Source organism: Antennarius striatus, chromosome 17 (assembly GCF_040054535.1).
Source record: "Antennarius striatus isolate MH-2024 chromosome 17, ASM4005453v1, whole genome shotgun sequence".
NCBI classification, from domain to species: Eukaryota; Metazoa; Chordata; class Actinopteri; order Lophiiformes; family Antennariidae; genus Antennarius; species Antennarius striatus.
This window is the reverse complement of record NC_090792.1, coordinates 13,319,202-13,607,559: the sequence shown is the minus strand read 5'-3', so window position 1 is coordinate 13,607,559 and position 288,358 is coordinate 13,319,202. Positions and strand designations below refer to the sequence as shown.

The following is a 288,358-nucleotide window of genomic DNA, read 5'->3' as shown; positions in this document are numbered from 1 at the left end:
CATTTATCGCTTGTACGGTACTGTTATGATTTGTAGTCTCCTTGTATAAACGTATAATATAAAGGAGATAAACATTAAACATAAATTAACTTTGAACCCTAAAGCTAATCAGTGCTGGACTGATTCTGAAGTACAGTATATAAGAAGGATCAATAACAAGAGTTAATGTGCTGCAGGGTTTTTAATTCCAAAGAAACCAACACATCCCTGTGACTAACCACAGAAAACAATGACACACAAGCAGCATATCTCTGTTCAATCCTGAGTCATAAACTGAATATGTTTGTATGTTGTGAGCAATTACTCATGACAAAACTGTTTCTGATGGAATTATCACACCTATAAATAGTTTGTCAAGTAGAAAATGCACTCATATTTCTTGGGCAGTCAGTGTTCATGAAACATCGATGAATTTGGGGCAAATCTTTCTTTAAATATCAGGTCAAATTTTGAGAGAATTCCCAAGAGAGCAGCATGACCATTGGACTTGAAAAAAGAGGATTAGGTCTGTTGGTGTGAACAGGGAGAACAAGATCCTTATCCACTTTTGTCCTGTGATCTTAGCGGTGTGTGGGATCATAAAGTTTATTTACATATATGGGTTATTTTTCTCGAAATAGGTGAGTTACTAATTGCACTAGCAGGAACACAGCATAAAGCTTTATGCCCATATTAAACAACAACAACAACAATAATAATAATAATAATAATAATAATAATAATAATAATAACAGTAATGTAGTAGTAGTGATGATGATGATGATAATAATAATAATAATAATAACAACAATTAGTTCATTTTGGAGTGTTGTTAAAAAGTAGTTAACGTTACGTTACTTTTAATGGTTGCCATTTATGATATACTGTATATTTACACATATACACATACGCGCGCACGAACATTATTATTATTATTATTATTATTATTATTATTATTGCTGTATTGACTCCCATCACATAGTACAGGTGTTGTGTCCACGCCTCACCTCCACACACTGCGCCGTCTCTGTTGCGCGCATGACGTCATAACGCACGAAGACGTGGAAATTTTTGAGTCATAACACATTGCTGCACCTTCGACACGCGCACGTACACTTCATTCCTCCAGGTGTTTGTGTGTGTGTGTGTGTGTGTGTGGGGGGGGGGGGGGTGGAGGAGGGAGGGGTCTCACTCCTGTTGCGCAGTACCGACACAGGGGGGGCTCTAACCTACCTGTGTGACTCTTACCTGTACCTGTGGGTAGGACCGCCACTCGTCATCGTCCGACTCCAAATCAGGATCAACTTTTCCTGCTTCCTGCAGTCCTGAGAGGTAGAAATCGGCCAGGACGGCTGGGAGCTGAAGGAGCGACTGCACCAGGACTCCGAGCATGGAGCCGATCACGTCGTGGAGCGAGGAGCGAGTCAGCCAGTGGCTCCAAGGTGAGCAACATATTGCACTTGTCCTCTTACGCCTTTGATCGCCTCTCAGGTACTTTGGCTCGGACGGGAGAGTCAAAAATAGAGTCGCCGCACAAATCCGCTTGGAAGTGAAAGGTGGAGGTGGAATGAGGAAGTGGCCTGCGCGCAGGGAGAAACTACAACCTACTTGTTGTGATCAGAATATGTCGCGTTGTGTGGACTGATTTACTTATATCTCCTCTGGCTCAGAGTCACACACCCCACGGAGAGTTCACTGCCCACTGTCGCGCACGGTGCATGGATTTATGCGCTCATGTGCTGTTTTACATGGAACATATCACGGCCTGTCGGCCACGAGTGGGCAGCCGATGCTGGACTTAAGTAGGGTTTTAGGTAGATCTGGTCCTCAGGGAGCCTATTTCCGTTCTATTGGCCCCCATAAGGTACTCTAATTTTACATTTAAGAGGGAATAATTTGCTCCTAATCTGTACTATTTCCAACCGCTTCTTAATCTATATTAAATCAGAGTTAAAGGTCAGTATTTGTGATTTATTAAACAATGTAAATAAATTATTCACTTTTTATCCTATGTAATAAAACATTTAGGACAGTGAACTGAGGTAGTTTGTGCTTTTATTTTTAAGTGCTTTTAATTACTAAGTATTATTTTTATATGATATATGTATTTATATGTATAGTATTTACTGTGCATTTTGCAAGTGACTTATTATAGTCAATCTATTCAATCGATTGTCACTAATTGATTGTATCGCTAATGATGTCACTGTAATTTACTCAGATCTGCCTCCTCTTAAGTTAAGTAACACCCAAATCGGTCACCCAAGAAGTCTGTTTCTAGCATTTAAAAGTCACCTGTTAATCTTTTGGTAGTTCATGAAAAATATGATCTCCATTTAGGCCATCTCAGATTAACTTTTTTAAAATCTTGTTGCTATTCACAGAGACATAAAATTAAATTTTACACTGTGGTGCAGTGTTATGAGTTATCCTAGGCTGGGAATTTTTATTTTCATTGGCGTATTATTTTCTATGATAGTGTAATGTTTCGTCAAAAGAGATCATCTGCAGTCATACCCAGGTTATACTCCTCCTGAATCTGCCTCTACATGACTCGACGTCTATGTTGGATTCCCATTCATACTAGAATATTGCATATGAATAAATCAGCATATATGTGCTTTTGTGTCTTGCTTCCAGGTCTGGATGCCCCCCTGCACCAGTACCCGGTCTCTGATTGGCGTCTATCAGGTCTGGATCTGCTCCAGTTGACCTCTCATGACCTGGAAAAGTTGGGCGTATATAAGATTGGGCACCAGGAGCTCATACTGGAGGCTGTGGAGAAGCTCTGCTCTCTGGTGAGGGCGAACGCAGAATCGTGTTTGTGTACAGTGTGTATCCATAGCAGTGTATCCAAGGGGCTGCATGCTGTGTGTGTGTGTGTGTTCTCTGGATATTTGCTGAGCAGTCATCCTCCTATCTTGCTGTGATGTTGTATATGTTCTGATATTTGAAGACAGTAATGTATTTATTCCACCACTGTGCGTTGATGGTGCCTGATCTTAATGCAAAGTAATGTCACTTTGGATGAATCCAGAATCCTCAGCTGCCTCTTATTGTTTCAAATCTGACGTACACTCAGGACCTTCATCTACAAGTGACCAGTTTGATCATAGCTGCACGTTCACATCCACTTTTAAAATGGAACATGTCGCAGTAACAACAAAGCAGCTTAGAAAAACTAAAATATTTATCTTATTTTTTCTGGCAAACATCACTATTTATGCTTAAACTGTTAAAAAAAAAAGCAGTTTTATCACAAGAGCATTTGCTTAACGCTCAACATGCAAATTTTGTTGTTGGCTAAAATCACACTTGCTTTCTTGTTATACAGTCTCCCCTTTGCAGGATTCATTTTCTTTCCTGTCCTATTTTAGAAGGAGTTTGAGAACACTTACATAGTGAATGTGTGTGTGTGTGTGTGTGTGTGTGTGTGTGTGTGTGTGTGTGTGTGTGTGTGTGTGTGTGTGTGTGTGTGTGTGTGTGTGTGTGTGTGTGTGTGTGTGTGTTTTCTACCTTGACTGCATACTCTGTGTTGGTGGACTTGTGGATGCATCATTTACAGACGGAGAACGAGCCCACTTACGAGCCCACGAGAACACTTACATAGCGAATGTGTGTATGTGTGTGTGTGCGTGTGCATGTGTGTGTGTGTGTCTTTGTGTGTTTCATCACAAGGGCTAATAAAGTGGGACAGTAACAGTGAGGGTTTCAGCTCTTGGGGTCTAAAGGTCAGGCTGGTTGAACTGCTTGTTGTTTACTCGATCTGAGTGGAAAAATTGTTGAGGGTTTCACCCAAAGTCTGTGTAAATGAGCATTAGAAAAGAAAAATATACTTTATCAACAGATAAAGTATATTTTGAATGTGAGTAGATTTTGCAGGCCTATAGACACTAGTGTGTCTGTTGCTACTGTCTCTGTTTTGATGCTCCGTGAAGCGCTAACACTGAGCTTATTCATGATGAAACAACCATCAGACACTCACATGGAACAGACCAAACACATTCTAGTATATGCTGCTGACACAATTAAAAACTCAAGCATTGGTAAGATTATGAAATGTTCATGGCTACTTGTCTACAAAGAAAGATTCTGGCTGGTTGATGTTCATAACAAAGCCAGCCAAAACCAAATCCCTCGACCATCAATTCAAGCTCCTTCTTCGCTGGTGGTTGAGTTTCGTCTCTACTGGACAGGAAACTGTATTGACAAGCAAAAGATAGATGATGTCTCACTCTGTGAGGATTGTTTTTTTGTCCTGTGCTGCTGTTTGATGTGAGAGTCATCTCTGATATTCAGTCAATGATAAAACCTCCTCTCTCTATTGTAATAAAAATGGAGCCTCTAGTATGATCATAAAGTTGAATCAACACCTCTCGAAAGCAGTTCCAATAAATTGTGAACATTATAATGCTCATGTAGGGAGGATTAATTGCATGACTGTTCTGTGAGATTGTGTTTTCATTTTGGCTAAGTGGCCCTGATGCCTGATGGTACATTGGAGGAAAAGCAGGGAATATATAAAGCTGCATCGCTGTGATCTTTCAAACAGTTGTCTATTGAATGTATCAGTGAATCACATCCTTTAACAACGAGAGTAATAATGACGTGATAATAATATGATTTAACAGGTTCTATGAAATGCCTACAGTACTCTTTAAAGCATAGAAACAGGAAGATTGAGTCTTCCACTGGTGAATGGACTCATTACTACAGACTTTGGTTTCTATTTGGGGGTTTGTTTGTTTGTTTTTTTGGAGACTTTAGGCACTACAGGTATCTCAGCATCCTGGGAGTGTATTGTTTTGGTGGGGTGATTGTGCACAATGTATTTTTAATGGCTTAATGCAGAAGAAGGATTTCAAATTCTATTCTGGTTTTTAAAGACAGCAAATGCAGAAAAGCTATTAATGGATATACATTATCTGCAGCATTTTGGTTCAGACAAAGAGCCTTTAGAGACTTATTGGGACAGCTGTATTGCAGGAAATAGCAACAAAGCAATCAGTAAATAATGAATACAATAAAATCAATGACTCTGTCTGCATTTGAGTGATTTTACGTCAGAGACTCAATTGAAGCCCCAAACAATGAATTTAGATTAGTCTGGCTTAAGTATTGGAAAGTGATGTCATTCAGGTTTTTATGTTATTAAGAGATGTCTGAAGTCTGTTTAGATTAATCTGGCTTCATTGTGTCATGTGCATGACATTAGAAATCTATGGAATGTTTCCTAGTAATATAACTGGTAGTCAGACAGCCTGTTAATAAGGACTGATTGATGATATGGGGTAGAATAGACTTAACTCAGGGTGAAACAGCTTTAAGCTGAGGTGGGGTCACGAAGACTGTTTATTGGTTTAGATGAAAAACTAAAGGAAGGTGGCTGCAGAAAGTCCAGGTAAATAAATATGTAACTGGGTCTTATAGTTGTATTAAGTTTTGTGTGTTTTGTCTCTAATAAGTAGGATTTTATCACCAGATAATCAATGCATTACTGCTGATCAGCATAGGAATACTAGAGCTAGGGCTTTCTCTCAGCTTTAGCACTGCTGAAAAGAAACCTGAGTTGTTCCTGTTGTCCTCCCTTCATCCTCAGTAACAGGCTGCTCTGACATCGCAGAGAGCCACCCTGTGTATTTTAGGATTCCCTTGTCAGGCGAAATAAAACTCTTCCAGTTTAGTTCGATGTCATTTTCATTCGTATTTTGTTTTAATTTTTGCATTATTTGGTTTAGTTTGTGAGTTTGAAAATTATAAATTCAAATGTTTTTGAATAATTAACAAGAATTTTGAGGTAAGATTGTTAAATGTTCAATTTCAATGCCATGTGTGAGAACAATGTTGAGGGGTTGATTAAAACAGAGTTTATGGTCAGGCTTAAACCAATAAAACCTACTAATGAGGAAGTGTCAAGATCATTGTATTCTACATGAATACAATGGTATTTATGTAGAATGAATTCCATTGTATTGGTATGGTATTACCTACATCAGTGACTTTATCTGTTGGAGGCACAAAACAGAAAACAAAAATGCGATTGGCTGTAAAAAAAAAAAATTATGTTGGGAATGACAGACTGTGAGCAAAGTTTTGTAATGAATTACAGTTGAGAACATATTTGAAGACTGATTAATAATCTGGGGTTGAAAATGACTGTAACTCCACCTCCCTGGCTGGAATGTGAGGATTATTTTGACGGGGTGACATATTCTTCATGTCACCGTTATGTTTCATTAAGGCAGATCTTGTGTGGCGGTGTTAATGTTCAGTCTCCTTGCATTGTGGGTAGATAACTGTCTAATATAGGTACACAGAGGCTTGTTTTTAGTTTACTAATAAATTTGATCTGATGTTTAGGTTTGAGACCTGGATGTTATCCAAAGTGGGGTGAATGCCATTTGTCCTAATCAGCCCAGGCTTTCTCCAGAATTTTTACAAAGACATTGTTTGCTGGACATGCATTTGAGAGGGAGTTGTTGAGTAATAAACATGTGGTCAGGATGTGAACAACAGAGAATTACAAGGAATCAGATCAGTGATGTGATGATCACAGTATTTTAAGCACAAGGCTTCTACTTTTAATGAAGAGCTGAATAGGTATAGGTAGACAGAGGGGTTTTGAATTGACTGTGACAGAATATGCGGCATGTGACCGGTGTATGTTGGCGTGTGTTTTCTCTCCAGACATATGGTATCGGCGGTGAGAACCTGCGCTGCCTGACGGAGAAGATGCGTGCCATCTCTCACACGCTTCAGATGGGCATCCAGGGCCGCTGGCGCCTCAACAGCTATGACGGACGCACCACCACCAAGATGCCCGCTGGCGTTCTACAGGTTGTGGTGGAACTCATCACTTCTGCCAAAGGACTCTTCTCTTTGCTCAACAGGTTAGTAAAGAAGGGCCCATCTAACCCTTAGACATTAAAAGCTGCCAATTGTTCTCCAATTTATATTATTTTTTTAATCATTGATTGTATTTGCTCTTTAAATGTTCTTCCTTATTACTAAAACTGACACCTGTTGAATTTCTCAGATCCCTAATTTGTCTTTCCTGCTTTTAGTAACACTGTGAAATCACTCAATACACTAAATTGCAGTAAGTCTCTCCCTTTTGTGTCCAAACATATTAATATATAATCAATATAATCCTTGTCTTTCCAGATATCAGTTTTTTAGTGGCAACACTACAAGCAAAAATATATTCATCTGCTGCAAAGAATTGGGAGACATTGTCCACAAGGTTGGTTTCATGAAACTTGTGACTAACAATAATAAAAATAACTCACATAGTTCAACTGTTTCTCATGTAAACTGGTGTTTTCATGCAAACTGAAAGAATAGTTCAATTAATTTACGCTCCACCTTCATTAAAACATGAGGTGTTTTATCTAAGGAGGAACCACATTTCTAGAAGAGGAACTACATCCTCTGGTGTCGTTGCTTCTGTTCTTTTCCAGCTGAAACCCTAAAATGGGAAAAACAAGCGCACACCCATACACCCTGCTCCTCAGCTTAGCTGGGCTAGCGTATTCTTTATCTTTGCATTCCTGGCATACTTGGAGGCGGCTCTTCCTTGAAGACGCATTCGCTGAGAGAATCACCTGATAAGACAACTGGATTTTCTTTGTTTAGTCCTGTATTAGTGTGAAAATGTGTGAAAGAAATGGGACAATAAGGACAATTGGTAACTGGATAAATGTAATTGTAGCTGAAAAATGTGCACAGGTAGTATGAGAGACAGGCCTGGATATGTTGTAATGTCTGCCTTGGGGAGGATGGGAGGGAGGGAGGAAGGAGGGAAGCAAAGGAGAAGGCTGAGAAAGAAGGTGGAGACTAAGAGGAAGGGATTGCGGCTCAACTGTTGAATGACTTTTTGATTCCTGGCAGAGTGCAGGTCGCTCTGGGAACGGCAAGGACCAACAGACCGAAACTACCGAATCGGATGCTGCAGTGACTTATGAGATAAAAGCCTGAACCAAGTGGCGTGGAAAGATAGGGAAAACTAAGATAGACAGTGGGAGACAGAGAATTAGAGAGAGTTAAGTCAGAGGTAGAAAGTGGTTGAAAGAGGATGCTTGGTATTCAGTGGAGTTTATAAATAGTCCCCTGTAGTCTTCTCTGGACGCCTGCCCAGCACGACAGGTACAGCTCTCACCTCTTTACTCGGATAAATCTCCACAAAGTGATTTACTGGCTTTATACGTTCCTTGACAGCTCATATGCACCACTGGATTTATTCTTTATTTCTTGGTTATACCTTATAAGATTTTATTTTATTTGATGTTAAAGATCTTCCAAACGTCATTCAAGACCCATGGGGAAAAGTGGTAGAACAGGTCTACTGGGTGGTAAAGTGACAAATGAGAATTGTGCGTTGGTGTGTAGTAACAGTAATATTACTCTTGTGGGCCAGAGACGAAGGAAGGCAGTGAGGATTTCAGAGTTTTCAGGCTTGTTGGTTCTGAGGGAGGTGAATCACACTGCGACCTGTTAACTCAGACGTGTGGCACCGGGTGAGGGATTAACAATTTATAAAAATTAAAAAAAACTTTGCTGCTTTTGTCGTTGGTCCCTCTCAGAGGATGATCATGGATTGGTCATGTCTGTCTATTGTTCGCTCAGTTCCTGTTTTTGAACTTGTATTTGTGCACGCAGGTGTTGTAAAGGTATGACTTACTGTCAATAATGAAGTAGCATCACAGGGACAACAGTTTGAATTACTTCATAGCGTTAGGAGTGGTTGGGCTTTGCTCAGCATCTGTTTTGACTGGTTCTGGTCAGTTATTAATTAAGAAAACCTTTACATGTGCTCTAAAAGGTCAGTTTTGGACAGCTGAGAGGCCGTTCATCCGTTTGTGGCAGGAGAAAATGAGAAATGCACACGTGGTTGAAGGCCTCATCTGTCAGTTCAACTGTCATCACAGCATTATAAGTCTGGAGGCGGGGGCTTTCTAGGAAAACACATTTACACCCACTTGTAGGATGTACTGTAAAATGTAATCACGTCACACACACTCGTCCTCAGCAGTGTAGCGCCCACACACACAGACACAGTCATTATCACGGCATCTTTAGATTTGCCTCTGGCTAACAGATACTTGGATCATGCGTGACCCCTGTCACGGCTGTCAAGACAACGTGGCCTCATGTCCTTATCAATGGAAGATACATCAAACCCTTCACACGACAGAAGGCGCTGTTGTTTTTTGGAAGCTCTTTTAGCGTCTGGGTGCTGCTCCACGCACCCTGAGGGTAATCAAGGTCAGTAGTCAGCTGGTGTTGTCAGGACCCGATGCCGGAGTTGTCAAGTCTGTTTTGCTCAGTGTGCTTTGAGCCAACTGAGCAAGATAGAGAGACAAGGAAGAAAAAAGCTCCAACTGTGAATTTGGATGCTATTAAGGTATGTTAGTTCATATTGAGTCTAGACACGTAAGGCCTATGTATTTAAATATTTTTTGATCTTAAGAAAATGTGATATTTTGAACCACGAATAAGTAAAGCTTACCTCCAACCAGTTCAGGTATTTAACATTTGAAGTTCAAAATATTAATATATGATGGGGTTTTTTGTTGGTAGAAAAATATACTTACGGAGAAGGACATATTCAAAACTGTGAAATACTTGTTAAAGAAGCATTGATCAACGTCTCCCTGCTATCACAGGATTTAATTTTACCTTGGGCTGCAGGAAATGAGGTTTTATATTGTAATGCAGAATGGAAATATGACTTTGGGAGAAGTGGTACAGTTTAAAGCAAGGCCTTTAATATGGATAGAAAGCAGGAGTGTGTTATCACAGTGGTGTCTTCCAGTCTTTTTATAGTGGGTCTGAGACACGGTGTCAAATAGATAGTATCTACAGCTGTAGTCCAAGTATGAAGAGAGAGACTTCTAATCAGTAAGTGCCCACACACACCTTTGTTTCTGCTCGTCTGCATTTTTAAAAGAACGTCAAAGCGTCAAAATAGCTTGTTTCTGTGTCCCAGACCACTAGTTAGAGGACAGATTTTAGGCACAGAGTGACGCTGTAAAGACAGTTCACCACCTGATCGAGCCAAGTTAGAACAACACAAGACCTTTCTTCTGATCCAGTGAAGGGGGTGCAGGTTCATTTACTGTACTTTGCGGGAAGAGGGAAGAGTATTCTGAAGGAGTTTTGTCCTTTTTTGTCAACATTTCTATAAAGAGAACCTAAACCTTAGCACATTCAGTATGGTATTGTCTACTATTTATTGATGGACTGCAGTACAGTTGTGGCTAATATGTAACTGCTATCGCTACAAATTGTGGAGTTAAAGGTCAACCTTGAATGCCAGTCTGTGATTTTTAAGCTGTTGTCTGGCACAGAACAGGTCAGTAGGTTCTATATAAAGAAATTATAATTCTTCTGTAAGAATCAATCCACCCCTGAAATGCAAGAAAATGCTGTTTTCTATCACCTTGGGCTGCTTTAGTCGTCGAACAACTGAAACGATTCATCTCTACAGCCGCTGACACTCTGTAAATCCTGTGTTCTTCAGTTGTGCTGGAGGCTGTTGGGGACGCTTGACTTTTGTTAAATAATCCCTTCAATTCAGAGAGTGTTTAGGTTTACATGCACTTGTGGTTGCGTATGACAAACTCAACAGTGTCTTTGTGCATCAAACTTGCCCTTAGTGAGGAAACAGTGGTGAGCCTTTTGGTTTCAGGTCTGCAGTCCTGGTTTCCCATGGCACCTAAATGATGGCACATATGTTCGTTTTTAGTGCACAAGTGGACCTGTTTCCCTCCAACATGTAAATGTCATGCTTCCTATTCGGGCAGGGTTAAAAAAAAAAAAGTACAGTATGAGGAGTTTTGCCTGTTATGTGGATGCCTTCAGTGACACTGTGTCGATAACGTGAATTAGAGACTCCACATGTTGCTGTGTTTTTTTATTTACTTCTGCCAGTAGTAAAGATCACCTTTGGATCTGCCATTCAGAGCTACTACTATTAACAGTTAAATGTGTTGTAAATAACAAATACATCCCACAAGATAGATTTTAATAACTAAAACCAAGTCATCCTTAGTTCAATCAATACTTAAATTAAAGGCCTCAGCTTGATTATTCATGCCAATTAGGAGTGAATTTGCATGAATAACTTTGGGAATGAATATCCAAAGTCCACTGGCGTCGCGCTCGGAGCGTCCCTTGCCTCTCGCCCATGTTAGTTGGGACAGTCTCCAGCAACCCCCGTGACCCACAAAAACGGGAGAAGCAGTCAGGAAGATGAATGAATGAGTCGAAATGAATAATTTAGCATAAAAAAAGCTGAATTAAGCACAACATTGACTGTAACATATCAGCAATTAGCTGTTGAGTTAATTGTGAATCAGCAAAGTTGTTGCCGTTGTGGCTGTGAACTTGTTGTTTTCTCTCATTTTCTGCAAATAATCCTAAATCTATTTACAGCCTAATTTACACACATCTGTTTACACTGCTAATATTTTGACGGTGCAATAACAATCCATCAGATGAAGGTCGCAGCCTCAGCCGCGGTTGTATTTTTAGCGAGTTGCTTGTTGAAATTCTGGTTAAGTGTTTTGATGGTAGAGTGACTGCCTGTAGTCATTTAATTTTCTACATGACATTGAAAAATATTGAAAAAAAATTAAATAAATAAACAGAAATAACGATTTATGAATTTGAATTTTGGAATTTCAGAGTACTTTAATGAATGCTCTGTAACAGATAAAGAGTCTTGCGTTCTCAGCTAACGAACTTAGCATTAGACATTCTTATAGCGTATAGCTGTGGCAATTCTCTGCTTGAGTAGGGATCAAGATAAAGATCTGAATATCTTTAGGTATTTACACCCAACCTTTAGGAGTTTGTTGTGTAAATCGATCTATCATAGGTTCTCTGTCTATCCAGCATATAGGCTTACATTCCCCAGAGGGAAACAGCAGCAAATCAGCAGATGAGCTGAACTGACCCGAACCTCTCTCAGTCATACCCCTCCCAAAGTCCCACAGCCTTTAATTAGCACAGAAATCCAATCGTGTTCACTGTTGATCCTCTCTTACATTTCACAGGGATTAATTTCCCTCTGCAGTTCCTTCTCTTTCCACCAGCACTCTTTTGCAACTTAACTTAGGAAGCAAAGGCATGTAACATAGATTCTATTCAGTGATGCAGTGACGTTTTGTCTTCCAACGTATTTCATCACAGTCAGCATCAGTGCCTGTAAGGTCAACTCCTTTATCCCAGCCAGAGATAAAAGAGTTTAGTTCCAACCAACTGATTTTAGACTGTGACTGTGACGTCGGCTACTGATTCTTTGTATCTGTGTGCATGTTCATATAAAGTGTCCACACGTGTGCTTGTGGAGAATTAACTCTTGGGGTAAAAAGAAATTAAACACGACTATGATTCTGTCACATTCCTGTTATTTATTTATTTATTTATTTGTTTGTTTGTTTATTTATTTATTCACCACAGCTATGGTAAGAAATACCATCAAAGTGTCTCACTCTACCAGTTTGCCTTTCACTTCCCCACTCGTACTGAGTAGAGGAAATGGAACATGAGATTTGAGTCAGTTTGTCCCACGGCCACAAATCCGTATTAAACTCGCTGCTGTTTCCTTATCATGTTGCTCTGCTTTGTTTTGATGTACCTAATGCGTCTTCACTCATTTAACAGGATATCACCGTCTATGAGAAGGAGAAGGATATCATATCTGTGGTGAGTGCGCCAAATATTGATGTTCTTGCCTACTTTATTTTGGTATAGGTAGGTATGTTTTTGTACGTAGGATTTTAAGGAATCTGTATCGGCAGAGGTGGAGCATAACACTCATGTTTGTGCTTTTCAGGAGTGTGTAATAACCTGGAGCTAAGAATCTCTTGTGCTTTCAGTCATTCTAATGAGCAAGGCTCATTTAGTAGCTCAGAACAGACAAACCAGACATGTTTTTAGAGGAAGAGGCAACCTCACCCCCAGATCCCAGTGAATCAGACACACTTGACCTTTAAGGATTGTATGAGACACATATAATTGCCAGTGCTTTGTCTCATCCTCTAGTGTCGTCAGTTGGTGGCCGTGTGTGATGACATCCTGAACTCCAGCTCTGAGGTGCTTCTCACCAACACCGCTCAGCTGGAGAGTGTCGACCTGGTGCCCGTGTCGCCTGGTGATCAGCTGGTAAAGCCTCCCAACCTTTCATGCCTGTGCCGTCAGTCATTAAAAATACTTTACAGCCATTATGATATTGTTATAACGTGTGAATAATAACTTTCTGACAAATAAATTATATTCAGTCATTCGTTCAGTATTTTCTCCCCGTGATGAGTAAAATTCCAGTGAACGTTTCCAAACTGCATCCTAAATGCTGAAGATATATGACAAATCCAGTCATAATCACAACCCATAAGAATTCCTTTAGCTCTGTTTATTAATTTTGGAAGAATAGCATTTGTTCATTTCTTTACGTGTGCAACATCTCCCTTCCTCCCATAAAAAAAATTAAATTACAACTATTCCAACCAACAGCTTTAACGAAATTCTATCATAGATACAAGCAAAAAATATCGAGTCAAATCATGCAGTTGGGAGCAACTTCATTAAAAAATTAATTAATTAAAAAAAGAATCAACAAATGTTTCTTATTGATAAAATCCTTTTAAAAGTGCCTCAAACAGTTCTCTCTCTCTGCATGAATTTGACATAATTTGTTTCCACACATTTCTTCTTTCCTCTCAGTGAAGGTTCCTCCTGTACCCTGTATTTTTTTATTCTCTGTTAGATCTTCTTTCTCATCTCGTTGTTCATTGCATATAATTTTCTGTTCCTACCTCCTCCTAAGGCCTCAGCCTTTATTCGGGATGTGGAGCTAGGGTTTTTTTTTTGCTTATTACATATCATTTTGTGTCCTTACAACTAAATAGCTGTGAATTTTTTTTGTTTGATACCAATTTGCTTCCTCTTTTCCTTTCGGTACAAGTAGTTCATGTTGGATAATAGCTGCATTTTACAGTCTCCCTCTATTGGCCTTTTTACGCATCTCCAATGTGTTAAAGCAAACATGCTCCACTTCATCACCTCTGAGACAAATAAAGTGTTCATTTGTTTGCATGGCTGCATCTGTATCTTGCCAGGTGCAGGTGTGAAAAATCTTTCGTGAAATCTTTGCAATATTTTCACACTGGGGGACGATAATTTGTACAGATGTGCTGAACAGCTAAGAACAAAATCAGGGGTTGACTGGACCATCGTCACCTTAGATGAGGTCAGATTTCAAAAGGAAAATAATGGGAATTAAATAAATATATAAGGAAAAGGAAGGGACTGTAGGTATGTTTTTAAGTAGCATACGTATGTATAAAATAATAAAATATATGTAAAACATTACATTGTTCATGTCATTAAATTCTAAACGTGAAAGCTACGTTTTATTCCTGAATTTTTCTCAAATTTAGATTCATTCTAGCCACAGAGTAGAAATACAAAATATTACATTATCACTGTGGAAACACCTTTCTTTATCTCTCCAATGCACATTTGATAAATACAAGACACCATTGGTTTGAACATGTGAACAAGTTTAATTGTCATTTATGTATAAAAATGTATCTAATTAACCATCAGGATAAGCTTTAATGAAAGTTTATGAACGCTAAATTGAATTAAATTTCAATATTAATTTTTCTAGCCATGTAATATCTATTTAATATGATTAAAAATAATCTATCAAGGCTGTCTGGAAGGTAATTCCAGACTGAACCATCCATTGGGGTTTGCTGCAGCCACCACAGGCATCCACATATCTTTGGTGGCTGCAAGAGGACACAGCTATGAGTCCATGATTAGGAATCTTTTCGACATTGCAGGTTCAAATATGTTTAACATCCATCTGTTTGTCACTGTCTTAGGGGATTGAGGTGACGTCCACCGGCTCCAGTACCCACTATGTGACCGGAACAGCTGCTGAGGTCAGACGCTCTCATTTATTCTCCTGCTGTCCAGCCACACAGAGATAGCTGTGGCTGACGTCTTAGTGCTCTTAGCCAGTTCTCTGAGGAGCGCATGACTTAAACATTTACACATCTTGAACTCCAGGCCAAAAGTTAGACTTCAATTATAGCTTGCTTTTTTTTTTTTTTTTTGCAAAAGCCCCCTGAGAGGACATCCTAAAAATCCTTACGGTGTTTCATTTCTTCAACCAGTCATGTCTTGTTACTGTTTATTCATCTCCTCTCAGATTTAGGGCTGCCAAATACATATTTCACATGTTCCTTCTGGGTGTTTCCTGGAGAAGGAACCCGGAGCGTGTGTTTAGTTGTGAGGAGCAAAAAAGAAAAAAGAATTACCAGTTTTTCATTTTTCATAAACTCTCGTCTGTGTTGGCAACAAAAATAATTTATTTGTTGTGTGAATGGGCACACTGGGATGTCTTTCTCTGCCGTGAATCGAGCTCTCCACAGTCTAAGTATGAAATTTTAATTTGGATTAATTTTTTATGGAGTTATGAACTGAAGAGGGAAACTTTGGTGTGAAATTTTATTTTTAGATGCCAGCTTTCTTTTCTTCACTAGTTTGAAATCGAAAACAAAGTGAGTCCTTGTACAAATACTTTGCACTAATAAATATCTATTTCAGACTACAAATATGCAAACTGTTCATAAAAAGGAAGTCCCAAACACATCATGACTTCTTTTACAGTTATAACCAACAAAGAACTTTCCATTTTACTCCTAGTAATGCTAGGGTTTATAGTAGTAGGCAACTGTTTTTCTCTTTTTATAAGCATATAAACTAAAAAGCATAAACTGGTTTAATTTGATATCTTCATAGGAGATAATTATAGAAGTGCTGGGAAATGTAGTTCAGAGTGTTTTATTAGATTCAAAATAGTGAATGTGCTTGTATGTTGATATTAACTATAGTTTAATTGATTTTACTTCTCCCCTCAAATAATGTCAACCCATGGAAAGACATTATCTTCTGAGAATAAGCAGAATAATGAGTAAACTCAGGAGTGATGGAGGCGTCTTTGTGTGAGGACGGCTTCTCAAAGGTGTGTGAGGGCAGTTCTCCAAGGGAAAGGGAAATTGCAGATGTTGTTTTTTCATGAACAACAAAGCACTGTACCCTCCACTCCTCTGCTGCTGCAGTTACATCACTATGTCTGACTGCTAACAGGAGACGTGTGAAAACACCTGTATAATTAAGAAACCAACCTGTGTGCTAGTAGTGTAATGTGTCCATAATTGAGGACAATCAGCTCTGTGTTCACTCAAATCGGCTTGCACAAATAAGGCAACTGCCAGGCACCCAAGCCAATCATTTTCTGTAATTTTCAGCGTTATAACTGTATTCATCATTTTCCTACACACCTCAGTAAGTATTGTGGGATATTTAAGCAGCAAAGCTCAAAGCTGATGCATGTATGTCTGTGAGAGTCGAGATGTCTGACCTTTTGAATGCATCAGAGAGCAGAACATTAACCAGACCAGACAGTAGAGTGCATACCTCCATCAAGATCCATCACTCCCCTTTAATTCAATTTAGCCTTATCTGAGTTCTGAGTCACAGTCCTGCAGCCATGATGTACGAGGATACTACCAGTGCTGTGAACCACATCTAAATTTGGTAACACACTGGGAAACTTTTTTTTTTTTTAATTGAAGGCAATCAACATTAAAGCATGTCATCATGTTATGGTTTTAATTTGCAGCAATCCTCACAATCTCATGCACAACTGTTTACAAGTTGTATTGTGATTGGTATCACAGCTGCAAAGGTAACTAGATTGCTGTCAGTTGTCTATTCTCCTCCTCAGAGTATCGGCCACCAGCAACCCAGAACAAAAGCCTACAATTACGTGAAATCAGACAGGAACATTGCTAGTTTCACTAGAACAAAGACTAGTCCCTTATATGTGGATCAGGAATGGTATTAATTAATAAATGTTAGAATGACTCTGGGTTTTTTTATTTATTAGACTTGTCTGTTCTTTTCTAGCCATCGCCTGATGTCTTTGTGAAGATCTTGGCTGGCGATGAAGTGATTCAAGTCAACGACCAGATTGTGGTGGGTTTCACTACATGCAGTCTGTACGTGTTGTGTGTTCCACTCTCTCATTTCACTGCATGCATGCAGTGAGATGGCCTCCTGCACAATTATTTGCTGTTTGATGACACGATCTTCGTCATTTTTTTTTTCACATCAGGTGGGTTGGAGCAGAGCAAACCTCATAAAGAAGCTGCGGGAGAATCCCAGAAGTGTGACCCTGGTCCTGAAAAAGATTCCTGGGTCACTGGGACAAAAACATCCAGTCAAGCTCTCACCTGCAAAGGTCAGGGATAATTTAAGCTTATCTCCACTCAAGGGAATGGCAACTACAATATTCATGTTTACTTGATTGGGCAGCACTTTGTTAGCACTGTCACGTCACAGTGAGGTTCTGGGTTCACATCCAGACCTGACCAGTCTCTCCAGGTGCTCCAGCTTCCTCGAACAAACCAAAAACATATAATGTTTATGACAAGCAGTCTAACATGATTGGATTTCTGCTGAATCTTTTTCAGAAAGAGGAAGAAGAGGAGAGAGAAGAGAGGTCAGAGGAGGAGGAAGAAGAAAAAGAAGAAGAGGAGAATCCCAGGCACTCCATATTTGAAAGAGTAGCAGCCTCTGTCAGATCACTGTCTTTTAGGTGAGAGCATAAATTAGAGACGTAATAGTCATGGTGTTGTACATCATTATAAACAAGATTGAATTTTATTATATTATTTGATTTCGGTTCTAATTTCTCAAATTTGATTGCCAGTGGGAGCAATGTGTGCCATTTTTTGTATTTATAAGCCACTCATCTGTATGTGGCAGTAATGTTGCAAGACTTAAAAAAAAACAAAAAACACCTTGAAGCGAACATGACTGAAACTAATAAGGTTTCATATTTAAAACATTTTAATTGTGGAAATGTCAAACAAATCATACAAAGCCATTGGGCAAGAAAGCACAGAACTTTTAATTTTGAAGTCCGTTTTAGCCAATACGAAAAAAAACCTGTGGGAACATGAAATGGTGTTTGTTTAAAAGTAAAATAATTCTTAAAAGGGGGTAGACATAAGTGCGGTTTGCTCAACAACTGAGGATTTTCTCAAGTGAATCAAACCTCCCCAAAAAATCCTTTTGACCTTTCTGATCTGCTGCTAGTTTAGGGATGAAATCACATTGTAAATGTTATAAATTCCACTATGTACAACCACAACCTGCAGTTGACTGGAAATGAGAGAATATGAAAGGATGAGGTGGAAGATGAATAGATAAGGGAGTTTTAGAGAGATAAGGAAAAACACAGACAAGGGGGGATATGAAAAAAATGGGAGACAGGAGGATGGAATGAAGGAGTGATGCAAACAGAGAGCTGACGCCGAGCAGACAGACTCACACAATGGAGGGAGTAGACAATGTGAGGTCCATTAAGTATGCAAATAGTACTGTCACATCCCGATATGCTACAACCCCAGTCTAAGAAAAAAAACACAACCAATACAAAGTTTATAGTATTAAAATGTTGAGTCATATTTCACCTCTTTAAAAGACAGCACAGGTTGTTCCGTCTCTCTTCAGAGCAGCATGACTTTTATTTACACCTGAAAGCGCCATCAGTGAGTCGACTGATTGATGTTGGCATCAGCGCGTTTGTGTTTTCTACTCCAGGAGAGCCATTCACGGACCAGAGATAAATCAGCAACCTGCGGGACAAGAGGAGTCGGAGCTGGCCTCTGACAAAGAGCTGGAGGAAAGTCCAATTGTAATTTCAGACCAAAGCCAGCAGGGGGAGCTCTCACGACTGTCAGTGTCAGGTAAAGAAACACAAAGTGGTCTTTGTGCCTTTGGTGAGATGTCTTCTCTTCTCAGGAGTCATCAGTGCTGTGTGCTGGAATTGTAATTTTAGCCTGTTGATTCAGTTCTTAAGGCAGGACTTTGAAACAGAAACATTTGGATGCTGACAGGTGGTTTTTAACTGGTAGAAATGGTAGTTATAACTTCGTCTCTCTCCACTGTTTGTTTCTGACATTTTTGTGTTTCTCAGCAGAGTTTGAGAGTTTCGATACTTCAAGGCTATCCCCAAGATTGCAAAAAGACCGGTCCCCATCACCCAGGAGTCCCTCCCCCTTGATATTTGGGTCATTCAGAAGTCCTTCGCCGGTGGGATTCAACCAGGATACAGCTAGCATAAGCTCCTGCCCTGAAATGGTGGGACACGCAATGAGAAAGAAAGGTTTAAGTCAGAATCAAACCGTGATTTGATCACCCTATTTGCTTCTCTTTTTAGGGGAGTAAAGACAGAGAGAAGAATTCTACAAAAGGTAAAACCTTCACTGTAAAACAAAGGGAAACTAAGCACTATGGTAAGAGTACAAATGAAAATTGGCTTCACGCTCTTCCTCTTCATGCCCTTTTGGTCTTGTAGGAATGTCGACGGCTATGAGCCGCCGCCGCGTGTCCTGCCGTGAGCTGAGTCAACCCGACTGTGATGGCTGGCTGTGGAAGAAGAGGAAGGAGAGCAGCGTCTTCCTCACCCAGAAGTGGCAGCGCTTCTGGTTTGTCCTCAAGGGGCCTTCGCTTTATTGGTACTCCAGTCAACAGGTGGGGGTAAAGAGATGGAAACACGAACGAATTTACTCATTTTTTCCCAACTACAAGTCAGATTGTTTGGTATATGTGGTTTTTCTGCAGGATGAGAAGGCAGAGGGTTTCGTCAATATATCCAGCTACAACATAGAGAGCGCTGGAGAGCACAAGAGGAAACAGTAAGGATTATTTTCCTGATTGTATCAACAGACAGAAAGTTAATTTAAAAAAAGTTAATGATAAAGGAGTGGTTGTTACATATAAATTCAAGCAATGTATCATCTGCCAAAAAAATATGTGCACATGATGTTTTAATGTTTTTCATTTTTAAATGTCATCAGTGGTTTCATATAGCCAGTGGTCTAAGTGGTTTTTGCTTTTCTCTTTTTTTTCTGTCTCCCTACAAGTGTGTTTAAAATGTGCCACCAGAAATTTCAGAACTTCTTCTTTGCTGTTGAAAATGTCAGTGATATGAGCAAGTAAGTTGTTTCTGGAGACTTGTTCAGCCTTGTTATTTGCTGTTATTCTGTTATTCTTATTTTTGAAGAACCCAAAGAGATGAGCTAAGGCAGTTAAAAGATGCCTGCCTTACATTTGATACACAGCTGATCAGTTTTAGTTTCCTTGCATTAGCTGAAAAAAATGGTCTTCTCTCTTTCATTTTATGCAAACATTAAAATGATAGTGGTGCTTGTACAGGTGTTGGTCTGCACTGCCCCCTATACTCCACTTTTACCATTACTAGAATCCTGTTTTTTTCCTGTTTACCATAACAATGATAGCAATAAACCTCCAATCCTATGTATTACTTAAAAGTAAAGTCCGATAGCATCACCTTTAACTTATACTGCCTTCTCTGCAGGTGGATTAACTGTCTCATCACAGCCATACAGAAGCACAAGAAGCCAAATGGACCAGACTGTGAAGAAGGTGGGACAAAAAAAAAAATCTTCTCCTTCATCAAAAATATCCATTAATATCTGTACTTTTACTTCATTTGTGATTTCAAACAATAAAAGTGACTTAAATACACAAGACAAATGTCATTGTTCATTAAGGAAATAACCAATGTCCTCTCTGGATCCTGTTCAGGGTGTTCAATAATGTTTGCAATTTCTTGGTTTTGATCATTTTATAGGTCAAATTAATTATTCATGGATAATAAAGCATAATTTACGGTTGCTACGGTAACCTGCAGTTCCTCCTGAGCTTTTTAGTGCATCCCTGCCATGTTGTTACGGATGGTCAGAGGAGCTGAGTGTGTGCTACGTTTCTACCCGCACATCAAATGCTTGTGGTGATCTTTCATTTAACTCTTCAATGCTTATTGGTCAACAGAGTGCGTCAGTGAGACTGAATCAGAAAGTGAGAGATCACCTTCACCACGCAGAAGACACAAGGTCAGCACACACACACACACACACACACACACCATTCGGAGAACCATTCTGATTTGTCGGTGTCATCTTGTGTCTCAGAGAGTCCAGTCCAACACTCTGCCTCGCTCCAAGGTGAAGGTGAAAAAGGCGCAATCAACAAATTCCTCACCAGGGGGCAGCAAAGTAGCAGGTATGACTTTCTTGTTTTCTTCTGAGCTTCTGCATTTTGGCAAAAAAAAATCTGACCTCTTATGATGAACCGACCTGTTACGTTCTCCACTTCACCCATTGAATCCACAGATGGATAGCTAAACGATTTTCCCTACTCCATCTCTTTCACGTTTGTCCCTCCATTTTTATTTGCTTCTCCTTTCTCTCCCCACCTGCGTCTTTGTCCCCATTGGAAAGGAGGGCCAGTGGATGAAATGGGCATGATGTTGAACAACATAAAGGAGGGAGGGGTGTCTCTGATTGGTCATGATCAGCCTTTTACGCACGACCACTTCAGGAAGTCGTTCATTAAACGCTGCAAGAACCCGATCATCAATGAGAAGGTGCACACCCTCCGTGCCCTACAGAGCACACTGAAGGTGAGCAGATGGGGCATCCTGGACGTGAATCAGGGTCAGACAGAAATCAGGACCTCATACTGACACGTCAACCACACACTCTCTGTTGAAATTACTAACAGATAAATACAATGAATGTAGCTTTGACCAGGTGGAGCTCACTCTTGCAGCCACAGCCACAACCAAAAGTCTCTATGTCCTTGGCTTTAATTGTATTTAATTGATGTCATGTATTTAGATTTAGAATAGTAATGTAATAATAATGTAATGCTCACCTTTTTTCGATGACATCCCATTGTTATATCTTTTTAATTGAATGTAGGAAATGAGAATTGACTTATCAGGTAGTCAGAATCTAACAGTTCAATATCTGATTATATTTACATGGTGACTGAAAGTCTTTTCTTTTTTTTAATCTCAAGGCTAAAGAGGCGGAGCTGATGCAGATCAATAAGATCTTGGAGGACTCTGACCTGACAGCTTTAAAGTTTCGTCAGTGGAGGGAGCAAAACGAGGAACTGATTCAAGACATTGACAGAATGACCGCCGTCAAGGCTTCCAAAGGAGCCGATGACACGGCAGTGCCGGACACTCCGACTGAGGAGATTGCCTTGGTCTCACCGTCAAGCGAGACAGAGGGCGCGTACAGGTTGAGCCTCAGCGACGGAGAGGAGTTAGTGGACGCAGAACCTTCGGATGTTCATGTGGAGATCCCGCAGGTTACCACCAGTGGGGAAGGCAGTCCTGTGTTTGAGTTCTCTCTCGGATCACTGCAGGAATCAATAAACAGAGAGCTGAACGAAACGACAGGAGGCAAAGAAGCCTCTGACTACTTCTACATCTGAGACTAAACCACTGCAGCATTATCGAAAGACACCAAACAGTGTCCATCAGGCACATTTCCTTGTGTCCTCCGCTGACATTCGCCACCAAGGATTAGTTTAAATTGCCTTCAAATCAGCACTTTAATCATATGTCAGTGAAATGGGCTTGATTTGCAAATTTCGGCTTATAATAAGTTTAAGTTTACAAGACAGAAAAACAGAATTTGCCAAGTGACAATCTGAGTTCAGTGTGTATTTAAGAGGACTGATCAATGTAATATAACTGATGTGGCTTGTAATATGATGTGTAAATACAATGTCACCATGCTACTGTTTGTACTGTGTTTGTTTATTGAAATTACCTTAATAAAGGTATGCATTGGAAATATTTTGCACATAATGTGTTTCAGTAACACTGATTTATTTTTTTTAAATTTTACTTTTGTGTGGAGAATGCTTGCTTCAGTTTTAGTTCAGTGTTCCTTGTCACCCATGAATCTGTGCCCCATGAATGCAGTAAGACAAGGAAGAACCGAAATATTTGCCCTTTCTTCCACTGTGATATTCATCGTTTTAAAACGGGAGCATGTTTGCTCTGAAGTTTCCTTTGTGGTTTCGAGGATGATGTCACGGTGGCTAAATGGGATGACTGACAAATCTTGATAAAGCCAATATTTTGTCCACCCTTTGTATTTTTGTGGTTATTATGCACACATTATATGTATGTGTAAATAATTTAGTATTCCTTCATTTATCTTTTTGGTATTTTGCGCTTAAATGTCAGCGTGTTAGTCTTCTTCCTTCATGCTGTGTGTGTGAACCCACTTAGTATACGTTTGTATACCAGCATAATTTCAACAGAAATGTTTTTCCCTTCAAAAAAAAATAGGTCAAGAGCGAGTCACTGCTAAAATGAATAACGATTTACAATATAGAGTTTGCCAGTTTTATTATACAGTGTTACACCACAAAGGAAATATTAGTGCAAATGGAGGCACACGCACACACACAAGGAAAATATGCTGAAAACATTTGGGATGGCACTTAATGGGTTGTTTTTTTAATTTTTTTTTATTTTTCGGGTTCAGTGGTTCTATCCTACAAAACGTCGACCACGGAAGGCCAGAAAGGTCAATATACAATTATTTTCAATCACCAGCAGTTAACATCAGTTTTGACTAAAGTGGTCGACGGTGGTAGCAGGCAAGACCGTCGTTGTCTTGAAGAAGAAAGATGGTAGAAAAGTCCAGAGAATAAATTGAACCGGAGATGAACCTGGGGTTATTTTTTACAGTTGACACGTTCACTCAGTTGTATATAAAATAAAAGACCATTTCTCTAGAATATTCCATTCAATACAAGCACATAAATCAAAGAATAGTCCTAACCACGACGTCTATAGGGGTAATTAAATCATTGACACAACGATATTCAGAATAATTTTATTTTAAATTTTTACTTATTTCTGTCATCTTTTCCAGTTACAAATTAAATTTCCCTGGCCTCCTCTCACTAAATTGGTGTCTTGTGGATCGCATAAATAGTATAAATAGCTTTTATTTTATTTTTTGGAGAGCTTCTTCACACCCCTGCTCACTAATTTTCAGATGAAGATGCTTTCCTCTGTTGCCATCCCCGTGAGTGCGTTGCTATAAGTTAACACTAAACAAATCATTTACAAAGAACAAGCAACAACAATGTTTTACACCCTCTTCCTTTAAAACTTTTCTCTGACCTGTTTGTTATCAAGTCAGAAATATCATTAACTTTTCTCTTTTTATTGTTTTGACTCAAACACAGAAATGTGGAATGCTTTGATACAAAAAAAGAGAGCCTCGTGTTTATTAATTTACCATAACTAACCACCTACAGGTAACATAAGACTAGAAAGTACAGCTGAAATACAAATTTTCCAGGGCTAATCTATAACGGTGTCCAAAACAAGCTTGACTGTTTTAATTTCAAACCTAACATTATCCAAGCCACTGTCAGTCCTCCCTTATAATTTATCGCAAATGCTTTGTATTTCATAGTTACATTCAGACACAAGAATGTTTCTTGGCAACGACACAAATGAAATGCTACAACGTGAACGGCGGCACAAAGAGATATGAGTCATGTTTCACTACATTTTGCAATTAAAGGCAGCAGGAACTCCGGCTCTTTTCAACTACAATATTCAAAATGAATCTCTGACAATGTTTGGACCATCTGACCCGTCGCTTTGTGTTGTACATCACTGAATAAATTCAGTTACATCCATCATGTCGACTCCTGACCACATCAATCAATGTCTTGCTCATGCTTGTGTGTGCCCGGAATCATTTGATCACTTGCCAGACTTATTGTCAGATTTGTTCCATCTTCCTGTGTGCCTTTCAGGCATTTGGGCTCACATTCTAACAGCTGACTTCATACATATCCACGTCTGCCTTGTGGGTGATCTCTTGACATGAGCGACAGGCGGGTACGTCTGGACAGGAAGGACAGGTTGGGCATCTGGGGCTTTTGAAGCTGAACAGCAGAGCACTTCCTCCCAGCACCTGTAAGCAGGAACCCAGCCATCCGAAGTAAAGTGACCCAGCAGGCTGCAGGCTCAGATGGGGGAATCTGGGGTTGTTGATCCCATGACTTGGGTCTACTATCCCTAATCTTTCAAGGTTGTGGGTGTACACCCCAAGGGCAGTCAGGCTCAGCACCCCAGAAATCACCACCAGGGCTCCACCTGTTGCTGCTACACCTCTCAGAGGTATATCTGTCCAACAGCGGACCCCGATGCATGCCAGGACAATGCCGGTACCACACAGGAAGAGTGAGGTCAGGACCAAACCTTGCGCCAGGCGAAGCCTGGGATCCCTCTGGTATGGACCCGCTACAGGCCAGCACTGCTTCAGCTCCGAGTGCTCCACCTGCAGGCAACTCTCCCAAAGCCCATCAGATCTCAGCAGAAGCAGCGACTCCGCTGACTTGGACCTGGATCCCATCCCTTGACCTTTCAGTCCCGCCCGTAGAATTGACCCCGGCCCCACCATGCCCAGACGTGCCCGTCCCTCTCTCCATTGAGGGGTGATGGCGGCAGTGAAAACCAGAACCAACCCCAAAGGGGCAAAGACGATCCCCATCACCATGGAGGCTGGAGTGTGCATCGTGAGTGGTTTTCACAACTCTCAGGACATGTACAAAGAAAACATTCCAGGTACACAATAACCTCAATGAGATTATTTTCAAAAGATGGATGGCTGTGGCTGCAGCTGCCTCTCCTCCAGACGTGGATGTTAGTCGTTATTATCATATGCTGGTGTCATGGGACCCCTCAGCGCAGTGCAGATCTATTCTGGAAGGATTAGAAGACACAGTTCTGATGATGGCATTAAAATCTCAAATAAATTTCAGTAATGTTTCCCAGACTTCACAAATAGATATAGGTTAACACAATGAACAGCTTGACATAAGTTCAACCCCTTTCGAAATACTATCGACATACGTTTATTACCTCCTGGAAACACTCCTGTCTTTTGGCTGCAGATTCATCATCCTGAATGTCTGCAGGATTCGATCACGGAGCAGAGCTTTCTTCTTGTCGGGTTGAAGTGATTGAGAGAGAGATAAAGGTAACAGAGATGCGAACGGAAGCGTCGGAGGAGAGCTCTAGGAGCAGAAGGAGGTTAGAAAAGGAGGTTTGGCATCACTGCTTCAGCACCGGGTAGGAAAACATTGAGCGGTCGATGTCTGTCTCTGTTGCTAGGATACAATAACTTGCCAGTCTCAATGAGACTGTGTGTGTGTGTGTGTGTTGTATTTATTATAAAATCTGGTTGGACTCTACAGCAGAAGCTGATATTCTCAGAACAGCATATGTGAGCTGAGCCTTGCAAGCGTTCTTGTGTTGCTTTGACAGCTGTTTTCTCAAAGCCTGAAGATTGATGGCCAGCTGTGACCTTGGAGGAATTCAGTCAGGTTAGGAATTATGCGATCATGCAAAGAGCTTCCAGGAGTATTTCAGCCTGAAGCAGAAAAGAAAGAATGCCCTCTGGGATGAAGACAAGACAATGTGTGTGAATCATACAGAGACGCACAGTGATGGTAACATGATGTTTTTCTTGTCATGTGGGAATGTGGGAAAGTGCTCCTGCATTCTCAGCTATGTATACTGGTGTTACAGAGTTTAAAGTCACACGCTGTTCAGAATGAAGTCATATTTAACTCTATGCTACTCCTACAAAACAGAAAACTCATTGTACTTATAAAATATGAGACTAACACAAGTATCAGTTTCTTTTTACACTTAATTTTGTAGCCACAAACTGTAGTATTTCTTATATACCATTAATTAAATACTGTACTTATCTGTGACTAAATTAATACACAAATGAATGAATGAATGCTTTATTTCGAACATGTGCAAAATAACAACAATAATCAAGACAACAACAACAATAATAATAATACACCAAACATGTCCGACAAGGAGTAGGAGGAAGCATAAGAAGGAGTAGGATGAAGCATAAGTGTAAAAGTAAGCATATATGTAAAAGTGTTATTAGTAAGAGTAGGGCAACAGACAGTAGTAGGACTTTCTGCTTCCTACTTAGAAAAATATGGGTAGTGAAGTCATTACTTGTAGCAACATTACTAACATTTATAGTGTTACTTGTCATCGACATAATCATAGTAGTCGTCATAATGATTATTATAATTATAATACATGGATCCAACAGTCCATTTTCATTACATTAAATCCTAATCCAAATTTCAATAAGACATCTATGCCATTAAAATGTCAGCCCTCAGGACTCTAGAACAACAAATAAAATTTAAAAAATCCACCCATTTATTGACTCCACAATTAGGAAAGTCACTTCATTATTCTGAACTCTCTGTGAGGTGTGGTCAGTGCTAAGAATATTCCAATGATCATCGTCAGACCAATCTGGGTCCTCAACAATGGTTGATGGGGGTGTCAAGGAGGGTCAATGGGGGTCGTTGAAATGCAAGTTTCATCGAGTCCTCAGAAGAAGCCAAAAACTTCTTAAAAAACTCCCCAAAAGATCTACTCAGTAGATCGACTCGTGTGATGTGTCTCATGCGAATGATCGACATTAGAATATGAGGGCTTGGTGAAACTCGCATTTGAATGACCCTGTTCACACTCCTTGGGAATCCAAATGACCCCCGTTGACCCTTTCATTTCCACCAACCATCGTTGAGGAGCCAGACGCGTCTTGACGATGACCATTGGAATACGCATAGTTCTGACCACACCTCCAGTCAAGTGGATTGATTTAAACAACGTAGGATGACCTGGATGAATGAGAACCTATACAGACCAATTGGAAAATGGAACCACAATTAGATGCTTCCATTTCCCACATTTCCGATACAAAGCTTTCCTGAGCGAGCCCTGAATGAACTGGAGGCAATGGAGACGAAAATAAATAATACCATAGACTTTTAAAACAAAAAAAAAGACACATCTTATCTCCCGTTGTACAAATATAGACCCATTGTTCAACAAAAGTGAAAAGAACACACATTATTATTTTGTCCTATGTTACAAGGAAGTTGATTTTACCCATACGCCCTACTGTCTCATCCCTTCATTGGGATCCACTCCAAAAATGGGATGGTTTCCTCCTTCCGACACACCCAACCCTTCCAGCAAGTTTAATTAAAATCTGTGAAGTGAATTTTTGTGTCGTCTGGTAACCGACAAACCAACACCCGAAAAAACGTTACCTCCTTGGCAATAGTAATAATAAGAACAAAAAAGAAGAGTATAAAAGCTGTGAAACATAACAGATATAGAACACGTCACAGTGCAGAGTTTAATTAACCACAGTCTGCTCATTTAAGCAAACTCATCACACAATGACGAGGGCGACACAGAATGAGCTGCATTTGTGATGTACGATGATTGAAAATGTTTGGGGTTTTTAAATTCATTTATTTCAGGCAAGGCAAGGAAAAAACAAAAAAACAAACAAACCAAAAAAACAACAAACAAAATAATTAAATAAGCAAATAAATAAGCAAAGACCATAACTCAACAATGCAATTCTGCCTGAAAGGGGGTGGGAAGTAATCCCACCATCCCAGAGTTATACTGTTAATTTGGCTTTTTTGTTTTTGTTTTGATGCACTATGGCAAAATGATCAGATTTATATTTATAAGTTTGACCTAATTAAGAAATTGCAGCTTCAGTAATGTTTATCCAGAAATGAACAAACCACATTTAGGAGGGAGATGGAGACAAAATTTACAGTGCCATCATGTACCACACTAGATTATGAGCATAAAGTTATAATAGAATATAATTTTTTTTCACTAGTAGTCATATATGGATATGTGTTTCTCCACGGGTGTCATGTGTTCCAGATATAAAATTCTCCTGTGATGATAAACCATATGATCACATATCCCCTTCTGTTCGCTGTTTGTTTTCATAACGCCATCACGACAGGAAAAAGAAACTCCTCTGTATTCAAACTGTTACTAAATAAAATACTGAATACATTATTCAATACAGCTACAGACCTACGCATGAGACGATGCAGAAGGAGAAACGCCTTAAAACATCTTCATCCCTGATGTTACTGATATCCCAAAACACGCGCAGAAACCTGATGACCATTCACAGACATAGGCGCACACACACGCACACACACACACACACACACACACACACACACACGCACGCACACACACACGCTTACCATTCACTGCAGATCGCCCTGAATAGCGACTTGTTTCTCTCTCTGGCAGCAGATGGTGCAACCACCTCTTCATTATTCCTGTTAGAGCTCATCCTGCTACTCATCCATCGTTGATTTAGTGTGTCCGCCCCCCTCCCTCATTACCCCCCCATCCTTCCACCTGTCTGTTTGTCCTTCTATTCTCCTACCTCTCTTTGACTCGTTGAAGGATGTCCTGAAGGATGTCTGCGTTACGCGGCAGAGAGAGTGCCGGCTTTCCGCGTCAGTGTCACCAAATAGGGGAACGCGTTTCCGTGCGCGCCGACACGTCTGTGCTGCCTGTTGTGGAGCCGCTAAGAGCAAAGCATGGTTTTGTTTGTTGTTGATCCTACCATTGAAATATTATCTATAACCTGTAGATACAAAAGCAGATAGTCAGTCTCTCTCACGCAGGGGTTTTTGTCTGATCAGTTCGAGTAGGCAGATTGTCTCCTAACCTTGTTTGACACACGCACGCACGCACGCACACACACACACACACACACACACACACACAAACACACACACACCTTTATCTCGTTTGACCCACGGGTAACTTATCTTGGAAGGAAGTGGCTATTAGAAATAACAGGATATAAATACAAGAAAACCCATAATTCTTTTTTTTTTTAATTTTCTTACAAAAGATATGCAAAGAGAATTGCCATGGTATTATTTATGAAATATTACAGGGTTAAATGTCTGTTTTGAAATGATACCAAACATAAGGGAAGAAAATCCAACACAAATACAATGGAAGACCTCTGAAAGGTGTTTGGGGTATTTGTAGGGGGAGGGAGGGTCCAAAAAAATTCTGTGGTTACAACATACAGTCAGGAAATGCCAATACTAACTCTAGAGTGGTTTTATGGATGGAAATGTCTGACTTGTTATGAATTGAACCCAATATTGAGCCACTTTGGTCATGAAACTGACAGGAACCTACTGGATGACACTGACGGTAGTGAAAAACAACATTGATAGGTTGTGGAGGAGCGAACACACCTTTAGGTCTTGCAGAAGAAATGATGAATACATTGAAAGCAGCAAGAATAGCAACCTCTGAACATAAACTGTGCATAGCTCCGTTAAAAAAATTGAAATACACAGCAGTTTGTGGATAGTGGGTCACAACATGCACAAGGTCAGTTCATAAAACACTGTCATATTAATTTCTATTTACATTATATACAGCTTATTCATTGTAATTGCTCTTACATTATAATATTAAATTCAAATAACAAAACCTTAATAAAAGGGGCAAATGGTATTTACAAAATAAAAAACAAAACAAAAAACATTGACTTTTTCAAAATAGGTTGGAAAAGCTGAAGAAGTTTCTTCAATCCAGTTCTCTCATTGAGTCCGGTAATCCAGTTTATATTGCAGGTGATGGGACAGTGCTTTATGACAAGGCTATTTGTCCTGTCTTTCTATAGAGCAGGTGACTGATTGGATGTTGGGTCTCATACTTCAATGAGGGTGAGCTGGAACTGGCCGGCGATGACCTCTGTCATCTCAATGAGGAAGGCCGACTGGTTGGTGTAGTGTTCGATGATGTTATTGTCCATGTTGACGAGAATCCTGAAGAAAATATATCAAAATGTGATTGTTATGATTAATCTCAATGGAACAGATATTCTATAAGCAACAGACTGTAAAATTCCGGGATTAACAAAAAATCCCTGAAATTGTCATTTGATTGACAGATGCTTTGCTCAAGAATAACATGGCGGTGTATCTCCTAAATCAGTCGGTGAGGTAAATCAGGTCACTGTCCTCCTCCCCAGCTCTAACACCGACTCTAAAGTCTTTAAGGTTTTAATGACTGAACTAACCGCTGTGCTCATGCTTTCTGCCTGCAGGGACAAAGTTGATTTAAGACGAGCTAAGAAAGAGGGAGGGAAATGTGAGGAGAATGTAACCCAACCTGTTAGTCTAGCTGCTCCCCTGAATGATGGCTGCCAGCAAGCAGCAGGAAAACTACCTGAAGGTGTTTCAGTCCCCATTAGAAGCCTTTTTTTTTACATATGCCCCCTGATCTCGTGCTAAAAACATAGTTAATGCCATTTTTTTAATTATTGAAGGTTCTGCTAATTTTGTGTTTTTTATTGTTCAGCACCACATTTTGATGAAATTACAAGCAGTAATCAAATTCAAAACAGGAGAAGAGGAGCTCTGATACGACTAGTGCTGAACCAATGAAAATGTGACATGTGGTTAGAAAGAAAACATCCTGAGATCCTGAACTGGATAACTCAGAGTGAGTCAGGTTTGCACGTTGTCACAGCAAATCTATTTTTCCATTGCTGAAAAAAGTCCCTGATGTGCTGATGTGATGAGGTTATGAAAACATAAATACAGCAAAAGAATGGGCGGTGACACATCTTTGGGACTTTTGAAATCTTTTCATCCTCCCTTGCCTGTCTTGGATGAGCTGCAATTAACACATTCCAGCAAGCCAAGCCAACTAACCTACCTACCCAGTCTGTCAACATGAGTTCGCTTGGAGGAGGAGGAGATTTTATAATCACAAACTAAGACCTTAATGTTTGTACATCTGAGTCAAATCAACACACTTGATTCAACTGTTGTTTTAGGTCAACCATATAATAGGACTGCATTACTCACCCTCTTTTGCATTTTTTGTAGATTTTCCCAATGGTGTCTTTTTGCATACCATACTTTTCTGAAACCTATGAGCGAAAAGGAATATCAGTTAAGCTGAGGATTTCAAGCTGAAAGAAAGGTGATATACTCGAGAGATGACATATTGTAATGTCAGTTCTACGTGAGCATCAATGCGTGAGTGTATGTTTGTCAGAACAAGAGAAGATGAGATTGCAGCTCAGGAATCAGGACATGGATGTGTTACTTACTGCTTCCCGTAGGCCTGACAGCGTTGGCGTGCTGAGCATGAGAGCATCAAACACCTCCTCGGGGCCCGTCCTCAGGTAAAGCAGAACTATGGGATGGCAAAAGGGGAACGGTTACATAAAAAATAAATATTCATTGGCTTTTTTTTCCCACTTCCTGATTCTTGCGATTTGATCTACCTTTTTGGGGGTCTTCTCTGCGACTTTGCTTGTTGGCTGGAGAGCAGTTCGGTTCTCTGTCTTGATACAATCTCTTTAAAGAACCCCTAATAAAACCAGACCAGACATGCACTTTAGACTAAAACAGTCCGTCTGTGTTTATTCAGCAGTAACTAGTTGTGATGACTGTAAATGTTGTTTGTTAATTGCTGTCCTTACCTGTCACTGTCGTCCATGGGAGGGGCCTAGGGAGAAAAGGAGATATCTGATTAGACGTTGCTCCACTGATAAAACCATTGCTTAATGTCCCCCTTCCCACCATTGTCCGTGTGCAAAACCCTAAAAAAGGATGTTATCATTACTGAAACTGAATTTCCCATGACCTCCAAAGGAACCACATAAGCTGATAGAGACACACAGATAGGACCGTTCTCTTTATCACACTGAGCTATCAGTGTTTTCTGCAACAGCCACACAACAGCTAGCTGTTGCGTTGCTATGTCAGTAAATCATGTTTTCCAGTCTTCAGTTTTTCCTCGCTGTAAATTGGGTAACTACAATCTCACACACATCCCTCTGGATTCCAGAATGTGGGAAAAGGTGGCCTGCCTGAACGGCACTCACCTCACTCACCTCACTGTTTTTACAAATGTGTGTGAGAGCAAACGAGAAGGTGAGGGTGGTGCGCACTGTACTTCAAATGCCTGTATGCTGTTGCATCATATTTGTGCGCTGTTGCACGAGCCCCCCGTAGCTTGATCTCAGTGTCAGCAGCTGTAGCAGCTTGTAAATGTGCCCAGTTTCGACTCCAATTAGCTCATCGAATCTTTCACCTCAACTCTGATGGCTAGGTATCCTCCCCTTCCCAGCCCACTTTTCCCACAGTATTTTTTCCCTGACTCTCATGCCTTCGGGGATACAGGGGGTCAGGCTCGGAGAGAGGAGTTTACAGAACAAGCTCCAAATGACAGGTCACCTACCATGCGCTGTAAACTGGAGAGATGTGTTTCTGGGATAAAGAGAACTGGCAAGGAAACATGATCATCCAGGGTTTGGAAGAAGGTACATTCACTGCCCATGGAGCTGCTGACTACAGATTTGTTAGCTGGAAATAAAAATAAAGAAGATCTGCAATGTTATGATATGCTCTATGTTACATGATGGAGGATTAATACAACTGTAGGAACACTCACTGTTAGCATCATTCTTTATCCTCCTTTTGGTTCTCTTCCTTTCTTCATCACGCATCTTTCTCTCGGCACCCTGAAAACACACACAGTCGCATGGTTACAATAGTGTGACTAGTGTGTATGTGTGTGTGTGTGTGTGTGTGTGTGTGTGTGTGTGTGTGTGTGTGTGTGTGTGTGTGTGTGCCAGCGATATGAAGGAATGAAATGACACAAATGACATACCTTATCACAGAAAATCTTGACTTGGCATGCAGCTCTGTGTATGAGCTGGTTGGTTCCTGAGCTGAAGTCATACGTGTCGACTTGTATGTTTAGAGGAAGGCCTTTCACTCCCTTCTGAGAGGAGAAGTCTGTGCTCAGGGAGTTAATGCCAATGTACACCTGTAAAAATAGAAGGGCCATCCTGTTTTTATACAGATATGGTAAAGATATGTTTTTGCAGCAAAACCTGAATTTATATAAATATAGATTTTTCGCTTTGTGTTAGTTTTCCTTGAATTTTTAATCTTTTATTAGGCTGTAATCTCCTATCTTTTTTTTTTTTCTTCCTTTTTTTCGCCTCTGCACCTGCAGCAGGTTTGGCGGCTCCACCTTGGTGCCTTTGGGCCACAGAACAGCTTGAATAAGCCATCACTGGTCTCTCCAGATATGGTGACAGAGCCTCAGGTATAAAAACACATTTCTGGGATTCCTCCTTTCCCTCCTCAGCCACTCCTCTGTCTGCCTCCCTTCTCTGCATTTCCTATCTTTTCTTTGAAGTTGTTACCTGTTCTATCCCTTCCCTCTTCAGAAAACTTGTCTTAAGGAGCTCTATTATCCATCATGTCCTCTTATTAATGAGTGTTTTTACCTTGGCTTCTTCCTTGGGGTTCCAGACGAAGGAGAGAGCATTGAAGGCCACCTCCTCTATGTTGCTAATGCCGCTGAAAACTTCTTTGTAGTCCGCTATAAAAGTAAAATACTTCAATCGTTATTGCATGAAGTACATTTAACGTATTAAAATATAAATATTTTGCATCCTTGCTTTGACAGGAAATTCAAATGTGTTTCAATGTGTGAAGAACGTACCAATGTCAATAACCCTTTGCTTTGCAGTTGGCTGGCGTGCATGCCAGTGATTCCAAAAGCGGAGCTGCATCTCTGGGCTCTTGTCATTCTCAAACACAGCCATCACCACCGTCTGATGGAGAAAGAAGCATGCCAGAAAGGCAGAATTAAGTTTGCTTGTCAGGGTCAATGTAATTCTTTCACTTGCCTCAATTTCCAAGAACTCTGGTTTCAATGCCATCACTTATCATTCATCACTCTAAATCCTTCTTTTCTCCTCACACTGTCATCAGTTATTGTAATGAGCGGGTGTGTGTTTGCATATATTCTTATCCTCTGATTTTCTTGACAAAGAGAAAAGTTGTCACATGTATTGCCACACTACCATCTTCCCTTCCTGCTTCACTAAACTTTTTCTTCACTCTGCATTAGTTTGATCAGATATATTGATCTGAGTGGAATCTTGCTGGTACTCTGACCTCATTACACAGCTTTAGGAAGGAATTATAAGGGAAGGACAGTGTAGCGTTAATGTTAGCAGACCAGTTTGAATGGTGTTAGTGAGGAGTTAGAGTCTTTTCTTAGCTGGCTTCAAGGGAGGGACAGATATTTGGGAAGGGTTGGCTTGGTGGCATGAAAAGAATTTATGTGTTCATGAGCCTGAGAAAAAATATTAAGGAGAGCTCTTTTCGCAATCATCAAGCAGAAAACAACACAAGAATGCTAAATTTAAAAAAACACTTTGCTTTTCAGGGCAGTGTCTACTATGACTCACCTTGACTTTGGTGGAATTGAGGCAGGCGCTGCTGTCAACTCCATGGAGTGTGATCGGGTAGAACTGGCCCTTGTTCAAGTAGACCATGGGCAGCTCATTGGACTTGTAAGGAGAAGCTAGGGGAGCTCCCAGGGAAAACTGAAAATCACTCCTGAACTTCTCCGGAGGAGAGTCAGAGTAGCCAGAGTAGACCGGGCTGGACTGGTCCTCGGGGAAAGGATCGGTGTAAGGAAGAGCCTGGATTGCACAAAAACACACAAGGGCTTTTATAAGTAAAGGAAGGGTCATGGAGAGAATAATATAAATAAAATAAGTAGTACATGAAGCAGCTTTCAAATGTTAACATCAAACATACCTCAGTGTTGGGGTCAGGGAAAGCACCGGATTCTGGCCACTTCTGTAGCAGCGAGTCAAAGATGCTATTGAGCTCCTGCTTGTCATAGGTTTCTGCTACGACACTGGTCAGGGTGGCGTAGGTGTCTGAGGTGGTAGCAACAGAGCTGGGCAGCGAGTTGTGCTTGGATCCCAGAACCTCTTGGTGATGGTTTAAGTGAACACTCTCAGGGAGTGAAACAAAGTCATTGGTGTTTGGAGTCCTGGTGGGGTGGTGGAAAAAAAGGAAAATAGGAAGGAAAGGGAAACCTGATTAATTACAAGAAGGCTACGTATGTGAGGTCATCATGACTTAGTGATGTGTCAGCCATGTACAAAGAGATGAAGGAAACAAATTACCATAAAGTGAATAACTGTAGTGTGTCGTTACAGAAGGCTGCAGTCACTAAAGTAGCCCTTCTTTACTCTCAGTACACACCGCTACTGCAAAATACTCAGGACATGGTTTGAGCCTGGGTGGGTACTATTTGTCTCTTAATCCATCTTTTTTCCCTGTGTTTGAGTTTCTCCATTACAATGTTTGAGGGGACAACACTGTGCCCCAACAATGGCCAATTCTCATCCACCTAGCAAGGAGTAGGAAAGGTGATCACCGGGAAGACAGAGGAAGGAATAACAAGAGTTTACCTGTTGGGAAACTCTTCAAGCAACTCAAAGATGATGATTGAGAGAGGATTGAAGGACTGAAGAGTAGACAATAATCCCACTGACTGTGTTTGATTTGAGGATTATCCACTCACCTGTTTCTGACCTCCTAAAGCCCTGTTGTTTGCTTTCTGTATCAACACTTTCTAATTCATTTTATTCATCATCAGCCATAGGTGGAATTGAAATATAGTATTTGTAAACTGTGCAACCTATGCTGAACATTACTGTTCATTTAAAAAGGATAATGCTGAACTGAGATTTGACTTGTCGTTTTTATAAAATAAATGTTTGACGAACATTTGGATTGTGTTTCTTACCTCTCTGTTTTGCAGATGCTGGCACCACGGTTGCAAGAAGCAATCTTCTGGTCTTTCTGGTTCAGGAAAAAAAAAATTGTCAGTATGAAAATTAAAATTAAAGTGGGGACTTCATTGCTCCACATTGCTGCAAATCTTACCTTTTCTACTTTGCACTGCTCATAAAGCATGGTTAACGCTGCAAGGTCATCTCCTGGGTGGAGTCTAGGTTTGGAATGGTTCTGTTCGGTGACAGGGCTCTCCAGGTAGGACCAGGAATCCATGATGTGGTTAGTGAAACGACTGTAGTTGAAGTTCTCACTCTGAAAGACCAGTCCCAGGGTCCTAGAGAGAGGAAGAAGGAGTTGAGAATGCTTGTCTCAATTTTCAAATAAAAAAAATAATAAAAGTATGCACAGAATTAAAGATCACACTGTGGAATTACTGCTCTATATGGGAAATAAATGTATTCAGGTGTATAAATGCGTTGCTGACAGACTGAGAGCATATTAAACGGCAGTAAGTAAGCCTCAGGTAGACACTGCGCATACTTGCCTCCAAGCATGGATGGTTTCGATTGCAAAACCACAGAGCTGACTAATTTCTCTCTGAAGCAGCGGTGTCAAAAATATGCACAAGCCAGAGGCCACCCACAAACATCACAGCCACTTATACCCCCAATACACACACACACACACACACACACACACACACACACACACACACACACACACACACACACACACACACACACACACACACACGCACACACACAGATTTGCACAGATCCCAAAATTAAGCTTACTAAACAAATACAAAAACCCAATACTGACTTGTAAAAAACGAAACCAAGCTCTCAGGATTTTGAGGACTGAATTTGTTTGGGGAAACTTACAGCGACAGTAGATAGTAAATATTCTGCTTATCAGTATAAGCCCCCTTTTGAAGTTTGTCTGAAGAAGCTAATGAACAAATAGCCGCAGTTTACCCTCAATAAACAGCTAATTAAAAGTGCTGACAGGAAGGGAAACAACACACATGGTCACAACCGCACCTGAAAGGAAGCTTGCGGTGAAATTCAAAGAATTCTCACAGAGCTTTAAGACAGCAAACCTAAAACTAGATGCAAGATGTATGAGTCTGGAAAGTGTAATATTTTAATATTTGTTCAACACAACCTCAATATTTTGGCTATAAATAATAAAAAAAACAGTTGACTAAAATGTAAATGATAACAGCGGAATACACCTGCTGTGTCATACACCTGTCTCTGCCTTCCGCAAGCAACAGCCTCAACAAACACTAAGTCAGCGCTTCATCTATCAGAGGTTCTCCAATTCCCCCTAAAACCAGCCCAGTACAGATGTTTTTGCACAGACAGACAGAGGGTACTCATGTCTAGGGTTTCACCATTATGTAATTCAATGCATCACATGCTGTCATTACCCTCCAACTACATCCAAACACCTCCAGAGGAGATTCTTATTTCCCGGTCTTCTTTTGTGCTTAGTGGCCCCTAGGTTAGTGACAACACAAGTCGAAACAGACGACCACAACAGACCTAAGAGTGTGTTTATGTGTTAAAACCATCCATATCAGTTTCTCCGTCATGACACCCCTTTCTTATGACTGGGATGTTTCACATGGGGGTCTCATTGCAAATGGGAGGAAGGGGCGTTTTTGTCCCCCACACTGAAATCCAACATGACTTTTTGTGTGTTACATATAAGCTAAACAGAAATACTTTAAGCTAACAACAATACTTAAGAATTCTAACTGTAACATTTATTTGTGACAATATCATCCTTGAAAACTTACTCAGTCTCTTTTGTCATGTCTTCACTCCAAGTCGATCGGAATAGGGTCCTTTGATTTATGCCTCTTCCGTTTGTGTGCTCTGCTGTGTGTCAATGAGTCAGTCTACCAGAGGAGAGCAGTCTCACACACACACACACACACACACACATACACACATGCACACACAAGTGAATCAGGTGTTGTGATTCCCTCTGAAGGAGGCCCAGATTTATTTCATGCCAGAAAAAAAATCCTTCCCTCCTCTGATTGGCTGAAGACTTAGACAGGTGTCTGATAGGACAGGTGTAGGATCGTTAACTCTTTGCAAGCTGGAAAGAAACTGATTTGCATCTATATCAGTCTGTATCCAGAGGATTTTACAAAACAATTGGAGGCAGAAGTGGTTTGAATCTTATTGTTGTCTGGCTAAAGAGTGAGAATGGTGATCCCTCAGGTGTGAATTATATGATAATAGCTTTAATGTGTTCACAGTTCTTCAGTATCAATTGCACTCTTATGCTTTTTTTTGGTGTTAAATGCAGGTTTCGGTTTCTTTATTTCTGTGGATTGTAGATGCAGACATAGATTTTGGTGTTGTGGCCAAAATGACGCCAAGATAAAGGCTAAAGGAAAACTTAATTTTTTTTTCCAAAGATTTTATAGAAATAAAATTATGCAGACGGTAGCTTTACTTTAAAAGTACTTAAAATCATCAAGTTAGGCAAAAATGCAGAAATATAATTATGCTGTCTAATTTTAATGTAATAAAAAATAAATTAGAAGAAGAAAACAACAAAAATATTAAAAGTAAATAGATAAATAAATTACAATGTGGTATTTGAGATACAATTAGCTGAACCATAATTGAAATTATTACATCATTGATATATTACACTGGATTACAGGAACAACAACAGCAACACATATATTGGGTCTGCAGATGACTTTATTCCATTTTGATATATAATAAAACATATAAAACGATTATGCAAGATTCTGAGCTACAAAAAACCCCCAGTAACAAAAGATGTTGAACCAATGTGTTAGATTCACTAATAATAGCACTTATACAGTATTTAGTTTTAGATGTAAAACCCCCATTGCTGACACAACTTTCTAAGTTCTAGGTTTTGTTAGACACAGTGTGTACTAAGCAAATTAAATAATAGTAAAATATGTGTATACCTTTCCATGGTAAACCAAATTATTTGTACAGTATGTATACTGGTTAATACATTGCCTTGGAATTTTAACTGTATATTTTGTGTTTACACATCAGAGTGGAATTCAACTCCTTGCACAAATTTCAGTAGTCTAAATATCCTGGAAGCACTTATAGTAACTACGTATGTATACATACGTAGCATTAAAATGCATTACGCATACATAAACCCCTACAAACTTGCTTTATTACACGTAGGTCGTAAGTTTGCTACATGTGCTACAAAGAACCCAAAAGCACCTGAAACAAACTAAACAAGTAACCTTGAAAAGTGTTAATGTCAGAAAGATATCATCTTCCACCTATACACTAATGCTCATTTAGACACCCACACACAATAATATGCAAGGGTATAATTGTGCACTCGTGCGTGTGTGTGTGTGTGTGTGTGTGTGTGTGTGTGTGTGTGTGTGTGTGTGTGTGTGTGTGTGTGAGACGGCACCTCTTCAGGCTGAGACCTGAGGGAATCTGGCGTGATTACACACGAGGGTGCGTGCTGTACAGCTTGCCCACACAGTCACACACACCCTTGGAAGAAAGACAGACACACACAAATGTCCCAGAGCATTTTGGCATCAAGTCAGGAGAAAGATAAAGAAAGAGGAAGGAGTTTTCTGTGCACGGCCAGCCTTCAGCATTAGCATACCTGCGTCCTGTGTCATCCTTAAATTGTGGTTGAGTTAAATTTGACTGATTATATATAAATACTTGACCAAACATATTTATGAGACAAGTATAAACGTTAAAAACAAGAGTTTGTCAAAAGTTAGAAAAGAAGTGAAGAGAGATGGATGAATGCGAATCACTCCATAAATCAATCAGCAAACATCTTCATGCACACTTAAGATACTGGAGACCGATGGTCCACCTAAGAAACATTTTACTCTTTTTGTATTTAATTAAGTGTACTATTAAATGTACATTTATGTGAACAGCAAATCTCGTCTAAGTTGGAGAAAAATCATTAATGGAATCATTAATCTGATATATCATTATTTTATATTATAGTTACACATGAACACAAACTCCTCATACTGCATCTGAAGGTAACATTGATTTGTCAAAGAGAAAAGGGATGAATACAGAATTTTTCAGGTTTCAATTCAAGGAAGTATGCCTCCTGGTATTTCATTAAGAGGTAAATTCAAATATAATATGTTTAACAGTATGCATGGTAAATTGCTGTCCAGTAAAATCTGCATTTGCATGATTGAAAATGTCAGCCAGGTTAAGCCTCCCTGAATGGCTGAGCCTAGAACGCTCCTTTTAAATGGTCTTTTAAGATAGAAGCAACAGCAGCAGGCAGATAAATAGTATATAACAAGTAATTACATTTAGCATTAACATTTCAGTGCAAGCTTTTTTCCCCCAGGAAGTTCAGAACTTGTACAAAGTAAGTTGTAGAACACAAGGCCATAACTACAATAAATAACATATAGTGACTCCTAAAATAAGATTAGGTTTAGTTTCACATACTTCCAGATATTCACCATTATTACTACAGGAACATGGGAAAGGTGAGCCCACACCTGGAGAAGTAAAGAGTGTCTTGTCTGCAGACTTTGCTTATTTGCATTTTTACAATTACACGGGAGATAGTCTGCATTTACACAGTCTTTATGTTAATGTAGTGGTAGTATTAGGATACTTCTCTGATTAAAAGTCTTTTCTTTGTCGGTCTTTGTTGTGTAAACGTGTCACTGATTGCCCTGTGGTGACATCTGACAGGGCGTGAGCAAGTGGGAGGCGGAAGATGGATGGATGTCACAAGATGTTCAAACGACCGTCATTAATGCCTTGAAACTCACCAAGGGGGGAATGAAACCAAGACCTAAGTGTTTTGCTGCTGTAGTGTGTGTGTTTTTGTGTGTGTGTGTGTGTGTGTGTGTGTGTGTGTTTGTGTGCGTGCGCATGTGTGTGCGTGTGCGTGTGCGTGAACCTGCAGTCATGCACGCCTGCTAAATAGATATCAGCTCCCATTCTACGCACGACTGCTGCTGAGAGGGGGCTCTGTCATCACCTTTCTCCTCCCACTCTCTTGTCTTTGGTCTGCACCTCACTGGGCCTTCTTCCTGTTTTCCCTTTTAGATCGAGAACTGAACCTCATCCGCTTTTACTTCTTAATTAATTTTTAATAGGATTTAAATCTTTAAAATGAACAAATGCAGTGAATATACCGTGTGAGGGGAAGAACTTTTGTGAAAACAGGAGGCATTACTTTAGTTCTGCGGCTGATCATTCTCATTAACGCCCAAAGAGTGCACATATCTCTCAATCTCTTTCTCATTCTATATCTCTCCATCTATTCTAACGCTTGGTTTGTCATGGGGGAATGTGTGCTAAGGATTGACGAAGATACGTATTTGGAGCCTGGGGCATGTCTCTCTCTACCAGCAAGTGGTGCACCTGTTACCATAAAGCCAGGTTACGTAAGACTTCAAATCTTTGCTTTTTCACTGCACTTCTTTCAAAAATGATTCATTTTACTTTACTTATTGCATTCATTCATTCATTCATTCATTCATTCATTCATTTTCTCAACTGGCTACATCCACGTGCGCAGGTCGTGGGGAACTGGAGCCTATCCCAGCTTGTCTTAGGGTGTGAGGCAGGGAAACTCCGCACGCAACAACAGTGCACAGCAGAGCTACATACAGACACACAACCACGCACACACACACTCACTCCTATGGTCAATTTGGGACCGGCCAATTAACCTGAAGCACATGTTTTTGGAGGTGGGAAGAAGCCGGAGTACCCTGAGAGAACCCATGCCGACACGGGGAGAAAATGCAGACTCTACACAGAGCAGGACTGGAACCTGGAACCACCTTACTGTTCGGCGACAGCGCTACCCACTGCGCCACCGTGCCTCCCTCCTTTATTTACTTATTTTACTTTATTTTGTTGTGAAATAGAATTTGGTAGAATGAAATGAAATGCATGGCTTTAGTTTAAATCTCCCCGCACAACAGTTTGCTCATATTCCACAAACAAACATTGAGTTGTGTTTAATCTTTGACACAAAGTAATTTGCATATTAAATGATGACCCTCTAAAAATGATGTAATATGTATACACTAGTATGTTTAGTTTGTAAAGTCTCATTTTCTCTTTTAAGCAAAAGATCCTCATGGAAAAAACTTCTTAAAAGTGTGATGGACTTCATTTGAGATGCTGAAATCAACGCAGTAGATTAAGACACTGTGCAGCTACTTCAGAATAATGTGTGTTTGCAGGATTTCCTGACCTCTGCCAGGTGTTTTGACCTCCTCGTAGGTGAATGGTGACACCTCTATTGCAGAATCCTGTTGTCACTTTGTTTGGCCTGGACTAGAAGAGGCTCCAAAAGTCTGGATAGTCTCTTCGCCCCCCACCCCCCCACCTCCTCAGCCCCGCCAGGCTGCAGCAGCCACTCCCAGAAACTCCACATTGCCTCGAGTGAAGGATGAGGGCTGTGGGGTGGAGAAGGGAGGGAGGAGAAGGGGGGTGGGGGTGGCGCAGGGGTGTAAAGACGTAAGAAAGGTCGAGGGTTGAGGATATATCAGAGAGAATGTGAAAAGGTGGCATTTTGGTGTAAACCTTGACAAGAATATGAAAGAAGTGAAAAGGGCAAGATGTCAGGGAGGGACAGCAAAAGTTCAGAGCAATGCTCTGCAATTTTAACACTGACCGAATAAGAATATTTTCATACTGGTTGTTGGAGGTTTGGGCACCTCGCACCTGGGCCAAAAAGAGGCTGCCGTGAGGGACTTCTGTAACTCAAAATGAATGCATATCTCTGAAAAATGCTTATAGGGAAGCAAGTCGAAAAAGTAGCGAGGGGAATTTTGCAGATTAAATAAGTAAGGAGTGCAGTTCCTGTGATGTTATCACATGAGCACAGCATAATAGGATAAAAATACGTATATGCCTTGTGTGATTTAAAATGTTGAAGGAAATGCAATTACTCTGTCTTACAAACAAGGAACCAGGTAATGTTAGTTAGCTTATTAGTTAGTCATGCATTTACCTTTTAATGGATGACTTTGCATGAACAGCGTGTGTGTATAAGCATATTTTCACTTCTAAAAATGAAAGCCATCCATCCGTCCAGTATCTGCAACTGCTTATCCTGAGCAGGGGTGTGGTTTGGTTGTGCAGGGGAGGATGTTTGAGTCTTTATCGTAGGGTTGTTGAGCAATCGTTTACACTCACATTCACACCTATGGACATTTGAAAGTCACCCATTTCAGTACTTTGCATGTTTTTGTATTGAAAAGATTAGTTCTCACCCTTGCAGACATTTGCAGTAAAGACAGGAAAGTTCTCAGGTGGACTTTGGATCAGGACCTTCTCACTGTGAATGCCCCCAACGTTATCATGCTTCCTAAAGTTAACCAAAACTTAATTTGCATACCTTAAACTATACAGAGGTCAGTGAGCACAATCCTCTCTCCAGTCAGCTAACTGCTGGCCACTAGAATGGAAAAATAAGAACCAAGATCTTCCCTTTTATTCAGACCCACTCAGAAGTTTTGGCATAATGCTGCTAAAAGTCATACAAACAATACCAACAAAAATGTTGCCTCTAGGTGGTAGTTACTTCAGCTTCAGATGTGCAAAATGCGTTGTCAGTTCGCATGACTTTTTCAGAAAAAAATTTCCTTTGAAAAAACTTATGGGAACTTTCCACCTGTAAAAATGATGATGACTGAGCTTTTGATCATGTAGCTGAAACATTTCTGCGATGTCAAACATTTCAGAGGAAGGACAAAGGACACTGGAAAAAGAGACATCAGAGAGACTAGAACAGAAGCTTGACGATTAACTTTCACTCACTGTCTGTCACTTTGTTCACATTTCTATTTGAGGTTTAACACTTAGGTCCATTCCAGAGAAGGACCGCTGGTTGAAAATAATGTTTGACTAGAGTATTTTTTCATTGGATTCACATCAATACAAGAGAAAAGTGTAACTATGATAACAACATCAGTGGAATGACAGATGAATGCTGTTAGTGCACACAGACAAACATGAACAGAAAGGCATTCCTACAATTAGGCACACATAGAAATTTTGTCTCTATTACATGGGTAAAAATGGGTACGAGTCACAGACGTGTGATCTTATTTGGCTCACAAGACCTATCAGCCACAGAGGAATTAAGGAAAGCAGTCAGAGATAGAACGAGCATCTAAACATAAATCATGTCTATCTCTGGTAGCATAAAAAAAAAAATTATAATGAAATATTTCATGTCATATCTGGAATTATGAAAGCTGTGTTTTCATATTTTGAAGATGGCACTGGGAAAATGCAAGATCAAAATTATTATAGTTTGCTGCAAAAAAGAAAGAAAGAAAAGAAAACAACATCTAACAAATACAACAGAACAAAGCCCTGTAAGATTTGGATGTGATGAAGTGAAACTGAATACTTACAGTATGTTAGTATATTAGGCCAGGCGGCGGTCAGACTCACCGCATACCCCACAGTCTCTTTAATAAATTTAAGCCACTGATTGCGGCCGCACTCAAACGGAAAGCCGGTATTAGGTGCGTCACCATATCAGGTTTCTCTCTGGACCCCCTCAGGCTAGAAGTACAGAGGTACAATTTTACAGTTAGCTTCCTGGAGGACATTGTTGTCTGCAGCAGCTAACAACCACAGAGAAATGTGCTTGATTGCTTTGTGACCTGGGTCGGGGAACATTCTCAGAATTCTGTGTGGGTGACATTTCCAAGCATAAGTTTAAGTGACACTTGCCTAAAGATAAATGAGAAACTTGATTACTTTCATTTGTGAGTGTTAAATGTGAAGCAAATTTCTGCTACCAGTTAGCATAGCTTAGTCCAAAGAAAAGCAGAAACAAGGGAACACTACTCGGCACTTATTTCCTTTGGAAGCAAAATCTGCTCACCAGCATCTGCGATGATTCTAATCATGTACTCTTTTTTTTAAAATCATGAAATGTGAAGCAAGTCACTATGACCCAACAAAAAATAAGCAGACACACTATCCACAATTTTTATTATTTTTTTATATTTACTATTATTCTTTTTTGCTAAAAAAAAATAATCAGATTTTAGACCTAGATTTAGAGTAAATACTGGTTCTTGGTGTTTGTGGAATGAGCCAGGATAGCTGTTTTCATAGTTTCTTTATCCAGCTTTTCTTGCCGGGGTCCACACACAACAAAATATACCAAACGAAAAAAGCAGCGGATACAAAAGGTTAAAACCAAAGCATTAAATTGCATAAGAGAGAGACATCAAAATAAAACATCAGAGCTTGTCTTGCGTCAGACTTTATGCTGAAAACAACTTCATATTTATTCTCAAAGTCTTAGTTCTCTCCTGTATCTATGTGAGGATTTCAACTATGACGATGCTTAAATAGTAGTAGATGTGGAATGGACCACTCCTAAAGTCTGTTTTTGTGCTATAGGAATAAAGCAAGTTTCTACAAAACAACAGGTCTACTCGAGCCTATCCCAAGTGACTATGGGCGAGTGGTGAGGTACACTCCGGACGTGTCACCAGTGCATCGCAGACCCACACAAAAGACAAACAACCACCCACAAACACAGTCACAGTTATCAATTCACTTAAATTGCATATTTTTTTTGCGGTGGGAGGAAGGTTCCCACACAGAAAGGATTCTGACATGGAACTTTCTTGATGTGATGCAAGAAGGTTCCATGTCTGAAAAAAAAAATAAAAAAATCAAACATCACCTCATGAATAATTTCAATGCAAAAAGAATATCTGCCGGGTGAGGTGACTTTGCCTACTTAGCCTCAAGCCTTCAAAGTCTTGAAGAAAAGAGGCCTCTGAAACTTTTCCTGCAGGCAGTAATGCTACACCCAGGTAGTGTGATTCACATCAGATACAGAACGGCTCATATTCACTACAGGGAGAAACAATGCAAAAATCTACAACTTCAACAAAAGACAAAATGTTTGTCAGTGAATCATTTATGTGTATGAGTTAAACCTGATTCCCTGTGCATGTGTGTGTGTGCATGCGTTCGTGCGTGCGTGCGTGCGTGTGTGTGTGTGTGTGTGTGACTATCCACTGCTCAGAAACGTGGATGTTCACTTACAGGTGCAACTGAAGCAGAAACAGAGGAGCATGAGGGCCGCAGTGAGAAAACGGCTCTGGGAAACAACACCCAATCAGGCACGAGTGCAGGTTTGACCAATTACTCTGAAATGAAGCAGGAAACGCTTCTCCACACATCTTTTCCTTCATGATAAACATCTCTCCTGTTCCTCAACCCTCCCATCACCCCTTTCCTCTCCTCCTCTTTATTTTCATCATCCTCTTGTCATTCCTCTCCGTCCCTCTTTTTCTATGGATGAGTGGTGATATTCCCGTGGGATAGTGGAGGAGGAGACCTTTCCAGGGTTTGTTGCTTCATCTACATAAATAAAGTAGGGAACATGTTCAGACCACCTCACCTTGGAGTCAGAAATGAAACCCTCAGACAGAAACTGTTTTTTTTGCAGTTGTCCACACATTCCATCTGTTTTTTATTATGTTGTTTTACACCTGTTCATTGCCCTTCTTCTGGGATCGTTTGTTTCTGTCATGCTGCACCATTTTTCATCATGTCAATTATTGCAATCTGATAATTATGTACCGAATTATTTTAATGACTTGCCTGTGCTGCTTTCTGTCCTTGGGCTATGTGTTAAAGTAATTAAACCTAACTAAATGGGTGTGAACATCACTCTTCTGTCCGTTTTTTTTAATCATTTTCCCATTTTCTTTGTCTGTCTTGCTCAACATCTATATGCATTTGTGAAAAGAGGATAACAAATCTCTTTTAAAATCTAACATGCAGAGGACAACTGTTGATACTGACTTTCACTGAATGAACACTTGGCTGACGGAAGGAAGAAAAAACTTTCCATGTCACCTGCGATTCTTCCCCATAATCTATTCCTCTCCCTCCCTTTTCCTTTTTTTTGTCTCGCACCCAGTTTCAGTCTACATGTCTGGGCTCGTTGGAGATTTAGAGGAACCATGCACACCTTTCTCTTCAATGTTCTAGAACAGTCCAGCCTGCCATGCTCAAAGGCCACGGTGAGGTGTAATAAGTAAGACTGACATATTGGTGCACTATGCCTCTGAGTCACTGAACCTGTTGCTTTAGAATAAACCAATCAACTTTACACTGTTATGACCAGCTTTATTTTATCTCCTTCCATCACAGCAATGTCCTTAATCAGAGGTTAACATTTGATGAGTAAGAAAGATTTTTGCTACACATTTAAGACTAATTTTATTTACATATATATATATATATATATACACAGTGTATATACAGTGTATATACAGTGTGTGTGTGTGTGTGTATATATATATATATATATATATAAAAATTACTATATATATATAAATTACTATATATATATAAATATAAATGTCCCTCTCACCCTTGTGGGGTGGTATCTGTGTGTCATCCTAAAGCTCGGGTCCACTACCAGAGGCCTGGGAGTCTGAGGGTTCTGCGCAGTATCTTAGCTGTTCCTTGGACTGCGCTCTTCTGGACTGAGGCTTCAGATGTTGTTCCAGGAATCTGCTGGAGCCACTCTTCCAATTTGGGAGTCACTGCCCCAAGTGCTCCTACTACCACGGGGACCACATTAACCTTGACCTTCCACATCTGTTCCAGCTGTTCTTTCAACCCTTGGTACTTCTCAATCTTTTCGTGTTCATTCTTCCTGATGTTGGCATCAGCTGGAATCGCCACATCTATCACCACTGCTCTCTTCTGCTCTTTGTCCATCACCACAATGTCCGGTTTGTTAGCCAGTAGCTGTTTGTCGGTCTGGAAGCTGAAGTCCCACAGGATCTTAGCCTTGTGATTCTCAACCACCTTCGGTGGTATGTCCCATTGGGATTTGGGTACTTCTAGTCCATACTGGGTACAGATGTTCCTGTACACTATCACAGCTACTTGGTTGTGCCTTTCCATGTATGCTGAGCTGGAAAGCATCTTACACCCTGCTACCACATGCTGGACTGACTCTGGGGCATCTTTATATAGCCTGCACCTTGGGTCAGATCTACTGTGATAGATATTGGCCTCTATTGCCCTTGTACTTAGGGCCTGTTCTTGTGCTGCCATGATCAGTGCCTCTGTGCTGTCTGTCAGTCCAGCTTTATTCAGCCATTGGTAGGTCTTCTTGATATCAGCCACTTCCTCTATCTGACGGTGGTACATGCTGTGTAGGGGCTTGTGTCCTCCTCCTCTTCCTCCTCAGGTTTCTGCTGTCTAAGGCATTCACTGAGCAGTTCATCTGTTGGGGCCATCTTCCTGATGTACTCTTGGATTTTTGATGGCTCATCCATATATATATATATATATATATATATATATATATATATATATATATATATATATATATATATATATATATATATATATATATATATATATATATACAGTATATACTCACACACACAGAACCTTAACTGACATCTCTGCAGCCAATAAAAATTAAAGGGGGGAGGAAAGTTTATATAATGAAAGTTTATATTACCTTTTCTATTGCTGTCAGATTTTTTCAACAGTAAAACAACAGATTTGACAGTTTTTACTTCTATCCATGAAGTTAACCGGTGCTGTACTGTCCAGCAGGGATTTATTTCTTTTTTTTAACTATCTTGATAGAATTAAACTAGAAACACATATGAATTGTAAACCAAGTATGAGGATGCTGCTTCACCCTTAAACTCTTTGACATCTTATTATTGAGCTAGATCAAAGTTCCAGTAATTCAGTCTCAGGTCAGTAGAAATGATCTAGTGACATTTGATCTGCTAGACTGATGATGAATTAACAATAATTTGCTCAAAATTAAGTCCAGTTATTAATGCGAATAATCATAGTTATGGATGAGGTGAAGACAAAAAGTGAAGTAATAATACTGAGTAATTTGCAGTATATGATAATCTCAACATTAAAGTGTCTTGATTTCACCCTTTGAAGCAATATTTTTATATAAAATTGCCAGAAAAGCAACATTTTTTTGAATAAAGTATATCTAGTTTGGGAACCAAAATGAAAATTTGGGCTGACAGAATATTTATTTTAGGTTTAGGAAGGATTGGAACTTTATTTATACAACAACACTGATTCTTTTATGTCCTCACGGATGTACTTATTTGACTTATCCACAAGACATAAATGGGAACATTATGTGCAAAGATAAATGGATCCAATTAAAAGCTTAGATGTTTAATAGACTTAGAGAGTCCTGTGTGCCAGACATGCACCTGCTATTGTCTGACTTCGTCTCTCCTGAAAGAGAATTCACCTGTCAGCGAGGAAAGAGGAGGAAGGGAGACGCAGCCGTGCCTTCAAGACAAATGTGGCTTGTCACCCATTTTAAAGAAAATGCAAATCAAAGCAGAAGTGTGAATGGAAGACTGGAAAAGATGTGAAGGGGTGGGGGGAGGGGAGGGAGTTGTCGTCTCCTGCAACAAGTTTAACCTGAATCCAAAGCTAACAAGATGCAGTGATTGCAGGGTGCTGAAAATATGTAGGGACTACCAAAGACAACAGAGGAAAAAAAAAAGAAAATTAAACATTGGCCTTTGTGCACTGCTTTCCTGTCTTTCCTCAGGTTTCAGTCAGAAGAAAGACAAACACACATAGACAGACAGTTTTTCAGGCCTGGAAGGACATTTGTGCAGGATGGTTTGTGTCTCAGGTCGCACTGCAAAGTCAGGACACACAGAGGTTGCATCTGTAACCTCAATAACCACACACAACCACACACACCCATGCACACCCATGCACACAAAGTAAAATAAAATAACACACCTTGCATGTCCTCACCCCAAGGTAGTTGAAATACCATTTATTACCCACAATGCACCTTTGGAGCATTCTGGCAGGATAGGTACTGTTAATTAATATTAGACCGTGTTTGGATTTTTAGAATGGTTGCATTAACTCACACACCGGAGTTTAATGGTGTGTCTTTATTACGACTTATATAATGAGGCTAAAAAACATGCCTGAAAAAGAAGTAAATAAAAATGATACATGGACATGTGCGCACACACACATGCACACACACGCACAGTAATTCACTGTGACACTGAGATGTGTAACTTATACAGTCAGGGTCAATAGTTGAGACAGTCTTATCTTTCTTCTCTTAACTGTGGGAGAAACAAGGGGAATAAAAAATTGCTACAACCCACGAGAAGGGCTGAATGCTGGTTCTCACAACATCTAACCCTTTCATGTCACTTCGCGAAAGTTTGGTATCCAGAGGTTGAACATCAGGTGTCATGAAGACATCATTCTCAGTGCAAGACAAAGAGTTTAGGGTAAATGTCAGGTAAAACCTCAAACGTGGTTTGTCAGTGCAGCATAATGGATTATGACACTAGCATGAGGCTGTCATGACATTGTTGAAAGTTATGCAGTAGCAACAATGAGTCATAAATAAGTTGTAGTTCTTTAGTTGTCATGAATACGTAAATTAGTGAAATATTTTTATGTAACTTGATGTGGTGTTTGTCTACTTTTATGTTCAAATCACAAATTAGTCTTAGAAGGGGGGTTGCAGGCTGATGTAGAGATATTAAATCATACAATAGTATACTTATAAATAAAAAGTGACACTGCAAAGAAAATGGTTTGGTAACATATTGGAAAACAACCTCAAGGAACTTCTGTGTATCGCCAAAACTGGAAATAGATTATAGATTACTTTAAATAATTTATTTCCTTTTTGAATTATCTGTTACAAATAAATATTTTTATACTTAGTATATTTTACAGAGTTATATATGTATCCAAACTACTCATAAATTTTGTACTGGATGACATCCCTCCAACTTAATCTGTTCGTGGAATTGAGGTCAAAACGCCATTAAGAGTATTAAAACCCTCACACCTTTGTTTGTGAATAAGACGTCCATAATTACAGAGATTATCATGGCGTAATTCTCCTCTCACATGTAATAAGTAGGTATGGTGCACACAACAACAAAGGTATGGGCATATACAGGGCCCTTAGGAAGCAAGACAGATGCAGTTTTGTTGTTTTGAATATTTTCTCCATATTTGGATGTTTTAATTCATGCTAAAAGTTGGTGTGGATAGAATCTCTGAATTTTAACAAAAATGGACACTGACACACCTCATGTCATTAGATTATTATGATCTTGCAAATATCTTGAATAAATTAAAATCTACTTTGTTTCTAAATTTCACATTAAAAAAAAAACATTTCACCAACACCAACAATTTAATTTCGAATTATTTGAGGTGATTTTAAAATGATTCACTTCCTTTTTTTCCTCACCGAGGAGACTCTAGATATCAGCGACAGCATAAAGGAGTAAGAAGGAATAAAAATGAATGAATGACATCTGTGTTTATGTAATGACTAAAAACAGATTCTGAGTATGTCTTTTGTCTCATTTCAGCACATTGCGTCATCGAAACCAGCGTTCTGGAGAGATGCCCAGCAATTACAATAGAAAGTTGATTGGTCAATATAAGATGCATTACACCCACAACCACAACCTGTTCCCAATTGTACTCATAATTCAACCTAGTATTTATGTCTAATGTTGTCATTGTCACTGTTAACTTATGGTTGAAAGGTTCCTAACAAGTCTGGACGTGCAGAAGATTTAGGAAAAGCCTGCTTTTCCACCACCACTTCATAACGAGTTAACATTCCTTCAGAAGAAGGAGTATCACCTCACGGCAGTACGGACTTCCGGTTCCGTGGTGTCTTCTAGTAAAGAACACATCCCCTTCATTCCCTGTTCCTATCTAACGTACATGCATTCTTCAGCTATTACAAATGGATGCTGGTTTGTTTGGTTTTTAAAACAGGCCAGGCAGTTATTAAATGCTTGTTCCTAACGTTCGTACATTCCTCGTGACACAGTGCATGGCGCCCACGCATCCCAAGTAACAGGTGGAAGGGAAAGAAAATGAAGATAGCAAAGAGAATATAATTATAGAATAAAAATTTTAATTTATAATATCAAGTCCCTTTGGGTGGGGCAACTAAAGGACTTAAAGGTGAGAAGTGTAAAGTATAGGAGGTGTTAACCGAGAGAACTCCTTGTCTCTTGAATATTAGAGGAAGCAAAAAAAAGGCCCATCCCCTATTTGGAGCCAGAAGTGTCAAAGTTCAGCACCATCAGATGATGTTAATGGAAACTTTATATAATTGGGAACCAAAAAAACTGTGTGACTCTTTCATCACCTGCCCTGTAACAGGCCCAGAGGGAAGGCAGGCTGATTTGGATGCAGCAGTTTTGTCATAATACTGCAGTGACAATAACTATGATTTCTGAATACAATTGTTACATAATTTCAATAATATTGTATAAATGATCAGAGCATAGATCTTTGGCCTTTTTCCATCAGGATGAAGTTTAATTAAAATTAGATTAGAAAATTAGTTTAATTATAAAATCTCATGAGCAGGACTGAAAAGATTCATGGATTCGTCATTCAGCTAATTGAGAAAAAAATAATCAGCTGCTTTTCTCAAAGTTGCTTTTGATTTTTTTTGTGGTAAAAGTTCCAAATATTCTTCCAGCCTTATAAATATGATAATGTCACAATATTGTAAATATAAATAGCAGTAAGGATAAAACAATAAAACTATTTGCACTAATGGACAGGCAAAAGAGCACATAGATTCAGTCAATGTCTTTATGAGTTTCTCTATGACTGATTCAAGCTTATAATCACCATCATCTTCCAAACCGCTTTATCCACCGTCGTGGGTTGCAGGCAGCTGGAGCCTATCCCAGCTGTCCTAGGGCTTGAGGAGGGGGACACTCCGGGCACTTTTTGAATTTATTTTTTAAAATTATTTTTTTGGTATAAGTAATTATTATGATGTGTCAAGTGACCTTACAATTGCTATAGGCGCTTAGTACGCACATTTAACCTGAGAGCAGGTCAACCAATCAATCATTTTCTTTAATCTACAGCTGCTTATTCAATTCTCAATCACCCGTTGATACTGGAGCCTATCCCAGCTGACAATGAGCAAGAGGCGGGTTACACAAGTTTACGGTTTATTGTAGGGCACATATAGAGACAAGTAATCATTCATGCACACACTCACCTACGGTTATTTCAAAGTGGTCAATTCAACTAAGTTGCATGTTTTTGGTGGCAGGAGGATGTGGAAAACGTGGAAGAACCCATGGAAATTGTGCACAGAAAGGCCCCAAGTGGGATTAAACCAAGGACCTTCTTGTTGTGAGGCAACAACACTACCCACAAATAATGCCATAATTTCGTTTGATACATATTTTTGAGACTTTAATTATGATGTTAACTGAAAGGTGTTTTCAGCAATACTTCAAATGACAGACTATAATTCAAGGCTACTGCATACCTTGACATACTTGCTAACAACCTGAGGAAGAGGCATCTGTTCTGTTATTAGAACGTCTAAACAAAGGTCAGTAAATCGTTGTCAGTGTCTTTGGGATATAAACAGACATGTATTTATGCTGGGGCCAATGTGTCATTCCAGCATGTCATGGATGTCATTTCAACAGGTGCTGCAGGCCAGAGAAGCTGAGTGAGATGATGATTTAAAGATACCCTGTCTCCCAGATTGTTCAACTATTGTCTTGCACTAGTTTGTAAAGGAGCAGAGACATTCCAAAAGCATTCCTGATGAAAAATACCATCTCGTTTTTATTCCAAGTCCTTTTATTTTTTATTTTATTCCACTGATTTTGCTTTTTTCATATGTCTTGTATTTATTAAGCTATATTGAAGTTATGACTTTGATAGCTGATACAAACTTTTATAGCTTTGATTTGTTATTGAAAGATTTAGAAACTCGCTATTGCGCAGAAGTAAAACGCTATTAAATTGAACTCTTCTGTTTGAACTAACAGAAAATCCTTTTCACATGTTCTAATATCAAATTTAGTGATTACAAATAATTATATTTATGTCATGACAATTTTATAAGCCCGTTGGCAGGTAAATAAGAAGGCAAAATGATTCCTTTTAAAATATAAAGTTTTGATTATGATCATGCACAGCAGGAACTGTCGGGTCAGTTTTCACCAAACAACTGCAGAAGAATGCACTTGCAATTTGCCAGTGAGGAAATAAACAGGCAGATTACCAAAACATAAAATTCATTTGTTGCTACTTTCACTCTGAACATTCATACATACTATCAGCTAATTGTAGGCAACGAAAAACAAATGCCAATCAAGCATTTAATTGCAACAGAACATTTGGTGCGCAGTGCGACGTGTCCTATTGTGGCGTTTTACTCCCTCTGCTGGTTAGCGAGTAACGTGCAGTACTTCATTACTGTTTTATAATTTTGTCACCTTATTCAGTCAGCATCTGAAAATGAATGACGGTATAATTTGCATTTTAACTGTATCTTAGATTCCATCAATAAAGTTTATTATTGTTAAAGTTTATTATCAATAAAGTTTATTAAAGCTATCTAATATTTCCATTATTGCAAGTGGAATTCATTCATGTATTCTATCTGCAGTCAGGTTCCTTTTAAAATGAAGCTCACACTATTCAGTAACCTAACTATTTTTTGTTTCATATTTGCTCTTATAGGAAGACTGTTGCTGACGTGCTGCGCCTCTCCTTCACAGCAACAAAGACACAAAGAGAAGAGAATGCATGCCATCTCCATTAGTCAGGACTATAGCACGATGCCACGGTGACGCACTCATATTTAAAGTATCTGTTTACCTTGGAGGAGGATATGACCTCTGTATTCAGATCAATATTTTCTCCCTCCCCCCCAATTTTTAAAATTACAAATGAATGCATAAACTGTAATGCGGAATAGAATACCATATAATTAATTCATGCAGTCTGTATTTTATAGTTATTAAATAATTACAAATGATCAGGTTTCAAGGAGCCCCGTCTTGACAGGTACTAATGAAATTGATCAATACTGTATCTCCACTCCTCGTCCGTGAACGTTATTGAAGCAATCTAGAATCTTTAGCACACCCTGGTGGTGGAAAATGTACCTGCATAAACTGACAGCAAAGTCTAGGAGTCCTACTATTGTGTAGCCATCGTCCGTCTCTTTCCATGATTGGTTTACCGTGATATTTATTCCGTATTTCTAACCAATCATTAGCCCTCACAGCGCAACCGACCTTAGCTCTGCGTACAAATCAAACCCGAGGCGATGAATTCTAGCCAATCAGTGCCAGAACAGGGATGGGGTGGGACTTTTCCATAGTAGGGTTTGAAATGCAGCGTTTTGGAATAAGCGAATGCAGTAATAGACACTGGGAAACAGTTAGATGAAGGGGTCATTTTTATCATTATGTTGGAATATTATAAGATTAAATACCTTAAATATTATCTTAATCTTTAATTGAATAAATAAATAGAGTCCACTCCTCGTCGCGTCCATCGTCACGTAAATTAAACGCGTCTGTCGTCACGTGACAGCAATGAACAGGTGGAATCAACGCGGAAGTGAGATGTCCCTCGTTTGGGACATGGCGTATTTGTCGGCGTAACGTCAAATAAACCTAATTATAATCAGTATTGAATATTTGATGGTAAATCGACAACATGAAAGATCAGGTATTTGAATGTCTGGCAATTAATGATAATTAAATTGTTTCTAGAAATGGAAATGGATACCAGCACATCCCCCGAAGGCTCATACACTGTAAGTTTACTTCTTAATCGTCTGTAAATATTTTATTTTCGCTTCTTTCTTCTTGTAACATTCGTCAACCCTCACTGAAATGTGTTATATGTTGTGTTAAGTGTTGTAAACGTTTTGAAATCCCGATAAAGCATATGGAATGATAGTGCTTCTGGTTAAACGCTCATTTTGGTTGCATAAAACAAAGAAAATTAAGATATCAGGTTACGTGGCGTGTTCATAGCTGAGCTGCCAAAGAGCGGCTGTGAATTTAAAAGCATTGACTATTCAGCTTTTTCAACTATGAAATAAAGCTTCAGCTAATTTCCCCCACAGTGAATATATTTTTTTTATTTGAGGTTTCTAAATCTAATAAATGCTTTTGGTTTTTTTTATTTTTCAGGAAAATCTCATTGGGACTTTACTTGCTATTTTTGGAAATGTACTTGTGAGCATCTCCCTAAGTATCCAGGTACAGTATTCATCTCTATCCTCCATAAACACTTGTATTTTATGACATGCTTACGCCCCCGGTAGTTATCCGACATTTATGACAGGAAGTAATGAATTTAAAACTAATTTGGTTTCATATTTTACTTTTTTTGATGCTATATTGTATGACAGAACAGCATCAAACTAAAGTATCTCAGATTAACCTTTAACATTTACACTGCTAACCATTTATCTGGCTGAGGCACTATCATCAGAGGTCATCATATAGCCCAGAAGTACAAGAATGCAGGTAGATCAGCCTCATCTGATTAGTTAAACTGCTTAACAGACTGTTAAAATATTTACTGCTACAGTATATTTTTTTTGCTTAGTCTACTCTGTGTAAACCCGCTTTTAACATTTACAGTTTTATGCTTAGTGTTGTTGACTTCATTTTTACCCAAGTAACACTGTCTCTACATGCACATCTGACTCCCTTTCAGAAATACAGCCATGTCAAGTTAGCAGGAAACAAGGACCTGCGTGCCTTCTATGGGACTAAAACCTGGTGGTGTGGTTTTGTCTTCACATGTATTGGAGAAGGAGCTAACTTTGCCTCTTATGCCTTTGCCCCCCTTGCTCTTGTTGCACCGCTTAATGCAGTTTCCATACTAAGTGAGTATTGTTCCAAAATCCATGATTTTTTTGATATGTGGTCAGAGGTAAAAAATACTGTATGGTGTTAATAAGGTCATTGAAATGGCCCCAGAAATATTGAAAAAAGAAAAACACAGAATGAAGGAAAATGTACTTTAATATCTTGCCCTGCTTTTTGTGTTCACAGCAAGCTCAATTTTGGGCTTTATTTTTCTACGTGAGAAATTGAAGCCGAAAGACTTCATGAGTAAGTTCAACCTATACTGTATGTTTAAATAAAAATGCGGTTGCACTGAGATTTATGTGCAAATAAAACTGAACTGTTTTATGCACATTTTCAAGGACCTAATTCGCCTTTAGAAAAAAATGCAGAGCATTCCCAGAAAACTTGGTCCCTCTAAAAGTGAAGTTGTATTATTGAACTCTGTTTCCTTTTCTGCACTAGCAGACAGTTGTTTGGGTTATGTTAAATGTCATAACACATTTTCTATTTAACTGGGCCTGAATGCAGCTCATGTTATGTTGCATGTCTTTTCAGAGCGCTATGCCCTGGCCTTCCTGGGCTGTATCCTGACCATAGGAGGAACATATCTCTTTGTATCATTTGGACCAAATTCTCATGAAAAAATCACGGCAGAGAATGTTGTGATACACATTGTAGGATGGCCTGTGCTCTTGTATCTGGTAAGATATTTAATGTACTCAAGCAGTTGAGGTATAAAATTTTGTCCCTATGTTTACATCAATTCTGCACAATTTCGAACCAAATGTGTCTTGATAAATGTCTCACTCAGCAAATATGGCACTGGTAAATAACTATAGTCCATCTGTAGTCCCAAACAAGAAATCTAACTGCAGAATGACTTTACATTGTGGGAATATTGAGGTACAGAGCAAGGATGTGTCCTCTCTGGACTCAGCAGCTCCACTAGTAATTCATTTAAAAAAAACCTTCACCCCCATGGATAAAAACTGAGAAATCATGAGTGCTGAAAGAAGATGGAGAAAAAGTGACCAGACTGTTCATGATGAGATTTTATGCCAACAACTCCAAACCTACAACAATGCAGTCAAAAAGGCATGAATTTTGCATTTTCCCCTCATAAGCTTTACTGTATTGAAATCTGGTCCAAGGCAGCAGAAATTTTCTTCCTGTCTTTATTGATATTCCTCATTAATTGTTGTTTCCCCTCTAGGCACAAATTGGGTTCCGTGAATTGTCATTAAAGTTGATATTATTTGTCCCCACCAATTAGATTACAGTGCCTTCTATTTTATTTATGTGATATTAACTTGTCGTTTTCAGTTCCTGGGGATCATCGCATTCTGCCTGCTTTTGTTCTTCCACAAAAAACGTCACATTAACTACCTCATTATTATTCTGTTGCTGGTTGCTTTACTGGGTGAGTCAGTCATATGACATCTCTAGAGTCAAGTTATTATCATACTGGAGTACATCATGTTTTTCTTTATTCAGAGGCAACGTAGCGATTATCCACTGATCGAATTTGCTATTGTGTATAGGTTCCATCACAGTCATTACAGTGAAGGCGGTGTCAGGAATGTTGCTTCTCACCATCAAAGGTTCCATGCAACTTGACTACCCAATTTTCAGTGTCATGTTTGTGTGCATGGTGGCGTCAGTGGTCTTCCAAGCCGGGTGAGTGTCAAGAAAATGAAAGACGATTTACTGGAAGCATTGGTGGCTGTTAGTAACCCTAAAGCGCTCTGTTTTATTAATTATATTTTTTATTCCTTAAGTTACAGATGAATAAAATTAAGTCTTTTGTGCTTTGTCTTCTTAGATTTCTGGCCCAAGCTTGTAAACTACATGAGCCCTGTCTGATTGCTGGTGTCAACTACATCCTCTCCACCGTCCTTGCTGTGGTAGCTGGTGAGTCATTGAATCATCTGCTCCAGGTCATTTTCAATTAAACTGGATCAACAGGTGGATTGGCACACATTTCTTGGAACAATGGAAAACTTGGTGGTTTGGATTCTAATGGTTTCTTTTCTGGTTTTCAGGAGCAGTGTTTTACTTAGAGTTTAAGAATGAAGATGTCCTTCACATCTGTATGTTTTTGTTAGGGTAAGTGGTCACTATTCATGTTTCTTCCTTTTTAAAAAACATTTAAAGTTGTCTGTCCAGGAATTAAGCTGCTTTCAGCTTCCTGTCACGCTGCCTTGGCTTACTGGGACTGAATTTATCTCATCAGCGTTTATTTCATTAGTAAAACGTGTTTTCTTCTGTCAGAATGTCAACATTTGAATTGTCTGATTGAAGACTTGCGACTGATTGTTGTGTGTTTGGAACAGAACTTCACTCTGTCTCCTGGGGGTCTTCTTTATCACCAAAACCAAGAAAACTACCAAAAGCTTTGAGCCATATGTCACCATGAATATGGCCAATGGTTTGTATGATTTCTACATGAATCCTGGAAATATGTATTTTTTTCAATTTAAAGCAATGGATGGAGAAATATTTTTATTTGTAGTTCAATGTCACTTGAAACACCATCATCCCTGCCTAATAGTCTAATCTAATTCAGCGTTTTTTTACACTTTAAAATCATTTACCTCTCTAAGTCTATCTTGTTATTACACATTATTTATATATCTTTGTCATTTTAACTTGAATTGGCTAATTCAGACTTTGCCTAACCTGCTGTTTTCAACATCAGGTGTCCCAACTATTCATGACAAAGACTTCAACAGTGCCTTCTCCTATGGGTCACTCGTGAACAGCGATGGAGCGGCTCCTTTCCCTCTACCCAACAACCTGAAGCAATCACCAGACAGCTTTCGATCTACTAATTCATCAGATGGGCATTCTGACTTCAAGAAGGATTAAAAATAAAGTTTCTATATATTTTGTCTTTTCTGTTAATAGACCTTCAAAAAGATCAGGTTACATTTTTTTTCACTTACCCTCCATGTAGATACCTTCTAGCCCAGAAGGGGGTGTTTTGAATTATCTATTATTGCCTTACATTTCTCGCTGAATGATTTCTTTTTTTGAAATCTGAACCAAAGAGTGACTTTGACAAGCATCCTATCTTCTTTGACATGCTGTAAACTGTATTTATTTCCAAAATTGACAGAAGAAACTTGATGTTGCTGCGTATGATAGTGAATTCACAGACATGGCCTCGGAATTGTGATAATATAGAGACAACGAAGTGTCTTGAAGTTTACTGCCTGGACTATTTGTTGTTTTGAGATGTAAGGAATGACTATGACTGTTAGGTATTTGTTCTTTTTTGTCTTAACTTGCAGGTATTTCTTCTTTTATTGATTGATCCTCAGTCATTTAATTAAGCTACAAATTAATATCCGGTGGTAATACCCATCCTTTTATAAGCATATTTTACTTTATTTTCTTTTTTTCTGTGAATTTCATCATTTTCTTTTCCTCATATGACCAAACAATCGGTTAAGTTGTTCTTATTTATTAGAATGTATTTATTTTCAATTTTGATTGAGGTGTGTCTTTTAAAGTTGCAGTGAACTAGTTGGATTACCAGGAAGTAGTGAAGGAGTGAACATCACGGTAACAATTTGTTTATACATAGCCAACAGCCATTGTGGTTAACAATAAGAGTGATGTCTGAATTTGTTTTTTTCTTTATTTTGGATAAAATCAATCTTTAATTTTGGTTTCCCTATTAACCAAATGAAAATCCAGTATAATTTAAAATATTCAGTCATCCATGGCACAATTTTCACAGTTTCTGCAGAAGTCTTCCATTGTAATATTAAGTATTTAAAATGTAACCATGAAAGAAGAAATTGATGTTTAAATTAGGTAGGAAGTGTGTCTGGTTGACATGATTCACTCCACTATCAATGAAGAGCTACATCTTGTACAGTATTGTTGTGCCCCACCTCTCCAGATTTAACATTTCTACAGTGTTAATAAAGAGGAGAAACAAAATTTCCTAGCATTCTTTTAGAAACATGGTCACTGGAGATTTTTTATTGGAAACGTCACGTTTCAATGATTAACCTACATAATTGTGTTTTTACCCTATTCAATAATAAATAACATGTGCAACAGGTTGATCCAGACAACTTTTATAATCCACGTGTTACTTCTTCATTGTGAGTAGAAATATGGCCACCACGTTAGCGCTGGTCCTCCGAGGGGCCCTCAGATTGATCCACCTGGCCCTCCGGTCACACTGAGGTCTGTCTGTGACCGTCGCCTCAGGAGCCAAACACGCCTCGTGGTCGCCACCTACCTTGAAGCGGAGCCCTCCCCCCGCTGCACCTCATTGGTCACTTCGACCCTCTGCCGATATGCTATTGGCCTCACGTGCGGCTTCTGACGTCATACTAGGATGCATCAAATAATCCAGTAATAAACACCAGACGCGTCTGTTGGTAGTCTGAAATATCGGCGCAGTTTCAGTCTGGTTTTTTTATTAAACAAAGTCTTCTGAATATTTCAGTCCACTTTTAATGGGTTCTCTCCGTCGCTGACGACTGGAAGGTGAGTAATCCAGGTTTGACATTGGGACGAATTTAAAAAAGTGACATTTAAACATTAACTCATCCGCAACCGTTACTCAGTGCTAACTTCCGTGTGTAATTTCTGTTTGATGATATCTTTAAAACATTTTCACTTTGGTTAATAAAATGTTTTCTCAAGGTAGGCCATTACTTTTAATGATAAATTCTCGTGATTCAATATCACACAAGACAATGATGTAATTCCCAGGTGTTTCCTGCAATTATCTATGCGCTGCAAGTATTTATATGACATGTATCTAAACCTGTTTTGCTGTGGAGCTATGATGTCATTGTCTCATTGCCTTCGTGCGTTTTCAGTTGCGCGTCAATCTGCAGATGTCAGTTCACAGCAGGGTGCCGCTTGCGTATTGTAATCCCAATCTGTAACGAGCTCCTCCTTAATTTTTCCAGATTGGGCAAATTTTTCAAATGTTATTGAAATGTGATGAAAAGGATGATGCTCTCCAACCCTTTGAAGGTCCCAGCAGATGGCACTCTGTCGCCAGTAAAATACTGGACGCTTGCATTAGAGGGCAATTGGTCTAATGAGATTAATAAGTAATAAAATTCCTTATTAGGCCAATAAAGAATCTTTTAAACATTTCTAAATAAAGTTGCCTATTGCATGAGCACATTATGGAATTTTCTTTCTACTGAAGTGAACTGAAGTGGTTCAACCAAACTGATCATTCCAAAATTTATATAATCATTCCTCACAACCCCATAAATTATGTCTTGACTCCAGTTATGGATTTGTTGGATGCAAACTTTCGAAAAAGTGTGAATTATTCAGAGAAGGAAAAATAGCTCGTCAGTGCGTCACTTAAAGATGTTTCCATGGACATGGATTTTCTCAAAGTCACTAGACAAGTTAAAGATGAACTGTGATAGAAAGAAGAATGTCAGAAATACAGGCTTGTTTTTAACTTGTCATTCACTAGCCATTCCAGAATTGTGAAGTCATTCTCCAGGACTGGCAACACACACAAACCTGACAATGGCATCCTGACAGCACACCTCCAGTTTAAATTTCAGGTTTACAACAGATTGAATTTCACTCAACTTTACATCTGTTCGCCACTAATATTGTAATTGTAAACTGTTAAAAGCACATAATATCATGTTATTGTACAATTAATAAGAATAAAAACTCATAATATCATATTATTAGTCTGTAGCAACTGCTGTTGCCCACAATGTGGAAGAAGCAGCTGAAGATGAGACAGTGATGTACAAGTCTTTACGTCTGTCAGCCACAAATATCGGACTCCCAAAATCACTATAAAATTGTTATAAGCACATTATACCATGTTACTGTATAATAAGGGTTGGAGTTAGCTTTGGTTTATCATCCATGATAAACCGTAAAGCATTCAGTATTTTGTAGGATAAAGAACACACTAGCACTGCCCTATATATAGATGCATTTTTTTCATTTAGGGCAAAAACTTAACTGGTGTACTTTTAAATCTCCCCATTTACTTGTCTCTTTTTAAAAAAAAATTCACTGTTTCTGTTCATGTCACATCCTGCCTGTATAGACATCTATCTCCTGTTTACTATCTGTTAACCTTCTATCTCCTCAGTTTCCACTCTCTGTGGTGCCACCCTACCTGCTAGCTGCCTCCGAGAAGGTTTCTCAATGCTGCGAGAGAGCTCCAAGGCATGGAGCAATGGCTCAGAGGCCTACAGCAGTGATCCTGAGGAGGAGGAAGAGGAGGAGGAGGAAGAGGACATGGTGTTTGGGGAGACTGATCAGGATGGCATGGTGGAAGAGATGATGGATCTGAGTGACCTCCCTACAGCTCTGTTTGCATGCAGCATCCATGAAGCTGTGTTCAAAGAGGAAAAACACAGGGTGAGATGAAGTAAACTCTATGCGTCACATATTGATGCTGTGCGTGTGTGTGCGTGTGTGTGTGTGTTTGTACATTGGTGCATCAGTCTGTGTCCGTTTGAGTCATCCCACTAGATGTGTCAGCGCATTTGAGATTCAAAGCTTTGCAACAAGTGCATGATGTCATCCACAGCTTTTGTTCCTTTCTGTTTAAGTCCTGTCACAGTCTCTAGCTGTGCTGCTGATTGCTTACACACAATCACACACACAATCACACACATACACACATGCACACGCACACATCCTGTTGGTGGTTTAGTAAAGACAGGGCTACAGATTACAATATGACTGCACAGAACCATGAACCACGCTCAGCTTGTCATCACATAAGTGATCCATTATTCAGTGTGTTAACCTTGTGTGCTTCAAACATTCGTAGTCCACATATACGCCTACAGTTACATTTGTATACATGCACACACATGCTGTTAAGGCCTCTGTAATCGAGGCAGAGTATTTCTGTAACAGCTCCTCAGAGCAGGAGCTCCTGGGATTGCGAGATCCTTTTTTTTTTTTTTCTTGGGGGGGGTCTGTTTACACCATCTCTCCATCTTTCCAGCTGGAATCATTCTTTGCAAACTCTGTCCAAATATTTCTATATTGAAACACTGTTCCTCAATTCAGGGGCCACATCCTTCAAAGGACACGGTCCTCAAAGGCCACCGCCTCCATAGAGCTTTAGTTGCCACACTGAACGCTGTTAAAGGAGACGGCGTGGCTTAAGGAGCGTTTCACCAGCTCTGACTGTTCCTACCCTTTGCATCACGAAGTGCTTTATGCGTCGCCTAGCAACATTGACAGCTGAATTCTGGTTGTAGTAAATACTGCAACAATATCAGAAAGTAGCCAGATATTTTCATAAAAATTAATTTTGTGGGTGTATATTGTTTAATCCATGAAGGATCTATGTCTCTGATCCTTCGTGGTGGCAAAAAAGGATCCTACATTCATGGGATACATTTGTTTCTTCAAATTCATCCTTTATAAACCCCAGAACTGATTCACAGCTTATTTACCCCATCATCTCTCCTCTTTGGGTGACTTAGTCTGTAGTGTTCTTCACCCATCCTTTATTTATCCTCTGTATATAAGTAAATGCAAAGGGAATAGGCTAAATGTGGCACATACACAAAATCCCTTTAAGTGAATCACTCCTGCTTTGTGATGTTGCCATTTATACACCCATTGCTTGTGTGTGCCGCCTTCCCTCCCTCTCGGTTTTTGCCTCCTTGCTTCATTACAATTCACACGCCGGCTTTTAAGTGGAAATGCTTCCCACACACCCTTCAGTCAGAGCATGCCAATAAATTGTTCTCCATAATGGTCAATAAGGAGAACTGCACTAAAAACAAAAATACATTTGACATTTGCTTAAACATTTAGAAACAATGACAGGAAAACATGAGGTTGCTTGTGATATTTTCAAGGTGTGAACAGTTTTTGCTTTTGTCTTCTAGCAGTTATGTTTACTTCTGTAAGCAAGCGTGCACACACACACACACACGCGCGCGCATACAGAGTCTGTAAACTCTGTAAACTGCTGTAAAATTTCTAATTTCATTGTTGTTTCGATTGCTAAAAACTGGACATCTCCATTGACGACATCCACACAATGATCGAGGACATGGTAACCTACATTTGGGTGTCTTTGAGTTCTTGGCCCCCACCAAACAAATACATTGCCCTCTGTCCCTGTTCCCTGAGGCTTGCATGCAAGAGGATGAGCTGTTCCTGTAATCACATTATGCTCCTTCAGAGAGAGAGAGGTATGCACTCGTATTTATAAGGAGCTCTTTACAAGTTCTGAAAGCTTTTCTTGATAGAGAAAAGTAAAACCTCGTGACACACTTTTTGTCTTTTATCTACAGTGTTTTGTTCCCTTGACCAGCTTTTAGGTAAAATGGTGAAATGCCTCTTAAGTGGCCTCTGAATGTTCATGGAGTTTGACTGAGGTCTGCTCAGATCAGCCCAATTCTCCCCTGAAATGACTGGGAAAAATCTGAATGAAGAAAAAAGTTCTCATTATATAAATAGGACTGTTCCTACACACTTACTATTTTTAATAATCTCACTTTGAGATTAAAAACTCAGGACTGGAATAAAATAAAAATGGTAAAATTAAAATGGTATTGTTTTACATTCTTTCTTAGCCAAATGATGTAGAAACCAATGTTGACCAGGTTAGGTAATTGGTCAATTTAACAGAGAAACTTAATGGAAAAAAAACAGAATAATCAAGCATAAAGTGGTGTGTTGGACTTTTGAGTAGGCATGACATTTATACGATCTGAAATGGTGATTATTGATTGAAATTTAATAAATAACGATTTTTGAACAATTCGGCTTACAAACAGCCTCTCAGAACTGTTTGTGTTGAGGACTACCTGTATTCAAATGTTGTCATTAACCAAACCAGAAAAACACAACAACCCACCCACATGAAATAGCACTGGAACTGTCCACAGTCGACAATAATAATTCCAAGGAAAACTACCATTTCTGCAATGTTTTAAATTGCAGTGGTAGGATGGAAGTGATGCATAGGGCTGTGAAAATTTTAACTTCTTTGATGGACAGGGCTGTCTGTGAAAGTGAGACTCATATTGGGCGATAAAGACAACCGTGTAGAAGGGTGGAGCAGTGACACACAGCAGGGGACTAAAGATAGCGTGATGCAGGATGTGAAAAGTGAGATGCCAAGTGAGTTGTCCGGCGTGTGTATGACTCGTGCACACACAATGAATGTACATGCTACGTGCGTGGTAGTGATACATTTACACTTGTCAGACTGCACTCTGCACTATTTTGGGAGTGGATCCTGAGGGATGAACGTGAGGGAGTGGGTGTGCGGCACGGTGAAGGTCAGACATGTTGCATCAGTGTAGAGTGAGTCAGTGCCGCTGGCCTCTGCTCCCGCTGCGGCCTGGGTATAATTCTGGTACACTGACCGGGGTTGTCTCGCCAACCTGCCGGTTTGTTTTCTCTTTATTCATCAAGCAGAAGGCAGATAAAACGCAATGCTGTTCAAGAGAAGACAACGTTAGAAAGCACTGTTTGGTTCAGACGAGCTATTGCTGCAGTCTGGTTGCAATAGAGTTTTTATCCTTACTGACATTTTTTTGCAGTGGATGAATATTAAATGAATGCCTGGGGGAGGGGGGTTGTAGAGTAGGTAAATGTTGCACAACCATGTTGAACAAAGGGCTAACTGGATTGATTAGGTCTGATTGACTTTTTCTTCTTTCTTTTTTTTCCAACGATTCTCATGTAAATCATGACAGTCATTTCGATTTCCGACAAAATATTAATTCATTCATGTTTTTCTCCGCTTCTTCCGTTTTCGCTGGCACAAAGGTTGCTGGAGTCTATAGGCGGGGGACACTCCAGGCATGGTGCCTGTGCACCATGGAACCACACAAAACAACCACTCACGCACACACTCACACCTTCAGATCATTTGGAACCAACCAATTTGTGTTTTTGGAGGTGAGAGGAAGTCCGAGAATCCGGAAAGAACCCATGCAGACACGGGAGAACATAAAAACTCCACACAGAACAGGACTGGAACCCGCAACTGTCTTGCTGTGAGGTGACAGTGTTCCCCACTTCACCACCATGCCGCCCTGATAAAACAGGTGTAAATATATAAAATAAAAGACAGTTGTTGTAGTATTGGCTCACAGATTGTCATCTGTCATTGTGATGCTCCTATAAAATCAAACCATCATTAATATTATTATTAACACCAATCCGTTTCCTGCTCAAAAAAGTCAAAGGCTTAGTTATTCCCCTCCCCTCACTGTTTATTATGTAATAAAAAACTCAGTGAGCTGTAAAATGTTTTTAAGGATCAACACTGAAAGGAGTAGAGTCACACCACTTTTTTTTTTTTTAATTGTTTTTGCATTTAGTAAATGTAGGATGTGGATTTTGAGAAAATTGGCATGGGCATTTTTTCTTCAGCTTTTTACTTTTCCATTGAAAACATTTCTTCAAATGATCTCTTGTGGGAAAGGACTACTCTCATTAACAAGTGCAATCTGGTCAACTCGCAAAAGTCACAATTCATTCATGTCAAACCTGAACAGAGGTCTGATCAGCCGGAGCACCTGTGTGGCTGTTTCTTTTGGCGCCAAGTTTCTGTCACGATTCACAATTAATTAGTTTATCTTGGTATCTCAATATCAACATGTCTCATGCAGTGAAACGAACGGCAGAGGTGTCGGCAAACTGCAGAATTGATGTCACAAAATCCATGACAACTGGCTGTCACATAAAAGTAAATTCAAATGTAGTGTTTCGTTTCAGTTTTTCTGCAAGTTGATGTCACATTTATAAAAGGAAGGTAATATCTCGGTGCAGAAACAATGATTTGATCACTCAATTACCAACTATTTTGGATTATCAATCAAACAGATAACGAATAAATCAAGCATGCGTAAGCATTGCTCCTTTTTAAATCACTATAAGACACCACATCTTTCTCTGTCACATGTGATTGACATGCTTTTTTAGCTAATATCTGCCTATATTCTTACATTAGTGTCAAGTCAGTTAGATTGATTGATCCCATTAAAAAAAACAATCAAATCATAATTTACCTTTAGTCAACACCATCTGTCATTCGATCCCCGCCTCCCCCAAAATATCAAAATAACAAGGACAAAACCCCTATTTTTCTTATTTTTATCTTATTTTCAAAACCTGCACAGCTTTCAAAATCACATTTTTATTTCTGGATCTGCTGGAGGAGTCTTCACTGAGTTTCTATAATTGTACTGTAGGGAGACATACAGTACTAATAATGTACTGTTATGAAAACTGTCTCTTGGAACACGTTCAAGTGATTTAATTTCCTCTTAATTAAAAAATTAAGCTCCACATGAATCAATGTCATGTTCATAAGTCTGTTATGTCACCCTCTATGGCCTCATGCCATCTGTTTTCAAATAGATGGCATGAGGCCATCTATTTGAAGACAATCACCCTTATATCCTCATGGTTTTTAAAATAATATATATTTACACTCATACAGTAAAGATTTTATACCTGTGGAGCTTTGGGGAAATGATTTTTTTTGTCTTTGGTGTGTAATTATGATCAGGGTTTGTGTGCAAAAAGGTTTGGTGATGAAATCCTCGGTTGTGCTGTCAGACACAGGTATTTGTTCTCAGCCTTGTTGGTTTCATTCCATTTGATTCCAGATTATTTTCCAGTCACTCTCAAGAAAGAAGTGTGCTTTTAAGAAACGCAGATCCAAATTACAACATTGTATGTCCTCCTCTTTGACTCATGCCAACTATAAATGGACTGCAATAAATTGAGGTTGACTGTAACGATACAAGCTGCTAAAAATATAAAGATGTGCTGGACATGAATGCTTTTATTGAATGTGGACAATGAAGCTAAAATAAAAAAGGTAAAACAGGAATTTTGCTTGATCACACTGCCAGGATTTACATGATATTACAGTATATATTTAACTTGATTTATGTTAAAAATTGGATCAATTCTTTGTCCGCTGACTGATGGTCCGTATTGCACATATTTAAAAGTAGACATTCTGCTTCGTATGGTAGTTTTAATTTTATTTGGCTTTTGTCCTTTTGTATTTCCTTTTACCACTCTTCTTTGTAGTCTGCTTTGGAGCCCACTCCTCTGCAAACCTGCTTATTAGACTCATTCATGAGGCAAGAGGTGGTGAAGCTGGCTGCTTAATCAATTTCTTCCTCTTTTGAAAAACAACAACAAAAAAAGAATATTGACAGTGTGATGTTGCTGATTTCTCTTCCAGGGGACTTGTTTTTCACTCTTGTTACTTTGCTGGAAATAGAAATACAGTTGTGTTTGTGATTCTCTCCCTGATTCAGTTTACTTTGGGTGGAGGTCGTTATCTGACCATCCACCTTTTGCATATTTGTCTGTATGCAAATCAATCTTTAAACACAGCTATTTTTACTTAATCTCACAATTTTGTGAGACAGAGATGTTTTATCACCAATCAAGAAAGATTAAAAAAATAAAACAATACACAGACATGAAAAAAATTCCTGTTCCACTGCAAATGGATCCAGATCTCAATCATAATCTGGATGTAACAGATATTTCACAATTTATATATTAAATATGTGACTGAGAAAATACAGCCGTTCAAATTGATTACACCAGTGAAAGCTTTCTTGGTGTCGAGAGTAAAATAGTTCAGAATGAAAAATCATTCCTTAATCTACTGACAAACACAAGATTCCCAATGCTAGTCGTAGGTTTCCAGGAGTGAAGGACTTTCATCACATAATGCAGGTCCATGTAAAACAGCACCATCATGGTGACCTCACAGAATGACGATGGCGCTGAATGAGGCATTTGCCCCATGAGTTCCGTTCCCATGAGTTTTCTTTTTACTTTTCACACAGTTGGCTCATGAGTCAACCTCAGCCTTCAATTTTCAACACAGCAGTCTCACCACTTGTTCTCAGTTAAGAGGATTTCTGTTGGAAATAAAAGAATATTGTAGCTGGCTACCCCTATCTTCTCATTAATAGGTAGACTTATTTCCTTCTTCTTGTCTTCATCAAAAATAAATCAAAAAATAAAAATTAAAACAAAGTGTTGTCTTCAGAACTCTGAGACTACCCCTAACCCCTTCCTCTTGTGTTGTGTCTGGTACTGACGCAGGGTCGAGTCTGAGAGGCCGCCAATATGACCTGATTTCAAGGCAAAGCAATCAGTAGAACTATCGGCACGTGTCGCTCTTTGCTTCCTCGTCCGCCCCCCTCTTCTCCCTCTGTCTCTGCCCAGCTATACAGCAGCTCATTTCCAACGCCTAAGCTGCTGGACGGGGTTAAAGCATTGTACAGCTGTTGGTGGAAAACCAGATGTGGGCTGTGAACCAAAAACAACCGTCAGCTCCCCAAGCTTTAGCCATGTTTGTTTTATTGTTTTGAACGTAATTTGCACATAGAGTGGCTTTTGTTATGTAGTTATGGATTTATTTAACAATCGCCAGTGAAAATGTCATTCTGTAGACATTGGGTTGTACGTTCAATATTTACTTGATACTGATCTGAACTTCCCACCTTGGATGGATGGTCACTACGTTGCCTCACTGATGGTGTGAATCCAGACCTGGGCTGATCTGGTGAGGATGACATGCAGCTGCCCTGGCGACCCTCTTCCAGAGGTTGTAGAAGAGGTTATAGAAAATAGATGGATGAATTTCAGTAACCTTCAATTTTCATTCACTCTTCTTGGAAGATTTTATGAAGAGTTAAACAGCTAATCCACTTTGTCTAATGTATAGATTTTAAGTCACATGTTGTGATGTAAGTTTCTCCATGTGCAACCCCAGCGTCGTACGTAGAGATGTTCATATATTGTGGATTCAGCTTGAACAGTTGCGTACGCAGGGTTCCCCTGGAAACCGGATGAATTTAGCTAATTAGGAGAAAAGAGTCATAATCAGAGTTAACCTCAGAGATTTTTCTGTTGCTGTTTATTAAAGCTTGATTGCCAGAAGTAATTTTAAAACATGCCTGTCAAGATTCTTCACATCCAAATCACTAAGCACTGCACAGCAGCTACAATCCCATTTCACATTTCATCACGTCAGCTTCTCTTCTCTCTTAAACTTCTGGATGAAGTAAATTTCGGGGGTTTGAAGGAGTGCTGATCAAGTTACTTGTGATATATCATTGACAGGTCATGGCCGGCGTTTGCTTGTCTTCAGGTATTCATGCTGTTTTGTGCACCTGACGGGACGCCCCTTCCTTTTTATTGGTGTCTGTTTCTATTTTCATACACCGCACACTACCTTTATTCACTCACCACCAGCCCGTCCCTGTGTGCTCCTCTGTTCTCCCCTGATCTTTCTCACCTCCAGTCTGTGTCTCTACCATGTAGAGACCCTTTCATCCTCCCATCCCTCTGTCTCCCCCTGGCTCCCTGTGCCTGTACTTGGCTGCTTGCTGTATAAATAGCTTGGCCTAGATTACAGCAGCTGCATTGGCAGGGGCACCAGGGTTTGGTTTGGCCGGGCCAAGTGAGGTAGCCTGGTGTACCAAGAGTTTGATTGTGGTGGGATGAAGTGTGTGCGTGTGTGTGCGTGTTTCCCGAGCACCGCTATGTTTTCTTAATTAATTTCTTACATGCATTTGCAGTCTCTCTCTCTGTCTCTCTCTGTCTGTCTCTCTCTCTCTCTGTCTCTCTCTCTCTGTCTCTCTCTCTCTCTCTCTCTCAAAAACATACACACATCTGTTGTGAGACCTATTTTTCATATTTCCATTCATTTCTATTTTTGGGTGAATTCCTAAATGCTTCCCAGTGTTCAGTGCGAATTCATAAAGGAGGAAGCACAAATGTTTTGCATTTTTTTGCAATTCACCGTTAGTTGTCATCATGCTTACATGCTGCTGCAACGTCAAGCTTTGTGTGAATGAACATACAACTGTATATCATGATTTTGAGCGTGTGTGTGTGTGTGTGTGTGTGTGTGTGTGTGTGTGTGTGTGTGTGTGTGTGTGTGTGTGAGCCCACTGTGATGTTCCACTGCCCTGATTTTCCCATCCTACTCATCTGCAGAGCTTCACTTCACAATTCATAAAGGCTGCTCTTCAGTGAGCCTCTCACCCTTGCGGCATCCCTTCTGACTTACTGCCTCGTCATCTTCTCATCTTTTATCAAGTGTGTCATGCACTTTTTACATTCTCTGAAACCTAGAATTCAACTATTCTGTTCACTGTGCCTTATCTGTGAATTTATGCTACATAAGTCTTTTATTTTTACACCCACACACAAACTGGTTGAGTGAAATGGGACAGAGCAAAGACTGACTGATTGTCTGTCTATAAATAAAAATTTGTCATGCAATTTTATCTAAAAGAACTTAGCTGAAGAAGAATATTGATCTGAACCATCTAGAATAACCTCGAAGTTATAGGATTTTTCTTGTTGCAGTTAAATTTATCTTTTTACTTTTTTGACATTATTGGAAAAAGATGAGAAAATCCAGAGTAAACTTTGGAGGTCTTGTCGCCTTTGAACCAAACATCTTTAGTGACATCCTGCTATTTAAACAGTTTGATATTAAATAAAAACTGAACACTGTTTATTAAATAGTCTCTGTAAGGTGGCAGAATTTGAAAGGTCATGTTCATCTGCAAGAAATGAACTGCTACACTTTTCAGTCTCAAGCTCTTATTTGACATGGACAAAGAGTGTGTTTTTTTTCCATGCAAGCTTCAATCTAACAGATGATATAAAATGGAGAAGAGAATTGTGGAGGAGAAGGAGGAGGAGGAAGACGAGGAGGAAGAATGCAGCAGCACATTTATATACAGCACAGTAACCATTTTTCCATTGTCGCGTTTCAACCATTCTTTTTTAGCAAACTGTTTTATCAGTTTGTCATGTTCTTTTAACTTTTTTCTACTTTTATCTGCTTTACTATTAGTCAATTAACATTTAGTATAACTATTTGAAATATTTGTACCTTTAGGTAACTAATTCTTTTAACCAGAATTAAGTTTAGCTCAAAATTTCAACAGCTTGCCGATTATTTTAATCAACCACAATAGTTTAAGCTTTGGCCTTTGCATACTACTCAACTTTTTAGGTTAACTATTTGTCTGTCACACTTTGCTAATTCTTTTAGCCATTGTCTGTAGCTAAATGTTTCAACAATGTTCCCATTAACTTTAGCTAATACAGTACAGTACATCAGTTTGTCTATAACTTTTATCAAACAAGTTCAAGCTTTTGTCCTTTAATTCTAGCTTGTTATTTCAATGGCAAAAGAATACTTTGCATATCAATTTCTAAGGTGGATGTGTAGGACAGGGATGGAATGATCAAAACATGCAAAAAGGAATTTCCTTCTCTCAAAATTCCCTTTATTTACAATGTTTAAATACTAAACCTTCTTTGGGGACCTGATGCAGGTCTCAGGGTACATGAATGAAAGTAAAACCATGTTTTCTATCAACAGCATTGAGAAACTTTCTCTGAATCAGGCTTCCAGAAAACACACATGCACCGCTCCAACATTTACCTTGTGAAAATGACGTGTGGATATGATTTCAAAAACACATTTAGACTTGTCATATTTTCCATATGAACACAAATTTCTCACACTACCTTGACCTGAAAGAGTAAAATTTCCCCGCACTTCCAGTAAATGAAGTAACTGATGATACTGTTCAGTCTTCAGGCCACATGGTACAGTGTCTGATACATGATGACATTTGAAGGCAGATTGTTCTAGAGTGGGTGAAAGATGCTGGCTAGTGGAGTCATCCTCACAATTGTCACTCATGGTCTCTGTCTGCAAAGTATGTACAATGCCTGACACACTCAGACATAAATAGCCTCCACCACCCAGAGACTTGGTATTAATGGCTCATGGATGACTTAGCTGTCTCAGCCGGCCAGGCAATAATTATTATGAAATGGAAGGAGGGAGGGGCAGAGAGGGGAGTTAATGTGAGTGATGGAAGGAAGACATGGTTTGTTAGGACATTACGCAATGCCCTAATATCTGTGGGAATTTTTTTTAAGTGATTTGGGATCTGCTGAAGTGGAAACTCGCACTGTATCACCATAATGAAGAGGGAAGGAGCTGCGGCAGCGGTAATACAGTCGACTTCATCACCTGCTTTATTATGAGTGATAAAGAACCACGGTGCAGTTAATCTCCAATCAACAAGTCAGCACCAAAAGCTTAGAGCTTATTGTTTTGTTGTGAAGTTTTCCCGCCTTTCCAGGATCAACTAAAAATCTCCAGACTAATGCCCAAACTATTCATTCATTAATTTTCTGTTTTTGCCTGCAGCATGGAAAGAGGACAACAGTTTGGTCACACGGAAAATACAAACAGCTCAAGATTTCAACTGGCCACAGAGAGCAGGGGACGTTATTTTAACCTAGCCAGTCTCTTAAACTCTCATATTTAGCAATTTTGGTTTCTTTGACTAAAGCTTAGCTTTAGCTTGTAACAAGCAGTTTGTATGTTAAACTCAAAAAATCTCAAAACAGGCTACAAGCGCCTCATACAGAATATAAAATTATTTGAAAGTGAAATTACACTTTTTTGCTTTGGGGTCATTCCAGAGCATGGTGGCAGCTTCTGCTCTCTGATATGTGACCGTGTTTGATGTCATTTATACTGAAGACCATGGAGTCATAAACCATGTCAACTGAGGGCTGCATAAACTTGGCAACGTGCTGCTGACAGGCAGCTTGCGTAACTGTGTCTTGATTGGAATGCACAGCTCTGTTGTATATCAGCGAGCCAATAACTCCAGACAGCGTTTCAGACGTCGATCTTACATGTCTGTGCTGCAATCACAAGGTCATCATTAAGTAGTAACAGTGGCCATTAAGCGTGTTTATACATTGCCGCCTGAAAAGTGCAGGGTTTTTTTTTTTTATGTTTGAGATTCAAAGCAAAAGGCTAAGTGTTTTCACATGTGAGCTGTTGAAGGCTGTGATTGGTCCGGGAGAAATTAAACGTCATGCAATAAAACGTTCTTATCTCTTATTATAATCATCATCCCAAACGGGGTTCAGTCTGGGTTGTTAGTATGGAAGAAAATGTTGTTTTATGACTATTTTCATATCCCATGAAATTCATTATGTGAATGTATATACAGTAAAATAAAAGGTCAGAGCAACAGTTTACCACAGCAAACCAACAAGTATGACCTCATAATGATTATTTATTGATGTCATGGTTGCATGGATGTTTAATAGAAGCTGCTTAGTTGTTAACTGCTGACTAACTCTGACAGTCCTTTTGTTCCCACACTTGACCTCCAGTGTATTAAAATGGTGTGGGCATCATGACATTCTCTGCAGCATTGTGTTATTTTTAACTGCATGAAATCATCTTTCGAAAGCAAGTCTGAACGACAGACTGTCGGAATGCAGGAGGTGAGTCAAGGTGTCATGCTGACATGGGGGTTTGGGCCGATGGCTCGAATTTCTCCAGTTTCTCCAGTCAAGACGAAATATACAATATAAGATCAAATAAAATAATAATAGGAGGAGGGGGAAAAAAGCGGAATCAACCAGACCCTGGATTCTGCAGTGCACGGCTCGTCAAGCACCGTAGTGGCGTAAAACACGACGAACGTGAAGATGGTAATGACGTCAATGTGGAGCCGGAGGGGAGGGAGGGAGAGAGGTGGGGTGAGGGAGGGAGAGAGTTTGTGCGGCTGCTGCAGCATCACTCTTGTCGGTGCAGTGAGGAGTGCAGCAGCAACTCTGTCCGCCGGTGAAAACCCACCCAGAACAACGTCAGGTGTCCGGACCCGACCCACTCTCTCTGCGACGCACCAAAAAATAAAAAGGAGGAGGAAGACTTTTTACTCATTTTTTCCCCCCCTCCATTTCATTCCACAAACGAAGGGGAATGCCATCGATAAGTATGAAACTGGAGATGGTGACTATCATCGCCTGCGAAGTAGACATCGAGGTGTTCACATCAGACAAAATGCAGGTACGGTTTTTCCACCCAAACGCGCACACTGCAATTTTCATCTTCACGCTTGTGCCCTTCATGCGATGCGTTTTGTTGCAGCTGACCTGGGAGAAGTGAACGCATGTTTCGGTGACGTTGAATGCAGCGCTCTTTTTCTCAGGCGCGGATTTTTTTTTTTTTATCAATGGGAGCCGCAGCTCGCCAAGACGCGCGCCGCGCCGCGCGTAATGACACGGTGATGAAGATGAGTTGCGGAAAATGGGTCGACACGGCAAGAATGGGGCACGATTTAAAAAAAAAAATTAAAAAAAATTCAAATGCCGCAAATGTTCGTGTCGTTGGGAAGCATGGGGTAATGCGCACGTTGGATTGGGAGGGTGTGATGAGAGGAATTGTCTATGCAAGGCACATGCAGGGAAAGAAGTGAGGTAGTTTTAGACGCAGTGGCAGACAGACATTCTTTATCTGCTCTCTTCAAGCAGCACTGCACCAGGTGTATTGGTATAATACACACACACACACACACACACTTACATTTGTACACATATATTACACTTAATATACATTAAGGTCGTTATAAACTTTCCACTGAGTTTACCTGCCTAACTAAATGTTAGGTGCAGGTATCTGTGGCCTGCCAGTCAGGGGTAAGGAAAGCCGTTGCACCTCAAAAAAAGAGCCTACTTTTGGCACAGGAATGTGACAGTTTGGGGCCTTAAAAGGCCACGCAGATGGTCTTCTGAAGCTTGGCTCACTATCCAAACCCTTTGGGAAATTCCATGTCAGGATATATTTCCTTACCTGCTGGCTGCTTTGGATGCTTGTCTGATTTGAGTCATCACAAAAGAAATAGGAAGAGATGCAGAATGGGTATGATGAATGCAAACCTAATGCAGCTAGAGTCTGATACAGCTCAACTGACCTAAAACCATGAACCATGTGTGTGTTTTCAAGAGAGAAAGAAATACACGGTTCATCACAGGCAACCAGTGGATTGACATTTTCTGCACTGGACAAGCGAGCACACAATAATTTTGTTCTTCCTCCGCACCTCTTTCTCGTCAGTGCCGATGTACTCAGGTGTGGCAGACACTGAATTCAGTTCTTCTCTGCTACTGCACCAGCAAGTTCAGGTTTTAAGCACTTTAATCAGTCAAATATTTTTTAAAAAATTCAAATGCATGGGTTTATTAAGTGTGTCTTTCTGCCAAGGGTAATATATGTGTCACAGTGAAATGTCTGTAATTGCATGCCCAGTCAGAATGATGTGATCATAATTTGATGTTGCTAAAAATACCCTGCACATCTGAACGTGAGCAGTGCGGTCTGCATTCCCATAGTGAAGACGGGCTGGAGCTGTGCTTGCTCAAATACCTGCAGACAAACTAAGTTGTGAGCCACAGTGTTTTGCACCTTAGCTGGTACACGATGTCAGGGTTTAACCACACATGTTACATTTTTATGTATTAATGATTTACTTCTGTCCATCAAACCTGGTTACATCCAAAATGAGGCATACTTGACAGCTGTGCTGGACTGGATGGACTGATTTGAATGCAGCCGACCTCTCCCAGAGTCACCCAAAGAAAAAGAGGGTGTATGCACTGTTAGACAGAGGGCCAACTTTTTTGCATGACACAAAGATGACCATTAATCCTGCTTTCTGGCACTCTGACTACAATGGATAGTGCCGGGTGGGAGGGCAGATTAAGCAGGGCATGTGGACAGCCGTCTGATTGAGCTCACCTCCCTGTCCTCTTTTGTTTTTATCACCATACAACCAGATAAGAGCTCATCCCAGGCCCTTGTTTTTTGTTGTTGTTGTTTTTATTATTGGGATCTTCATATATGAAGATGAGAAACAATCATGAGGATCCTGTTTTGTCGCAAATTGCTTTGGGTGCACTAATATGTGGATTGCTGCTATTTATAGCCATTTCACAGAAAGATTAGGCAATGGCAGCAGTGCTTAAATGAGTGGCAAAGAAAATCGAGTGTTTTTTTTTTCTTTTTTTAATTACAAGAGATACTGTGTGATTGGTGCTGGTGTTTAGGAGCCATTGTTTTGACACCATGAAAATGGCTTTCCCACGCCTTGGCTCAATCCCTGCTGGTTACATCATTAATGAGCCAAACACAGAGGCTGGGAGCAGGCCAGGCTGTTATTGTAATAACGACAGAGCTGATGGTACAGTAGGCTGTCACAGCAAAGGGCTTTGTATTCGTTTTGGAGAAGACACAATCCTTTTTTTTTTCTGTTGAGGGGTTTAGCGCAACCAGAGCTGTTGGTAGACGATGGAGTGTGTGTGTATGTCATCATAATTACCTGGAGGATCTATAGCATCGGCAGACAGGACGCATAGTGAAGGTCATTGCATGTTCGTAGACGGTGAATATGTAACAGAACACAAGGGTGACGCAAGCCTGAACAGTAAACATGCAAACACACACACCACACACACATGCCTACAGCATACTGTATATACATCCTTAAGTAGTGATGGAACGGCGCCACAAAGGACAGCTCTTCTCATTCAAATCTTGTTCTTTTAGACTTTAGTAACACTGACACAGTCAAACACACAAACCACAACAGTGAGTCAGCGGACTCCTAGACTACCAAACACTTCTGTCAGCAAACACACACACACAACTCCTTGCCAAGAATGCCTGGAGAGTTTTCCATCCACCTTGGTCATCCTGTATTTATCCTTCTTTCTTTTTATCTATCATTTCTGTCATGCGTTTGTCGTCAGCCTTTATTGCTACAGTAGGTTTTAGGAAGGAGAAAGATTTGATGACTAATCTGCCGTTTGTACGTCAACAAAACTGAATTCATTTTCCCCCATTGCTTTTAATAACCAACGGTATATAATGCGTTGCTATTCCATTTCATTTATTTTGAGCAGCAAGACAACTAATCAAAGTACAAACCATAGCGTCACACTATCATTTAATGTGATACATTCAAATTTATCAATGTGGAATATTTCACATTTTAATTGCTACATGGAGGGTGAAGATTGGACGGATCAATATAATTCTTATTATTAGTGTGACGACTTCTCTCTTTTTTTCAATAATTTGCCTATAAAAGCTGAAGATAAAACTAAAGCACAATGTCACTTCGTCAAATTGATCTTTTAGACTAAACCCAAAGACTTGCCTCACCAATAAGAATGTGGATGTCAGTGATGTTGGCAATTTTTTAAATTGCCTGATCTCCCTGTTCAAGGAAAGGCTTTCCTCATTTTTTCCATCAGTTTAAATTAAGACATGAAACACCCAGAGGTAAAACAGTTCCACAAACAAAACTCAAGGATAAATTGACTTGTCACCACTTCATAAAAGATGAAAGCCTCTAGGCTGAAAACTTATTTGTTGACTTGGCCAGAATAAAATCGGTGAAACTGAAGTTCATGACTTTATCCTGAAGTTTTGTCTATACTAGCTTTTGCTGTTGTGATGACCTCTGGCCAGTTGTCGAAGTGAAGGAAAGAGGCAGAGGAGCAGCGGCAGGACGGCCAGGATAGATTCAGACGGTGACGGTATCATGTTCTGTGCTGGTGGGAAACCAGATCTGCAACTTGGCAAGGTTGAGCGATCTTGGGCCAGAGCAGTGGGCTCAGGTGTGTCTGCTCCCCCAGTTTGGGCACTAGGCAGGTGGAGATGGGCATTTCACATTGACCTGAAACCCTAGAGAAGTACCGGGGCTCAGGTGTCAGCAAAAGGTTAGCGCTATGTCCGTTAGGGTGACGTAGAACAAAGGACGATCTCCTGGTGGGGTGTCTGGTTACCGTGTGACTAAGACGGCACAACTATGAAGCGATAATATAAGAAGCAGAGAAAAAGGTCTTGCAATGGAATGCAGAGGATAGTAATTTACTTGACAGGGAGGAAGACTGGGAAACAGCATCACACAAAGATTGACCTTTGTTACTAAGACTGATGGTGAAACGTAATTTTCCAGTCAGTTTTCCTGATAGAATTTCCTGTCCAACACAAACAGCTCTGGAAAAACAAAGTAGATTTTATGCCCTTAATAGCACTTTGAAAACCAGTGACCTTAAAAAGAGTACAGTACGTCTTCAACCCATTGTGTCTACAGCACAATGTACGCTAAAGGTCAACTTCACTAATGATGTCTAAAGCAGTTCTACATTAGTGCATGTACTGGTAATGAAATCAGATTAATGAGTCTGTTCACAGAAAATCAATCAGCTACACTTTTGGTAGTTGGTTTATTACTCCAGTCAATCAAGCACATGGGCAACAGTTTGCTGGTTTCAGCTTCAAGTCTCAGACTGTTAGTCAGATAACTTTTCAAAGTGTGTCTCCTTTTATTTACAGTGTTATTTATTAGTGTCTGTTAAGTAAAAGTTAACTTATAACTTATGAACTGTGAATCCTACTAAGGCTACATTTGTCGATCTATGTCTCTTCAACTAACAAAACAATGTTACACTGGCTAAAAGGAAAGCAATATGTTTTACTTAATTAAAGGTACTTTCATAATGAAATAACTTAAGGCAATCATATTGTAAATTTTTCAGAATATGTAAGTTAGAATTGAATAATTGTAATTTTTTACTTTATATAATACTTGATAATTTGTTAGCAGTATGACAACATGCTTGGGGGCGGCAGTGGCTCAGTGGTAGAGCGGGCGCTAGAGCGGGTCGTTCAATGTTCCAAGATCGGCAGTTCAATTCCTGCTCCCGCCCAACAACACTCAAGAGTGTGAGCCGACAGTGGGAGGTGTCAGCTCACCTCCAGAGCACTGCAGAGGCGCTTTGTTGTTCATGTTGCTCATTTCGGTGTACCAAGCAGGAGCTTCCCGCCACTCAACCTCCCCCTGTATGCATACAGGCCTCGTGTGTGTGTGTGTGTGTGTGTGTGTGTGTGTGTGTGTGTGTGTTCAGGGCCTGTACACACTAATATATATTTCTGTGCATGTGACTAACTAGAGTGTGCCAATTAAGTTGTTTTGTTTTTTTTAAATTAGGGTCATTTAATTTTATTAATCTGCAAAGTAAAGTAACTGTAATTTCCTTCCAATGTGTGAAAAAGGAAAAGGAGCAAAGTTAAACATGAGTAATATTCATAGCTCCTTACATATTCGGAAATATGACATTCATCACAGTGCTCAAGGTCGGCAGCTATATAGAAATTACGCAATCATTGCAAACTGACAGATGAAGAGGTGGCATGCTTGTCAAAAGCTATGGTGGCCTTAGTTAGAGCTCTCTAAGTCACCTTATTGAATGTTGTGCAAGTGTTGGATTACCATCACCTCCATAGTGGGTGAATGTCCATGGGAGACATAGCAGACACATTCAAGTTCAGGATGTGTTTGTATGTGTGTGTTCACCCAAAGACTAAGCGCTGCTACCCAGGAAAAGCTCCGACCTCCCTAAAAACCATAACAACCAGATTGGTTGTAATAGGATTAATGTGTCCCCTCATGCTCTAAACTGATTTCAGTCTCCTGCCGTGGACACACTGTTCCCCAGGGAGTGGTGGTGTAGCGTCGCAGCGTCTGCCCCAGTCGATACCACCCCCTGCTCAGGCTATTGATCCCGCTATGATAACACTTGCCCCATTGACACGTTTATGCAGCTCCAATAATGGCACAAAGCTATTAATAATGAGTTGTTTTCATTGTTTTTTGATACTTAGGATTTGCTGCTATATGCTACTGTTATTAGCTGCTTTGACAGACATGTTTGCGTGTGGGCATTGGGTCACCAGACACCAAACCTCAGTTTATCCATTGGTTTCCCTTGTCTGTGGTGACACCTTACCTCCTCATCATCAGCACTTATGTGTAAGTTTTCCATTTATTTTATCCTTACCATTGGATGGATTGCCCCTCAAGCCAGGAAGAAATAAAATGTTGTCAGTGAAGAAATTCTAGCATCTCCTCAATGTGTGTTTAAACACAGGCTGAAGCTAATATTAACCTTAAGCTTGCCAAAGCACATACTATTATTAGTGTGCTACCATGTTAGACACATACTCTATTATTCTATTATACTCTATTACAGATTTTACATAATGTTCCTGCAGGAAAAATTAGCTTACTAGTTTTTGATAAACTCAAGATGTGATTTTCTTTATTATGTTGTCCTAATGGTAAATTAGGTCTCATAGCCTGTGTTAGTGAACATATGAGACCATCAAATATGTAGTTTAAATGGAAAATATCATTAAACAAGGACATTAAAATGTGTGTTCGCTGTAGCCATCTAAGAGTTTTCATCCTTTAAACGCACACTTGTGATTGGTCCTATGGAGCTGGTAATTTGTAAATGCAGTTAATGTGACTTTACACATTTGACCGTGCATTATTAATAGGTCTGCATTGTCATTAAAACTTTTAGAGTTCCTTTTAAAATAACAAATTTTCTTGTCATGTGTGACATGTGACATGATAATAGTGGAAAGTTACTTCTGGACAGCAAAAAAGATGCTGGAAAAGACATGCTGGTATGAGCTCTATCATCTGTTCACTTTACCCATCCTCTTCAACCTCATCGGACTGGTTCTAGTTTGGCTCTTCAGATTGGTCCACAGCCTTCAAGAAATACATTTTTCCAACACTATCTAATTTTAGCCCAACGTTGTCACTGACTCACCCCGGGGCTTCATGGCCTAGTTTGCTGGTTTTCACCCAAATCCCATTCAAGCACAAGGGTCTGGATTAGATTGCGCTAAATCCACGCACGTGTCACAGGGAGAGATGAGCCAGATGGAAAAAAAGCTGAATAACCCTTCTTTACTTCCCAATTAGGTACAGTTAATCTTTTCATTCTGATACAAAATACCAAATGGTATGATTCAACATAGACTTGAGCTAGCTTGTGGATTACAGCCGTGGATTTTGGCGTCCGAGTGCCAATCTGATTTAAATACTGTACTGTCTTAAATGAGATCCCACATCAAAATAGAACATTGTGACTCAGTCGGTGAATTTAGATGTGGTGACTGCAGACAGAGCCTGCTTATATATAGAGAATTTAAGCACACAAAAAATGCCCAGCCTGTTGAAAAACCACAGCAACAGTGCTGAGAGAATCCGTTCGGAATACATGCAGATGTTCTGGTGGGACTGACGTCAGTTCATGTTTATCCGTCGATGTGTTTACCCTCCTGACAGAGCACGGACAGACCTGATGTTCTGCTAATTGTTACTGATCTCTTCACTGAAGAAACACAATCCTTCCTTTGCATAAGATCGGAAAACACTTAAAAGGTGCGGTCATTTGACACAGCTCCACACCTACCCCCCCCCCCAACTGGCTGGTTAGGTAAGAAGAAGACGCACAAAGCAAACAGTCGTGATTCGATCGGTGGTTATTGTTCTGTCGAGCGACTTCAAATGAGATCCTGTCGACTTCATCTGATGACCCAGGCTCTCATTCCTATGATAAGTGATATTTTGCTGGAATGATGCGTGTCAGAACCACTGGCCAGCTCTGTGTTTGCTGCCTCCCTGCGCCACTGAGTATGAGTCATTCTGACAGACATGTCCTGTTGCCACTGCGGCGACAGCCTTTCCATTAGGAAAGCAACATAACTGCCTTATTACTCAAGAGGCAATCTGCTGAAGGATGGTCCTCCAGCCACTGCCATCACTCCACATTGAATTTTTATTCTGTGGAGCTCTCTTTTTTTCCTGAGCCCTTTTTTCATTTCCAGAAGAACCTTTTTGAGAATCGAAGAAGCTTCTTAGATGAGAGGTGAAACATCTCAAAGCTGTGTTAAAATAAAGTCCAGTTAACTTTATTCAACACAGACATCTACGATTGCAACAGGAAATACAGCCCTAGAAATTTTTTTACTTCTATCATCAAGCCTGCTGGCCGGGCCTCATCGGGACAGATACAGACAATCCACCACAGTAGAGGAAAGAATTTCAAGCGGTTGAGCTTCACCTTGGCCGTTATGTAAGGTTGACACGGAGAAACATGCGGTCAGCTGTAACACCCCACTTGTTGTTTCAATCGAGCTAACTTGTCAGCCATTTGAGAGGAGTGACTCCACACCTCCACCTCTCGCTTCTGTCCACGCACGGACACATCAGATTTCTGTCGATAAGTTAAAAAAAAAACAACCTCTGAACAAAACATAACCTTTGACATTAGAAGGAATCATGAGGATGGGGGGGGGTCTCTTATTTTCAGTTCACAAGGTTATGTATGTGAGATAAATCATATTTTCGCCCAGCTTCCTCAATAAATTTTGTCATGTGCCTTGTGAAAATGAAAAACAAGAACACGCTGTTCTCTCAACTCTCACCTGTTGTCCAACAGCTCTCACAAACTGCAGCCAGAGCAGGTGCTGGATCAAGCTGTGTGTGTGTGTGTGTGTGTGTGTCTGTGTGTGTCTGTGTCTTGTCTGTCTGTACAGTTATAAACTATCTATGCTGACAGGTGAATCGTTGTCCTTCACTTGTGCTTAGAGTCTAATTATTCGACTGCACAGACCTGTCCTCTGTGTGCGCAGCACCTGTGTTGAAATCCACTATAGCATGGTGAATGCATCATGCTTGACACACACACACACACACACACACAGATGTGGCCACACAGATACACACACGTACACGTGCACAAAGACAACAAAGGGGGTGGGTCACCACAGGGAACATTGCGATGGCAGATGAGCCATCGCAATGAAACAGAACACCCTGACCTCTTCCTCCTTCTTTCAGACCATAAAGACCACATACATTCTTGACCAAGCACACTAAGCAGGGGTACTAGCTGTGTGTGTGTGTGTGTTTGTGTGTGTGTGTGTGTGTGTGTGTGTGTGTGTGTGTGTGTGTGTGTGTGTGTGTGTGTGTGTGTGTGTGTGTGTGTGTGTGTGTGTGTGTGTGTGTGTGTGTGTGTGTGTGTGTGTGTGTGTGTGTGTGTGTGTGTGTGTGTGTGTGTGTGTGTGTGTGTGTGTGTGTGTGTGTGTGTGTGTGTGTGTGTGTGTGACATCCCGGTAACAGTAAAGCCGCTATGACCTTAGACCTACAGAGTTTAAATAAATCTACATTCACGAGCCTCGTTGTTCAATTTGGGTTTCTGGCTCAGATCAGATTTGGTTACCGTGGTAATTTCAAGCCACTGGAGCATTATGAATTCTCGCCATCGGTTTATATAGCAAACCAGATGCCATACATAAATCCTGCACCAATGGCACTTAACATGACACTTAGCACACAGGACCCGGGAGGAAAAACAGATCTGAGTAAAACTCTTTTTTTCTTTCAGTGCAAATAGTTTCACAACACTTTACACCACTGCGGTTCATTGCTTGCTCAAAAAATTAACAGCTCTGCATGTGTCAGACAGGTTGATGATGTGATTTCTCATAAAGATGCAGAAGGTGACCTGAATTCTGCTGCAAGTTCTGTGACTGACAAGTACCCAGTGCTTAGCTGTAGGGTATCTAACACTCATCAGTGACTGAGAAACTAATAACTCAACAAATAACAGGCTAAATGTTTTAAAAGAAATGCTTTAAGAATACATTTAATAGTTTAGAATAAAATGTAGTACATTTATGTATGTGACCCATTTTTATTTCAAAAAACTTTGTTTAATGTCTGGCTCCAGGAGAAAAAAACAATATTTTGTACAAGAAAAAACAAACTCTTAATCGTTCCAGCTTCATGTGATTGTCACTAAATCACACGTTGATTTGCAAAATGTTCCCTTGGACTCACAAACTATCATGGCGATTCCAGCGTGCCGAGTTTACAGATGCCTGTTGTTTGCCATCACAAAGCTGTCAGAGGCAGATCTCACTGTCGCCTCTCTTCCTCCAGATAACACACACACACCTTTTCCATCCTGGAGAGATGCTGCGTCAGCCAAACAAGGCTTGTGGGAGCGTTTCAGTCTCGTACTTCCCACTGCCTTAAAGAGATGTAAAATATTCCTTGACGATGCCGACACAACTCTTAGTGTCGGCATCAGCTACATAAATTGAATAAAGGGAACGCAGAAAGGCATCAGTGTGATCATTTGTGTGATGTACTGTGTAATTAAAGAGAAAATAAATTGTTGTGCTGTAGCTGCAGGTCCGATTACAAGACAAATAGAACAGAAACTAAATAAACAATATGGCAACAGGATCAGGAAAGATGTGCAACGCTTGAGGCAGACTGAATCAAGCCTCTAACTGTTCGTGACAGCCTCTCATTGTAATGGCACATTCTACCCATCACCAATCTTGATTATTGGAGAGAAGTCTTGGTTTCAGAGTCATGTTTTCATTTTGTCTGTTGGCCAGGAGATAAATTATAGAGCTAGCGATTACCCAGAAACCTTCTCTCCTGGCGGTCTTTTTCCTTCTGCCCTCCCACTGAGCTGTTTGATTGAGCTCACAGCTGAGGAGGTAAATTTGATGCCCATGGTGAGTGAGGGGAAAAAAAACAAGACATGTTGGAATATATGAGGCGGTTATAGTTAAAGAGGAAGTATGGCACGCCTGGGGGTTATCAGATTAATGAGAGAGTTGCATAAAGCAAGTCAGACGGGAGAGAGTGAGGGAAGAGCGAGCGTGAGGCAGCATCAGAAACGATTGCAAGAACTTGCAGGGAGGTTGAAAATCTAATTTCCCTGTTAACTCAATAGCAAATGAAATGGGTGGAGAGCATTTACGGTCACATCTGATGCTCAGTCAGAGGTGTGACAGAATAAATTAAACACTGAAAGGTCTCATTTGTTCACCGAAAAGTCTGAAAGCCAGATGAAATTTTCCTTGCGGTTTGTTCACAAATAAATAAATAAATATCTACCTTGTCGCTGTTGTCTGTTTTTGTCCCCTTACAGGAAAGGTTTGAGGCGTTGTTTAGGATCTATGATAAACAGACAACTTTCCAGATGTTTAAAAGCTTCCGGAGAGTCCGGATCAACTTCAGCACCCCAGAGGCTGCCGCCCGCGCTCGCATCGAGCTGCACGAGACCGAGTTCAACGGCAAGAAGCTCAAACTCTACTTTGCTCAAGTGAGTCTGGGTCTGGGGAAAGGTCAAGCAGGGAAGAGCTGTGCTCATTTACGTGGAAACTGTAGTTCACTGTTGCATGTTAAAATCTAGACACACATAACAAGAAGAAAAACAACACACTGACTCAAGCCCCTTTAGTTTCTCTATTATTTTGTGTTCTCTTCTGAGAGATACCCTCCTGTCAAACCTCATCAGTCACATGACTGAACACATGACTGAACGCAAAAACGCTTGATTTCTCTTCCATCGCAGCAGCGTGATGGATTTCAGTCTGTTGCTTCTGGGAAAGAAAGACGAATATCAAGTTTGTAGTACAAAAAAGAAGATTCAATAGCATGTCTTTGGTATTCTGATGAAATTATTTGGCTTATATGCTGTATATTCAACATGCTGCTTCATACAGTATGTACCAAAATGAAATTTGAAAAAAAGGCCAGAATTGTATGCCTATATAAAAAGTGCCGCAATCCAGGCAACCTAAATGTCTTGATCATTGGTGATCATAAATTCATCACGAGCCATGACACCTGCTGTACTTTCTAGTAGTTTTATGGAAGGTGATTAAAGACTTTGCGGCTCAGACATACGGCGCAGGTCCTGCAGGTCTTTGGCAGCTCTCAACATGCCAGACGTTTCTTCGTGTGAAGCAGCCAATAAGAGAGTAATACACTAAAGCTGCCGATTAAATTTGCTTTTCTGTCTCCTGTTGGAATTAATTTCAGTAAAAAGTAAAGAAACTTGGACAGTCTGTCTTAAGGTCCAGCTGCTTTGACATGAAGTTAGATGACAGCCACGTCGACTATCCGCTGTATTGAACCTGCGTACCGCGAGACGGGATTCTTCCAGCTCATTCCTACTTCCTCTCTTGAGAACCTTTTTACTAATAGTCATTTCTTTTTCTCATAGGTGCAGAATGGTGACGAGGACATAGACAAGTCATACCTGGCCCCTCCCCAGCCTGTCAAACAGTTCCTGATCTCGCCGCCTGCCTCGCCACCCGTGGGCTGGAGCCAGAGTGAAGACGCTACTCCCGTCATCAACTACGACCTGCTGTGTGCAGTAGCTAAGTTAGGACCTGGTCAGTGCCTACCTTCATCTGAACAGACATGCACTGATATCGAAGATTTGAGTCTGATATGAGTCTGTCATCTGTGGTCAGTCACCCAGCTGCACTTCACACCCTTCACCAGTGTTGTTATTGAACCCTCAGTCTAGGAATCAATTACAATTGGATTTAATATCACTGTTTAATTTCTGACCTTGGGTGCAGGCTTTTCATCAGTATCTGCAAAGCAGGTTTAATTTATCTGATCCCAGATGCATTCATGCTAATATATGTATTGATTTGTAAAATGTTAACTGACTATTCACTTAATACTTCCCCCGGACAGAGATTGTCCAGTTAGAATAAAGTTTTTTCATAATTTGTTTAGCATTTTTAGTTAATATGGAAGCAAGAAGCTGTACCCTACAATTTATCATCTGATGAGGAGTCAAACTGTATTGCAGGGACTTCAACAGCTCCTTTAATCATCACTGCATGCATGCATGCATTACTTCCTTGAAGTAAATGACAACATCGTCCACGTACAGGAGGAGCTGACGTTAACTTTAAAGCTGATTCACTCCTCCATCCATTCGTCATTTCACTCGGTGATTCAAATGATGCCGCAAATCAGCCCGATTGTGTTTATCTCGGTCTGAAATTTAGCACCCGTGGAGATTATTAACATTTTTGGGTACAATCTCTGACACATCATCATTGTTACTGGTGAGCTAAGGGGTCATTTGAAATTCATAAAAATGAATCACGAATAAACACTACATCATTAACCGATAAAAGAATTGTAAGGCGGATCTGTTTCAGTACAGATGTCTTTTTGTAGTTCAGTGTTTCACAAATAGTGGGGCGCACCCTCCAAGGAGGGCATGATTAGGTGCGTGGGGGTGTGGTGTGACCGGCAGGAAATTACACGACGGAACCACCATTTGCTTTTTTATTGACGTAACAGAATAAAGTATAATTAAATGTAATGTACCATTTACTGTAATTAATAGAGCGTGTGCAGGGGCTATTTACTCCTCTGTTAAGGTGTCGTGTTTTTTTCACCGAGCACACGCACACACACACATACACAGAAGACAGTTGAGAAGCACTGTTAGCCACTGGTTTTTAGTGTATGAAAATGTGCAAGTAGCTCAGCTCGGGTTAAAATATTTTCCAGAACCCCAAGTCCATGTCTCTGCTAAGAGATAATGTCGCTCCTGTCTGCCTGGTTGGCAAAATTTTAGTTTGCAGCAACCTTTATGAAATGTCACCACTCAGGAAAAGGTGTGTCATGTCCATGGTGTCTTTCCACGGCTGTTTGTGTGGGTATGTTCAACGCTGATGAAGTGGAAAAGATTGCTGCTTCGCGTGAAAACAAAAACATGATTAAACTTTCCAGAGTCACAGTCACGCCGGTATTGTTCGGCTGCTGTTATGAGCTGCATGGAGCATAAGGATATGGCCTTGTTCTTTCACATCCTGGTATCTAACATCAGATAAGCTCCGGCCTGCAGCAAAGCGCGCTGACTCCCTCTGTCAGCCCTCTGCAGCAACAGCAGGACTCCATTCAGCGGCCATCTCTCTGTTTGGCACCACAATGAAAAGCCATTAAACCAATTTCCTCCTGTCTGTGGGCTGTCTGATCTCATCTCCGTGGCAACTGTTGTAACATCTTGCGAACGTGTGTTTTCAATCCGCGTTCACTTAGTTTGGCAACCAATGGCTATTGCAGGGAAAGTCTCCATGTTGACACCTGAAGCCTTTTCTTCTCACCTGCCTGTTGATTTCCAATGCAATCGAGAATAGATCATAGAATAGATACTGTAAAATCATCCTAAATGTGTTACACATGTACATGTAAAACAAGTTATAATAATACACCAATGATCATATTATTTCAAATGGAGCTGCTCAGTAATGCTTAGATTAAACTGAATGAGATTACTCTTGATGTTAACTATCATTAAGAGTTCGAGTGGAGCAAGAAGTACGCTAACTCCCTCTGAAATGTTGCAAACTGAAAGGTTCATTAGGTTTAATTTTAATCATTTCTCTAAATATTACACAGAAAGGATAGGTTTGTTGTTATTCTTCGATATTTTTAGAGCTGTCCACTTAAAAATATCAAAACTGTCAATCGGTAAGCCGTCTCAAAGTAATTTCTAACTTCACCCAATCTGTAGCTCACAACCCAAATCTCAGTTAAAACTGGATGTGCTTTGGTTTTTGTTTAGTTTTTTTGGTGGTGACTAATGTCAGGCAGGGTTTTAGTACACATTTGGTACAGAAATTCAAATTAAATTACTATGCTATTGTATAAAAGGTAGTCTTGAGTGTCACTGCTCAAATTTGGAAACTGAACCTCCAACCCTCCCCCTTCCTCATCCCCTTTCCCTCATATTCCTCTCTTCCAGGAGAAAAGTATGAGCTCCACGCGGGGACAGAGTCTACTCCCAGCGTCGTCGTCCACGTGTGCGAGAGCGAGACAGAGGACGACGAGGCGGCGCGGCCCAAGCAGCAGATCGTCCAGACCAGACGTCCCGACGGACCCCCCAAAGTGTTTAACTAGAGAGGCCTCTACCCCCGACACCTGCGCGGCCCCCCGACCGCTCCTTAAACCCGTAACACACCTGCCCCCTCTCTCTCGTCTCTGCACTCACAGAGAGTTGTTGACGCCCCTCATTTCAGTTCAACTCCAAAGCAAAAAAAACCAACAAACATTGCTCAAAGATGGAATTTGTGGGGAGCATGGCGACGGAATGAGGCGGCTTGAAGGGGACGGATGAGAATCACAAACACACTCATCCCATTCTGTGGACAGAGTGGGGCGGGACAGGCATGCTTTGCCTCCACCCCACCAACCCCCTCAGTTTTCAGCAAGAGGGGTCGAGAAATCCGTCCCAACACAGGCACTTGTCACTTATACCACATGCTCAAACACACAGACACACACACACACACACACACACACACACACACACACACACACACACACACACGTGCACACACTCAGCTCTCTTTGCTCGTTCTGCTCGGTTGCTCCTTAGCTCATTGGCTCTTACCTTCCCTTCATCTCACTGTTGCATGTATCTTCAGTTACATGTGACGCCTCCAAAGGTTTTCTCCTTTTTTTTTATACAAAATTGTGTTTTCAGATGATATATAAATATCTATTTTTCTCTTCTTTTTCATCCATTTTGATATCTACCAGTTTGTCGCTTCAGCTTGCATCAAGGTTGTGTGATGTCTCCTGCTCTTGCCTGCATGTATATACTATATAACTAAAAAGACGTAAGGAAACACAAATACTAACAAGATATATCCAGAAAATGGAACCTCGTTAACATCACACAGCACGAAGCGCCATTTGTGACTAACAAAGTTGTGGTTGTTGTTTGACTTTCTTTGTTTTGTTTTGTTTTTTGCTTGTTTTTGCTTTTGTCTTTTTTTTTTTATTTGGAGAGTCGTTTTTTGCTAAACTATTAGATGTATATTCTTACTATGTATTTGATGCCCCGACACCCTTTGCATGCTTCGTTACATCAGTAGATGAGGAGCTGAAGTGTTTTTTTTTTAATTGACGTTTGTGATGACAAGGACATAGTGTGACGCTTTTGACGTGCATATTGCCTCTGTGACAAAAGGCTGAATGGTTTCTGTGTAAATCTGACAGTTCAGCCTTCGACTTGATGGCAAATTTGCATTTGTCATTTTTGTTTGAATTTGATGGATAAGAGACAGTTTCATCCCCCTCATTTTTTTTCAGGGGTTTGAGATGTTGATTTCATTTCTCTGACTCTGTCGTAATTTACATCTTTAACGTCTCGATTGTTGAATCAAACCTACTTTCTGTGTGTCGGGGCTTCTTTGGAAACCTGCTGCTTGTTTTTGCACTGAGTATCTCCTGATATCTCCAAGCGACCGTGGGGCTCTTGACCGTTTCGCGTACAAGACTGCCGCAAGCTTGTCACTGTAAATAGCTGAGCAGAGGATATGTGGAAATAGTCCTGATAGATTTTATAGTTTACCTGAAAGTATTTTGCTGAGAAAAGGGAAAAGTAGGTAGATAGCGAGATATCAACCAAAGCATTCACTCACCTCATGTTGTCATGACAAGATCAAATGATTTTTCTTGCTCAAATGTAAAATGCAGTGCAGGAAATCATATTTTTCCTATTTATCTGCAGTACTATTTATTGCCTATTAAGTTTTTTTGTTTGCGATATGAAGTTCATTTAAATCAAAACAGAATCATTTAAATGATGTTTTCTTGTGGTTAATTCTAACCACATTTTCATATCATTTTTATTTAAGTGTTTTAGTGTGACAAAAAAAATGTTCTCTACAGAGCTGTCGGGTGTCGGCGTTGAGTCTAAATCTTATTCGTCAATAAGCAGCATGACGTCTAAAAAGACCCTATTTGCTATATCACAACATTAATTTGCAAAAAAAACCGAGCCCGTCTGCATGTGAGCACTTTACTGTCAGTGTTTTGTCTTTGTCCATCTTTCCCGCACAGAAGATATCCTTTCAAAGCAGTAAGTACGTTGTTTTTTTTAGTTTCTTTCTTGTTTCTGTTCTTTTATCTCAAGTTGAACACCTGCTTAGCCTTTCCACCAGCATATTGCAGTGAGGAAAACTCTCCGCTTGCTTTTTGCTAGCGTGAATCTTGGATGAATTTCAAGCCTTGTTTTGGATCTACTGCAATGATGTAGACCACGCAGTACGGCTATAGGTTTTAAATTACGCATGATGACGTTGCAGGGTAATATCAGTGACTTTCGTTTTTGCGTTTGTCCACAAGAAACATTAATCTCATTCTAAGAAAGTTCAACGGCTCTGTGAAAGTCACCTTGTTGGCAGGCATTAGTTGTTTTTTTGGCACGATAGTAAAGCTATCACAATTATAGAAGCAAAAAAAAAAGACATTTTGAATGATGGAACTGGAAGGAGCAGGAGGAGGATATTTGTGAAGTTTTTGTTTTTACTCTGTCATCATGGGTATATTTTGGACACGGTTAAATAAAAAATGTATATTTATGTACAGTACGTATGCCAAGTGTTTGGGTTTTGTTTTTGTTTGTTTTTTTGCTGAGACCAGTCCCAGTGTGCAGTTTGTTACAGCTTTTCTCGGCAATGTTGTAATGAAAAAGAAAATAAAAATGTGTAACAGTGAGTCCTGAAGATGCTCGATCAAAATCAGCTGTCATTGTGTTTGTGTTCAACATGGACTCTGAATGTTTCTCTTGTTTCTGGGGAACACCTGTTGACAAGGTCAACCACTGTCACTGTTTTACTGTTTATGTTGAAGTATGAATATTGTGTCTCGTATTGTAGGAATCCAGAAAAAGTAGCAAAACAAGCAATAATTTACAGTTCTATACTGGTACGTGTATTTTCATGTTCTGTACTTATTTCTCTGAGATGGTCTCTGTCTCTTGCAGTATCTGCTTCTATTTGTGTAGTATGATAGCCATTTGTTTCACTTAGAAAATATATAAAGACTTCTTCTTAAAAGACCCGTTTAGTGTTGTTTATTTTAGAATATTCTGTACCTTAATGATACACGTGGTTCAAAAGAAGAAGATTTTAAAAAAAACATACTCCACAAGACTATGAAGCACACAAGAGAACCTTTTTCATCTTGGTAAATTTCCTGATGACCATGGGTAATACAATCTGATCAGAACTGGTGAAGAAGCTGACGGGAAGGGTGAGTTAATGATTTGGTGACCAATACTGTACAGGAAATTTACAACAGGTAAAGGTGACTGCACAATAACCTATAGCACATCACCGCCGTGACTTCCTCGTGTCAGCCATGAAGAAAAGACGGATGACTGCTTGTGAATCCAGCAGTAACAGCTTCTGATGACCTTGACTTCAGTATTGTGTAAGGCGAGAAAAGCCACACCAAAACATTTGCTCACAAACTGCGTCCTCCTCCCACATGACACAAAAACCCCTCTCTTCACGGTGCCAGGACTCAGGAATTCCTTTGCACAATGACTTTTACTGTTGAATGTGAAGATGCATGCTCTCCTAAGGGGCACGGATCAGGTTAGCATGGCCCCCGTGGGGGCGAGCGGGTCCAGCGCCTCCAGATTCCTGTAAAGGTACTCCCCAGAGTTACACACGGCATCAAGTAACGCCTTGTTCTGAGAATGGGCTTTAAATAACAGTAGAATCAACAGATACCGTTTAGTTGGTTTAGTATATCTGAATTCAAACATTGCCTCAACTTCTTCATATCAAAGTTCCTTAATGTGATAAAGTGACAAGTATGGTGAGTGTAAACACTTTAATGTCCCTCAGGAAGAGTAAATAAAGGTTTCCTCCCCAGTAAGTGCTATTATGGCCAGGAGAGGTACTGACACTTCTCTTATCCATTCTGATAATGTAATCAGTGTTAGTATAGAAACGGATTACAGAAATAAATGTTTATGGTTTCTAAGAAATTAAAGAATCACATTAATTTAATAATGTACTGATGAATCCAAATCCAAACCAGACAGAGATGAACAAAAAGTTTGCATTCTACTTTTCTTAAAACTCCCAAGTTTGTATGCATTATATATACAGTATGTACATATACTGTAGTGACTGAATTATGTTCAGAATACATGCATGTGCATGAGTTAACCCTCTCATGAAGATGAGGGGGACAGTGAGACTGTATTCCTGACAACAACCTGAACTCTATCCTGAATGGGAATAAAATGAAGGCAATTTTAACATCAAGATTAAATATTTATAAATAGATTAGGATCAACCTGTAGATTTACAGATGTCAACACCATCTCTACTGGACTGAAAACAATTAAATCAATTAAGCGAGCAATCATTAGTCAATTTTTTTTGTATTTCCCAAATTCACAAATGACAATTTGCCACTGAGGGCTTCATAATCTGTGCAGAGTAACACTCTCGACTCTTACACCCCTGAACCAGGTGAGGACAAACTCTTTGGAAACCCTCCATCTATCCATCCATTCATTTTCTATACCCGTTCCTTCTGCTGTCGCGGTTCGCAGGGTGCTGGAGCCTATCATAGCTAACTGGGGGTGTGAGACAGGGTACTCTCCGGGCACGACGCCAGTATTTTTTTGTCTATTGTAGACAATTTCCACGCAATGTCTTCCTAGGTTTTGAATGTTCATTGTTCTACAATAAGAGAATGCTGTTGAACAACTTATCTTTTTGACAAACGCTCCCAGTACCCTTTGGACAAGTGTTGTAATTTACTGTTAATTTTCAACTACATTCATAAAGCCAGTGCCTGCAAAGATCAATATTTTGTGATAACTTTGAAATCCCGTGCTTTGTCAACACACTCAAGCAAAACATGCATGCACATCCACTCTGATTGTTCACCTCAGATGAAAGGTAATAACAGTATTTGTGTGTTCATTGACCAGGATACACAAAGATATCATTCACACCCGTGCATGCACACATGTAAATGGCGGAGGAATGTGCAGCTGTACTCACACACATAACAAGTGAGTTTTTGTCTTCAAATCTTTGTTTGCACAGAGACTGACGCTCCTGCGAGATGCAGACGGTCCAAATTTGAGAAGCTGATGTCACGTCAAGAGCCAACCCCTTCAGTCTGGAGAGGAGTCTCTCTTTTTCATCATCGGGTGGCACGCCTAAGAGTCCGAAGGAAGGACCTGAAAAACCAGCTATCTGACATTACTGCTTTCAGTGACATGCAGCTCAGGAACAACAAAGAGCAACTGAGGAGCCTCCTCCTCTTCACTGTCCTCCTCCTCCTCTTTGCCTGAACACTGATTATCACATGGGCAGAGGTATCTCGTTGTTCTCATACACTTTAGTCCTTTCTGTGTGTGTGACGCTTTAGCAGTAACCGGGACTTATATTACTTAGTTGGAGCGGCTCATACTACACAGACCTGCTGTGACCATCACAGGTGGACTATGCCCCACTCAGTCAGCTGAGGGAGGGGGCTGTGTGCTGCTGGGACTCCCATCCAGAGAAGGCGTGGGTTGAAAAAAACAAGAGGAGACGAGAAGGTAAGTCTACGAGCCTATAACTTTTATCTAGGTTGTCTCTGCTAGAAGTTGAGAATTGTCTGTAAGAAAGTGACATCTTTTCTGAGAGAGAGGGAGAGAGAGAGAGAGAGAGAGAGAGAGAGAGAGAGAGAGAGAGAGAGAGAGAGAGGAGAGAGGGGAGAGAGTGAAAGGATAAGGGTTCTCCAGACATCATGGCAGGACTGCAGGTGAGTCTCAGGTGAGAGGAAATAGCTCACATTCCAAGGAACCCTCCTAGATATCTGCTGGTGTTGAGACTCTCATGCTATATTGTAGGAAGACATGGCTTGTGTTTTCATGAAGGTTCTTCATTCCGTTCTCAGATCATTTTTGTGGCATGGCAATGATGGACTACCAGGTACCTTAAGTTTTAGCCCAGCTTTATTGCTCTGTCCATGCTCGTCACTAATGTCCGTTTTAACAGTGTGCACATGAACAAATGTATGATTGTGAGGCTGCAGCTGTTTCACCCCTACCCAACGCGAAATGCCAAAATGCACTTTTCACATGAAAAAGAAAATTATCATCTGGCTAGCTGTGTGGAAGATAAGCAGAGTTCTTTTGTGTGTGCTTTTTTCTGTTATCGTATTCAAGTTTGATAAGCATTGTTTGAAAATATGTTTTATTATCCCACCTCAGAAAGCATACCATGCATAGCAGACAGCCTAATCTAAGGCTTAAAAGTTTTCAATTTGCTCAAGTGTTGAAATTATCAAACGGCACCGGAAAATTATGGTTTAATCGAAATGCAAGGAGAAGGATGACTGAAAATGAAACCTGGCTCAACTACATGAGAGATTTACTTCTGAATGATTTAATGTTATAATTGAGATATAAATCATACAGTAAGTTCAGACTAGTCATATGAAATTAGAATATCATGACAGGAAAATTAAAGCCCAGGTTAGTGTCAGAAAAATCTACCTCAGTCATGTTATTTTCATTCACTTATACGACCTTGACAGACAAATTCAGTAGAAATCAACCTGAACTCAGTAAGTCACTGTTTCATATTCTTCATAGATGACTTGTCCTAATTGTCAGGGTTTAAAAATGGTTTTAGAAAAAACATGCAACAACTGAACAATAAATACAGTTTGCTGGTCAGCATCCAGGGCGTCAGGGTGATGCCAACGTGACGACTGCTTCCGCTTCATTAAGATTCTTTGTACCCAAACAGCTGCCCATCGTCAGTTTGAGCGAGTTCAGAATCAATCAATCAAGGCCTTTTAGAAACAACGCCGAAAAGAATAATGGATTGTTTTTACAATCACACCACAGCACCTTTATGCCTGTTTGCCTGCCCATTCGTCACGGTTTCCACAACTGTACAACAATACAATGTAGGCTGATGTCCTGTATCCTCAATGACGAAGCAGTTTACTTCCCTTCCTTGACACAGTGATATTATTTTGATGGTAGCCTTTGCTTCTTTAAAATAATCAATCACATCACTTTTATGATAAACTATACAGTGAATAATTCAAAAAATATGATTCAAAAAATACTTATGTGTAAAAATAAATCTACATTTTTTACACACATCTTTTTAAATCTCTGATATCCTTTCATCATAAACATCCATTAGTCTCTGTGACGACAGATAAAGGTCGTAGCTGAATCCTTCTTCAGAGTGACCTTTGGAAAACAAATAATAAAGTAAATTTACATCTGACAAGATGCTAGTCACCTCAGCTGCTACTGTCTGCCTGTTCTTCCATGACTGAACTAATGGCACCTGTGTCTTATTAACCCGTCTCAAATTGACTGCTCAAATATTGACTCCTGCCATCATTTGATGAAGCACATGCTTTGAACGTGTTTATGAATGTATGCCCACGAACCCGTGTTATACAGAACGTGAGGACGAACATGTGTGTGTGTGTGTGTGTGTGTGTGTGTGTGTGTTAACGGGGGGGTGGGTTGGTGAACTGGTCAATAGCTTTATCCGGTTTTTCCTCATATAACATAGAGGAAACAAACTTGTTCCTGTTCCGTGTTGAGTCTTCTTCATGGACTGACCAATAAATGCTCTGTTGACTGAGGGTGGGAGATGGGATATTGAACCTGACGTTTTAAATGTGTGGAACAACAAACAAGCGATTATTACACAGTGGGGATGACTGGCCAATGAGGAAGCAGACACTCTGACGGCAGAACAAAGTCACTGAGGTAGTTGTAGTCACAAATTCTTTGTGTAAAACTTGTCTGGTCTGCTTGTCGATGATGTCTTTGGCTGTGGATTGACATGAGATAGGACAGTGACGAGCACTGTGAGGTCACAGGAAGAAGACCTTGAGGTTTTCATTGTTTCTGTGTATTTTAGTCTTTTTTGTCTCACAAGAGGATACATTTCTCTTCATTCCATTGACCAAAATACATGAACTGTTGTGACATTTTTGTATTTCCACTCTATGTGTTTTTTCTTTCTATACCTATAGCAGTTGATGTGATTCTGTGCTGTAAAGGAATAGTCTGACATTTTGGGAAATGCTGAGGTTAACATAGGAAACAGGGGGAACACTTATTTTAGCACCCTCCAAAAAGGTAAGAAGGTACTGGCACTCATAACAACTGTGTCTAGTTCCCCTAAAGCTCATTGATAAATCCATGGTATAGCTTTTTTAGGATGGAGTCACTATTTGGAGTGTTTGGAGGACTGGACCACAGCCAAAGGAGGGTTCATGCCTTTTGGAGGAGGATGGGACAGAGGAGAGGGTCAGTTTGGTGCAGGTGGGGGGCAGTAGAACAGTCTACTAGGTCATGGCTTTGAGACTGGAGGGATGTTGCTTCAAGACCAGCGTGGAGCAATGAGTATGAAGTGTGGACCAGTTCACCTCCTGAGCACTGTCGAGGTGCCCTTGAGCAAGGTGCTAACTCCCACAAGTTGCCTTTTGAGTTGGGTGTTATGTGGTGGCCCGCCGTTCTACCATCACACACACACAATGCACTAACAGGCGCCGTGTGTGTGTGTGTGTGTATACATACACACAAATAACTGTATATACATTTGTATGTGTGTGTGTGTGTGTGTGTGTGTGTATATATATATAGATATAAACAGACAGACAGATACATACATACATATACAAGGGTAATATGATGAGCCACTGGGTTTGTTCCATTAGAGTATATATATATATATATATATATATATATATATATATATATATATATATATATATATATACTTTTTTTTTTCTTTTTTCTTTTTTTTTATTCTCTAATGCAACAAACCCAGTGGCTCATCATATTTATATATGAACCTGACTTCTGTTATATGACCTCTTGCACCTCTACAGTGCTCAGGAGCTGCATATAGTTTTCTCCCCCTTTACCCCCTGTATAGTGCTGCCAGCACTATACAGCATATGATCAGTTATCTACTTATCAGAAGCTGTCACCTCTGCAAACAGCAAATGTCAGAACAAATATCTATTGTGTACGTCAACATCGTGAGAGTTGTGTAATGTTTGCTGTCACTGAAAAGGAAGCTGGATAAGACAGACAGCACACACAGGTATCAAGTGGCAGCTTTCTGTCTCTATCAGCATACAATCAAAATCCTGACTTGTTTTTCATCTTAATTTTCCTGAGTGAAAAAGAGACAAAATAAACCAGCTTGTGGAATATTTTATTCATTTATTTATTTGTACCTCTTGTTCTGATGCCATTTCTTTTTCACAATTAATGAGTACATATCTGTGAACTGGCTTGCCCCGCCACATGCCCTATGCCAGCGGGGATAGGCTCCAGCTACCCGTGACCCATGCAAGTGGATAAAACGGTGAAAGAAAATGAATGAATGAATGAATAAGTGAGTAAATATATATTGTCCTGTAACAATGCCTCCAGGATATAACAGCTTCGAGGTGAAATGTAAACTTTTACAATCCATTAATGGTTTAAGTACACAAGCCATTGTGTTTAAGTACACATTGCATAACAAAAGCATCTAGATATAATTGAAAAAGAGACTGTAATAACTTAAATACATTTGAAAACATACATATACAAAATGTATATAAACTAGAAGATAGCGTTGTATGGAAAATATAAAGTATGGGTAACACAGTACATTTTTGTAAGTCAACATACTGCGATATTTTGTGGCATACATACTGTATGTATCATGCATATACATGCATACATAAATTCCTGTTTGGACAAAGGAAATGCATCATGATTTCATATAAAACTTTTTGCTATGCTTCATGACTAACTTGTCATGAACAACATTGGTGTTTAATAAAGGAAAATAACAAAACATTATATAAATGTAAAACCACTCAGTATTCTTGAACAATCCTGAAAGTAATTTTCTTCAATAGTCTCTGTACTTTTGATCATCAGAATCGCAGCAGAATATATATATATATATATATATATATATATATATATATATATATATATATATATATATACACACAAACACACACACACACACACACACACACACACATATATATATATATATACATACACATATACATATACATATATATATATATATACACACACACACATATACTGTATATATATACACAGTACATTGTGCACTCAGTTTAGTTGGCAAAAACACAGGTAATAAGAAGTATGAAGCAGTTTCACCAACAGTCCTACCAAATATCCAAAAATTGTCGCCTGTGTGGTTTTTTTTAGAATCATAAAAAATAAATAACAAGTAAATTGTGCTAATCTTGCTAGCTATTTCCAGCCTTTATTCCAAAGCAGGCTAAATGGTTGCTGACTGCAGCTTCCACTTTGGGGTTTTCTTCTGACGTGAAAGTGGGTCTGAAGAAGAAAATGAAGAAATGTCAAACTACTCCAGGAACAGAGGCGGTATCTGTGCAGTACATGATTAGGTTACATGTCAGTGTGTGAAGTGAGGTGTGTGTGGTGGCTCTCAGCAGCCAGGTGCTCTTCACAAAGCCCACCTTTTTATTTCTTGCAATAGAACTTTGTAACAGAATGAGTTACCCGTTGTAGTAAATCTTATAATAATTTACTCTGTGAGCGGGTCTACATAAAATTTCTTAGCTGTTTGATTTTTTTTTTTGTGATTAATTAAGATGATGAAATCCCTCCCAAAACCAAACGTTTTAAGTTGCCTACTTGAATACAATGCAGAAATTTTCCTAAAGTTTACAAATGTATGGACTCATAGTGATTAATTCCCAATAATCACTTACTTATGTTCACTTGTTTTTCTTATTTTCTTGGTATTTTGCTTTGCACAAGACGTTTCTGGGCACTGAGGAGATGAACAGATGCTTTAAAACCTGCCTGTTTTGGACAGATTCCAATATTGTCTTGAGCAACAAATCAGGCAGTGTGAATTATTAATCGTCATGATGATGCAGATTTTCTAATTTTAGTTTTCCAGTATCTAGATCTTTGAGTCACGGTGTTATGACGTCTTACGATTGACGTTAATAAAATAAAGGCTCTGTTGAAAAAAACTTAAGAAACCTTTATGTGAGCATCATTTATTGACAAATGTCAAAGGCAAAATAAAATAAGAGTGATTGTGTGTGCAATTATTATCAGAGGAGTTATTATTTCTGAGTATGCATTACGTGTGCATATTATAATGGAGTAGGGGAAGTAATGGGTGTCATCCTGACCTACAACTGTGTGCAGATTGTCTCCTGAACAATGGTAGTATCCTCTGAACAGAGGATCGCCTCATGACACACATTAGTAGATTATGTCATGGTAAACATTAGAACACTTTCCTGTTGGTTACTCAATACAGTACAATATTAGAAATTTTTTTCTTTGTCATCATGGGATTTATTGACAGTAGGGAAAATATACTGCATTCTCAAAGAATTGCTTCAGTGTATACTGGGAAGCCTTCAAAATAAAATTCAGATTTCTTAGGGGTGTGTACACATCTATAACACACATTTTGTGAAAGTCACGAAATTGGCGTGGTTCAAATTCAAAACCGAAAAAGGCCTTAGCAGACATGATGACGCTGGACCAAGTGCAATTTTAAAGTCAGATGATGTAGAACAAACACAAAAAGTTATGGAGAGATGTGAGCAGTGAGTCCTTCAGTCATTTGCACGTTATGTGCTTTGTTTGCTTAAAGCTAACTGTAAATTATTTAGCACCTCCATCCAGTGCAAATAGAATAAATGATTAGTAATTCATACATGATCTGGTCATGATCATCCTTCCTGTGGTTCCCGTACAGCTTTGAGTCAGCAGTGCCGCTCCCTCTTGACCAACTGTTAAATCTTCCTTTCATACACGGTTTCCTCATTCGTTTCTCATCTGCTTGCTTAACACATAGTGAAAGCATTCCCCCAAACTAAGGCATTCCTGTTTAATCATGATTTTAGAGAATACTCCCCTGAATAATTTTTTTTTTTTTTACATGTCGGTGCAGGCTGTTACTGAAGATGCAAGCCTCAACCGTCTCACCTGTGACCAACACAACAGTGACTTCAAACTCAACCACAGTCACAAAGTCCAGAGAACAGATTCTCATCCAAAGTAAGGCTATGTGTAGTTTGTTTACACTGATGCATGTCTGCACGGTTATGTGTTCTATCTTTGTACATTCATCGAAATCCAGCCTTGTAGATTCAATGTTTGTTGTGGATACCAGTAGCTCTCAATGTTTCCTTCACTGCAGAGATTAAATTAAAATTATGATACGACAAACCTTGTGAATGAAAACCCATTGTTATGCACACTTAGGTAGTTTTGTGCAGGAGTGGTGCTGATGCATAAAATGCAAAATATTTGTAATGCTGTGTCTGTCTGTGATTAATGCTATTGTTGTGAGTGTACACACTTCTGCAGGAATTGTGAAATAACCTGCATGGTGTGGACCAGAGGAACTATGCATGTGCAACACGGAAATTGTAGTGGAAACAAATGAGTAACAACCTTTCAACATATTTTCCTCCGTCCCTCGCTGTGTTCTCAGGCTCCGGGGCGATGATCGCTGTCATCGTCATAGGTATCATCATCATTCTTGCCATTCTGCTAATTATTCTGAAGACATATAACAAGTAGGTACACATTCTGATCTGACAAGACAATCCTTGCATACTAAATGTTGTGAGACAGAAAGGTGTGCTGTGTAAGGAGGATCCGACTTGTGCATACTAATAGATATTTTTACAGTAATACTTAATTGAAGTGAACTGTCAGCAACATATCAGATGTCATGATTAAGACATTATTTGTATTTGAATAATTTTCAGAGTTGAATCTATCCGGTGTCTGAACTGGCAAACTAATTATTTAATTATTATAAATACATTTTTGCCACTTGTCAGTCTGAGCATCAGAACCTACTGAGAGGTTGCACCACAATTCATCAAGTCATAGGACAATGCATCGAGGGCCAGAGGAGAGAACGTGTGTATTCTACACAAACTATAATAATTTTAGACATTTGTTAAAATGCTCATAGAAATCTTTTAAGACATTATTTTATTAAAGATTTTGTAGTATTTATTAGCAGTTTTTATTTAATCAATAAGTACCAATAATCTTCTGCAGTATTTATGCATATTTTTCTGTTTACTATACATTCATTACTTTTTTTGATGTGCAGTGAGCTTATACCTTTGGTATTTGAAATGACAAGCCTTCTGACATGACGTTGACTGGCTGGAGGGAATACCCTACAAACATGACGCATAGCCTCCTATTATTGTTTAATATCATGGCTTACTTGTTGCCAGGCACACACGTGTTTCCAGGGTCCTGGGAGCCATCGGCGGCTCCAAACCTCGTCATAAGATGGGACATTCCACAGGTCAGAGCAGCATGCCCCTGAGCCCCATAGGAGTCAGCTCTGTGTCAGGCAGCCTCAACAATTCAAATCCAGTATCAGAGAACAGCTTCCAGCTGCCGAGGGCAGAGCTGAGCAGCATGGAGGACAACAACATCGAGCAGTTCAGCACCAACAGCGGTTCCACTGTGGCCACCATCCATGATGCTCCATCAGTGGACAATACATAGCAGCAAGACTGTCTCACAACTAGCCTTCTCTTAATTTGTGACCACATACTGTGTGCTGACTGAATCTCGTGAAAGTTTCTGTTATATCGCTGGTGTCACCCTCGATATATACACACAGAGCCACTGCTGGTGGCCACACTGAGAGCACCACGTCCTTTTGGTGGATAAAACTGTGCTACAGACTCATCAACAGATCATAAAGGATGTTTCTTGAAGGAAACTGACACGTTTTTTTTGTGAACTTCTTTTTGACTACAGTCAGTGTTCAGGATATCCTATACGTTTCTTACTGCAATTTTTCCCATCACTGCCAATACAATGAAGAAAAGGTGTTGTGATGACTCTAATGACTTGACCACATGGTTGTTAAGTTTATACATTTCTGTTATGAAGAAAATGTAGTTAGTCAACCCTTCAGAAGAAACAAATAAAATGTGAAAAAGCTTTTTAAGGGGACAAGATGTTGATGGTTTCACTACAGGCCTTAATAAATCAATCAAATTCAGATTCTCTCCAATCAGTTTTTGTTTCAGAAATATGACAAACTGACATTATATTTTAGTTTTTGTACCTTGTATGTTGACGGCAACACAAAGATAGTTTGTGACTGTCCACATACCAGGCTGATGTGACTCCATAATAATTTAATGTCAAGATATTTTGCACTTTATTTACATGGCTCCATGTATTTGTTTTTAGTCCTTTAAATGAAATGAGATTAAAATAAAATTCATATTTGCAATTGTCGTAAGCCTGTTTCTTAAAATAAATGCAAGATGCACAGACAATATAATGAAGCTGCGAGAAAGTTTGCGCTTGATAAAAGCGCTGGAAGTAAACGAACAAAGAAAACACCATCTCAACTAAGGTTGTGTAGCGCCCCCAGCCGGTTGCTTTTGGTACATCATCTAATGATATGATGATGATAATGATATGAACGCAGTGCTCGAAACAGCGTTCTTCAAAATGCAACAGTTTGCGACTTAACACGGTCGTCAATAAATCATTGATTTCTTTCTATGGATTCGTTTTTCCATTTTAAGTCGTATGGAAATATCAGTGATATCAGAATAACTTGAATCAACCACTGGAGTCCCTCTCAAGCCGTCTGCCTGTCAATCCTTCCAGTGACAGAACGATGGTGACCGTAGGTGAGTGGCTAATAAGCTAATATGTTGTCCTTTTCCCAGGGTGATATACAGTGTATTTACACTGTATATTTTCTAATATTTACTAACCTATGTGGTTCTTTCCTTGCATTAATTACGCTGTAGTAGTTTAATTCCAGATAGCAAGCTACAGATAAAGCAACAAAAGTACACGTAGCTAATGCTGCACGTAAAGCTAAGGAAGTACACGTAGCTAATGCTACACGTAAAGCTAAGGAAGTACACGTAGCTAATGCTACACGTAAAGCTAAGGAAGTACACGTAGCTAATGCTACACGTAAAGCTTAGGACGACCACCGGAGCTAACAGCGTTAGCCTGTTAGCTGTTTGAATGTGAGTAGGATATGAAATGCCTGCACGGCGTCGGCTTGTGTTATGTTGCAGCGGAGCTCCTGGGGCTCCTGCTGGTGTCGGTGCTCTGGGGGTGCACCAACCCCCTCTTGAAGAGAGGCACCGAGGGGATCGAGGACGTGAAGAAGAGCAACAAACTCTCACAGCTGCTGGCCGAAGTCAAGTTTCTGTTCTTAAACCTGAAGGTAAAGTCTAAGATGTGATATTGATCTGCTGCTGGGCGCGTTTGAAATCTCTACTTACTGGATGTCATTCCTCCCCCAGTACCTGGTCCCTTTCATTCTGAACCAGAGCGGCTCTTTGGTCTACTACTACACACTCTCCACCACAGGTGACACACACACACACACACACACACACACACACACACACACACACACACACACACACACACACACACACACACACACACACACACACACACACACACACACACACACACACACACACACACACACACACACACACACACACACACACACACACACACACACACACACACACACACACACACACACACACACACAGATTTCCCCTCACTCAACTTAGTTTGATTTCACATAGTAATATACTGTAGTCTATTTAAGACGCTAAGATTAATTTCCATGCATGTCAAAAGGGGTTAAATACTTGAATACTAGTGAAGCACTGTAACTAACAGTTTATGTATTCATTAATCTGCCGATTAATTATTTGACCTTATGCTAGACAAGTATGATACATGACAATCACAAATCTATTTTCAATTTGCTGATACATGAGACAGAAAATACCAAAGTCGGGAACTTCCCAACAAGGCATTTGTGCTTTAGAAATTACTCAGTGACTGACTATATTTTTGCTCATACATTCTCTAAAGTGACCTCTTGCGTCTGGAAACACGTCCGGCTTTATTTATGAAAAACACATCACTGCTGACTTTATTTTTATTTTTTTCCAAACCCCATATTTATGTGTATTAACAGTAACACAATTTTTTGTGTTTGTCCTCATTTCTAGCTGAATTCATTGAAGATTAAATCAGATCTTTTCCCATGTCTCTCTTCTAGAATTATCGCTTGCTGTTCCCGTGGCAAACTCTCTCACCTTCATCTGCACGCTGCTGACTGGCAAGTTACTGGGTGAAGAGTTTGGAGGCAAACGTAAGTGACTCATATTCATGCTGTGCACCAGCTTGCCGGTAATTAGCAGAGAGGACACACAGGAAGTGATATCGATAACCACATGGACAAATCTATGCTAAAATGCTTTAAGCTGCATCATCAAACTGGAAAAAGGCTAGTGGAACATGTGCTGATGTTTTAGAAGCCAATTCAGTAAAATTACATGAGGATGATGCATCAAGAGCTGCTACATTCTAGCCTGTGTTTCCTTTCTGAAAAGAAGTTGTTCCGATTTTTTCTTTCTTTGAGATGTTTTCCTTCCTCATACACCTCATTCTGCAGAAGCTGTTGTGGGAATGTTCCTCACCATGGCTGGCATCACTCTGTGTGTCGTGAGCTCCATTGATGACACTGGGCAGCAAGCTCTTCACTGACACTCTGCAACACATTTGCATGATTTCCTCAACAGGAACGGAAAGAAGGCCAAAAGCGGAGCGAGAGCAAGACCGAGTCGGGTGATTTAGATTTGGTTGATTCTACAGCGATGGCGCTGCTGGGAGAATTGTGCCTAAATGAACTCAGTGTGGGTTTCAAAAGACCTGTCCAGAAAACCTGTCACTGTGTTGAGAGGGAAACGAGTTCATGCAGGGTTCACCTAAAGGCTAGAGTAGATTTATGGAGCTTGTATAGAAGTCTGGGGTTATTAACTTTGTTGCGTTGACCCCGTCATGTGACCGGCATCGCCATACGTGTCCACATGTAAACAAAACCGGGGCCAAGTAAATCCAGTGTCCTGGTTTAATGAGAACACATTACTGTGGAGGCCTTCTGTTAGCCATGGTGTTTTCTTGTCTACTTCTTCTCATGCTGCCTCTCGAACAACACTGATTTGATAAATTGTCTTGTACATGGTAAAATATATTTAATCATTTTTAATGTTGTGTCTGTATAGATGATGAGGTGCTGATATTTTATTAATAAACTGTTGGCAAAAAATACAACTCTGTATTCTCCATCACTGATTTTTTTCCAAATGAAAATACAAATACGGCTTTAAAGTGTTTTGGAATATTGTTTCTATTTTACAAACCACGCATGGAATGAATCTCACCGCTGAACATTTTTCCTACCTATTTTGTCAAGTTTTAACATTTTTGACTCTTCCAACACAAATGGATGTTGAGACTCATTACTAGTTTGATCAAATATTTAGTGAGGCACAAGAGTCCTTGCAGGAGCAGCAATCAGTGGCTTGTCAGTCGAGACTCCTGATGAATGTCCTCCTTCTAGTGTTCGTTCTCTTCCCCGGTAATCAACAGGTCGTCCTGTGGGATCTCCTGTTGGAGAAATTAACACTGTATGGAATAATTTATAATAATTGTAGTGCTTCTTGTGAGGTGGGTAAACATGCCTTGTTTTCCTTGCTCTTTTCCTGAGAGGTGGCCGGTGTGGATCGCGACTTCGAGGATGACTGATTCAACTCAGGCTCCTTAAGGAAAAAGATACACACTGATTGCTGGTTGCATTTTAAGAAAGCTGTTACACATTGCAGTAAAACATTGGCAGTGGGTTTATGAACTGCACCGGTATTTCAGCTGTAGTCCCCTCAGTCTTGGCAGGCTTTTGTGTCTCCTTCTCACCATTTTGCTCAGATGGCGAATCCATCTGCAGGACAAAAACATATTTTGAAGACTTTTTCGCACAGAATTATGAGGACACATTTGAACCACTCACCTGCTTTCCATTGTGTTTGTGAAGGTGTCCTCCCTGATCGTGTTGCTCACTTTTTGAAGTTTGTGTGTGGCTCTAGAGGAAAAAAAAATACAAAATACAGTATACAGTGCATGTGTCTGACAGAAATAATACGTATGGGGAAAACATTGGATGTGTGTAAATTTATTGAGTGACAATCTGGCCTGATTTTGAGCTAACATTTTGATGTCTGCTGCATAAATAAATTTGTCTTACAGATTGTCATGATTTTGACTTCTGCCTGATATGTACAATAACCCCCTCCAAGTGTGTGAACGTGAAAGGGTGGCGTGTTTAAATAAGAAGTCATCAGTCAGTTAAACCCCAAAGAACTGATTTATGCCCACCTGCTGTGTTTCCTGCAGAAGATCTTTTTGCTCATTGAGTTCTTCATCCTCCACGATTTCTGCAATTCTCTGAAGACAGAAAATGATAGAAATTCACTTTTACATTAAGAAATTTATTTTTATGGATATACTCTATCATTCATGAAGCAGCTGAAAGGCCTGTAAAGCTAACCTGATCAACAGGAAGCTCTGTAACTGTGTTTTCATCCTCAAGCACCTCTTCGGCTCCTCGTACCTCCTCCCTCCTCTTCCGTGCTGCTCTCTTAAACACGCTGGGCTTTACTATAAAACAAAAACTCAGACTGACTTTGACTCAACGTTCTCTTTTCTGATTTTAGTATGTTGGATTAAATATTAGATACACAAAGTTGGGGCATCCTAACCAGATCCGTTGCTGAGCGGTGGTCTTGGCTGTCGTCTGTTACCGCAGACCTTAGCCGGCCTGTCGAAGAAGGCAGAGGTCTCACCTGCTCCCTCCCTCCTGCTCCTTGGCTGAGTCGCTCCAGCCTCATCTCCTGTCGATCTCACCCTCCGGCCATCAGACTGACTCAGAAGAACAAAGTGAATAAATATTTCACTAAAAGTGTCAGTAGTAGCAGAACAAAAATACTCTTAAGTGTAGTTTGCTTTACTGGTGTATTAAATATTTTATTGTCTCATTATTATCTCTCTTGTCGTGAGGGTAAAAACAGTTAAAGATTGTATGTTTTCTAACCTCAGGGGAGTCCAAGAGAGCTGAGTCACTGTACTGATCCTCTGGACCGTTTCCTGATTTCCTGTTCTACAAGAAATACAAGACCCAGACAGGCAACAGATGATGCTAAGACTGTATTTAAGAAAGTAAGGTAAACAAATAACTGAATGTACCTCATTTCTCCTTAAGAGCTTTCTCTTTCCTGGGTAATTTCTATAAAATGAAGAAAACCATTGGAATGTGAAGGATTTACAAGCATTGGGAAAACATTTTTTATTTATTTTTCTCATGTCTGACAATATTTATTTTAAGGAGCAACAAACAGACAACTCAACTGCTAAAAGACGGATTAGCATAACAATACCTCTCTGCAGCTTTTGAAAGCCATAGTTCCACATATGGAAGTTTCTTGAACCTCTCGGTTCCCACGGCAACATAGCAGTGGCCTGTCTCCAGCAAAGCAGCTGAGGCCACTGTCACTCCTTCCAGAGAGCACAGCCTGGTGAAGCACAGGCGTCACATGGACCAGATGTCTCTATTTGTATTCCACAGGGTGTGTGTGTGCATATTGTCGGAGCTACTGACCTACGCACAGCTCCGGTTCGTAAGCTGACCTTCTCCGTGATCAGACTCAGGATCTGCTCCAGGTCCTGCCGCATATGTCGTGGAATGATGAATCGGAATGGTGGACACAGGAGATCACCATTACGGAAAACACTGAATGGGAAACTTCGGTCAGCATTTTTTTTTCACATGAGTACTGAAGGTCTAAATGTGTCTAAATTGTGTATAATACTGTAATACAATTCCTTGATTATTGAATAGTGGAGTCATTGTGTCTGCCTTAAATATGGTCAGAATGAGATCTTTTCCTCATGTTATTTCACATTAACAGATTGGAAACAACAATATAGTTCCATTACAGTTTATATTTGTACTGAATCAAAGGCCAATCCATGCGATAGATGATGAAATATTTCATTCAAAACCCCAAACCAAAAAAACTTCACGGTGGCAAATCCAGTGAGTCAGTTAAGTAATTTAGGTTCATCCTCTGAGTATCAAGACTTTCGAGCAATAGTTCCAATATGTTCAGATGTTTGACAGTATTAGTAAAAACTATCATGGGATGGAGGAAAAGTACGGGTACCACCAACATCAGCATGTTTTATCCTATGTGAAATTGAAAATCTTCACAAAATTTCAGTTTAAGGATAAGAACAATCATTTGCCCATACTGTATGTACTGTTTTCTAACTCACTGTAAAATGCAAGGCACAGGTATAACCTTCCTCCATTTGGCTGAGACATTTGGCCTCTGGGTTATTTTGGCCTGCAGATGAAAATCAGAAAATTAGATTTGTGGTATTGCAGACTGTGATATTAATGTTCCTGTTTCATCAGTGTTGAAAATGCCCATCCAACCTGCTTAAAGTGCATGTCCATGTCCAGAGCAAACTCCCGCACCCCCCTTCCCACCCACCCAAAAGAAAAAAAAATCATAATTATTCCAAATGTGTAATGACTGACAATAAATCCTGCTCATGCCAGCTGAAGTGCTGCAGTCATGGAGACTAACGTCATTCTGAATCTTCTCCGGTAGCAAAGTCACACACAGCATCCAATCCGATGGCTCCATCGGAGGCTGCTACCAATTCCATTCCATATTAACAAAATCTGGAGCCAATGTCAGTGTCTAATCAATGGCCTCAGACTAACTCAGACAGTGGAATTCTTCTAATATTGTTACATCTTGCTTCAAAGCGGTGATGTATTGTAATTGTCAGTGTTCGTGTGTTCGTCCGTTTGTTCATCAGTCCACCAAACATCTTTGCAACCGTTGCAGACAGAAAGACGAAACAAAAAGTGCATTACTCGGGTGGCAAAGGGGATGAAAATGAGATGATGACCTTGGCCTTGAGAAAACTAGGTCAAGGTCAAATTTCAACTTTTGTACACTAAAGGAACCGGATAAAATAGAAAGATGAGGGAGAAGGCCAGTATAAAACCATAGATCAAAAACTAGGGCTTTGATCTATGAAAGTAGGTCAGAGCACTAGCTTTGATCTTTGACCTATGCAAGTAGATCAGGATAAAATTTTGAATTAAGGGGTGTCGTGGGATGTTGCAGTCTGTGACTTTCTTGTTTTTAACTTGAAATGGCAGCCATTAAATGCTTTTACAGTGTCAATAACCAGAGAAAGAAGGCGAGGGGGGTGAAAATGGGCCGTGGGCCTGCCTGGACATGATCATAGCCCTGATTATACTATGTGAAAGTATAACTCTTTGTTTCACAAGAGGGATCAAACGTAACTCACATACGGACACACTTCCTGCATACCTGCACAGCAACCACAACACAGGTATGTGAGATTTTAAACCAAGGACTCAGCTTTCCAAATGGCAGCCACCCAAGACACACACGATTACTCTTTCGTCCTTTTTATGTTTTTCGGACAAGTAATGCTGATGGCTCAAGACTCGGGTCGCACTCTGCCTCTGAAAAATAGAGCGGGTATCCCTTCCAGCTGGTCGGAATACAAAGCGAGCACTTATCATGAGAGACTCTATATATTTACTTGTGGTGTCAGTGAATTCTGCCTGTATTTAAGGGCAGTCGTCGTCACCTTGTCCTGCTTGACTTTAAATACAAACACAAAGGCCATAATAATGACTGCTCTGTGGATTATACACTGTTGAACATTATACTGCATTGATAGACCAATGTAGCAGTAAGCAGAGAGCAAACATCTGCACACATGAAATGTGCACCTAATTTAAGTGATGTCAACATCATGATGTTTCTTCAAAACTACAGGTAAATGTGAGCTTATTTGTGATGGAAATTCCTGCCATCATTTTCATGTCTGATTTTGAAAATTAGTTCAAATGGATCACCCTGATAGGAGTAAGTGCAGTGCAGCTTGACGGTCATTGCTGGTATAATTACTGCCACTTATACCAGGAATAAACTGTAATTATTTATAATGCTTGAAAATTAAGCTGTAAGCACAAATTTTAAAGTAAAACCTACCTGGTTTTCTTCACGAGCGGCGGGAAGCTTTTTGGTTCCTGCATTCAGGTAACTAAATGTAAACAGCATACGTGATCAAGATGACTATTTACTTTCATTTACTTTTCAGATTACATTTAAATGACCACTACATGGTTAATTACTTTTACTCACTCCATTTTCTTGAACTTTTCAAAGCCAGCAGCGACATACTGGGCTCCTGTCTGTAGTTCCTCCAGGTCTGTGACCCTGTGACCCTGTCTGGGGGTGTACAGGTTCCTGATGGCGAGGGGAGCACCGATGGTCATAGTCACTTCTGTCAGAAAGGCGTCCATGGTGGCCACCTGCCGCTGGTTGACAACAAACCGCCGTCCAGTGTAGAAGCGGTCTCCATTCCTGTACACCACCACACTCTTCACTGGCGGCAGCATTGTGGCTGCCATCTCTGAGCCAGCTGTTAGACACACAACCTAAAAATGGTGTTTGGGTTCACGCAGATGTCATAGTTCTCTCTAGGTACATATAACTCCACTCACAAATCTAAGTTCATTTTCTAACCATCTTTATATACATTTAGTCTACCGATCACGCCTCTTCCACGGTCACGGAAACAGACGTTACATGATCTGGGATCCACACAAACAAAAGTCACTCACGAGCCTGGAGGAAGATGAAGCAGGAAATCGCAAAATTAAAGGTAAAAGTGAAAAATCAATCCCCTCTGTTGTTGTGATCTGTCTGGACACCCACTCACCACCTTCTGTTCCTTTTCCTCCCCTGAAAAATACACAACTCCACGAACGGAGTAGAGTATTTCCTGGTTGCTATGGCAGCGTGACAGCAATGACTGGCTTTGTGGGCCAATCCATTGGCAGCAACCACAACAAAAGGGACAGACAGAGGACGAGAGAATGGGGGGACTTCTGTGTTGCAAGCTGAATCAATAAGATAACCTTTGCACCCAGTCTGTAGTTGAATACTACACATAGAGATTATTGAGCTAACAGATGAGTGGACAGAACCATAACTACAAATCATTTTAAATATGGAATTGAAAACCAAAGTTTAATTTAAAATTCAGTGTCATGATTCTATATATTTACACAGTTTATATGTATTTATATAGCATTTCAAGGGTGCTATTTACAGGTCAGTATCAAAAGATGACAGTAGACGACTGAATATTTGCAGACAGAACTTTGTGATCACAGCTGATTCAAACTAGAAATTTGAGCTGTCAGACCTCCTAATGCCAGACAATGAACTTTCCTCTGTACAAGCAATTCCTTCAACCACATTATTTATAGTGCGAGAACAATTTCATAGCAGGCACCACAACAGCAAAAAACAATTTTTTAGAAAAATATAATTTATTGTTTTTTTTCACATGTGCAAACAAGTTACATAACATAGGTTTTGTGTACTTGTAAGGTTCTCTGTCTCACATTATCAAATCCTGTTCTGATGTCAGGACACATTCAGCTGATTCTTCAGAGAGATGTACTGTGAAGGAGAGAGAAGGGTTAATAGTTTCTAATCATTATAGCTTATAATTCAAATGCTTGGGTGAGCTAAAACCTAGTGCATGGCAACAGAGCTTTTCTACCCCTCTATCCTTGAAGCCACAACCACACCCATGCACTATATATTTACAATCGAATAAACTAAACAATAAAATTAAATAGCACTTCAGTAAACGATGCAGTTTGTACCTTATCACATGTTTATTATTCAGGTGAAGATGTTTACAACGTGGCTACATCTTAAATTCATTGCACTGACTTAATTTTTAGGTTGCTTAATACATTTTTCTTGCAGGAGATGTAATTTTCTTACAGCAGGAGGTTGTCACTGCTGAATAAATGTAGGGAAACACTACATCTTCCTCTTACCTTTTTCCTGCTGTCAATGGCCTGTTGGAGCCAAAGTAGCTCCATGGTAAGGGTGTTTCTGTGGAGACGCAGGGCTTCAGGAGTACAGGGCACCTCCTGGGCCAAGAAGTACTGACAAGGGCCTGAAGAAAGGATAAATTCAAAATGACTGAAGTTCAACAAAGATTTTTCCAAAAGAGTCAGACTGAATCCAAATCCTGACGGTAAATAATTGTCCTTATTGTTTTTTTCTATTCTTGTTGCTTTTCTACCTTAAGAATTGTGGGAAAAACTGTGGAAATGTACTGAAATGTATTAATTGTTAAACAATGCTGTTCCTCCCATTTGGACAGCTTCATTCTGGTCACATGTCTTAAAATTAAACAAATCACATCAACCCATTGGCAGATTTCAATTTCTCAATGCATTTTTAAGATGGATATTTTTTGTGTTGGACACAATTTTTAGCTCCTCCTGTATGAGAACAAAAAGCTATTTGTATTTTGTAGACATGAACTTTCTAAAATAAATGATTAAATGAACCATGAGTGCAGAAACTCACAGTTGCATGCACAGCTCTCACCTTTGTCAGAGTTTCCATGGTTCATGTCCAGCTCCAAACTGCTCCATGCAGAGGTGGAGTCTCCTGTGTTTTCCATTTTCTCTCCATCTTTATCCACCACAACGCTTTTGGTCTGTCCTCTTCCATACTCTCTACTGTCAGCAAGTGAAGCCTGGTCTTTGGTCTGTGAATCATTTCTCTCTGCTTCTGTCTTCCGTGCCGGGCCACCATGATGTTTCTCCCGTGTTGAGCGTGTCATTACTGATGGACTCTGGAGACTGACATCTGGTCCTGCCTTCCTAGACTTACTGGCGTAGTTGCTGGGTTGTAGTAATGTGCCTTCCTGATCAAGCATGAGAAATATCTTATGAAAGGTACAAAGAACAGAGGTGTCCCTGTCTAAATTTACAAGAGAACATTGGGATTGATCAAACAATTGATTGTTGTGCCATAATAAAATATCAGATTGAAGTGTTAACAAGCTCCTCTTTGCTGGCTGTGAATTAATCAGAACAACAATTAGATTGTTGCACAATGTAAAAGCAACCCAGCACCACCAAACACACAAACTCTGAAGTCCTACATATACAGTAATGCCGAAGCCCACCTGTATGCAAAGCATTTTGCTAGTGCGAATTGCATTCTATATATTGGTGCCAAGTGCGCTAGTTTCAATTTGAGGTAGAGAGTTCGGTTACAATAGAATCATTGCCCGTTTTTCCAACATAGAGGGTCATTAAAATCACACGTTAAACAAATCATTATTACTTACGCCGTCGGCGAAGTGGGGAGTAGGGACAATCGCTTCTGACCACCTGAGATGGGTCAAATCCCCATCAAGTTCTTTCACAATTTCTTCGAAATCTTCTCGTGCACGTCGGATTTTGTTTCTCACCAAATAACCACGTGACGATGCCTAAAAACACAGTAGGGACGTAGTGACGTCAGCGTGCCCTCTGTAGCCTAGCTACTGACGTTGCTACGTTATTGCTAACATCCGCTAGCAACAATTAGTCAGTAGTTTCTCTAGAGTTAGGAAAAGAAGCTCGAACGGTCCAAAAGAGCAAAATATATCGATTGCAAATATTAATGCCAGTATTAATAAGACGCAAATGGGAAAATAGAAAGAATGCCTGTGGACAGTTACCTGAAAATATGTGAGCATCCTCTCCCACCCGCTTCTGTCCATTGCTAAAAACACGAGCGCACGAGCGGGAGGTGAACTCAAACTTTTGATTTTGTTCCGGTGTCATACTAAAAATTAAAAGCCTCAATTTAACACCTAACCAAAAACCTGCACCGGTTTAGGTCTTGGTATGATATATCGACATCTATACATTGCAATAACATTTTATAAAATTTGTTTATCTTCATATTAACTAAAAAAAAACTCTGACGTGAAACTGTCGTTACGTCTGTAGAGTCTTATTTTGGTAATAAATACCGGAAAAGACCTTGTTTTTCTATAATGCTGTAGTTGGCAATGTCGCTGTTCGTTACATAGCACGTTTTCGTAACGTTTTCCCAGCTGCTCATTAAAATGAGTGGTGGTTCAAACCAGAGGACTTTGTTTCAGACTTGGGGTGGATCCCGTCCTCAAAGCAAAGTTGTTCAACCGAAAAAAGAGAGCAAGAAAGCCGCAGGACGGCACGGAACAAACTCCATAAACTCATCACAGGTAGCTAGAACAAGCCGTCCTCCGAATCCTCTATGGCCCGAAATTGGACAGGGATCCCCTTCCAGAGAGGAACAAGCACCGGACTTTGAAGATGACGATGATGATCTGATACTGGTTGCTGTTCATGAAGCTGAAAAAAGTCTTAAAGAGGATACAAACTCATTTCAACATGACCACCCTGTGGGATCAGAGAGCAGTTCCACTCTTTCAAGCGGGCAGACATATGCAGACTTACCTGGCTTTGACAGCTCCTCGGCTAAAGTGTGGATTTATCCCACCAACTATCCCCTCAGGGAGTACCAGCTGAAGATATCTGAGGCAGCTCTGTTTCAAAACACCCTGGTGTGTCTCCCTACGGGTCTGGGAAAGACCTTCATAGCCTCGGTTGTCATGTACAACTTTTACCGCTGGTATCCATCAGGGAAGATAGTTTTCATGGCTCCCACCAAACCTCTGGTAGCTCAGCAGATCGAAGCGTGTTATAATGTGATGGGGATTCCTCAGATACACATGGCTGAGCTTACAGGTAAGAAATCAGGATACAAAATGATGCTTATATGTCTTCTCTTAGCATTGACTATCAATCTGCCCTGCAGGTACTACAGCTGCAAAGCAGAGACAGGAGGTGTGGAGGTCAAAGCGCATCTTCTTCCTCACCCCTCAGATCATGGTGAACGATCTGTCCAGAGAGACTTGTCCAGCTCAGCAGGTCAAGTGTGTGGTGATCGATGAAGCTCACAAGGCGCTGGGCAACCATGCCTACTGTCAGGTGACCAACATTTTCACCAGTTCTGTCTCTGTAGAAAATATTTTCATTATGTGTCACCATTAAATAAAAGTCACTCTCATGCCTGTGACAGGTGATGTTATCTGTAAAAGAAAAAAGGACATACATGGACAGCAAGTTATGACAAGTTATTTTTATGTTGTTTTTTGCTCACCTTTTCACGTTGTATTGATTTACATATACTGTGATCACAGATTTGGTCTATCTTTAAATATTTTTTGTTTGAATTCAAATACTTTCAGTGAGCTTAACCATTTGGATAACCATCTTAAGAATGCCCTGTACTCACTCCTGTTTTTCAGGTGGTCAGACAACTTGGCAGTCAGAATGTGCAATTTCGTATCCTGGCCCTCAGTGCGACTCCAGGGGGAGATACAAAAGTAAGAACAATGAGCAGCATCTGTTGGCATAATGTCACCTAAAATTTTGTAATCTAAAATCTCTAGTTAACCATTGTATATTCTGATTCCATCTTTCCTGTCTTGCTACACGGCTGTAGTCTGTCCAGTCGGTGATCTCTAATTTGTTCATCTCCCACATTGAGCTGCGGTCGGATGACAGCCCAGATATAAGGGCCCATTCTCACCAACGCAATATGGACAAAGTGGTGGTTCCTCTCGGAGAGACCCTTTCTGTTTATCAGGCATGCTATCTGCAGGTAGGTAGAAGCTACCGTTACTTTGCATCAGATTCAGCTGAACCCTCAGCTGCCTTTTATTCATTTATCTCATACAACAAATTTTAGGTTCCTTTGTATACGATGCAGAATGTCTGGGTGACATCAGTAATAGATGCGCAAACAACTCAGTCTTGGACAAATTAATTTTATATTCACACTTAGCTCTTTCTACATGTTACATGTTACAGTGAGTTTGGTGTAATTATTGGGTCGACTGTGTTATTTGTGTGTTTTGCTTCCACCTGGTGGTCAGTTTCACAACTCCCCCCAGAATAACAAAATAACCACTGCATAATCTTGTGTCAGTATTCATTCTCCAAGACTTGTTTTTACTGGGTCAGTTAACATTAAAGGTGCCATATTATACTTTTTTTAACAAGGGATGAGTGGTTTAATGTTTAATAATTGTTGAGAAAATGAATGCAATGAACCACACAGGCAGTTGTTTTGCTGTCTGGGGGTCTGTTGTTGTGTTTCATGCTTCTCCTTCAGTCCTTGGCTCTTTTTTTGCTCAGATATTAAAGCAGGATGAGTTTATAAAATCACTTAGTAATATCCTGTTATTTTCTCTCTCAGCTATGAGGTTTTTGATTGAGCATGGGTGGAGGCTGTATTAACAGTGTAAGTCTGTGTATGGATATCCTTCAGATTTTATTCTGTGTGCTGCAGTAGAAATTGATGCCGGAACTTGGTGACATTCCATGTAAATTGAAAATTTGTTCCAGTTAATTTTCTCTAATTCCTTTTCAAGAAATTACAGAGCAGAATTTGAGCCTCCAGAAAAAGCAACTGACCCATTTAAATGCAAATTATCATACTTCTTAGAAATGTGGGATGACTAATCAAATTGTTCATGATAATTCCAATCAGCTTGTCATCTGTGTCAGACAGCGTTCTCTATTGTGCAGTAGTGTGGAAGCAATGTGGGAGACCCTTTCTTGAGAACTCATGTTACTGTGGTTGAGTAACTGAACACACGTTCTCCTCAAAGTGGGTCACGCTATATGTTGCTGACCCTTTGTGTTTGCCGTATCTGTCATGTTGTAAAAACAGAGGAAACGCCTGGAGGGTTGTCTTTACGCTGCTTGTATTTCACATGTATGGCAACTAATATATGCTCAAGAATTTTTTGAGGAAACACTCCCAAATTTTTTAATAAATCCAACAAATCAGTCATTTTGCATTTCAAAAGACAGGCAAGAACATTTTTATTGAGAAGCAAACCACAGTAGCTTTTGTTGTCGCACTAGCATTTCACAACACAGTGCACTTCTGCGAAACATTAAACATAAGCTGAAAGAAGGGGAAATAAAGTTCCATGTCTGCTCTCAATGTTCCCATATAACCAGACTCTGAAAGGTTTAAACAACCTATATGTTTCATGGCCGTGCAAGTGTTTACAAATGACACTTGTCACAGAGGAATATATCAACTACACAAACATTCATATAAAATAAATTCTTTGGATTTTGGTGTTTTTACTGCTTAACATAAAAACCAGACAACCTTCCCTAACTTTCTTCACTGCTAATTTCTTAGCTTTATGTTTTTAACCGACAAGATTAAAACCAAAGTTCTGAGTTTGTCTTAATTTTACACATTCAATATGTCCAAATTACTGGCTTTCTAAGCTTTTCAAGGGATGCCGCTTTCCCAATAGTGAAAAATCTCACATAGTCCAGGTCTATTGATTAGCATGCAAACGCTAAAACATGAATACAGTACATTAGTGAGCTCTGGTTGTACCTGGTTTAATGCGCATCAGTTTGTATAAACAATAAAGATATAAACTCTTAGACTGGTGAACATTAAAAGCTGTTTCAACCTAGTTAGAATGCGTCTTTTCTCTACAGATATTCTCTACCTTCAGTCTTTTCTTGGTTGCATTGTTTCTAGCAGCAGTGGTGAGTTAATGCATACATTATTCACTTACATGGACACACAGTACAGTAGCAAGTAGAGTGAGCGTTACAAATAGAAAAGTAATAACTGTCTTGGTACAGACCTGAATCTTGTTCATTTAACAGTAAAATGTGTGTATATAATATAGTTGTAATTCATGATTGTCTTTCAGCATTAAAATCTATTTTCAGCATTTGGTTTGTAGAAGTGTGCATGAAGGTAGTTTTTACGTTTTCCAACTGGCGGTACATTCATTCATTATGATCATGTCAGGCTCAGAGGTGTTTTATACATTTTAGCGAGCTGAACATAATCATGTCTGAATCCACTGATGTTTGGATCATACTTGGATCCCCAACCAAACCCATGATCTTAACCTACTTAACCCACCCACTGATTGGGTAAAGTTAGAGGCCCAGCATCTGTGATAGGTGGCTCATTAACTGTTATGTGGTAAATATTGCAATTATTGTTTAATCAAATAATATGCAGTGTTAATAGGCTTAAATGGACAGAACAGAACAACAGTGACAATTGCAAATACCACAATGAGCAAGAAAACGATGGAAACATTTCTTTTTTTGTTGAGCATTGACCTTTACCCCACATAACGACATTGTAGCTATGAAACAAACACAAACGGAGCATATAGATGAGGCAGAATTTCTATGGGAGCCCAATTCTGCAGCGTCATGAGAGGCTGGAACTAAATGTTCATTTCACTAAAAAGCTCAAACTATAGTATTTAGACATTTAAAAAGAGGGCACTGTGCTTAGGAACATATTATTTTAATTAGTCTTGTCCATGTAAATGGAAGTGAACATTATAGTTTGCTTTAGCATTTTTGGTAAAATTGGGTCAAACTAAGGTTGAGCAGTAATCAAATATAAATCTAAATTCTGAAGGCTGATTAATTTTTTTTTCATGTTCACTAATCTGGAGCGTATTGAGCTGGTGGTGGTTTTGGGTAGAGGTAGTGAGTAATACACTGAGGTTGATGCTGGGCTGTTGCAGTGTTAAAGGAGTCTTAATGAGGCTCAGCGCTCTAAAGGTAGGATACTGCTTCAGCCTCTCGCACCTCAGGGTCGCTCTAGAAACCAGATCTCGTTCTGACGGTTGTTGTGTGCAGGGTTGGTGTAGCCGGCCACGATGTAGGAGTCGTTGATGCACAAGCCATTGGGATCTAGGAGCTCGGCCATGGTGTTAATCTGATTGATGATGGTCACTTCGTTTGTGGGACCAGTAAAGGGCCTGGAGGAAACAGGGGAAGCAGGCATGATCGCAACTACTGTACATGAAATTTCCACGTCAAAGCTTGTTAACGGAGTAGCATTAAGATTAAGAAACCGATTAAGAAAACATTTATTTTATTTACTGACCTTGTGTATACAGTAGTAGCAGGCCACACCTCTATGAGGATCTCGCTGTCAGTAGGCTGTGGGGGCTGGGCCTGATGCTCATTGGGTATAAAATAAGCCACAGTGACGTTACTGGACATCACTGAACGGTTCTCATTTGTGCGCACCACCGTGAGGATGGGGAGCGTCATGCCAAGGTATTCTCCTACAGATAGACATTTTTATCATCACCCATCAGTCCAGCTTGGAAAATGAAATATATAAAAATGGTAGCAGACTGTGTGAGGTAAATGAAGTTAACAAACGTACCCAAAGTGTTCTGCTGGCAGATGTACTTCATGAGCCTCATAAACCCATAGCAGATGCTTTGTTCATAGGTCTCCTCATGCATTGTTATACAAGCCCAGTGGCCCTTCTCATATTGGCGTTTCTCATACAACACATTCCCACACTTAGAAAGTAGATGACAACAAAACAAGAAAGTGAAGAACAACATTTTATAAGATAAAATGATCACAAGGAAGAAACCATTTTCACCCTTTGCTGTTTGCAGAAATCATTTCAGATTGAATGGAATGAAGAGTGCTTTGACCTCCTTATAAAGTCCAGACAGGTATATTGTGTTGTAACTCTCATAATAAATCTATTTCTTTTCCTGCTTAACTGGCTACATCAGGTTATTGGAGAACTGAATCCTGTTCTTAGATAGTGTCATGATTGTAGTTGTTTAACCTAATTATCACACGTTAAACCAATTAGCCTTCTTTACTTAGGTGGCCCTATGACGAATTAAGACGGCTCAATGTCTTGGCTGACATTATGGGTGTGTTTAAAATAAACAGCTGACCAGAGAGAAGGACAAACTGTTTGAAGCACTGTTGCTGCAAAAAGAAAATTACATAGATCTCTATAAATGAATACCTCACAAAGACTGGATTGCAGTTATGAATATTTCTATTAAATGCCCACACACAGTTTTTGAAGCAAGGCTCCACTGTTTGACCCCCCCCAAAAAAATCTGTCAATTGATCAATTTACTGTAAATGCAAGTTCCTTGAGTTCAGCATTTGCATGGGTTTCTGACCACTACTCTGAAAAGACAGCATTTATTTCAAACCAGGCCAATGCCAAGCAACTACAGTGGTACCTCTACTCACAAATTCTACATATGAAATTTTCTACTTACGAAACGCCTCAACAGGAAAATATTGCCTCTAGTTACGAAAGAAATTTCGGGTTAAGAAAGGTAAAAATACAGTATGTGCTGCTACTCACAGCTCCCAAAGGTTCCTGAACGCAACATTCTTATAGCTTCTCTGCCATTGGCTATTACCTAGCATCCTGGCATCCCATTGGCTAAGAGGGACCTCTGTCTGTAGCTAGATAGATGTCTAAGCAGCGTCGTCACTCGGCCCTCGACCCATGACGTGTTCTGATAGTTTTACGTAAATATATTAACTTTTACAGTATTTACTATGGATCCCAAGAAAGTGACTGAGAAAAGAGGAAAAGAAAAGGCGAAGAAAAGTTTTTTTGTCGGTACAAACAAAGCAAGAAATAATAATAGGAAAGCATGAAAAAGGGATGTTTGGTTGATCTCGCCAAAGAATATGGCTGTAATGCATCTACATTACAGCCATATGCTTTATAAAACATTTATGTCTGAATTTTGGGGGGCTCGGAACGGATTAGGGCATTTGCATGGAAAACGCGTCTCTACTTTCTACATACAAAATTTTTCCCAGAACCAATTAATTTCATACATAGAGGTACCACCGTAAATAGATTATTTCTTTTTTATACAGCATGTGTAAAAATACAGTTTTATACAAGCTAAATTAAGACATTTAAAAAAAAATCAGCCTCAGATACCTTTTCTTTGCGTGCAAGAAGGGTGAAAGGGACGTGTTCTCTCTGACTACGACCTTCGTTGTTGCTGGTTAGCTGCTGAATGGGCTCTGCCATATCTGTAAGAAATGTTGTGGTCAGGTTAGCCAGGAATTGATTAAATGATGAGTAAAACAAAACACTCACTTTTTGTTAGATTAAAAACCTGATTAACAACAATCTTGCCTGCATAATGGTTTATTGGCTTTATCATTTGAAATCTCCTGTCTTTATTACACGCAGCTTCCTTGTTTTATCGATCATTGTTTTTACATTGTATAAGAGAAAGGAACCAGATAGTGATCAGCATCCACTTTGGGGTGTGTTAAAACAAATAATGTTGTTTCATTTATTTTTGGCGCACTGGGTGTGCTTAGGCAAACATAATTATTACTACGGTAGTTCCCAGTAGTGACTTATTCATGATCTGAACTGTTTGTAAAAGTAAACAGCAAACAGCAATGTTATGAAAGTGAACGGCTGCTTGGCAATTAGAAAAAGCAGTGACACTAATGATGTTAATTGTACACAATTAAAGTGAAATGTCAGTATGAAGGACAGCAGGTAAGTCTTTTATTTTTCTTATTCTTTGGGCCAGACCTCAACAGATCCATAGTGGCGTATTGTGGCTCTTTTTGTTTATAACAATCCTTGTGACGGCTACCATCAACAGGGAGATAATGTTTTCACCTGCGTTTGTCAGTAAGCAAAATTGCATGAATTTGAATGAAACATGGTAGAAGTCTCGTTTTTAGTTTCCTTGCTTTTTTTTGTTGGTTTGTACTCAGTGACAATTTTTTCTGTTTTCAACAGTGCTAATCTGTGACGATATTACTTGTTGGCCATACTAAATGTGTATGTAGCATTGGCTTTAGTTAGCCTATAGCTACAGCTGTTGCTAAGAAGCGTTCTCATGTCAGTCCTGTCCATCTATGTCAATTAGCAAAAACGAGGTCATTTGTGCTGCATAAGTCCTAAATCAGCAGCATTGGCTGTAACAAAAACATTGCCTTAATAATGCAGCTGTAATCTTTATGGTGTGGTTAAAGCCATTATTGACATAACTGCATTTTGCAATTGTGCATTTCTTTTATTATTGGCTGTAAATGTAGACAGGCAGCATGCAGGTATCCAAACACAAGGAAACACATCCAGTAAAATCCCATCTTAACATTAATTACTTCATTGCAGTAGCATGTACTTTCTGACTGATGTACTTTCCAGCAGCAATTAAACGCCCTTCCATAGCTGCATATTGCTTTCTTGCCAACAGTAAGAAGACAATGGAATGGAGTTAGACTCCTAAAGCTACCAGAGAGGATGAAACATTTACAAAATTAACTTTTGTGGTTTTTTTCTTCTTGTCTTTTTGCTTTTGTTAAATAAAACATGGCATTCACTTTGGCTGAAATGATCATCAGTAATCAGCATGTTTAACTGGTGATGAGGGGTCATATGTACTGTAGTTCTTCATTCTGAAGGGAAGTGAGGGAATCCATGGCTAACAAGGGTTAAGACAAGCTGAACACATTAAGCACTAGGGTAATCACTTTGTTTACTGCCTTGTGGCATACGCACGCACAAAAACACCCGACTTGTTTTGATACCAACAATTTCTTGTTGGGGAAAAAAGGAATTGCATTCCTGAAGCTCAGATATGTCAATGGTTCTATTGTTCTCGTCTGTGTATCTAATATCTGTGATCAAATGCAACTTGGAAGGTCCCAGAGTTCAAAATAGCTTGTTTTTGTCTGGCTGAGCTTGTCACCAACAACCAGACTTCTAAAGCTGTCAAATAAAACTATCACTGATTAAGAGCATGGGACTAAGTTAATCAGAGTCCTTTTCAGAGTATATCTGAAGTTTCCAGATAAAATACCGGAATGTTTGTCGACTTTGTCGATACATCCATAGAGATCTGAGACAGAATCCATACTCAGGAAAACATTTTCAACATAAAATTGGTCAAGTAATGTCTTTCAGATGTTATGAATCAAATGTTAGGGTGCTGAAGTCAGACTAATACATTCCATCACACACATAAAATAAAAACTATTGAATGCATTCTTGTGACACACTATAAATGAATTACTTTTGTTAAATTATACTTTTGCATATCACAGCAAAATAAAGCAGCTTTTAAGCAGATAATGATGTGAACGACATTTAGTGTAATGATGTGCATTTTTACTTATTTTTTAAGGTAGAAATAATCACACCATTGTCTTCTCGTATGATATAGATATATACTTTATTAATCCCGGTTGATCACCAGGCATTTCGCAAACCTGACAAAGTTTGAGATCCAAACTTCACCTGTAACCACTAAAATAATGTAGACGACTAATCTCATATAGGAATCGCCAGCGAGCTCTTAACAAATATGATCGAGTATCTTCTTATTGTTGTTTTATAATTGGGACATGTCAATTAGATTCAGTACTTTGATTGACTAGTCAGACTGGACTTGCAACAAACGCACTGATTTTACCTATCGATAAACTTTCACAGGTCGAAATGCTTTTCTGTGGTTCAAGCAATGACTTGTGCCGGTTAGCAGTGCCTCGTCGGTGAACAGGTTAGCTTATAGCTCAATGTATACAGTGAAATTTATCCTTATACATTCATTTAAGTCATACACGTCACACCGAAGTTGTTTTTCTTTACTGTAATCTGACGATAAAAAAACTCACACATGTCTAAACGAGATCGTAGTAAAACGAAAATAATTTTAAAAACCACAAAGTTTTTGTTAGCTACGTTAACAAGAATGTGCCAACATTTAGCACCTAGGTGTTTTTTCTCTATTTTTGTTTTTTTTTACCTTGAGAAACTTCCACCTGGTGTCCCCGCGCTATGTCCTGCCAGTAATGCAGCAGTCGTTCGTCGTCTTCCTCCATTGCTTCTGCCTCTTCCAGGCTGCCGTTCCCGGAGTCTGACAGCTGGTCCTCCGAGAAAGACTCAAGGTCCTCCAGCGAGATCATCCCGGGCTGGTCAGGCCCGACGCGCTCACCGCTCATTTGGCAGCCACCGCGATCCATCTCTGCTCGTTAAGATAACGCTCGTTTAACCAAAAAGACTTTAAAAAAAACCAAAAAAAAAAAACCAACAACGCTTGAATCGCCGCGAAATCGTTTAACTTAAAGCGCTAATTTTTTCTCTCCCCCGGATCTTGGTTGAGTTGCTTCTGCAACTTGAACCGACCCTTACTTTAAGAGTTACACAAACTATACGTTTATAAAGCAAGTGCACCCATGTGCAAAAAATGTATATATGACTTAAACAAGTCACATTTGTGTAATTTATGTGAGCTAGATATCCATACAACAGACGTACGGTGCAGCTCGACGTTCCCCCCTCTGACGCCGGGAGTGACACGCGTTGTTTACTAGAATGGAGGGCGTACCACGTGACGCCTTGCCCCTCTAAAACTCCTCCCACTGCTGCGTGAAATAATAAATGCTAGAGCCCCTCCCCCTAACCCCCACCCGTGAGTAGAGAGAACTAATCTCAGAATCAGGCAAGATGGCAGGGGCTACGGAAGGTTCCTACGTGTGGTCAGCACAGGGTTTAGACGGCAGGTGGTTCCGTTTATGCTTTTATGTCCCCTTTTTTTTTACGTTGTTACGACAGCAGATGCCTATTTACTGAACTATGGCCCATACAGAGACAGAAATGATAGACGAAACGGTGAAAAAATACACAGATCTACAGCAACATACTGTAAAATATACCATATGCGATGTTAATATAAACTCCATAAAACCTGAAGAACAGATATTATCATTTCAAATTATTTCTTCTAATTGTCTCCATGTATCAATTTTTATGTGTTTCATTATACTGGTAATTCAATGGTAAACAAATAATTACCTTTCAGAAACAATAAATTCAAAGCTAAGTGTTTATTGATGGACTAAGAAAGATTTGTACAGATCTTTTCACTGCAACAGCCAGCCGCCATGTTGCACCCTTCAATATGCACGCAGAGAGGACATTATATAATCATCTAGACTGTGTGGGGGAGCCTCCATGTAAATACACACATGGATGTATGCACACTGTTGGACACTCACTACAATGCATCCTGTGGATGGGGTGGACCTACTAGGTTTCCTGCTTAGCTTTATACCTCAATATTTATCCACCGTTGTTGCTCTTGGATTGCATTTACACTTACGTCTTGTCTTTTTAAATCCTCACAAGCATGCAGGCATTCATGAAATGATTACTTTGTATTTGAAGTTCACCGTTACAACTACAGTGGGGCTTCATCTTTTATCAGAGGGGTTGCCGAAATTGGAATTTCCACACATTTGAGCAGATCAGCTGTTTTTTTTCCTTCCTTGCATATGTTGCCTGGCTTTAGTACTAGTGGTGATAAGGCTAAGCTTCACTGTGGAAAGTCCTTCCATTGTAGAGGTGCCAGGGAGAGTTCAGCTTTGTGCAGGTTCTGTTATTAATAGCTGACTGCAGACCGGCTTTCTTTCTGATTGTCCTCGTCACTTAGCTCCATGCCTCTAAACCAATCAAATATAGGCTGCTGCACACATTCTGTCTTGGGAGTAATTAGATTCTAACAGTCATTCGCATTTAGTGAATAATCTTTTGGGCTGACAATTCAAATTATTAATTGATGTGTGATACATTACTGTTGTTCTTTCACACAAGAGACGCTGTTAATTGGAATGGGTTTCTATGAGTGTGCCTTAGTAGAATTTGTGAGTTGTTGTTTTTTAACACTAGGCCAGATTCACTCTCACCCAGCACCAAAGATGTATGAACTCTAATACATATTATAAGTAGGTAAAAATAAGTAGGCTCACTGGCAATAAATGCAATACAGGATAATGAATAAGAAATGCAATGATTAGTCAATTAAAAAAAACAACTTCAATATGTCACTAAATATTTCAATATTAGTCACTCAATAACTCCAGATGAGGTCAGCGATTTTAGTGGCTTGACATTATAGTTTCATTGTCCAAAAACAATTATTTCTCAAGAAGTAAACCATTTACCTGATAAAAATGATATGCAGTTGCACACTAAAGTGAAAGACAAGAGCAAATCTTTCTGTGTCTTTTCTCTATTTGCTCCACATTCCTTGCAGACAAAAACAGCAGCCCACTAATCTGGTTCTGTGTATTTTGATAATCAGGCCCTGAGCGCTACACACACACACACACCCCCTGAGCTGAGCTCCACCTGTCTGTTAACTCGGGCAGAGTGATCGTGCTTTGCCACGATCAGTCGGCTTCACTCTGACTTGCACAGATGTGCATGTACGGTATGCAGTTTGCACAAAATTTTATGTGGTTATCTATATACAAAAGTATTTGTGTTACGGCATGTTTAAATAGCAAATGTGTTAACAAAACTGTAGACTGAAGAGTAATGAGACTGTTAAGATGTTAAGATTTGTTTTAGGTCTCAAAAACCAGCCATGAAATTAAGTTGTGTACATGTGGTGCCAGTGAAAAAGTAACAATGTTATCAAAATTAAGAGCTTGGTGACATTACGTGTGGGTACAGTTGAATTCCTTTTAGCCGAATTGTGTCATTGTAGCTTAGCATGCTAACATTAGCATAATAAAAATGTAGACACCTGACATGTTGGTGAATTTAGGTGGATTGTACTTGGTCAGGTCTGCATCTCTCTCTCTCTCTCTCTCTCTCTCTCTCTGTCTCTCTCTCTCTCTCTCTCTCTCTCTCTCTTTATGAATGATTTAGATACTTTTATGAACCTATGGTGTGTCAAAGGTGTCCTATGTTCTTCCGTTTTAAATGAGGAACCTATGTTTAGTCAGTGTTTGGTTTAATTCAAGTATATTTTACCCACATTTCGTATGATGTATTTTTTTGAAGAGTGTGTTCCTGTTTGAGTGAATCTCTCTTGGATGTTGTTAACGTAACTATCTTGTAATATCAACCTCATGAATAAATGTGATTTAAAAAAAATATCAAATCAAATCTCTCTCATATGGACTTCTTAATGCAGGGATTGAAGACACATATTAGACTTACATATGATGGTGATGTCGGGTCTGTACTGCACCTTTCACCTTTCTTTTATTAATCGCAAGTGATCAGCTGTTAAGTCTGCTTTCACATTTGAAGCGCAGTGTTTGTGATGAAGGACAGTCCTGAGCAGAAGAGCTCACACTCTGTGAAAGACTTTTTAGATCTTTCACAAGTTAATGCGGCTGCTGATGTAGTCTGAAAGGTCAGGGGAAAATTGAGTTGTTATTTAACCCGTTGCTTTTGTCTTCTTAAGCTACAGGTGACACACACACACACACACACACAAACACACACACACACACACACATTCACAGCCAGCAGAGGTTCTGCATAAAAAGTATGGATAGCTCAATTTACGGAGAGGTTTAAAATTTCCATGTGTTCATTCCAGGTTTTCTGTTTTGTTCTCTCATTTTTATGATTACAATTCTTGAGGCGGGGTACACTTCGGGCACGACGCCAGTGCACCGCGGAGCCACACACAAAGACATACAACCATGCACACACACTCATTCCTACGGGCAATTTGGAACTGCCAATCAACCTGAAGCGCATGCTTTTGGAGCTGGGAGGAAGCCGGAGAACCCGGAGACAACCCACGCAGACACAGGGAGAGCATGCGAACTCCGCACAGAGCAGGACTCGAACCCGGTTCCGCCGTGTTGTGAGGCGGCAGCGCTAACCACTGCGCCACTGTGCCACCTATATCTCAAGTCAATTATTATAAATAATAATCTAAAATGTTTTAAAGCCATCATGTGAATTTTAATGATGATTTGATTAAACTTCATATTTTAAAACTCATTATAAAAATGTGGGGTTCTTGTCAATGGGCATCATTTTTCCAATTTGGAACAGCAATTATAATAAAGCTGGTTTCTTTTCATAACGTCTGCACCATTGTATATCAAAATAAATAAATTGCGTCATCTCTTACAAAACTTCATTTCCTGACAATGAGTGTTAAAAGGGCAACCCACTTCTTTTTTTCAATCTCTATGTTTTTCTGGAGCAGTGGTTCAACGCCGCTGAAATTGGAATGAAAAAGGCACAGCTCCCATTATTGACAGTGATGAATAGATCCTTTGAAAATTGTCTGTCTGAAAAATCGTTTTCATCTATCCTGCAGAAGGAAATGTGGATGGGAGGACGAGACGTTAACACAATTATATTTTACGAAGTCTGTTGTTGAAAAACATGTATTCCGTCTGTGAAAGTCTGCCTAACAATAGAGGTAACATCTGCACATCTTAAAGGAGTCATGGAGTGTGTGTGTGTGTGTGTGTGTGTGTGTGTGTGTGTGTGTGTGTGTGTGTGTGTGTGTGTGTGTGTGTGTGTGTGTGTGTGTGTGCGTGCGATTTCCAGGCAGTTGGTCACTTTGACACAGGAAATGGACTATTATCGATGACAGTGTATCAGTTTTTTCTCTCTTCCTGCCAGGTGCTGGAGAAGTTTATGTCTCGTCTGGTCCAGAACCGAGTGATGGCTCACAAAGACCTGCGGACTCTCAGCAAATACCAGCTCATTCTTGCCAGGGATCAGTTTCGCAAGAACCCACCACCACACATCAAGGCATGGACACTATGATTCTTTTGGTTCTATCATGTGGAATGCTACAATGGGTGGAATTTTACAAGGTATTGCTGGAACTCCTTTCTGAGAGGCAAGAAGCCCTGGAACTGATAGATTGTTCCAGGTGATCATGTAAAGCACAATCCATTTCCAACATCTCCAATCATTTATTAATTAAGGTTCTGGTCCTAAAAGACAAGAGACATGCACTTGTCTCTAAAATTAATTAGGTAGTGCAATATTACCATCACTGCTTACCACATGGGTTTCCATGGTAACTGGAGCAGTGAATTGCTGCAGGACTTTCCAGGCAAAAGAAATTCAACCCAACCATGCATCCAGATCTTTACTTTTTCTCTGTCAGCGTTTATACAGCATAAAGATAGGCACTGGCTGGTGCCATTTTGGAAAGCAAGTTATTTGCAGCTAGGTCACTTTTTAAAAAGTTGTTCAACTTGTTTCATTGTCACATTTTCTGGCTTGGAGGGGGATGTAAATGTCTGATAAAGTTCCCCATGTGAAAACACTTATTTCAGGAAATAAAAAATATCTGGGAGATGCCTTCCACTCCAATTTTTTTTTTGTGCTGGCACCATAGCCCTTCTACGAATGCCAGTTCGCTCACTATTATTTTGTTTTGTGCTGAAATCAACTGCAAGTCACCTTGAGCGTGAAGATGTCCTAAAATAAATTTGAGTGAAACAAACCAAATTTGTAAAATAATTATTTTCACTTCTAGACAAAAAGCCCAATATTTTATTTTTTGCACATGTGACATGTATAATTAACTTCAATGCTTGTTATGTAAATTACATGTTATTTTCAAATGACAATAATACACAACTGTATTTTCAAATACAGTGGAGGCGCTGTGCTAAGAATGTCATTGGAATAATCCTTACTTCAAGCCTTACTGAAGGTTTTAGCTTAACTTCCGTCCTATTATGAGACGACGTTCTCTTTGTTCTCCACAGGGTCCACATCAGGGAATGTTAGAGGGTGACTTTGCTCTTTGCATCAGCCTGTACCACGGCTACGAGCTGCTGATCCAGATGGGGCTGCGATCACTCTTCTTTTACTTCCAGGGCATCATGGATGGATCCAGAGGTCAGTCACTGCACCTTTGTCTGCTCTGACCTAAAAAAAAGAAAGCATTAAGATTATTTTCTCCGAATATTCCAAATACCTACAACTGTGCCTCTAGGTCACATGTGTCAAACTCATGGTCCAGCTGAATCACTGAACTATTTTATTGAGAAAAAAGCAGTTATAATATTTTCAATTGAACCTTTTTGGGTCAAAATATTGTAGGAACAATGAATATAATGACTATTTTGTCCCCTTATGTGATGGAGTTTGACACCCCTGCCCTTAGAGCATTTAGATTCAGTAAATGGTATTATCTGCTTCTGATATGTAAAACCTGTTTGTTCTGAGCAATCTCCGTTGCTTTTTTATTCAGAGATGTCCAGAGCCAGAAATGAGCTGCAGAGGACTCCTAATTTTATGGAACTCTATCATGAAATGGAAGCCATGTTTGTGAAACCCTCTGCTGGTACTTGAATAGTCATTCATATGACATGTATTGTGTTGTTTGATGCAAAATAATGCATATGTAGCCAGATAAAGTGTTTTTGTGGCAGGTGTGTCACCACTGTGGAAAGAAAAGACACAGCATCTTTTACAACAACATCCCTTACGTGTAATTCATCTAGGTCCAGATGAGCCTTTCATTTACAGTCACCCCAAACTGACGAAGCTGGAAGAGGTGGTGCTGCAGCATTTCAGATCAAGTGATGAGACCTCATCAAACAGTGATGGTGATTTGCTTTCAATTACAAGTGATAAGAACTTCAAGATGAAACTCTAGAGTGTATTGGGAGATAATTACAGCCCCCCCAGTAATCCTTCAAAACTTATCTAGTGTGATTAAAGGTATGTTGTAATTCTAAATTTGGTGAGAATCAGGAGTCTCTCTGTAACCTACTGTTACATATTACATATTTTTAACGAACATCAGGAATATCATTAGCAAATCTGTTAATGGATTGGAGATTGGATGAATATAAATCGATTTAGACCAATGAGAATGCTTGTAGCAATTCACTTTACAAATTTACGGCAGAAGCACGAAAAGGAATTAAAAAGAAATTCAGGATAAAAGTTGCAAAACAAGGCCCTCTGAAGACCTCATCATTGCCATATCTGTATAATTTCTAGGTCAACGGGAGGTTGGTACACGTGTGATGATCTTTTCGTCGTTCCGTGAGAGTGTACAGGAGATTGCCACAATGTTGAACCGTCATGGTCCCCTCATCAAGGTCATGACCTTTATGGGCCAGGCCTCAGCAGGGAAGGCAGTCAAAGGCTTCACCCAAAGGGAGCAACTGGAGGTAGAGACTGTACACCTGTAATAAATGCAGATTTAGTCAAGTTTAATTCACTTTAGAAATAAAAGAAACTTAACAATGCCTATATGTTGGACTAATAATCTAGAGATGAATCACTGAATTACCTGAACTATGAAGTTTTCTATGTTTGAGTATAAAGTCTCAGAAAACTTTTTCTATAATTTTATATTAGAAACAAGTCATTTAGTAGTGAAAATACATTTCTAAAGCAGTACCTTCTGAGGTTGTTCTGTGCAAGCATAATTTATTACAAATATATCTGGATAGTAGCATGTTATAAAAGGACTTTTATCTGGTATGGAAACTCAGTGTAAGTAGATTGAGATTTTTAAGACATTGAATTTCAATTTAATGTCAAAAGAGATTAAGAAGCTATCACGTCCCCACTTTTATTCATCCTTTTCAGAGCATCCCACCTTTTTATCATTAGTATTGTATTGCTGTATAAATTTAAAATTTGTTTTTGTGGTTTCCATGTGATTTAGGTGGTGCACAGGTTCCGTCAGGGAGGTTTCAACACACTGGTATCGACCTGTGTTGGCGAGGAGGGGCTGGATATTGGAGAGGTGGATCTCATTGTTTGCTTCGATGCACAGAAAAATCCAACCCGCCTTGTGCAGCGAATGGGACGCACGGGCCGTAAGCGGCAAGGGCGCGTTGTTATCATCCTGGCCGAGGGGCGTGAGGAGAGGGTGAGTGCTGAACCATGAATTTGGATACAAGCATGCAGAAATACACAAAACCACTGATAGCAAACCTTTGGCATTTGTTTTCCTCAGACATACAACCAGAGCCAGAGCAACAAGCGCAGTGTGTACAAGTCTATAATCGGCAACAAAAGTGTGTTCCATTTGTACCCCAAAAGTCCCCGCATGTTGCCCGAGGGGGTGAAACCCACACTACATAAGATGCACATTACCTGTGGGGAGTTCAATCACGGAGAAAGCAGCAGACAGTCTTTCAGGGGTCGACGGTCCCACACTGAAGGGTTAACCTCTCTCATCCATCCTCATAACCTAAGTGAGTAACGAGACAGTATAAGATGAGTCATTCATAACAGACATGCAGACAAAAGGTTCCTTCATTATGGAAAAATTCATTTCTTAGTTTTTATGTGTATAATCTAGTTCAGCAGAAGAGTTCAACGTCAGATGGATTTCTGGACGTCAATGAATATTCGCTTTGGGCTTCCACCATGAAGCTGCAGGAAGATGAAGCTCATCCAGTCTTCAGACTGTCGCACTTCATGTCCCTCCCCACTGATGCACCACCTCAGGTTTCTCTCTATTTCTTTATTTCTCTTTTTTCGTTGTTTCTTTCTCGTGTAAGTCTGAAAAGTATCGAACAATGGGAGTCTTGAAATCCAGACATGGTATATGCTAAAACCTTAACCCTTTAAGGGTTAAAACCTGTCAGCCGATATTTATATTTAATATCTTCTATTTGGAAGTAGAGTAATTTCCATCTAGCTGGAAAAAACTACCACAAGTCTTATTGTTCTAAGCCTTCATGACCTTTAGAGCTTAGTTCATTTGTAATGATTTCAAGAGGCTGAGACTTGAAAAAACTCCAAGGTTGGAATGTAATTTTTTTTTAAAAAAACCAACAAATAAAGGATTTTTACAGGACTTTTCACATTCTGTGTTCTTACCTTTACGTATGTGTGTGACTGGCTTGGACATATTTGTGTTGCTTTGTTAAAATCTGACATTTTGATGTCCTTTCCTGGCCCAAAGGAGAATCTTTCCAAAAACCAGAGACCTGTCTCCAGAGAACTGTCTTTGTCAGAGTGGCGACACTGGCAGCACAAAGCACTTCCTACCCATATGGTTGATCATTCCCTCCGCTGCCACCACTTTATTAAAGTGATGGAGCTCATAGACAGTATGAAGGAGGAAAACGAGGTGAGAACAGCTTATTGATTTAATGAATATTGCATTGTAGCATTACAGACTAATGTAGCCCCACTCTGTGGAATAACAAAACATGGCTAAACTTTCTGCTCAAGAAAGACATCCTGTGTTCTTATGAAATGAAGCTCCGCAGCTCCAAGAGAGTCATCGGAGCTTCATGAGAACGCCTGATTATGAATTACTACATTCATCGTCTGGACCTGGAAGGCAAATTCCAGGCACAATAAATTGTCTCCATGATGTAATTGTGGTATGGCATTTTAATATTTTACCCTCTGCAGGATGTTTTGGGGCTGTTGGTCTCTCTTTTTTTTTTAATTCTATGAAATAATGCAACATTTTTTTTAGAATAGCCCTCCAAAATGTGTTTCAGATCGGTGAACTAGTTTTCCTTTCTCAACCAAAAGCTGCTCAAAGAACTTAGTAAGATTACTGACGCGCCAAAGCTTTTAATAAACCTGTCTTTACTGTCACCTGTTGCTCATACATTTCTTGGTTGTGTTGTAGATGTAGTTGCTCGTTGTTAGCAGTTTTGCTTTTTTGGTAGCTATAATAGATCAATAATACTTACGAGATCAACAGATCTGCTAGAACAACACTTGTCTCTCATCATTCGAGCATTATCTTTACATTGAGAAACTGCATTGTGTTTCTATTGTGGCTGCTTTTGTAAGCAACTTCCAGGCTTCCTGCTCTTACCTTCTGCTCTATTCTGTTATCATATTATTTATCGCCTGTGAATCTAACCAAACCCTCGAAATTGGGTCAGAGATTATGATTAAACTGACTGCCAGGTAAACTAACAAATGGGGCCTTATTACTTTTCTGTTCTGCAGCATGACTCCTGACCATAATTGGGAAAGAGAGAATTATCCCACCTGAAATAACAAAGGTGGATCAGTGGTCAAAATTGCAGCTGATGTCTCACGTGCCTCTAGGGATGAATTCAGGTCATGAAGTACACAGCGAACAAATGGAAACGTATGTCCACATTCAAACAAAAAAAAGAAAAGAAAATGTGGCCCAGTATTGTGATCTCTAAAAGCAAAATTTAGTTCAAGAATACAATGTAAAGCAAATTAACCTGAGGCCCATGACATTTTCTTTTCTGGTTTATAGTAGAAGAGCAGCATGATTTCTTTTTTTCATGCTGCAGTTATTTGACGAATAACTAGGTCTACGTGCAAGTTTTCTCCACCACAAATCATTCATTGTATCCAGGGCATTCAATTTCATTTTCAGCTGCCAAAAGTGTATTTATGTTATACACAGACTACTGTATAACTTATCAGGAAACTAAAATACAGTCAAAAGTACCTTGAAATTATACATTTGAAGAGTGCAATGTGATTAATCAAATGATAATAACTAGAACTAATGCAGTCACAGACTGCAACATCCTGTGACACTCCTGAATTCAAAATTTTACGTAGTTGTGTGTGTGCTGATGTTTTCTAAATCTTAACTATATGAAGTGTATTCATGAGTTTGTATTTATGGTTTGATATTGGGCTATAGTTTGTCGCCATGGCATCTAATGTGCTTTTTTGAAATTTCTGAAAAGAATCCAAAAGGCTCATCCCCCCAGGATGAGCCTTTTGGAACAGTCCACCTTCCACTCTCTCCATTAACAGTCAGCCTGTTGCTGTTGTCCTTCACACATCCTGAGTTATAAGCCACAGCTAGCTTGTCTGGCTTGATTTTGCTGAGAGGCCATCAGATAATGACCTCTCTACAAATTAAGAGGGTCCCTGCCCCACCCTACCTCAACCCCCCCCACCCCCAAAATAAAAAAAAAACCTTTGCCCTTCAGAAGCCATTACTGTAATCTTCTTTGTGGTGAATTTCTGTCTGGGTCAGTTCAAAACCATGCTGTGCTTTTCACTGGCTGCCTCTTTCACTGTATGATGACGGGACACTGAGAAGGCATGCATACAGGGGAGGGGGGTGGTGCTCTCCTCCGGTTATGTAACACTTCTCTGAACCCTTATGTAAAGCCAGGAAGCTGCAAGTAGGTCGTGGCCATGATGACCTACATGTATAGCATTGTGGGCTGCTGAGAGTAGAGAATGCAGATCGGAAAATTATAAAAATAATAGTAAAAATAAAATAAGACAAATAGGAGACTATTTTAAGAGGATGAGTTTATGTGCAGGTATGATTGATATTACATATTTTAATTATACTATGAGTTTAATTTGATTTTCTGCAACATTTAATGTAAGTTACAAAACTAACTGAATAACAGAATTACCTACTGAAAGACAGAAGCTTTGATTTAGTTGTGATACACTTATTTTAACGAATAAAATTATACTGGGCTGATGTCAAATTTTTAAGAGCACTTTTGTCCCGTTTTTTTTTTTTTTTTAAATTTTATGCAGATTTTCTGCTTGATACGCATGTTTGAGGAATGTAGGAGAAGTGTGGTGCCCATTTTTAAGAACAAGGGAGATGTTGTGGCAGCTACAGAGGAATAAAGCTGAGGAGCCATACAATGAAGTTATGGGAAAGAGTGGTATGAAGCTAGACTAAGGGCAGAAGTGAGCATCTGTGAGCAGCAGTATGGTTTCATGCCATGCAGATTTTCTGATTCTTGTGTTGGGGTTCAGGTGAGTTCCATGCAATCAGAATTAGAAAGATTAAGATTCTTCACCAAATCCCATTTTAGCACAAAGTACACCTTAGTAATTGTCCTAAAAGTACAGTGTACCTTAATCGTCAAATCAGGAAAAAAGTATTAAAATTGTCCAAAGTGAAAATACTTGGTGCAGATAAGGGCCCCTTGTGAGCAAGTAAATAATGATTAGATTGTTTTTAATCATGCATAATGCTTCATAATTAAATATATCACATGCCCAGATTATAGGAAGTAGCTGTGTTTGATTCAGTCGTGTTGTGTCTTTAGAGCAACTACAGTATTGCCAAAATCTGTCCAATCAATAAAGTTTGGTGTCATTTGAATGAGAGCAGTTGGCATTGGCTAATCAATCTGCACCTCTAATTCTGAACTGCAGCATGTTTGGAAATGTTACGCAGACTAACTAATAAAATATCTAATTTTAGTGTCTTGCTTTGCACTCATGGGCATCATATTTTGTATAATTGTTGACTGTGAGATAATCAACAGAGAAGCGCTCACACTTCAGCCTAAAGTAACACAGTCTCCCTGACCTCTACACCCTCCACTGTGCTTTCTCTGTCCTCTCGGGGAGTTCAATTCTGCCTCAGATATTATAATCTTCCCGTTTATTAGTTCTGTACCAGGCTGAAGGGTTGTCTTTGAGTTTCTTGAGAAGTCATAGTAAAACTTACAAAAAAAACAACATTCAAGTGTATCTTCAGTTGAGGAACATGATCATTTATTTCTTCAGTGTCCTATGGGGAAGGAAAATGCTGGCATCTCTAAAAGCCTGTATTGTATTTTCCAGGATCATTTCGTTTAAAGTGTGTGTTGTGACTCTGGTCTCGGAGCAAAGCTGATGGCTATGAACAAAGCAGGCGTTCTGAGGATTTCTGTGAGATTGATTGTCCTAAAAAATACGATTTATGAGTCTGATTGGTTATTTTTCTGCTAAAAGAAGTGGAGGTGAATGGAAACCGGTTGTTCATTTATGTGGTAGAGTGATTTCAGTTTGATTAAGCATTATATTCAGTTCAGGTCCATAAATAAATTACATTTTCTCTGGACAGGCTTGTCTGTCTCCAGGATTCCATCCATAAATTACAGCTCAGTGAGCTCAGCGTGATGTCTGCAACCTGCTACGTGGTTGTTGCTGTAATTAAAAGATCAACACAGTACAAGGTGTAAAGACATAATTTTTTGCATGGTGTTTTCATCAAAATCATGTTCATTCGCAATTGTATTTTCTCTTTACAGCCCAGCCTGATCAGGGGAGCTGTGGAACATATCAAAAGCATTTTACACAAAACTGTTGGTAAAATAATCCTCTCAGGACAACAACGGTGTGCTCATTAGGCGTCTTAGACTGTGAACTAAGAGCTGCTGATGACAAACTAGAACACACACCCCCCCCACACACACACATACATATACACATACACAGAGGCAAGAACAAAGCAGGAACCTATAATGAGGAATCAAATTAATTTTGCTCACTTAGGTCATGCCACACAGTGAGAACAAGAACACTTCTATTGAAATTGTATATCAATTCAGGCGCGTGATTGGATAAAAGACAGTAGAATTTTACAGCGAGCTTTGGTCAGGGATTAGGATTTGTAACCTTTTAGTTGCCAAATGGGAGGCGGCAGGAATCAAAACCTCTTTAACAGAACATAGTGATTTTCAGGCTTCATGTTGCTTCAGGGACGGCATGGTGGCGCAGTGGGCAGCACTGTCTGTGTATATGTGTGGCTCCTCGATGCATTTGCGTTGCGCCGGGAGTGTCCCCTGCCTCACGCCCCCATTTTGCTGGGACAGGCTGAAGTACCTCATGACCTGCGACAGAGGTTTAATGTTGTTTTAGGATGTCAGAACAAGTTGATCAATGATCTGTATGCAACATTTCAACAATCACACTTGTGATCATGTTGGTCTTTATTTTTCTTGAAATGTCTTTTGTAAAGTCTTAATATGTCTCTGAAATTTCAACCCAGTGTTGGTGTTAAAGGGTCCGCCTTGTTAAGTTTTTAGTTTTTTAGGTATCAAAATTCAGGTCATCATCAGGGCGATAAGTTTCCATTTAAATCCCAGGCTCTCAAGCTCATTCCAGATGACAAATGATAATAAACTACCCAAAGAGGGAATGAGGTCCGTTCATCTCTCTCTGTCGTTTTTCCATTTCCAGAGTGCAACTCATAAACTAAAATATTTTTTTCCAAATATTTAAAACAATACTGAAGTGGCCTTTGCTAGATCTTTATTGATAGCAATTTTTTACATATTGGATTTTGACTCATTCTGGTGGATTAATAATGCAAATTAAACACTATTCTTCCACAAAATGTAATGTGTATTTTTTTTCATTAGACAGAATGAGGACTATAAAGTATTTTAGTTTTGCTTTTTTTCTGGTTGAAATTTTAGATACAAACTGTTTCCTCACATTTATTATATAAAACAACTGTGTTTTGAAATATATCCACAACTTCTACTTAGTATTGTCTGTATTTTCAGAGGGATAGGAAGTCAGTGGAGGCAGGCTAACATTGGAGCAATGTGTTAGACTACCAGAGCCAAGAATAGAAATCTACGTTTCATAATCAAAACAGAACTGAATTAGAGAATTATAGTTATCATTTTCAGCAGATGGGAATGACTTAATTTTCAAGATTTGCGCAGAATTGAGAAAATCGAATTTGCTTTGAAATTGAAAGGCCTGGGTCAGTCCTCTGCATGAATGCAGTTTTATAATAGTGGAAAAGTACCCTCGTTTATGTAAGCTACGACCAATTCTCTTTATTTAAGGTCATTTTTAAACTTAGGGCACATGGGTTCAGATAATTTCCAAATGTAAAATCCTATTTAATATAACCGTGTAAAATCTCATTCGGTTGTCTGCCGATGTTTTCCTGGGTCTAAACAGTGTTTTGGTTCTTCTTTCTTCACTCTTCACTGAGCTTCTTCTTCCTGCTGGTTGCAGATTGAACGGCACCCCGTCAGCTCAGGCAGGATGCCACTCCAGACAAATCCTTTTTGCTTCATGTGGTTCACCCAGATGACCAGGGGTGGATGATTAATGTGTGTGTGCAAAAACAATGAGAGGGATGAAGATGTGGGAAGAAGTTTTAATTTTGGACAAATGTAGAGCGGTATTTACACTTTAAAATTCATAGTCTGATCAAATTAAACAGGAGCTGTTTCATGGTGAATCTGCTGCCCTGGTGTCACGTGTGGGCAAAATTCTGACTGACATTAGTTCTTCCTGCTGAGGGATCTTTTCTTATGCAACTCTTCTGTTTTTGTCCCTGCTTGTGTTCAGGGTGAATGCCGATATGAACAAGAGCTTCTTCCTTACCTCCAAGATACTGACAGCCCCAAGAAGAACAGACAAAAGAAACAGAAGGCTTTAAAGGCCCGGACAAAAACTGACAATGACAAAGCAGAGAGGCCCTTGGCTGGGACAATACCAGGTCTCTCTGCTCCATACATGATGGAGGCGCCAAACGTCACAAATCACCCAACACCTGAGAAAATTAATTCTCAATTCTCAAATGCTGGCTGTTTGAAAGAAGAGGCAGATGCATGTGAGGAGTGTTTCATCATTAATGAGGGAGTCACAGAGGCAGAGCCAAACGCCAACGAGCCTGGAAATTCTGACAAGATTTCACTTTTACAAAATGAGGAAGATGATGGTTTTGAACTTCAGGCAATGTTCTACCTTCCTATAACGGATTCTCCTGCATCTTCACTTTCCTCTGCTGAAGTCCACCCTGGAAGAGAGGAGAGCCTGAAGGTCATCCTGGACAACGTGGCGGAGCTTCTGTCCCGATCGCCACCATCAACGATTGAAGAGTTAGAGTCCAACATGGCTGCCCCTTCACTTACCTCTCCTCAAAAGCCTCATCAGCCATTCCAGGTCAGCTTTACCTTGGATGTGGATGATGATGATGATGAAGTAGTCATGATTAGTCACACTGATGATGCCTCTCTGAAGATGGACTCAGAAAAGCCTCCAGTGGATGGTGATTGTCCTGTGCTGGTGCAGCAGCAGAGCAGCAGCATGAAAGCAGACAGTCTGTCCTGGGATGAGGTTTTTATGGGAGATGCTATTGATAATCACGATACAGATGATAACTGCAAAGAGACAGATGATGAAATATTAAATCAGGAATGGGCTGATACAGAAATGAGTAAAGGTGAGACCATGACGGAGGAGGAAGAAGAGTGCTGGGATAATACAGGAAATGAGGAAATGCCAGTCTTGACAGGCGTTGGTGTGAAGCATGACATGGACCTTGAGACGGACAACAGCATGGATCTGTTTGAGGATGATGAAGCCTTCCTACAAATGACCATCCCGGACATCTCCACACCTGGCGTAACACCCAGGGTATCCCCCAGCACCACTGACACTGTTAATAGCGTGAAAAAGTTTGACCCATTGACTAGTCACACCACAATAAACTCATTTAGACCCCTGCACACAGCCGAAATCACGCACAGACTAAACACAGGGCACAAAGATCATTTAGCAGTAGACCCAATGCCTAAAAACTTTGGAGGTAATACAGAGACGAAACAAAGCATGACACCAGTTGATCTTGACACAGATAAATTATTGACAATGTGTAAATCTTCTAGAGAGCAACGGAATTCTGAGTCTTTTGAAAGCTCCCATGATTATTTTTCTGTCAACTTTAACCTTGGTTATTCTCTGGAGGACTCCGAAGAAGAGCAAGAGGAGGATTTTCCTGCACCCTCTAAGACGTCATCTCCATCGCCTAAAAAACAAGCTGCTTGTAATTCTTCCTCTCCTTATAACAGCTCCCACTGTGCGATGACGCCTGCTCAGGAAAATGAATCTGAGTTATCTACACCACAAAAGCACAGGATGAGAGAAATGTCCTCTCCTTTGGCTGGGTGCTTAATGCCCCAAAATGGTGCACCCCTATCTCCAGTTACATCACTAGGAGCAAGGCAGCAGCTCTCACCTGGTCAGGCCAGGCACCGCACCCCAACTTTACCCTCTGGCTTCAGGCGGAAACGACAGGAGGAAGTGGAAAAGAACTCATGTCAGAGACGGATTTGTGAATCTAACTCCCCTCCACATCCAGGTATGTTTACCCAGAAATGTCCCAAACACAGCAAAATATAAATAAAATGAGGCAAAAGGCAAAAAGTCAGCAGACACACACTTCTAATGGGTCTTCAAAGTGAGGAGAAGTGTTAGATGAGCTTATTTTTGTAAAGTCAATTCCTACATTGTATGTTTTTTTAAAAATGACTTTTTTTTAAACTGTCAGACTCCAGATCCATTTATTGTCTTCCATTAACATCTTTTTCAGTAAATCTCACCAGTGACGAGGATGAATTTGTGGTTCATAAAAAAAGACACCATCATAAAGTCAACCCCTTGTCGTCCCCAGAAGTGGTAGGAATGCTTACTAATATTTTAGCTCTGGCTAATATTTATTTATTATGTATTCTTCTGATTGTTGTATCGATTATTTGATGTGTAAAATGTTAGAAAATTCTGAAACACACCAAAGCCCACATTGGTATTTTATAAAGAAGATATTCTAATACAGAAGACAAAACATAAAATTAGAGCCAAGAATCAGTGAATGAAATCATCATTTGTAATTATACTTCATAAATAACGCATTTATAATATGTGACCTCGAACAAAGTAGGAATAGATTCAACAGCTATTCGTGCAACAATAGAGGCATTAATACAAGAGTAAAATATAATACAATAAAAAATACAAAATACAATAAATCATTCTATCTATTGAGGCAGAAACAACAGCTAAGAATCGGATTCTGACAGCTCAGGTCGTCTCTGCGCATCCTGTCCAAGGCAGCTGCAGTTGTCATGGCAACATGCTTTCAACACAAGCATCACTTAAGGCTGTTCTAGAGTAAATTGTCCTGACACGATGCATACCCATGTGTGTAGAATGTAACATGTAATCTTTCTGCTGTTCAAAGATCGCCAGTGATGTGGACTCTCCACTGGTTGTGAACAGGAAGCGTCTTTCTGCACTTGATACAGTGAGATTTTCTGCCACACGGCTCAATCTATTCAACAATATTTGTATTTGGAGTACAAATATTCGAAAATATTTGTACCCCATGAGTTCCAAAACCACAGTTTATCATTCTTTGATAATATAGCTGGACCCATTTCTTGTCCTTTTTGATCTGCAGTCTAATGAAATAGAGGAAGGAGCTGTTTCTGATGATGATTTCCAGAATGAGTCAGTATTCATGTGGAGAACTGCTGCAGCTGAGAGGCACCAGGTTCACAAAAGAGTTCATCAGGTTTGTGTAACAACAGATGGATGTGTGGGAACATTTATGACGTTTTCATATGACTGTGTGCAATAAATTCCACCGCTGCTGATACAAATTCAGTACTCAGAAAAATGTTTTAGTCTGTAGGGAGTAACAAAATCCTGTCAAAATGCAATAGCTTTTGATTGTCTCTTGCAAAATATCATCACCCCATATTTGATAACAATTAATTTTTTTCCCCCAAAAGGTCAAGTCTCAATAAATGTCAGTTGATTAGACATCTTCAGCCTCCAGCAAACGTGACATTTATCCAATGTTCCTATCTTAGAACACCGTGCGTCAAAAAGGGCGTCAGTTCCTGGACGAAGAAGCCGAGCTGTCAGAAGAAGACGCGGGGGTGGACTTGTCCTCTGATGAGGAAGATGGAGAAGAGCTAAATCGATCCCTTGAAGGTTTCGTGGTCGACAACACACACTGCACGCAGGGACTGAACGGTACAACACCTTTGTTTGTCTGGGAACATGTTGGTTTTCTCAAATGCTGATGTGAACTGTGGACCAGGTAGACTGACTTGTGACTGAATTTTATGTCTTTATCAACTGTTTGAGCTCAATTTGGCTGAAGGATTTGTGCTGTTTTAACTTCCTGTCTACGCCATCAGACTCGGAGATGCACGGACTTTACCTGAAATCAGTACGAAGCCCTGCCATCCACGGCAAGTTCAAAATGTCCTACAGAACTTCCCACAACATGGACATATTCTCCCAGGTATATATTACTCGTGAATAAAAAGATTTTAATAGAGTAAGTTCCTCAATTAATATTAAATCAGTAAACCCAGGCTTTGGTCCCAGGTGCCTGAGATGGATGAAGTGTATGCCGAAGACAGCTTTGTGGTGGGCAGTGAGGTGGATGAGCCAGAGAACAGTGGAGAAGAGAATGAAGACATTGAACTTATGCCTGATGTGTCCTCGGTGGACGGAAAGAGGCAGTATGCAACACGGCGGCGTGTCTTTCTCCACAGAGCCAGAGAAAAACTAAGTACCGGCTCCGAGACAACAGCTGAAGTTTCAGCAGAGCAGAAAACTCGGGTGAAAAACAAGCGCGGTCGCATCATCCGCGTTAATGATTCCAGTGAAGATGAGACAGACGAGGTCCCTAAGAAAATAAGCCGGGCACCAGGAGATGGCGTTGCTGCCCCCTTGTGGCCAGGAGCAGTCCACACGGAGCCTAACTTGCCTCTGAAGATGCAGAAACCCTCCTCCTCCTCTCCAGCTGTGGCTTTTCAGGTGCCACGACTGAATAAGGCAGAGAAATACTCAGTGACCGAGGTGCAGCAGAAGGAGAGGTAAAGAGGTTTCCATGTGCTAGAGCACAGCCACAGACCTCCTCAACCACTACAATATTATTTTTCTTCACCTGCAGGTGTCGCCAGGCAGTAGAAAATCTGCACAGCCTCTCTGACGAACTAGACTTTGAGAAGTCGGGGTTGCTGTTGACCTCAGGGATACAACCCCAGGTAAATACCATGCAACGTACAAAAACACGACCCCTTGGGGTGTGCTGTGGAATGCTTAAAAGTAATGTTCATACTGCTAATATGTGAAACAAGGATTTCTTTGTTTTCTCATGGACAGGCTCTCCCCACAACCTCCTCAGAGTCTTTAAGGTCCGTCGTGCCGGATCCATCGGTCAGCGAGCCCCTTGCTCATCCCGGACCTGTTCGCATTCTGGCGGACAGCCGCTGCATCAGCAGCGGAGTGGAGCTGATGACCAGTTTGCGTCAGCGCCATGCAGCCACTGTCCAGATTTGTTCGCTAGATAGCAGCTACTTCATCATCAGCAGCCGCATGGCAGTGGAGAGGCACAGCCAGTCAGAACTGGCACAAACACAGAACCGAAAGCGATTGGCTGAGAGAGTGAAGAGCTTGCAAAGTTTATTTGACCGTGTTTGTTTGATAGTGGAGAAGGATCGGCTTAAACCAGGTCAGTCGGCCCATTGATTACACTGGCTTTAATTAAATATGGGTCCAGGGTATTTTGTATTTAAATTTATTTAGCCTTTACTTAGAAAGTTATATTGGATTGAGATCAAAGATCTGTTTCACAAGGTAGACTTAGAGATGTGAAGCAGCAACATGAAATCACAAAAACTATAAGTAACAGTGGGGAAATTCTGAGACGACACTGATAATTTGAATTCAGTGGATTTTACTTGTTTTTTTTGTTTGTTTGTTTTTCAACTCAAAACTTTTAAGTTTAAGAATGGTCTGCAATTTGTTTCAAGTAACAAGTGGACAAAAACTAAAAAAACGTCTTACCCGGTTCAGTTTGGGCTTTGGGAACATTAAAATGTGGAAACAACTGAGTACAAAGATGGCAATGTCCATCTTTCAGAAGGAAATTATTAATAAATATACACTGATGAGTGAGGCTGTTTAGGGCATGGGTCACAGATGTAAAATAGTTTGTAATGGAGATCACAGTCAATACACACTATCCAATGTGGATACTATCTACTATCAGCCTGATCAAGGACAGGTAAAAAGGTGAACTCCATAAATTTTTATTTCACAAAAACTAGACTTTCATCCATAACAAAAACCTAATAATTCCTGCAGTTTTATGCAGCATGTGTGCTCTTCAAAAGACCATTGATCAGCAATTAAAACGTCAAGGTAAATAGAGACCAGCTCAGTTTGTTCACCATTCCTAGTAACACATTGTTCACTCCTGAAGTAGTGAACAATGTGTTTCTGAACTGATGACAAGTTGCAAGCTGACTTGAACTCACTTGTGCTCTTTAAATGTTGTCTTGTTGACGAACAGAAGATTAGTTTCATTCAGTCATAAGTCATTTCATTCTGATAGCATCTAAAATATGAGCTGTGACTCTCCATGAAACAAAATGATGAAGATAGACTAATGTATGTTCAGATTTTTTTTTTTCATTAATAATCAATTTGTCGCAGGTGAAGTGATGCGTCCATTCCAGCGAACACGTTACTATGATTGCACTCTGGTGGCCCTGGTGAGGACCGGGGTACGCTTGCTGTGGAGTGATGGTGCCGAAGAGAGTGCTGGCTTACTGGCTGACCTGGCAAGGCTAGAGCAGCGTAAAGGTCAGGGCATCACTGTACCGCTGGAGGTCAAAGGGCAGCACAAGCAGCAGACTGTGCAGCTGTACTTAAGCATTCCCTCAGTCAACTACGTCCACGCCCTCAGCATGGACCACAACTTCAGCTCAATAGGTCAACTCATAAACAGGTACAGGAAATGTCATGGTATCATGGCAAATAAGAATAATGTAACACGGTTTAATTCAACCCCATTTTGTTCCTCCTGCAGCTCCGTTGAAGCCATACAGAAGGGAGGCTGCATGAGTCGATCCAGAGCTGAGACGGTCTACCGCTTCCTACGCCACTCATGTGACTCTTTCCTTTTTAACACATCAAAAGCAGCTAAAACCAGCTAGAAGAGGACAAACGACAATCTGGGACTCACTTTTATCCTTCATGCTTATCATTTCATTCTTTTTGTTGTGCTTATCTTATTGTCATTGACATTTTTGCTCTACAGCTTTGCTTTGTCTCGCCAGGGACTGTTGCTTTGCTATGCAAAGTGATGTAATCTCTCAATGAGAGAAGAGCCACAAATCTGGACAGCATTCTTGCACAAAAGAAACTCAGAACATAACTGTGTTTTCTGGTATAGGTTTTTTGAATCTAGTATGCTGTTATTCAGATGTGAAGTGGACCTCCTTAAGATCATAAAAAACGCAATATGTGACACTTGAATAACTTATTTTTGTCAAAATAATGGAAACATGTTCAGTCTGAGTGTCATTACTTTAATAAACAGTGCTATTTTTGTACATACATGTCATCGATGTGTAGTTGGTGTAAATATATAAATATTTGGGAACAAATGCTTTGCCAATAACGGGATTCAGAAACAGACAAAATGTGCTTTTTGTTTTATTCTTGTAAAGAACAGTGTGCATGCAGCTTTGGTGCAAGATAAATTTACACAAGGACAGAACACAATGTTAAAACAATGTCAACAGATAAGGTGAATCAACACTGCTACAGTCTGACAAACCTAATCAAATATACTTAGTAAAATAGATAAATGCGTAAAACAAAAGGAGGCTGATTAATGGAAATCTAAAGCGTAGCCATTTCACACATACAGGTATGTAACATACGCAGGACATCAAAACAAAATTCACAATATGTACATCATTGGCTCAAAACCTCCATAGCAATTTCCGTCCTGCAATCGGAGGCTATTATTAGTCACTAAAAAGATAGGAGCATCTGCTCTGGACTGCAGATATAGATGTGAAGATCTGTGCAGGCTACATGCAAGACAAGGAAAGCTTCATTTGTTTCATTGCAGCCTGTAGTTTAAAATGTTTCACGTTATATTTTCCCTTTATGACCCTACAGAGTATACAGCATAACTATTTTTATCTGACGAATTAGAGGTCGGAATGAAGTGGTGCCCTCTCACGGACGGGCATATTTAATTGGTTGGCCACAAGGGGTGCACAATTTATTTCAGGATACACAAATCTGATTGAAAATATGTCCTTACAAACACACGATTCCACATCTGTACTTTCAGATGTGTTTAAAATAGGTGCATAAATTGATTTAAATATAAATATTTCTTAAAGTTGTGTTGACTTTTATAAAATAATTTCATCAGATTGCAATGGAAAATACATTAAAATATTTTTTAACCATACATGTATTACCATAAGGTGCTATCTTTGGACAATGCATGATGTCCACATCCAAATGATTAAACTACAGCAGTAGGAGTTCACAAATTTAAGCTAAGCGACATAACAGTTATGTCAGTAAAAGGATATGTACATTAACATATGGATGGAGCCGTGTTGTTGTCTTATGAGTAACAGGGTAACAGTTTGACCCTGCAAATAAAAGTGATTGGCCAGCTCCTTGAATTTTAATATTTTCATTCCTATTCACCTTCATGAGGCACATGTACAACAGTGGGGAAAACCACAGACTTAAAATAACTGAACCTGATTTTTGCAAGATCTGTAACATTCACAAATATTTGTTAGAGTAACTTGTAACCTTCCCAAAATTACTTAAAACAACGTGTAAAAAACCAAGGAATTTAAAAACAGACCATATTTACAATGCAGTCTATCTTAAAATATATATATTTTATTTAAATACTACATGTGGTCATTTTGCTGAAGCTCCATGGGCAGACACTTAACTAGAATGAGTTTACCTTTCTCATTACGTACAACCGTTACTGGATTATAAACCAGCACAAAGCTGCAATTACATTTATATGAAACTGATGTGCTAACAGTAGTGATGTTCATTGTTGCACGATGGCTTGCATGTTGGTCGTCTGCATCTGTGGCTGCAGAGGCTGCAGCTGGACGGATTGCGTCTCGGAGTCCTGAAGGCTACACTCCTGTCCGTTACGCATGTACATTAAAAACAGAGTCACCGTGGCAAAGGTGGTGGCGTTAACCGGAAACGCACGAAGCAAGGTGGACACCAGCCCACGTGAGAACACACTCCAGCCCTCCTTCTGAAAGCTCTGTCTAACACAGTCCATAATGCCGTTATACTTGTTCACGCCCCCGACCCCATCTGCCTGAAGACGGGACTTGATCACATCCACGGGATAGGTGGAGAGCCAGGAAAAGATGCCAGACATTCCACCGGCGAACAACAGCTTGGGGATCATGTATGGGTCTTCTGGTTCGCAGCCCAGAAAACGGGTCAATGAATCGTAAGCAAGAAAGTACACACCGAAACCAGGCATCTCACGGATCAGGGTGGTCACCATGCCACGATTGATACCTCGGATTCCCTCCCTTTTGTAGATTCTCACCAGACAGTCCACTGAGTTTTTATACATCTTGTTCTTTGACTTCTTCTCTCCAGTGCCTTGCAGCTGCATGCGCGTCTTGGCCAGTTCCATCGGGCAGCAAATGACACACTGGATGGCGCCAGCAGACGCTCCGGCCAGAAACTGGTTGAGAGGAGTGTCACGACCAAGCTTGCGCATGGCGTTACCTTGGACACCAAAAACTATGGCATTAATGAAGGTCAGGCCCATCATGGGAGAGCCAATGCCTTTGTACAGCCCGAATACCTGTGGGCAGAGACAGAATCAGTCGCCTGTATTGTCAAAGCAATGAAAAACCTCATTCATATCACTTAAATATACCACAGGCTGATTACTACCTGTGTTTGTGTCCCGTATATAGCATCTTTATTTAATAACTAGTAATATAGACTTTTTGCTTACACTTGGACAATACTTCGCCAGTGTTTGTCTTTATCACCACAATACTTCATTGATAAGTGACATATTTACTAAAAGACTAAAGCCAAACCCTCTTATTATTTGTTTCCTGTGAAGAAACAAATAAGACCTTAAAAAAAAATCTAACAAACAGGAAACTATGAGGTGTGTGCATTTAGGGCCTCTCCACAAATCATACAAGAATTTTCACTGAATTCTGTCCAGTGCTTTTGGAGAAGAGCACAGAAAAAACCTTCCCTGCTACATATGAGTAACAAGGTAACCCTATGTGACCCCTTTAGCCGTAGTGCTGAGAATGCCAGACCAAGATCAGTGACAATGCTGCGGTTAGACACGCTAGCAGCTGTAATCCAATCTAACGCTATCCTCAAAAGGAAAAACAAGAAAAAAAACAACTATTTGCTAAAAAAATTCCTCCAAATTTCCTAAAATTATTAAATCAGTTGAGCTTTTTTTCTAATAACAGGGAGGTATGCTTCAGAAAATTTCAAATACCAAAAGTTACAGGCAACAAAATGAAACAGTGAAGTTCTAGTGTAGGAGCAAATGCAGTCAAAAACAGACCAAGCATACACCATGTAGCTCAAATGGCAAAGCCTCCAAAGCTTTATTTAGCTCTTGCAGGACCAAGGTCCTCTCTGACCCTTGCTACCACACACCACTTCCCCCTTTCAGCCTGTACAACCCATGTTGGGAAAACAGCCCACCCGGTCTGCCACTGGTGTTTAAGTTTACAGATGAGACTGGAACACGTGACACTTTTCTTAGTGACCAGCCCCCACGCTGGCAGTAGAGCAGCAAACATGTGAAGGTTACACAAATTGCTTGTGATTCTTTTGAATGCAACCCAAGAAAAACCCACAGAAAATAGTCTCCACACAATAAGAGGTGTTCACAGAGCAGAGACTTACCGACTCTTGGCGTATAATGGCCTGGAAGCAGTGCATTGTTCCCCGGTAGAGAGGTTTGTCCACATTTTGAACCTGAAGCCTCACCTGTGGATGACAGGCCTCACGTTAACTGAGCGACAGACCGATGAGGCCATTGAAGGCCAACACAAATACAAACCACATATTGTAATACATGTTTTAAAGGTGAACAAGCAGGCAACAGAGTTTTGTAATGGTTCTTTTCAAGGTAAAGAAGGATGCTTTAAGAGTAAACATGAAGGAAAAAAGTATCGACAATGAAGTCTTCTGTGCTTTGTATTTCTATAACTCAAGACAAGACATTGGGTGAGAGGGGAAAAAAAGACCTGGACCATACTTACTAGGTTACATTTCCATGGAGAGGCTGTTTATTTCTCTCTCTCATCTACAACACAGTGACACTGCTGCTGTTAAAGACAGCCTCCCCCAGACACCAACTCAGGGAAAAATGACATTAAAAGCAATGCAGAAAAAAGCTAAAACCAAACCATCAGCCACCTTTATGTCAGCTGCAATGTCAAACACCTATGTTGCATTTACGATTTTTGCATCTGCATTTATGTTGATAAACTGAATGAGACCATTTAAGATGTGTTAAAACTTTAAATATTTTGTCTTTAATATTGAATTCATCATATCAATTTGTATCCTGCTTCTTGTGACTTGTTTTTTGGAAGATGAGTGAATACAACTAGAAAGCACCAACATCACTCAGCAAAAGGCAAGTTGCTGAAAGAATAATCCATTGTTAACTTATAATAAGTCTCACTGAAGTCTAAATGAAGTGCATATCTTCTTATTTTGACTTCTCTGTGAGGATAATGCAAGTCTATCCATAAAATAACTATGAGCAGAAGTAATCCACTCAGCATGTTTGGTAAAAGACAGCTAAAAAATGTTATTTCAAACTGCTCAGTTCTATAAACTCTTCATATATTAGTAGTAGCACGGGTACTTCCAGACAAATACTGACATAAGCTGCAAAGTTGGCAACACATGAATAAGCAATCTGTTAATAAAATAAACATTTGACAGAAAATCCTTAATCCTGCTTATTTATTTACCTGCTACTGTGGGGCTGTCTAGCTTCAGGTTATCTGGATTCAAATTTGGCTGCCAGTAGACTAACAATCATGTCATTGCCTAACAAAAGTAAACAATAAAAAAAATGCTGAAACAGACACCCACCTTCACAGTGTCAAATGGATGTCCCACCAAAACACCAGCAGCACCTGCAAAACACAGCCAGGATTTAAGATCACAACAGGAACTATTGGCATGATTCGAGCACTAAAGTGATGCATGTGGAATGCGTCATGGTAGCGATACACCGCAGGCCATTTAATGATGAATGACATTGCATAAATCAGATATGCTCTGATTCACCTGCCTCATGATGACCAAGCTCGTCTCCAACATCAACCACCTGGGAGTGAGTGCAGTAACCAACAGCCCAACACCTGCGTCCCTTTTTCCATGACCTGTGATCTTCTGTTATGATAGCTAACCTTATTTTTCTGTTATTTATTACCATTAGCAAACCAACTATTTGGTTTGTTGCCTCACTGCTGGAGCTCATGGGTTGTTGATTAAAAACAAAATTCCCAGTTATTGTGATGGCATGTATGACTCAGTGATTGAGTAATATTCAGTCATGGCAGATAACTAGAAAAACTTTTTGGGCCCATGATACAGACAAAAAGTAAAGTTATATTTAAGCACCTGATATCTGGACCTACTGCAGAATGCAAGTCTAAAAGTTCTTATGAAGCTACAAGATGATCTGCTTCAATCAAAGTTGAAAATCATCCCCGATCTATTAAGTTACTGACAAAAAAAACCCCATCATGACTGAATAGCAAATATTCATAATGTGGCAAAAAGAAAACATCTGGGACTATTCCCTGGAGTTTAACGTGACTGTTCAATGGAAACACGTGGATTCGGTTCCGACGCGTTTATGGGATCATCCCGTAAGGCGGGTTTCCTGATAGCAGGGGGTGAAGGGACACGTCTATGTCATGAAACACTGCCCTCAACGGGTACGAGCAACAGATAGAAAATAAAACCAGTATTTCCCTTTAACATTCTTAAATTTAAAGCTCTTATTATAAGCGAAAAAAAGGTGATAAATTACTTAGCAATTAATGCGGCTTAACCAGGCTAATGTCGCTAGCTAACGTCAACACTAGCTTACCTCCTAAGCAGCCCGCAGCGAAGTCCAATGCCATTCCCTCACAAAAGTGACGTTTGAATAGCTGTCGAGATAATACAGCAGCTGATAAACCGTATTCAAGCGTTCTAAAACGAGTCTTTAATCTGTCTGAACGTTATTTACAACCTCCGGCTCCTCCGTCAGGTTAGCGTTAGCTTACTGGACGATCTCCTTGAGGTCTGAGGCGCTGCTGATGCTGCGCTAATGGACTCCCTCCCGTTAAAGACAATCACACGGAAACACGCGGGTTCTGTCACACTGTATGATGACGTGTCCCGACTCTCAACAGCTGAGCTGCTCTTTTGGCCAAACCTCTTCTATTTCTGTACTGCAACAGGCGGGCGCTCATAGAAAAGAACGACTTTGTTTGCTCTTTTTTAGGACAGCCCAATCGGACGAGCCGGGGGAGGACAACTCCCCCACGCCGCGCCGGTCCGCCCCCAGGCCCATTGGCTGGAGCCGAACGCCGCAGGTCAGCAAACAGGGTCATCAAAATCAACAGTGTTATCAACTTTCTTCAGCATCTGTTTAGTGTCCTAACCAGGAGAAGTCTGTTGGTATTGTGTTGTTTGATAACTCACATTTAAATTAAATTAAATCTAAAAATAATAATAACACCTAACAGACAGTGTAGAACTCCCCTGACGAAATTGGAATGGAGTATAATAACTATGTCCACCAATCAGCAATGATTTTTACACCGATCCTCATCTTCTTGGAAGGGCATGCGCAAATGGTGATGTCATCCAGTGGAAATGGGATGTTTGTGTTGTGTTTGTTCATTTTAACCAACCTCACAGGTTCTCAATGAGTCAGGACTCACTGCTGGTCTTTCCACAACTGTGAGGACATTGTCCTCCTAAATCTGGTAAATTTCAAGGCCGGCAGTGTTGGCCCTTCAATATGTTCATCGAGCTCAAGTTCAATTATTTGTCATTCTGTAACAATTTGTTCAGGCATGCACAAATATGATGAAGCCAGTCCAAACCTGTTTCTGAGGTGTGACCTCCAGGTATTTTAGTCCTGGTATTTGTATTTGTTCTTCTGGTAACGCAGTGTTATTATAATGTGTACTGCCATGGAATGATGATGCACCGGAATGACCCTGTCTTCTCTATACTTCAGCATTCATGTTGCAGGACAAATGTGACCATTAAGTGTGGTAATGTTGCTGATTTCAATTACTAATCTCCTTGCCTGCTGACTGGAGTCAGTTGTGAAAAGGAACTAGACCGTCAGATGTGTTTGATGAAGGGATTGTTGCCATTTCGGCCTTAAGACTAGTCACATTTCAACTTCATGTTTTGAATCATCACAAAATCTGTGGTGTAAATAGATGAAGAATCAACTGTAAAGCAGATAAAAGGTTTTCTTGAATTGATTAAAAAATAGTGGTGTGTTTTTAAATCCCTTGAATGCATGTTGTCATTAGAAATGCATGATTGTGATTCAGATTTGAATCCAGTTCTGCATAGGAGTGGAGAACCATCAGTTGGTCAAGTCTGGGTGGTTTTTTTTTAATCTTCATTGGGGTGTTTTTCAAGATTTGAAGAACTTGTAGAAAAGTGCCCTATGTCTTAATGTTGAAGTGAAAAAAAATGGTCACAAAAATGTTTTTTACTCAGATTTGCCCTTTTAATTGGTTCTTTATTGACCCAAAAGTGAATTCAAATCCATCAGTAGTTTCAGATGTGTTTCAAATAACTAAATAATCTCCTTCTGCTGAACCTCCTTCAGCTGTTGGCGGAAGGAATCACTGCATTACCTCAGAAGCTATCTTTTTCTTTTTTGGACAGCAACGTGTTTGTCTTTCCTGAATGACTGAATTTCATAGATATTGGAAAGTCATGAAACGTTAAGTCTTGAATGTAAAATGCTGTTTAACAAGGGTTGACAGATTTTTAAAACACCTACTCTCCAGGTGGAAATTTTAATATTGACAGAAAACGGAACAGATTGAAATGGAAAATTTCAAGCAATACAATTGAAATCATTAGGACTATTGAAGGTGATTATAAGTAATTGTTAGCTTTGATCAAGCAGATTTTACTTGTTACATCCTGCTTCAAAGCGGTGATGTATTGTAATTGTCATCGTTCGTGTGTTAGTCTGTTCATCCTTCCATTTGTCCGTCCACCAAATATCTTCGCTACTGTTGCAGATAGAAAGATGAAACCGAAAGCACATTACTCAGGTGGCAAAGAGGATGAAAATGAGATGATGACCTTGAGAAACGTAGGTCAAGGTCAAATTTCAACTCTTGTACACTCAGGAATCGGATACGATAGAAAGACGAGGGACAAGGCCAGTGTGAGTAAAACCATAGATGAAAGCTAGTGCTAGTGCTTTGATCTATGACAAAATGACACCAGTTTTTGGATCATGAGTCTCTTAATTAAATGACGCTGACCTATGACAGTAGGTCAGGGTAAAATTTTGAATTCATCGGTGTCGCAGGATGTTGCAGTCTGTGACTGCCTATTTCCTAGTCTTATAATTCTATTCATTTACCCAACTTCAGTCATTTTTCAAATCTTTTCAAAAAATAATTACATATTTATTTTCATACTGTCTCCTTTTATTCACTATTTTTATTTTATTGCTTTAATTTTTTATTTTTTTTTGGTGTTTTAGAGAAATGTCCCTGTGTTACATGCGCAGGGATAACAACAGGAACATAATTTCCATTGATCTAAATCATTTCATATTCAACAAAAAGGCCAATTCATTAATGCGCTAAATGCATCAAGGTCGAAGTAAATCAAGAGGAGCAAAAATAAAAGGGGGCTTCTCCAAGAGGCTTCTCCAGTTCTACATGACTGGGAGAGTCCAGCTATTTCTACATTTGTTGGAACAGAACACAAATAAGCAACCAAAACCACAAAGACAATAAGTATGGGTAGGAGTTGTTAGTATTCATAATGGGGGGTCTTTGTCCAGCCATCCGTCATTGGAGCTGTCATGGTAAGCTGCACCCAGGTGTGAATTGTTGTGGTTTCTTGGGATAGAGGTGAATACAGCACTGTAATGGCTGATAGATTGTGTTTTAATCCTCCTGTTATCAGAGATAGTTTCTTCAGTTTTACAAAAATGGGTTCTTTATCTATCAAACAATCCTTCTTCCCCGGTTGAAACCTTTAATAGTGTTCTCTGTACTGAAAGTCAGTGGTGGTCAGACAAACCAGAACACAATTTGACACTGCTGGACTCTGTCTGACCACCACCACCCACTTCTAATAAAGAGAAAACTACTACCTGAATCTCTCATAGCAGGCATTTTTGTATAAAATGGTTGGAAAGCAAGGGTGTGATCTCTTTTACAGAAATCGTACCCTGTCATTGGTTCAAATATGTAAATGACACACCAGTGAGGTGTACAGAAAACCCACCCACCTCAACCAATACCTTCTTTTTGATTCCCACCACCCACTGCAGCACAAGTTAGCTGTCATCACAACGCTGAACCACTAGGAACAAAACACCCCCACCAAAATGGAAGGACAGGTCAAGGAGCAGCAACACACCCGGAATGCTCCTAAGACAGGTGGCCATCTGAAGTGGGCATTTGTTAAGACCGACACATCCAACAAGAAAAACAACATTGAGCAGAAGAGGGAAGACAAACAGAAACCTGCTGTCATCCACTACATTGTTGGTCTGTCAGAAAAATTCAAGATAATTTACAGTAAACACATTTCCATACATTTTAAAACTCGTAATACACTAAGAGAGAAGCTGATCCACCTTAAGGACAAAATACTACTACACAAACAGAGCAATGTAGTGTATGTTGTCCAGTGCAGTGAGGAATGCTGTGACATACTTGTTTGGGATTTGGGGAAGCCGAACAACCACTGCACAAGGGATGGCTCAACACAGTAGAGTCAACTCCTCAGGACTAGACTCAGCAGTTCACTTGTACTCCTTTGATGACAGTAATGTCCAGCTTTTAGCCAGGAAAGACAAATGGTTTGAAAGAAGAGTTAAAGAATCCATTTTTGTTAAACTGGAGAAACCATCTCTTAACAGAAACGGATTAAGACACCATCTAGGCTCGAGCATACCCTGCGACCAGTACTCAGGATAAGCGCCTGAAGACCAGATTACAGTAATGATTAAAAAAATGGTTAAAAAAATACTGTTCTTGTTATTCAGACACATCCCCAGAGAAATCGATCACTGATGTGGTAAAATATTCATTTTTACTTCTTAAAGTCATTTATCAGCTCATGATGACTGGCTGTATATTAGTGCACCTGTGTTGTAAAGTGTTACCGAGCTCTTCAGAGTGTTTTAAAATTGGCACAGAGTTATGGAGCCGTTGTTCCAGCTAATTAACTGGAACACATGGTGTGCTGCGTGTCAGTGTAAGATATTATGGAGACAAAGGACAATTTTGCTGTGTCATTCTTTGAACATTACATTGGTTGACTGGGCAGTGCAACACTTAAATAAAAGAGAAATAGATTCTTGACTTACTCCAATGTTTTATTACAGGCATGTTTAATGGAGCCTTGTTACCAAGACCACGCTTTGAAAAACATGTAACTGACTCAATTTGCTTGTACTGATAACATAATTGCTTTCCTATCATTAAGTAAAACACCAAAGCCAGATTATGAATATTATGGTCGTTCATATCTCATAATTACATTACAAAGTAACAGTTATGTGAAGCATATTTACTCTGAGCATAGTGTATTTACTTTCTCAGCCAATGTGTGGCACAGTTGCTCTTGATCATGGTGCAGATTTTTGCAATATTATTTCAATAATAATGAATCCCAAGCTGATGTCAGGACAAGGAGTGAGGTTCTTGTGATGCATACCGGCAGAGTAAACACAAACAGATGACAAACATGATGACAAACGTATACATGTGGAACGGAGTGAGGCCAACATGTAGCATGGCAATTAGTATGAATGCGTTCACAATGCCATGCCGAGTTTGATACAGAGAACACAACTTTACGGTAATTTACATTTTTTAACCCTAGTAATGAAGCAAACTGTATGAGAAAATCCCATCACTCCTTTTCATATTACAAGAATATCAAATGGAAAACAGCTGGATCATGTACTTCTTCATGTAGTGAGATTAGTGACCTGATGAGTGCTGATATCTCAGTTAAGATATTTAAAGTTTAAAGCCCTGGGTGTCATGAACTGCTTGACTGTCTCGTCTGTGACTTGTTTGCGTCGCTCTTGATGCTGGGCAATTATTGGCTGCAGAGTCTCGATCAAGATCTTCTTCAGTTCACCTGTCAGGAGAGCTCCACTTTCATAGTCCTGAAAACAGGAGATTGGATGAGTGGTAGAGGTGTGAGGAAAGGAAGTTAAAGAGGATGAGTACGCAGAAAAAAATGAATAGAACACAAGACGCTATGCTCTCACCTGTCTGATCTTCTCCAGTCGCTCATCATCGTCCATGAAGAAAGTCAAATACATGTAGGAGACATCCACTTCTGTGTTTCCTCCATACTTCCTGTGTTCTTCCACCGTATCTTTTCCTCCCGAATATGCATATTTATTGATCTGTGAGCAATGATTCCATAGTTCAGAACTAGTCAGTCACCCATCATTTGCAATACAAATCTGACTGTTGGGTGTTCACTTTAACAATGAATGACTGCAGCACCTTGTTTTTGATCTGCTTCGGTGTGTCAGTGAGGAAGATAGAGGAGTTGGCATCACTGGCACTCATCTTGGTCTGTGCCCCCTGCAGGGCTGGGAAGAAGGTGGAGTGCATCAGGGCTGGTTTAGGATAGCCAATCCTTGGAGCAACATCCCGTGTCATCCTGAAGTAGGGGTCCTGAAGGAGAAAAATAGACATCATCACATTTCTTTGTAAAAGATGATGCTCCCAAGCAGTATTGCTATTTAACACTGTAAAAGTTGACCTGACCTGGTCTATGGCACAAGGGATGAGGCACTGTATATCCTTTCTGCTTCCGAAAATCTTTGGGAAGGAGTTACTGAAGGAAGGTGCGGCTTGTGTGGCTGGGAAACTGATCTTTCCTGGGCGGATAAAATATAACGCTCATCATAAAGAACCAACAAGGTATTAACACATTAATACTTAATAATTGAGAAAATTAGCAAAATTAACAAAAAAAAGCACGGATAAAGATTTACAATGAAAAGTTCTTTCCTATTTATATAGGTGTGATTTTAAGCTGACTGCGACAGAAATTATAAATCAAAAACTTTACAATGTATAATAATGATGCAAAGAGAATTATTTTTTAAAAAGTACTTTATGACACAGAAACTACTTAAAAATTCCTTGACTATTCCTCCTTAACTCTACTGTGTCATAAAAATCTAATGATTGATCAAACGCTAGTTTGTTAATGTTTCTCTTTAAACTTTACCCACTGTCTTACCAATGCAGTCACTGTCTGTGAAGCCAAAGATACCTTTGACCTGGTTGAATGTCACATGCTTCTGGACCTTCACTACATTCCTGAAAAATTCTGGGGATGACCTAGAAACAGTGGATTGAAATAACAAAAATCCAGATATATGCAAGTAATTTTATACCCGTGTGAACAAATATGATTCTTTTTGCCTTAATAAATATAGCAGAGCTTTCAAGAGGCCTCAGATGGCTCAGCAGTATGGTCTTCCAGATGAGACTATAAAAATCTTTTTTTTTTTTTTTTTTTACCCCATGTAGTCCAAGTCAGAGAAGATGAAAGTCTTGTTGACATCGAAGCCACAGGCAATGATGTCCCTGGTATTTTCTATAGCGAAACGTTGGCAGTCTTCTATTGAGAGATCCTTCCACAAGTACTTCTCATCATCAGTGAGCTGGATCACAAGAGGGATGTCAAACACGTCCTGCAACCATCTGCCAAAAGGAAAACAAATTTATGATAAAAATACGAGTAGTGTCATCTGTCAGCTTTGCAGGTGTAGAATGTAACAGCTTTTTGTAATAAAATAGATTATAGAGGGAAGAACTCACTTTGTGAAGATGAAAGGTATGAGGTGACCAACGTGCAAGGCCTCAGAGGACGGACCTCTACCAGTATAAAGATAGAAAGACTTGTGCTTCTCATACGCATCCAGTACTTGATGCATATCTCTACAAGAAAAAGCAGCAGGAGACGGATTATCAGCCATACAACAACTTTTAACTTGACACCACCGTCTGTTTCAGTTCAAACAAAGGACTCAAAGGTGATGGCTTAGCCAGAAGCATGTGAGGGTATATTTTACGACGGTTAATTTCCCACAAGATTCAGAACTTACTGATCATCTGACACACATATGCTAAAGGTAAGGAAGAAGGACTAAGAAAACATTAAAACACCACACTGCTTAAACATTTTCCAATCCTAAAATGCTGACCTGTGTGAAAAGAAGATTCCTCTACGTAGAAAGTGGTGGGGTTTCTGTCCTGTGACGCTTTCTATTCTGTCCACCAGGTCTTGGTCAATTTTACTGCTACCAAACCTTACTAAAGAAAAACATGACAAAATGTAAATTATTCAGCTATTGCCCATGACTGCAAATACATTGCTGATATTTATACTTTAACTAGACAAATTCATGTCTGTTATTCAAATTAAATTGATTAAGTGAAGGCAACATTGAAGCGCCTTCAAATCTTACCTATGAGTTTGTCGTAATCTACTCCTTTGGCATTGGTGGTAGTCACGTTCCATGGATCGACAGTGTCTTGATCATCAGCTCTATCTGCCACAGGCCCATTGTAAGATTCACCAGAGTTTTCTGAGGGTGGACAGCCTGCCTTGTAGTCTTGACCTGATAACTGTTTGTATTCCACTTTCAACTTGAGCAGCAACTGGACAGCAGCTTCAATTTCACCCTGGGGAGTGCAAACACTGCTCTCAGATAGTACACAAAGATAAGAACAGCTGAATGCCAACAAAAGCAAGCAAAATGTTTTATTTGGAACTTATTTTTAAGAGTTATTTCACCCAAACTACAGTGTGAGCACAACAAATAATTTCAAATAGTTTCTGCAAATAAAGTACATCTGCTTTTACATTTCCACACAACTCTTATTCAATAGAGGTGACTGAATTTCATGTTTGCTGTTACAGTAAAATATGCACAACAAACAACCTACTTTAGATAATTGACACTACTTAACATAAAAATAATTATTATGAAAGCTGTTGGCAGTGCTTAACTTACATTATTACCATTTTTTATGTGTTTTAATGTGCATATGATTGTTATAAATGCAATGGAAAAATCTCTGATGTACACAAATTCATATGAGCTCGACGTATAGCACCATGCCAATTACATATTGATCTCACCTACTGTAAAACCAATAAACTGTAACTTGATCACATCGCGTGTCAACACATGGGCAGCTGAAACCGAAACTATCTGTACGACTAGATAAGCAAGTTATTTTACGATAACATTACAAACCCACCGAGTCAGTTTTGCGTGGCATAGTACAAACACTCACTTTGTCAGCATTTGCATTTTTCAGGGCCCTGACTTGGTCTCCTTGTGCTGTTAGTTTCTCGTAGAGCTCCATTGGATTCATGGCTTTTTCTCCGTCTTGGTGACAGTCTGTCATCGTCCCCACACTCTAACAAAATTAAATCGTGATATTTTAACATACATATAATAAAAAAAGACAATTGGTGGTCTGTTTAATATCTGACAAGATATTAACAAGACAAGAATTCTGTCCTACCCTTACTTCTATTTCAAACACTCCAGTGATGTCCCATATGTGAACTGACCACTACTAACCCGCCAGAACCGTTGAGCTAGTAAACCGCTCGCCATTACAACTACATGGTGTTGTGTTTCATAAATAATACAAATATTGACATGACAAGAGATCATTTAACAGGTGAGGCAACTGATGCTAAATATCATAAGTAACAATCTTGCGGCACAGTTACCTTACGGCTGACGGTCCCTCATTCAACTTGCGTCATCCTGCTTTGGAAGTGTTTGGATTAAAACCTTCCTACGCAAACAACGTTGGTGAAAGGTTCCGACATAAATTAACCCACGAAAATGTGCAACGTCAGACACGGGCTTAAAACAATAAATTAAAAGGGGGAATCAATGTTTCTGTATTAATTTTGCATGTGTTCGCACAGTAAACATTACACACTGCATGATGATGCGACTATGTAGTTTTAACACGGGATGTACATCGGAAGAGTAAGGCCGTGGCTATTTCCGGGTTCTTTCAAAATACAGGAACGTAAAGCTTTGCTAACTTGAGGTATACAGTGTACTGCATAGTCAAATAGTAACGTTGTGCTTATTTAACACAAAATAAACGTCATTGATTTTACGGGGTTTTAAATTTGATGCTCCAATTCTAAAAGCGTATAAATGAGTTATTGATGGTTTAACGCCACAGGTACATAACTAGCAGATTCACAAGTTAATGTTGGCTTCCTCCTGTTCAGGTAATTTTACTCAACGCAGTATAGACACTATTGTTAAACTGACTGTTCTGTCCGACTTCTGTTTCATCACACGATAGGGACACCACAGAGTCAAATGGATGTATCAACGGGATTATATTAGGTTTTATGACAAAGTCGGACGTTTTTGTTAACAGCTTGTTGTTTCAAGAGCTATTAGCCTGTGTTGGCTAAAGCAAGGTGTTGAATAACAATGATTTAACAGGACCTCTCCTTATCATCTCTCATTCTAAACCAACTCCATGTAATACATTAACGTTATACTCCACCGCTGACAACCAATTCCAAACACAATGATTAATAAACACAATGGTTGATATCGCTGCAAGTATAGCTGCTGTTAAAATATCATGATGCTACGTCTAGTGCATAAAGCTAAATAACCACTAGATGTCACCCTTGAGCCTCTGAAGTATACACTGGCATCACGCCTGTTGCTGATATTCCTGTTTGCTTTCCCCCCCCCTGTTATTTCAATAGACTCAGCATGCTGAGATGTCATCATTAGTGGCCTATGAGGACTCAGAATCAGACGGTGAGCAGACCGATGAGGGAGCATCTACTTGTGTCCAAACTGATTCTTGTGAACAAAACCAAGAAGTCGGGCGGTGTGATTCCTCTGAGATATCCCTGAGCCATCACAGCTTCACACATGACCTTGACAGATCAGTGTGGGAGTACCATGGAGGTGCCTCGGAAGGAAACTCATCTTCACTGCTCCCCCATTCAGAACCACAGAGATTGCTTGACAGGGAAAGAAAATATTGCAGTTACAGGATGGCTCAAGAAAAACAATTTAGAGATGCTACAGCTTCTCTGAGTTCAGGTGGAACTCAGGTAAAGAGCTCACCACCGCAGACGCCTCTTCACATGCAGCAACGTTTCAGTGATGACTTCAAACCAGCAAAAAGACCAACCTCATCTGATGTTAGACCATACATCCCCAAGAGACAGAGACAGGCCACCTCACTAGAGATGGTAGATCCAAATTTTCCAACAGACCAAACCATGGGGTATCAGAGTAGAGATAGCCAAATCTTGACAGAAGTTTCTGCAAGAGTGAAGCCATATCTTGCTCTCAAACCTGGCACTGCGGGGATACCCAAGAAAGTTCTGATAAGCCTGAGAGGCCACCAGGGTCCAGTCAACACTGTGCAGTGGTGTCCTGTTCCTCATCTCAGTCATCTGCTGCTGTCTGCCTCCATGGACAAGAGTGTGAAGGTAAATCGATACAAGAAATCCACCACCAACTGCATCATATTCATATTTAGCTTTGAAAGCTATAACATCATTGAACGAGGAATTCAATGTTCCTGTAATCAAATGGTTTAGGCTGCTGCAACTTCTGTATAAGTCAAACTGAATTGTGCATTTCAGCTTTATTCTGGTGCTTATTACACCGTTGTTCTTTCCCCACATGACTGCTCCATTTGTCTGGTAGTATGGACTAGTCCTTTTTCAATGGAAAAAACAAATCCATTTATATCCGTGGAGTCACAAAAGTGCCAAGGGGGTCAGAAAGGTCAAAAAAGGATAATCACTCGCCTGATTTTCAGTGTAATTGACACAGCATTACAGGTAACAGATAGTATCTGTCCTGCTGCTGCTGTTGTTTATAAATGTACCACAAGCTGCGTTTAGAATCATACTCATCATAGTCAGTTGTATGTATGTCAGGACTCATGGGAAGACCCCCCCCCTGTCTGTTTCTCGCTCTCTCTCTCTCTCTCTCTCTCTCTCTCTCTCTCTCTCTCTCCCTCCCCTTTTTTTCTGTAATTCACACAAGGAAATGATCCCTAATTTCCCCGCCGTAAAGGTCAAGTCATTCAGATGTCTGCAAGTGACAAAATATTTCTATCCCATGACAAAACCACACCAATGCCACCGGTATCCTGAGAGAACCTGGAATAATTAGTCATTTAAATATGCATGAGTTCTTTTGCATAATCATACAGGTGCAGCAGCGTAACGACCACCTCCTTTGGCAACTGGAAAAAGTGGTTTGGAGCAGATGGTGGAGACGGGTAGCTATCTCAGACTGTGAAACAATAGATGAAGGAGAATATGAAACGCTGTTGCACGTCTCATATGAGTCATTTTGTTCAGTTTCGGTGAAGTTTTCTTCTGCAGGTCTTTTTGTTTCTCCATACATGCAGAACGAGTTCAGAGGGCAGCCATAGAGTTAGGCTTTGATGATGGTGAAGGTTTATTTGCTGATTGTTCATGATTGAGATCTAAATCTCTCCTCTTCAGGAATTTATTGACTCAAGAAAATGCTATTCAGTCTCTGAGGGCTGTCCTTTATGTTACTTTTATGATATAAATTACTACTGTTACTTGACTGAGTTACTTGAATAGTTCTTTCATCACTGCAATGATGTCCTGGTATAGAAAATCACAAGAACCCTTGAAAATGACATCCCTATTAATTAAGTGTCCACGCTGTTTATTTGTGTTACAACAGCTGTCATATGTTGTTGTTTACTTGTGAATGTAGAATAAAGCTGTATTCATTTGGGTATAAGAAGATTTCCACACACTTGAGTACGATAATGTGTAAGTAATTTTTAAGTGTTCAGTTAATTAATAAAATATCATTTGAAGTCCCCTTTGTTTCATTTTTAAATCCTAAACATTTTTCGCTCCAAATAAAAATGTTAGCAGAGACAGGATCCAGAAAAATACAAGCTCATCAAACTATGTAGCATCACACAGTCTTTAAATGGACTGAACCAGAACCCCTGTTTTGTCATTTGTGTCGTATTACTGCATTCTTGCAAACACACAGTCTTATTGATTATGTCTTTCCTGCACTTTCACTGGAGATCTTTTGTGCTCTGTGTGAAAACAGAGAAGGGACTCACTCTATGAAGTCTCAGTGCTTCCCGCTCTGTGCCTGTGTGTCTTCATCAACATGCTCCAGGTTTCTTTCCCCCCTCTTCTCCATCCCTGCTGTCAGTTCCTCAGAGGTAAAGACTCAGACTGTTATTATTTCAGCCTTTTTTGCAGCCATAGTCGCCATGGCTACAGTAAGTGTAGGGCAGCAGTTTTAAGTTGATAACAAGAATACCAATTTAGTTTTAATTAAAGAGAGTCATTTTGGAAGCAGATTACCCCAATGAGTTGTCTGCAAGAGTCGCTCTGTGTGTCTATTAAGTGGCTGGTGGAATTAAAGGGGATGCAAATAAACAAGCAGTCATTTTTATGCCCCCCCCTCTAAAAAAAACAACCCTTGGACAAACATGTCTGCCCACCTTGTTTCATTTGCACAGCATAACTGAATTTTTTTTCTGTCTCAGAAGCTCTACACAATTTTGAAACGTTCCTTTTTGCCACGTAACGATTTTCAGTTTATGTTTCCATGGTTACAAGTTTGAATTAGACTAATTCTGGTGGTTGGCTTTGTTTGCAAGACCCGAGCTTGAATCCCATTTAATATTGAAGTAAACTTTCTACACATTACAAATAGGGAAGTGGTTTGTTGTCTATTTTTTTGTTTTAGTTTCCATGGTTACAAGTTGAATTTAGGCTTATTCTGTGATGGGCTTTGTCTCAAATGATGGTTTCTGAAGCATAACTCAAAAAAGTTTTTTCACCAAACTTTCGTTACACCTCTGCCGTGGAGAGATGCCTTTGATGTTGTGGTGAACTGTAGGTATTTTATTTGTGTATTTGTTTCATGAAAAAAAGTAGCCTTTTCTCAGATCTTCCATTAATACTGTTACCATGAATGACTTGAATACCTACTATCTAACTGTCTCTCTACTGAAATCTACCTGTTTTGTTTTTTTTTTTTGGGGGGGGGGGTGTTATTATGGTGTATTAGAAACACCATAACAACTTGGCTTTAGAAACATTAGAAACTTGGCTTCTGTAATGACATTTTATGAGTTTGTGACGTCATCAGTCACTCTTTAGTAGATTTTTACATTGCCTGGAGAGGGCAGTGTTTCCTAGAACCTAACATCATACTGACAAGTGACATATCCTGTTGAATATTGAATTGAAAGTGATCCTTCTCGTCAATATTTGGTCAACATTAAGACCTTCTCTTTCTCTCTCTCTCTCTCTTTCTCTCTCTCTCTCTCTCTCTCTCTCTTTCCCTCCCTCCGCTTCCCCTCCCGCTGTCTCTTCTTGCCCTGGAGGTATCTTTGGCATTCTGTTTGTTAAACTCCTGCCTGCCAGATTGATATGTCACCCTCCCCTCATCCATCGCTCCCCCATCTGTTTCTTGCGGTAGTTGTGCTACAGAACTTCTCAGTGTGTTTCTAATGCTGCTGGAGGAATCATGTTTAATAATGCAGCACTGAGAGAGCAGGGAGGGTTCTGCAAAACCCCACAGATCTTCAAAGTTCCTCTGTGTCCCTGTCGATGCCGGGGGGTGCAGAAATACTTCATCATTAGTGTAATGTACCTCACCTCAGTGGGAGCAACACCGGACCACCTGCTTAGATTTCAAGCTAGGCTTCAGTGAGGCAATTTTCTCTTTTGACATATCTGACAGAAAGCTTGATAGTCATTAACAGAACATCTAATGAAAAATATGGGACATTATCCAGTAGCCTGTGTGACAAGTGCTCTTTTTTAAACCATTTGACACATGACACCACCCACAACAAAGACGTCAAACCCGAAATCAACAATGGAACAAACTCACGGGTTAACAACTCATTCATAAATCATGGTCTGCTTGTCTTTCCCACTTGGTTGCACTGTGATATCACATGTCTAACAGACGCTTTTTGAATTAAGAAACAGCTGGTTGTTTTCCTCCTCAGCCTGGTCTATAATAAAATATGAACATATTACAGTACGAATCCACTAAAGCTATCACATCCCCAGGGTATTGTTTTATGGACACGCTCAAAGGTAATTAGTCTGATTAATTAACTATCAAGGTTGTCTTTTGCTATTAAATCCAGCAAATAAGTCGCATTTGTGTATGGTTTACGACAGACTATCCAGTGGCACTCTACTGCGTAATTAGATTTTGTTTCATCACAAATGAATTCCAAAGAGAGAGGCTCGGATGATACCTTCCTTAGCTTTGTAAATTAGACAGATTCATGCCCACAGGAAAGATTTTCAGGCTAGAGGACGCATTCCATTGATCGTCTGCAGAGACATGCCAGAAATTATTCTGTTTGTTTCATCTTTTTCTTTTGAGAGGGCAGCGGCCATCAAACCAGGACTGAAATATTTGATTCTCAGTAAGCTGCCTTGAAACCTTGTCCAAAGCAACGCCGGTCCGTTTCTCTCCTGCATTTGAAGCGCAGCGTGTCAGCGCCCTCTGATATGTCCTTTTCTTTTCACTCCTCCTCTCTGTTGTACTCATTTCATGTGGGGCCTGTTTGAGGTGTAACGAAAGCAGGAGTCGACATCAACCTCTGGCCTGTTTGCAGCACCCCTGCAGTGAATTTTTTTCCTTTTCTTTTTTCTCTTTTATAAGAGAGGAGTCAAAGCAACTACAAAGACTGAAATATGTATTCTTGTGTCCTGGATATTGCAGAGTAAACTCACTAATCAATTCCTGTGATTTGAAGTTGTTCAGTTACTGCATATATGCAAAGCTTTCCTCCCGAACTGTGCAATCATTAGAAATGACTTTTTTTTCCTGCAGCCTGCATGTATTTGTAGCTTTGGCTTGAGATGACTCTGTGGTCCGCAGGTGTGGGATGGCGTGGAGACGGGGCGATGCCTGAGGGTCTACACCTGCCATTCGGGAGCCGTGCGTGACGCCTGTTGGACCCCATGTGGGCGACAGCTTCTCACCGGTTCGTTTGACAACTCGGCCGTGATCACAGATGTAGAAACAGGTGAGCAGCGACACTTCTTTGTTTTAGTCTAATGAACACAACACTGAGTGACAGTAAGGTACCTATTAATAGTCAATATGGGTGAAAGTTGCATCTCATTGAATTTGTTAAAATTCAATTCAAGCTGCTTTCAACTTTCCTGGCAAGTATATTTCTTGCTAATATTGTGTGAGTGTGTGTGTGTGTGTGTGTGTGTGTGTGTGTGTGTGTGTGTGTGTGTGTGTGTGTGTACATGTGTGTCCCACCTAAAATTCAAAGTGTTGTAATTTATGTTTGGAATTTAAATTGCATTGAAGTTAAAAGAAATCCTTCATCAACTAAGGACTGTTCATAAACGCCAAAGCTGCTTCTCTCTCTGTATAGTCCTGACCCATTTCAGTGGCAACCGAAGCCAAAGCTGCAGTTCTTGAGCAAATTCATCCTAATTGGTCAACTAGCACTTTCCAAATATCATCCAATTGCAGCCAAGAAATGCTGGCAGCTTTTTCTTTTCAAATCTGAAATGAAACACCACATTCCCTTTAAGCCTGTCGTATTCCAAAAGCCACTGGGCTCCCTGTGCTGTTAATTGTGGAGCGTCACTTCTGACGGAGGACAGTTGGGTAAATAGGCAGAACATAGAGTCCATGCTATCAAGATGTATGCTTGATAGCATGCAGACGCACACACACACACACACACACACACACACACACACACACACACACACACACACACACACACACACACACACACACACACACACACACAAATATATATATATATATATATATATATATATATATATATATATATATATATATATATATATATATATATATATATATATATATATATATATATATATATACACAAAAGTTTTTCTTATTCCACCTCCAAAAGGGGCATCCCGATTTTTTTGTCAGTTTCTTTGGGGGTGTGGTCCAGCCAAATCACCTCAGCAACTGTTCAACAAAATTTTCCACAAGCTTTCTAGGAGGGCATTCCATTCATTTAATTCATTTTTACATTTTTTTCCAACACATTTTATGGATTTGCTGCAACAGCTTGTGGTCATCCCACATCAGCAAAAACTTTTTCAAGTAATGGAATCTTCAGTGTACTTATTTTCTGGTAACAAACGATTCTTCACGTTTGTGAGATGGGCTCAATCTTTGCTTCTAACAAATAGTGCGTGTAGAAAAATCCCATAAATGCTGTAAAAAAAGTTACTGAGCAACATCCCAAAGAAACACCTGGCACAGTGAAATATTTTTCACATATATTTCCAAATTCTAGGTTTTTAATGGTCAGTGTGTTATATCATGAGGGTCAACCTATTGTGGTACTGCTGCTTTCTACTGCAGGAACATAAAGGGGAAACTGAAATGCCTTGCCTTGAGGTTTCTGCTCTCTGAAAGCTGTCAGGTTGTGGCTGAAGTCCCTTTTGTGTGATCGTACAAACAATTATCAAGGTGACATTTACAAGCTTCATTGCTGTACTATGTACAATTGAGTTGCTGATTGTTCTGCAGTTCACCTTCAATTGATGCAATTCAACAATTTCCTTTGTTTGAGGAGGGAAATAACTTCCAGACATCACTTTCTTCTTGAACAGAGTGATGACTAGGAAAAGACCTCAGAGATCGGATCAGCCGACACACAATAGACATTGTTTGAAGCCCTGTGGCAGCCGCATCGCTCGGGTCAACATATGACTGCGATGCCTTGCTGCCATTTGCACTTCCCCTCTCAGCATGTGTGTCAATACAGCCAATAAAGCCTACGGATAATAGCTTGGCCGGCCCATTAAAAGCAAAGGCAGCTCCAGTAAGGGGATCAATAATGGATACAACACCACAGGAGCAGCCACCGTGACCTTACACTGTGTGTGACGCCACACACCATAATCATAAACAAACAAATGTTTATTTTGGGCTTATGCTTTGATAGCCACCGGTGGCTTGCTCTGTCCCAGTGGATGCCCCGTTGGGTTCGGACCAGCAGCTTTGAAGTCATGTCAGGAGCTCTCACACAACTGATGCTCTTTTTTATTTTCCCAACACTTTTATTTATCTGTAGGAATATGGAACAACCTGCATTGTCTCTGAGGATGAGGGTTAAAAATGCGTAGACGATTTGCGGAGGTAGCGGAGTGCTTGAAGTATCAGACTGTATCCATGTTAAATGTTATCTTTACACTAGTCGCATTAATCTAGAGCTGCTCGACCGCGCCATTGAAAGCAGGCAGGGCTGTTCTGTTCAGCTGAGCTCCCACTCAAGTCGTGTACAGGCCTATATAATGAACTTCCAGTGACTCATTGGACAACCAACCTGGATTTTACCACAGCATTACCTGACCAAACGCCGCACTATTGATAGATTTACACTGAAATTGAATTAGAGTTGAGCGTATGCATTCAGAATATGCATTCAGTGAAAAGGTGCCTATTTTCTTCTTCCATCTTTGCTGTTGTTACTGTGTCCAATTTAATTTGTACAATCTTATATCCACTCCCAGCGGGCCACAGGCAGGCTGTTACAGCTGAATAGCAATGGCAGGAGAGGAGCAGCATGTGGAGAGGGAGAGCTGGTTGAGGGACAGAATGCAGAAGAAAAAAATGATTGAGAAGAGAGGAGGAGGGGAAGAATACAAGAGGGAAAAAAAATCAAGCGACAGAGAGTGAATTCAGAAAAGGAGAAATGGTGAGAGCGAGGGTTGGGGAGTGGAATAAATGACTTTAATCTGCAGGACATTAGTGTGGCAGCTGTTGTCCAGCCTTTAAATGGGTATAGTTTGAAAAACTAATTAGCGGAGGCTGCTGCAGGTCAAGGTCCCAGTTTATACATGAGGTCTGTCAAAATCATACCAAATCTATTCAGCAAAAGACAACAATAGTTTAAAAAAAGTAATATTTATAAAAGCGTGTTAGATGGTCCATTACTTTATCCATTTATCCGTTCCCTACACCTACCTATACTTTGGATAAGTACCTTCATCATTCAAACTCAGTCAAGTCTACTGTATTAGCCTTTCAGTGTCTGATCTAGTGGCTCATTGGTGAGTTACATTGGGGGTCTGAGTTGGGGTCATTCCATGCTGTCATGTTTGTTGTAAAAACACATACAGCACTATATATATACATATATATAGCCATGTAAAGAAAAAAATTCTTTCAACAACACATTTCACATCCAGTCGTTAAAAATGAGGCAACTGGAGCTCCTGAATTAGAATTTTAATGTAAGACAACTAATTTTTTCTTAGATATTAATAGTCACTGCACAATTATAAATTTCTCATAACCTGCAGGAAATATTAGCAAAAGCATACGCCATTATTTTCTGTTCGTCCAAAATCTACCCTTAAGGATGCTGTACTTAACAGTTAAATCCCACACCCACAGATTTCACATAATATTAACTCCACATTTGTTTTTTTATTCTCAGAAACTGCAGAAGTTTGTACTTTATACTGTACAATTTTCATGTACAGTATCGCCAGTAGCACATGCCAGGAGGCAGAGCATGCAGCAGCGACGCACAAAGGCTTTTACTCCAGATGCCTTCGGCAAGCAAATCTGCATTTTGACCTAGTTCTTTAGCACTGCTTCAGTGCGGTAAAGGATATCAGCAGGTTTATGATGTATAGAATATTATGTGTGTACCACCGGTGTTTTGATTCACATGCATGCAGGAAGCAGGATTTGTTTGGTGTATTTTGGTATTTAGAGCTATGCAACGCTTTAAATATTTTTACCTCTCTTAGGTCCCATCTCAGTGGCCCTCCAGAATTTACAGTTAATGCAGAACTGTACAGTATATTAAGTATGTTTTATAGTTTGTGTAATTATTAACGTTATATGGAAAAATGAGTCTGTAAAATGTCAAAAAAGGTAGCGAAACCTTGTACTCTCCTCACAAGTTTGCATATCAAGCAGATATAAGATCATTGAAACCGAGTCAAGAATTAATCACAAAGGTAAATTTGCTAATCCAATGCATGAACAAGTCCAAGAGGTAGTGAGATATTACCTGAGTCTTTAAACTTTACTCTTCCAAACCCTCCAAACAAGTTTCTGACTAAAAAAAAATAACACTACAATTTACTTTGTTTTCCAACTCATCTCAGAGCCATCCTCAGCAGAAAGAGATGCTTGGTTGTCACAGAGATCATTAATCATATGTCATGTGACCCATTTTTGTACCTTTTGTTGTCTTATATTTTTTAAAGCTTTTTTCATCTTGAGAAGCTTTCACGCCAAATCTTGAAACTCGCTTTAATGTGTCAAATGAAGCCCGTGAAACACTTCCTTAAAAATTTTAGAAATTTGATCTACCATAGTTGTGTTAAGATATCAGAGCACTTTGTCAATTTGAAATACTTCTATAACATCAAATTTTTAAACACATATAGTTTTCTTTAATGAGCATATCCTCAAAATATTTTGTGAGACTTGTTAAAACCAAGTAATGTGCCTCCAGCCTCTGCTTGTGTTGCAGTGACAGCGCACTACTTTGGTGACTGTGCTAATGAGGCAGAGCAACCATTTCGTAGTAACATCCCTCTGCTCTAAGGGGCTCACCCCTGCCATCCCAATCATCTGTGATGTTGTCTGCACTGTAGTTAACCACTGTGTGTCAGCTCCACGGCACGATCGCTGTTCTTTCACTACGCTGCACTACAAAGTAAACTTTTGTGAGGGAGGTACGGACCGCTGCAGCCTTCCCTTATCTCCCCTCTCAACCAGGCTAATTAATTTTACTTAATTAAAACATGACGAGGCTCTATTTATTATGAAGAAAATGCAAAAATTTTTAAAGCGCCTCACCAAACATGAGTTTTTAAATCTCAATGACAGATCTTCTGCTTATCGCTAGGGGTAAAGCCTATTAAGGAAGCGTGAGCTCCAACAAAATTGCCTGTTTAAACTTCAGATCCATGCAAGACAAACGGACTAGTCCACAATTAAGTGAAAGGAGGTTCATTTTTACTGCAGCAGATTACCCCCCCCCCCAAAAAAGAAAAGAATATCCTGGAACAAATGTATAATGAAATGCATTTTTGTTGTAGGCGAGCTGCCTAAAGACCATTTTGAATGAGGTCTCTGTTGTTTGTTAGATTAATGAGGAGTCTGTAAGCCCTGAAGTTTTCGACTTTGCATATCCATCGACAGAACTGCTTGCTTATTGTCTGGATTCCCTCTACATCCAGCCTTCTTCATCGTTTTCCCAGAAAACTAATTTTTGGTCAGGTTTGATTACGTTTAAGCCCCTCTGTGCTTGTGCTTGTTTTTAAGTGTGACCTTAATATTCTGTTTTTCTACTCTACTTCTGCTCCTTTTTTCTATTTGGATTAACTCTTTGTCTCGAGAGATGTTTTGTTCAAGCTGCTTTTTAGAGACTGACGTAAAAGATTTGCTGCCCTCTTGAAGTATCTCCCAATCTTCAGTTGTGCTGCAACCCACACTCTTGTCTGTTCCATCACCCGTAGTCATTAAAATGATTTAGAGACTGTCTCTTCAGTTGTTGGACTCTCATAGGGCACCCAATCATAAACAAATATAAGTTAATTTCATCACAATAAACTGTCAGTGATCCCTCGTGTGATCACTTTTAGATTTTTCTTACTGACAAATAGAGATATGTTACCACAAGTTAATAGATTCAGCCTTTAAACAAGCTCACATGTTCAAAATGACCACTTGAGGCTTTTCATCTTTTTAATTTAGCATCGTTCATGATTTTAAGAGGGTGCAGAGAGAAGGAGACTCTGACTTCAGCAGCAAACAAGATTAACTGTGTTGTTTATCAAAGAACTTATAAGTGAAATTAGGTGCACTAGCAAGGGAAACAACATTATTTGATGGTACACAAGCCTCAAACGTGACTTACAGCAATAGTGATCATACACCAATGCCATGACGGGGGGAAACTTGGGGAATTACGGAATACTGATGTCAATGAGATTCTCATTCACTGTTGAGAACTGGTAAGTTGGATGTTACTAGAAGATGTGACATTATGGTGAGTTAGGGTTCCCACAAATTATTTGTATTAAAACATGAAAGAGCATTTACTGGACGCTGTCACTGAATGAGGATAGTTGACACCACCACTACTGGTACTACACTAATTATTGTTATTGGTTAGTGCTTCAGTTACTGACAGTCGGTGGTTCTTACATACAGTAGGCCGCACCACAAGATTTGAGTCATGTCACAAACATTACTCAGTGAATTAAGTTAATGCTAAAGAAAAAAAGTATGATGGAAATTTGTCCTTCCTTGAATTCAACACGTCATTAATCATAAAAACAAGAATTCTGAGAATAAAGTCATTAATTCTGGGATTAAAGTTGGAATTCTGCCCAGGAATTCAATGAGAAGTTGACAAATGTGATTGGATCCTTGTAATGAACTCAGTCAATGATCTAAAGAGATGAAAGTGGTGATCTTTTACAATAATTTTTACATCACACAAGCTGCAACAATAAATTCATTGTCTTAATATCCCCCAACCTGTGTTTTGTTAATCTATAGAGCTATTATAGGTTTATTAATCCGATTCTTTCAAATCACTATTTTCTTTCATGAGGCACATCAACAAATCTTAATAGCATTTCCAAACTCGTTCATGCAGAGTATATCGGTTTTAAACAGATGTGTGCAGCATCTGAGCGGAAGAGTAAACAGCTCTGAAGTCATTTCTCTGTGTCCAGAGAGGACAGGAATCAGGTAGGATCCAAAGTCAAACTGGAAATGAGTCTCTCAGAGCTGAGTAGACATGTTCAGCTCCAAACAACACATGTCCTCACATGAACTCACTCTCTTCACAGATTCACAACTTAAATAGTCTACTTGCCTGGATACCACAGATGAATACTCTTCTCTGAAAAAGGTAGTTTCATGGTTCCAGAAGATTATTAAGAAAAAAAAGTATTTTATTAAATACAATATTATATTAAGTAGAAAAATCCATACATCCATCCGTCCATCCATTTTCTATGCCCGCTTCCTCCGCTGTCTTAGGTCGCAGGTCGTGGGATGCGGGAGCCTATCTCAGTTGACTGAGGGCGTGACGCAGAATATACTCTGGGTGCGACGCCAGTGCACCACGGAAAGTAGAAAAATCTTGAAATGAAATAATTAAATTATTCTACTGTATTCAATAAAAAACATATTTAGTGTAGATATAGGTCATTTGAAGATGTGGAAATGGAAATGGTTCTCTAAACTCCTTCAGGTGCTCTCTTAAATATGTTCTGTGAATTAACGTTGATATGAGAACACTTTTTTATTTAATATTTTTCATATTACGTATTTATAACATCCATATTTCTTTATTGAGATACTTTTTTATTGTTGAGACAGATTTGTTTGTTACACTAAAACTATTTCTACTTAATACAACGACTGCAATTAATGTTTGTCTTGAATGTGGAGTGTGATGTATATTATTTTCTTTTTCTCATTAATTGTTTTTTTTTTTGTAAAATGTTAAAAAATAATGGAAAATGTTCGTTTTAAATGCCCGTGCTGAAAGAATCTCAGTTGGAATGGCTTCATTTGCCTGACTATTAAGCCTAAATAACTGAGTACTTGACAGTTTTATTTGAATAAAGACTAAAATCATTATCCAGTTATCAAAATGGTTGCAGAATAAGCAGCTAATTCCCACAGCCCTAGTTGATTTTGTCCATCATATTGGATATAAATACATTTTTGTCTCCCCTATTATTGGGGGCTATTTAATAAGATATTTAAATGCAAAAACTAAAACTCTTTTCTGCTGCACAAATATTTGAAAGAAACAGCATTCAGTGCAGAACTTCAAATTGTTCTCTTCTGGGAAATCACAAGCTTTATCACAAAATAAATTATAAATGTAATAAATATGTACTTCAGTTTTCTTGGATGCAATCTATGAGTTTACAACTGAAGTCTGTCTCTCCCTCTCTCATAATTCTATACTTCTTTTCCGTAGGACAGCAGGTTGTGAGATTAGACAACCAGTTCAAGGTGATGTGTGCGGTCCTGCATCCCAGTAGCCCAGAGGTATTCCTGTGTGGAGGGTACAGTTCAGTGGTCAAGGCATGGGACTCTCGCAGCTCCAAGGTAAAATTTATTAACCTCCTTAGAGTAGATTAATCATTTTTATTGACTGTGGTTCACTAACTGTTTTCTGACATTTTATAAATCTAAGAATGTGAGCCAGGTGGGCTGTGAACATATACAGGATGTCTCATCCACAGTTCCCTCCCACTGGAACATCTGAGGCAGCCACCATTTGGCTGAACGCAATAATGCATGACCTATTTCACTAAACGACAATATGGCAGCATGCATAGTGCTGCACTGCTGATTGTCATGTATTTGTTCAAAGCAAATTTTAATTAAATGTGGAAATCATTTCTCTGTCCAGTGAAGTTGTGGCCTAATATTGCTATTAAACTTAACGGAGTGGCTCATATGATAAGTTCTCACATGAAAATAATTTCCCCCAAGGCAAACTGATTTGTTTCCCTGCAGGGTTTTTGATTTAATGCTATAGGGATTGCTTCTACATTAGGTCTTAATGTGAGCTGCAGAGTGAACATAGACCAGGCCGTAGCCTATATATGATTAATGTAGCATCCTAGCTGCCTGTCAGTCTCACCCCATGTTCTTTTTCCTTCTCCCAGGTAAAATTACCCCAGTAGACTACGGGGGCTGGCAGCTACGCAAACCCCCTGAATTACTTGAATAAGAATGGGCCATCGTATTTTGTTGAATCCCTTTGACAAAAGTGAGAGTTTAAAGATTGGTTCAAGTTACAAGGCAGTCCCGTTGTCAGTAACAGTAACAGGTTTTGACGGAAAAAAAAGTTCTCCTTTGGTTGGGTGATGGATAGAGACACCCACGGGGAGCTGGAGCCTATCTCGGCGGCATAGGGCGTGAGGCGGGGGACACTCCGGGCACGACGCCAGTGCACCGCGGTAGTTGACTACAGTAATTGAAAAAAAATCTAGGTTTAGTCGACTATGAAAATGAAGGTTTGTGGCAGTCCTATCTCCTATGTGCAAGTAATATTCTAAGTTGGGTTTTAAATAACTATTAACATAACATTAAGACTAAACAAAATATTTTTTCTTTCTGTGAATTTTGAATGTTTTTTTAGACTATTTAGACTATGATTGTGTTGTTTCCAGGTGGTGAAAATGTACAAAGCAGGAATTCAACAAACCCTGGATATCCTCTTCCTGAGAGGTGGTGGGGAATTCATATCCAGCTCTGACTGTGTGAGCAGAGACTCTGCTGATCGGACTCTCATTGCCTGGGACTTCCAGACCTCGGCCAAGGTCTCCAACCAGATCTACCATGTAAGGAAATCTGTGTGTGGATTAGAAAAAAAACATGCAAATAAATATAGTTCGAATTAATGAATTGTGTTTGAATTATAAGATAAATGACTTACAGTCATTTTAAATTTTAACAAAGGAAAAACATTTCCCATGTAAGGCTATACTGAACCTCTTGGTGTGAAACAACGGGGTAATGAGGCTTGTGGAACTGGCATTTTTACAGTTACCGACTGCTGCAGGAAGTGTGTGCTCTGTTGAATGATACCTAGTTTAACTTGTTATTTTACTGTTGTGGGTTTTTGTTCTAATGAATCAATTCTCATCTCTGAAATTTTTCAGGATTTCTCAAGTTAAATTGAGCATTTATATAAAGTATTACTGTAGCTCTGAGGACACCTATAAAGTCCTCACTCCAATGCGTGGGAAAAAAGAACACACAATCCAATACAAAAGTATTTTCAAATTAGTGATGTTGTTGACTTGAAGCTGAGTTCATGCTTAGGAAAGGCAGGAAAATGTCATATAATGAATAATTCCCACCCTCTGGATTCCTCTTTCCTCTCATTTGGCTTCCAGGAGCGGTACACGTGCCCCAGCCTAGCTCTCCATCCAATAGAGGAGTCCTTCGTCGCCCAAACCAACGGGGACTACATGGCAGTGTTCTCCTCTCAGCGGCCCTATAGGATGAACAAGAGGCGGAAATATGAAGGACACAAGGTCAGAAACAACTGTCGCCTTGGGGGTGGGCTGGGAGTGGGGGGTTTGTCAATACATTATGTACACGCATGCAAATGTGAGCAACATCAGACGTGCACACATACATGGTTGAGTAACTGAATACATGGAAAGTTGTGGATGTAATTGGGATAACAGAAAAGTATTTTTTTTAGTTCATGGTTAAAAAAGACGTGCAGATAATTGATGCATTGGCTGACAATTGAGGTTAGCATGTGGAGCAGCATATTTCTACATTAAAAGGTAGAATCTTTGATGCTTCAGCAACATTCAACCTTTTGCCAAAAGTGACACAAGTAACTTTTGTTTTTTAATTGTGTTATTTTATCCTTGACTGTTCAAAGTCATCTTTCTACAAGATCCATATGACCTTATATTTAAGACAGTTGTTGCAATGACCAGTGGAATGTGTCAAAATTAATTACAGAGTGATACATCTATCATTTCTTGCGTCTTCTGTAATATCATCGCGATACTCCATCCATGACAAGAGGGTGAAAACAGGATTTGCAGCAGGACCCACCATAAATCAAAGTACATTCAGTGAACTTGAACGCTTTCTCCGAGTAACACATTGATCCAGGGTCACGTACTCACACACTCACACCCATGACCCACTCATTTGTACCACCGGGACTATTTTCTATTGCCTTGCTCAAGGACACACTGTTGGTAAGATTGATGCGGAGGTAATGCTGCTCCTTCACCTCACATGTGACCTTTCCCATCACATGCAGGCTTGTTTTACATTTATTTGTCTGAGACGGCAATGAAGTAGATCACAGTACTATTGTTATGCTTATTATTTCTTATGCTCTGATAGCATTAGTCATAAAATAAATGCATCATGTCTAAAATGAAAATCCTTTTTCTAGGTGGAGGGGTACGCGGTGCATTGTGGGTTTTCTCTCGATGGGACTATCCTAGCTTCAGGAAGCTCCACTGGCTCTGCTCACTTCTATGATTACCACAATGCTCATCTTCTTCACACTCTTCAAGCCCATAGCCAGCCCTGCCTTTGTGTGTCACAGCATCCCGTCCTACCTGCAACAGCAGCCACTTGTGACTGGTCTGGGGAGATCAGGGTGTGGCATTAAGGACTATAAATTAAATTGTAAATTGTACAATAGTAATACAGTTTTGTAGGTTGGCAGAGAGAGTACCACATTAAACTCATGTTCATATTTATCTTTGAGTGTTAAACTGTCATGAACTCTTGTAAAATACGTTTTAATAAATAAATGAACTCTGGAAGTCAGCTAATCTACTATCTGCTGATGTCCATAAAAAACTATTTCTGCACTGTTTGTATCTTGCTATGGTTTTAAGACACCCACACCTTTGTTCCCAGTGATAGGAACTTGAACTGGCACAAGTTGAAGTTGTAAATATTACTGTAGGCATGTTTTTGTTGAAATTTAATTGAAGTTTTCACATCTTGAATGTGAAAAGTTACACCGAGATAGAAGTTTCTTTACAGATACAAACAAAACTGATATATTATGTATGGGTAATGATTTCATTGTTAGTTCTCCTCTCCAAAAACTGCTGCAGAATACAATTATGCTTGTGAAGTGATTTTTGAAAAAGAAGGAACAAAAAAAAAGAAGAATGTCCTTTGGCATACTCTAATCAGTGGTGTTTTTATTCTCTATTGTGCAAACACATCATTTTCCTAAATGATTTTTGTTCCTACTGGCTCTGATATGACAAATCCATTCACAGTGACAGCAGAGAGAACACCAGAGGACTATAAAAACTGCATACATCTATCATAATATTGTTTACGGTGAGGTGCACAGACTCTGCTTGATGTTCTTTCTATGTGTACACAACAGTCTTTAAAACTACACCTTGCTGTTTGTTTGCTCTTCCGTGCTGCAGAAAGTTTGCCGCACGAAATTAGAAAAAAAACATGAATACATATGAATACAATGGAAATGCTCGGAAACGAAAGGACTTAAATCAAACTCATTTTTAGATCTGAATGTTTTTGTTCTGTTAAGCGCAGAATTCTTTTCTTTTTTTTTTTTTTACAGAAAAAGGAAACGATGAAGTCTGAAAAGGGACATTTTTTGAGACCAGCAGCAGCTGAACCTTTAGTTAATTGGACACCATTTCCAGTATTGCCATCCTAGAGTATGTTGCTGCCTCTCTGGTGTTCAGCAAGTAAATAACCAATCATTGCTTTTATCTTCTAATGTGAATTCTCTGATAACTCAGTCAGGTATAAGTGTCATATTGTTTATTTAAGAAAATGGGGGGGGGGGGGGGAATCACTACCAAAATCAAGCTGTTCTCTGAACTGAGGTTGTCTGACTCCTATGATAAGTTTGATATCTTAAGAGGAATCTTGTCTCCATCATGAAATGTCCATTGAAATGAGTAAAACTGAATTGTGCTCTAAAAGGAATGAAAAGACTCAGTCAATCCTAAAATATAGGCATAAAGGACATGGGAGCATTTCTGGGATCGGGAGAAGTTGAGGTTCTTGAAAGAAGCAGTGTCAAACAAGAGAGATGTTTCCCATCACTCACCTTTATTAAGTAAATAAACATACAGCAAAAATATATAACCATGCATCAGAGACAAACAAGTTGACACTTAGACAGCTGGCCTATTTTTCCTGGAACAGACATGGAGGTAGGACAGGACAGAACCGCTTCAGCCTTTTCATTCACAGTCAAAATATACAATAAATATAACACCATCTGAAACTGGATAAAAATATTCAGAGTGTATTAAGAATTATGTTTGGTATATCTACATTTCTTCTATATAGCACATCTTCAACAAAAATGCCATTATCTCTTCCAGTCCCTGTATGCATTAGTGATATTTAATTTAAAACCTTTTCAATCTTTTAGATACTGTTAGGTACAATGTGCCAAATTACATATGACTGGAGCATCAATTACTGTATCAGGCAGCTTCATCATTATCAACACAAAAAGGTCAAAATAAAGATCTGACATTTTAAACAACCTAATGCCTACATCTGCAGGGTAGAGAGAGGAGAAGTTGAAGCGTGGCCTTCCAGAAAAATCCGTTTTAGACCAAATCAAGGGCAAATCTGACTTCCTATAATGGAATTTTGTCACTAGCCAATCTGTAGATTCACACAGGCAGGAAGGAGAACTCTCAGATGCTCATACGCCAAACCATATATATGTATTGTTTTCACAGTGTTTATTCTAAACTCTCCTAATTGAGCATAATGGTTTTAAAATGAAACATGCCCTGCACATTTTAGTCGTTCACAATCTTTTTATTATTACTCCTTGCTAAGTGTTCTGTGGAATCTATCTAACCTGATAAAGAAAAGTCAGCACTCTTTGCTTTGGTTTGTGCCAATGGTGGTCAATTTTGTCAGAGAGGGATTAAACCTCAGTGTCTTTAAATGAAACACATTTCTGCGATGACAATTTTTCTTTGTTTCCCATGAAACCGGTTGGAGTTATATCTGACAGAATACAGTTTACAGACAATACATAAAATACAGAAGATACAGTTTGTAAGATCGCTCTGGTCTCTAAATAAGATTAAGGCAAGTTCACAAGTGTCCTGGTGTGAAATTAACTGGAGTGCAGTGCAGCCTCAGAATACATTGTCTAATTTTGATACAAAAATAAGAAAAATTCTATCTGAGTAATGTTAAAAATTGAAATTGCATTTCCGTTAAATAATTTCTACTGAATGCGTACATTTTTGTTGCGCTATTTGGTTCATTCATTCTTTCATTCATTCATTCACTCATTCATTCATTTTCCATACTACTTCTTCCGCTTTTGCGGGTCACGGGGGTTGCTGGAGCCAATCCCAGTGGACTATGGGCATGAGGTGGGGAGAAAGATGTGTTGCCAGCGCATGGCAGAACCACACAAAAGACGAACAACCATTCATGCACACACACAATCTGGAACCAACCAATCCACTTGAAGTGCAGATTTTTGGAGGTGTGTGTATGTGTATAAATTTCAGATTAACAGGTACTAAATCTAAGAAGGAACTGTCATAACTTAATTTTGTCTGTTGCTTTGAATGTCATTTAAATATAAACAGTTTTTCAATGGATCATGTGCAGCCACTTGTGTGCTAACAAAACATCTTTTTTCATCAATGGTGTTTACAGATAGTAAAACAGTTTAACTCCTTATGCTTATGCATCATGAAACCTGCATTTTTTAATAAAAAAATGGAGAATTAATAAATGAAAAAAATCTTTCAACAGCTTTCAGTAATCTCCCTCAATGCAGATCATTAGTGATTAACTATGCTATGTATTTTGTAAAAAAAAAAAATCAGGAATCAATTGTATTTTTCTGGTTTTACTAACAATATTTAGTACAAAAAAAAGGGAAATCACATAGAATATTCATTTAATGCATTTTAACCCCAATGGCTCCTATGATAATTGAAATATACTGAATACCTGGTCTCAGGTAGCTACACCATTGCATAACATACAATAGAAAAAGTGTTCATGAAACGTGCCTTGGCTAACTGATACATTAAACAACAATAACTTAATAACCATTACACCAAGTATGCATTTGCTGCAGGGGACGTTTGAGACATACAGTACAGTACAATAAGTTAGGAATCATCATCATGCATAAAATTAAAGATTCCTTTTCCTTATGATCAGTTCAACAGTGTACCATATAGCTGTGCCTTCGTCAGACTGTCCTTCCTTGTCAGTCCTGTACTACCAAATTTTTGGTATCTTGGAGATGTCTTCTTTGGGAGTGCGGGGCCGACATTGAGAGCGGAGCTGGAGCTCGGGCGAGGCCGGACAGCTGGCCTGGGGCTGGGAAAATGTTGGAGACTTGATGCTTCGAGGGAGCTTTGGTGTAAGGATTCAGCCGAGCTGTCGTCATCTAGATTAACATAGTCCTTCTTGGCGCTGCCTGCTGCCGTAGTTGTCCCGCTGCTCTCCTTCTCTTTAGAGCTCCCTGACAGGAACATACTGGACCCAGATTCATGACTGTCCCCCTTGGCTCTATAGAGAGCAGACATTTTCTCCTGCTTACGATGCTCCATCATTTGTGGACTGTGACTAGATGAAGGGGAACTCGCAGCAAAACGCTGGTCCAGCATACGGCTGTGGAAGACATCATCTCCTTCTTGGAAGCTGCTGTAGAGAGACCCCTTGACCTTTCTGGAGGGGGCCATGGCAAAGTGGCGCTCAGAGAAACTGTATGGAGAAGCTCGTCCAGTGATGTCACGATAGGAAGATGAGAACGTGTTGATGTCTTCTACGCTAAGTTGTTTCCAGCGGTTGCTCAGGTCATCCTCAGAGACCTGAGCTTCACTTCTGCTGACCAAAGACCCTCCACAAGCCTCATTCAGTCCACCTGTGGACCCCATATTATTTGAGGAGCCTAAGCGGGGGTTGCTGGAATGGTATGGCTCACTGAAGCATGAAGCCGTCCTTGTGTATGCTGGTGCAGTACCTTTCTGTGGGCTCCTTGGGGTCACCATGTGCTGGATGCTGAGGGACTTGGGAAAGCTTGGGACGTCTTTTTCATAGGACGATACACTGTTGCGCCCATAGTTCCCACCGCCACCATCTCGCCAGTCCATGTAGAGACCCTGATGGGAAGAAGAAAGAGTGCTGCTTACAGTACGGCCACACCCGCCGCTGACTCCTCCCTTGTCATCTGATGCGAGGCTGAAGCTAGAGTAGGAACTGGAGGCAGGGAGGCTACCGGTGCCAAATTCATCATGGTGGAAGGAAGATGGAGGGTCATGGCGGTAGGCCTCTTCATCTGGGTTGCTGTCAGTGGAGTTCTGAGCATGAAGCTGGAGTAGGCTGGTGCCATGGAGGTCGACGCTCTGCCGGCGGTCTGTACCCTGCCATCGCTCAGGGCAGTAGAGCGCAGTATCACTGCAGTAAAGGTCGGATGTTTTATAAGAAACGCGGCGGTTAAGGTGATCGGTGCTTCCTGTTTCTGCAAGAAAGTCTCCGTCCTGAGGCTGCGGGGTGGGTGAACGTGTTACGGGGCAACTGCTTCCTAGTTCAGGCTTTTCCAGGACCTTGGCGATGACAGCTGTGGGCACTGAGTCACAGTAATTGGAGTGGCACATTGCCATTGCGGCTCCACTTCCCCGGTTGTGTTTCTCCATGTGGGAACTGATGCGTTCCTGGAAATCCAGTGGCAACTAAGAAAAGGAAGGCAAGCATGCAAAGAGAGGACATGAGTTTGGTGAAAATATGCAATAAAAATAAAGATGAACATCCACTAATGTGTTTTTAATACAGCAAAAAGCTAACCTTTTTTAGGTGAGAACTAAAAAGAATTTCTCAACTGCCATTTGTTAATTGTACAATCAATTTTAATATCTTATTCATACATATTCGAAACTTTCTATATTTACACTGATATTATTCTTACACCCATTCCTCAAGGATTTGAATCTATATTTCTGCTTCTGAAAGTAATTCATTCTCACACAGCCCAGACCAGTTCATGTATCTCGGGGGGAGTCCAGGACTTGGCCCCTATAATCAACCTGTCAGAAAATTACTGAACAAAAGCTTTATTTATGTTTGTTTGCGTTCCTTTTATCCCACCACAACCAAAGTATTCCTTTTCCACAAATATCCCTGTTGTTAACGTATTTCACGTCATTCCTCAATAATGGATGAATAGGGACTTTCAAATAATACACAGACATTTTCATTTATTTTGTCCTGACTGTCATTTTTTCTTGATCTGTCTGCCTCAATATTGTGTTGATATTGCGAACAAACATTGTTAGCTTGCCTCCTGTGTCCCAGTCAATTATGGACTGGTTCTTTATGCCTATTAAAGTTGGCCAGGGTCAGCAGGAACTGTTCCTGCCACATTAAATTCTTTCATTCTTCCTCTTTTTTTAAAAATCTTTTCATCTTTCTCCTCTTGCTCCACTGCCAATTCATCCAAACAAAAAAACAAAAAAAACAACCCTCCCCTCGTTCCCTCTCAATCAGTCTTCTTACTCTGTCACTTTATTCTGTCGATCATAAAACACATATCAGTTCCACAGGGAATGGTTTAGATTCAAATTAAGCCTGAGCTTCAGCTAGGGATAAAAAAAGAGGCTTTGGTAAGAAATAGAAGCTCGGATCGGCATAAAATAACCTGCATCTTTTTAAGTCAGGCTATTTTTAGCAGCTGCTGCGTCTCCCTCTGGAGTACAAGATAACACAGTCAATGCTCTTAGTAAACCAGCTCAGCATTTGCTGCTATCTGAGAAAAATCTTAATTAACGCACAGGCAGCTTTGCAGTTTTATTCCACATGACAGCATACATTTCTACAGGTCTTCCTCATTTAATCAAGATATGCTGTTTAATAGCATGTGATTGAACTGTCACTTATTATTTAAGTCATTCTACAAACTGGAAATTAAAGATTTTTGCTCAAAATTCTCCACATTTCTGAATAATGTTTTATACCTTCCCACATTAAATTGATTTGAAAATATTTAAAAAATGATAAATGACAGATTTTTCTTCATGCAACCTCTTCTGAATTTGCTGAACTCCACTATTGGTAAAAGAGCTTGTTAATAATTTAAGACTTTCTGTTTTCACACAGAATAAAAGCAATGGTATTTGACTTACCATGAAAAATTGCAACAGTTTTTCTTTCCTCAAATAATTTTGTGGCTTTTTCAGCCTTTAACGTGTGAAAGGAGAGCTGAGGATGAGGAAATGCAGACAGGGAGATACAGTAGTCTAAAGGTGCCCCAGCTGTTTTTTCCCCCCAAACAGCTCTTATTGTTTTTGCAAAAGTTAATAAAAGAATCTTTATTGCCTACAACAATGAATTTAATCATTTTAATAATGTGAGGAACAGATAGGACCACTCTATCCGATCGAATACTTTCTCAGCGTCTAGAAAGATTGCAACAGCTGGTGTAAAATTTGCAGTCGCTGACATTACATGAAATAGTCTGGCTATGAACAACATGATGTTTAGTAATGAATTCATATGGAGATAACCTTCTCAAGAAGCATAGGACGAATTTTGACAAAATGGGAAGAATTTTAACACAACTATAATTGTCATTATGACCTAAAAAAAAGATTGCCTTACATGTACAGCTGATCCTTACCTAACCCTAATCCTAACCCAGTTATGGTCGTAGGAAAATGAAGGCAACCTTCAGTTCTTGCGTTATCCTTTCCAACTGTCATTGTTATTTAGCTGTGGGAGGACTGGACTTTTAAGAAATTCAGACTTATATTATATCTACATTCAGGCTGAATAGTTGTTGAAATGGCAGATGTACTGTATTTCTTTTTATTCACATATTAAAAATAAACTATGATCTGATACGGCAGTAATAGATGAGTTACTCCCCGTTTCTTTTTGTTTCAGCGTGAACATTTTGCCAGCTTTATCGCCAGATAAAATGAATTTCATCATTTTAACGGTGTAAATCATTTAGAAGGCCTAGCTGGCAAACTACTTATAAGCTAATAGTGTATAAAGGCTAAAAGCTCCAGATTTCTCTAGTTGAATTTGATGATTCACTGATGACATAAAAAGAAAATAATCTCATGTTAATGTTAGTTATTCTATAATAATAATTAATAATTAATAATTAATGAATATTTCACTTCTCTCTTCTTGTGCTCACCACAATTTCTGAACTATTGAGCGGACCTGAATATAAACCGCATCAACTAAATTTTAAAAGAAAAAACTTTGTACACCTGTTTATAATCTGTACGTGTTGTGGTGTTGTGAGATATTTACACAGAAAGATTTTTTTTTTAAAAATTACCACTTCTTTTCTGAACAATGCCTGTACCGCAGCAATAAGACATTAATGAAGTCTCCAGTGTGTCAATTCATTGATGCCAAGCTTAAGCAGCAGCTCTGTTTTGTACTTGACAGCTAGATCGATTGCCTTGAACTTAAAAGCTGCATTATATGGCTTTTTTTGCATGTTTTCCATCATAAGGGGTGTGCATGATATGACAGAATGTCTGCTCAAAACATTATCAAACTAAGGTTTTCCTCACTGTATTGTCCCTTCCACCTCTCTGTCTCACTCTTGTACTGCCTGCTGTAATGCTCCCTGGAAGCCATTAGCCTGGAAAAATCTGTAGATTAGCTGCATCTGCATGGTTGTGGAAGCCGCAGAATTCAAAGTTTGTCAAAAAAGTAGGTGGTTTGTAGTCTGGAAATTACGGTACATTTGTTTTCAGTAGCAATTGCTCTCACTAACTCATCCCATTTTAATTTTTTTCTGTTAAAAGTTATGTATTTGGATATGTTGCTTGAGTAAATTAGCTGCCATATAGCAGCAGAAGTCAAGCAAAGATTTCTTTTATTCATTAAACACGGCTGTAAAGCAGACAGACGGCACTTCAGAAAGCAGACCCTCATCAGTCTGACTAAAGAGGCCATGAGCACTGTGATTCAGTATTATTGTGAAATCTCTTTTAATGGTACTCTGTCAACACACAGATGAAGCCCCATTACAGACACATCAGGAATATATCGTTAATGCAGTAGTTATAGAACTCAGCCTCTGTTCAGTGATGGATGATATGATTTAATCTGTCAGGATTAGTATTATAGGTATGTATACCATAGCCAGCCGCAAGAGGGCACAAGCCAGTGTCTTAAGGTGCCGGTCCCTAGCCCGGATAAATACAGAGGGTTTTGTCAGGAAGGGCATCTGATGTAAAACTTTTGCCAAATCAAACATGCAAATCAAATCTATGACTTTACTACCGGATTGGTCTCCATCGATGCTGTTCACCTACTGGATGCCGGTGGAAATTGGACAAAACACAAGAAGAAGAACGAGAGGAGGAAAGTGTGTTCGTATGAAGAGAGAGAAGAGGAACGCCAAGAGTACAAGACTGAGAGTAGGGACGTTGAATGTTGGAACTATGACAGGAAAATGTAAAGAGTTGGTTGACATGGTGCAGAGGAGGAAGGTAGACATACTGTGTGTCCAGGAGACCAGGTGGAAAGGTAGCAAGGTTAGAAGACAGAGACAGAGACGGGAAGGATGTGCAGTGGGCTAGGGTGATTAAGGATATGGATGGAAGTGTATTGACAGGTGCCAGTAGTGTGATGGGAAGATGGAAAGAGTACTTTGAAGAGTTGATGAATGAGTAAAATGAGAGAGAATAAAGACTAGAAGAGGTAGCTGTTGTGGACCAGAAAGTAGCAAAGATTAGTCAGGATGAAGTGGGGAGGGCATTGAAGAGGATGAAGAGTGGAAAGGCTCTCGGTCCTGATGATATACCTGTGGAGGTATGGAAGTGTCTAGGAGAGGTGGCAGTAGAGTTTCTGACTGGGTTGTTCAACAGGATCTTAGATAGTGAGAAGATGCCTGAGGAATGGAGGAGAAGTGTGCTGGTGCCCATTTTTAAGAACAAGGGAGATGTGCAAAGTTGTGGCAACTACAGAGAAATAAAGCTGATGAGCCATACAATGAAGTTATGGGAGAGAGTAGTGGAAGCTAGACTAAGGGCAGACGTGAGCATTTGTGAACAGCAGTATGGTTTCTTTCAAAAAAAGAGTACTACAGATGCAGTATTTGCTTTGAGGATGTTGATAGAGAAGTACAGAGAAGGCCAAACAGAGCTGCATTGTGTTTTTGTAGATCTGGAGAAAGCTTATCACAGGGTGCCCAGAGAGGAACTGTGGTATTGTATGAGGAAATCTGGAATGGCAGAAAGGTATGTTAGGGTGGTGCAGGACATGTATGAGGACTGTAAGACAGTGGTGAGGTGTGCTGTAGGTGTGACAGAGGAGTTCAAGGTGGAGGTGGGACTGCATCAGGGATCAGCTCTGAGCCCCTTCTTGTTGCTATGGTGATGGACAGGCTGACAGACGAGGTTAGACAGGAATCTCCATGGACTATGATGTTTGCAGATGACATTGTGATCTGCAGTGAGAGCAGGGAACAGGTGGAGGAGAAGCTAGAGAGGTGGAGGTTTGTTCTGGAAAGGAGAGGAATGAAGGTTAGCCGCAGTAAGACAGAGTACATGTGTGTGAATGAGAGGAACCCCTTAAATACTTAAGGTCAACAGTCCAGAGCAATGGAGAGTGTGGAAAAGAGGTGAAGAAGCGTGTACAGGCAGGATGGAACGGGTGGAGAAAAGTGTCAGGTGTGATGTGTGATAGAAGAGTTTCAGCTAAAATGAAAGGAAAGATGTACAAAACTGTGTTGTTTGGTCTAGAGACAGTGTCACTGAGGAAAAGACAGGAGACAGAGCTGGAGGTAGCAGAGATGAAGATGCTGAGGTTCTCTTTGGGAGTGACCAGGAAGGATTGGATCAGGAATGAGTACATCAGAGGGACAGCACATGTTAGAGGTTTTGGAGATAAAGTCAGAGAGGCCAGACTGAGATGGTTTGGACATGTCCAGAGGAGAGATAGTGAATATATTGGTAGAAGGATGCTGAGTTTTGAACTGCCAGGCAGGAGGCCTAGAGGAAGACCAAAGAGGAGGTTTATGGATGTAGTGAAAGAGGACATGAAGGTAGTTGGTGTGAGAGAAGAGGATGTAGAAGACAGGGCTAGATGGAGGCAACTGATTTCCTGTGGCGACCCCTGAAGGGAAAAGCCAAAAGGAGAAGAAGAAGATACCATAGCTGGAAATGTGGTAATGCTGAGGTAATCTCTTTGAAGCACCCAGTCTCCTCGACTATAGATTTGTTTGTATGTTTATCTATTCAATTAACAATGTAATCATATTTTCATGTAAAAGTACATTCCCAAAATGAAATATGATTCCCAAAATGAGGACTTAAGTGTGTTTACATGTAATCTTCAAACAGCTGCAGATGACTAAAAAACAAGGGATTAAACTTCACTACAACTAACATCTGTCTGTGGTATTGATTATAGAAGATTGGATTAAGAAAGTCTGGCCAAGATTTGAAGTTATGTCTTCGTTGATTAAGTATATTCTGATTTAAATGCTCATTACCTCATACAGGTCCTATTACTTTATTTTTTTGTATTTAGTTGACTTAAAGTTAGTCAAAGATGACATAAAAATACAATCTTAGAATTGAACACTAAAACAGTTTTTATCTAAAAATGTAATTTAAATACAGTATATCACATTTTCCAATGCAAGTACTAAAGTATTTTGTCTGCAATAGGTATGTAGGTAGTCAGATAGTCCAAAGGGGCATATCACTTTATTGTAGCACAGCTTGGAGTAAACACAGTTCAGTGGTGGCAGCAGTGTTGGGGGAGCTCACCTCAGACATCTTATGAGCTCTGTGGTGAGACTTGGAGCACTGCAGCAGCTGGGCTGCCAGGTTGCAGTCTTTCCTGTAAAGGTCCTGTAAATAGGCAGAAAGATGTACAGCCAGTCAATTCGCATGACTTTTCTCTCTGAATGAGGTGTTATCTTCTGGTTGAAAAAAAGAAGAAGCTGGAGCGGAGTCCATTAGATTAAAAGGTTTTGATTGTGGTTCAGTTATTCTACGGTTATGACAACTGTTATGGCAGATATCATTATTGATTTATGATTTATGATTTATGTGACATCAAACCTAAAAAAATACATTGTAATGTGTGTAAAATATGTTTAATTATTAATTATCTACTGGTTGAACTAGTTTTATATTTGTGATAACCTTCACAGATCAGAATCATCCAGTTTAGGAAAGTCAGAGCATCATTGTATATCTCTATCTGTGCTATATTACAATAACTTATTCAAATTATGTTTACGTTTTGAGTCACATTGATTGATCTGCTGACTCAGTGGGTACTATGTGTTAATATTTGATGTGTTTCTGAATGTGTGTGTTTGCATGGAAGTGAATCTTGTTTAGTTCATTTTTTTGTACTTCCTTCTCAGTGAAATCCATCCACTCATGAAGGTCAGCTCTGCACTGGAGCCTCTCTCTGACTCATTCACACTATGACCCTGACAATACTTCCTTTAACATCAACCCCTTTTCCTTGACAGTTCAAACTCCCCTGTGACAACAGTGACAACTCTAGTTCTTTTCATGTTGTTGCCTGGGGGGACATTTTGTCATCCTGAGGGTTTTTTTGACCTTTGTGATGTCTTAGTTAACATAAGTTAGTGATGTCAGCTAACAGTGTTAATAGCACTTGTTAGACTTCATAATTAGGTCCCAACAAATTGTATATATTTCCAATTAGGCCCAAAAATGGCTTCTGTAAGTCTGTCTGCAGAATGTTTGTTTGTTGACATAATTATACAAAAAGTACTAATGCTTTTCTTTATCAATATGAGACAGGGCTTCTTCTTTTAATTTCAAATTACACCATCAATTCATATACAGTACAGCTTTTGGGAAGTGTGGGGAATTGAAATGGAAATCTAAGAAGAAGTGTGGGTCATTTTTGGCCTTGTCAGAGAAATACTTTCAGCGGAGTGCCATTCATATATTTTTCATGTCTCTCTCTCTTGTCATTAAACGTCACTGCACAAAGTTTAAGTAGTGACTTCAAACACTGACCCTTCATTTTTGTCTGCTCGTCTGTCCAGTAAGACATCCATTGTAATAACCTAGTAAACACTCAATTGTTACTGCTACCCAAGAATGCAAATGTAAAATATTTTATTCGTTATGACACATTTGTTCTTTTCAGGTCTCAGACATAATTTGTTTGAGAGGGTATTTATTTTTTTATCCCACGCTATAAGCATTAAGTTCAGAGCCTGGTGTCTGGAGGAAATCCCTCTCTCCTGCTGACTCTGATGGAACAAAATCTTCTCTCACTCAACTTTGACTCCAATCAGCCTGGCAGTATTTGGATGGGGATTGTTGAAATACTCTTTCGGTCACAAGTGCCTAAAATACCACTAGAATCACTTCAAAGAAAGTAAGGCACCCGATTGCTTCATGCTCGTGTGCTGAGAATTACCCAGCCCTGAGGATGGCCATTGATTTCAGTTTAATCACTATAAAACACCCAGTGGCTTTGACTTAATTCCTATATCAGCTGTGACTCCTTGAAGCGCAAATATCAAGGATGTTGCAGAAATAAAGTGGATATGAGACTTTTAGAAATGTGGAGTTCACAGAGAGCTGCCAGTTTGACAGGAGAGAATGTTTGCCTCGGGAAAATAAGTTTTCATTTCAGTTTCTCAAACCAACTGTTGTTTTGGCACCACCAAGTCTAGATTTCTGACCAGGCAAGGAAAGTAAGCACCTCAAAGGCCTGAATCAATTGTGGCCCTGATTGCCCCATTCTCCAGCTTCATTTGTGGTCCTGATTGGAAAATGTTATTTCTGTATGTTCTCAGCTGGATCTCATCAAATCAAAAGTTCAAATATTGTGCATTTATATTACATGACATGGCTCTTGGATACTCACATTGTCCTCTCTGAGTTTATTGATAGTTATCTTCGCCTCCATGAGATGGTTTTTGAGGACAATGATTTCCCGGCTGAGGGCTCTCTTTTCCTCCTCATGGTGGTGAGTCTGTAGTATAAAAGAAAAAAATCAAGAAAGGTGGAGAATAATCAGGAAATAACTAAAAGTATTACACATCAGACATTGAACATTAAGCAAAGATGGACAGTTTATAAAGGGCTAAAGGAAAAAGTTGAGAGAGCAAGTGAAAGATGAGGATATCAAAGTTGGAGGAGCAAGAGAATAAGAAAAAAACAAGATAGAAGATGGAAATAAAAAAGAAAGCAAGGCAGCCTTAAGTCACTGTCAGACTGAAGTCATTGCCAGAGGCAACTCTTAATTAAAAGAACATTACACTTGCCAGTACTCATATCAATTACCCTGGGTGTAAGGAAAAGATAAATGGAGGGGAGAGAGAGAGATGAGAGAGAAAAATAAAAGGGGGACAAATAAAAGACGATGTCAAAGAAATGCAAAATGACCCTGTTTAGATGAGGTCTTGGCCCTTACTAACAACACAGCCTAATGATGGGTATTTTTATCAGGCACTTTGTTTGTCTTTCTCTCTGGCTTCCTGTCTTTGGTCTCAACAACTTTTGGCCACACTTTTGAAATTAGACACACAAGTTGCCCCAGGAGGATTATAATCTGATGTTTTTTTGTGGGTCAGACATCTCATTTAGCATCCTTCAGCTAAACTTTTTACTGGCACATATGAAAATAATGAGACAACCATGCTCATCAAAAGAACAAACCATCACCATCTTCCACCAGCAGCTGTCGACTTATCTAATGACTGAAAACAGACTGTCATTGGAATCAACTGAGTCAATTAATTTCCAATGCTAGTGAAAAATTTGCTCTACATTCAGGTTGAGTTTTATTTCTTTAAGGGGCTTCAGAGTCAGATGGCCATTGCAATATTCTGGTGACTGTCTAGAATCTCACGTTTACATTTATGTCAGTCATATTAAAGGACATGCTAGACACTCCTGCCTTTAAAGCTACCATAGGTAACTTTTATAGAAAGAAATTAATATGTCATATTCTCTATCTATTATCTGTCTGCAGTATGTGTTTCTATCTAAACTACCACTACAGTAGTACATGAGTCAGAAAGACAAAAAAGGGTGATCCCTATTGTCCTTAATTCTATTTGATTGAAGTCATTATCCTAAACGACCAATTAGAATGAGGGGGAGGATCTGACAGTGTCAATCATGGGAGTGTGTGTGCTTGCAGGCAACTCAGTCTCACTTCGTCACGGACAGCTGCCTCAACTTTGGAGGGCTGGGACCCAGCATGGAGAGATAGGGTTGACTGACTTGGTTAATTTTATACAATAAAAAAAACCATGGGACCATTAAAACAGCATTATCTATTAATAATATATTGATATATTGCATATTTACTCCGCTATTCAAAAATACAGAATAGATAATTAAACCTGTGTTCTTTCTATTAAACACGTTCATTGTCTGGAATATTATTAGGACTATTTTATCAAATGTGCTGTGATATAATAATAATAATAATTATTATTATAAAGGATTCTGATTCTGATATGTTCTAAGAAGGTAACTCATTCATTGAGCTTATGCAGATTTGGAAATGGTATTCTTACATAGCACCTTTCTAGTGTCACTCAAAGAATTCTGCAACACAAGTCGACATTCACACAAACGTCTAACGCTTGCAACGTGTTTTATGCAAGGTAGCCGTTCACATAATCACTCACACACCAATGGGACTTGGAGCAACATTTCTATGTGCTGTGCAGGGGCTGGGCATTGAACTCCCAACCTTAAGAAAAGTGGACAACTGCTCCACCACAAAAGGCGAGAGAGATTTATCGTTTTAAGTGTTCTGTTCCACCTCCGTGTCACTGCAGATATTGTTGCAGCCTCCAGGGGGCAATAGTGAGCTCTGTCTTCATGAAGGGTCTCTCTCTCTCTCTCTCTCTCTCTCTCTCTCTCTCTCTCTCTCTCTCTCTCTCCTCTCTCTCTCTCCTCTCTCTCTCTCTCTCTCCTCTCTCTCTCTCTTCTCTCTCTCTCTCTCTCTCTCTCACACACACACACACACACACACACACACACACACACACACACACACACACACACACACACACACACACACACACACACACACACAGACTTGGTTAGTTTTTTATGAACATTACATAGTTACTCCTAACCTGTTTCAATTTTGTCCCCACTAGAGCAGGCTGTCCCCCATTTAACGGGTCTTTACGCTAAAATGTGTCCCTGAAAGTGACATACACACACAACACACACACACACACACACACACACACACACACACACACACACACACACACACACACACACACACACACACACACACACACACACACACACACACACACACACACACACACACACACACACACACACAAAGGATGACAAATGATACAGCTGTGAGCACTCAGTTGGCCTCCCACCCTTCTCTCTTGCAATCTTTTTATGACAGCAACTGTTTTGAAATAAAGGGGTGTAGATCCAATCTAATAGGTGGCAATTACTGTCAGTTTAAGCAACAGGCCAACATTGATATTTCAAATCCAATTCTGTTAGGCTCTCATTAATCTACTGCAGGGACAAGCAGCTCATTGGCATTTGTCATCATTACTCTGAATTTTTATTCATATTTTGTAATCATGTGGACAAGCACAATTATAATGTACTGTAGATGAGAACATAAAGTCATTTTTAAGCTACGTTTTAAGGTTGACATATGTTATTGTATTGCTTGCTTTTAATGTTTTATTTCCCTTCTAAATGCAAGAGTAATGTGAACTCTTCAAATAAATGTGAGCACTGTATGTTTTTCCTTGTCTGTTATAAATGCAGTCAGTTTTAAACAAATTTGTCTTTGGTGCTGTAACCAATACTTTCTATGCAAGAGGCGTGTGAAGCAATGGTTGAATAATTGCTCAGTTTCTTTGGTTCCAAAGTAAAAGAAACAAAGCAATATCACAGGTTAAAAATAATGGAGCCTGAGTACGAGTACAAAAATGTTAAAGGTGTGTCTGATCCAAATTCATAAATTCATGTATGAATATTCATTAATTTCTTAAATCTCTTTTATAACATGCTTTTTTATACTTGTGCAACAGAAGAATGAAAAGCTGTTTTAAAATGTTACACATCCTCAAAAATAATCTGCCACTTTTGCTCATTACCAGCTGCTGACTGTAACTATAACTTAAATATAGACAATCATCTGATGGGTCGTCTGATAGACAAGTAGTTGTAAACTAATTCTACCTGTTGACTGTAAAAAGCAGTCTTAATAGCCTCAATATGATGAGCATGATCTTGTTCCTTACTATGTAGCAGGGAATAAGTGTAATTTTTAATTAGGGCATTATAGCCTGTGGAAGACTAACAGCCATGCGCATTCCCCTTATCTCCTCCAGCCACACTGTGTCGGATACCCATGCTGTCACCGGGACTTATCTGTTGATGCTTCACATACAAGAGATCCAATTCAAAGGAAAATTAATATGCAAATATCTTGACCAAGCGGTTATTACTCCTCTATACAAAACAGGCCAGAGCCACAATTCCTGATTTTCTTTTTCTTTAGCATGAAATGTATGTAGACCTCCTCTAATAACTCAGGAAAAAGATGAACGTTTGAGCACACATTTAACTCCAGACTCAGCTAAGAAAGCATGAGTTCGCTATAATGCAACAAAATAAAATTTATGCAGGTTATCTCAATGATCATGAAAAGTGACAAATCTAAGGCTTCTCAAATTGTCTTACACATTTTTTCATAGTTTATCCAGAACAACATATGAAGTCAGAATCCCGTGAGAGGAAATTACTCAAAACTGTGTTTCACAAAGGAGAGCGTGAAAACTCTTTTTCAATGGAGACACCAAAGATAACCACCTATCCTTTAGACCTATAGTCTAACCCAGGATCGATTGTTATCAAACCCAGTTAGTTGTTTTGAATGATAATTTCCAGCAGTTCACCATAAAAATATACTAGAATAGCATAAAGCTGGTTTGTGACACACACATTAATCCATCACAATCAATGTCTGCTCCACTTATTTTGGCTCTTAATTTTAGTGTACAAAGTTACCTTATTGTTCCAGGTGTGAGCACAGATTTAGTCCTTTTCTTTAATGATGCACAGTAAGAAAAAGCACTTAATGTAAGAGCAACGCTGTTGGGAAATTAAATGTAGAAGACAGAAAATGAGCAAAAGTTGAATCTTTTTCTCATTTACTACCAGCAGCTAAACCACAAAGCCAACAATATATGGAAGGCACAACTTTACAACCCCGGCTTCGCTTAAAAGTGTTTAAAAATGGGCACAAACTATTAAGGCCCATTATTTAAGAACACGAAGTCATTCTCTTAAACTGTTTGAAACTTTATTTCTCAGTAAATGTTCGTCAAACACAACAGAATTTGCTGATGGACAGTTTTAGACACAAATTAAGACATTTTCATAAATTGTGGTTTGACCTACAATTAACTGGTGTTCATGCTCATGATGGAGAAACATGCCATTCAATGTTAGAGTGATGTGTTTTAAAGAGTTTTGACCCATGAAGCTACAGCACAGAGACGCTAAACGTTTATTAACTCATTGGTTTCATTTGCTGCTGCAGCAGCTTCAGGCATCCTTCCATGTCTGTACAGCACTCCTCAGAGCCCAATAGAAAGTAAAACAGAGGTAAGACATTTTGCCTTGCATGTCTAACATGTCTAAAGCACCAGTAATATGTGGACAGCTGGAACACTTTCTTTTTAAACACAGCGTGAAGTCCAATCTATTAAATTGAAAACTCTCAAACAAATATTTGATCTCTCTCATGGTAATATTCCCTGCTTGCTACTGCAGTATCACAGATTAACACAATTTACCAAGGGTGAATGTAAAATAATGGTGTGCTAGTCCTCTCTGCAGCCACACAAACAGAAACAAATCTCAGTTTTAAAATGTGTATTGAAATGAATGGGAACTGCTGTGAAGCAGGATTACAATCTAACAGGAGGTTAATATGTATTGTCAATGGTTGTGCATTACTATTACTAAAGAGCGCAAAGAGCAACAAGCGCTTGATAGATGACACAATATCAGGAGTTAAAACTTCTTGAATGATATTGGCATCATTATTAGTTAGATATTTAGTGGTTATCTCGAGGATCTAGCTTAGAATCTTTGGAACATATACAAGATTGGACACTCATAAATCCACACAGTTTTAGTTACAGTTTGATCTCAGCTGCTTGATTATTTCTTTACTCACAGTAAATTTTCCTGGTCCTATAGATGTAACAATTCCAGATCATCGGATCCATCATGTGACTTGGGTCCCGGTCAGATCAGTTTGATCTGACGCTACAGTAATCGCTTCACTGCTGGCTTTTGATGCCGCTTTACAAAGGGCAGAGACCAACATGTACCGAGCGAGACATTCATTCATAGACACAATGGGTATTTTTATACATGTTCCCGTTCAACATCCAACACTTTCCAAACTGTAAATAGATGATGAGCCACTACAGCATGTTCTGTTTGTTTATTCTTATGGGGATCTATGGCATAAAAAATGACAATAAATGGAACTATGTGGGTTCTGTGAATTCTTAGTTCATTAATCACAGGCTCACAGACTGTTATTGACCCAGACATGTTTATTTAGTCAAATCTTGATAGAATATCCATTCTAAGAGTTTTAGTCTGTTCTATTTATGGCACCAAGAGAACATTTCCCTGTTTTAGATTTAGATGTCTACCGCACAAACAATTACTGGTCTAATGTTTTGGTCTGATGATAAACTGATGTTACAGCAGCATGATAAACTATGCAGCTAAAACATATTGATTCTAAATCAAATAGTATTTGTTTATATAGTCTTGGCCAAGAAAGAACCAATCAGGAACCCGGGAGATTAGACTAAGCCTCTGTGTTTCACAAATAAACACATTAATTATTTAGATTGGTTACGACAGGCATAGATTCATACATCTGGAGAGCAAAGTGTAGCATACCAACAACCAAGGTGGGAACTAAACATCATTACTATTCTGGTGATTAAAGTGTCAGTTGCTAAATTATTTATTTAGCCACTAAATTTTGAACTGAAGGACAGAGCATTTTCAGAGAAAGTTTGAGCCCTCATTAAAACGTGGGTGAGCTTTTATTTAGTCTGCATATCCAGTAAACTGTTATCCTTAACATTTATCATGGTGATTATAAGAAGGCATCAGTTCATTTGTCTGACTTTTAGTAGAATTGGACAAAAACTACAGAAAGTAGTAGTTTTCATGAAATGTGGTTTGAAAGCTGAACATGTTACAGAAAACAATTCCTTGATATTTTGACCCGATTTACATCAAATGTACATCAAGAACATTTCTAGACAAAAAAACCAGATCAAGACTTATTTTTGCTTCTTCTTTACTTAAGGGATTACCCTAAAACTGTTTGGAAGGACTTGCCATGTACCATGGAAAAAATGATCAAATTCTGGAAAGTTAATCCAGAAAATGGGGGAAAATTTTGTTATTTCTGGAACAAATTAGCTTTAAATTTATAAATTTTTTTGACATTTTTTGACATCTGACAACTGTGTGGAAGTCTTACTATTTTGCCCTTACCTGCACCTTTTGAGAAGACGTTCAGCCATCAAATCTCACAGGTGTGTGTGTCTAATGCAATTTATTTATTAACAGGACAGCAAGCGTGTTATATCCAAACAATTTACTCTAGATACACAATTAGTCCCGTGTCATTGTGATTTATCCAGGTGTTAAGCTGTTTTTTGGGAAATAGTTTTATACCTGACTTTTCTACTTGACCTTGTCATTTCAGGTCTGTCTGAACTTTTAATTATGTGTCTGCCTTCATTGGAGCTATCTTTGTCATTGCCTTCCTGCCCAGACTGTCGTCTACAAAGGAAAATATCCCGCCCCTCATGAAATGTCATTGCATGACATGACATCAAGAGCAATAGCAATCCCAATGAGGCCTGCCCCTAGAAAAAAAATCCATTGCTGTCCTGCCAGGAAGACTGATTTGCTACACCAAAGCTCTGTGCTCAAAAGACAATCCCTTTGAAAAGCCAACACTTTTCAACATCATTTTCACATGACAATGCATTGATGTTTTTGTAATGTATGTGAGGGATAACCCAAAGACATACCAGGCCAGTCCATTCATAATTCATTCTATAACAAAAAAGTGGGATTGCAATGGAACATTGTAAATAAAAAGCAGCAAAAAACCCCAAAGCTACTGTAGATAGCTGTCTTCTCACGGTACGGTGCAAAATTCAGGTGCAAAATTCAAAAACTTGCTGTTAAGTGAACAAAAGCATAGGTACATAACCTCCATCTACAAGAAAACCACTATTATTCATTAGACTGTATCTTTTCCTACACACACCTGGCACATCCAAACTCAAACCAAAATGCAAAACACTTATTTTTACTTCAAGAAAAAAGTAAACATGTCACTTCAAGGCTTTAACCCATGGGTTTGTCTCTTACCGCTTTGAAATTTATTCTCATCTGAGAACAGCTTATCTAAAAAATGTCAAAGGATTCTAGCTTGCCTAACATCAGTGGTTTATTAGAAATAGACAAGAATGTAGAAGAAACTGTAAAAGTCAGTTGACTGTGTCCCTGTATTTAGTCAATAATGACTCTTTCCCATTAGTGTGTGTGGCACAGACAAGCCTTATGGATCAAATGTCTGGTATGATTATGTTCCATCTTAATCAACATACTGTAAGCCATAAAGACGGACTTCTCCATGGAGTTGGTTCGTCTTCTGGCTAATAAATTTTGAAGCAGAAACTGTGAGAGACAAAACGCTCAAGGAACCTCTCAACCATATGTAATTGGAAAGCTGCTGCTGAGGTGACCAGAACAGTACTTAGCTGTAATAGTTTTCTAACCGGGTTGCATGGCAGGTAAGACCAATTACTTTGGACATTGATTGCGCACCCTGTCTTTGATCATGTAATTGCTTTGAGAGAGATGAGAGCATTTCTGCCGCTAAACAGGTGGGCGCCAATCGATGATGGCCGATTCTTCATGTGTTGGACAGGACGCAGAGGGAGAGCAGAGAGAGTACTAAATGTCATCATCTCTACACAGTATGGTTGCACCAAATCGTTTCCAAAACATTTTTATGGGGATACACTTCTTATTAACAACAAACCATTGCAACCACCTGGATAATAAGAATTATGAATATAAATTTGTGCATAAATGTACTTTACCATCATTAATATTTGAGCATCACTTATTGTTTTGAAGAGCAAAACAGGTGGTTGACAGAAATTTGTATCACAACTTTTCACAACTTTGTTTAAGCACATGATATTCTGCTTAAAATAAAAATAAAAACCAAAGGAGGTGGAGTTAAGAAACTCATTGCTTTAATTCAATAATTCAAAAATCAGTATAACCACAAATATTTCAATATTTTACAAACAGGGCAAAACGTGTAGTTGGGATAGGAAAACAGGCTCTTATTTCTGATTTGCCAGCAAAAGAAACAGAGCATATAGTCTCCTTATAAACAAGACATGATAAGAGTGTTTGGGAATAAATGACATGCTCTCCATGTTTAAGCGCATCAGTGGTCATGTGGTCAATCTATCAATCAATCCATTTGCTGACTGCATCAGGTTTATTCCTCCTCAGATATCATTATTCACATGCACTCTTCCGATGCGTTCGGTCTGTTGAACAAGAGTAGGGTGCAGAGTCCATATCTGGTGCAGCATTCAGCCTAATGGACATGAATTAAACATATTATGCTTTCAAACTGGGGCGGCACAGTGGCACAGCGGGTAGCGCTGTCACCTCACAGCTGGAATGTTCTGGGTTCGACTCGTTTCTGTGTGGAGTTTTTATGTTCACCCCATGTCTGTGTGGCTTTTTTCCATGTTCTCCGGCTTCTTTCCACCTTCAAAAACATGCACTTCGGGTGAATTGATCATTCCAAATTTTCCGTAGGTGTGAGCGGTTGTTTGTTTTTGAATGTGCACTGGCGTCACGCCCGGAGTATCCCTTGCCTCTCACATGTACAGTATGTCTGCTGGCATAGGCTCCAGCAACCTTCGTGACCCGCAAAAGCAGAAGTTGTGGATAAGATGAATAAATGAATGTTGTAAAACTAAGAGATTCCAGAGGAAAAAATTGAAAGTGAGTTAAAATACTTCCTAAAATTTCACTGCTACAGCGCTTAATCTGCACGACTGCAGATTAATCTGCATTTGAGATCTGTCCTTTCAAGCTAGTCTTCAAATATAACCAGTTCTAAACACTTTTTCTTTTATTAAACCATGATTTGTTCGTGGAATAAATTATGGATCTGAGGAAATCATAGCTGTAAAGACAGCTGGTGTCATCAAACAATGAAAAAGTTTCTTAAAGAAGTAAATTGTCCTATATAAAACTAGCACTGATTTTATAATAGTCTTTATGTTCTCATTTAACACACAGTGTTTGTGTGTGTGTGTGTGTGTGTGTGTGTGTGTGTGTGTGTGTGTGTGTGTGTGTGTGTGTGTGTGTGTGTGTGTGTGTGTGTGTGTGTGTGTGTGTGTGTGTGTGTAGGTTACATTGCTGATCCCCAGCACCTTCATACATTTTTTATGAGAGGTTAGTGAGAACTCTGTAGCCCCTACTGACAATATTAGAATTCCACCCGTGTTGGTAATATCAAAACAAACAATCCCTGTGGTCAGGGAATGTGGAAACGCAGGCTGAAAATGTAGTCACACAGAGGTGAAGTCTATACAAGCAACTGGTGGCCTGCCTGATGGCTGGAAGAGATGGAGTGATGTCTGTTTTTATCTTTGATCCCGACTGCGTGTTGTGGAGAAGTTGAAATACCAGAGAAAGATACAAACTCTTTTGAAAAGAAATGCTCAGTATACTATTCCTAAGTAAAATGCATCAGTATTGTAAGTGAAATGTGCACACACACCCTCAGAATACCTGGTCATTACTGTAAACTACCTTACGCCTTATGTGACATCGGGTAATACGTTTTTTTCACTATTTGATCATCATTCAAGTTGTTTATTGCAACTCTTTGCCATGTCACAGACAAATGACACTGTTACCACAATAATGGATATTTAGATGCTCCTCAAAGACTTCTTGCATCTGAATTTTAGGTTACATGATAATTAAAGTTGAGCTGCATGTTTTTCTTTGAAACCGAGATGAATCTGAGACAGAAACTGAAAACTACTAAGCAGGTGTATATTACCGTTCTGTGCATCTTGTCCTTCAAATCCTGGTTGATCCTCTGAAGAGCTGCATAGCTACTCTGGATCCTAAAAGGAGAGACAAGAACTATGATCTGTTAAAAATTCAGATCACAAAACACAATGGCCAAAGAATGTCTGATATTATACAGTAAGTCACAATAGTCGTGACAAAGATTTGAAGATCATTCTAAAGCAAAGTTAAAAGGATTAATGACGTGTTTACCACCCAAAGTGGAAGATTTGTATTTATACCATGGGGGCCATGGTATAATGATTGACAACCTCTATCCTCTCTGACTGCAGGTGAAATTTGACACGGCAGCATTTTCTCCCTTTAAAGACCCTCTTTGTGTCGTGCCTCCTCATTCCCTCCCATCACCGCTGCTCTTTGGCAGACCTTCCAGTCCATTAGTGGGCAGGAGAGAGCAGGGTACTACTCTATATTCGTTAACTTGTTCCTGGTGTTTAATAACGTCACCTCTGAGTTCAGTATCACATCCACACATTACCTCTTGGGCCTCAGATTGTTGGTAAACCAGCATTTATGGCACCATTAAGTTGAGAGATATGGAGAGTGCTGGCAGTAGAGGCAGAAAGCAGAGACAAATCAGAAAGACCTACTATCATTAGGACTTGAAAGAGATTTGAGCCAGGATCAGTGGCACTGGAGGAGAGTGGTTTACTGATTAATGAAGAACAAACTGGTCATTATAAGGAGCATCTTGTTATTTCCCATCTGAGAGGACCATATAAACTGAGTCTGTTCGTCTACCAGATGGGTCAAGTTAAGACAAGTTGGTTGGGATTGGGTTCTGCTGAACAGAGTAAAAAAACAACAACAAAAAAACAAAAAAGATGCCGGCTATTACACTCAAGTTTTCTGACAGAAACAAGCACCAAGAAAAAATATTTACATATTAGTAGCATTTGTCTATACACCATGGCTACAGTGTGGTCATATGTTGCAGATATTTGAAGATAAACTTTTTCCTTAAAAAATAAATGTAGGAAGTCCACGATGACTTTTGGATCCACATGCATGACTTGAAAAGCAATCTTCTGGGTGAAAGTCATTAGAAAGGTTCACATTATAGTTACCCATACTAATGACTGAGTCTACAGGTACATCTACACTGTAAAACCTGGTGAGGCTAACTTTATCAGTCTCAGATTTTTCAAATTAATAACAAAAGACATTTTTGTTAAGTTATTTAACTTGTAATTTAGTAAAAGTGGAATTACACCACTTTGAAATTATATAATATTACCATGGTAATATATTGAGTTGAATGTGAAATATTTTTTTTACAGCAAGTATAAACGTATATCTATGAAGCTTGTCAAATCAATATGATACTTTCCAAGTAAATACAGTATATTACCATCACCAATTTTATGGACTGTAAAAATGAACACAGAAAAATATCATAAAATATGTAAGAAGACATAAAATCTTGTTCTTATTGGTGTCAATTTATATAAGTCTCCAGAAAGACCCTGCACTGTTGGCCTTTCCTGTTTAGGATCCATACATAACTTCACTCTTCCAGCAGCGGAGAAATAACAGGAAACCAGGCTTGTCTCAGTCTGGAGAGGCTACAGTATTTATTAACTGACTCTGTAGCCCAGACTGTGCGTTTCCTACCAGACTGACAACTTGCTGCTACTCTTTTTTTCAACTTGGATTCACTCCGCGCTCTCTCACTCACCCAGCCACACACTGACCACCACAGACGGTATAATATAAACTGACTTCTTGGAAATGCGAATCCAATCCAAGATGCCTTCAACCTAGATTCTTTCTAACAGCCGGTAATAATGACTCAGTGGTTTCAAAAAGTAAAAAGAAGTAAAACTGTCTTGAAGCTTGATTTATCACATCAATAAACAGTTTTATAAAGAGTTCATGATCTTAATAACTATTTATTAGTCTTCCACAATACAACATAATGTTGATTTGGTAAATTATTGTCCCATTAAGAGCAACATTTAAGTCTTAAACAGTCAATCAAGGTATAATTTCCTTAATTTTCCAGGGTAATATATTGTTTAACCATTCAAGAAAAAAACAACAACCCATGCCATCACAGCCCCAGTGTAACAGCTGTAAACATACAGCTGCTTTTAGATCTGTTGGGATGACAGATCTCATGACGTAGTCTGTTTCACATACTGCATACTAGAGAAAGTGAAAAGAAATTCACACGATGTCACAGCAGGCCTATATTTGCTGCTGGTGGGTAAGTGACAGTTCATGCATACATAAAGAGTCCCATACAGCTACTGAGTCAGGCCCATGTACACCCCCCCCCAACACACACACACACACACACACACACTAATACACACCTGCGTAGCTTCTCCGTAAATTTCTCCAGCTCCTCCTGAGCCCGGCGCAGTTCCGTCTCCAGGTACTGCCGAGTGGAATCAAACTCCGTTTCCACCATCTCTAGTTTGTGAGTTGTATACGACAGGCGCTTACGGAGGTCATCTTTGTGGTCATGGAAAGAACTGAACATGAAGTAGAGAGAGAGAGTTCAAGAACACACAATCCCGACACCGACACACATTTATCACCGTCAACAATTGCCAGTTTCATGTAACAAAACAGGGAAAAGACATAGACAGAAGACAGAAAGACAGAAGGAAACAGAAAGAGAGTGCAAAAACTCGTAAGTACAAGGACGGTTTTATGGATGGATGGAAGGATGGATGGATGGATGAATGGATGGATACATCATATTCTTGGGATTAACAGATATGGGAAAGGAGCTTCCATTGGAGTAAAGGTGGATACCATTACAGCCCCCCCACACACACACCTCCCCTCTACTGACTGACTGTCTGGTCTTCTTGGCTCCGGAACAAGACTCTGGGTGATTCATAGAAAACACAGAAGGAGGGGTGTAGCTTTGTGTGCAAGCTTTAATGGAGGCTGAAAAGCCATGAGAGAAAGAGAGAGTGAATGAGAGACAGAATTGCATTGTTTCAGCACCACCACCATCAACGGCATCAACCTACCAGACAGAGGGGAATATTTCAGTTGTGTGTTTGATGCAGGTTTGAGTGTGGGGGATGAAAACAGTGACAAGACCGACTGAGGTAATAGATGTGGTAATGGAAGGCTAGAGATGGGGAGCAGGGCAGTGTGCGCTCCGGGGGATTTAGCATTTTGCCAGACTGATGGATACTTGGCTCACAGAGAGATTTGATGGCTCAGTGCAGCTAACAAGCAGGCGCAATGAGTTCACCTCCAAGTTCACCTCGGCACAGAGCCTCAATTACGAAGCTGGCGGTAAGGGAGAAAATCCACTGTGTATTCTTCAGAAAGACTTATAGACTGTGTTATGTCAATATCTGGGTGGAGCACTGGTGGTTCAACATCTCTTCTAATTAAGCCTCTATCAAGAAATAACTATACAAAGCAAAAATAGACTCATAAATATAGCAGATAAACATCCAGTTTTGTGCAAATGCAGGACTAGAAGAATAGCTTGAAAAACACGCTTGATTTTCTTCTTGATAACGTACCATTCTTTCTTTCAGCGATGAAAAACTTTCTGTGTACAGCTCCGTTTAGATGGTTTTTTGACAAGGGAAGAAAATGTACTGGTTGCTAGCCTAGTCTAGCATTATCAGCTGTATCCAAACTAGAGAAATTTTGAGTAACATATCTAAAGCTGTGCAAAATATAGATGTGCATTTAAAATTTTATGGAGGGGGATTTGAGAGGAAGCAGTGAATGAGTGCAGGGACTGAAAATTTAATCATGCGCTTGCTACTCAAATTTTGCAAGCTGTACTACATAGCCAGATACTGTTGAGATATTTTAGACAGATGAATGATCTGGTGCAAAGATAATAATAATTAAAAAAAAGCATGTGTCCCAAAACTCTTCCTGGAACAGATAGACAGACGAACTGATAGAGAGGTTATTGATCCAACATGCTGCGTCTACCTGGTACTACAACAAAACAAAATCTTCACAACATCTTCACCGTCCAACAGCTGCAAGCAAAGTTGTCAAATCACATGGCAAGGAGCCAGAAAGCTGTGTGAAAATTGCCTGGGGCTGTTATCAATGTGTGATGCCAGTTTAATTAACTCTGATCCAACACACAAGAATTATTTTTATTTTAAGTACTGTTTCTTTTCAGTGTCCAAATGCATTGCCTCAGATATCTGCTGATAGATGACAAGAGATGAATATGAAGGTGATAGGAATGAACAGATGCCACATTGTGTTTCAATGACTTTTTAATTGGTATGACCTTCCATTGACAATCCATTTCTAATAGTCAACATGAATGGATTCCCCAATAATGACTCTGATATTTAGAATTCATTCCTCCAGACTGACTCATCTTACCTTCTTTTGGGATGTTTGCAACCATTTCTCTGTGTTTTGAGGGCAGTTTTGCCAATATATATTTTTTTCATAGTTTTCTCTCTGCTTTCTCTCTCATGTGTGTATAGTTGATGCCACTGCTGCTGCCTCTGCTGCTGATGCTGATGCTGCTGGTGGTGGTGATGGTAAACCAAATGCTGTAGCCAAGTTTGAACTCTAACCACAGCGAACAGTCAAAGCTCTAAGTCTTGCCTGGGGAGGCAGATAGGAGTTGGCTATCTGTGATGACCCTGGCAAGAGAGCAGAAAAAAACAGCTTTGAAGTCCCATAGATTTAGCAGCACATTTAGTCCATTTGACTCCAGAGAAAAACAGAGATGTTGTGCGTATTCAGAAAATCCGACAGTTGGCTGATGAAGCAGAACCTGGAGGATCAGTCTGATAAGGTCAGTTAAGAACCTTAAATGTAATGCCTTTAATTATTGCACCTCTGCTTCCAATGAATCATTCTTTAATCAAAATTACAAGATTTTTTAAAAAATATAACCACAACTTGTAAACACTGTGAAACATAATTCTATTTCTATCATCTGCAAAATATTTTTCATCATTTGCTCTTTTTGCTCTTTTTGTTGGGGAAAAACGAATGCCCCCACCACAAACTGCAGGGCCCTATGTAATAGTGAGTTATTGAGCAGCTGACCAAGGAGGTTATTCCTCAATAAATCAGTGGTGTGACGTATGTGTGTGTGTGTGTGTGTGTGTGTGTGTGTGTGTGTGTGTGTGTGTGTGTGTGTGTGTGTGTGTGTGTGTGTGTGAGTGTGTGTGTGTGTGTGTGTGTGTGTGTGTGTGTGTGTGTGTGTTTCCATTGCAATCCCCAGTCACTGCTCTGTGGTGCTGTGGCACGAATAGACCTCTCCTGCACGGTTGGAGTTCAATAACCAATAGTTAGCAAACATGAAATGCCAGAAAAAAAACCTTTGCAGCTGCACAAGTGTACTAAATATTTGATTTTTAGAAATGGAAGATGTATTAAGAGAAAAACAATTTACCAGAGCCCACCCATAGCTTAGTCCGTGAAGCTCTGATTTCTCCTGATGTGCACCAGGTAGTAGTAACTGCAACGATGTTCAAGAAATTGGAGTCTTTTTATGGACCTAAAATTGCTCATACGCTCTGACATTAGCTTTAAAGGTTAGCATGATCAGCTTAGCCTGCTGCAGTGACATAATACTTCTACCACCAGGGACTGTTTCATTAGCTAATAGCATTTTGGGTGGGGGGGTTACGATTTATGTTTAGCCCATTCATAACCAACTCAAACACTATGCAGTGTTTCTATTTTACGTGCAAGCCCATAATCCCTAAAAGGAAGGGGGTGTGACATTAAAAATAAAACAATAATCTGATTTTACCTTTTACCTTATCATACTTAGAATATAAACTAGCTAACTACACTTTCATACAGGAACGAGGATCATTCTTCATTTTGATTTTACTGACATAGTTTTAGTCAGTATAAGTGTGAATGGTTCTGTCTTTCTATGAGGCCCTGCAATGAAGTAGCAACTTGTTCAGGTTGTACCCCACCTCCTGCCCAAAGTCAGCTGTGTTAGGCTCCAGTCCATCCCCATCTGCAGACACTCAATGAATGAATTAAGCATGTATGCAGCCTTCCTATATTTATACCTGGACTGCGGGACTGTTTTTTTTGGGGTTTTTTTTACAAAACAATCCATCTAAATTCCATCAAAGTCTTTGCCAAATGAGTTCACATTGTGCTTTAGCAAAAACAATGACATTTCTGTATGTTTAGTAATATTATAATTTTTAATCTTGAGAGACGTGCGATAAACTGGCGACCTATCCAGAGTGTACCTGGATTAGAGGCTGAAGAACAGACGATTATCTCACCTTCAGGAAAATGAATGAATGAATGAATGAATGAAATCTTAGAGTTACATGTTTTAAAACAAAAATGTCTCGGGAGGGCTGATGTGGACACAATCAATATATTCTTCTCCTCAACAACCAAACATTAATGTCAACAGAAGTAGAAACAGGGATGTGTCAGTAACATAACTTATCAGTTACCACAGAGTGGCAGGGTAGTGGTAAAAAGGAAGAACTCACAGTTGGTCGCTTGCAGACATTTCTAATGGCAACACTACTTATTGTTTTCAATCTCCCTTCAACATTGGCTCAAGAAACAAAAGTGTTTTCCAGAAGCAATGTTGCTATGACCATTTTCTTATCTCCGAGTAGCAAACATTGGGAGAGAGAGAGAGAGAAAATCATTGCTAAATTGATAAATTTGGTTGTATAGGATCTGTGCACACAAACATACACACCAGTCTCAGTATTGCATATGAAGTACTGCACCCTCAATGTATCACAACACCTCCCCCAGGGGGATAGGTGGCGGGTCTTGATGCCTGCGGTGTTATCTCACAAGGTGAACACTATCCATAGGAAGGAACAAATGCAAGCCCTCAGAACACCTTGTGGTCGTCTCACTACTGCTTTTACACTGACAGAAAACTCAAAATAGCAAAAGACATGTAAATAAAGCGCACTTTATTCTCTAAAGCAGTCTATGAGTCTACTGTGTGAATGGATACAAAAGTCAACTCTGACTGAAAAACTTTCCCCATTTGTTACAACTTGACATAAGGATCAGACAATGCAGACTACAGGAGTACACCAAATTCTTATTGTAATGCTGCAGACTGTAACCTACTTCAGGACTTTACACCCACCACCTTGCCTATATACCCTCTCTTTTATGAGAATGACTCCAACGGTGGTTAAAGGAGAAAACTAGACAGCACTCAGAGAGTGTAAAAGCTGTACCAAGAAGGTCATAGTCCCCATATTGTCACTGCACCGAAAAGCAATTGTCCCATGATAGTTTGCCCTGCACAATGTGGCTTGTTGACCATGAAAAGCCAGCCCTCGAAATTTCTATGTAATTTACACATAATCAATGATTGTTCCTGTCCCAAATATGAAGAGCAATGTACTAACCTCTCCAAATAATTTCAAAATGCTTTTGAATGCTTTGGGTTATGTTGCTGACACAGAGGCAGAAAGACAGACAGACACTTGTGCAACTCAAAAAGACAAGATTCACAAAGCCTAAAAGCCAAAAGAGACCAAACACTTGTGGCGTTATTTTCTAATTTAGATTTTTTTCCCCCCTTGGTACAGCATGATCTACCACAGTGGTTGAAGTGTCGTGTATTTCTCCTGATGCAAGACTTAAGAAATTCGAGTCTCTTGTGCATGCTCCACAACCGGCAGCCAGAAAAACAACTCTGGAGTAAGTCACCAGAGCAATAACGTTGACTAGTCAACACACGTTGCTGCCTGAAGACAAGAGCGGCCACTGAGGAGATGATTCCCACGTAATGTTTATCTCTTCTTTGGCTTCTATCTACATATCAAAAGAGATTCAACCCTAAGTGGGTAAGAGGGAAAAACGAGTTGTCCTTAAAGTATTAAGACTTACAGACAACTCTATCATCTCACAATGAACCTTAAGGGTCAGTTTAATTTGAATTTAAATGCAATATAAATGTCAACATTCGAATAGATTAACTGTGACAAGGGGAAAAATCAGAAGTTTGATGTACGGTAACAGACTTGACACTCTATTCTCTCATTCTTCAATTATTCAGTTAATACACTATTAACCATAATTCTGTTTTTCAATACAAAAAGCTCCTGGGGATAAATTAATCGATTGTGAACACTTTCCCCCGTTGTGCCATGATTTCTCAAACTCTCTCCGGCGCCTTCATCCTTGGCATTTTGCTAATTGCCAGTCATTCATTTACATGAGATAAATTTTGCGCATTTGTTCACAAAACAATCTTTAGAAGAAACAGCAAGAATGCAATTGATTCTGACAATCTGCGATCATGTTTTGCCCTATTCCTGATTACTTGATACCCCATCAGTAAGTCACAGCAGGAGTCCTTTTCAAGGGAAGTTCCACACAGCACTATGAATTTGTGTGAAGTTAAAGGGATGAGTTTTTTCCTCTTTTTTCAAGCCAATCATGGGGTTTTAAAGCCAGATGTATCATATTTGATACACTTGGTCTTTCAGCATTTTGATACTTCTACATCATATAGTTGACCCCCCCCCCCAAAAAAAAACCCCCTCATGTATAGAATTAGACATGCACATCTGCATTTTCTGGATATAGCCATAATTCTATACATTTTAGTATATATTTTTTTGAAAAATCTGTCAGAATGTTCCATTATACCTTTATGCTTCAGGCTTTAAAGGGTGAAAAGAAATTTTGGACTTACAGTCTCTAACTTTAAAATATGATTTGATTAACAGCTCAATTGGGGTTATTTTCGTGAAGCACGAAGGTTTAATGGAAACTCTGGGTATTCTAAATGAAATGAGGGAAACCCAGGTTTTCTGGTTTAACAAAGGGGCTAACGTAACCCGGAGTCAGAGAAGTAACCCTAACCTGTTTCACAAAGCGATGTGCGGATAAAATAGTAAATGAATGAATGAACAGATCTGATTAGCTTGGAAAGTGGACCCCTTATATTAGCCTCAGGAAATATTTGACGACATTTTAAACACAGGACAGGGCTCTGCATTTCATCCCTAGTCCAATACAATGAAAGCAAGGATCGTAAATATTAAAGGAATGGTTACAGTAATGTAATAAAAGCTAATGCAGTTATGTTTAAAGACATACTACTTTCAGAAGTATTGCTGGAGTTGAAATTTGCTAATGGAATAACATATTATTAAAATTTTCATTTCTTTATTTGACAGTAAGTGAGTAAAATCACATCACAGTGCATTAACGCTAAGCGCCATAAAACTATTTTGCCTCAGTGGAAAATCTTAAACTTGCGGTAGACTGAGCTAAACTATGAAAAAAGCTTTAGGAGGGCCACTGTGCTGCAAATGACATCTGTCAGAAACATACACACAGTAGCACAGCTGGAAGTCCAGAAATACCAATCAAATAATATTATAATGAAATTGTCTTGACAGGGCTCGAAATTAAATTTTTTTCTTGGTAGCACTGGTGCTCCCAAATGTAGAAGTTAGTAGCACCAGCAAAGACTTTAGGTGCACCTACCCAAAAGCAAGGCAGTGATGGAGTGATAGAGACCATCTCCGTTCCTCCTCTCTCCCTCCCCCAGGAGAGCAGCCGCAGCAGCGCTCTCATCGTTTCCTGGCAGGAGCGCAGGAGCGTGGTCTCACAAAAAAAGGCGCACCAGATTTTTTTCCCCTAGTCGCACCGGTGCTCCCAAATGTATCTAATAGTCTCACTGATAAAAATTTGGGCGCATATGCAACCAAAATGGGCACAATTTCGAGCCCTGCTTGATACATGAACCCTTGAATTTTTCCCAAGACCAAAGTGACGGACGTTTTATGAGAAAGTTATGAAGGAGTAGACTGGCTTCTGACTGCTTAAATATAAATATTGAGAAGTGACTATCAAGACGTTTATGTAAATTAAAAATATATATATCAAAGGTTATTTGTAAATCTCAATTTTCACACATAATCAGCAGTCTTAATCTCTTTTAAATTTGTTGGTCATAATTTGAATGCATGTAATTTTTTCCCAAGTATAAATTGTCCAGTGTGTAGATAAATTGACACTCAGTAACGTGCCGTATAAGAATAAAAATAAGGTATCTCTTTACATTACAAGTTTATTTTCTGTAAATATGGCTGTGCAGCTTGTGTTCAGTTAGGCCTGCCTCAGTTGCCTGCAAATTCGTCTAGTTGTTGCACAAAAAGTCACCACCCACTCAGCAATTTTGGCCAGAGGTTGTAACGCTAATCTCAACTCCTCTCTGTGCTGCTCAAAAATTTTGTTAAAGATGCTTTGACATCTGCAGAGGATCGACAACCCTTCGGGGTGTGTCTTGTCTGTGAAAAAAACTTTTCCAGCATTATTTCTGGGCAATAACATTCTCAATGTAATGGGCATTAGAATGATCAGGTCAGCTAAAGTTCAAATCAACTATAATTCTAAAGCGTTTTCCTTTCTCGTCCAGAAAAACGATGCCAGCCCTCCTTAATTTAATTCCTTCTTAGCCAAGGGCACAATTGTGAAATTGTCTTGAATGTTGGCTCCTGCTTTTACAACAACTGCCTGGTAGTAAAAACAAAGGTGAAATTAATAATCTGGATAAACATTTTCTATTTCACATTGAATTTATCAACAAAATGTTTTCTCTGTGTTTCTGTCTCTTACCTGAGACTACAGACAATAATATTGTAGCTCAGGAGTTAAACAGAGCTGCAAGCCACCAGTCCACCAGTTGCTATCTCAAAGAGGAGACCTAAAACAAAGTATTTCTCAGCATCTCTTGATTCTCTCCCTGGAAACAACACAAAATCTTTTCATAATGCTAATGCCACACTGCACAGAAATGCATTAAACAGCTAAAAAGCCACATTTTCTTGATCTTGGCCATTCGGAGATGCTCATAGACAGTAACAAGAACAAAGCGGGGGCGATGACTGTTGGAGTTGCATGGCCATAGCGATGCTGTTTGGCGAGGGATGCGGCAGAAAAAAGAACTACAGTTTTCGGATATGGCGGCATGCGGTTGTCCGTATCTCCGAATGTTAGTATCTTGAGGACTGTCTTGTATTTAAAATTTCATATTTTCTTTTTCCTAATGTTGCATTTCAATAAATGCTCTTACCTTTCCATGTATTTTTAACCCAGTATGGGACACTCGTTGATATTACTTCGAAATTCAAAAATTAAACCATAGATTTTTACTGGAGGACACAACGAAACTTCAGTTTTGTTGTAAAATTTAAAAGAAATTTCAGTGTCATGTAGAAACTCAAGTTACTCACTCAGTCACTTGCCTGTTGGCTCTTCAATAGCAATCATGCTGATGTGGGTCTGCCCTTTACTTTCTCCTGATTGAACTATCTCAACAACCATTAGAATGATTGCTTTGCCCATTTGAACCCATATTATTTTCCCCTGAAGATTAATTGTGATTTAATGATTTTAGATTAAGTAATCCCTTAAACTGGGTACACTGATTTTTAAATTTGGTTTCACCATGCACGTAAGGAGACACCCCAGCAATGATCTTCTCTTGAATTTCAAACATGCATACACTACAAGTTTCAAAAGTAATGGGGCAACACAGACTGTGATGATTATTGTGTTGATTAATAATTCAACAGTAATCCACTCAGTTGACACAACATTATTGTCCCTCCTTTAGTTGATGCTACAGATTCTTAGGAGACATGGATTAATGGATGTGCAATGCTAACGTGCAAGGCTAAAGCTCAGGACATGAAACCATGCCTCACAGAACTGCTCGCATGGCTGTATAGTCTCGAAAAAGGGCTTGAACATTTAAATATGGAATGCATATGGAATATCTTATCCTCTATTTGTATCTGAACTCTCATTGGGATGATGTTTTTGTGGTGGTAACACAGATGACTGACGTATAAAATGCATATCAAATTTAACGTGCAGTAACAAATATTGATCACATTATCACAGTCAGAGCTGATATCATGCAAATGTCCTGTAAATATAAATTAAAATTCATGTTGTACTAAATCTCCTCTTAGCCCTGCTTTTGGTCTCCACCAATCAATGAAGAAAATATCAAGCCCTTGTTCACCAGGTAGTCTCTCTCTCTCTCTGTTGTTTGTTGCTCTACATGTAGGGTATAGTTGGTTTTGACATTTTCTTTGCCGAGCACAGATTAACACAAGAAACAACTGTGGAGAAGATGAATTAAAACAGCTAAGTTGTGGGCCAGAAAAACAACAATGTGCTGAAAGATCCTACAAATCTCTACAATGCTGAAGGGAGCTGCAGAGCTTGACGGTGATTCTCTGTAGCTCTGTTACAATGAATGACTCTTGTCCCGTATGAGAATCTGTGTGATCGATTGTTAATATGAATATATTGATGTAGCTTTAAGGTAGCTAAGAAAATGACTAAATACGAATTCAAAGATAAAGCAGCATCTGTTGTATGGTGAAGCACACTGTGAAGCACAAAAAGCTACAAGGGCCATGGCAATTAAATTGCGTCTTTGAAGAAAGCATCCTGCGCTTTTAACCTTCGAGCCTTTTCTTTTATCATCTGAGCCCAGATTGGGCATAGACCCCACCATGCTGCAGGAGGCTTCCACGGGCGGGTGTGCATGTAGGTTGAACTCATAGCAGCAAGCACAGTCAGTCATCCAGGGTGCAATAAACCATTTATTAAGGTGTAAAGGGTGCAATAAGTCCACAGTTTGTTCAACATGTAGCTCATAATAATTCTATTTCCTTGTAAGTGTTTGACACAACGCCTCTTGCTGTCTCAGGTCTGGTGAAGCAGCATACATTGTTGCATTAGTGAATTATTGTGGATATTAGAGGCGCTGTTACTGAACAAGGACCCTGGACAAGTGAGATCAGGACTGAACAGTAAACCTTAATGAGCTGCTTGAACAAAGAAAAACATATTTTGTCAGTGCGGAAGCAATTTATGTGAGGACAGCAAGATCAAGTTAACACCTTTGTGTTGAAAAGCACTATCGTCTGTATTTTATATTTGACACTAAAATACCTTAAAATAGACAAATAGCACATTGACACTGTGTTTATGGCCTACTGTAGAGGCTCATGTTGCTTAGCTGACCCTGTCCCTGTTGTCATGCTGTGCGACAGACTGGCGTATCTCCAACAGCAGAGGGATTGACAAGAGTGGTGAAATGCATAAAAAAGGAAAATGAGACTTAAGACTTAAACATGTGTGTAACAGTGGTCTAAATGAAGGAATATGAATGTACTGGATGTGCTCAAAGACAAAGCCGGTACACTCAGAGACAGCTCCTCTTCAGGTACTTTCAGATGCTACAGTAGTCCACCCTCACAAAAGCTTCCTGCATAAATCTCTGATCCCATTGTCTTGGAAATAATTAGAAGAATAAGGGTGCAGGGGGTTGGCAAATTGCTCAAGGCTAACCTGGTGGGAACCTTCGTATAGCATATGCTTTCAGATGCCATGCATAGCTTAGGGAAAGACCAAAGAAAAGAACAAACACGCCTGTAAGAACATATTCCTCAAAGTCTGAGTGAAGCCCAGTGGGCTAGTGGGGGCTGGTTCAGGTGGCAAAGTGGATCAGGAGTGGATAGAGCTTATGAAGGCAAACCGAAGCAGTGTAGACAGAGTTAACAGTCACAGCAAGGCAAACCAAGCCAAGATGGCTTTAAATTACTTTTTTTAAATTAAGCTGGCTGGTTTGTTCTTTCTCAGTCACTTCACTTAGTTGACCCAAATTTTCTACATGTTCAATTTAATGTGCTTCTACAATAATCACTGAGACAATTCCACTACCGTGGGATCATGGAAACTCGGCAAATTCAGTTGGGACAGTGAAATATTTATATCTTCTTTTCCAAAAAATTCACTGAAAGAGGTGAAACATTTTCATCAATCAGTAAGCAATGACTGTATCCATTTTTGAGAACATAATGTAATCAATTCATGGATACCAATAAAAATCTCATGAAATTGTTTTTAATATGGTCTTTATACACTCTTCATATTGTGCCTACTGCATGTGAAGACCGAGTCTGAGATGAATTTTATTTTAGCCGATGATTTCTCTCACCATCTGAGCTCACAAGAAAAGATTGGAACAGTCTTTGATGGTAAAATTTGTCTTATTATCTAGAACGACAATTTTACTTTCAAATTTTCTTTCTTTGAAAAGACACATTAAATAGCTTCAGCAGTTTAAACTAGGATTGCATCTTATATGTGCTTTGGTACTGTACTGCACATATTAGATGCAGCAAAGGCTCCTACTCTGGAATTGAACCCTGATTCCCTGTTAACCCCAGTCACCATTGTAGTCACGAAAAAGTACCAGCGAAAAATGTTAGGGCAGACATTTGAATTCCTCAAGATGGGCCAATGATTAGTTCAAGGTGATCTAGAGTAACTTCATTTTACTGATTTCTTTAAAGCAAGGATACATGCGTAATAGGCTGTCATAAAAACAAAACAATAAAACAACAGCAACAATACAGTGCCAAAAGGGTCAACACTTATTCACTTTTCTTTTTCCACCAGACTAATTACAGTTCTTTCCATTGTGCAGGCAGTTTGAAACTGACTTCAAAGATCCAAACTTTCCCTCTGGACAGTACCTAGTCTGAGGTGGTGTTTGCCTTAATTATGCAACAGGAAGCGAGGATCATTTACGAAAATTGATACTTCCTTACGTACTGGAGGTTAGTTGTAGTAGTGAAAGCAATTAACTTCTTGATGTAAGAACCATAATATGATGACATGCAGACAATAAAGCCACTTAAAGGCAACATACGGAAGGAGACCTTGTGCTTTGATTTCTTGAGTATAATTTTGTGTAAAGTAAAACATGAATCCACCGCTGTCGCTCTCACTCTCTTTCTCTTAATCTATACAAGTTGAGGAGTTTGGTTTAATGAGAACAACTTTCTCCCTCATGATGCACTTGTTCATCTGTAATTGCCTCTCTGTGGTATCGTCTCGCCTGGTGAATGAATTTGAGAGTTAACTGATGTCTGTGAAAGCATTTGGTGCCTCATTATTCTCACGCCAATAAAATCCAAATGACAGCTGAATTGAGTGAGCATAAACATAAACAAACAACCCAAAAACCAATAGATTAAAGTCAACTTGAGGAAACCCTGAACAGTTGCCTCACCTCCCTTGCAGTAAAGATTACAGTGATAAAAAGTGTCAGTTTACTAGAACAAACAGTACAACATGTCTTCATAGTCTCTAAACATACTGTACTATTGAATGCTGTCCAACAATCCCTTCAATGAAAGCTCTCAGCTATGCAACACATGGATAGAAAGAGACAACAGCTACAGAGAAGCACTCATTATTTAATACACATTTATACATAAGTGTACCAAACAACTACACACAGTTACCTCAGAGCAGCAAATACAACCAAGCATGTATTTCTCCTCTATCTTGCCTTACCGTTTATATGCTTTTTGCCTCATTTTCAGCAGATAAAAATCACAGTATTCACGTGCCTGTGCATCTCCTCACGGCAGCATGCATTTAGAAAAAGCCTCCTCTAATTCTGACTGGATGCAGGCTGGTAGACAGAGAGACAGCGACAAGTAGAGAGAGGGATAGTGAGAGAGGGAGCCAAGAATTCAATGGAGCAGGAGGAGGTGTATAGGAAGAGGAGGGGTTATGGGAGAGATGGAGAGAGGAAGAAGGGGAGCGAGGTGTGGCGGTGTCACTGCCGGAAGGACGTAAAAGTGAGAGTGGCTAACCTCGTGTCATGCTGCATCTCTCCATCAGATTCCTGGTGGGAAGAGAAGAAGAGAGGGTAAAATGATTAGACTTATTTATCAAGTAGATTTATCTGGCGCCGCTGCCACTGCTTACTGTGGAGTACCTCTTATCTGGTGTTTAACGAGCTCTCAGAATGTCTGTCTCAGCAAACAAATATATCCATTATTTCTCACTCTGGGCACACATACTATATCACTACTGAGAGCATTAAATAAAGGAGGGAGGAGAGACAGTGCCAGAAAAGAAATGACAGATTAACGGTTCAAAAGAAAAATGCTGTGTGCTGCAGAAATGGAGAGAAAGTGTCCAATGGCGAAAGGCAGAGTCACGCTCAGTAGATTTTGAATGGAGGAAGGAGGAACACCAGACAAGAATGATAGAACATCCTAGCAGGAACATAGTGATCATAAAATAATTCAGTTTGCATATGCATGAAAATAAATTCAAGAGCAGTTCAGTATTTGGGGAATAATTTTTTCTTGTTGAGATGACATGCTGTATTTCTATTGTGATTTTAAGTTAAAAATTTCAGTACAGCAACCTGTTAGCTTAGTATAGTATAAACAATAGAAATGAGTAAATATCTTGCTTGATTCTGTCTAAAGAAAAAGAAACACGCCCAACATAATTTAATTGAAAGAACAAATTGTGTTTTTGTGCCAACCAGCTGCTACAAGTCTTCATGCCAAGCTAAGCTAACTAGATCCTGGCGTTATAGCCATGTAAATCACAAAGACATAAACTTGATATAAAGGTTTCTCATCTGATGTGAAATAAAAAAGAGATAACAATTCCTTTAATACATAATAACATTTAGAATATCACGAATTGTAGAGATGATGCCCTGCTCTACTCAGTAACTGTTACTCGATTACACATAATTAGGGATTAATGTGATGTCAAGTCTTTCCTTGCACAGATTGATTTCTTTTTTTTTGCGCGTGAATTTGCATGACATGTACTGTATTTTACTCCCCATTTACATTTTCACTGGGGCTTAATTCTTCAGTGCAGAACCAATACCTCTGCATTCCCTGCAGACCAGAGTTGATATTAAGGAACATGTCAGCCTATGTGTCACCAAAATGTAAAAAAAAAAAAAAGTACCGTGACACTATAGTAATAAATTCATTTTCAATATAATTTCAAGAGTCTAGAGATTATACAGTAGCTCAGGCTCTCAATGCTGATATAAAAATGTATGGCATTGTCTTTGCTGTAGGAGGTTAGTATTTGCAGGTATTTGTGTTTGCAGTGCCAGTTGGCATCTCGTGTGGTTTGATGAATGTCACAGGTCCACAGCTTCAACATGCTGATCGTGAGTGCAGAACATGTTTGTGACCATGTGCATGTTGTGGTTTCTGGTGTTGTGTGGGTGTTGCAATCAGAGTGAGTGCAGCAGGATGACTCATACAACTATTGAATGAGACAACCCTCAGTAATCCCCTCCGTCCATCCCTCCATCCCAGCATCCCTGTGAGGGGAGGGTAAGCCTAGAGAGAGGGAAGAGGAGTGAATCGGCATTCCTGGAAGGTATCCCTGAATGAACATCTGCAGCTGCAGCTACATTCATTCAGTGTATGATTCAAAATGTTAGCCCTTTATTACACTTTTGCCAAATTACAAGTGACATATGTGAGTTGATTTTAAAAATAACAGAAATGATATTGGGAATGGTTATTTTCACAAGAAAACATGAAAATAATTTCAATTATAAATATAATTAGATAGATATATACTTTATTAATCCCGGAGTAAATTGCACATAATTAAAATATTAAACTTAAAATGCATTTTTTTAATCATGAAAATATAATTAATTTGATAGGAGAGGAAATTCTTTGTAACACCTATTTTGACTTTTGACATTAGTTTAATTATTACAGTTACATCCTTGAAATGTTCATTGTTTCAAAGTCTATTTTGATTTATGGCCAGCTTTATTAGCAGTCTGTAATGTGTCTTTGTTTGAGGTTTATGTTAATTGTTACTGGCTTGTTTTGTCTTTTCTGCATAAATTAAAAAAGCTTTCCCATACTCAAGGGATTAACAGGAAATAGTGCCAATGTGTACACAACATAAAAGCTAAGACATGTACACATTGCACAAAATTACATGATAATAAATACATTCATTCATGGCTTATTATATTGACAGGCACTGACATTGTCTTCCTCATAAATCAATTTGAATTCATTTTAACATGATGCAGTGAATCATTGAAGCCTCATTTTTTGTTTGTGCACTATGGAACACTGTTCTTCTATTGCAAGTAAAAATCAACCAAGGCCAAAGTCTCAAACTGAAGTCAATGTATTTCTTTTTTTCCCTTTTGACCAGCTAAAATTAATATACTTTATTCAAAAAATAAAGCTTTTTTTTTATTTTTAGTTTGGGCTCTATTTGTCCAAACACAGCATCGATATGTCTGAAACCTGGTTCTGGCAAATTTTTAAAAAACATTTTTCATGCATTACATTACAGTGTGTGCAGAATTTCACTCCGTTGACAGGTTCCACTGGATCATCTGATGCTTTTTGCTTCAATTAAAAAAATCGATTCACATGAACCTGACATATTTTATGTAAGGGAGAACCTGCTGACGAACTGTTGTTTATACAAACACCCAAATATTGTTTTTAAGCCATGAATCCCAAAGGGAACCAGACAGACAGACAGACAGACAGACAGACAGACAGACAGACAGACAGACAGACAGACAGACAGACAGACAGACAGATACATAGATAGATGCACAACTTGCTTTTTTAAAAATTATAATTACAGCAAAATGCACAACAGGTGTTTGATCCAAAAATTTACTAATAAACATCCTGGGTCAATCAGAATTGGTATTTAAACTGTCCAAATCACGTTGTTCACATTTTCATATCATCAGATCAAGACGACCCCTAACGACCATCAGCTGTACTGTACCGCGCTTCGAGGCTTAACACAGGATATTCTCAGATGGAAGTGGCCACTGAGGTTAGAGGATCATCAGCAGGTTTCAACAAAGATACAGCCTGGGAGAGTCTCAGAAATGTATGGAAGTGGACGTCCTTTGGTCACATCCCACATTGACCATTTGTTACAATTATGAATAGTGTCCTGTGAAAGAGTATGATGAATGCCACTCAGATCTATGTATATATGATACAGTTTAAACATATACAGTGCACCCTTGTTCTTTGCGGTTAATGCGTTCCAGGAACCACATGCAATTAAGGAATCCGCGATTGAGATCGCGATCTATTTATTTTATTATTTACGGTAATTTAAACAGTTATGACCCTCACCATACTGATATTAAACCACCTTCCATCTGTATTACCTTTTGCCACACTCTTATTGACTGTTTAAAGCACATCTGTGTCTCACAGAAGTCCAAGACTGACGGAACGAAGCGCACTTCGGGATGCCGTCAGCCAATAGAATGCGCGTACGGTATCACGTGACTGCCAACCAAAAATCCGCGATGATCAGAGGAAGTCGCGAGCGTTGACGCGCGAATGCGCGAAGCGCACTAACACACACACACACACACACACACACACACACACACACACACACACACACACACACACACACACACACACACACACACACACACACACACACACACACACACACACACACACTATCTTTCCCCTTCTTCCCTCCTTGTCAATCTGATCTGATTGATCTGATAACTATGAGGAAAGCTTGCTTGGTGCAGATTTCTTTCATGGTACCAAATGTATTCCTTTCAGTGTCTACACCCACTCATCGGCTGAGCAGTTGCTAGGGAGCTGCCATCCAGTGAATAAATTCTAATCAGGTAGCTGAATCCCAAACATCTCACTGCTTCCTCGCTGCTGGACATTTGTCAAGGTTCACCTATTTAGCAGCAGAGTATTTGTACCATAGTGCAGCATGTTGTGAGAGGTCATAGTACTGAGTGGCATTTCTGAGCCAGAGGTGCAAAAGCATAAAATATATGTAGGACTGCTTAAATTATTAATGTATTCACTACCTTCATACAGGCAGAAAGGCAGGATAGGGAAATTTGTTTGAAACCCAAGCAGTAAATAAGGGTGGATGTATTTTTAATATCAAATAGGATAGGGACTAATCCTTTTCCTTGGCTATCTTTCTGTTAGATGTTTAGGGGGCAGAAAGAGGCTCATGCATTTAAATGAGCAGCAATATAGACCTTTACCCCAGAACTCCATTGAGACCATTCTGGCTATAAGCAAATGCTCCTCTTGTGAAGAGATGAATTCGGATCACAGTGACGTTTTGATTTCAAGCCTGTTCTTAAAAAGTTAGGATTTTGTTCCTATATATACAAAATAATTCTGACTCTGCATTCAAGTCATGTTAAGTAGTCGTATTTGCATATTTTATTTTGGCGAGCAAATGGATGATTAAGCAAAACACCAGCTTCTAATAAGATGTGCAATATTCAGCCAACAAGGAGGAATGTGATGCAATATTCTATATCAAAGGGTTGAGTGAAATCGTCTGAGTCCTGTGTAATCTCTTTCATTTTGTTTCTCATTTTGTCAATCGAGATCAACACTCACAGCATGATGAGGAAAAGACATAAACAGTGTATGTGCTGCCCTGATATAATTTCTTTAATGATCAAAGTAGTTATGCTTACAATAGCATAAAATAAAGTGATGATGAGTGATGTGATTAAATGTGTGTGGTGTCACAAAATCCATGCAATCTGCAAACTTCATCTTGATCATTAGTGTTAAAACTTGAAAGCACGTGTAACAATGTAGATACACTTATTGAGATCTATTCATGAGGTTGACTGATTGATTGACCTAACAAATGGAAGTTAAGAGACTGAGCAACTCAAACCCTGCAAGTCCACAGCTTGTAAAAAAGGAAGGAAAAAAAGGAAGTGACCCTACTTCTTTAATTATTACCTCATTAAACATTCCCCTTATGAGTTTATGGTCATCATCACTAGTTTCAGGTCTTGTAAAAAAAAAGCATGATTTCATTTAGCAAATAATGGTTCCATTTAGAGTAAAATAGACCATAAAGCACTGTTCCACTTATCACATAGGTAGCCTCCTGCTAAGGTGTGCCCTCTGCTTCTTTTGTCAGATACAATCCAGATAGACATGCAGTAATGTGCATCCTCTCCAGCCCTACCATCTTGTCCAAATATGCTAACCTCTGGCTCCAAAAAGATAAGATGGTAACTGTAATATGCCAAACATTCAGAATAGCTGTCAGAAAGATGACACTGAGAAAAAAAAGGCCTTGAAAGCATCCATAATTCAAGTGTGTAACAGTATTCTCATTGATTCTAATTAAGAAAACATTTCTTACAATAATGATGATAAATGATAGATAGATAGATAGATAGATAGATAGATAGATAGATAGATAGATAGATAGATAGATAGATAGATAGATAGATAGATAGATAGATAGATAGATAGATAGATAGATAGATAGATAGATAGATAGATAGATAGATAGATAGATAGATAGATACTTTATTAATCCCAGAGGAAATTGCATATATCCACTGCAATTTTCAGATTTTACTTTTTGGCAAAAAAATATTGCTTTTGGGTAAAATGCAGCAGCTCGAATCTTGGTCATTCCATTAATACCAAAGGTGTTAGTGATGAATATTCTGTAGCTCATGGTTAAAATCTTAACAATGTTCAGTGGCACTGTGTAACTAGCAGGATTTTTACTAAAAAGATTTTTTTTTTTTTAAAAGGAACACTGTAACTCTGATATTTCTCTAGTCTTTGTTAAATATTCAAGTCACCTAACATTAGTAACACTGTGGTTTACAATCTGCCCACAGCTGCAATATGTTGGTACGTATTGGCAGAACGTAGAGACAGACTGTCGCTGAATGTGATGTAGTGTTTTTCCAAGACTGCTTAATGTCAGCATTCTTGTAGGATGAGAGTCTGTTGTGACACTGAGAAAAAGAAATCTTGTGAATGAAATACAGTGCGCCCTCGTTCTTTGCGGTTAATGCATTCCAGGAACCACAGGCGATTAATGAATTCCACAATAGAGCAACAAGCTATTTATCGTATTATTTATAATTTAAACATTTATGACCCTCCCCATTTTGATATTAAACCACCTGATAAAGTATCACGCGACTGCCTACCAAAAATCCTCAATGAGGTGAAGTCGAGAGCTTTGATGCAGAAATGTGCTAGGGCACACTGTAATATCTTGCTACTCCAAAGACATTACCATTTTTCTGGTCAGAGAAAGAGAAAATATGGATTTTGCATTATAAGCATTCTGTAAATGTGATTAAACTCACAGTGATATTAGCAGGTCTAGGAAGTGAGGTAGACCTGTAGGATGTTCTGGGAAATCCCTCTGGCCCATTGAAGATAAGGCAGGGGTGACTTCGTCCGCTGTAATTTGATAGAGCAGGAGGGCGATCAGAAGTGGTAGACACCACTTTCTTCTCCTTCTCTCTCCCCCTTTCCATCCTTCTGTTTTTTTCCAAGAAAGGCATTTCTCTTCCTTTATCATTTTTCTTTGCTGCCTCTGTTCCGCTGTCTCTCCCCCAGAGGTTCTCTTTTCTCTCCTGTCTCTCCATGCCCCTTCCCAGGCCTTCCTCATTCCGCTCTGTCCCCAGGGTGCCATTAGCTACCAGTTCATCAAGTCGCCTTACTCTGTCAATGTCTGTCTCTAGATAAAGTCTCCCAGTGGAGGGCTGGGCCTGGATCTTTGTACATAGCTCCAAGTTGTTCTCTGGGTAAGAGTGACTTTGCCCTTTCACTTTCCTTTGCAAATCCCCAGGCTCCAAGATCTTGCAACTGGGTAATGTCTTGCTCCACTGGTGGATGGAGCTTGTGATGTCCTTTGAATCATATTCTTTTATGGTTTGGAGATTTATGCTGTTTGGGTTGCCCCATACATTTGTTGCTGATTTAGATGGTGGTGGCAGTGGTGTTGGTGCAGAAGGTGGTCGATTTGTTGGTGTTGAACGAAGTGTGGTTGTTGGGATTGATAGTGGCAGCAGTGGATGGGATGAGTAGCGATGTCGTAGGGTAGACTGATATTGAGGAAGACTGCCCTTGGTTTTCAAAACTCTACCACTCACCTCATTTAAAAACTGTGAGAACTTTTTCCTGTCTTCTTTTTTCTTATCCAGCTGATGGGACGACACTGTACCATTCTTGATCTTGGTAGACAAGGACACATCTTTTTTTGTCACTGTTGAAGTCCTCTCAGGAGCACAATCACCTCTGTTTTCCTTTTCAGCAGCAGGACGTGAGAAGATAAGATTTTGGTAAATGATTTCTGGTTCAGCCATCACAGTAGTAGCAAATGCCTTGTCAGTGGTACATGACTTTCCATTTGATTCCCCTGGTGCCTCTTTCTTAACAGGAGTTTGTAACAGGCAAGTGGCTCCTGAGCTCCAACTATTAGTGTCCCAACTGCCATCATCATCACTGGAGCTGCCATTGCTGCACAGCAAGCTGGGGCTCGGGCTCCTCTCACTAGGGATTGGGCTTGGGTTGTTCAGGCTACCCAGTGAGCGCCTCTTCAACCGAGAGATTGATCCCTTTAGGCTGGTTAAGGAGCCCTTGAAGCTGGGTAAAGATCCTCTGAGGCTTGGCAGTGATCCCTGGAGGTATGGAACAGTCCCCTGGAGGCTAGAAATGGAGCTCTTTAGGTCTGGATTTGTAAAGTTTTGTAAACTGGTAAGAGAGCCTTTGAGTAAAGGAGATGATTGACGACGTAGTGGTGGGTCTTCTTCGTGGTCACTATATGATCCAGAAAAGACAGGGCAAGAAGCCGTGGAAGAGCAGGAGCCACGATCCTGGCGGTTTGAAGCTGTTCTCGGTCTTGGTTGGTGCTGAAAACTTGCCATATTTATTGCCTTTTTACCCTTAGTTTGGATGGTCTTACGTGATCCTTTCCATACAGACTCCAACCTGGGACCATCGTCTGAAATGGAAACGCACAAGTGAACCATGTCAGGCTCAGTGGAAGAGATTTCCAATTTTTTTCTCTCTTCTGGCTTTGTCCAGTTTTGATTGTCTGCCCTAGTTGTCCAGTCCACCAATAGTCCACTCAACGTATTGCAGCATGACACACTTTCAGTCCATAATCCAACTCACTACATAGTGACAACCCAAAAAGGTTAGTGACTGATCATCTCTGAATGCCTACCAACCTACTTTCTTTACCATTTATATTCTTACAATATCAATTATTTTCTTCCCCCTTTAAATGAATAGTAGATCAACAGCTATATGCGTCATCTGTTGGCATCATCAGTAATGAATTTGTGTATCGACGGGGATGCTGTTGGAAATCAGCTGGAGTATTCAGGTCAGAGATATTGACCAGAGTTACCACGTGGTATGATGCTTTGTGGGCAGCAAAGTGGCCAAAGATCAATCAATCACACATGCTAGTTTTAGTACCTTGTTTTGATTGTAATGATGTACTGCAGGAATTAACTATATGAACTAACTCCAAAAGCATTTGATAACATCAATTTTGTCAGTCCTACAATCTATTTCACTGCAGGACAGACCACGTCCATGGAGGTGGTGTAGTGCAGAAGAAGCATATGGTGCCTCATGCGTAGATGAAAAGGAGCCGGACCTGCAGATGTTACTTCACCAGGACACCTGGCCTTTAAAAATGCAACTCCTGTCAGAGGCATCGCCCTCCAGGTGAGAGGATAACACTGGCTGATTGTACTTCAAAGTACTTTTTTATTTTTTTCTCGAGGAACATCTCACACCCTGAAGTCCATGACAGCTACCTACCGATTTCAGCATTTCATATGAGAACCTAATGATGAATTTTTAAAATATGAATTTGTATTTAACTTCATGTGATATTTAGTGTTCTTATGGGAGAGGTGTCCTGTAGAAGATTTCCTAACTAACGATAATTTATGTACAGAATATATTGAGATTAAAAGCAAAAAGAAAAAACCAGAACAGGGTAAAATAAAGGAGGATATAAAGAAGTAATTGAAAAAGTAAAGGCGTGTCAAATTTACAATGTACAATTTAACCCAATTCAGACTTTAACAGCGGAACATCAAAAGCATCCAAAGTGCTGCTCTGTTCCTGCATAGCCAAAGCAACTACTGGCATGGTCACACACCTGATGTTTATTCTTACTGAAAGTGCTATATAAGTTAAACATAATTTGAAATAGCTACTAAATTATATTTGAAAATGAAATGTGTTCAGCTATATGGTAGCCATTTCATTATCACTCAATTGTTACAGCTATATTGTTCTCATATTATTCTAATGGTAAGTGTTTGTTAGAACACTTTTATTGTGTCTTCTACCATGTTTTCTGTCATGTACATCTGGGGAAATTGTGGAGGGCAGATTAATGCGCAGAGAAGACTCAGGACCATAGCAGGAAGAGGACTGTTTGCTGTGAGCAAACAGTGTAAATTTACTCTACAAGGCAGATGGCAGAACAACTAAAAAAATACCACTCCCAAGAGCTGTATCCGCTTTTATAAAAGTTAAAAAGGGGAATTGGATGGAGGAAGCCAGAATGATGACAGAAAGACAGAGCTGTGGGAAGACCAGTTTAAACCTTGGAGGGTGGGATCTGGAAATCTGGAAGAGCTTTTAATAACATGCGGCACCTAATGATTCAGCTGGAGTGCCTCCACCAGAATCTCTGATGAAAACTTTATTCTTTGGATGTCCTCTGATACTCCAGGCGATAAGACTACATCCATATTTGAATGACTAAATTAATCTCTGTAACCTTCACAAGCCTTAAAGAATGAAACTTCAATGAGTGGAAATTCAACAAGTACCCTTTTTGGAATATTAGATTGTATTTTTGAAGTTATATCTTAATTCTGATGATTACATTAAGAGGCTATTAATAGCAATGGGGTTTCACCTCTGCCCCACCAGTGCATCTAGTATACTGGCTCTATGGTGAGGCAAGAATGGCTCTCTCTTACAATACTGCTGATGGCTCAATGCTATGGGATAAATGTGTCAAATTTACTCACACACATTCAGGAAAAGATTTGGTACAGACATTCTTTTTCCCATGAGGATGAATCTAGTTTATCCTTTAGCACTAACATCAAGTCGAAAATCATTGTTTGCCTAATTCTTCGTTGTCGCATATTTCCTGCCATAAACAAATGAAAACCCTTCATATTACAGTGGTGTGAAAAAGTTTGGGCACCCCTGATAATTTTCCAGATTTTTCTTTATAAATCACTGGTAATTCGGACCAACAATTTCACTTAAATAAATTATATAGCTTCAACAGGGAGCCCCAATCTTCCCTTTCTCCGGCCACATTGACCAGCTCTGACTGGGGGATCCCAAGGTGTTTCACAGGCCAGTGATGAGAAATAATCCCTCCACCTGGTCCTGGGTCTGCCCCGAGGTCTCCTCCCAGCTGGACGTGTTTAGCTCTCGGCTTAGCTCCCTCTTCGTGACAACAGTGCGGTAAAGCGACCGCAATATCGCTCCTGCTGCCCCAATTCTTCGTTCGGTATCACGCTCCATTGTTCCCTCACTCGTGAACAGGACTCCAAGATACTTTAACTCCTTCACTTGTGGAAGAACCTCATTCCCCACTCCGAGAAGGAAGTCCATCGGCTTCCTGCTGAGGACCGTGGCCTCAGATTTGGAGGTGCTGATCCTCATCCCCGCTGCGTCACACTCGGCTGCAAACCGGACCAGTGAGTGCTGCAAGTCACAGGCCGATGAGGCAAACAGGACCACATCATCTGCAAAAAGCAGCGATGTAATCTTCAGGCCACCAAACTGTAAACCCTCCTCACCACGACTACGCCTCGATATCCTGTTCATGTTAATCACAAACAACATTGGTGACAAAGCGCAGCCCTGGCGAAGGCTTTGTCACATACAAGTCCGACTTACTGCTGAGAGATAAAGTTGTAGGTCACATGGATTCCAGTCCATATCAGCAGATTCTTGCAAACAATGTTTAAGAATCAGAGACAAAGCTGAATTTATGCCGGGGCTGGATATGTCAACAAGACAATGATCCTAAACGCTGTTCAAATTCTGCTGTGCAGAGGAACAAGTAGTGTTCTGGAATAGCCATGAATATTGCCAAAAACTTTTGGTATGATTTAAAGTGGGCTGACCATCATCCAACCAACTGAACTGGAGAAGTGTTGTGAAGACAAATAGTCAAAAATACCTTCAAACAAATTCCAGACCCTCAGTGGAAGCTATAGAAAACATTTAGAGGCTGTTATTTGTAAAAACAGGCTCTACTAAATACTGATGTAATTTTTGTGTTGAGGTGCCCAAATATATGCACCTGCCTACTTTTGTTTAAATAATTATTTCACACTTTTTGTAAATCCTATAAACTTCATTTTCACTTCTCAAACACCACTGTGTTCATCTGATATATGATATCTTAAACTGAAATTGTTGATCCATACCACCAGTCATTGACAAAAGCAAAACCTGGAAAATGATCAGGGGTGCCCAATCTTTTTCATACCACTGTATTTGTTTCGCGTCTAAAGTGGCAAAGCAGCAAATATTACATTTTAGTATTTGCACAAAGACCATTTTGCCTCACAGAGGTTATTAAATCCCCTGTAAAGGCATAATCATTGTTTCCTAACTTTAAATTAACACCAGTAAAAACTGGTCTCAGAATAGCAGGTACCATTCTGACGGTTTTGGGCCAAAAATCTTGAGGTTATTCCTGCACTTCCACTGAGTCCTGACCTTTAATCTACTGCTGAAGAAAAGCTGGCAAACTCACATCAAATTTGCAAAGATTTAATAATAATGTAATCAGATGCAGCAACACAAGCATCCCTCAGCCATTTGAATAATACACACAGCTTGCGCTAATAAGATCTTTGCTGACTCATCATATCCTCTGAGTACGACCTGATTCCCCAAAGCTTCCGCAAATGAAACAAAAAGATCAGATGCCTCATTTCATCCCTTCAAGCGTCTGCCTGATGAACTCTTCAGAGATATGCTTTGACATCTTGCTAGCACTTCACATTTGCAGATAGGAAAACACAGCTTAGTATTTGGTATTTTCTGTGCGTTTCAGCTGTCTCCAATTTGGTGCCATGAATCAAACCTATTGACATACACAAACAGCCCTCAGGGTGATGAGCACTTTTTGCTGTTTATCATTAAAATGTGTTGTTTGCTTGTGTTTGTTAAGGAAGTGTTTTGTACTCCTTCATACAGCCAGGCTAAAATGAAGAGATGGCGTTTACTGCTTTTATAAATATACAGGCGTATACTGATCTGAGCTAGTATCACTATTGGCTTTCCTTATGTGAACACCTTCCGTCTGCCTGCGCTCATACGTACAAGTCAACGCAGCATGAGTTGGTGTCCTCCGATTGCTTCAGATGTAAAACTACCAGCTGTGAGTGTAGCAACACTCACTCATTCAGCTTTAATGCAATTTTACCCACTTCCATTCAGTAACAAGCACTCAAATGAATGGCAGTTTTCCCCCATTTCCCAATGGGGTCAACATTGATGTTGTCATGGAAACAGTGATTGTGATTTGGATTTATCTTCCCTCTGCCCTGCTGTGCCAGAGAGATATGTATAACTTTCCTTTTAAATGCCAAGGCAATAAAAAAGACACTCCATAGGAAATGTCAGCAGCACTGTCCTAACAAACTAATGCATTGTGGCAGTTTGGACAAGCCATTCTTTTCTCCTTGTCGTGTCAAAGGAAATTCTGTGGTGCATCTTTTTTTATTTAGTGGGACAAACAAATTGTAAGTCGACAGTCATTGAGGAAAATGGCGCTGCTGCATACTGAAAGCTCTGGATACATGATTACATGTCAGATTTACATGATAGAAACGTTCCATCTATTCCACGCACTAAAAGCACAGTTACTGAAATGCAAATTCAGACGCACGCACAAACACGCACACAGGTGCCCATGATGCGTCCTCGCATCACGGGCACCTGTGTGTGTGTCCCCGCTTGTTTGGTCAGTGAAGACACAGGTATCGTGTTTATCTAATCAACACTGCCCTCCAGTGGCCACTTAGTAAAATAGAATTTGAATACAGCATTCTCAAAGTTTGTGTCTCAAACTGAGGCGTATTCCTTCTTATACATCTGTGTATCACTGGTTGTTGGTGCACTCTTATTGAACTAAACTTAAAGAAATTTTTACTCCATTTATTTATGTATTGACCTATTTATTTATGTATGTTTTTATTAATTTATGTATGATTTATTATACATTATTTATAATTTATTTTTACCAAGGACTCATATTATTTAAAAAAAAGAAGCTCTGGATTCATGTTAACGTCATTGTCGTCAGGATTTGCAGTTGCTCCTTCTCTCTCTCTCCTCTTCTGTATCACACCCGGGTTCCACCTACCTGGGCGTGGCCACTCCTGACAGCAGAGTAGCACACCTTTCTTCCATTTCCAATCTCCAGACCTTCATGAGGACGAGCTTCCCCCCATTCATCGCTGGTTCGTCTGTACTGCTAGTCAGTATCAGCACCATGGCTCTCGTTACTCAACCCTTGACTTTTGATAACTCCGTTCTCTCCGTGTTACCAGTCCCTGTCTGCTGCCTGTTGCTTGATCACCTTCCAGCCCACCTGCCTGCCTTGACTACTTACCTCTTGCCGACTCACCTGCTCAGTCTGGTCATCTGGTCCACCATCGCACCACATTCTTTATTTAAATAATTCCCTTTTTTCCTTTACCTGACGTGTCTCACATTTGGGTCTTGCAGTAAATTGTCCACTACTGTAAGGCGTGTTGGAGTAACAACAAGCAAAAGTAGGAATGTGTGAATGACAGCAACTGGATAACAAGTTTATTCGAGAGTCTGGCTCTACATTAGTTTTGAATCCATTGGCATTTTCAAAGAAATGAAAAAAACCCCCAGTAGGTCAGTTGAAGTGAAACATCAGTTTGAAAGCTGCCACCTGTGTTTGACTGGTTGTGGATGCCCCTGGTACACAGAGAAATCACAAGGATGTCTATTTAGATGCATCTGCAATGCAGAGAACCTGTTAAAATTCTTTATTCTTCTTTTATAAAGATGTAAAAGATGTGAATATACAGTATATCTTAGTAAATAATATTTAAAATATAAGTGGAGGATGAAAAAATAGCTCCAAACTGCTCGGTAGGCTCCAGCATCTCTCTGCCTTTGTGCATTACATAGCTTAAATTAGTTGTTTACAGGGAATACAAAATATAAAATATTAACTTAAAAGTTAGGCATGTCCACTGCATTAACATTTAGTATTTTCATTTAGCAGGGGGAAAGATTGGATGCGTCTCTTTGGTTCCAAAGGACAGGGGAAAAGGTGCAATTTGCATTACAGTAAATTCAACCTGCAGAATATGCAAATGTGAAAAAAAAAATCTCTACACAGTGTATAATATTCACAGGAGATAGACAAAATTGACAGCACTATGACTGAAGAATCTAAAGAATTCCGTATGTTCAGAAGTAATGCACACAGTATGGCTGGGATAATGGGTGTCTCCTTCATTCTGCAAAATCTTCAAAAGCATCCGGACCCCATCTATTAAAAACAACAAAACATCAAGTCTGGCACCTCAGTAATTCACATTACACTACATATATTTCACAACTGTACTGTAGTCACTGTGTAGATTCATAGTCCCCAAGTAAAACCAATATAGATTTAATTAAAGTAAATTCCACATACAGCACCTGAGTGCCATACATTCTCAGTGGATCACCAAATGTACACTAATCTGGAACTGAAAGTTATTTGTTTTCTAAAACCTTCAGTTCTGGGAAATTACTTGGCCCATTCTTAATTAAGTTCACTATTTGAGATAAAATTTATGAGATTTCTGCCTTCGGTAGGAATGGAAAAGATTTGGGCTGAAAGATATACTGTATATATATATAATGCATATGCAGTGGTACCTGTACCTACGAAATTAATTGGTTCTGGGAGAAATTTCATAAGTAGAAAGTTTCGTAAGTAGAGAGGCGTTTTCCATGCAAATGCCCTAATCCGTTCCAAGCCCCCCAAAATTCAGACATAAATGTTTTATAAAGCGTAAAAATGCATCAAAACATATAACAAATACATGTTACAAGTAGATTACTACACATTAAATGAGAGTTGTGCAGAATGTAAAAAACAAAGAATAGAGTAAAGAATAAAAATGATGGTCATTTACCTTTTAACTGCTGTCCTCATTGTTTTTTGCCCTCTTTGGTTCATGCACTCCTATCTCACGATGCCGAACAACGGAGTGAATTCAAGTCCTCCTTTTGAACTTCTCAAACTACCGACGCGATGCCTTAAACTCCTTAAAGGTCCTTTTTGTTTTAATAACGTGGCTGTTGTAGATGCATTACGGCAATATTTTTTGGCGAGATCAACCAAACGCATCCCTTTTTCATGCTTTTCTATTATCTCTTTCTTTGTTTGTACTGACAAAAAAACTCTTTTCTTCATCTTTTCTTTTCTTCTTTTCTCCATCACTTTCTTGGGGTCCACAGTGAATACTCTAAAAGTTAATATACTTACGTAAAACTATCAGAAGACGTCATGGGTTTACGGCTGAATGACGACGCTGCATAGACACCTATGTGTGTGTGTGTGTGTGTGTGTGTGTGTGTGTGTGTGTGTGTTTGTGTGTGTGTGTGTGTGTGTGTGTGTCTATTAGTGCTGTCAGGCGATTAAATTTTTTTTTAAAATTAATTCCAGGATTTGTAATTAATTAATCGCATTTTAATCTCATACCTGCTAAAGCCCCCCAAACAAAGAATTTGAATTCTTGTACATTACAAAATTGTAGTGCATGACTAATCAATAGAATAAACCAAGAAGAGAAGATTTGAAATCCACATTTTTATTGGTTAAGTGTGCTTTATAAATGGAATTCAAAAGAAAAAAGGCCAAGCACATCAGCAAACCAATTAGGCCAGGTGCATTTCTCAAAAATTCAATACAAATACAGTTAAATAAAATAAATACAATTCAGAAATAAAATAAGGCTGAGTCTCAAATAGGCACATAAGCAGAGTGTCAATCAAAATGAATACTAAAGCTGACTCAATACAGCAATTCAAACTGAATAGTATAACATGTCTCTAAATAAGGCAACAATAGTAAGATGCCAACAGGGTGGTATTTCCTTTAAAAAGGTAAGCTAACATTCAACTCTGTGTCCTTGACATGTTTTGCATTTAAATGGCACGTTAGGCTGGAGCTGCTTTGGTGATATAAAAATTCTCTTTTACAAAAGGCACAAAAAATAGTAATAATAATAATGGATTGGATTTATATATAGTGCTTTTCTGGACACTCAAAGACGCTTTACATCGGATGCATTATTTATTCTCTCCTCATTCATTCTTGGTGATGGTAAGCTACGTGTGCAGCCACAGCTGTCCTGGGGCAGACTGACGGAGGCGTCTACAGCGCAGAATCACTGCGTTTTTGTTGAAAGTCCCGTCTTTGTTCTTTTTATACATAAACTTTCCGCCCAAAGGTCCGGGTTTGCCTCGCTCTCCTGTGTCGCGTCCATCTCTGTTGTCAGCCACCCTGCTTTTGACTAGTGGCGCAGGTACGAAGTGACGTGCAACCTACGGGTCCTTCAATGGGCCAAATTTAAAAAGCTTGCACATTGACTTGCCACTCACGATACTTGCGTTAATTTTTATAGGGCGTTAATTTGCAGCGTAATTAATTTATCTAATTAAAGCGTTAAAGTGACAGCCCTAGTGTATATATGTATAATATATATATACACACTGGGGAAGTTGGAGGCTAACACATAGCTAACACAGTGCTTCATTGTCTTTTTACAGTATGTCTTGACAATAAATAAGTGTTGGCTGAATGCAGAATAATTTCCCCACATATTCCATTAAAACTATGTAATTTTTAGTGGATAAGTTGTTTGCTGTATGTCAGTAGGATGCAAGCCAACACAAATATTTGCTCCACATTAAGCACAGCACAGTGACTTTGAAAGCATTTGGAAGCGTATATAGGACACCTGATGTTAGAGATGTGTCTGTATGTAATGCAGCAGGAAGCATGTTTTCCACTGTTTTCCACACTAGAGGACTTAATAACAGTAAGACAAACTACAGGACTTCCTCAAAGTAGAACACAGAAAGAATTAATATACCTGAGTTTCCCGCTATAGGACAAACACCCAAACTGATGACCTTTTGTTGTATCTTGTCATAAATAACAATACTATTATAAATATCTTCCATCTTCCATATATGTTATTAAAACATCATTTTGCCATATGTTCTACAGAAAGGTGACTCATACCTGTCTCAAACTAGCTACCAATCACCTGTTCTTAAATATACATTGTAATTAAGCATCAGCAAGATGCTCCTTTTAGCTCGTGGTTTCTTTGAAAGAAAAAGGAGCTACAGGACCTCTAATCCCTTCAACACATGAAGAAACAAATGAAATAAATTTCTATTTACATGGCGCCAAATCATAACAGAAGTCATCTCATGGCACTTTACATATAGAGTTGGTCTCTCAAGCGTCTCATAAACACTATCACAGCCACATGGATGAATGATGACGACAGAGGAAGGAAGGAAGCAGGACTCCAGCCGATAGACAGATGAGGAGGGATACTGGAGGCAGTAGAGGAGCAGGTCCACAGCGGATGGACAGATGAGGGCTGAACCTGCGACAACCTGTGAGGACATAGAGAACAGAGACTCCAGGGAAGAAGTCGACAGGTGGGAGGAGTCTCTTTTCTTGCTTTGCCTTGACTTCAGTGGTTTTTTCTCACCAGTGACCTTCAGCCACGCTGTTGCTACAACCCTGTGTAGTCCATTCATTAATATTCAGAGTTAACCTCAAATGGACATAATGCATTCATTTTTTTGCTCTGGAGAAAAGGCTGCAAGATTCCTGAGCACTTGTCTATAAAAAGAAAAATAGACACAAATGGACGGTCATGGGGAAATGGACAGACGGATCTAGTTGCTTCATGGCTTCAGTGATATGTTTGTTTGCTGAAATAGAATTGGGATGTCAATGCAACTCTTGGTTTCCATGGATACAGCAGAGCCTCCTGTGCCAGTATTTATGTACAGTATATAAATATTAAAAAAAAAAATATATATATATACACACACACACACACACACACGCACACACACACACACACACACACACACACACACACACACTGCAGTACGGTAGCTGGTGTGAAGCCACAGAGGGACCAATTATCTCTTTTTGTGGATACATGGACACATCTTAAGTAAGTCCACAAACCTTCGTTTTACATGTTGTGAGAACACCTTCTGAATGAAAATGTTTAAAGTAGTACAAGAACGGGAATGCAGGAGTTCCAAGCTGTTTTGACAGTATGAGAGAGAGAGAAAAAGAAAGACAGAAAGAAAGATTTTTTTTTTTTGATTTTTTGCAAAAACACTTTAATCACATTCAAACATTTTACAATATTACATTAGATGAAAGCACTAAAGTGCTTCAGAAGAAGAAGAAGAATCACATTTAGAACATTTTACAATTTTTCATTAGATGAAACCTCAAAACCACTAAACACTCAAAAACACTAAACACCAATAAACAAAAGGAAATACAATTTAAAAATTAGTGCATTATACGTATCAGGCAGTTTGCAAAAGTGAGGTGATCATCAACTAAAGTGCATAGGACATTTTTGTAACACCAGATGTTCCTAAAGTTATTCAGGTCTGTTGTCATTTTATAAAAACCAAATTCTAGTTTTAAGCGACATCTGATGTTACAGCAAAAAACAGTAGCTGCTTCTTGAACAGTATTGTTTTCAATTCTCCTCTTCCTGGTCACATAAATTGTGAGTTTTGCCTCTCCAGAAATAAAATTTAAAAGCTGCCACTTTCTTTGATTCGACATATTGTACCCAGCACCGTAGATGAATTTCTTGATACTAAAATTTTCACTGAACAAATTAAAAACATTCGTTAGAAGAGTGGAGAGCACTGCAAGTCTCCTACACTCACTAAAAGCATGAAAGACTGTTTCACGAAGGGGACAGAAGGGACACTGGCTGGACACCGCAGGGGTGAAAACAGATAAAAGCCTTGGAACCGATGGCACCATGTAAAATCCTCCCCTGGAGGTCGGCTGTTTTTTTCATGAGGGGGGGTTTGTACAGAAGTCTCCACGGTGGGTCAGGTCCATTTCCTGTCATCCTGTTGGCCCAGGTAGTGGGGGCTCTGTCACACAGGCTTTTGTTGTTGATTACTTTTACACTTTGATTGTACAGTATTTTTTTGTTGGCCGTGTGCAGGCGGATCTGTCGTTCATCTCCGAGGAGAGGACCCTCCAGTTCTCCAAACAGGAGACTGATGTGGACCTCAGGGAAAGGATCTTTGCTGTCCGGCACAGTCCCTGTACTATAGTCCAGGAGGAGGCTTCTTTTCCTCCACAACTGTAGCACCCTCTGAGCCACCCTGGTGGACTGGATGTTCAGCAGAGAGCTCACAGCCTGGGCATCCGCCAACGTTGTCCACCAGTTGCTGGAGGGTCATGGTCCTGGTTCTGCAAAGCGCTGCAGACAGCCCAGGTGTGGCTCCACTGCAGACATCCAGCCTGGCTCCATGCACTAGTGGTTCCTTCAGTAACCAGAACAGAGAGTCAGCTTTTTCCTGGGCTGCTTTTAAGTAGGGCCCATGACTTAAAGACACCATGATAAAACGGAGGCAAACCATTTAACTTTAGAAACTTAGAGTCCATTAAAAACAGTGCAGCATCCAGGTCCAAGTTACTCACACGTTTGAATATGCAGCTGGCCACCTCTCTCCACGTCACATCCGCTGGTCCGGTCAGACCAGCTCCAGTTTACTTTTGTTGCAGTTAAGTTAAGAAAGAAAGAAAGACATTTATAAAATCGTAACATTCATATTACTAATTTGACTCTTTAATATTAAAAATAGAGTCTTAAATTTGTGTAATTCTGTAGAAATTATGTAGAAAACAAAGAAATTATTTCAGCTGTTCAGGTTTTTTCCCCTCTTGTCTGCTACTTTTGCATATGAACAAACAAAAGGATGAGAGGTAGACAAATCCATGGTTGTGTATAAATAAGTTTAGGTTATTTATTCACCTCTTTCCACATCATAGAACATTGCACCCATTAAATAGGTACACATTCATTAAATACTGAGGGGGTGGGATGCTACAGGGTAGAATAAATGGAAAACATTCAGAGTTGGGAGGATGCCTGTGTAATCATCTCAATGGCCATTTAATGGAAATTACATGTCATATTTTGACAGCTTCTGAAAAGAAATCAGTTCAAAACATGAGACTAATTTCGAAAAGCATCTTCAATTTTCCTTGAAAGCACTGGCCTGTGAATTGGGGATGTTTGCACCTCTTGAAGATGGAATAGTGCAGGAATAAATGTATAATAAAGCTCTCAGTCACGCCAGGTCAGCTCTGAATAATGAAAACCATCTGCATTTCTCTATTCTCCACTTACTGAGTGCAGGAAATGAAAAAAAAACTTAATTTGAACTTAAAGTTGTTCACTCACATATTTTTTGTTACCTGTATACAGTAATGTAAGTTTTTTCAGTTGGTGTAACTTTTTTTTGTAAATCCAGAATGTTTCTTTATTTCTGTCTATATTGAACTGTTAATGAAATGTAAGCAGATGAACTGCCAGGGAGAATTATTCATTCATTTATTCCTTTTCCGAGCCACTTCTTCTTGTTACAGGGATTGCTGGAGCCTATCACAGCGGACTTACGGGCGAGAGGTGAGGAGACTCTTCTGAAACACTATACTTAAAAATTCAACTTATGGTTTTCAAAAAAAAGATTCACGCCTCAATTTCTGATAGTTTATATAACTGATTTTTATTTGTGGAGGATCAATAGAAATATAGATAGATACCAGAGATTACATACCATGCTGTGAACTTAAACGGAACGGATGCACGAACCAAACCAATAGCTGATATAATTCAATCTGGAACTGACTGTGGACTGACCCAACACCAAGCAGTGCAACAGAAAACCAACAAAATCTATTAAGTGATAACATGACGAACCATCCTATCTCAACCTATGTTATCACACACTAGATGAGTTCTGTGATGAACTTGAGAACTAATCTGGGAGGCCAGTTGGGTTAGAATACAGGCTCGTGGCAGAAGTGCAATAACACCTACTTTCTCAAACAAGTAGGTGTTCAAGATGTTATTGACTGATAGGAACTGTTGGCCTGCAGGGTTCCAGTATTCACACAGGCTTGCACAAGCAGCAACAACATAGCAAGGTCTCCTGGTTCATCAATCTTTCCCTGATGCAGCTTTGGTGAAGATGATTCTTGAAGGGCAACAAGAGGTAATTGGTCTATTAGAAGGGCTGGTTGTCCTGTTTTAGGGCAGATACAAACTCATTTTTCTGTACTGTACAACAGAGGAAGATTAATGTACAAAAGCTGCGCTAGCGTCATTAACCCCATCAACAGCACCATGAGGTTATGTCCTGACCTGTGTTTGCTTGTTTAACTACAAGATACCTCAAGGAATTTGTCAACAGATTTTGACGTTGAAGTGTAGGGGAAATTGTTAAATGTTATTTATTTAAATTGATTAATGTATTTTGAAAAAAGTAAGTTCTTTTTAGAGGCAAATATTGTGGAAAATTGTATTTTTGTTGATAATGTATAGATGACTGATTTCTGTGGTCAAAGAATTTGGTTGTGTTCTCTAATCCAGCAGATGGGAGATATAATCGAAGAGATGTTGTCATGGTAGCATCTCCGATGGACTTACCACCTGCCGAGGGAACCGTGGGGGACGGGTGCAGTGTGGATTGGGTGGCAGTCGACAGTGTTGGGTTTGACGACCTAATCCATTGACAAAGAGACTGGATAGATATGGTCGGGCTAACTAAATTGGGCTGTGGAGCTAAACCCCTTGAGAGGGGCTGGACGTTCCACTTTTCTGGTGTTGCCCAGGGTACTGAATAGTTCTCCAACCAGGGACTCCATTCTTCTGCTTGGGGACTTAAATGCTCATGTGGCCAATGACAGTGAGACCTGGAAAGTGGTGATTTGGGATGAGTGGCCTTCCCAATCTGAACACGAGTGGTGTTCTGTTATTGGACTTAGTTAGTTAGTTATTCATTTATTTCAGGAAATGAAAGAAAAAAACAAAACAAAAAACAAACAAAAGACAACAACAAACAAAATAATTAAATAAGCTAGTGCTAGTCACAGTTTGTTCATAACAAACACCTTGTCCGAGCACAGGGATGTCCATAAGTGCACACAAAAAACTAGAATAAAATCTGCTTGGAGCTGCAAAAAATTAAAGCTTTATAGAAGCCTTATATGAAGGTAACGCAGGCTGTAAGTGTATACTGTATTAGTTACATTAGCCTACTATCACTGACTAGGCTACAAATACATGACTATTCATGATTAAATGTTTATTTTCCCTGCGGCGCATCCTGTAGAGAATGACATTACATGACAATCTGTTGTACAACATTTAATGCTTTACGTTTAACTTCCATTATATTAATGTATTATGTTGTGTTGCATTGCTGAACTCATTAAATGTGCTCCTAAATGCAGCTTTGACTGTGTGATGGTGATGGGCGCCTCTGCACTCTTACAGGGAGGGAAAGTGAGAGAGCCTTGCTGTTCATCCCTGGTAAGTATAGTCAGCTTGAGCTCCAGTGACAGAACAGCTTCCAGCATTCGCAGTGAAGTGTTTCCACGCTCTTTGACAGTTTTATTGAACATGTTTTGGTGACTTGTCATACCCACCACAAAGTACAGTTTTTTCAGCTACTCGGTGCCAGTTGTGGGTAGTTCAGTTTTTTACTTTTCAGGAATTTTTTCATGTGTTCTAAACAAGTAACAAAGCGAAGAGAAAATTCACCCCAGGGCAGCCAGTGGACTCTGTTGTGTGGCGGGAGTAGCCTACTTGCTACGTGCAAAACAGGATTACAGTTAGCATTAGGACAGGAGGAAAGTCATGCACATCAAAAAAATAACCAAAAAAACCTCCTCCACAACAATAAAAAGACATCCAAATCCAAATCTTAATCTTGAAATAAAAGATTAAGGTTTTTTTCTGCACACAAAAGGCTTAAGCCTTTAAAATTCTAATCACAAACCAAATTAAAGCTTGTCCTTTTGCCAAGGCAATTTATTCACCTAATGGATGCAACATATCTATCTAATTAAAACGCAGTATTAGGTCAGCGTTGGCCTAAAAACATGTACCTTTATCACTCAACATCTGAATTCTGACTGTAACTTTTTAGAGCCCTTACTTGTCAGCTGTATTTTCATTTATCTCCAGCCAGCTGTCTTGCAATAAATGTAATTTGCTAGAATTTGTCAGGACATCCAACTAACAATAATTGCAGACTGCAATGAAAAAAAAACCCCTTCACAACCAGCTTCACCTTCATGATTGAATCCCCAAGAAACTCTCTCAGGGAAGTTTCGTCTTTCTGCCTGCTATTCTTATTGGAGTCCTGACCAAACTGCAGTTTGTCATTCTCGGGGAATAAGAATTTTGATGGCATCTGGCACTTTGGAGAAGTGTTCTCCTCGTGGAGAAGTCCCAGCTGTGTCAGGCAGATGGCAGAGAGTCATGTTTGGAGTCATGTGAGTGAGTGGCTTGCTCGTGTCAGCACTGAAAACAGATTGCCCCCACTGTGATGCTGGGGTCACGGCGTGGGCAGTCAAAGAACGCAGGTGCATTTCATTAATGAGAAAAGATTCAAACCAGACAGTGCTCATTTAAACAGATCGACACAACAGACACATTTGCAATTATAAAAAAAGAGGCCTCCTGCACACAGTTTGTTTCAACCCATAAATAATTGTTTGAAATGTTTATATTTTTCTTTTGTTTTTTTTCTTCTGTCACTCCCGTAGTGGAAATAGCTGTGAATGCAAGGTGTATCCAACCATGACTGAAAACATATAAGAGTATGAACGTGCTTATTTACTAAAATTTTCAATGATATCAAACAAACTAATAAATTATGCTGGATTTTCTCTACATGAACAAGAAGAAGATGCACTAATTGGATGTTTTCCTGAGGCTTTCATTTAATTGGATATCTCAGTGCTTTTTCAGTTCTTTCCTCCTCCACACTCACATCATCTCTCTGTGCCATCAGCCACTAATTGCAGGAGCACACTGTTTGACATGCAGATGCTGGAAGGCTTTCTGTAACTGTACTGTAAGCCAGTACTCATCGTCCACCTCCAACTACACTAGATTTTAATCTTCCTCTTGTGGTGAAGCATCACAAGTTATCCATGCCAGATTATTTTAATTTTGGTTAACTAATTATTATTTTTATTTTACATATCGTCGGCTTAATAGATGCTTAATGTTAATATTTAGTGAAATCCTTGCAATGAAAAATTCTACCTTGTAAAATCATGTAATATAAATACATTTATTTGTTTCTACATTGTGTCCATTTGTCACTGTGATGTCAAAAACAGGGACGTGATGCGACTGCCTCAAACTCTGGGCCTATTTTGTTATTAAATATCCATTAACGCCATCTGTAGCTTGTAATTATAGGCCACAGTGAAATAACACTGTTTTTGAATCATTGAGGAGATGTGCATATGCAACACAGGCTAATTTTTGATTCATTAGTTCAGGTGATGCTGCAGCCTCAGCCTCCTCCATCCGTTTCTGTACGTGATGGAGAAAAACAGCGAGCACAGGGGTTGAGGTTAGAACTGAGCCAATGGTTTCTGGTTGTCTATGTGTGTCAGCATTGTTGAGTTGTTGACTGGCATTTATAGCCTGAAGTGCAGAGTTTGTGTATGGCTGAGCAATAATGAGCAAATCCTCTTACCTGGAGGAAAACACTACATCACACTGAAGCAGTCAGCCAGAGGTGAGACTCTGCCTCCTAATCACAAGAAGAGTCATGCTCTCACCTTCACCGTATATTCAAGTGAAATGGTTGTGATTCAGCTTCTCACAGGTTTAACTTTGACAGGAGACACAGGTGTGATTCTAAAACCTTCACAATTCTCCCTCAGTGTGTTTATGTTAATTGGAGTTGACTATGTTTCTGCAACAGAGTGAAAGGGTTTCAGTTGTTCAGGTAATCTAATGAGGGCGCATGTCAATCACACCAGTCCTGCCACAACATGTCATCATGACAAAGAAAATGTCACACTGAATAGAGATCATTTCAGGTTCTCTTTCCTCCATCTTTAGTTATGATTCATATCAAGACCTCATCTGCAATCATACGCACGGACAAGGTTACATGGGGGGATTTGACTGTTGAGGAGTTTTGTTTTCATGTTGACGTAACTCTATCAAAAACAGTATTGCTTGAATTTTGAATATCGTGAGGCTTTAGTGTCTTCAATAATAAGAGGAAAGCAAACAGAACATTTCTGTTTGTAAAACTGTAAGTCCTCATAGATGGGACATCTATCATTTGGAAAAACTCACGTCTCACTTCTTCTGACTCTTTATGGGTCAGTGTCAGTCTTCCTTCACAGTTGTTCTTTTCTCTTCCTTGAGGTTGAATCCACAAAGAATTGATTCGAAGTAAAAAATAGAGAGAGAGAGAGATTTGGAGAATCAGCCACTCTTACAGACACATGAAGGTAAAAGACAGGAACAGAAATAGCACTAAATATGAACAGATTAAAAAGAGCAACAAAGTTATAAATAGAATAGAGATGCAATATTAAAAAAACTTGAGTTTGACAAAACATTAAAATTAAACAAAGTGACTAGTAGATGGATTGTGTAGTCATTATGCAGTATTTTGTTTGTAGAGAAACAGCTTTTTTTCACTTGACAATGGGCTAATTTAATAGATGTCAAATGCAGAGCAGAAAGACATTTTTTATTTTGATCCCCATGAAAGAAATATTATCACTTTCCAGCATCATTTGTCACCGCCAGTCTGAATGGCTCATTCCAAAGCTGCAAAGTGGCTCTCCTTAACTATTTGGTTGTTTTTTTACATGCCCATTGCAAAAATGGAACACCGCTGTTAATATGGAAATGTAGCTGTTTGAGCACATTTGCTGAACTACTGGGAATTGAATCTGTTAACATATCATCGTTTATTTTTCCCTTGTTGGCAAATGGTGGTCAAGATGTTATCATATAAATGATCAAATCAAAAGATTGCTCCATTTTCTGTACTCAAAAAATGCTAATATTTTACCTTTGGTCCCATGTAATTTATTACAGCAGGATCTGAATAAGTACTCTAACATGTATTGAGTCATTCTCCAGTAAAAAATAAATAGAAAACAGCTGACCGTCATCTCAAAATTTACTAAATAATTCTTGCTGGCTATTGCTTTTAGTGACTTGTGGATCATTGGCTGCACCTGCTAATATCTAATAACAGGACAGCTTTGAAATGGCTTGACTTGATTGCTTGTGACCATCACAGGCTAGTACATAAAATAAAAACCTTGACTTATTGAATGATTAATTAAATCTCTGCATTTCCTGCTCAAGCTTGCAATATCTTCAATTTCTTTTTTCAACAGGGGTCAAAGAAATCATGAGTGACAGAAAACTAAAACAATAAGTACAACAAGGTCAAACTGAAGCTTTGCTATTGAATCTTTTCATTCTTTTCAGCTTACAATAGCCTCTTCAATGAATATGCAACCATGCTCTTCTAATCTTGATTTTACATGTTCACAGTGTGTGGATGCTTCTAATATACAACTCAAACCTGAGAGGGTTGTTAGTTTAATATATTCTATGTTAGGGTGTTTTTAGCATCACATGTATTCTGTACAAAGGGTTGAAAAATGAATCCACTGATGCGTGTTATTCCGCAATTTCACGGTTTGTATCATTGTCTTCTAAATTAGAACTCTCGGTCAGCGGTGGACAAAATGTTCTGTTGCATCATGGGAGATGGGGAAAAAAGAAAATTGTGTCCATCATGTTGGTTACAGCTGGAGGAGCACCAGCACTCTCATTATCAGATTCCAGCTTCTGTGAGAGAGAAACTGATGGAAATTTTTCTGAAGGCCACATCCATGAGGAACCAGAGCACTCTCCCTGTAAAAGTTTAGAACGGATTTAAATGAAATATGATCATAAAACATAAATATACACCAATTAAAAGCAAATTGTATGCTTGAGATTGGTATATTTTATAGAAAGTAGCTTGAACTGGCAGGCTGGGTTCATCTCACCATGTGCTGGCCTATTTTCAGATGTGATTGAGCATGTAAATAATTCATAACAAATTACTGTCAAGAGTGAGAGCGAGAAAGGAGACAATATTAACTCTGCCTTAACCTTGGACCGACATCCACAGGTTTCTGTAAAATAGTGAGATTTAATGAGGTGAGGAGAAAAATATGCACGCTGATTTCTCCTTCACTGCAGGTCAGCATAGTCACTGTGAAAAAGGGTCTAATTATTAATGAATGTATTGTCGTCACCAGATGCACACATGCAGCCTGCAAATGTGGAAACAGAGTGGTCGATTCAATTTCTAAGAATTACAAATTATCAATCCATGTCCAGGGCTGGGGCCACAGGAGACCTGACTAGCAATGACAATGTTTGAAATGTGGGAGGGAATCTCATAACGTGAAGGATTGGATTGACTGGATGAGGTGACTGGATGTTGAAGACAGTCTTATTCATAATGCAGAATGATGTGACTTCAGTGTATCAGAATTCTGACATAAAACATTTTTTTATGAATTTTAAGTCACATGTCAATATTTAAACTGTCATTTGTGCTTTTCCCTTGGTAATTTGTGAGCTGACAGCTACACCTTTGCTTCCATTATAGGCAAAATATGTCATTGCTATTATGAGATGGGTATCTTAGCTAAGCATAACGACTTTAAAAAGAGAGACGCATCCAGGTTCTCTCTCTTCAAAGGTTAAAATTCAGCCTACACGGACCCATAAAACATTTAAATTAAGGCCTAATTCCAATTCCTTCTTTTAACTCTAACCCCTCATTTTCAGGATGCAGTCAGGTCACGCACTCCCAGAGCAGTTTGGCAGCATATTTCATTTCTGCTGAAAATCAGATTAGATGTCTGGTTGGCTTCCCTTGAAAACATGAATGTATTATAATACTATACAAGCCTGTTGCTGCTACCTTTATCAGCTAGTGACAAGGGATTCACCTGTCAACACCAAAGGTTGTGTGGTGGGGTTTTCGTTTTTCTTAGGACAGATCACACTTATTATGAATACAAGATTTTTATTTGTCATTTTAAATCATGCATAGGTTGAGTAGCATTACAATAATATCACCCATAGGTTGAGTATAAGTCCATAATATCATTGATGATATAGACAGACAGAAAAGTTCAACAAATACTTATCTTATTATAATGAGATCTCTGGACAGTCCTTCGAAGTGTTATTACAGAATATTCTGGGTACAGGAAAAACTTGCAGACGAGAGCTGCAGCGGTGTTTCAAGTACAAAATATGAAAAGGATCACACATCATTCATTCTCTAAAAGCTGACTAGGGGAGGTATTAACCTCGTCTCATCTGCTTTCAACCAGTTCTTTATGGGTTTTCAGTTGGTACGTCATGACCTCCAGACGTTAACAAAAATATCAAGTCGACAGTTTCTAAAAAGTATTTAATGACATAATATAATCAGTCACGCGAACCACGTGAGGACATATCTGCTGCAGACATTCTTTGGATGACCCTGTGCAGAAACATACAAAAACATTCTAATTTCAAGTACAGTATATGAAATGATCTGGCCAGCTGCTTCTGTCAGTGTCTAACTTTCTTCCAAGGATAGCGACAGTCATGCAAGCATTTCCAAATATGGTCTAACAGGAATTATATTCATGCAGAGTCTTCATGACCTCGAGACATCCTGGTGCCATCATCCCAAGCGCTGAATGATTTGAGAAACACAGAACAATCCAGATCCTTGGTTCTATGAAATGATATTATTTTATTGTATTATTTTACTGTATTAAAAACTGTCCACCACAGTTGCAACTTAGGTTGACTGCAACAAACTCAATCTCATCGATAAATATAGGCAAACGGGCTAAATGAAGACTACATGCACACTGCTGGGAATGTTGTAGTTAAACCACGGAACCTGATCATTTTTTCTATATTTGGGAAAGCTGAAAGCAAAATTGGGGACAGAGAATTAATGGACGTGTGACAAGAATTGATCAGCAATACTTGAGAGCAAACAGTGATGAGTGATGGTCAGTTTGTGCGACGGATGAAATGCTGATTGCAGCTTTAGGTTCAGACAGTCCAGGTCTACTGACATTTAAACGGAGCTGCATGAAGGTGAAGAGGTTTGTTTCCTGAATTTTAAACCCCTTATTGATTCTTTACCTCTTAGTATTTTGTCTCTTTTGTGGATCTCACTATATTTTGTCAAGGCTGCGAGAACTACTGAAAAAAATCTGCACAACTCAAAGAGTTTTTCATTACAGTTGACTTATTCATCAGTTACCTGAAAGCTATCAGTAAACACCACTAAACCAGATTGCACAATTAACTCCAGATTGCCTACATTTATCTTTTGCCTCTCTCAAACTCCAGAGCAACTTTCTTTAGTGTCGATACCTCAGGCAAAGCAGAGAATGTTCAGCGTTGAGATAAGTAACATGTGCTGTTGCCTTGGACTGGATCAGGTGAGAGGAATACATTGCCTTCATGCCTTAAGGAGAAATAATTCAGTAATCTATGTTTATACACAGCTTTACATCTAAGGTAGTGCTATACAACATTATGGATTTTGCTAGTATGAACATTTTTTTGTTTTCTAGTCTATTTGAAAGAAGTTGTTGGATTGATTTGATTGATTGCGGCTCTGTTATTGTGGTGTCAGATATTCCTAAATGTCTGTTTTCTTTCTTCTTACTTTCAGCAGTCGTTATGGGATATAGGATGTAGGCTGGTATCAGCTGGAAGCTGACTAGGAGCGATTTCACAACACCATTAATCTCTATTATATTCTGAGGCAAACATGGAAATAATGACAGCAGAGCTCATCGACTACACCTGAACAGTCTTAAAATGTATAAAGCTAAAACGCAGCTGAAGGGGTTCCAGCTGCACAATGAAGGTGAACTGATGTTGCTGCATTAAAAGTTTTATTAAAATCACTAGCAGATTATATGACCTGAACCGATTAGCTGCATAAAGCACTAAATAAAAGTCATTGTTTATTTGCAGTGACAGCTTGTGTTTAATCTGTGCTGTACCGGAAACTAATATAGCAGATGGGCTCATTTTGTTGTTGAATCTATTCCACCCGTCAGTTGTGTTGTTTCTATACTTCAGTGCCTGGGCTCTCAGTCCTCACCAGAGTCTAGACGGGCCAACAAAAGGCCACTGGAGGGCAGTTAGACAGAAAAACAGCTTAACATTCATGCACCTATTGCCCAAAAAGTCCCAAAGAGTCCACACATTGGCACAAATTACAAAACAAACTCTAAAAAGAAAATCAAAGGACTCAGCAAAAGTTTTGTCAGCGTTTGTAAAAAAACAAACCAGTTTTTCCATAATAATGTCCTCTATCACGATTTCCATTAGGACTATCACAGAGAAACTGAATGTGTTGGACGTGTCTCTGCCAGCAGTCATCATCAGGGATTCATCTTGTTAACTTGGAACCAGTAAACCATTAAATCTGCCAGCAAAAATTTAAGTTGTAGCAAATGTTCTTCCATTCGCTTTTTTGTTCTAGCTATATGCCGAAACACACAACAGTTTCCTGCCTCATTTTATTCAATGTCATTTTATGCTTCCCTTCGTGTCAGGCCACTGTTGAATATCACTCCATTCATTTCCTGTCAGAATGAAAAAGATACAACTCGGTGATGCAAAAACCCTTGGCAATGTGCAACACTACAAAAAATAGCATCGCTCCCCTGTTACCATGGTAACAACAATGGAATAACTGGCATCAGGTGAAGTTGGCTTCAGGTAGGGTTGTTCTTTTACATTAACCATTCTCCTTCATGTTCCTATTCTCTCCCCCACCTTAATCTATCCCTAACATTTCATTTTCAGTTAACAGTACCGGTCTCATCCATCTGCTCTCCCCGTGACCTCAGTTCTTTCCTGTCAAAGAGAGGCTACAGTTGCTATGGAGATAACGAGGGCTCGCAGTCCATTAATGAAATTTACTTAACATCGCTTCACATCGGCTCACACTCGAGCAGATGGCAATTTCCTCCAATATCAATATTTAGTTCCTGCCTTCTGCAGATCACAGTTGGTGTTTGAGTTTTTATCCATCAGATTGTGGTTCTTTGTGCAGATACAAAGATCAGGTGGTGATTTGTTGAACTGGTTGATACAGTGATGTGAATGGCTTTTTAAAAAACGGTAAGTAAAATGGGAAGTTGCATAGCTCTCATTCTTAAAGTGATGAAAACAATCAATAATTAATTGGTACAAATACATTAGAGCAATATTGGACATGACAACATTTTGCCTGAAGCTGCATGCTGTTAAATAATTTTTATCAGACCTAAATTCTCACATTAGACACTTTGTAACGGTATATTAAGCGACACACCACTGATCACTAGAGTCCTCTTACTCTTCAGTATTTCAGAAGTCTGGTCGTACTTGAGGTGTTGCGGCACATTTTTGGTTTTAAATGGGAGGAGGTGGGAAATGAAAATGTTGCATCAGAGTCTCACATCAGAGTGAGTCATGGTTTCTATTTTGGGGCCGCAGCAGCAATTTGCTCCAAGAGAGGGTAAAAAAAGGGCACAAAAAGAAGCCTTGCTTTAAAAAAAAAAAGATTAAGTACATCCTTTTCTGCACAGAGGGAAATTCCATGTTGATGTAATATTGGTGCAAAACAGATACATACTAGTAGAATAGTGGAGGCGTAAGCAGGCAAAGACATTGATGGTAAAAAAAACAACTTTATTCATTAAAATCCAGTGCACAGGAATCGAGGTGATACAACATCATAATCCAGTACTAAAGACATCGATATCTAGCAATGACAGGACTGCAGTTCCTTTAAAGGACCATCAATGTCATCGGTTTGCTGTCATTAGACTTTCAAATGACCATACAGGAAGTGAAAATGAGGCTGATTCTAATGTTAATATTGTGCCCTTTAAAAATCCTCTCACCTCTTATCTTACACAAAATTCAGGAGCTGATTTAGCAAGAACCGTGAAAGCAGGAGCTCAGGAGGCTGATGCCGCAGAGCACTTATCATCCACGGACGGAGCCAGGAGAAATGAATGGAGTACCGCCAGTCATCTACCAGGAGATGGATCCTCTCCACTCCACCTTTTGTATAATTGGTGCATCTGACAGACAGTGCTCTGCGTTCCCAGCCTCTCTCCTAGATTTCTGAAGAGTGCTTGAGCTAAAAAGAAATAGACATTTTTTACTTCTTGGTGTGCCGGAAATAAAAGAAAGTGATTTATTATCAAAAGGCACCTGCACAACGTTGAGTGTGCAGTTATTTTTGTTTGGCAGTAAAAAATCTTCTTCAGGACCTGAAGCGTTTTATATATAGAACTAATGCGCCATTTGTTGACCCATCTAAGACACTCATGGAAGGAGATAAAATATCTCTTGTATTCTGTCTGGTTATCAAAGGTGTCCTACCTCTTTAGGTCAGTGCCATGAGAAATAAAGAGCCAAATAACTGAGGAGGAGTCATTGGAATCACCTTTCACCTCTCTGTGCAATCAAATATACCAGCAATTCCTAAAGTTAGATGCGGGGTTTCTCCTTTGTGTGTTTGTTACTGAATGTATGCGGAGGTTGAGAACACAAGATTTAGCATCCATATCACACACATATCTCCTCTCTTCATCTGTTTGCCTGTTACCCGCAGAGAGAGTGAGAATGCAGCTGGTATAATGACACCATCACGCAATCATGAGGCTCTATGAAATCTTCATGACTATGAAAATTGGTGTCAGGGGACCAAATGAAATGAAAAAATTGCCTCCGTCTATCAACTGCAGAAGAATCCCTTTTAATGATGAGGCGCTGCAGACAGATGCAGCGGCATGCAGTTACACAAATCTTCTGTTACTCTTCAGGAGGGAGTGATTCTTATGTTGTTATGATATAAAGAGATTATTTCTTTAGATTACTGAGAACTGAAGGGGAATCTGCAGCAAAAGAAAAATACAAAAGGGAATAATATGATAACAACTTTGTGTTTTTAGGGGAATTACTAAATAATCAAATCATATTTTGGTGTAAGTGCAGGTTAGTGAAATATAAATACAATAATAATGTTACTATTTACACGAGAGCTAAATTTGACATGTACTTCTATATCTGTTGAATTAACTATAGGATTTCAAAATGGTGATAAAACCCTGCAAATTTGTACATAGTTTTGGGCTCTGAATTCTCAGTCCCATTCCATTTCCTGTTTTTATTTGTTTTGATTTTTTTTTTGTACAGACCTTGATTGAAGGGTTGGGCTTGGTGACAGGAAGAAACCAATAAAATCTGGAGACACTCCAGATAGTTTCCACTTGTCTTTTTTTGACAGCTTTTTTCAATTACAGATAAAATACTTGACATGAAACTAAGTGGAAACTTTTGTAAAGGCTGTTGTAAAGATTGAATTTTAACATGGAACCAGCAGCCAGTTTGAGAGGTGTACGAGTCATGTGTTCTATTAAGTGCCTTTCTGGGTTTCAAAAATAATTACGTTGTTAATTGCTCATTCATTAACAGGTTTTTCAGTACTTCTTTTAGTACTGCATTGATGATGTGCCTGCACACAATATTCACAACATAATTTGGGAACTGTAAGGGAAAGTGTAACCAGATGTTCACAAGATCTTTTTGAGAAATGGCATTCTTGATGTAGACATAGTTGTGATTTGCTGTCGTACATCATGTCCTGGCCCTGCTGAGCTCCACCTGGTGCGATCTCATGTCTAATGATGCATACTAATGATCGCTCTGAAAACAGGGAGGAACTGGGCACTCAAAACACATGTTAGTTTCCAGCTAATTTTCCGTGGAGCTGAAACCTCAACATTAATTTCCTGCAACCAGAGTGAGCCATCGGAGAGTTTGAATGAAATGATCAGTATCAAAATTTGGCTGGTATACAGTGGCTGAATAGGGATTTTATTTATCAGATTTTAGAGTGTACTTTCCACATTACATCTGTGAACTGATAATTCGAATGAAATCCTTTTAATCTCCAGTGGGCTTGAAATGAAATAATATACACCGATGATATGCTGATTTTACTGTGCCTTTGTGACATCTAATGTTTCCTCAAATGTGGGGGAGAAGGATAAACTGCTCATTGTGGGAATAATCTAAGTGAAGATTAGAAATGAGACTAAATTACTGGGATCAGAGGGAAATGCGTCTTCCTGGCAGATTCATTATTAAAAGTGGAAATGAGGTCTGACCACATGGAGATTTAAACTTCACCTGTCACATACATGCACATATAGACTATAGCTGCAGTGTATGAATATAATTTGATTATCAGTTCACCTCTTGATTATCATATTCATGAATCACTCTCCCCTAATTGAGAAACTGAGTTGATATATTTCTTATTTTTCCAGACTAATATGCGGCTCTCCTTTATAGAAAATACTAACAAACCAGACAAAATTCAATTTTTCTAATTTTGTCCTGTTCCTCTTCTCCTATAGAAGAAATTTAACAATTTGTTATGATAGACTTCCGCCATCAGATCCTAAGACATCCTACACACCAAAGCTTTAAGACCAAATTATAGTGGTTTTACATGTGCATGCAATACAGTATGAGTGACGACCAAATATAAACAGTGACAAAAATCAACACAAAACTCTGTCAGTTACTGTACACTCTTCAGACATATCATATTTAGTGTCTTGAACTGGACCATATAGAAGATCTGATACCAGAAAAGGTCAGCGCCGTGGAAATTATAAATCAATGGATGACTCCTTCACTTTAATAAAGCGCATACAAGCCTCGGACATTTCATTAAAAAGGACTCAGCGATGTTCGTTGTGTGGGATGGACTCACATCACTGCTCTGCAGAGGCTTGGAAAGGAACACACCAACCAAAGCAAGGGGATATGAGATCTCTCGAAAGATTATATCAAATGCGAGGAGACTTATCCATTTCATCTGTTATCCACTGACATCTAGTCGAGGCTGGTCTGCTTATGCATGTGTACACATTTCTGTCAAATGGAGATTGAAAATGCACAAGGAGAAAAGGGAGACTCTCTATACCCTTTTCACCCCTATTAGAATGAGAGAGAAAAAAGATTTTCTGCTTATTTGCTTTCATATATGGAGCTTTGTGGTCTTGCCTTTGAGACCATGGATTCTCAAACCGGTTTACTGAGAAATGTCATCTGAAATTTACATATTTTGTGAAGAAAAATAAGGAATTACAAGGATTTTTTTCACCCACCCAATAATTTTTCTTCCATAAATACCAGAAAAACTACAAATAAGTTGCATCTTACACTTGTTCATGTTTAAAGCAATTTCTGCTGATGGCTGTTTGACCACCTCAGGGAAATATAACTCACAATTACGCCCTCAGACTATAAACCATATATTTCATAGGAAGGAAAATACAGTTCCCTGCCCTTGGGAGGGAGGAGCTGGGATTGGACAGCAATAAGTGAACTAAAAATAAAATATGACAGGTAGGGGCTGTTTGGGGAAGGTTATTCAATATCACGCCAAAATAGATGGAAAAGTTAGGTTGAGTTGACATGGATGCCACGGTATGTATATATATATTATAAGTGTGTGACATGCTAATGATCAGCAGAGATTGTGAATTGTAACATTTAAAAAAAGATGATAATCTTAAAAGATAAAATGAATCATTTTACTTTGAAGAAATTGAAAAATACACTACTCATTTTGTTCTGCTCTGAGGAACCCATTTATCTGTTTTAAAGTGGGTTGAACGATAGCTGTGAGTAGCCTGGAATCGTTTTTAGAGAAATAACCCTAACGCCTTTGTCCAGCTTGTCCCAAATGACCATTCCCTTGTTAAACCCAACAAAAAGCCCAATCCCTGGGGAGTAACAAGTCATCAAAGCGATGAATGGTATCCACAGTCGAGCATCTGGGCCAAATCAGCTGCAGGAACAACAACAGACTGTCTGCGCCTTGTTCGACTATGTGTAATCACCTAGAATCCAGATCAATTTATCTGCTAATTATCCCAATAACAGATATTGGGATTATAATTTGCACCCAGCTGTTCTTCTCATCCTCTAAAATTGACATAACACACAACTACCTGTGTTGTGTGTGTTTTTCTGTCTAAGATTTTGTTACTCATTAAATGGCAATAATCATTAAATGTTAATGAAGAACGAAATACAGTACACAAATTACTTCAGCAAGTTCACAAATAAACAGAGTGATGCTTTTTTAAAACAAAATCCTTTTGAGTGCAGACCTTCAAGGTATAAACAGCTTCACCTGGACAGTAATGGGCTATTGTGCCGTATATTTACTCTGACACTGAAAGAGGTCATACTGACACACTATGACTACTTTAAGTATATTTGGTAAATTTACAAACAAACAGGTTGCAGATTGTACTGGTTTTTTAAAAGTGAATAACAATGCTGCAATGTAATATGGGAGAAATTATACAAAATCACAGAAGTCGAAAGAGAGCACCATTCTTTGCATGAACGTACTGTGCTGTAAACTGAACTATAAACAGCAGAGCATCATGGGAAGAATAAAAAAAAAAAAAACCCTCCAGATGACCAGAGTTACAACAATATGACATGCAACTGTCAGCAGCAAACAACATCAACGCAACAAGATAAACAGTACCTTCAACAGATAATAAATAAGATAATTTAAGGCTCAAGAATAAAATATGAACCTGAATAATTCTATAAACAGATGTGTATGAGCAAAGGAGTTGTTGGAGGATGCTCAGTGTCCAGAGGCTTGTGTTTACAGCTCCGGCAGGAGAGGTACAATGAAAAGAGGTGACTGTGACTCAAGATGAGAAGCCATCTACTTATTGCAAGGTTGTGGGTTTGATCCCCTGCAGCCTTCATGTTCCACCAGAGTACAAGTGCATATCACTCCTGATGAGCAGGTCTTCTTGTGCTCTAAAGATTCTTTACATTTGTAGATCATCATTGCATGCAGGATACAAAAAAAATAAAAAAATCTTTACATTTGCAGTCATTTGCTGACAAATCAGTGACCAGTACCCCATGTGGTGCACATTTACATGAATAGTAATGAAATGTCAATTTGAATCTATTTATATGCTGTATTTCTCCAAACAACGCTGTCCCCAACTAATGGGTTTAAATTTACAGGGGGTGTCTTGCAGGAACGCGTTAACAGCCCGCTGGGGCACTTACCTTGTCCATGTTTGACTTTTGACATTAATTATAAGTCTGTAATTATTGTGCGTGAAATGCGTGCATTCTCCCTCTTTAAGTGGGAGGAGCTTGTGACGCTGGGACGACGGGCTGCAGCAGACCCGTCAAAACGTCCAGGTCCTCCTCCAGCAGCCGGACGTCTGGTGTACCTGAAGTGGAACTTCCAACAGCAAGAAGGTTGGATTTTAAAAACCAAACAAACAAACAAACAAAAAAAAAAAACACCTCAAAACAAATATGCAAATATGAGCACAGCAGCTTGCCATCGGAGCGCCGGCGCGACATAGGTGAGTGTTTTTGTGATCGGATAAGGGAATTTAAGTTGATGCATATGAATCTTTCAAATTAATTTTCTCTCTCCGTGCTCGTCCGTCACGCGTGTCTGTGGGAGCAGAAGCGTGTGGTTCAGGTGCGTCAATCCGAGGAGAGGAGAGGACAGGGAGCTGATCTAATTAGTTGATTTGCATTGGCTGCGATTTTTTTTCCCCATTACTTTACCGTTGTGGTAATTACGTCTTCAGACCCCAGAAGCATGACCGCACTGCTTCGTGGAATTTGACATATTTTATAACTGTTCCATTCTTCTGATGAACTTTTAAGTCGTTATATATTTTAAAAATAGGCGCGCACATGCAGAGCTTTTTTTTCTTTCTTTTTTTAACGACTTTTAATCCTTATAATCTGCAGGAAATAAAAGGTCATTCATTGATTACGATGCATCTGACAGCGGTCGTCTTGATTGTCGTCGTGACGGGCTTCGCCAAAGGTAATCTGAGATTTTCATTCATTAGAAACTCACTGATTAAAAAGAAAAATAAGTCTTTTCTATGCACGGAAAGAACACATCAATATTTCATTGCTCTGAATGTTTTATGTGTTGTTTTTTGTGCAAACACGCTGTTGTCCTTTTCTTTTTGTCTCAAAGGTTGGGAATGCAACGCAGGGTGCAACATAGAAAATGGGTTTTGTGAGAAGCCTGGGAAGTGCAGGTACTAAAGATTGATGTGTAAAAAATAGCCTGTGCCCCGAGGGGTTTTGGAATTTATTTCCATAAATTGTTGAAGCTGATAATTTTTTTTAACCTTGAGGAAATACAATTGAAACGCAATCATGTGGATCCCTTTGTTTTACTTTTTTTTCCATTTTCTGTTGTAGTTGTAGTGTTTTAGTTGCTGCCAAATTCTCCCTTTGTTTGAAGAGCATTATCTAAACAGGTAGCGCCAAAGCCTGACAGATTCCACTGGATGTGATCCAAAATAGATTTATTCCATCATGGGAATTAAACCAAAAACAATACTTAACCATTAGTGAAACAAAGCATGCAGACTTTAAAAGATGGGACTGTTGGCAAAGCTGTGCATGTGGTTTATTAATAGCTTTGGGCTGTCCCATTTTCCTAACCTCCCCCCCCCTCCTCCTCAGGTGCAAACCAGGGTGGCAAGGAGAAAACTGTGACCGGTGTGTGCCCTTCCCTGGGTGTCTGCATGGCACGTGCGAGAGAGCGTGGCAGTGCACCTGTGAGGAGGGCTGGGTGGGCAGCCTGTGTGACCAGGGTGAGCATTCTTAATTTCCCCTATGGATAATTATATCTGTCTTTGCCTTGATGCTGACATACTGGGGGGTTGGGTTGAGTCACCGGTTGCACCTGAAAGAAGGCAGCATGTGGAGAATATAGTCAGCTGTACTTAGAAAGGGTCTTCTGATGCATGATAAAAGCTGAAGCTGTTGAATAGCTCCAGATGTATTCATTTATAAACTGCTTTTCCTGTGCAGGGCGCATAATGGGAACTTGTAAAAATTTCAATAAAGATGCACTGTGGCTGCGAATTTAAATGTTTAAGAGGTCTACAAATGATGCTTCTGCTTCAAAACATATATTTAAAGTAAGCTTTTAGTTATAATACCCTTAGTACCCACATCGAGGACTATCACATGAGAATTATTTGCCACCCCTCCAGCATTAGAGGAATAAAACAAAGTGTTTGACTTCTGGCTCAGTTGAACCTCTTCGACAGCACACGCAATACGTCTCTTGTTCTGTTTGAGCATACGAGTTCTTCGTCTGTGTGATGTGGCTGATTCTCTTCTCAGTCTCATTCTTGGTGACGAGATGCTGTGGTGTGAATGTGAGCGGGAGTGGAAACAAAGGCGAGAGGGAAAAACAGGCAGAGACAAAGAGACACAAAGGAGGAGGGAGAGCGTGTGAGATGTAATAACAGCTCTCCTTTTCGCAGATACCCGTCTGTGCTCTTCCAGGTCTTGTGCTGGAAATGCCACCTGCATTGAGACGGGAGAGGGGGGATACCTGTGCATCTGTCCTCGCGGCTACGTGGGGGAAAAGTGCCACCTGAAACAAGGAGGTTGTCTCACAAATGGGTATTCGCACCTTTTATTGGAATTTCTATTTTAAGCACAGGAATACCTCAGGCCTTTGCAGCCTGACCTCCATTTGAATATCAATAGGAGCAATAATCAATTAATGGAGCAATGTCATTCAGGTGTCACCATGTAGCCAGTCCAAACCAGCTCCCACCTCTGGTAGTGTATACCAAACCTCTAATGGTGGGCAGAGAGCTGAGAAAATGTTTTGTAACACATTCTTTATTTTTATTGTACTGCAAAAATGTGCCAGCTTGGGTTTTGTAAGATTGACAGTAGCTTTGAAAAACAAAAAATACCCTCCAGAAAAACGGAGGTTGAAATCTTCCCTCATCCACCTTGGGAGGACAGGAAATGGATTGTATTCAAAAATTCAACTGTTCTCTTGGGATCAAGCATGGGAGTTATCCATGTATCTGTGTTTACAAAGTTAAAACTGAAAAGACAAGAAAAGCATTTAAGAAATGAACAATGATTTTGAGGAGAAAGTGGTTTAATACCACTGAAATTATGCATCCATACAACAACATAATTGTATATCCACAACATTTAAATGAGTTGTTTCACTTTAGAAATAAGCAGGCCGTGGAGAGAAAATATCTATAAAATAACTTCTTCATTCAGGTAATTATATCTTATTTTTCCTATCCAAGAACAGAACTTGTAGAATATACTGTGTATTTTCACTTTTTCAGTCTCGATCCAATTTTGGAGCTTTACTGAATCCAGCATCTGCTGTAGTTGAAAATGAAGCTGACACAACAGTGTGAAGGAACTCCATAGTGAGGAGTCAAAACAGCTACAATTACCTGAAACCCTGTAAATCCATCAAATCAAGGATTCAGATGATTTTGAAACACACATTTAGGAAAAATTTGTAACGTTCTGCATGCCTGCTTGCCACTTTCCAATCTTTTCTCTGAGTCATCAAAAGCAAAATAGCATGACTGCTTTCATTCAGGGAACTTTCCTGGCGGGCATACATTTTGCTTTCCTGTCAGACATCTTTGTCTCCTGCGGGTTACAATCCTCTGATGCAGAGAAAAGCGACTTCAGAGAATGAATTCAGACTTCCTCCCGTCATAAATCCATCATCGTTGTTCTGTCCCCCTGCTGAAACACAGACACCTTCATACAGTAGAGTCTGCGATCTATCTTTGCAGCATTATAAACTTTATACCAAATCAAGTCAGCGAAGCCATCGTTTTAACTCTGCCTACATCAGAGCACCATCACATTTCAAGTGCTTCTCTGCCAAAAATCTGAATATAAATTCACCCCACTATAGTTCTGTTAAGAAAAAAGTTAGATGGAGGTGCCGAAGCTAATATTTAAAAAGACAATTCATGGAACGGCAAGTTTTTGAAGTTAGCTACAGCTACTGTTGACATTTACCGCTGTTACAGCCATTGGAGGGCAAATTAGTAGAAATGTTTGACTTAATGAGCTGGCGAGGCACGCCTGAGCGCATCATTAGTTTGTCCTCATTAGAGAAGATGAGACGCGGGTCCAGCCAGGCTTTGCCATGCCTCTTCCATATGTTGTGTTCCATCAGCACTGATGCACCTTTAAAGAGAATCAGCAATTTTATACAGTATTGACTGATTAAATTGATTTTCTTGCTACAATTCCACATTAACCAAACATCCAGAAACATTTTCAAGCTGTAGGAATCTTCTTAGCTTCTGTCTCTCCTCCACTGGATTAAAGACAGGCCAGACTGAAGAATCCTGACACACATGAAAAACTCTCAAGGGACACAGCTCCACACCCCAATGCTCTCAACACCGCTATGTGTCTCTTCCATCAGGCAGTCTGGTTGACATGAACCCACTTAATATGCAACAGCCTAAAGCTCATTGTTAGATAACTGGCAGATCTCCTCCTACAGTTAAAAAATGATAATTTTAGGATTATTATGATTGTCAAAATGGGACGAGTAGAGCTGCACTTATGTGCCAGTGGAATTCATCTCCTGTTGAAGGGCCTGTATGAGGTTCCATTTATCAGCTCCTCTTTGAGACATGACATGTCTAAAATGTAGAAGAGCTATTATTCCTTTGACTCTCAGAGTTGTTAGGGACTTGTGTAATAGCTTGAGCTGCTGTTGGAGATATTGATTATTTTTATCCAGAGTTCTCATCGGTGCAGATTGGTATTGATCAGATATGCTGCATGTGCAAGAACAAATCTGACTCCTTTTAATCTTGTTACTGGTATGAATGAACAATGACTTATTTGGTTTGGCCTGGGTAAGAGGAATGAAATCAAAAGGGCAATATAAATTAATATAAAAGAGCTAAACCTTTTCAAGATTTTACTTGTTGAATATCAGGAACTTTAAAAGCAATTGTTGGATTAAAGTAAATCTGTCTTCTAAACTGTGAAACAATTTGGCAGTTAACTTTTTCTGACACTTTTATTCTATATTATATTTTATAATGAAAATAAGCAACTTGTTAAATTTAAAATTTAACAACATGGTGAGTGTCATGCAAAATATTCAAATTCATGCTATTTGCAGACTAGAGATATAGAAATCATATAGTATAATAAACACATTTCTCTTTAATCACAATTTAATTCAGTTAAGAACCATTTGAGAGCATTCCACCCATTTGCCTACATACCATAATGTCACATTTCATTTTACGGAATTATTCAAAGCTCTCTTAGATGTTTGACTCTGGATCACTGCTTCCAATCTGCAGCTGTGTTGGTTAAACAATCATAAACTGCATTCTTTATAATAAGCCTGTAAGGGAGCATATTAATACAAGGCCTTTAAGCACATCTAATGTGTTTTGAATGGATTGTTGAGCACTGCTGCACCAGAGGGTAGCTCCGTAGTCAAAGTACCATTGAAGTTGTTCCTCAGTACAAAATAAAAACCTGTTCCAAATCTGCTATCAGATAAAAGTCTTGCAAATTAAAGCCTTTTTATTGAATGGGCAGCATCCACGTTATTCCTCAATGAAAGGAGCATCTCTCAGGAGAATTATCTCCCAAAGCCTTCAGGAGCTCAGTGAAACATGTCTGCTCTCCTCTGTGTGACAGTTCATTTTCCAACAGGTCGCTTCTGTTTTATTTAGTTTTTTAGAAGTGGGAAATTGGGTCTGCTATTAAAGACACTTAATCCTTCAAGTTTTTGTAGGAAAAGGAAAAGTGTGCCAACTTATCAAGGACACCTAAACCCTTAAGTTTTTGATGGAAAATTAAAACCTCCATACTTAGAGACTCATGTTTTTCATTGGACAGCAGCATAAGCTTAATGAGATGTAATCAATGGAGCACCATCTGCATGAAAAAAAGTTCACAAAAGCAAATGAATTTGAACTTAATATAATAGTGTCCCCAGGACAGTCCCCTGTGGGATTCGTAGGTCTACCTCCTAATTATGTTCTACCTGAGCGCATTTGATTGTTCCGTCACTGACTGTTGTTTCATAACCGGAGGATAAAATATTCAATCACACAGCTGTGCAGCAGGACCCATGCCTTATCTCTCCTTGCTGTATATTTACATTACGTTTCTCTGTCCTCCAGCTCTCCTTGTCTAAACGGAGGTACGTGTGTTGACACTGACGGCTCAGCGGCTTTCTCTTCCTGTTTATGTCCTCCTGGGTTTTCTGGAGATTCCTGCGAGACTATTGTTGACAGCTGCCAGCCTAACCCATGCCTCAATGGTGGTAACTGTACAAACCACGGCCTGGCATTCACATGCGTTTGTCTGCACGGCTTCACTGGTTTCACCTGTAATGAAACCGCCAGCCTGTCACCCTGCGGCGATAGGCCCTGCACCAACAGGGGCACATGCGTTGGTCATCTTGATGGAACGTTTCGATGCGTCTGCCAGAAAGGGTTTGCAGGTCCCACATGTTCTCTGCAGCACAGGCCAAAGGCTAAGTCTAAACCGGTTGGCTCAAGACCTGTGGACCACCGGGTGTTTGCGCTCACCCCACAGCACTACGGCCTCCCTGCTCACACCTTCCACAAGCTTCTCACGCCACCTGAGAGAGACCTGCTCAAGATCACCCTGAAGGAGACGGTCCACTCCTCCGGTGTCCTCGTCACCCACAGCCAGCTTGTCTGCTTCGGCATGCTTGCAGCACTCACGTGCCTGGTTATCCTGGGAACTATGGGTATTGTGTTTTTTGGCCGCTGTGAGGCGTGGCTGGCTAATGCCAAGTACAGCAAGCTCGTTCGACAGCAAAGGGAACACCTGCTGAGAGAAGTCTGCAGCACGAGCCAGGAGGAACCAGAGCACTCTGTAAACATCATCCTGCCAGAAAAAATTAGACTGACCAGCTTTGGGAGACACTACACCTCCATCTGATTAAATCAACTCTCCCCCTCTCCCTTTGGAAGAAGATTCAGATGACTGTCTAATAGCACGGAGCAAATAATATAACTGTTGTACAGTTGTGTTAATAATGTGAGACATACTGGACTATACAGGAATGTATTTAAATATATAGCCTAATAAACTAAGTGGAAAAACATGGCACAGGATTGTAAATGTACTTTAATTGTACTGTTGTAACATACCTATTTAAATGTAAATTCTACAGAAAGCTCCTCCAAACAGAACCTCACTGCTTGATGCATTTGTAATACAATAATGGGATTAATAGTATAGTACTGTGCCATCGCAGCACCTTTTTTTGTTCAGTATTTGTAATCAAAATATTTTTTATTAATCTTTGATTGGATTTACTGAAATCCCTTGTGCTTCAAAGATTGATTTATAGTTTGACACAACTCAGAAGAGATTGAGTTATTGGAATCATTGGTATATTTCAACTTTGTATTTTAAGACACAACTGATAACATATTGTGACTTGACATTTTATAGTTCATACTAAAAATTGTGACTTTGTACAGTAGTGCAAATAAAATGTGAGTAATTACTATCATTATTATTGCCCACCATGCATGCAGGTCTGTAACTCTAGATACTATTCATGCAAAGGTACTGCTGTAAAGTGTGTAACTTTATTCTGCAGAAACCCTCCATTTCTCTCTCCCTACAGATGCATTACTTAAGGTTTCGATGTGCACCGTTATAAGCCACAGGTAATTTCATAGCTCCTCAAGAAATGCCACTTTGCATTACAGTAGTAATCCATTTACCTCAGTGCAGTTAATATCCACATACCTATGGGTTCATTTCTCGTCTCTCATTTGCAGTCTCTTGGAGGCTTTGCTCTGTTTCTTGCTGTTGGGCTTTGAAACTCTCAGGTCATGCATCATGACTGGGAGCCATGGAATCAATACTGTAGCATCTGTTGAATCATATTTGTTTAGTCGTGTACGAAATGGCCAAGCAATACAAGTGACAAAAGCCTGTTGCCAACTAAATGTGGAACACATTGCATTTACATTATGCAAATTGATCAGTTATTGACATGAAGATTATTATGTTTCAATAGTGGTTTCTATAATGATGGTTTCTATTTTTCTCTCGTAAAAAGTCCCAAGTCAGCTCCTAATAAGAGATTTAGATAATGTGGCAGGTTGGGGTTTTTGTTTTTAGTTAATGGTTATCTTGTGTCTAACAAGATTTACATTTTGCATATACATTAAAATTTAAAAGTGGCATTTCAACACAACGATGATAAACATGTCCTACATGTATTGTCCTATTTGCAAGTTCTGCTGGTGTAGATTGATCAGATAATGGTTTGTCGTCTGCTCATAACTTTCAATAAAATGAATAAAATCTCCGTTTTACTTTGTCCCATTTAGGCCCGACAGTGCATCTACATTTTTAACACTACAAAAGCTAACACAAACAGATTTGCATAGGAACAAATGTGTGGTGAACGCATCAGATGTTTGATGCACATGCTGCAATTGAAAAAGTGCAGTAAATGCTCTTTTGCTCTGTAATGGTTCAAAAATATCTCCTAAGGGTCAGCTCAGTTATTAACTGATTGGCTCATCAGCCCTTTTCCACGGGCTTTCATATGTCACATTGCAGTCTTTGGCGCCTCCCTGTGGTTCAAATTTTCAATGCTGGTGTTGCAGCACTCGGTAAGTACTTTGTCAATACATACAATTTGATATGTTTGATATCTGTTAGTGTCATCATTACCTTATAATCTCTGAGTAAAGGCCCTGCAGGCTCACACAGATTTCAGTTTCAATTGCTCCACAATAAATAAAAGCCAATCATAACTAGATTATAGTATCTGATGAATTAATAAGTATGATATAGGGCACTGTGGGATGGAATTCCTCCACCCGGTAATTTTATGACAAACAGGAGCAGATTTCTATTCAGTTCAGCTCATGACCTCTTTTTCTCTGTTCGGAATTACAGCAGACTTCAGCCTTCAAACTAAAAGTGACAAAAATGCGTGACATTGACTCTTACTCAGGAAATATTGATCCTTATGACTGAAGCGAAGTTATAAAGACAGCAGATAAACAGGTATGTGCAACAGCTGTGCCAGAGGTTAATGACTTTCCTTGTCCCTGATTTTTGTCATGTTGCAGTCAGACCTGGTTTTTCCAGAGGAACTTTATTCCTCTGGAAAAATCAGGTCTGACTGCGTCTTCATACTTAGGTGTCGTCCCACCCTAAAAGGTGCAGCAGAACAAAGGGGAAGTTTCCAATCAAGAAAGAACTATATGTACAGTTCACATTCTGCAGGTCATGCTGGGTGAGATAGCGCCTCTAGGGGCAACGAGATTAACAACTTCATGCCGAGTCAGCTCAAGTTCTGATGACATTGTTGGATAAATACTAAAAATTGTAAACTATTGAGAAATTTCTTTTCATTTATGAATCCACTTTAAGATTTAACAGGTTGTTTCTTGTTATCCTTAACCATCCTATTCAATGACGCTTCTTCAAAATAATTCAAGTAAGTACTGGTAGTTTTCTTATCCTCCGGTTGACAAACGGGACACCTAACGACAAATTCATTTGTTAATCAATGTCTATGTAACTCATATGTCTGAGGTACTTGTTTTAAAGAGACTCTTCTTGAAGGAAGTGATGGTAGGAAAGCATTTAGAGTTTCTTAGGATGACAGGTTTTTGTTTCATCATTAAGACATTATCCTTTCAACCTATTCTGTGGGATGCAGGAGGTTTTTACCTTGGTTCAGAATTTCAGACTCACACAGTGATCGTTTCAAAGAGAAAAGTGAAAGAAAATCATGCAGTCTCAGAGTCTGACCACAAGGTGTCCATATGGCCGCAATGGCCACATTGTGATTTTGAATACATAGTAATGCACACACATTTATTGCATAGCAATATCCTAATTTTAACAAGGTATAATACATAAAATGACAATACATGATTGTATGTCTGGTAAGGTAAAATGAAAGATGTGATGGGCTGGCTGCTTCCTGATTTCTATTTCACTGTTCTTCTTCTGCACATCAGTGACAACCACTTCCAGAGTGAAGGATGAGAATTGCCTGTCCCATACAACACTGACAATCTGACGACTGTTTTTTTCTGCACTACATCCAACCATTTCTCACTCCAGATTTTAACTTATTGGAAAATGTGTGACCTACTAAAATCATCAATCTCTTCAGAAGACCTGAATGGTAGCAGAAATATAAGTAAAAGTAAAGATGAACTGCTGCTATGACTTGAATATGGATTATAATTTTGTCTTTTCACTGCCTCTAAATGCCCACTACAGAGACCAGTGTGGTCATTGCAAGTCCCAATGATGTAACCAAGACTCTATAAAAAATGTTTAACACACAAAAGCAATTTCAGTCCTTTAGCATGTATTCCTGGAATATAGCACACAACGGAGGCCCAGCAGTATAAGAGAGATCATTTAATGTATGGTTGGATGTTGACACGTTAAACCAGAAATTATAAAGCTTCACAAAAAGCCAATTGTGTGCTGAGGCCCCAGCTTCCCACCACCAGACATTCATATGGGGAGTTATGACCATGGGAAGAGAGGGGCCCTCACCTTCAAAGCTGACCAGGGAATCTAAATGACCCACCTCAGCAGAGTTGTTACACCCCTTCACATCATAAAAAACAGAATAGAGCACAAAAAGTTAACTCTCCCCAAGCCAGACACTCTTAACCCTTTGTTCCCATCCACCTCTCTCCTGTGACATATGAAACCCAACATGCATGGAAAATTCTCACATGGAAAAAAATCCAGGTCCAACTAAACTGTTTCCATACAGGGATACACTTCTAGCTATATTTCATTTATATGTTTGTATATTAAATGTGTTCCAGATGAGCCGTAAAATCACTGTAAAAACCCCTGCACTCTGACCAGCACCGTATTTTCGAAAACCTGGATTTTCTCGGTATTGTCTAACTGCAGATCCAAAAATTCTTGGCTTGACACCCATCGAATGCTGCTAATCGTCTAAGGACAGTTCAACCAAGGTAATTTCATTCATGATCCTGATATTTAAGGGTCAGAAGAAGATGAGGAATTTTGAAAATGAAAAAATTATTTATGCCATTGTAGAATAGCAAATATTAGACACAGCTGAAAGCTTACTGTTTTACTGAAGGATTTCTTTCTTTGTTCCTGTTCTTGAATAGGGCTTCAAATAACTTACAGTCCAAGTCTAAGACCAGGACCTGATCTACAGAAAGACAACCATCCAGACAATGACAAGAAAAACTTCAGGAGGTCCCTCTCAGTGACGATCTTATTCAACTACTAACTCTAATCAACCAGTGAAATTTAAAGCAGACCGGGTGACTCATACGTGTTTAAGAGCTGTGATTCATAAGCGCAGTGGTCTGATAAAATTACACATCTGAACAACAACCATGCTTCTATTGTTCCCACACGGCAAGTTTTTCAGACTTGCTGTGTTGCGCCTCTGCTGATTCACACTCCTCCTATATATGACTTCCTATATGAAAATGAGATTTACAATAAACAATGGACGCCAAAGCTTAAGGGAGCCAATGCGTACAATGTACCTGCCCCTAGAAATAAAGGAAGAAATGAAAATAACATAAAGAAGCTTCTCTGTTTATTTTAGAGGCCTTTACCTTGACTTGACTGAGTCATTGGTCCAGGTTGCGTCTACATTGCACTGTGATCCACATCCGGAAGAGTAGGAATCGATTCACCTCTTTCAAAACTGCAGTGAAACTTTTTTCTTGTTCAACAATAGAAAATGTTGAATGTAGTTGTTTTAACATGTTGATTTCCATATGAATAACTGGATTCTTTTGGTAAGGCAATAATCCAGCATCAAAACACTGACAGTGAAGTTCAACTAATTACATAACTATCTAGCTAACTAACTGGTAAATTGACAAACAAAGAATGTTCTAATCGAGAATAATGTTTGACCTTTTGTTCACGAATAACTTAATATTTTACCAAAAAAAGGAAGAACAAATCAGGAACAATTCGAAATTTGATGTGTGGTTACTCCCAATATTTTATATACGTATAATGATGTGTTACTTGACCAGAGACATATATATTATCATAATCTATTAATAAGCAATCACTAATAAGCAATCAGATCATGGTTGGTTAATTGATCAGACAGACTACTTTCTTCATGTGTCGTTATGGTTAATAAAACACATCTATGACAAAAGTTATGCTGTGGTGACATTGCGTGCACGCCTCTCTTAAATATCCTCCATTATGTAATCATCTTTTTTTGCGCCTCACTCCCGCAAGAGTGTTGCATCATGCTGCGTGTAGGAGGACTGGATAATGATGTCATCGTTACCTGTCCATTAATTAAGGAGGTCAATTCGTGAACGACGCAATACTTTATGGGGTACAAGAGCGAGAACTTTGGGTGCGCACCCCCATTAAAGGAAGCCCAGGTATGACTTGGCTTTGAGCCCAGAGCCTTGCGTCATCACCCGCCCCCTCACTCACACACGCACGCACGCACGCACGCACAATCAGGCACACACACACACACACACACACACACACACACACACACACACACACACACACACACCTTCGTTTCTCTAAAGCGCACAATGATCTCTCAGTCTAACCTGTTACCCTCCTTCTACTTATCATTAACAACTGCAGCGTGAGCAACAGGCGCATCATGGTTAATGAAGGGTTTTTTCCCTGTGAACAACCAAAACTTTTGTGTGCATCATTGTAACTCGTTATCGTAAAGTAAATCATATACACTTTGCATTCTCGCTGCCTTATCCGGGAAATCATTTCGCACACAGTTAAATGCCACTGCTTTACCGCTCTGGGATCGGTGTGTTAAGCCCTGAAAACATTTGTGAGTTTAGACCCATGTATCCCTAAGCGTAATAGGATCAAGTGTGATTATCCTCATTTAACTGTGGCAGGTCAAAAGGCTTAGGAAGGGGCAGTCGAGAACACAGATCAGCTTTTTCAAGGCGGAATTAACCGAAGACCTGTGGCATAATTGCTATCTGTACCGTTTTAAAAGGGTCTGACCACTAATCTGACACAATAGTTCACCGTGAGTGTGGGGACTAAACTTAGCAGGACGTGGTTGATTTTGGAAAAAAGACAGTGAGAATCTGCTGGATGAGAACAGAAACATGTAAATATTTCAACGTAAACCACTGCTTAATTGTTTCTATGAAAAAAAAGACAATTTCTGTGCATTTTATATGAATCATGAAAAGTCTACATAACACATATGCCGCTTGTAAAAGTTTCTCTATGGGAATAATTTTATTTTTTCTGCGTCTCCACATTCTGCTTCTGCACTTGAACTTTTATTATCTTCAATAGGAGACTGAATTACTGCAAAACTGCACACAACATGCTATTATTTAAATATAGTGGGGAAAAACCCACCAGCTTGTAATAAAATCGACCCACATATATCAAAGGTTTTATTGGGTGGAAAAATATCCATAAAACACAGGTTTTACAAAGACAGTCGCACCAAGACGGCAGCACCGTCACCGTGATCTCCAGTATGAAAAACATCAGTCTCGGTTCTCTGGATTGAGTCCGTTTAAAAACCGAACTTCACAACGATACTGAAGACCACAGTGACGCGCTCGTCCCGTCTGATTTGTTATCGGTGCGATCACATGAGGAAATGACATAAAACAAAATCGTTGACGCATGAAATATGTTAGTTCACACACACTAAACAAAGTTAAAGCAAACTATCTTGTTTGTGTTCTGATCCTAACTGGGTATGAATGTCCAATGTGACATAAAGGACCCTACTGGAACGCATCATACAATATTGTAATTGCTTTCATCACAGTATAATAAAAATAAATAAATACAATGGAATAATTATTGGTGGCTAAAATCTAACAGGAGTTATACTGGAAAAAATCTGTAACACTTTCGTCAGTCATAACAGGTCTAAAAAAAAAAAAAACACGTTTATGAATCTAGACATGAATAACTAGATTACTGGATTTTTCCAGGTTTTTTCTGTATTGGTCGAGCCAGTCTCTAAGCTCTGTGATCCGATACCCCTCAGGTCCTCTGTCACCCTGGTAAACTATCTTTCCCTCTTGCAGGATATAAAGCCTGTCGAAATAAGCTCCATAGGCAGCGTTGGAGGTGTTTTCCATGCTGTCAGCCACCACCAGGCAGCCGGGAACCTCCAGGAGCATCAGTTGGGCAGCGCTCAGCCGGTCCTCCAGACACCGGTGTTGGGGGATCTGATAGGGCGCGTCGGTGCTTACCCAGCCGTCGGAGGGATGCGCTTCCTCAATATAAACAACCATAAAGTCTGCAATATCTGCGTTCTGTGCCACGACTTCCTGGAAAGCCTTGAGTCGCGCCATGAACGGTGGTCAAGTGCAGCTGCCAAAGTTGAGAATGAGCGGTCTCCTGTCCTTTGCGTAATCGAGGATGTGGCTGCGCCGCTGATCGTCCAGCTGAACAACTTCGGTATTGGGCGCTACATGTCCGAGATGCGCTGCTTTAAGAAAGTCTAGTTTGTGACCGTGCCACACTGCTTTGAGGGACTCCAGGCAGAACAGACGATTGGAGTCCGATACACACAGCGGGGGATCGATGGAGTCGCCCTCCTGCTCTCTCATCCTGAGGAGAATCCTTTTCCTTATGCATAGAAAGTCAAGAAGCCAAAACATGACTGCTGCCATCAGAAAACGAGGCAACAAGACGAGACAGACTATTGCATGTTTAATAGCTTTGACTGCATTCATTATTAGTTAGAATGACAAACCCGATTGTGCTCTACCACGATCTTGTGGGTTGAAGTTGGGTTACTGAAGACTCCCCCTTGTTTTATAGCACTGGCAGATTTGAATGAATCACACTCCGCCTCCAAACGGGGGCCGATCGAGGCCTCACATGGAGGGGATTACCGTCTGTCAAGTCCACAATTTTGAGCCGCAGACAGCCAAGGGTGCAAGGCAGGGTGCGGCACAGGAGCGCGTTTTTTTTTTTGGTAATCTTTGATCGCGCTGTTAACGTCGTTCATGACGCGCGTTTTGTAAAATCGTTCGGATGTCCGAGGATTTCACGCCCGATACGATGATTCTTGCCAGAGTGCGTTTCCTAGATGCCCGTACAATCTGTACCCCGTTTGAACAGGGTTGTACAGCCACCACACTGTCCTTATCTGATCCGATCAGCAACGCATTAACAGTGAATTTTTTATTTATTTTTTTGTTCTGATAAGATGTCACATCAGTCCAAATGGAGCAATGTTAGATCACATGAGCAATATCAGTCCCTAGACAGTTATACTCACATGATGTTCACAGATTCATGTATGAACTCGTTGTTTGAATTACAATTTCTGTCGGATGCAAAAGAATGTGTGAAATTATGAGGTACGGATCAAAGATGCTCATAATCATTCATGACACATGGAAAAGTCACATTCGTATGAAGTTTGAAACAAGTCTGTGAAAAAGATAATAAACCAGTTTTGCGAAATAAAAGTGTGATGGATATAAAACTCAAAGTCAGAATTTAAATTTATGAAGAAGTCACCCTTTCCAGAAAACGACAAATATTTGATTTATGTAAATAAGGCCTTCAAGAGGAACATTAAACAGGTTATGCCGTTTGATGAGCTGGTGACTCATCCAAGGTATACCCTGCTTCTTGCCTGTAACCAGCAGAGATAGACTATAGCATGACCTGCAACCTATTCTTTGGATAATGATGAGACAATTACGATAGAAGTTGATGACAACAACTACTATTGCTGTCACAGTCATTGCTGATGACTCATGAACTGTCTCCAATAAAAGCACTACTGGAACAGACTGTTACCATACCATACTACACCTTATTTGGGTCTTACTGTGGTGCAAGAAGCAATATGTATTATTATCGTAATGGAAACTAAAAGATGAGTGATAAAGGAAAACAGATAGACCTTTATAACACTTAAGGGCCCAAGCAATGACAGAATTAGAAGACAGTTTTCTGAGAGTCAACAGCTTGTGTGATAGGCAGCTCACAGGTCACCGCTTCAAGCACAGTTGAAAACAGGTGGAAGTCAGCTAAAATTGAAGTTTTAAAACATTGCAAATATGTCAGACTAAGGAAAAGTGGCTAGCCTGTGCCATAAAGCACCAGTAGTGGACAACTGAAGAGTGTAAGACGGTCATGAATGATTCAAAGTATAAGGTCCTCAGTTCATTACAGAGGATGATGCATTGTTGAGTAGGTGAAAGGATGCTCCTCAGTAATTGTCACGTGTGATGGGTAGAGGATGGAATCAATTGTAAAAACATAACTTGCTTTTCCGTTTTATGTTCATCCTTTGCTGCTTGCCACAAATGTTGGATGTCATACTAGACTTCACACCTGTGGAACATTCGTCATGGTATTTAAAGCCATGGGGGCGGCAGTGGCTCAGTGGTAGAGTGCGCGGTAGAACGGGTTGTCCAATGTTCCAAGACCGGTGGTTCGATTCCTGCTGCCGCCAAAAAACACCCGGAGTGTGAGCTGACAGTGGGAGGTGTCAGCTCACCTCCGGAGCACAGGTGATTCACCCTTGAGCAAGGCGCCGTCCCCCTCACAAGCTGCTCTTCTGGGCGCTCCACAAAGGGGCTGCCCGCCACTGTACCTCCCATTGCATGCTTACAGCCCCCCCTGTGTGTGATTGTGTGTATTACAGGGTACTGTACACACTAATATGCATGTGTGTGACTGACTAACATACTAAAGTGTGCATTAATTTCCCTTCGGGGATTATAACAGTATATAGAATTAAAAATAAAAAAACAATTAAAACCAATCTGATTCTTGATCATCCTTTGGCTCAGCAATGAGCAGGAAAGATAAGATAAACCTTTATGAGTCCAAAGTGGAGAAATTTGCGTGATTGTGGCAGCAGAGGGACAGTCATACATACATAGTCCCGTCATTTTAGCAATACATACATATTAACACATGTAACATATAATACACATTTTAACATATGATATACATATTGACATATGATGTACATATTAACTATTTACAATTTACAATATACAATCACCAGTTCAACAGCAAACTGCAGTCCAGGGGGCATCCTATGACAGAGCTCGCCTTCCTAATCAGCCTGTCCAGTCTTCACCTGTCTGCCGCAGTTATGCTGCTCCCCCAGCAGACCACCCCATGAAAAATAGCTGAGACCACCACAGTGTCATTGAAGGTCTTCAGGAGTGGACCTTGCCTCCTGAGCAGATAGAGTCTGCTCTGACACTTTTTATAGAGAGTGGTCGTATTGTCGGACCAGTCCAGTTTATTGTTCCGGTGAATACCCAAGTACTTACAAGACGTCACCATCTCAATGTCCAATTCCTGGATGTTCGCTGGCGTCACGGGGCAGAGTGCTCGCCTGCGGAAATCCACCACCAGCTCCTTGCTTTTCCCTGTACTGATCTGGAGACGGTTTCACCGGCACCAGTCAACAAGTTCCTGGGTCAATTCTCTGTACTCTGTCGTCTCCATCAGTGATGAGACCGACGATTGCAGAATTGTCAGAGAACTTCTAATATTATGCCAGTATAATTCAAAGTCCGTCACTGCAGAGCTGTCAAACTTTAAAAAATATTAATATCAATGACGGACAGCAATACATGTGAGTCACAAAAATTAGAATATTATGGAAAAGATATTTTTTTCATAATTTATTTCAGTTTGTGACTTTCAAAAGTCCCAAATTGGACAAGGACTTAGAGGTGGTCATCAGATTCCCTGTAGAGTTCAGGTCAGGTGGGTTAGCTGGCCAGTCAGGCTGAGTAACACCACCGTCAAGAAATAGTTCTGACCAAGTTTGGTGCTTGCGCAGATGCCAAGTATTGTTGGAAATCTTTATCTCCATAAAGCTTGTCAGCAAATGGAAGCATGAGGCACTAAAGTCTCCTGGTAGATGGCTCCACTGACTTAGGACTCGATGAACCACAATGGACCAACATCAGCAAATGACACGGACCACAAGCTGTCAATGACTGGACACGTCACAATGGACTTCAAGCATTTTGGTATCTGCGACTCTGCAGTCATCCGGAAAACTCTGGGACCTTGAATTCCAAATTAAATGAAAATGTGGCTTTCATCTGAAAAGAGTGCGCTGGACCACTGAGCTGTGGGCCAGCTCTTCTTCTTCTTAACCCATGTAAGAGGCTTCTGATGCTGCCTCTGGTTCAGGAGTGGCTTGACACAATGCCAAAATATTACATATAGCTTGTGTCTCTGCAGAAATCACTGTTGTCTAAAAATGAGAATAACTTATGTCAGAAATTAACTTAGAAGCTTTGAGTGATTTGTATTTTGAACAATTCACTTTCTGTGTTTTTCTGCTAGTTCCCAACTTGATGGCATCAAACACAGAACTGTGGCATGTTTTACCAGATGGAATGAGATGACCTTTAAGAAAACATCTTTGCACATAGTGTATGTCAAAAATTATAAGCAGATGATCATATCACTTATTTTATTCGTGTTTTGCACAGCATCCCAAATTTTGAGGAATTGCTTTTTGAATTCAGTGTTCTGCTCATCATCTGTTTGCTCCAAATCTGTTTACTCCACATCTGGACACACATATTAGCCATAATTGGTCAAATTCCATTGACTGGATTAGTGCGCTTATTCAACGAAAGTATTCCCGTCTTGCAAACACATGGTATACTAGAAAAACTTTCGTCTTTTGTCATGGGATCTCCTCCAGAAGCCCCATAGACTGTTACTATTGGAATATATCACAAAATATATTCCAAATCAGTTTCCATCCATGTGAATGCAAAAATATTGAATGGAGAACACATATTTTTTGTTGTTACTTAAAATGTATTCAAACTTTACTTCCTGAAAAACTGGCACAAATTTATTCATTCATTTATTTTTAAATTAATTAATTGTAAATATAACCAGTACTGAAATATATAACACAAAAATGACAAATGAAAAATTTTCAAGTCTATTGTCAAATCGACCAGTAACACGTTAATGCTGCAGATCCACATCAATTGCAAGATTGTTATTCAAACAGTGAAGATGAGACCGTTTTGTTATATTTACTTGATTTAATTAAGACTTTATTTGTAGTCTCTTTCAGAACCGGATTGCCTCTTCAATAGCAACATTTGTACAGAAACGTTAACAAATTTCACAGCATATACATTGATTGGTCATATCATTTTGGCCTCCTGCCTATGTTGCAGGTCCCAGGTGGCCGGGACAAACATTCAGATAATGTTGTCCTGTTAAACAGAAGAAAGAAGCACACAGAACATTGTTGTTGTTATCAGACGGTTGCTCTCTTTAGAATTTATTCACAACATCACAAATCCATCAAATCTCTTATTTTCCATTTCTTTTCTTTACTGGTATTATTATTTTCATGTATTTTACTTTATCTCCAACGCTCTTTTCATCAACGTAAACAAATACATCAATAAAACCATCACTTTATCACTGGAATTATTTACCATTACAATACTGCATGTTTGACCCATATTCTTTTTAACAGTACATCGGTTACGTATCATCACTTCAAAACACACAATAAAGTACTGTAATAGACCTTCAATCACTTTGCAATGCTACTTTAAGTAACTATACTCTTCTTATTTTCCTTGTTTTTGCGATAACGCCTTTGAGTTACTATATTTACTGTAAATCTTTATTTATTAATACTGAGAGCTGAATTTATTCTTAACCATGTCCAAATAAAATAATATAGTGGGTCACACATCTTATAAAACACACACAAGTCACCAAAATACAGTACAAAATAAAATACAAAACGGGAGATCTTTGGAAGGTCAGTGTCCTTGAAAAAGCATTGTATATGGAAGTTGCCATTTTGTATTGATTCACTCAGCCAAACTACTGTGCTTTGCACTGAATTCACTTATAAACAAAAACGATCTCTTGCAAACACTTTAAAGTTAAGCTCCACCATCAGAATGTGTTCTTAATGTTATTATAATCCCATTTGTATCATTTAGTGAGTTGGTGCACTAAAACTAACCTGTTAAACAGGAGAAAGTAGCACACAGAACGTTGTCGTTGTTATCAGACTGGTTGCTCACTTTAGAATGAGGGGTGAGCTTCCCTTCTGCAGGTAACTTCTTCTTACCCAAGTGGAAGACAAGTGAAAATGCCCCCATACTGCCCCCTACTGTCCCAGGTAAACTCTTATTAATTACAGACACATTGACAAGTGAAAGCTCCCAATATGAATTCAAAACACAAATCAAAATAAATAAAACAACACTAAATGTGACTACATTCTAGGTGGGTCACACCTAATATCATGTAGGTCCCCCTTTCGCTACTCAAACAGCCCTGACCTATCATGGCATGGGCTCCTGTGACAGTGTGCTATGATATCTGGCACCAAGACGTTTGAGGCAGATCCTTTAATTCCTGTAAGCTGTGAGGTGGGGCCTCCAAGGATCGGACTTGTGTCCAGCACATCCCACAGATGCTCGATTGGATTGAGATCTTGGGACTTTAGAGGCCAAGTCAACAAGTCACTAGTGACAAACTCTTTGTGTTCCTCAGTCCATTAGTAAACCATGTTTGCTTTGTGGCTGGGCGTATTATCCTACTGGAAGAGGCCCCTGTCATCAGTGAATTCAGTTTCCATGAAAGGGTGTACAACAATGATTAGGTTGGTGATTTATGTCGAAGTAACATCCACATGGACGAACCTGACCCAAAGCACCACCCTGGCGTGCCTTCTCCCAAAGTGCATCCTGGTGCCATTCCCAGGAAATACGACAACCACGCACCCAGTCTTCCACAAGGCGTAAAAGGAAACATGATTCATCAGACCAGGACACCTTCTTCTGCTGCTCACTGGTTCAGTCCCCATGATGCTCAAGTGCCCATTTTTGGTGCTTTCTGCAGGGGATGGGATTGGCATGGGTATGACTGGTCTGCAGCTATTCAGCCCCAAACACAAAAAAACTGATGCACTTTGTGTGGTGACCTTTTGATCAGAAGCAGCTCTAACTTCTCCAACAATTTGAGATACATAATGATGGATTTCATCAACAAGCCTTGGCCACCCGTGACCCAGTGTGCTCTCCGCCACTTTTCCTTCCTTGAACCACTTGTGATATATACTGACCACTGCAGTACTGGAACATCCCTCAAGAGCTGCAGTTTTGAAGAAACTCTGATCCAGTCATCTTGCCAATACGAGATGACTCAAATCTTTACCCTTACCAATTTTCTTGGTTGTAACATATCATTTTTGAGGATAAAATGTTTTACTGCTGCCTAACATATCCCACCCACTAAGAGGTGCCACGATAAGGAGACGCTCAGTTTTACTGGTTTCATCCGGCAGTGGTCATTATGTTATGGCTGAGCAGCATACAGACTGTATTTTCCTTTTTTCTTCCTTTGGTTGCAGAAGGTCCCCTCCACATGGTGGTGCCCTAGTCAACCCACTGTGTAGAGTCTATGTTTAAGACCAGCCATGTGCAGTGCCCAAAATGAATGAGCCATTTATTTGGCTTGGGGTGTTGCTGCTGGATTTTACTCGCGAACTACTCATCCAAACTGTTCCCTACTCATCACTAATGAAGCAGTGTTTTCATTAAACATCAAAACTTACACTAGCTGATTCCTCAAATGGAATAAAAAGTATTTGTTAGCCTAACCTCAACAAAGACTAATCAGTCATTTAAAACTTAAAAATAAAAAACACGACTTGTTCAGTTAGCATGCAATAGTTTGAGACTTCAAGTAATATGGGAAAAAAAGCTTTTACATTTTGTGCATTAAAAAAAACATTAGCTACCAACTACCAAAGGTCTTATTATTACATCCCGCTTCAAAGCGGTGATATATTGTAATTGTCAGTGTTCGTGGCTTCGTTGGACACAGCGGTTTGTTTTCTTGTGACGACAAAGAAAAAAAAGAAAACAATAATAATAATATAATATAATATAATATAATAATATTATAATAATCCACACTTTATTGATCCCTCTTGGGGAAATTCTCTCTACACTTCACTCATCTCACTCAAGTACATATACTGTGTGTGTTAATTACAGCACTTGGTTACAGGTTACAGGCCCCTGTTACAGACACAGCATACTCGGGGCCTGTAAGCATGCAATTAGTAGATACAGAGAGGTGCAAATAGAGGTACAGGGGAGGTGGAGTGACGGGTCACTTGAAGAAATTGCGCGCCAATGAGCATCTTGTAGGGGGGACGGCGCCTTGCTCAAGGGCGCCTCGGCAGTGGCTGGGAGGTGAGCCGATGCCTCCCACCGTCAGCTCACACTCTGATGGATATCCTGGCGGGAGTGGGACTCAAGCTCCCAATGGCTGGGCGATCCTGTCTTCAAGACGATTGCTGTACCGCTGAGCCACTGCCTCCCCGGCTAGCTGTTATTATCAATTATTTTGGTTGATCTGAGAAACCCAGGATGACCGAAGATAAAGCATCAGGAGGAACCTTAAAATTATTAGACTTCTGCATTTCATTTGGTCACCTTATTCACGTTTTAATATATTTTTTTAATAAATCCCCTATAGACATTAACATATCGGTCTCTTTCAGCTATGGACACAAATCCCTGGTGGGGAATGAAGGTACAGGTCCTTTTTCGTAAAGAAAACCCTTTCTCTCTCATGTGTGGCCATGAAAATACACATCAAATGTAGCATGACTTAATAAAACTGGATGATATTTGGTGTGATGTTACGAATACAATATAGTTTTAATAAAAGATAAAAGCATACTAATCTGGTGGTTTGGAGAGACAGATGTACTATGCATTTCAACTTTAATTTTTTTATTAGGCAGTGAAATGTGTTTGTCTTGATTAGATTGTTTTAATCTCATCTGTGTGTATCTCCCATGTGTTTTCCAATGTTAAACATTTAAGTCAAACTCTTCAGATGTTGTCCCATTGTGTTCCTCTATAAAGTCATTCTATTCATATTTTCTTTTAATTTTTTAGTCTCCTGTAAATGAGATTAAATGCCGTGCAATATTTAATGGAAACCTTATTCTACTGTTACTGTGACTATTAGGCGGTTTATTATTTAAGTAACAGAAAAATATTTGCCATCAATCATGGCACAGAAAATTAAAAAAAAATTGTAATTCATTAGCCCTTCAAGAATCCCATGATTTTTAAATGAGAATATAATCACACTCTGTTAATGTTTATGCAGTTTTGACTCTAGCTTTTTTAGTTTTTTACAGCTCCAAATAATTGATTAATCCTAATTAATATTAAATCATGGTCGTGTAATTGTGTAGTTATTACAATTACAGAAAGAAGAAACCACCTTTATTCCTCCCCCAGAAAAGTATTCTTCAACTCGTCATCATTTTTATATGGGTACAGGCTAAAATAGACACACACACACACATACACACACACACACACACACACACACACACACACACACACACACACACACACACACACACACACACACACACACACGAGGTCAACTTATAAAGGGGACAATGCCTTGCTTAAGGGCATCTCGGCAGTGCTCAGGAGGAGAACTGGCACCTCTCCACTGTCAGTTCACGCTCCAAACTCTTTGGTTCATGTGGGTCTGGAAACAGCCACTCTCTGGCCACCAGTGGACTGAGCTACTGCCATGTCGTGTAGATAAACGGAGACCCTTGTTAATGTGTCTGCTGTGCATCTTTATTGCCACAAAAGGCGACTCATTGAGTTTGGGAGGCAGACAGATGATCGCTTTAGCTGTAATGTGCTTAACAGATGCTGATTATTGGTCATTCTCACATTGCCATTACCATTCATAGCATACTTTTTGTGATTCAGTTCTCGTGTAGAGACGATAACTTCACTGAATTCTCCCCTGTGGTTTGCAGTTAAACTGTTTTAAAGTGATTATCTGAGGCCTCTTTTGTTTCTCACAGCAAGAAAACATAAATGTCTCCATGACAAAACAAATTTACTTTGAAGAATGACTCTGCTCTCAAATGTGGCTGAAAACAAACAATGTATTCAAACTTGCTTAGTTCTACCTTCAATATACTTTGCTGGATTCCTGGCAGAGGTTCCAGGTTCAGCTGAGGACATTGCAGATCTAGGAAAAGCCTATTTTCTACTGCTTACTTAATGAGGTGGCATGTTTCCAGAAACCACAACTGATGGAATATTATAACGACTAACACACAGACGTAATTAATGACGTTTTAACGGTGACTCCTTTAATTTAAACTGACGTCTATTTGCACGTACTCGAAGAGAGGACAGAAATCTACCTCGCCTCACCTTCCATGACCTCCCCAAAATCAAAGAATGCTAGTATTCACATTCAATGAATGAACCGCTGTTGCCCTTTGGGCTGTTTGTTTCTCAGCAACTGGCGAGACAATGAGGAGCAGAATTACACGTTATACTAAACAATGTCATCCCGCACCCTTCTCATATGGGGTAATTTTTAAGTTAGCATTAGAGTCCGGGCATTAATTTCAGTGACTATGAATTAACTAAATCGCTTTTCCACAGTATCTTAAAAGTGAACAAAAAGAGGTTTTTAAAAGGTAGTGGAGGATCTTGTTTGACGTATATCATTAAATAATCAAATACAGTTTGAAAAAGTACAAGTTGTTTATCCGATGACCTTCTTCTATGTGACTGTGGTAGTCAATGCAGTGGAGAGTTTAGATGACCATTACATCAACTGTGTCTAATGTCACGAAACACAAAACCTCTCTTGGAAAGAACTTTAAAAAAACGTGTCACTTTATTTAAAGTAGGATCCACACATGGAGGTATTTCATCCCATCAACAGCATCTTAAGTTACGAAGAATTTTAAAGTTATGACTTTACTCCTCAATTTACAATGTAAATATATATTTGGATCAAATTCAATGCAAACATTAATGTAAAATGTTTGTTTGCACAGTGAAGGGTTAGAAAAACCACTGATAAAAGATTAGGGAGAAATTTAAGCTCAGACACATTCATTACATTTGAAATACAGTAATTTTTGCAGCTTTCTGCTCCTCTGGGATTAAATAGGCTGTTAAGAAATAATTCATAGACATCAATGTCCTCCACCAAATGATGCTTATTGTATATGTACATCTTACGAGCAAAAATTTACAAATGACAAGAAATAATGGAAGATCTATCATATTTTAGTGCTGTAAGAAATGTTTGTTTTAGTAATTTTAAATGTATCTATTCATAAAATAGTAGAATTTGAAAAGTGTTCTTGAAACTCTAATACATACTGTACATATACACGAGGTAAAATGTTTTCTTTTTTAAAGAGACATAAAAGGAAATCATAAAGTGCAATAACAACCAGAATTATGAAACAATTGAATTAACAAATCAAAATATGCCGCATCTGCATCAGCTAAATTAGTGGCTGGATGTTTTTAGTTGCTTCACTTTCAATGTGACTGCTGGAGCTAGATATTTTCTGCTGGCTTTAAAAATTGTTAGTCATTTGTGAACCATTTGTCTTCTTGTATGACTCAACTTTAAAGCAGGATCCAAACTTATCCTCTTCACTCAGCACTTGAGGAAAACTCTTGAATATACAATTAAAATAACTTTGGTCAGACAGCATTTTGCTAAAATAGGGTGATGCCAAAACAAACTTGAAACATTATAACCTGAAATGTAACTAAGGCGACTCCTTAGTGTGAACCTGCACGGTAATTCCTTTATCTGCAGTTCACAAAAACTTTATCTAATTCTTAAAGATATCCTTTGTGGGGGTTCCAGGCGAGTCTTAACATGGGTTAGCGTCTTCAGCTGTCTCTGTCCTCATTTGCACTCCACAAGTAGTGATGCTGGGGAGCATGACGGCGGATGTCCTCATGTGAACTTTTTTACTGATGCCTGTTTGAGCTTATTAGTGGTGCCCGTCTGTACGCTCATTGATGCCAGTCCTCAGGACAGACGGTGGCGAGACGTTGTGACTGTGAAACCTTTCACACACACACACGCACGCACACGCGCACGCACGCACACACACACACACACACACACACACACACACACACACACACAACTGTGTACCCTCTCAAACATCCACCGCTGCTGTGAAAACTCAATTGAGCTTTAGTTGAATTTTCCAGTCACTAATTTTCATTGAGTCTTATTGACTTTAGATTTGTAGAGATTGTCAAACCATAAATACATGCTGAAATCACATATGTTACACAGTGCAAAGGGAGTATATGTATATGACATACTTGTTCTAAATTATTTGCCAGTCTTGTGTATCAGCTGGGAATGAAGTGTGTATTTCTTTCATATCTGAATCTGTTTTGTTTTTACGTGTGTGAAGAAATTTGTGAAGTTTACTCTATGTGTTTACCAAAAACCAAATCCCGGGGAAGAGAGGCAGCGCTGTCCTCAGAAGGTCATTGTGCACTCAACAGTGTTTAATAGGATGTGTTTTCTGCCCTGAGTTGTCTCTGCGGGATACTGCTAAAGCAGTGGGACAAACATCAACTGGCAGCATTTGTGATGCTGGACAGGAAGGTGAAGCAAAACAATGGTGGCTGAGATCTTCAGGGGAGCCGAGGGCAGAGGAGGTTAATGAACTGAAAGACAACATTAACTGTTAACTGCTAAGTAAAAACGTGATCCTCCCCCCCCCAACTTATTCAAGAAACTGTTTTACGTCATAATAGGTTAGAAAATATTATTGATGAAGTAGTCAAAACTGAGCTGTTATTTCAATGCCGTCATTATCACTTAAGTCTGACCCACAGAGTCAAACCTTTAGATGCTGATTTCGCAGCAACATGAAATAGACAATATGTAAAGAGAGAATGTACAGGATCACCATAGAGGGGGTCAACAAACTTTTTTGAGTTTTCTGTGGATAGGAAAGCAGAGCAACTTTGGGTGAATTAGGTCCAATTCAAAATGATGAAAACTAGTTATTGAAAATGTTCTTTTTGTATTTATAACAAAACTTGGGATTTTCAATTTAACAACACTATTGTGCCCCGTGGGGTAGACCTTGGTGATGCACCCAAGGTGTACCCTGCTTCACACCCGTAGCAAGCTGGAATAGACTTCAGCACAAGCTAGATCAGTGTCTGAAGTCAAGACAATTACAGAATGGATGGATTGATGGATGGATGGAAACTGTTGTTGTCTATCCAAATATTATGAAGCCTTTTAAACAAATGAGTATACTGTACCTTTACATATATTTAACCTCATACAGATAATGCATAGATTTTTTTGCCCACATCGACACCTTAAACAGAGGGTTAACAACTGCTGTGTGTAACGTGACTTCGCTAGATCTGAATGACAAGATGCTCTTTATTATTTAAATTACTTTAAAACTCAAACACCAAGAACAGATTCATTGAGGATCTTTTACAAGAAAAATGTTGGTTGTTATTGAATAAAAAGTTCCGTCTCTATGTGTATAATGAGGCTAAAAAATGCTTCATAGTAAGAAATTTGGACATCACAATATGATTCAGGTTAACATTACTTTACAAAGCTTTACTGTAGAATAATAGCAAGCAGATGGAGGGATTTATTTAAAAAAAAAAGGAATTTAACAATGATAACAGGATTGAGTTACAGCATTTTCACTTCTCTGTTAACCAGATTTTTATCAGATGTTCTGGACTGTGGAACAGAGCAGAAATACAGTAATTGGGGTGATTTACTGATGATATCTCATTTGAAATTATCCATGGGAATTGTTTCATCCAGTTCTTCTTTTGCCCTGCCTCCCTGTTGCGGGTTCCCATATTTATAACAAATCTACAACTACACACTTCCTCCCCCCGTATCCCTTCCTCCACTCCTCTTAATAATTGCGCTGACTTTGTAAGACCCCCTGATGAATCCTGGCATTGGTTTCCAATTTCAAAAGAATGAAAATGCACTGGTCTGTGCCATCAGTTTACTCTGTTCTCCCTTTCATCTGTCTGGACGTATTAAAACAAGAAATGCAAAGCTCTGCAGTAGCTCCCACTAGAATCAGCCTCAGCCCCCCAGTGGCGGCACGTGTGCTGTCATTCTAGGTTCTGTTTCATACAAGACAGAGAGGAGTAAAAGCAAGGGCAAAAGGCAAGACAGCACAAAAAGACAACTCTTTGAGAGACAGAAGGAAACAGAGGGCACGAGGCTGCTTCTTGAGGACACACGGTATGTGATTGTAGTCTTCCTAGATGGAATACATAGTACACATAAATCTATACGTTCTATATGTGCTTGAAGTAATAACATTTTCACCATGAGGTATCTAGAATGTTATTAGCAAGCAATAAAATTCACATCAAACCTTGTAAAATGCCATTATGCTGTTTAAATAATGGTGAAAACATGAACTGCGTATAAAACTAAAAGTTTATTCAGCGAATCATTTAAACAGTCCCATCAAAAGCATGATGGAGACCTTAAACTCAAAGCAAATTTCTAGAAGGAATGTCATTCATGTCTGATTCACTCAAATTGGATATTTTTTTTATATATTATTAATTGCCTATACGCTCAAGAGTCAGGTACTTGAAGTGCTATAATGGAGGTTAAATTGACTCGTGTTTTTTAAAGGCTTTCAAAACAGATAACAGACAGAAACGAGTGAGGAGTTCACAAAAAAATGCTTTCATGGGAAGGACGAGCGAGAGCAAAGTCTTTTCTCAAAACCCGTACAAAATTGATATTTCGGAACAAAAAATCTTGTCATGCACGCTGTGTCCTGCATTGAAATAAAGTACAGAGTGAACCAAACAGCAAACCAGCATCCTATAAGACATGTGCAGCAACCATGTGCTCACCACATCCATCCACCTCCCTCTTTCTCTTTTCCTCTTGCCTGATGGCTCCATCCTCAACACCCTTTTACCAATATACTCACGATGGACCTTTTGTCATTACATTAATATCTGGTCTACTTTGTGGTAAAGCTAAGCTACACAAATAAACCGTTTGACATACCCAATGAGTTTTTGCTGTGTGATACATTCTGATATAGACATGCCTCCAATACCGTACTGTGGAACATTTTGTTCCAAATCATCACATGCTGACAGTCTGGTAACAAAAGTGTCAATACAAATCCACTTTTAATTTGTGATTACAGATTTGTGGGGGAGGTGACAGGTTTCTTACAGAGTAAACACCCTCCTACATGCCACCTAAGGAGTTGGAGATTTATCATGGAAAAACGATGAACTGTAAGGCTAAGATTTTTGAGAGGCAGAATATCGAACACATTTTTCTAAACCAAAATGAATTTGTTCTGAATAAATGTTTTTGAACAGGATTAAATCCTTAAAATTCATGATCATGACGGAAGTTTTAAATAAACACAATTGACCTGCATCCATACATACTGTGTATCTTCATGAACCATAAAGAACCTGGCTTTGCTTCTTTGAATGCCATCCTCAAAAGGCATTGTGGGTGTTGCAGGTGTTGTACTGAATTATGACTACTGTACATTAGAACAGTGGTCCCCAACCTGTTTTGTACCACAGGCCAACGTCGCACAATATCTACATGGACTGGCCTTTAAGGTGTGGCAGATGAATGCAACAGAATAAAATCATATACCCAGGATAAAATCTGGCATTTTGTAGCTTCATTTTTCTTTGAAGTCGTAGGTTCTTCTGTCTCCTCACTGGCTGTTTTACCCAAAGAAACTTTCCAAAGAACTTTGTTTTTTGTATGTTTTACTAGCTCGGAGTTTCAATTTAGTGGTGAAGTATTTTGTGTTACCGGCCTGAGTGGCACCTTTAATATGGTAACCATGTGACCGAGACAAGTAATTCGACAAGCGTCAAGAGTGATAGATGGTGGACAGATGGGGGCGGAGAGAATCCGGTGATTTTCCAACACAAAAAGTCGATCAGAATCAGATAATAAATAAAACGGAAATAACGTAATAACTATATATTATAGTTATTATATATATATTATATATAATTATATATAGTTATTATATATAGTTATATATATTTATTATATACAGTATATTATATGTAATTATTATATATAGTTATTATATACATATATGTTAAATACAATTATAACAAAATAATGTTTTGTATTTTTTATGTGCTGCCTGGAACCAACTGATGGACTTTGGGGACCACTGCACTAGACTTTAAGCAGTTTTCCACCCACTCACATACACAGACAATTTGTCACAAGTAACGAGGCTGTTAGTCACACATGATTGGATTTCACAAAGACATATCACTAATTAAAAGACTGAAAAATTAGATTATTTCCCATTTTGCTTAGTGGATGCAAAATGGGAAATAGTGGAAAAATTCTTAGTGAAAGTTTTCTGAAAAGTTTAACACAGCTTTCTTTGTGGAGTGATTTGTGCTGAGTAACCAAAGAAAAACAGACCAAACACCGTAACTTAGTTCTTACTCATGTTCTACGATGCAAATGACTTGCAGCTTTTTAACATTCTTACACCTTCCATGCTTTGCAAGTTCTTGGTTTACTGCTTTGTGTATGATGCTGGAGAAAGTATATTTGTTGGTACAATGAACCATGATCCAAAACAAAACATTCCTAATAATAGAATATAGAGATTCCAGAACACAAAAAGACTGGTTTCTGCCAGCTGGGACTGTGTTTTGAGATTGACTTAAAGCAAAAGATGAACAACATGCAACTAAAACTATTATGACTCTATTCCAAAGATGGAAATATTTTAGATTTTTAAATCTCTCGAGAAAAAGTTCAGAGTGCAGTTGGCAGGTGCTTGGTATCAGTGCTCTACTACTCAGCTCTACGTTCATGTTTCAGAGGGAATATGGTAGTAAAAGTGGAGTAAGGGCCTACAAACTTATACAGGTGGGTAGCTTTTATTACTCAAAAATATAGGACGAAGGAAAGCAGTTGATAATTTGTCATACATCTTTGTAATGAAAGAAATGAAAAACAATTTTCTCTTTTTAGATTTAACACCATTAATCTGTAGGTTTGTAATATAAGCCTACTCAAATAATTGCAATATTTGCTCAGATATGTGTTTGCAAAGTCATGTGATCATTAGATATATATTATATTTATGCTCTAAAGGTTCATTCACTGTGTAGCTAGGACAATGGAGTCAGATTACTTATGGTTCTGAATATTCTCATATGTGTGTTACTGAATGTCCTGTTCCTCACGCGCTCAACGTCTGGGTGACTAAAGGTAAGTCTTGAATGCCATTATGTTCAAGTCAGACAGCAGAAACCAGCCAATTAACAGTCAAAACATGTCAGGGTCATTCTGCATTGTCTGTCGGAGGAGAGACTGAGGTGAAACTAGCCTCACAGAAAGTTCTTTACATAGTTTAGACTCTTAGTTCTTTAATGATTGGACTGTCTTGGTTACATCTGATGTCAATAAATGAACCCGCTGCAGAGTTTATGATTCATTTTATTCTGGCTGTTCAATTATCCTTGTGATTTGCAGAAATCTGACATCTTTGTCATGTGCTATTTCTGGAATAAAACACATCCCGGGTATCTGAGGACCAGAGAGTTCTGGTCAGTTCAACCAAGACAAATTGGTGACCCCAGATGTGATTCCAGACTCTGTTCTGACTGTCAGGTAATGGTAGATAGATTCACAAAATGGGTACAGGCCATCCTGTGTAAAATAGAATGTATTCAAAACATGATAAAATGGCTAACAAAAGAGATTCTACCCTGTGGTGGAAACAGCTCTTCTGGGTGATAATGAACACGCTGTCCGGGTATTTAGGACTGAAGGGTTCTGGTCAGTTCAACCCTGATAGATCCTTCATGGATGTGATTCCAAAGAGTGATG

At 39.5% G+C, this 288,358-nt stretch overlaps 17 protein-coding genes across 28 annotated transcripts; 8 read left to right on the top strand and 9 right to left on the bottom strand.

The window, feature by feature from the left end:
- The first annotated feature begins 1,207 nt into the window (after nt 1-1,207).
- Nucleotides 1,208-23,042, top strand: cnksr1 (connector enhancer of kinase suppressor of Ras 1). 2 transcript variants are annotated; one of them, XM_068338097.1, is made up of 21 exons: nt 1,208-1,421; nt 2,620-2,777; nt 6,667-6,869; nt 7,144-7,222; nt 12,649-12,690; nt 13,030-13,149; nt 14,877-14,936; nt 16,969-17,037; nt 17,177-17,302; nt 17,535-17,659; nt 18,670-18,815; nt 19,049-19,209; nt 19,289-19,322; nt 19,427-19,602; nt 19,693-19,766; nt 19,995-20,066; nt 20,450-20,517; nt 20,926-20,987; nt 21,066-21,156; nt 21,375-21,556; nt 21,958-23,042. In XM_068338097.1, the coding sequence occupies exons 1-21, from the start codon at nt 1,370-1,372 to the stop codon at nt 22,378-22,380; spliced, it is 2,523 nt and encodes an 840-aa protein (XP_068194198.1). In that variant the 5' UTR covers nt 1,208-1,369; the 3' UTR covers nt 22,381-23,042. The 2 variants fall into 2 exon arrangements, with proteins under 2 accessions (XP_068194198.1, XP_068194197.1); XM_068338096.1 differs by having other exon boundaries at nt 19,046-19,209.
- Nucleotides 23,043-23,305: 263 nt separating this feature from the next.
- cldn23l (claudin 23-like) lies at nt 23,306-29,401 on the bottom strand. Of its 5 annotated transcripts, none has more exons than XM_068339188.1 (3): nt 29,262-29,401; nt 25,853-26,007; nt 23,306-25,693 (listed from the first exon to the last, which is right to left on the bottom strand). In XM_068339188.1, exon 3 carries the CDS (start codon nt 25,503-25,505, stop codon nt 24,759-24,761), a length of 747 nt encoding a protein of 248 aa, XP_068195289.1. In that variant the 5' UTR covers nt 25,506-25,693; nt 25,853-26,007; nt 29,262-29,401; the 3' UTR covers nt 23,306-24,758. The 5 variants fall into 5 exon arrangements, with proteins under 5 accessions (XP_068195289.1, XP_068195290.1, XP_068195288.1 ...); XM_068339189.1 differs by having other exon boundaries at nt 25,844-26,007; nt 29,074-29,381; XM_068339187.1 differs by having other exon boundaries at nt 29,074-29,381.
- Nucleotides 29,402-29,718: 317 nt separating this feature from the next.
- grhl3 (grainyhead-like transcription factor 3) lies at nt 29,719-38,462 on the bottom strand. The gene is made up of 15 exons (XM_068339083.1): nt 38,294-38,462; nt 36,637-36,820; nt 36,497-36,552; nt 35,494-35,734; nt 35,139-35,375; nt 34,385-34,496; nt 34,167-34,261; nt 33,539-33,697; nt 33,320-33,389; nt 33,107-33,231; nt 32,346-32,371; nt 32,148-32,233; nt 31,971-32,056; nt 31,723-31,787; nt 29,719-30,675 (listed from the first exon to the last, which is right to left on the bottom strand). The coding sequence occupies exons 1-15, from the start codon at nt 38,308-38,310 to the stop codon at nt 30,558-30,560; spliced, it is 1,677 nt and encodes a 558-aa protein (XP_068195184.1). The 5' UTR covers nt 38,311-38,462; the 3' UTR covers nt 29,719-30,557.
- Nucleotides 38,463-55,974: 17,512 nt separating this feature from the next.
- Nucleotides 55,975-61,294, top strand: nipal3 (NIPA like domain containing 3). The gene is made up of 11 exons (XM_068338950.1): nt 55,975-56,184; nt 56,567-56,635; nt 57,099-57,270; nt 57,440-57,499; nt 57,791-57,936; nt 58,559-58,655; nt 58,777-58,912; nt 59,058-59,146; nt 59,278-59,341; nt 59,569-59,663; nt 59,934-61,294. Exons 1-11 carry the CDS (start codon nt 56,119-56,121, stop codon nt 60,101-60,103), a joined length of 1,164 nt encoding a protein of 387 aa, XP_068195051.1. The 5' UTR covers nt 55,975-56,118; the 3' UTR covers nt 60,104-61,294.
- A 313-nt stretch (nt 61,295-61,607) lies between these two features.
- rcan3 (regulator of calcineurin 3) lies at nt 61,608-93,689 on the top strand. 2 transcript variants are annotated; one of them, XM_068339195.1, is made up of 5 exons: nt 61,608-61,744; nt 63,351-63,622; nt 86,966-87,139; nt 88,046-88,217; nt 90,602-93,689. In XM_068339195.1, exons 2-5 carry the CDS (start codon nt 63,407-63,409, stop codon nt 90,754-90,756), a joined length of 717 nt encoding a protein of 238 aa, XP_068195296.1. In that variant the 5' UTR covers nt 61,608-61,744; nt 63,351-63,406; the 3' UTR covers nt 90,757-93,689. The 2 variants fall into 2 exon arrangements, with proteins under 2 accessions (XP_068195296.1, XP_068195297.1); XM_068339196.1 differs by lacking the exons at nt 61,608-61,744; nt 63,351-63,622 and adding an exon at nt 75,905-76,154.
- A 2,151-nt stretch (nt 93,690-95,840) lies between these two features.
- On the top strand, nt 95,841-104,957 carry ncmap (non-compact myelin associated protein). Of its 2 annotated transcripts, XM_068339134.1 has the most exons (5): nt 95,841-95,998; nt 96,078-96,223; nt 102,642-102,748; nt 103,188-103,272; nt 103,954-104,957. In XM_068339134.1, exons 3-5 carry the CDS (start codon nt 102,655-102,657, stop codon nt 104,231-104,233), a joined length of 459 nt encoding a protein of 152 aa, XP_068195235.1. In that variant the 5' UTR covers nt 95,841-95,998; nt 96,078-96,223; nt 102,642-102,654; the 3' UTR covers nt 104,234-104,957. The 2 variants fall into 2 exon arrangements, with proteins under 2 accessions (XP_068195235.1, XP_068195234.1); XM_068339133.1 differs by having other exon boundaries at nt 95,841-96,223.
- Nucleotides 104,958-105,156: 199 nt separating this feature from the next.
- tmem234 (transmembrane protein 234) lies at nt 105,157-107,837 on the top strand. The gene is made up of 5 exons (XM_068338900.1): nt 105,157-105,384; nt 105,787-105,938; nt 106,018-106,084; nt 106,803-106,895; nt 107,199-107,837. Exons 1-5 carry the CDS (start codon nt 105,372-105,374, stop codon nt 107,288-107,290), a joined length of 417 nt encoding a protein of 138 aa, XP_068195001.1. The 5' UTR covers nt 105,157-105,371; the 3' UTR covers nt 107,291-107,837.
- A 225-nt stretch (nt 107,838-108,062) lies between these two features.
- dcdc2b (doublecortin domain containing 2B) lies at nt 108,063-113,414 on the bottom strand. 2 transcript variants are annotated; one of them, XM_068338899.1, is made up of 15 exons: nt 113,319-113,414; nt 112,837-113,116; nt 112,684-112,735; nt 110,912-110,982; nt 110,235-110,366; nt 110,014-110,148; nt 109,823-109,862; nt 109,671-109,736; nt 109,339-109,498; nt 109,128-109,237; nt 108,956-109,024; nt 108,591-108,662; nt 108,441-108,521; nt 108,268-108,345; nt 108,063-108,193 (listed from the first exon to the last, which is right to left on the bottom strand). In XM_068338899.1, the coding sequence occupies exons 2-15, from the start codon at nt 113,103-113,105 to the stop codon at nt 108,143-108,145; spliced, it is 1,386 nt and encodes a 461-aa protein (XP_068195000.1). In that variant the 5' UTR covers nt 113,106-113,116; nt 113,319-113,414; the 3' UTR covers nt 108,063-108,142. The 2 variants fall into 2 exon arrangements, with proteins under 2 accessions (XP_068195000.1, XP_068194998.1); XM_068338897.1 differs by having other exon boundaries at nt 112,837-113,132; nt 113,319-113,399.
- A 538-nt stretch (nt 113,415-113,952) lies between these two features.
- iqcc (IQ motif containing C) lies at nt 113,953-116,313 on the bottom strand. The gene is made up of 5 exons (XM_068339285.1): nt 116,243-116,313; nt 115,868-116,011; nt 115,117-115,438; nt 114,555-114,676; nt 113,953-114,165 (listed from the first exon to the last, which is right to left on the bottom strand). Exons 1-5 carry the CDS (start codon nt 116,282-116,284, stop codon nt 114,130-114,132), a joined length of 666 nt encoding a protein of 221 aa, XP_068195386.1. The 5' UTR covers nt 116,285-116,313; the 3' UTR covers nt 113,953-114,129.
- A 269-nt stretch (nt 116,314-116,582) lies between these two features.
- On the top strand, nt 116,583-148,072 carry fancm (FA complementation group M). Its single transcript, XM_068338348.1, has 24 exons — nt 116,583-117,299; nt 117,370-117,542; nt 117,863-117,940; nt 118,060-118,218; nt 130,852-130,983; nt 131,958-132,090; nt 132,446-132,538; nt 132,699-132,803; nt 133,204-133,376; nt 133,880-134,086; nt 134,174-134,414; nt 134,522-134,670; nt 135,131-135,298; nt 141,253-143,047; nt 143,279-143,364; nt 143,927-143,989; nt 144,146-144,259; nt 144,561-144,726; nt 144,894-145,000; nt 145,087-145,580; nt 145,658-145,751; nt 145,870-146,218; nt 147,205-147,499; nt 147,581-148,072. Exons 1-24 carry the CDS (start codon nt 116,636-116,638, stop codon nt 147,705-147,707), a joined length of 6,165 nt encoding a protein of 2,054 aa, XP_068194449.1. The 5' UTR covers nt 116,583-116,635; the 3' UTR covers nt 147,708-148,072.
- Nucleotides 119,200-126,780, bottom strand: soul3 (heme-binding protein soul3). The gene is made up of 5 exons (XM_068339665.1): nt 126,212-126,780; nt 123,373-123,467; nt 121,810-121,951; nt 121,522-121,705; nt 119,200-121,393 (listed from the first exon to the last, which is right to left on the bottom strand). The coding sequence occupies exons 1-5, from the start codon at nt 126,426-126,428 to the stop codon at nt 121,222-121,224; spliced, it is 810 nt and encodes a 269-aa protein (XP_068195766.1). The 5' UTR covers nt 126,429-126,780; the 3' UTR covers nt 119,200-121,221.
- A 121-nt stretch (nt 148,073-148,193) lies between the features above and the next one.
- Nucleotides 148,194-154,069, bottom strand: slc25a29 (solute carrier family 25 member 29). Of its 4 annotated transcripts, none has more exons than XM_068338350.1 (5): nt 153,833-154,069; nt 153,689-153,749; nt 152,680-152,723; nt 151,474-151,557; nt 148,194-150,388 (listed from the first exon to the last, which is right to left on the bottom strand). In XM_068338350.1, the coding sequence occupies exons 2-5, from the start codon at nt 153,720-153,722 to the stop codon at nt 149,600-149,602; spliced, it is 951 nt and encodes a 316-aa protein (XP_068194451.1). In that variant the 5' UTR covers nt 153,723-153,749; nt 153,833-154,069; the 3' UTR covers nt 148,194-149,599. The 4 variants fall into 4 exon arrangements, with proteins under 4 accessions (XP_068194451.1, XP_068194453.1, XP_068194450.1 ...); XM_068338352.1 differs by having other exon boundaries at nt 153,867-154,069; XM_068338349.1 differs by lacking the exons at nt 153,689-153,749; nt 153,833-154,069 and adding an exon at nt 152,878-153,663.
- A 4,116-nt stretch (nt 154,070-158,185) lies between these two features.
- wars1 (tryptophanyl-tRNA synthetase 1) lies at nt 158,186-162,737 on the bottom strand. Its single transcript, XM_068338550.1, has 11 exons — nt 162,610-162,737; nt 162,162-162,287; nt 161,327-161,543; nt 161,063-161,171; nt 160,677-160,796; nt 160,377-160,559; nt 160,093-160,193; nt 159,612-159,724; nt 159,345-159,518; nt 159,101-159,241; nt 158,186-158,995 (listed from the first exon to the last, which is right to left on the bottom strand). Exons 2-11 carry the CDS (start codon nt 162,273-162,275, stop codon nt 158,831-158,833), a joined length of 1,437 nt encoding a protein of 478 aa, XP_068194651.1. The 5' UTR covers nt 162,276-162,287; nt 162,610-162,737; the 3' UTR covers nt 158,186-158,830.
- Nucleotides 162,738-162,921: 184 nt separating this feature from the next.
- wdr25 (WD repeat domain 25) lies at nt 162,922-180,369 on the top strand. The gene is made up of 7 exons (XM_068338549.1): nt 162,922-163,131; nt 163,630-164,370; nt 168,818-168,965; nt 176,931-177,061; nt 178,135-178,305; nt 178,864-179,004; nt 179,898-180,369. The coding sequence occupies exons 2-7, from the start codon at nt 163,645-163,647 to the stop codon at nt 180,117-180,119; spliced, it is 1,539 nt and encodes a 512-aa protein (XP_068194650.1). The 5' UTR covers nt 162,922-163,131; nt 163,630-163,644; the 3' UTR covers nt 180,120-180,369.
- A 3,297-nt stretch (nt 180,370-183,666) lies between these two features.
- LOC137611241 (brain-enriched guanylate kinase-associated protein) lies at nt 183,667-212,197 on the bottom strand. Its single transcript, XM_068339332.1, has 7 exons — nt 212,190-212,197; nt 208,048-208,137; nt 206,028-206,189; nt 203,678-203,744; nt 193,358-193,465; nt 191,257-191,340; nt 183,667-185,187 (listed from the first exon to the last, which is right to left on the bottom strand). Exons 1-7 carry the CDS (start codon nt 212,195-212,197, stop codon nt 183,667-183,669), a joined length of 2,040 nt encoding a protein of 679 aa, XP_068195433.1.
- A 44,749-nt stretch (nt 212,198-256,946) lies between these two features.
- Nucleotides 256,947-264,736, top strand: LOC137611277 (protein delta homolog 1). Its single transcript, XM_068339382.1, has 6 exons — nt 256,947-257,073; nt 257,474-257,552; nt 257,712-257,775; nt 258,209-258,339; nt 259,021-259,162; nt 262,711-264,736. The coding sequence occupies exons 2-6, from the start codon at nt 257,501-257,503 to the stop codon at nt 263,498-263,500; spliced, it is 1,179 nt and encodes a 392-aa protein (XP_068195483.1). The 5' UTR covers nt 256,947-257,073; nt 257,474-257,500; the 3' UTR covers nt 263,501-264,736.
- A 5,264-nt stretch (nt 264,737-270,000) lies between these two features.
- dio3a (iodothyronine deiodinase 3a) lies at nt 270,001-271,369 on the bottom strand. The gene has a single exon (XM_068339096.1). The coding sequence runs from the start codon at nt 271,300-271,302 to the stop codon at nt 270,517-270,519; it is 786 nt and encodes a 261-aa protein (XP_068195197.1). The 5' UTR covers nt 271,303-271,369; the 3' UTR covers nt 270,001-270,516.
- Between the last annotated feature and the right edge of the window lie 16,989 nt (nt 271,370-288,358).

What these genes read in the sequence shown, in the direction of transcription:
- cnksr1 (XM_068338096.1), top strand. Translation starts at nt 1,370, where the DNA reads ATGGAGCCGATCACGTCGTGGAGCGAGGAGCGAGTCAGCCAGTGGCTC. An exon ending in TGTCGCCTGGTGATCAGCTG is followed by an intron (nt 13,150 to 14,876) that starts GTAAAGCCTCCC and finishes TCACTGTCTTAG; the next exon opens with GGGATTGAGGTGACGTCCAC. An exon ending in GTCAGATCACTGTCTTTTAG is followed by an intron (nt 17,660 to 18,669) that starts GTGAGAGCATAA and finishes TTTCTACTCCAG; the next exon opens with GAGAGCCATTCACGGACCAG.
- cldn23l (XM_068339188.1), bottom strand. Translation starts at nt 25,505, where the DNA reads ATGCACACTCCAGCCTCCATGGTGATGGGGATCGTCTTTGCCCCTTTG.
- grhl3 (XM_068339083.1), bottom strand. An exon ending in AGCAGTGCAAAGTAGAAAAG is followed by an intron (nt 36,553 to 36,636) that starts GTAAGATTTGCA and finishes TTCCTGAACCAG; the next exon opens with AAAGACCAGAAGATTGCTTC. An exon ending in CCCATGGACGACAGTGACAG is followed by an intron (nt 32,234 to 32,345) that starts GTAAGGACAGCA and finishes TGGTTTTATTAG; the next exon opens with GGGTTCTTTAAAGAGATTGT.
- nipal3 (XM_068338950.1), top strand. Translation starts at nt 56,119, where the DNA reads ATGATAATTAAATTGTTTCTAGAAATGGAAATGGATACCAGCACATCC. An exon ending in GTTGCTGGTTGCTTTACTGG is followed by an intron (nt 58,656 to 58,776) that starts GTGAGTCAGTCA and finishes TATTGTGTATAG; the next exon opens with GTTCCATCACAGTCATTACA. An exon ending in CGTCCTTGCTGTGGTAGCTG is followed by an intron (nt 59,147 to 59,277) that starts GTGAGTCATTGA and finishes TCTGGTTTTCAG; the next exon opens with GAGCAGTGTTTTACTTAGAG.
- rcan3 (XM_068339195.1), top strand. Translation starts at nt 63,407, where the DNA reads ATGCTGCGAGAGAGCTCCAAGGCATGGAGCAATGGCTCAGAGGCCTAC. An exon ending in TCAAAGAGGAAAAACACAGG is followed by an intron (nt 63,623 to 86,965) that starts GTGAGATGAAGT and finishes GTCCCCTTACAG; the next exon opens with GAAAGGTTTGAGGCGTTGTT. An exon ending in AGTAGCTAAGTTAGGACCTG is followed by an intron (nt 88,218 to 90,601) that starts GTCAGTGCCTAC and finishes CCTCTCTTCCAG; the next exon opens with GAGAAAAGTATGAGCTCCAC.
- ncmap (XM_068339134.1), top strand. Translation starts at nt 102,655, where the DNA reads ATGCAAGCCTCAACCGTCTCACCTGTGACCAACACAACAGTGACTTCA. An exon ending in AGAACAGATTCTCATCCAAA is followed by an intron (nt 102,749 to 103,187) that starts GTAAGGCTATGT and finishes CTGTGTTCTCAG; the next exon opens with GCTCCGGGGCGATGATCGCT. An exon ending in ATTCTGAAGACATATAACAA is followed by an intron (nt 103,273 to 103,953) that starts GTAGGTACACAT and finishes ACTTGTTGCCAG; the next exon opens with GCACACACGTGTTTCCAGGG.
- tmem234 (XM_068338900.1), top strand. An exon ending in TTCTGTTCTTAAACCTGAAG is followed by an intron (nt 105,939 to 106,017) that starts GTAAAGTCTAAG and finishes TTCCTCCCCCAG; the next exon opens with TACCTGGTCCCTTTCATTCT. An exon ending in TGAAGAGTTTGGAGGCAAAC is followed by an intron (nt 106,896 to 107,198) that starts GTAAGTGACTCA and finishes CTCATTCTGCAG; the next exon opens with AAGCTGTTGTGGGAATGTTC.
- dcdc2b (XM_068338899.1), bottom strand. Translation starts at nt 113,105, where the DNA reads ATGGCAGCCACAATGCTGCCGCCAGTGAAGAGTGTGGTGGTGTACAGG. An exon ending in GAAAAGTTCAAGAAAATGGA is followed by an intron (nt 112,736 to 112,836) that starts GTGAGTAAAAGT and finishes GTTTACATTTAG; the next exon opens with TTACCTGAATGCAGGAACCA. An exon ending in CTCTCTTGGACTCCCCTGAG is followed by an intron (nt 109,499 to 109,670) that starts GTTAGAAAACAT and finishes CTTCTGAGTCAG; the next exon opens with TCTGATGGCCGGAGGGTGAG.
- iqcc (XM_068339285.1), bottom strand. Translation starts at nt 116,284, where the DNA reads ATGGACAGAAGCGGGTGGGAGAGGATGCTCACATATTTTCAG. An exon ending in GGATGCTCACATATTTTCAG is followed by an intron (nt 116,012 to 116,242) that starts GTAACTGTCCAC and finishes CTGTGTTTTTAG; the next exon opens with GCATCGTCACGTGGTTATTT. An exon ending in CCATGGAAACTCTGACAAAG is followed by an intron (nt 114,677 to 115,116) that starts GTGAGAGCTGTG and finishes TCCTTTCTTCAG; the next exon opens with GCCCTTGTCAGTACTTCTTG.
- fancm (XM_068338348.1), top strand. Translation starts at nt 116,636, where the DNA reads ATGAGTGGTGGTTCAAACCAGAGGACTTTGTTTCAGACTTGGGGTGGA. An exon ending in CTGCACGCAGGGACTGAACG is followed by an intron (nt 144,727 to 144,893) that starts GTACAACACCTT and finishes CTACGCCATCAG; the next exon opens with ACTCGGAGATGCACGGACTT. An exon ending in CCTCAGGGATACAACCCCAG is followed by an intron (nt 145,752 to 145,869) that starts GTAAATACCATG and finishes TCTCATGGACAG; the next exon opens with GCTCTCCCCACAACCTCCTC.
- soul3 (XM_068339665.1), bottom strand. Translation starts at nt 126,428, where the DNA reads ATGGATCGCGGTGGCTGCCAAATGAGCGGTGAGCGCGTCGGGCCTGAC. An exon ending in TTCTTGCACGCAAAGAAAAG is followed by an intron (nt 121,952 to 123,372) that starts GTATCTGAGGCT and finishes CTACTTTCTAAG; the next exon opens with TGTGGGAATGTGTTGTATGA. An exon ending in GCTACTACTGTATACACAAG is followed by an intron (nt 121,394 to 121,521) that starts GTCAGTAAATAA and finishes TGTTTCCTCCAG; the next exon opens with GCCCTTTACTGGTCCCACAA.
- slc25a29 (XM_068338349.1), bottom strand. Translation starts at nt 153,070, where the DNA reads ATGAGCTCCAGCAGTGAGGCAACAAACCAAATAGTTGGTTTGCTAATG. An exon ending in GCTTGGTCATCATGAGGCAG is followed by an intron (nt 152,724 to 152,877) that starts GTGAATCAGAGC and finishes TGTGTTTTGCAG; the next exon opens with GTGCTGCTGGTGTTTTGGTG. An exon ending in ATCCATTTGACACTGTGAAG is followed by an intron (nt 151,558 to 152,679) that starts GTGGGTGTCTGT and finishes TGTCATCCACAG; the next exon opens with GTGAGGCTTCAGGTTCAAAA.
- wars1 (XM_068338550.1), bottom strand. Translation starts at nt 162,275, where the DNA reads ATGACAGACTGTCACCAAGACGGAGAAAAAGCCATGAATCCAATGGAG. An exon ending in GGAATCTTCTTTTCACACAG is followed by an intron (nt 160,797 to 161,062) that starts GTCAGCATTTTA and finishes TTTTTCTTGTAG; the next exon opens with AGATATGCATCAAGTACTGG. An exon ending in CACAGACAGTGACTGCATTG is followed by an intron (nt 159,725 to 160,092) that starts GTAAGACAGTGG and finishes TTATCCGCCCAG; the next exon opens with GAAAGATCAGTTTCCCAGCC.
- wdr25 (XM_068338549.1), top strand. Translation starts at nt 163,645, where the DNA reads ATGTCATCATTAGTGGCCTATGAGGACTCAGAATCAGACGGTGAGCAG. An exon ending in GATCACAGATGTAGAAACAG is followed by an intron (nt 168,966 to 176,930) that starts GTGAGCAGCGAC and finishes TCTTTTCCGTAG; the next exon opens with GACAGCAGGTTGTGAGATTA. An exon ending in TCTCCAACCAGATCTACCAT is followed by an intron (nt 178,306 to 178,863) that starts GTAAGGAAATCT and finishes TTTGGCTTCCAG; the next exon opens with GAGCGGTACACGTGCCCCAG.
- LOC137611241 (XM_068339332.1), bottom strand. An exon ending in TGCAAACATCCCAAAAGAAG is followed by an intron (nt 206,190 to 208,047) that starts GTAAGATGAGTC and finishes CTTCATGTTCAG; the next exon opens with TTCTTTCCATGACCACAAAG. An exon ending in AGGACAAGATGCACAGAACG is followed by an intron (nt 193,466 to 203,677) that starts GTAATATACACC and finishes TTTATACTACAG; the next exon opens with ACTCACCACCATGAGGAGGA.
- LOC137611277 (XM_068339382.1), top strand. Translation starts at nt 257,501, where the DNA reads ATGCATCTGACAGCGGTCGTCTTGATTGTCGTCGTGACGGGCTTCGCC. An exon ending in GAGAAGCCTGGGAAGTGCAG is followed by an intron (nt 257,776 to 258,208) that starts GTACTAAAGATT and finishes CCTCCTCCTCAG; the next exon opens with GTGCAAACCAGGGTGGCAAG. An exon ending in GGAGGTTGTCTCACAAATGG is followed by an intron (nt 259,163 to 262,710) that starts GTATTCGCACCT and finishes TCTGTCCTCCAG; the next exon opens with CTCTCCTTGTCTAAACGGAG.